This window comes from Antedon mediterranea, chromosome 5 (genome assembly GCF_964355755.1).
Source record: "Antedon mediterranea chromosome 5, ecAntMedi1.1, whole genome shotgun sequence".
NCBI classification, from domain to species: domain Eukaryota; kingdom Metazoa; phylum Echinodermata; class Crinoidea; order Comatulida; family Antedonidae; genus Antedon; species Antedon mediterranea.
In genome coordinates this window covers 5,600,897-5,810,387 of record NC_092674.1, presented here as the reverse complement: position 1 = coordinate 5,810,387, position 209,491 = coordinate 5,600,897, and the positions used below count along the sequence as shown (strand labels likewise).

Below are 209,491 nucleotides of genomic sequence, written 5' to 3'. Positions count from 1 at the left end.
TAGTATCCAGTTTTATCGAAAAATAAAAAGGTCGAAAATCGGCCATTTTCTAAAAAAATCCCTGTACTATATATACAGGAAAATTTTCAAAAATGGCAGATTTTCGACCCTTTTATTTTTTGATATAAATGGTTACTATAGCATAATAAACATGCGCAGAGTCGAATAATGGGTTCTGCGCATGTCAATTGGGCTATAGTAACCACTTTTGACATAAATGGTTACTATAGCATAATAAACATGCGCAGAGTCGAATAATGCGTTCTGCGCATGTCAATTCTGCTATAGTAACCAGTTTTATCGAAAAATAAAAAGGTAAAAAATCGGCCATTTTTTGACAAAATCCCTGTACTATAGTACAGGAAAATTTTCGAAAAATGGCCGATTTTCGACCCTTTTATTTTCTGATATAAATGGTTACTATAGCATAATAAACATGCGCAGAGTCGAATAATACGTTCTGTGCATGTCAATTGGGCTATAGTAACCACTTTTGACATAAATGGTTACTATAGCATAATAAACATGCGCAGAGTCGAATAATGCGTTCTGCGCATGTCAATTGTGCTATAGTATCCAGTTTTATCGAAAAATAAAAAGGTCGAAAATCGGCCATTTTCTAAAAAAATTCCTGTACTATAGTACAGGGAAATTTACGAAAAATGGCCGATTTTCCACCCTTTTATTTTTTAATATAAATGGTTACCATAGACTAATAAACATGCGCAGAGTCGAATAATGCGTTCTGCGCATGTCAATTGTGCAATAGTAACAAGTTTTATCGAAAAATAAAAAGATCGAAAATTGGCCATTTTCTAAAAAAATCCCTGTACTATAATACAGGAAAATTTTTAAAAATGCCAGATTTTCGACCCTTTTATTTTTTGATATAAATGGTTACTATAGCATAATAAACATGCGCAGAGTCGAATAATGCGTTCTGCGCATGTCAATTGTGCTATAGTATCCAGTTTTATCGAAAAATAAAAAGGTCGAAAATCGGCCATTTTCTAAAAAATCCCTGTACTATATATACAGGAAAATTTTCAAAAATGGCAGATTTTCGACCCTTTTATTTTTTGATATAAATGGTTACTATAGCATAATAAACATGCGCAGAGTCGAATAATGGGTTCTGCGCATGTCAATTGGGCTATAGTAACCACTTTTGACATAAATGGTTACTATAGCATAATAAACATGCGCAGAGTCGAATAATGCGTTCTGCGCATGTCAATTCTGCTATAGTAACCAGTTTTATCGAAAAATAAAAAGGTAAAAAATCGGCCATTTTTTGACAAAATCCCTGTACTATAGTACAGGAAAATTTTCGAAAAATGGCCGATTTTCGACCCTTTTATTTTCTGATATAAATGGTTACTATAGCATAATAAACATGCGCAGAGTCGAATAATACGTTCTGTGCATGTCAATTGGGCTATAGTAACCACTTTTGACATAAATGGTTACTATAGCATAATAAACATGCGCAGAGTCGAATAATGCGTTCTGCGCATGTCAATTGTGCTATAGTAACCAGTTTTACCGAAAAATAAAAAGGTCGGAAAACGGCCATTTTTTGAAAAAATCCCTTTACTATAGTACCGGGAAATTTTCGAAAAAGGGCCGATTTTCGACCCTTTTATTTTTTGATATAAATGGTTACTATAGCATAATAAACATGCGCAGAGTCGAATAATGGTTTCTGCGCATGTCAATTGTGCTATAGTAACCAGTTTTATCGAAAAATAAAAGGTCGAAAATCGGCCATTTTTTTTTTAAAATCCCTGTACTATAGTACAGGAAAATTTTCTAAAAATGGCAGATTTTCGACCCTTTCCTTTTTTATATAAATGGTTACTATAGCATAATAAACATGCGCAGAGTCGAATAATGGGTTCTGCGCATGTCAATTGGGCTATAGTAACCACTTTTGACATAAATGGTTACTATAGCATAATAAACATGCGCAGAGTCGAATAATGCGTTCTGCGCATGTCAATTGTGCTATAGTAACCAGTTTTATCGAAAAATGAAAAGGTCGAAAATCGGCCATTTTTAAAAAAAAATCCCTGTACTATAGTACAGGAAAATTTTCAAAAAATGGCTGATTTTCGACCCTTTTATTTTTTGATATAAATGGTTACTACAGCATAGTAAACATGCGCAGAGTCGAATAATGGGTTCTGCGCATGTCAATTGGGCTATAGTAACCACTTTTGACATAAATGGTTACTATAGCATAATAAACATGCGCAGAGTCGAATAATGCGTTTTGCGCATGTCAATTGTGCTATAGTAACCAGTTTTATCGAAAAATAAAAAGGTCGAAAATCGGCCATTTTTAAAAAAAAATCCCTGTACTATAGTACAGGAAAATTTTCGAAAAATGGCAGATTTTCGACCCTTTTATTTTTTGATATAAATGGTTACTATAGCATAATAAAAATGCGCAGAGTCGAATAATGGGTTCTGCGCATGTCAATTGGGCTATAGTAACCACTTTTGACATAAATGGTTACTATAGCATAATAAACATGCGCAGAGTCGAATAATGCATTCTGCGCATGTCAATTCTGCTATAGTAACCAGTTTTATCGAAAATAAAAAGGTCAAAAATCGGCCATTTTTTGACAAAATCCCTGTACTATAGTACAGGAAAATTTTCGAAAAATGGCCGATTTTCAACCCTTTTATTTTCTGATATAAATGGTTAATATAGCGTAATAAACATGCGCAGAATCGAATAATGGGTTCTGCGCATGTCAATTGTGCTATAGTAACCAGTTTTATCGAAAAATAAAAGGTCAAAAATCGGCCATTTTTTTTTAAAATCCCTGTACTATAGTACAGGAAAATTTTCGAAAAATGGCAGATTTTCGACCCTTTCCTTTTTTATATAAATGGTTACTATAGCATAATAAACATGCGCAGAGTCGAATAATGGGTTCTGCGCATGTCAATTGGGCTATAGTAACCACTTTTGACATAAATGGTTACTATAGCATAATAAACATGCGCAGAGTCGAATAATGCGTTCTGCGCATGTCAATTGTGCTATAGTAACCAGTTTTATCGAAAAATAAAAAGGTCGAAAATCGGCCATTTTTAAAAAAAAATCCCTGTACTATAGTACAGGAAAATTTTCAAAAAATGGCTGATTTTCGACCCTTTTATTTTTTGATATAAATGGTTACTACAGCATAGTAAACATGCGCAGAGTCGAATAATGGGTTCTGCGCATGTCAATTGGGCTATAGTAACCACTTTTGACATAAATGGTTACTATAGCATAATAAACATGCGCAGAGTCGAATAATGCGTTCTGTGCATGTCAATTCTGCTATAGTAACCAGTTTTATCGAAAAATAAAAAGGTCAAAAATCGGCCACTTTTTGACAAAATCCCTGTACTATAGTACAGGAAAATTTTCGAAAAATGGCCGATTTTCGACCCTTTTATTTTCTGATATAAATGGTTACTATAGCGTAATAAACACGCGCAGAATCGAATAATGGGTTCTGCGCATGTCAATTGTGCTATAGTAACCAGTTTTATCGAAAAATAAAAAGGTCGAAAATCGGCCATTTTCTAAAAAAATCCCTGTACTATAGTAAAGGGAAATTTTCGAAAAATGACCGATTTTCGACCCTTTTATTTTTTTGATATAAATGGTTACTATAGCATAATAAACATGCGCAGAGTCGCATAATACGTTCTGTGCATGTCAATTGGGCTATAGTAACCACTTTTGACATAAATGGTTACTATAGCATAATAAACATGCGCAGAGTCGAATAATGCGTTCTGCGCATGTCAATTGTGCTATAGTAACCAGTTTTACCGAAAAATAAAAAGGTCGGAAATCGGCCATTTTTTGAAAAAATCCCTTTACTATAGTACCGGGAAATTTTCGAAAAAGGTCCGATTTTCGACCCTTTTATTTTTTGATATAAATGGTTACTATAGCATAATAAACATGCGCAGAGTCGAATAATGGGTTCTGCGCATGTCAATTGTGCTATAGTAACCACTTTTGACATAAATGGTTACTATAGCATAATAAACATGCGCAGAGTCGAATAATGCGTTCTGCGCATGTCAATTGTGCTATAGTAACCAGTTTTATCGAAAAATAAAAAGGTTGAAAATCGGCCATTTTAAAAAAAAAATTCCTGTACTATAGTACAGGAAAATTTTCGAAAAATGGCAGATTTTCGACCCTTTTATTTTTTGATATAAATGGTTACTATAGCATAATAAACATGCGCAGAGTCGAATAATGGGTTCTGCGCATGTCAATTGGGCTATAGTAACCACTTTTGACATAAATGGTTACTATAGCATAATAAACATGCGCAGAGTCGAATAATGCGTTCTGCGCATGTCAATTGTGCTATAGTATCCAGTTTTATCGAAAAATAAAAAGGTCGAAAATCGGCCATTTTCTAAAAAAATTCCTGTACTATAGTACAGGGAAATTTACGAAAAATGGCCGATTTTCCACCCTTTTATTTTTTAATATAAATGGTTACCATAGACTAATAAACATGCGCAGAGTCGAATAATGCGTTCTGCGCATGTCAATTGTGCAATAGTAACAAGTTTTATCGAAAAATAAAAAGGTCGAAAATTGGCCATTTTCTAAAAAAATCCCTGTACTATAATACAGGAAAATTTTTAAAAATGGCAGATTTTCGACCCTTTTATTTTTTGATATAAATGGTTACTATAGCATAATAAACATGCGCAGAGTCGAATAATGCGTTCTGCGCATGTCAATTGTGCTATAGTATCCAGTTTTATCGAAAAATAAAAAGGTCGAAAATCGGCCATTTTCTAAAAAAATCCCTGTACTATATATACAGGAAAATTTTCAAAAATGGCAGATTTTCGACCCTTTTATTTTTTGATATAAATGGTTACTATAGCATAATAAACATGCGCAGAGTCGAATAATGGGTTCTGCGCATGTCAATTGGGCTATAGTAACCACTTTTGACATAAATGGTTACTATAGCATAATAAACATGCGCAGAGTCGAATAATGCGTTCTGCGCATGTCAATTCTGCTATAGTAACCAGTTTTATCGAAAAATAAAAAGGTAAAAAATCGGCCATTTTTTGACAAAATCCCTGTACTATAGTACAGGAAAATTTTCGAAAAATGGCCGATTTTCGACCCTTTTATTTTCTGATATAAATGGTTACTATAGCATAATAAACATGCGCAGAGTCGAATAATACGTTCTGTGCATGTCAATTGGGCTATAGTAACCACTTTTGACATAAATGGTTACTATAGCATAATAAACATGCGCAGAGTCGAATAATGCGTTCTGCGCATGTCAATTGTGCTATAGTAACCAGTTTTACCGAAAAATAAAAAGGTCGGAAAACGGCCATTTTTTGAAAAAATCCCTTTACTATAGTACCGGGAAATTTTCGAAAAAGGGCCGATTTTCGACCCTTTTATTTTTTGATATAAATGGTTACTATAGCATAATAAACATGCGCAGAGTCGAATAATGGTTTCTGCGCATGTCAATTGTGCTATAGTAACCAGTTTTATCGAAAAATAAAAGGTCGAAAATCGGCCATTTTTTTTTTAAAATCCCTGTACTATAGTACAGGAAAATTTTCGAAAAATGGCAGATTTTCGACCCTTTCCTTTTTTATATAAATGGTTACTATAGCATAATAAACATGCGCAGAGTCGAATAATGGGTTCTGCGCATGTCAATTGGGCTATAGTAACCACTTTTGACATAAATGGTTACTATAGCATAATAAACATGCGCAGAGTCGAATAATGCGTTCTGCGCATGTCAATTGTGCTATAGTAACCAGTTTTATCGAAAAATGAAAAGGTCGAAAATCGGCAATTTTTAAAAAAAAATCCCAGTACTATAGTACAGGAAAATTTTCAAAAAATGGCTGATTTTCGACCCTTTTATTTTTTGATATAAATGGTTACTACAGCATAGTAAACATGCGCAGAGTCGAATAATGGGTTCTGCGCATGTCAATTGGGCTATAGTAACCACTTTTGACATAAATGGTTACTATAGCATAATAAACATGCGCAGAGTCGAATAATGCGTTTTGCGCATGTCAATTGTGCTATGGTAACCAGTTTTATCGAAAAATAAAAAGGTCGAAAATCGGCCATTTTTAAAAAAAAATCCCTGTACTATAGTACAGGAAAATTTTCGAAAAATGGCAGATTTTCGACCCTTTTATTTTTTGATATAAATGGTTACTATAGCATAATAAAAATGCGCAGAGTCGAATAATGGGTTCTGCGCATGTCAATTGGGCTATAGTAACCACTTTTGACATAAATGGTTACTATAGCATAATAAACATGCGCAGAGTCGAATAATGCATTCTGCGCATGTCAATTCTGCTATAGTAACCAGTTTTATCGAAAATAAAAAGGTCAAAAATCGGCCATTTTTTGACAAAATCCCTGTACTATAGTACAGGAAAATTTTCGAAAAATGGCCGATTTTCAACCCTTTTATTTTCTGATATAAATGGTTAATATAGCGTAATAAACATGCGCAGAATCGAATAATGGGTTCTGCGCATGTCAATTGTGCTATAGTAACCAGTTTTATCGAAAAATAAAAGGTCAAAAATCGGCCATTTTTTTTTTTAAATCCCTGTACTATAGTACAGGAAGATTTTCGAAAAATGGCAGATTTTCGACCCTTTCCTTTTTTATATAAATGGTTACTATAGCATAATAAACATGCGCAGAGTCGAATAATGGGTTCTGCGCATGTCAATTGGGCTATAGTAACCACTTTTGACATAAATGGTTACTATAGCATAATAAACATGCGCAGAGTCGAATAATGCGTTCTGCGCATGTCAATTGTGCTATAGTAACCAGTTTTATCGAAAAATAAAAAGGTCGAAAATCGGCCATTTTTTAAAAAAAATCCCTGTACTATAGTACAGGAAAATTTTCAAAAAATGGCTGATTTTCGACCCTTTTATTTTTTGATATAAATGGTTACTACAGCATAGTAAACATGCGCAGAGTCGAATAATGGGTTCTGCGCATGTCAATTGGGCTATAGTAACCACTTTTGACATAAATAGTTACTATAGCATAATAAACATGCGCAGAGTCGAATAATGCGTTCTGTGCATGTCAATTCTGCTATAGTAACCAGTTTTATCGAAAAATAAAAAGGTCAAAAATCGGCCACTTTTTGACAAAATCCCTGTACTATAGTACAGGAAAATTTTCGAAAAATGGCCGATTTTCGACCCTTTTATTTTCTGATATAAATGGTTACTATAGCGTAATAAACACGCGCAGAATCGAATAATGGGTTGTGCGCATGTCAATTGTGCTATAGTAACCAGTTTTATCGAAAAATAAAAAGGTCGAAAATCGGCCATTTTCTAAAAAAATCCCTGTACTATAGTAAAGGGAAATTTTCGAAAAATGACCGATTTTCGACCCTTTTATTTTTTTGATATAAATGGTTACTATAGCATAATAAACATGCGCAGAGTCGCATAATACGTTCTGTGCATGTCAATTGGGCTATAGTAACCACTTTTGACATAAATGGTTACTATAGCATAATAAACATGCGCAGAGTCGAATAATGCGTTCTGCGCATGTCAATTGTGCTATAGTAACCAGTTTTACCGAAAAATAAAAAGGTCGGAAATCGGCCATTTTTTGAAAAAATCCCTTTACTATAGTACCGGGAAATTTTCGAAAAAGGTCCGATTTTCGACCCTTTTATTTTTTGATATAAATGGTTACTATAGCATAATAAACATGCGCAGAGTCGAATAATGGGTTCTGCGCATGTCAATTGTGCTATAGTAACCACTTTTGACATAAATGGTTACTATAGCATAATAAACATGCGCAGAGTCGAATAATGCGTTCTGCGCATGTCAATTGTGCTATAGTAACCAGTTTTATCGAAAAATAAAAAGGTTGAAAATCGGCCATTTTAAAAAAAAAATTCCTGTACTATAGTACAGGAAAATTTTCGAAAAATGGCAGATTTTCGACCCTTTTATTTTTTGATATAAATGGTTACTATAGCATAATAAACATGCGCAGAGTCGAATAATGGGTTCTGCGCATGTCAATTGGGCTATAGTAACCACTTTTGACATAAATGGTTACTATAGCATAATAAACATGCGCAGAGTCGAATAATGCGTTCTGCGCATGCCAATTCTGCTATAGTAACCAGTTTTATCGAAAAATAAAAAGGTAAAAAATCGGCCATTTTTTGACAAAATCCCTGTACTATAGTACAGGAAAATTTTCTAAAAATGGCCGATTTTCGACCCTTTTATTTTCTGATATAAATGGTTACTATAGCGTAATAAACATGCGCAGAATCGAATAATGGGTTTTGCGCATGTCAATTGTGCTATAGTAACCAGTTTTATCGAAAAATAAAAGATTGAAAATCGGCCATTTCTTTAAAAAAATCTCTGTACTATAGTACAGGGAAATTTACGAAAAATGGCAGATTTTAGACCCTTTTCTTTTTGATATAAATGGTTACTATAGCATAATAAACATGCGCAGAGTCGAATAATGGGTTCTGAGCATGTCAATTGGGCTATAGTAACCCCTTTTGACAGAAATGGTTACTATAGCATAATAAACATGCGCAGAGTCGAATAATGCGTTCTTCGCATGTCAATTCTGCTATAGTAACCAGTTTTATCGAAAAATAAAAAGGTAAAAAATCGGCCATTTTTTGACAAAATCCCTGTACTATAGTACAGGAAAATTGTCGAAAAATGGCCGATTTTCGACCCTTTTATTTTCTGATATAAATGGTTACTATAGCGTAATAAACATGCGCAGAATCGAATAATGGGTTCTGCGCATGTCAATTGTGCTATAGTAACCAGTTTTATCGAAAAATAAAAGGTCGAAAATCGGCCATTTTTTTTTAAAAATCCCTCTACTATAGTACAGGAAAATTTTCGAAAAATGGCAGATTTTCGACCCTTTTCTTTTTTATATAAATGGTTACTATAGCATAATAAACATGCGCAGAGTCGAATAATGGGTTCTGAGCATGTCAATTGGGCTATAGTAACCACTTTTGACATAAATGGTTACTATAGAATAATAAACATGCGCAGACTCGAATAAAGGGTTCTGCGCATGTCAATTGAGCTATAGTAACCACTTTTGACATAAATGGTTACTATAGCATAATAAACATGCGCAGAGTCGAATAATGCGTTCTGCGCATGTCAATTGTGCTATAGTATCCAGTTTTATCGAAAAATAAAAAGGTCGAAAATCGGCCATTTTCTAAAAAAATCCCTGTACTATAGTACAGGGAAATTTACGAAAAATGGCCGATTTTCAACTCTTTTATTTTTTGATATAAATGGTTACTATAGACTAATAAACATGCGCAGAGTCGAATAATGGGTTCTGAGCATGTCAATTGGGCTATAGTAACCCCTTTTGACAGAAATGGTTACTATAGCATAATAAACATGCGCAGAGTCGAATAATGCGTTCTTAGCATGTCAATTCTGCTATAGTAACCAGTTTTATTGAAAAATAAAAAGGTAAAAAATCGGCCATTTTTTGACAAAATCCCTGCACTATAGTACAGGAAAATTGTCGAAAAATGCCCGATTTTCGACCCTTTTATTTTCTGATATAAATGGTTACTATAGCGTAATAAACATGCGCAGAATCGAATAATGGGTTCTGCGCATGTCAATTGTGCTAAAGTAACCAGTTTTATCGAAAAATAAAAGGTCGAAAATCGGCCATTTTTTGAAAAAATCCCTGTACTATATATAGTACAGAAAAATTTTCGAAAAATGGCCGATTTTCGACCCTCTTATTTTCTGATATAAATGGTTACTATAGCATAATAAACATACGCAGAGTTCTGCGCATGTCAATTGGGCTATAGTAACCACTTTTGACATAAATGGTTACTATAGCATTTTTTTTTTTAAATCCCTGTACAGGGATTTTTTCGAAAATGCCAAAAAATATAGACTTTTTAAAATTATTATGCGATAATATGGCGATAATATGGCTATATATGCACATATATTGCTTTGTATCGTCTTATAGAGCCATAGTAACCAGTATAATCCCTGTACTATATATTACAGGGATTTTTTCAAAAAATGCCCAAATCAATCAAAGCCTAAAATTCAATTGTTATGTATTATATTGCCGGGATAATTCGCACACGGAATAATATATAATACTGACCACCACAGACCGAAATTCAGATTTTCTATCAATATCTAAATACTGTATCTATGTAAGACACATGTAACTGACCTTGGTTTACTATTATTGCCATCTTGTCAATCTTGGTTAAAATACCGCTCGTCGTTCAAAATACGTTGTTCACTGCTCGTTTTTTTTTCTAAATACGTTGTTCATTACTCGTTTATCCATTCTATGGTTTATCTTCAACGTAACAACACACTAGGTTCATATCCATGAGTCGTCACTCAACTCAATGGTATGTCTCGTTCCCTTCATATTTAAATTAGCATTCTTCCAATTCAATGGCTACGATTGGTTCATAGCTTCCGCTGACTGGGTATATCGGTGGTGCAGATTTTTGTAAATGTTATTTATACCAGTTTTTATTATAATAACAAGTTTTGTGTTGGTTAAAAAAAAAATAATTTTGCTCACTGCAGTTGATATACATAGGCGGACCCATAGGTCATCGCCCTAAATTTCGTAAATGTCAATGCAAAATATTCAGCATTTCTTCATTTTTACCTCGACCCCTTAAGATAAATATCATATGTTGGTCAGTTGACAAATATTAAAAAAATTAACACCAATACGAACTAAATATTCAATTTATGACAAAAATGTCTTTTATTATGAAACATGGTAAATATATGTATATTCATCTCTACACAAGGACGCAGCTTTTAAAAAGAAAAATAAATGTTAAAACAAACAACATGATAATGTTCAGTGTTTCCCTTGGCAACGTAACAACAATTGGAATAAAACATTTTAAATTGAATAAATATGAATGTTAATACTTGTGTGTACATTTTAGCATTAAAAAACTTTTCGAGTTTTTATACATAAAAGCATGCGCACTCCCATACAAACTGTGAGAAAAACAAGAACTCTGCGGGGGAAAGAGGTTATCTAACCGACGAGGTACAGTAACACAAAACACGTATGAGTTTCATTTAAAAACAATGAAATATTTTTATGTTCAGCTATATCACATGCTGTTTTAAAGTAATAATACCAAAAGCAAATTGATATTAATAGATCTAAAGGCAATATTAATTATGCATGCAATCACTACAACGAAGTTGATTATTATCGGACGTCATAAATACATCTTTATTTTTTTTAAGCAAACAAGCAATATAGAAAACATCTAAGAATTAATTACAACATTAATAATTAATGTTATTATTTAATTAATTCAGTAAATCTATACATTTACAAAAAAACTATTATTAATATTTTACATTCAATAAAGATTACTTAAAAATTTTATTTTTTTTGTTAAAAATGACATTAATTTTGACAAACGTAGGTCATTCACATCTATATATAATATATAGTTGAAATTGAAAGACATTAGGACAGGGATTCAAAGAAAATGGTTAAGAAGTTATTTAATTAACAAAAACTAAATTAGGGTAAACAAGATATTTGTTCGTTAGTACAAATAAAAATTATTAAAAAAATCCTGCCAATGTTTACACACAGACTTTTCTATATATTTACAAATTATTTATTATTATTTCAAGCTTAATTGTTGAAATAATAAAATGTAAAACAATTAATTACAAATATAATACATTCCTTAATACATAACAGGAAATTTAACAAAAAATGTAGAAAAATAAACTTTAAAAAAGACACAAAAAATAAAACAAGCACACAATATGGTAGCTACTTAATAAAGGTTTCTTTAAGGAGAATTCCAGGTTTAAAGACATTTTTTTTATATAAAATATATTACAGTACACATTGCTAATACCTTCACTTTCATAAGCAGTGAAGCTGTTGAACCTGGACTTGCCCTTTAAGAAATAAAGTACCACATGCCTACAATAATACAAAGTTTACAAAAAAGTATTAAAACGCTAGCTCCTGGTTTAAAACATTCTATTGGTATATATGATAAATCCGGAGCTACCCTTTAATTTTGAGCAATTTATGATTATTATATATAGAACTGAAAATAATTAACTACATTTAATAATTTTCAAGGTAGTTTGCTGCTATTATTTTACTAAATACAATTACATTTTTTTTTTACAATTTATCTATCTTTTGAAAATCAATAGAACATGTTTAATATACATATTTGGCACATTTATGTGACAAGAAATAAGGAATCACATAAAATTCATCTCTATAGTAATTCGTCTCTAAGCCTGCTTAAGACAATCAAAATAATAAACTCCATAAAGATAGGGAGTTGCATAAATATTTCTTTTAAACAATTAAGAGCATTATTATGGGAGCATTATTATATTTTAAATGTATTATTTACAATTTTTAATAAACTCAGTCAAAAGAATTAAATTTGGTAAAAACTTTATAGCATGATTTATCAAAACGTTTATTATTAGTAGTAAATAAATTTATGAATTTCAATCAGTGATACAATTAATCAATAAGCAATCCTTAATTAAATATCAATTAATTTGTACTAAATTTATTATTTTGTATCAATTCTTAACACATATTTGTATCAACCATATATTAAACGCATTTACGTTTAACCAACATAATCAATGATCTAAAAGCAAATAAAATCAATCAATCGAGCAATCAATCAATTAATCATAGGATAGCACACAACCCATTCTAACACTTACTATGACTTTCTTTAAATACATATGCTGTGCATTTCTAGTTTTTTTACAATGTCCAACTTCTAACGTAATACATCTAGCACCATTATTTTTTTCCCCTCAAAATGTACACAATTTACAAGGGTTATAAATTTATATATAAAAAAAAAGAAAGTTGCATCACACAATCATGTAAAGAATCACTATTGCAGTATACACGCCTTATTCTCATCGCTCTTTCTCGGACTAAGAGTCAAAGAAAGCAATTTTTATATCAGCTGCTACTTGTTGCGTTGATGAGAGGATATTTCACACTGCATATCATTGTAATTGTGTGTGATCTGTTGCTTCCTCAGGTGTTAAGAATGTTATGCTATTGCCATCAAAAGCAATCTGGGGGTAAACACCTACATCAAAGATATAGTACGAATCATACTCTGTTAGTCTACCGTGTTCTATTATCCTTCTCGTCTCTTCTGCACTCCAAGTTCTCCTTCCTTTTTTCATGTCAATTAAATTTTCCTGTTCCTTCTTCCAAGCTTCTTCTGTAGCAACCAACTTTGCAAACTCCATTACTTCTTCTCTGGCATCATTAATGCTGACACCAAAATAAATATGCCAGACTGTGTCATCAGTGCTGACATCCAGTCCCCTATGATCTAAAGATCTCTGGACTACAGAAATGTTATACTTGCCAATTGTTCTTTGTGCAAGAGTCTGTGTAAGACCCAATGATCTTAAATCATTCAGAAAACTGTCTTCTGATTCTTTAACAAGATAAACATGCTCTTTAGTGTATTCATAATGTCTTAAATTCTGCAGTGGTATTGCTCCACTCAAAAGAGCTGCTATATTCCTATCAGTACTTGTGCCACTTTCTGGTGGATTCACAAATAAAGTATCTCTTTGCAAAGTTAGCTGAAGACCAGATTTAGACTGATGTCCTGAGCAGCTCTTTGATGACTCATCAAGATGACTGGGAATGAGCTGAGTTGTTGGGTTTGCTTTGAAATGAATATTAAATGCATCCAGTTGATTTGCAAATTTGCACATTGGTGATGTTACCTCCTGAAAGATATAAGAAAAGAAAAAGATAAGACAATAGTCACTTTTATATATAACGGAGGAAACTATAATATACATATATAAAAAAATACTAACTTTGCATAAATTGGCAGACTCTTTCCATTCACTTGGTGATCCTCTCCACACTTCACCTTTACTAGTAACTTGTGGCATTAATGTCTGGATGTTAAAGCCTAACAATGGTAACCATGATGCTGTGTCTGTGAATATAAAATATATGTAAAGATTGTTAATATAGGCTAACAGAATGATACAAAGGTGAAGTTTCAAACAATTTTTGGATGAATTGGATAGTGTTTGGAAGGTAGTTTAATCAAGAAACATAAATAACGAACAATAACTTACCAAGTAGATAGTTTCTTTTCTTATCTATATTTGTTGGATTATTGCCAAAGAATGTGTACATGTTAAACGCCTTTAACCTCTCAGGTTTGCCAACTGCACTGTAGAATCCAACATCAGGCGTTGTCCATCGGCCAATTCGTGGATCATAATCCCTCTTATTAATATGTACAAGGTGTGTCTCTGGGTCGTACAATCCACCCATGAAACCAATATGCAAGACAAATTCAGGAAATACGTCAGAGATAATTCCACCAAATGGCGTGTAAGATATTTGTCGTTGCGTTTCTCCCGCCGTGTTAAATATTCCGTAAGGTGTTCCAACATGGTCTGTTGCGACGTATAATTGTCTGCCACCCTTGTTTATAGAAAACAAATGACCTTGAAGATCATAATCCAGGATCCACATCTCTTGTGTACCATGCTCAAAGATGTGTGTGATTTTGGACGGTCGTTCTACATCTGCATAGAAATATTGTGTCCTGGCTCCATGATGGTCTTTCCGCCAAATGCGTCGCCCAAGACCATCGTACTGATACCACACCTGGTATTGGTCTTCTTGATGTGCATGCATTAATTGTCCTTGCGAATTGTATTCAAACACCTCATTCCCACGTTGAGTTAAAAAGCCATCTTTGTCTATCTTATAATGCACAGCACCATATTTGGTAATTCTGTCCTCACCATCATATTCCAAGGTCGTCACACTTCCTCCAGTGCTTACCGTTTCCATATTTCCATTTCTGTCATAAGAATAGTGCCACTGAGGATTTGAATTTTTCTCAACAGCAATGAGTTGTCCATCGTCATTATATTGATAGCTCATCACATCTCGATGCTCAGCAAATTCAATCGATCGGTTTGCTACACGACCGTGCGTATCATACAAAAGCGTCATGACGAAAAGACGTCGATTGTTAATTTGATATTGAACAGATTGCAGGAGTATATAAGAACCAAATTGTTTCTGCATTGAAAATATGTTATCGCTAATTGCTTGCATGATTGTGCTTGTGTGATCATACATAACACTGAAGCCTCCAAATCTTACCAGAAGACCCTTCTTAGGGTCGTACTGTCTGGTATAATCTGCCACATCTGTCATATTAAATTCAGATCTGATTTGCGATACTTTAAAATTTTCATCAAACTCATATATGAAACGCACGCTAACTGAGTCCACTTCGCTTGGTGTTCGTACAATTTGCTGGGATGTGAGTGAGCCATAGTACTTGTACCTCAACTGATGATAAAAATCAGGAGTCACAAGGTCAACAGTTCTTAATTGACCACTATTCTTATTGTATGAGAACTTAGTCACTTGTTGTTCATCAATTACAGACAAAGGTCTATCTTGTGTATCATATGTATACTGCACCAGTCGCTTTGTCCTTGGGTATAACAGTCGTAGTGGTTGATCTGACGTTGTTTTGTCAACAACTAACCATGCTGTTGAGTTGTACGAAGAGTATATCTTTCTGTAGAATCCAATGCCAGTTGATGTTTTCACATTATGCTCTAGCCCACTCGGCATAATTATTGTTGCCAGGAAACCTCGATCATCATAGCCCAATTCGTAGAATTTACCAGATGGAAGAATAACCATGTTAAGCTAAAAAAATGTATAACAAAATGTTGTTAATTATGTTTTAATGAGAAGATTTAAACTTTATGTATATATGAAATGCATACTTATAATAATATCTATAATAATAATACAAATACGTACATTTCCATCTTTATCATACGCAAACTGCCAGGTCTTTTTCATATCCTGGTCATAGGCTCTTTCCACCAGATGTCCAGTGGTATCATATTTGAAGCTTTCCACAAGCAATCCTTGCTGCCACTTAGTGAAGCGTCCTCTATTGTCGTAAGAAACATTAACAGGCAGTAGTCCATTGCTGGGTCTCCATTCATTTGGATGACCATTGTTGTGATGTATTGTTAGAATTTCTTGTTCATCATTACCCAATTTTACCGATTCAGCCTTTGTGAACCTGTTGTACTCAAACGTAAGAACATTATCCCCATTCACCTAAAAAAACCACAAACATATTAATTGTACAAAATGTTTTAAAACATCATAGACATAGCAAACCTCCCAATAATTGTGGAAGATTCTCAAAATTTTTAGTCATCCTTCCATATCCCGCTATTTCATTTATCTAACTTGGGACCTCTCACATGTCAATCACACTTCATGAGATGACTTACTCTTAAACGTCTTCCGACGATGATGATTTTGCGCCTTCCTTGTCTACCGCCACGGCGTCCATAAAAACGCCATTCAAGTCGGTGGACATTACTTCCGGGGAAACTGATCTTGCGTTTGGTAGTCAGGATCACATGATCACCCTGAAATAGAGGGTGTCTGCCGGGCTCGAGTATGATACTACCATCATTTGGGTACTTGATGATCGAAGTTCCATCATTACGAATATTTACTGCTGTTGAAATATCACCTGTTTTAAATGATGAGAGAATGTTACAGATTATAAGATGTTAGCAAGCCTGACAATGATTGATATAACTTTAATGATGTTGACTGCTGTTTGCCTACAGGAGCTTAAACGTGTAAATGATTTTGACAGCACTGATAGTTACTATTATTGTGTAGGAAATTGTTGGTGGCTGCAGAGTTATTGTTTGTGAAGTTTGAGTGTGGGTAATTACGCTGTTAATTCACATAATCATTATTTATAGTTTTATTTTCTGTTACTGGTTATATTTTTCAGTGTCAACTATCACAAAACGTGATTAAAGTATTTTATGGAAACACACAATAAAGTATAGTAACTAACTAACTAAATAGTGTCTTTAGAAAAATCGTATGTATATATCTAAAACCCACATTTTATTATCAAAGAATGCTAATTTTAATCATTGGCCATATTAGCTGTATTTCTAAACAATTTTACAACACAAACCTTTTACTAAGTGATGGTTCACTGAGTTTGGAAGTCGCTCTGAAAAACTGATAGATCGTGCATCTACGGCAGATCCAATACTGACAATGCTTTGTGTTCTGTTGAGCCTGCTAGCTACTGAAGATGAGTAACCTGTAGGGGTTACTGTTGACATCAGGTGACCAAACTCATCATAACTAAGAAAAAAAAAAATATTTGAATAAAGTATAATTATTTATGTTATACAGTGTGAGAATTTAAATGTCCACAAGATAATTTAAGACATTTCTTAAGGGCCGAAATTCTGTTACTTAAACTTAAAATAATACTGAAAACTTAACTTACCATAAATTAGACATTTTAGGTTAACGGTCAGCCCAATTTTGTTATTAATTATTATATCAAACAGAACTGGAAAAGAAAAAAAGTTTACCATTTATTGCCAAAATGTTACTCTAAACTTACTTGTATGATTGGAAATGACCACTCCTTCCAGACATCTGCTGCAGTAGACCCGATTCCTCAGATGTATACTTGATACTGATGTCCAGACCTTCTCCATGTACTCTTGATAAGAACCCTGTAGAACTAACCGTCAACTGGATCGCATCACCAGTAGGTACAAGAATTTGTGTTGGCTTGTTGCGAGAGTTGTAGTCAATAGAGATCACATTGCCATAGACATCTGAAACTGTCTTCAGAAGTCTCTTTGTTGTGTAAGTGAAGTTAAATAGCACCTGCTCTGTCAGGGTATCTCTAGTCCTAACATGTTGACCAAAGCTGTCAAACACCAGAACTTCAGTCTTACTATCTGATGGAATTTCATAAAATTGGTGCCGCTTAACTGAGGGAAGGTTAGTTCCTACAGTACGAATTCTTAAGTTTCCTTGATCTGCGATCACAAGAGTACCATCACTGAGTGTTGTTAGAGCTGTGGGTGCATGTAGTAATGTCTCCACTGCAACAGACTTATTGCCATCAAAGCAATCACATGTGTCTTGCATGCAGTCACAGGTAGAATCTCTGCCAACGAATCTTTGAATCATTCCGTTTGGTGTTACCAATCTTACTCTGTTGATGCCTTCTGTACTTGATTCTGCAACAAAGAGTTTGCCATCGTTTGTGAGGGAAATGGCAGTTGGTGAAATTAGGACCTCTCTAGTGGCTATTCCAACTTCATTAGAATCAGTGGAACTCTCAATATGAGACTGACTTGTGTGACAACCAACTGGGACACCAGCAACTATGGTCACTTGACGATCCATTGTGATTCTTAGCACAACATCATCATCAACGACGTACAGTGAATTGTCAAGGCGGTTGATACTCATCTCTGTTGGCTGGTTAAGACTAACCTCATCAAAGGACATACTTCTATCACAAGCAAATGCTCTTGGAGCAGTGAGCAAATTATGTGAGCCAAGGAATGTGCCCATGACACCATCTGGAGAGATCATTCGAATGATGTTACCATCAATAAAGTAAACAGTGCCATCATTGGCAACGCTGATACCTGATGGAAAAGAAAATTAATTTTTTTTAAATTGAATAATTTTCAATTAAAATTGTGATTGATGTTTTAGACACTTGTGGTGGGATTTGATATTTTAATATCAGATATAGAAATGAAATATAAAAATTGTCAATTAGAGAGACAGGAAGATAAAAATGAAACAAGCTGACTTGCAATTCATTATAATTCTGCACCATCATGTTTAATTTCATAACAACTACTAAATTATGTAAAAAGGGTTTGATTTAAAAACATCAAGAACAAAATAAATTTGACACTGTATGACAACTCTCTATATCACTATATTGAAAATACTGGAGTAACATTTGGGTACTTATGGAAAATTCTGGTTTAGTGTTAAATGAAATATCAAAATATTCCATTAATTCTAGAACATACCTTTTGGAGAAATGAGCTTAGCCTCATCTGCAGGTCCATCATCCCCACATTTGTAAGAGTCTACTGGCAGACACAGTGTTCCTGTTCCTGCCACCGCCTCTATATTGTTTCCAACATCGTCTGGAGTTGATTTCTTCAAGATTCGATAAATGCGTTTATTTTGGTTACTGGATATGTAGACATCTCCATCCAAAGGACTTGTAGCTAGGTAATATTTGTATGTTGGATTTTCACTGAGGAAGATAACAAAACACACATTTCAAAACACACATGCTAAAAGTAACACCACTGAATAAGAATTTGATTAAAATTCAAAACTTAGATAACTGTTTCAGTCAATCTTCTTTGACAATATTCTGGTGAAACGGAAAATGGTGAAAATAATAAATAAAAATAAATAAAATGTTTATATTTCAACATAATCATACCTTAATTTAACTAGTTTGGAGGTATCTCCACCAAGATCAATCTTGCGAATAAAGTTGTAATCACCAACATATATGTTCCCTCTGGAATCAGCGGCAAGAGCGACAGGAGCACGCATTTTGGCATCTTTTGCAAGTCCATTACATTGTGAACATGTCAGACTTCGTAACTTTCCATTACCCATGATTGTGGTGATCACCATTGGTTCATTCTGAAGGAATATGTGTGAGCCGTCACCACTGGTTACAACACCTGAAAGAAAGTCATTTATGTATATGAATTTTTGATACGCTCTCTTAATAAACAAACTCTCTCAAAACTATATTTCATTATATCATTGTCACATTAAAGTTCACTTTGCAAAAAGGTAGAAATAATGTTATAAAAATTTAAACGAACACTTAATTCTACTTAAAAACAGGCATATTTCATTATATTATTACATGAAAGTTTAATTTGCAAAAAGGTAGATAACAATTTAAATGTATCTATAAAGTCTGCATACCTTGGACAGGATTGTATGTATATAACATGGGTAGATTCCATCCTGCTAGGCCTGAGTAGTTGAGATCATAGCCCTGGATTCCCACTGCTTTCTTATCCCACAATATCTCTTTACAACCTTGGAACTCATAACCAACAGAAACTGCAAGAAAACAATTTGAAAAATAAAGTTACAAAAATCGGTTTATCACTACAAAGCATTTGACATTCTTTTCTTTTTTCTCCCAACTCACTCCCCAATATTTTTTTATCAAAAAACATATATTCAACACATTGTATGATATACACACCTATAGCAGAAACTTCTCCATAAACTTTCTGGCCATATGCATCAGTGCGATCCCAACTGAATGTGTACTGGAGGTTAGCTTCTGGTTCCAGACGTCTCTTAAAGAGCTTACCCTGGACCGAGACGTGGACATGAACTATTGTGAGATCATCTGGAAGCTCATTGGACAATTCAATGCTGATGGTGGTTTGATGGCTAGGTGCATTACTGCTAAGATAGTCTAGGCTTATTCTCGTTCTTGGGATCACGATTCTCTCATGAACAACCTGTCAGAAATGTTTTTAAATTGTTAATTGTGTGTAAAAATGACATAATCCAATTCTGGAAAACAAACACCTTTCTATGTGATAATAAAGTGAATTTTTTTTTAATTTGTAAATCTATTTAGACTACACAGAAACACAGAATATTAAAACATTCACCTTTCGATCTAACATAACACCGTTCTTACTGCAACTAGAATCAGATATATCAATAGATGGCAGCACAACAAAGCTAGGCCTATCACGATGGGCTCCATAACAGTTCTGCACTCCACTAGGCATATCATCAGCAATATTCATGCCGGCTAGAATCATAGCAATGTTGTCCACGTATATAAAATCACCATATGGTACCAGGACAGCAATGGTCGTCATGGCAAATGGCTCGCGTGTAAACTGAAGCTTAATACTGCCACCACCAACGACAAGCATATCAAATCTAATAAAATATATCAAAATGTTTTTTAGTAATAATGCATCATTTATTATAAAATTTAGAATATAAATTACTGTACTGTAATGAGCCTAATTACCTTGTGGTGGGTTTATGTAAGGATTTGGTACTGGTGTTATACCTACATTTACAGTCCGTTAGATTTTATCAAAAAACATCTTTTAAAGCTATGTCTACATTATTTAACTAGTTTGAAAAAAAATGGGATGTGCCCAAATATGATAGTGATATGCCCAAATATGGTAGTGATATACCTAAATATGGTAGGGACACATCACATTTTCTTTTTGTCACATAAAGTTTGATAGTGTAGCTTTTAATACATACTGGGAATAGAGAAAACACTTCTTTTGGAACACTCTTATTCAGCAGCACCTCTATTAAGGAGATCAAACTGTATATTGAAATCAATCCTTTTGATGATTGAAAATGTTCATCTGGTTTGAAGATACGTTATTTTAAAATTCTATTTTGACAAACCCAAAATTAGTTACTGACCTGACTGACAGTTTCAGTGCTCATTTCACGAGCACTTTCTAAAGAGTGACGACCATATTGTCAAGCAAAACGCTCACTGTTAGGTGGCGTTCGCCTAACAATAGGGTCATATACAAGGTTGGTCAAAATAGAATTTTAAAATAACAATGCTATTTTGATATTCTTTCTACTTACACTCCATCATATCGTGTGTACGTTCTTCCCAGGGCTGCATTATTCACAGCTGTAACCATGACACCAACCAGAGGACTTCCATCCTCTGTCATCACCATACCTCTAACAACAGATGTATGTCTAAAAGAAAATTGAAAACAAAACTTTTAAACGTCTATAGAGAAAAGAACGTCAAACGTCCTTAACTTCAGGTAAATTCAACAATAATAATGAAATTACAACAAATACAAAACGGGCCACGGTATTTATCTAAAAATACACACCTGTATATAAAATAGAACAGTCCGTTAGGTTCACGTATCATACACTAGGGAATAGGTATAAAAATGAAACATATATTCTATTTTCTACACACTACAAATTATTTTTCTGCTTTATTTAAAGCGCACTAGGATTTGTTTAAAGGGCATAATATCTTCATAGCTTCACACGAAAAATAGTTTTGTCGTGCATTTTATGTGTAAATATTCTGATTTATACTTTGTAAGGAAGAATTTAGGCAAATTACTGTAGAGCTATCTTAACTAACTACTAAATGCAATTAAGATTGAGTTAACAACATTTGTTAATACAAATGTAGCATAAGACACAAAATAGTTCTGACACAAGCCGAAAGATATCAAATTAAAATAAAAATTACTCAATTTATAATAAGTTATATTTTTCTCAATTATCAACTTACTATAGCATCAATAGTAACACTGTAATAAATTAAATGTTGAATAGTGTTTGAATCTGCTAATACGATAGATTCAAAATGACCATATTTTGTGAATTACAATTATTTCAGTTAATTTAATTAGAAATGAATACCCCATGGAAAAATGAAGTATTCCATCATTTTACAGACATTATGACTAGCGTCAATTCTCCGCTTCTGTTCCTTTAAGATCTACTTGTCTTCGGAATCATAAAATATCAAATTTCTTCTCATTATTTTTAACTTACGAAGGACTGGACCTACTTTATCTTAATTGAGAATTTCATACTGAAAAATTAATACACAGTTTCGCTTTTATATTGGCTTTAAAATCTGACATACATATTCATTTATTATTTTCAAGTGATTTTATATCTTACATCGTTTTTCAAGAGGTATTCTACTTTCAGAATTGTGAAAAAATTTAATTTAAATGTAAAACAATATTGGACCAATGCTACATAACCATGCTATAATAATGTATGATTGAATAGAAATAGAAACACTATCTACCTAGTGGACGTCTAGTCTTTTTAGTACGTCTATGTAGTATATCTATGATGTCAACTAAGTCTTGAAATGAGATTTAGATTTCAAATAACAAAATTGGACCAATGATACATAACCATGCTTTAAATGTACAATTGTAAAAATAAAATAGAAAAACTATCGCTTAGTGGGCGTATAGTTCTTGTAGTATGTCGCATGTTATGTAATGAGATTTTAAATTTCTATAAAATGCATTAAAAAATGTTGAAAAATGACATACTTTCGTTGATGTTCTTCAATACGGGCGTCGATTTGGACACTGTTATGCTGCATCAAGAACTTCATACGATCGTAGAACGATCTCGACATTGCTTCACTTTGCACTACCTTCTCTGTTGGATCTGGGACGGTTTTGCATATCGAATCGGTACTACAAACCGCCCTCATACAACAGTCAGGATCTTCACAGTCCCTTAGCAAGTCTGAAAAATTACAAAAATGCTGAACCATGAAATTTATGGAATAATTACTGTGAAACATGCAGAGTTTGTTTGCATTTATATCCTCGAGCGGTCGTAGAGAATATTGTCTGAATCTTCAACAATTAGGACAGAAATTCACTAATAAAAATTAACATTATATTTGCATATCTGAGGAACACACTATTATATATCTTGCAAGACATTATATGTGTAGCATGTAATTCTTACTTACAATTAGCAGTAAAGATAACGATTTGACAGTTAAATTTGTATTCATGACATAAAGAATTTTGTGAATTTGTGGTTATACCTTTCTTGATTGTATTCATTTTGACATGTAACTTATTTGACTGTATACGATACGATATTATTTATTGTCATTTTAACAACAAGGTACAAATGAATATTGGTTTATTGGTTTACAATTTGACTTGCATACAATATACAATGAATACCTAAAAAAAAGGGTTTATCAATGAATCTAAAGAGATCTTACAAACTTAACACAAAATAATAGTAAATATATTAAAAATTTATGAAATATGAAATATATGAAAGATTTAAATTTGTTTTTAAAATTCTGGTTTTTTTTATTTACCTCCATCATTATCTACTGAATCTTCGCAATCAAGTTCTTTAGTGATGTCACAGCTTTCTCCTCCAAACCCTCGTACACAGCTACATGACCACTCGCCATCCACATCATTACACAGCCCATTACCATTACACATTGATGGACATCCGTCTAGGCTACAGAATTTGCCGTTCCAGCCCTGGTCGCATTTACAGGTACTACCTACACAGGTACCATGGTCACCACAGTTAGCCATGCATAGCTCAGATGAACAGTTCATACCACCCCAGCCTGGCAGACATCGACAATGGCCTTCCAAACACTCTCCATTATCGCCACATTCGCTGTCTATTTCGCAGTACTTCACAACTATTTAAAAGTTACAAAAAATATTTAACCCTTTGAAATGTAGTTAAATTACTTTCTATAGTAATACAGGTTTAATTAAAGATCATCCCATTAATAGGCACCTTTTATTGTAGGAACCATATTTGTGGACTACACAAATTAAAATCATTCTAATTACAGTCTAAACTAATCAAGACCCTAGTGGTCCTTATTTGGAGGGAGATCTGTACTTAAGTTTAAGTCAACAATATTTGAATCTAATCATGGAGTAATCTAATTAAGTTAAAAAGCAGATGAATGAAAATTCTAAAGTTGAATAGCCTCTTAATGTAATGTTTAATCAGTGTTAATACATATGAAAGGCAGGATTTACTAACTACTGAAAATGATTACAAAACATTACGAAATGAAACGTACAAACAATAGTGACATCATTATGGATCAATACAAGTGCAAATCTATAAACATAGTAACTTTTTATGTTTTAAATATTTTTAAAATTTAAAATCATCAGACAATTTTAATAATTTTATTCTGTTTGTTTATGTTAATTACGAGTATGTTTAGTCCAAGCAGGTTAGTGCTTATAGCTAATAGCAAGCCATGCAAGTCCCGTAAAAATAGCAGCTGGCATACTGTACTCTCTTTACCTTTAATTAAGTAATGATCATCCCCATTTTCCACAGTGGAATAGTCCGATGATGCATGAGCTCTGGGGCCACTACCATGTTCAGTCACCCGACGTGTGTCAGCTCTTAGATATGAGGGGTTAACTAAGACATTTGTCATTTTACCGGTGTGTGAAACAATGCTGTTTCTCCCCTGTTTTTGTGGGGTCACCGATAAGTGACATTTGTACCCTGCCCACCCCGGGTGACAAGAACAGATGGTATTTTGGCATATTCCATTACCAGAACAGGTATGCTCCATGCAATCAGCTTTGTAAGCGGAGGGGAGAGAGTAGAAAAAAAAGCCTGAGCTAATAGCCAAAGAATGAGTAAGAACTAAAGGGTTTAATTGAACAAAAGCATGCTGACGCTAGGCACATTATGAATATAGACAATAGTACTAAACCAGGCATTGTAAAATATCTATAAATGTATGTAACATATGGAAATGAAAAAAATAAACATCTATTAAGGCACACTGAGAGGAGATAACATGGTGTAAAAACCACTTAGAAAAGTGGCATGTATTGTAAGCTGTGGATAATAACATATATGGTACAAACTAATAAAAACAGAAATGTGTAGTAATATTGTGACTGACTTCATGTTTGTTCCTCTTACTTAGCCCACTGTGTGATTTACTGATACAATTTAATAGTATATATTTAAATTTCAACATTTTAAGTAAATATTTTAATCTATGTCAAAAAGCTATTTAAAGTAGGCTAATTTGCATAAACTCAAATTTAAATAAAACAAAGAATTGTATATAACACTTCACAGGTGACACAGATACTAAATTTCAAATATTTAACTGTTACAAAACCTGATTCATTTTCTTTATATCTAAAGTAAAAATACCAGGTAATTTATATGAAACTGCAAATATTAAATTAATATTAGCTATCATCGGTACGCTATGAAAATGCAGACGACATGCCTTAAAGAGCTTAATGGATTTAAGTTACAAGTAAATAATTTAAAGAGATAACAGTGGATATACATAGTATAAATAAGATTATGTAACTTGTGAAGAATAGATTAAAAAAAGATTTTTAAAAACAAAATAAACTTAAAATATCAAGTTTCTCAATGCAACACGGCAATAAAAATTTTTCAAAAAAATGTGCGTATTTTCTTCTCTTCAGTAATATTGATACAGGTGTTAATAATATGTAAATTAAGATTACACATGTGGAAAGATTAATAAAAAGAACTGGAGAAAGATAAAGCTAACAATATTTAGTTCAGATTTGTTTTCTCTTCCAATAAAATTTATATTTGTATCTCTTTGGAGATCTTGGAATTCATGTTAAGGTGAGGACATCAATGTGCATATTCATACCATCAGGAAATAGCAGAACTTTTATTTGATTGGAAAATACCATGAAAGGCCCCTTAGCTTAATGGTAATCCTTATGTATGTGTAACCAGGTTAATATATCCCATAGTTTATCCATACTACTAACACGCAATAAAACAAAATTACTTTAACACTAATAACAGTTAGTTGTTTTTCATTCCCAACATATGAAGTCGATACAAATGAAGTGCTTGAGATAAATACATCAAACAGCATTGAGGGATTTTAAAATATATATATATAACCGATACATTACGAAAAGCAAATACTGTATGTTTAAAATGAGCTACACATAATTTAACGCACTAAAAGGTAGTCATGCATAATGGGGATATGATACACAGCTATAGGCTAGAATGAGTTAAGCATCCATGCAACCAAACAAGCGATGTTTGCCGACAAAATTACGCAATGTACCTTCACGGCATGTTGGGCCAACAAACCCGTCATTACAGATGCAAACACTGTTAATGCATCTACCGTTTCCGCTGCAATCTGGGTCGAGGCATTGATTCTCTTGTATTTCACATTCAGCTCCCATCCAACCCACGTTACAAATACACACCCCATCGTGGTACTGCCCATGTGTACTACATAATGTTGGGCACACACCTGAAACGAATTGTCATTACTGTAGACATACTAAACAACAGAAGCATTGCTTCTAGATGCAGTAGTTAACTGCTTGTGTTTGCCTTCAGTCTCCTTAGTAGTTGTTCCACAAATTTGAAAAGTTTAAAATGAAGTGTTGTACTTAAATAAATCTAATGTTTTTTGTATTGTTTTGGCAGAATTTAGGGTGGGGAAATAAGATGGCTATAATCTCTGTGAATCCACCATAAATCCATAAATAAATTAATCTAAATAATTTAGTTTTCTAAGTAAAATACATTCTGCAAAACAAACAACGTTATAGATTACTCAATTCGAGTGTTCATTGTAGTAATTTACTGTTGTGACTAGGCTGTTGACATTTTCCAAATTGGATCAGTTTTTGTAATGTTAATAAAGTGCACGATTCCATAACAACAATCAAACAGAGAGTTAGAAAACAAAGAGAAGCATCAAATAAAAAAACAAAATATAAATTTGGTTATAATTTGTTATTTTTAGAAATAGTTTATAAAAACAAGATAAAAAAGTTGACTACCAAGAGAAGGCATTGCAGATGCTTGAAATTGCCAAGCCAAAAACAAAGCTAGCCCCTGTAAATAATAAGGCATTGCCATATAGGTACCCACCTTTGGAGCAATCTTCCCCTGTAAATGTTGGATAACACTTGCACTGTCCATCAACGCATTGTCCATTGCCACTGCAGTCGTTCAGACAAGGTATACCACCGTCACCTAATAACGTTTTTAAATTGCATTAGTTAAAACAGTTTTTAAAAATCTTTTACATTTTAAATTTGTTTTATGAGAAAATCATTACAATATGCAAGCCAGATGCAGTTAATTTATTTTAATGTCTGGGGCCTAGCCAAGAACTAGAAGAATTGTTATAGAGTTACTTTTGTTGTTGTTGTATTAATAAATTTAATAACTTATTATCTATTTGCTTTGACTTCAAGGAGAAAAACAAATTTTGTTAACCTTTTATACCAGCAATAAACTTAACATCTTCTGTCCTTTTCCCATCATTAAATATTCCAATATACCACGATCCTTCTTCCATAAATTGAACAAAAGAAAAGATGGTTTTAGTTGACATTGATCTTTCTTGCCTTACAGCTAAAGATTTCCCTCCATGTCTTTTGTTGTTGTCTACTTGATGATGGTGGCTAGCAGTCCTCCCAAAAATTGCACTATTCCTGAACGCATGTCGCCTACTCCGATCCTGTGGGTAGCTCCTTCCAGAATGCACTTCAACAAAATCATACACAGTATGCGTTGGTGGTCCACCCCTTCGTCCATACACTGCCAGAAACGCATGATGTCCGACAGTAAGGTTCAATTGGACATATTTAGCGTCATTAATTTGCATAATGATTTGTAAAAAGTCCCCTGATTGGACAGTTCTTTTAAGATGTGCGCCAAGCGGTATTTGTTCCACTACCAAAGGTAATGAAGTTGAATCTGAAAATTAAATATAAAATGGTTCTTACAAATTTTCTTTTCAAAATCTTGATCAAAATCAAACATAAACAACATTTTTTCTTAGAACAATTTTTCTCTTCAGAGCAAATGATATTTGGGGAGCAGACATTTTTTACCCATCTCAGAAACTTTTGTACCAAATTAGAATAAAAACGACATTATTAACACTTATCTCATATCAAACTTTAAACTATTATTGAACTTTTAACTATTTTTATTTTAGTTCTCACCAGGTAATTTTGTTGGGCCTTCTTCTGGGGTGAAATAGCCGGGATTCTCTGTTTTTGTTCCTACTGATATAACAGGATGAGTCTCCTGTTGAAAGAGTTTCACCGCTGTAAAGAACCAAAAAAAAAAAATATGCACAAATTAGGTAAAACACATAAAACATTTTTTCCTTAGGCAGAACAAAATGAAATTTTAAACAAACTGAAATGATTAATCTGGTGATTCTTCTTTTAGATAAATCCATTTTAAAATTATTCTTTGACGCATATTTGATATATTTTCACATAATTGGTAGTCTTTGATTAACATTATGTAATTTTTCTCCAATCTACGTGATGTAATGCAAATGAGTTGAAAATGATCGTAGTAATGGTTAGCCTGAAATCTAATGTATAAACCTTCTGTGTTAATAGTACCATCGGGATAGTGTGTTGGTATAGCAATGAGAATAACATGAGTTCTCATGTTATAGTATTGGTGCTAATAGAGGTTCTGGACCTTTCTTAGAATGCCTGTGTTCATATTATGAAAAAGCTCTGAGAATTTGTGATTAGAATCGAATTGTAGTTTGTTTATAATGGTAATTTGGTATTGACAAATCAGGTGTTTGAATTTCACATTTAGAATAGGAATCCAACTTAGTAAAGAATTTAACAGGTGAGTTTTTTTTCACATACAAGTGGCAACGATTGTTGTGAGGCCGATTTACTATCACATATGTTGCCTGTCTCTAGTTTGAAAATGCACTTAACCAAAAATGGGGTTTCTCCTCAAACCTGCCTTGGCTACAGTCTTGCCTAACATGAGATGTAATACTGTATATAACAGCATAAAATGGTTTTGGTGGATGCCCTACTAGACTTGCTAAGTCCCTATGTTGTTAATCCAGTCGGCATTTCAATTTAAAAGCCATGTATATTTCTCTTTTTAACAATATTAAATTGAACTGCCATCTACAACATAGGCTAAGTGCCCTACATATAAGAGATGAGATACCACATGAGAATAGCCAACACTATGCAGAAAGTAGCATAAATACAGTACTGTATATTTAATTAATTATAACTAAATCCATCAAAATATAAATTATTTAATTTATTTGATTTTCACACTTTCATGAATGTCACAGAGAAATAGAAATCTTGATTTTTGAAAATATTTTTGTTTATTTATTCTAAGCCGAAATCTTTCGGGAATTCTGTTTAATATTTCAGAATGTAGTGCTTACTACGATTTTAAATGTCAAATTTGGTAGTGATGTATTTTTTCAATACTTAGCAATCTGCCATGACAGTCATGTAGATACAACCATTAATGATAGGATTCTATAAAAACATGAATGTGCATTTTAAGGATAGCATGATGTGTTTTTTTGTATTTCTTCGTTTTTGAAAATTACTCATGAAAAAATAAAACCTGTTATTAAGCAAAACGTATACATCAATGTATGATAAAAGAATATAAATTTAGATGACGTTTCAGATATAAGAGATATCTAGGTGTAACTAATGTAGTAAAAATGACATTTCTGTGTACACATTTTTAGGCTACAGAAGCACCGTTTTCGGTAATTTCAACAGCTGTGATGTAATCATGATAGAAAATAAATTGTAGTTAACTTTACCTGTTAAACAAATAAGAGCTGTTATAAGCGCACACACCATAATAAGTAACACAAGAGCCATACACTTCCATGAGCAGTGGTCCCAGCATGAGTACTTGCTTTTTATTCTTCTGTACTTAGGATGTGCAAATTTTGTGTTCTTTGGTCTGTTGTCATTGCGAACTGGAGTAAAATGGGGAAGGGGGACGGCTGCCGTCGGAGTATTTGGTGGGAACTCGTACATGTGTCTTGAAATACTGTGAATGGAACAATATGAACATTATTTTATAGAAATTTCCAGGAGATTTTAGTTCTTCTCTCAATTTTATTTTAACAAAGTAATTTGATATTGATGATTATAGACTATGATTGCATGCAAACTATATGATTTTATTGATCAATATTGATAACATAATAATTAAAATAACAAAATTTTTGATAAAAAATAAACAAGTTAAAAATCTTAACTGGACTGTAAAACAATATAAAAATTAAAATAACAAATTCGTTCATATGTAAACTTTCCTTGAAAATCGTCACGCAAAATACAGCTTCCGATGATAACATTAATCATCGCTCCTGTGACATAAAAGGTGTTAAGTATGAAACGCAGTACGCGATGCAATAGATAATTTGTTTCTCATTATATTGCACAACGTATTTCCACGGATATTGTAATTATATATACATTTTATCGTGCTAAGAAAATAATCAATAATCTATATTTAAACTATTTGCCATGTTATTACTATATTGCTAGTGTTATTAATAGTGATATCTATGGTACGGAAATAATAACAATGTAGATAATTTTGTTGAATTATTTATTATGCTATAAAGGATGTACCTATTGTAGTAAGTGTGGTATAAAATTAATAATCATTATTAATAAGAAATATTATTGCTCAGACAAGAATATTTCATGAGTTAAATAGGGAGAATATTTAGTGAGTTGAATGGATGGAACTGCCTTTATTTAAAAAAAATGAAAATGTAAATCTTAAAAGTATTCTCCATGCAACTAACACAAAAAATTCATTATTCTATGTGACACACCTCTATTCTAACAATCGTTAATTTAACAAAAAACCTGACTTAACAAAACATTTTGTCAAGATAAATAAATTACATGAGGATTTGCATAAAATGTGTGACACCTGTTTTATTGAAAAACTTTAATTCACATACACATTTGACAAAGACAGTGGCTGTTCAATTCACCTTACACACTCCCTCTTAATCCTACACATTCAGTAAATATAAAGAAGCTGAATATTCCTTTCTAATACAAAATGAGGCCAGTAGATGGAATTGCACTACCGGCACTAGTTGACATTTTATGTGTATGAAAAAAATGTATTGATTTTTTCCTAGGCTAAACAAAAGAGCGTTCTGACCCTTTTGAAGACCCGGTAACGTCATTCCACAATCTGCAACAGTTGCCTAAAGGTGCCTTGCTAGATATGCAGGAAAGATATTACTGTATATAAAAACATATTTTTCTATACAGGTTAAATTAGTGTGCATTTATGCTGCGTTTCAAATAAATCAGTTACATTCTTTGTCTAAGTAGAAGTCATATGTTTTGGAAGTGTTTATGGAAAATAGTGTCCATCTTTATTAAATAGACACTTCCATGTTTTCTAATACCAAATCTAAAGGTTGAACATTTTTAGAAATTTAAAATGTTATAAATTAACATTTTCTTTGCTAAATTTTGTATTTCATTTTACAAAAAATGTAAACTTTATACTTTAAACCAACCTTGGTCTGCATTAAACAATTATATAACATGACGTGATTATGTTTTTCATGTTGCATCATCATTCATAAATTCTTGTTTTACAGAGATTGGAAATTAGAGATTGAAATACTATACAACTATCTCATAAACCAAAGGATTCGATTTCAAACACAATTGTCATTCCGATTACCGGTTCTTACAAAATCGTCACTTTATTTTCAGATTTTATTCCTAGCGCATTCAGACAACTTGATATTTAAAAATGCCTTGTAGAAATTGAGCCATTAACTACGAACATTTAACAGAACTTAACAGTAGAATATACGCCAAACTTAAACTATGAATGAGAATTCTATGACCATTACCAAACAACAAGCGGCAAGACAAACGTATCATTACAGTCATTAGCGTTTGTGGATTATCTTTGAGAAGATTCTTACGAAAAATAATTGCGATATTTGAGCTAGGCTTAATATTGTAGACTTATGAGTGTATAGCTAAAATTACAGAGGAAGTTGATGCAGCTAAACTTGGGTTTGATCTGGATACTGGTGCTTGGGCTTCAAATGATACCAGCTACAAAATAGGAGAGGGGCCTAGGCTTACTATTACTAACTTTAGCTATTAAATTTGACTTGATACTATTGAAAGGGTTAATGATTTAGGCCTGGATTTGTACAGTAATTGCACAATTTTTAGCTTTGCCTATGCTGTTAATCTTAAATGTTAGCTCTGTTACTAAATATAAAAAGACGTACCTTGTCTGTCTTGAGTTGCTAAGGGAGTTGTTACTGTTGAACATTGGGTTCGGCCCTGGCTGCGGATAATTCAAGTTCATTACATCTTGTCTTGGATGAAAATTTTGTTTTCCGTCGACGGGTATACTAGGAAGTGCTGCAAACGAAAGAAAGAACACTTCAACACCAAGAATAACAGATGAGAATAATGCGAGAAAAATTCAAGTCAGTTTGCACGCAAAGTTATTAGATTGAAAACGTGTGAATTGAATTGATCAATATTAAAATAATGTGACTAGAGATTTCACTAAACATTAACATATTAATAACAACATCTTCAAAGAAATAAATGAAATTACGACCTTGAAATTTCTATAAAGGGAGAAATCCTCGTGAGAGATTTTGAAAGAAATGATTGAAGCTTATATAATACCACTAAAAGCATCTTCTGTCAAACGTAATCATGGAAAGACAACTCTGCGCACTACTTCAATAATTCATTATCTTATCAGTATTATGTTATTATACTGGCTATACATAATCATATTCATAATAATTATCATTAATATTATTATGATACAAGACTTCATTCAATGCTAATAGACAAACATTTTCAATGGTGAAGAATTACTATTTTACATTGAAGAAAATGATGGTGTACCATATTGCTACACTCATTGTTTCAAAATAAGCCATTCAAATGCAAAGGTCAGGGGCGGATCCAAGAGAGCACTAGAAATATTCTCTCTTACTTTTTACCTGAAATTACTACTACTTATTTACTACTTTTTGATATTTAATGTTGACCGACTATCAGTATTAAATGTTAGCTCTCGATGTTAAACAAATTTTGGTTTTGCCCCTGAAGGTTACTCTTTGATATTCGCACTGGTATTACTGTAGTATCTGCTACAGTACCAGAATTGTTTCATTGTTGAAACAATGTCGCTATAAAGCATTGACCTAAAGTGATCCTTTGAATGAGATGTTACTATAGTGGTTGTTTGTGAATCAAGTCTATATAATATCCCACCTTGATTTTGAATAAAGTTATTTTGTGGCATCGTATTCGACATTTGTTTCATTTGAAACATATTTTCTTCTGCATGTGCTGCCTCCGTACTAGAAATCGTACTGTGACTTGACCTAACATTTGACAGCGTTCCTGGTGCCGACCTCCCACTTGATATAAGACTTGACGCGGACCTGTCGGCTATGATGTTAGGGCGCATCATGTGTTGACGTCCTAACGAATGCCTGGAATTCATAGTTGAGGGCACACCTGTAGTATATCGAAGTAAAACAAACAAAACATTTATCATTTAGCATGTGTATTAGATTGTCCACCAAAAAAATACAGAAATTGCACTTAGGAAAATTACTTTTGCCTACGGAGTACTGTAGTGTACCCATTTGATACTGCAAATTGTGAAATATGAAATTAATGTTTTGAAATCATTCTATATTCAAATAGTATAATAGCGAAATACTAGAATATACCAGGTATTAAAAAAAAACATTTTATGCTTGTCAAAAAATATAAATAGCTAGCAATATTTCTTATTAGTAATAAATAACAAAATGGAATGACATTAAAGTTTTAATATACATTGAAAAAAAATCAAATAATAAATTTTACATCAAAAACATTAATGTAATGTAGTACCAATTATTTTACGGCAACAAACTACAAAGATATTAGGTTTTATTTTTTGATCTGCCGTAAAATGATTACAATATTAATAATAAAACTAAATTATTATAAATTACGATAAGAATTTGAAATATTTATATTTATGTCTTAATGGTCGCTTATTGAATATTTTCACGTAGACAGCCTCGGCGTAAATGCCGTTCTAAAAGTTTTAAGCGGATCAGAATGTCCATGAAGGAATGTTAATTATTACAAAGAATCGCTGAGCAGAAGTGTTATAGGAGTATAGATAGGAGTTACTGCAGCAAATTTGTATTTTTATTATTTATAAGCTATATATTACTGCAGTAATTAACAGAGAACATGATGAATGATCTATCAACAGTATTCTATTTTAACAATTCTTCCTAGAAGTTACTGTACAAACTATTATTACTGCAGTAACTAACACAGAACATTTTCTAATGATCTATCAAAATCAACAGTACCGTATGTTCTATTTTACCAATTCCTCCTAGAAGTTACTGCAGAAATCTACTATTACTGCAGTAACTAATAAAGTAAAGAATAAGTCTAATATCCTTCCTATGTTCAACTGTATTTAATAACATGATGAATGCCGAATGATCTATTAACAGTATTCTATTTTAACAATTCTTCCTAGAAGTTACTGCAGCAAACTATTATTACTGCAGTAACTAACACAGAACATTTTCTAATGATCTATCAAAATCAACAGTACCGTATGTTCTATTTTACCAATTCCTCCTAGAAGTTACTGCAGAAATCTACTATTACTGCAGTAACTAATAAAGTAAGTAAGAATAAGTCTAATCACCTTCCTATGTTCAATTGTATTTAGTAACATATAAATAATAGCTTTTAACAATGCTGAATAGAGCTCTAGTTATTTTATAAAAGTCTATGTACTTTATTTAATGTTCACTTATAAAATAAAATTTTATAGTGAAATATATAACTTTCAAACAAGTTCAAAAACATTAAAAATGTTATTGCTTGTAGACAAAGACATTCTTTGTTCTGTTACTTTACGATTAATTATTTAAATACAACCATTTGGAAATTCTCAAAAGCTTTCATGTGCATAATATTTGTGGTGTATAAATAATTTGTAAATATTTTAAGTGAAGAAAAACATTAAATTCAACATTTCATTGAGATTAGAATTTCGCATTATTTATGGTATAACTGTCTTTGAAAGAAAAACGCACAATTTCATGTTATAGAAAATTCCTCACTTTTTTTGGCCATAGATTTATCTATACACAGATGTTGAATAATCACCTCAATTAAAAACAAACTTTATGCACAGAAAAAGGTTATAAACAAAGATGAAAAAAAAAAATTTTAAATCATTGGATGTCTTTGTATTTAATGAAAAACATTTGATTTCCGATCAGGAGGTTCTCTTTAATCTTGGCTGATTTTGTGTTTCTTTTTCCTAGCATCTGTTTTTATGTTTTCAAAATGAACTACCGATCATTATTGGTACTTATTAAAGTATTTTTCCGGCAATTGATTATTTTTTAATACTTTGCTAGATTTTTCCGCTTTGTACGCCCAAAAGTAATCCTTGATTTAAAAAATTAATAATCGGCTATTCCCTGCTATTTATTGTAAAGTCTCATTGTTCTATGGACATAAATATGTAAAGTTAACACATTATGAATAAAACATACCTCCTGAAAACCCATCTTCCATTTCTGTTTCTGTTAGCGTTAGGCTAGATCCGCTACTCCTTCCGCTCTCTGATTGGTCCTCCCTATTTGAATGATGCCTAACTTGTTTCTAAATAAACAAGAACATTTTATTAAATAATAAAACATAATTCATATTCCAAGCTGTATAAACAGGCATAAAGTAAATAAATATGTAGTTATTATCTCATTGAAATTTGCATAACAGTGTAGCATTTTTGAATGTGAAATAAGATTGAGATAGGATTTATATTTACTATGACTCACTGCAGACTGCAGGAAGATTAGCCCCAACCCTTGGGGGTTTTTTCGACAATAGAATTTGATTGCAGCTTACAAAATTACATGAAATAGATCAATGTATTCATGACAATAATTTGATTATTAATCTTTAATATGTGTCCTTAGATACTATAAGATAACCTTCAAGGGAATATTACATTATATTAATTTGAACCAAACTGGACATTAATTTGAACCAAGGTGGACAGTTTAGTGATATTTTGGTGATATTTAACCATGTTTTAGTATATATCATTTATTAAAATATCATTATAAATTTGACAGAAATGGAGAAACTCCAATCTACCTAGTAATATACAGTACTGAAAATTCATAAATTAATTTATAATATATTATACTGTAACCAAATTGGTGTACTGTAGGTTAGAGAGGGGATTAGTTGACAAGGAGGACAAACATTTATGTAGTCAAATTTTTGGTTCAAAAACAGGTTTTGTCTTGGTATTCAAGCAACATTAACTGCAGTACAGTAGTTAACACTAATACTAGGTCTGTGTCAAACTTGTTCTGATGGTGACACTACCAATGCATTCAACAACTAGTCATCTTATAATTGGTGATTTAAATCCACTGTTGACAGTATCCTGAACACTTCTGTCCCTAGTGTTTTATTTGTGGAGATGTTAATTAGCAGATATACCAATTTATATAGTGTTTATCTTTCAACAATGATATACTGTTAAAACAATTGGTGGACAGTTCTTTATTCTATGATAACCTTTGTCTTAGTTCTGTCAAAACACCTGGATGATAATTGATTAATTAAAATTTGTTGATAGACAAATTAATTAGAAGCAGAAACTGTGATGTTACTTTGACAACATGTATTTGATGAATGATTGCAATCTTTGTTGCGGGATCAACCAAGTTATTTATTCAGTTGCAATTGTTGCATCTCTTTAAATGTATTTTCTTCATTAACATTTGTTCTAAGACTTTTTAAAAGAAAGGATCATGATTATACCATGTTTTCATATAAATTACAAGATGTACTGTAGGTCTATTGTTTAACCATGTTCTATAATATTGTCTTGGAACTCTTTCCTACTGTGAATTGTTGACAATATCATAACAAAATTGCAATAAAACATAATTCAAAACTAAGAAATATTATTCAATAATGTAAACTTAAAACCATGTCATATATAATTATTTGCATTATCAATTTATGCACATAACTGCTTATTGGTAGAATCATGGTTCACTTTTGATTTGTAGAAAGAATTGATATGTAGTCAACTTTGTACTGCTCTGTTACACTTTGACCTAACTACTAATAAAGAAAAAACACACTGCAAAGAAACCATTATAACAAAGAGAAGGGAGAACAGTTGTTTTATGAATTATGAACTTATTTTGTGTTCCATCCACAAACTGTTCAAAATGTTGTCTATTAAGTATAACAAGTAACAGTATTGTATTTGCAACTTTTAGGAATAAGTAATAAATTTCTATAAGAGAGAGGTCCATTTATTTATAGTTGTAAAGATGTTTTTGTTACCTTGTTTTAAATGTATTTCGATTTTAAAGGCTAAATAAAGAATGAATGAATGAATGAATGAAAGTTTCTATGTGTAAAGAAACAAAAAAACACACTGAAATGTTAATGATCACTATGAGGGATTACTAAACAAAGAGCGAGTAGTTTATACTGGTATCTAAATTGTTCTGGATTTCTTTTTTTTATAACTAAGCTGTTCTTGCTTGTCTCTCTAGCTTTTCTACAAAATTACTAAGTACTGATGAGTGATGTAAAAAACAAAGCTTAACCAAACTCTTCTTACTTTCCTAAAAAATGTTGAAATCCTGTTCAAAATGTGGAAATATTAATGGCCTTAATAATTGATTAATTAAACAAAAAGCACATATTTTATGACCACATCATCATTCTCACAAACATATTCTAGACCCCAAGGACCTTTTTAACCTCCTCTAATGAACTTATTATTCCATCAGTAGCAAGTGTTGAAAAGATACTAATAAAAGTCTTTTAGGCTAGAGTCAAGGCCTACTCTCACCAGTTTTGCCAATCTTTCTTCACATATTAACAGATGGTAAAGGAATGTCCAACTATGTGAAATTGTACAGTGAAAGAACTGTGTTTGAGAACCTTGTAGTTTGTCTGAATAACTTTTGAAAATGTTATAAAACAAAAAGCCAATTCATTCATAAATTATGAAGTTAATAGGTTCATAAAACAATGTTTGTGTACAGTAGTAACTTTTGAAAATGTCTTTGATAAGCTTATGTTTATGAACATACAGTATGTAGTAATGATGCAGAAATCATAATATTCATATATCTTTTTACAAATAACTGTCGTATAAAATCTCTCCCTTCTTCTTCCATTCGCTTTTCACAGTTTGATACCTGTTAGCTCATCCAGCAAGTATTTTAAATTACAATTGCAATGTAAGTTGTTTTTAAACGTAATTAATTTAACATAATAATGTTACCAAGACATGCTGGCCATTAAAGAAATTATAATTCAAGATGTTTTAATGTTTAAGTAATTATATTTCAGTACGAGCAATTGTAACATTTTTTTTTATGATAGGAATGACATCAAGCTAAATTAGAATTTGATTCTTTATAGTTTTGTTATTATTTACACTAAATGTGATTTTACACACAAGTTTCTCAAGGCCATTTTGTACATACCTCAACTTTAGTAATATATTTTCATGATGACAACTGCACGTGTGAAACTTACTTTGCTTTAATATTGCTACATCTACAAATTTGTTACATTGATTTATTAAAAATTTTCGCTGAACAACAGTCTCACAGATGCATCAACTTTGATAAACGAAACATTAATTATTATTTCACATCTGGTATTAATTTTAATATTAGAAAAAAATAATTATTGTTGTAAAAAATAATATGGCAATAAGGTCCCATTCATATGTTTTGATGCTTTGACTGTTGGTATGACACGCCGTATGGCACACCATATAACCCGCCTTATGGCTGCAGTGATCATCCAACTCTATTCAACTCCTCCACACTCGTGTGAGGTTTTAAATATTGCTAAAGCTCTGTCTACACTATCAAACTTTATGTGACAAAAAAAATGTGATGTGCCCAAACATGGACATGATGATGATGTCATATATATATTTGCGAATATCACTACCATATTTAGGCACATCACACTTTTTTATCAAACTAGTTTGATAGTGTAGATAGAGCAATTGAATTATGCTGTGTGAGGAGATTTACATACAAGAAAATACTTCATCTAGAAAACAATTTTTTACACTTATTGTAAATTTTCATTGCATTTAGAAGATTGAAAATGTGAAGAATTTTATCATGGAAACTTATCAACGTTTTTGTTGCAATTATGCAATTTGCAAATATATTACACATTAAGAAGATTGAAAATATTAGCAATTTTAAACAACAAAATCTCAAATTACAGAAAAAAATTCCTATTAAGATTTCCTATAAACACTTTTCCTACAGTTATGACATTTATAAAATTTAATTTGAAGCTAAAGAAATTTTTTTTAAATAATTCCAAGCACACAACATGCCTTTAAGGGGTTTTATTTAACTTTTATGGAGGCGCTACCAGTATACTGTAGAAATCTTTTAATTTAATTAATTTGATAATCTCTAAGACCGACCTTTTTGTGGTCAGTGAGGCGAGGTCAGCATAGTATGCTATAAATCTTTGTATGATTTCAACATTTGTCTGTAAGAACAACCATCTTAGATCTTTAATTTAGATGGACAGCAAAAAATAACTGGTTTCCTCTGTCTCCCTGTGGCACCTACCCCACTGGCACATAAGCTACATTCGTAATAAATAGTGAAGTGGTCAAGGTAAAAAATATATTACTTAAATAAATTAGTAGATCTCGGAATGATCAATAAAAAAAAGAGTAGGGAGGGATATTTCTGAACTGCACAAACCTTAAAGCTCTGTTTACACTATCAAACTTTATGTGAAAAAAAATGTGATGTGCCTATATAATAATATATATACATGTTCATGTCGTATCGCTACTATATTTGGGTATATCAAATTTCTTCCTTCATAATTCTAATTTACAATAAAAATACTTGTTTTCATGTTCTTTCCATTTGAATTCCAAGTCTATTACATTAGTCACATTAACCTAGAAAAATTCCTAAAATGTTCTATTTAAAAAAAAAAGGTTATTATTCCTTGTCAATCTCTCATCATATACATGGGAAAAAACAAACAGGGGAAATATGCTAATCCCAAGGTCATGTTCTGAGTTTCTATTGGTTTTGACTTCATTATGCATACTGTATGATATTTAGATACTGATTAATGTATACGAAAATGTACCCAATTCATCAAATTGCTAGGGGTTGATGACCAACCTGTGTGAAATATTACCGATTTTATGAGACGGAAAATTATAACGTTGCACACGGCGCTTTTTAGTAATGTAGAAAATTTATTAACATTTTAAGTTGCTGATAAAATTGTGTTAGTTTTAAGTGAAACAATCTTGGAAGCGCTGGGAATTATAATCAATTGTTTTACTTTACTGAAAAATTGTTCCATGTCTTTGTACACTGTGTCAATAAGAACAAGGCCATATAGATGGCTGCAGTCGCGTGCTTAGTGTTTACCGACCAACCTACCAACTGACCGAAATTACTGAACATGTTTAAAAATGTTGAAATGTTTAAAAACAGTTATATTTTTTTAATTTACACGTGCGTAGCCTGTCACTTTTGACGTGCTCGTATAACGTAATTTCGAGTTGAAAAGTAAGTCAAGAAACAAAAATCGGGCAAAAAGAGTGCGCAATAACATTTAACGTGCAGTGCGCGCGCAAAAATCTGCGCACTCATGGCAATTTTGTAAAGGCTTAAAATTGCCTGAAACGTACTCTTATTTTATCGAAAATAAATTTTGAAAAATTTAAGCGCGCGTACGCATGCGTTACATGCGCTACGCCCGTAATTGTATTGCCATATGATGATTTATGCCCTGAAATTTATGAGTACCAAATTTTATTTAATTGTGATTCATGGTTGTGAATATATGATTACAAACGTGATTTCGTTAAATCGTGCGTAGACCGCGTAGTTTTTTATTGCGCACCGTGAAAACATAACCACATCGATTCCTGGCCATAAGGAATATACTGTGAAAAATTGACTTAGCTAGATTAAACTGATATCAAGATAAGGTCAGAAAGCGATAAAACGCATAGTGATACCGGACCGACAGACAGACCTACAGACCGACCGACATAGTGAACTATAGAGTCGCTTCCACGCGACTAAAAATAATAAAGTAGAACACCGGTTAAAGAGACACTTCAAAAAGCCCAGCAAAATGTCCCATAATAGGGGTGTCCCCTGGATATAAGTTGGCTGTAGTGCTACAGTAAATATATAATTCCCCTTTTTCGTTTTTAAATACAGAAAAATTTCCCCTTAATAGGGATGTTCACCTAAATAGAGTTGTCCCAAATGAGGGGTTCTACTTTAGTAAAAAATTTTAATCCTCTATCCTTAAAAAATATTTTCATTAATTAAAAATCAATTAAAAACATTACCAATTAAAATCCAATACTATACTACTATAAGTACTTTTTTAAACACAAGGACACAGAAACTTTTTTGACCACACCCAACATTCCAAACTCCTTAATCAGAAAGCTAAAGAATATTGGACCATAATCCTTTCATGAGTGGACATTTAAATAATAAATGAACCCCTTCTAATTCAAAAATTAATTAATAAATTAATCATGTTGCTGAATTAATTTTCTTGTTGTTCTTTAATTTAATTTAATACAGATTGCTGTATACATGTACAGTTAACGCTAGTTTGGCTAAAGAGATGACGTTTATTTAAAAACATCTTAGTATGAATATTTTTCATTAATGTAATGTTACAATATGTCAACAGAAACTAGATATTTCAAGTCTAATATATAAGATCAGCATAAAAATGGGTAAAATAGATCAATTACCTTACTATCTGGGTCATCAGTAAAACCTGATTGAATCAAGTTTCTGATAAATCCTAGCTCGTGTCCCACATGGGTGCTTGCTCCGACATCAAACGGTACCACCCCATTCGTTTAAATTCAAAACTAACGACAACGAGAAGGCTTTACAAGCGAAAAATCCATATTCATGTTGATGTCTTTCTAAGCTATTGAAACACTGCGTGCATGCATGATGTTGAATAGGGTGATTGGCAACGATAATGACATTCAAACTATCTACTGACTTTTAATGCTGATAATGAATACACAACACAGACGCAGATCAAATTCGTTCTCATAAGAATATCCGATGTAATAAATTTTACGTTGAGGTAAGGGATCATGTCAAAATGTTCCTACTGCAGTAACTGCAATTATTGTCAATGTTTAATGCCAGAATTGTAATTATTATGTAATTGCAGTATTAATCAGTAAGTCAAACATTTACTGTGGTAGTTGAAATGATTGCGGTAAAAATGTCTGAATGCAAAAATATTTCATGGTTTAATTTTAGTTTAATTTGGTTTTAGAGAACTTGTATTTTATCACCTTTATATTGAAAGAGAATTTTTTTTGTTAAGAGTTGCGTTCTATATACTGTAGCTATTATTATTCTCTACCACTACTAGCTGTCAGATATTATCAATGTTTTAAATACAGTAATTACTTTAATGTCATTAACATTGCAGACATATCTAATTCTGTCTTGTAAAAATCTGCAATGCATTTTACCGGCGAAAACACATTAATGTTAATGTCCATGAATTCCAAAGATATCTCAAACATGGCACTCCCATACCAATGTTAAACGTATTTTAGGGTAAATGCTAAACTAAAAATGAAAGCACAAAAAACCCTGCGCAAATCTTACATAGTCTGATCAAAATATTAACTTATCCTGACTTTGAAATTTTAAGTTTTACTTTTGTATACCCCAAAAAAGTAAAATTCTGTTTATGTTAGTATATATTTAAATATTTTATGACAAAAATGCTTCCTCACATAGATCTCCTTCAATTTGTCCCTGAAGTAAGTATTTTTTTAATGGAGGAATGCATTTAAAAAAAAATTATTATAATTACTTTTAAGTAGTTGTCAACAGCCATCAGAAGTTGGTCAGGCGTAAGGTCTGGTGGGGGCGGTCTTGGATTACGCTCAAGTGACATCTTGTCTTTTCCAGACGGTCGATGACTACTAATAATATTTGGTTCGCTTGTCGACATGATACCTGTAAAATTGAAAATCATTTTATATGGATTAAACAATTTAAATATTTTAAAATTTATGTTAGTTTTACATTAATACTTAAGTAAGAATAATATTAATGCGCAAGAATCTATAACTTACATCATCAAATATAGATGTAAATTGATATATTTTAAAATAAACTAATAATGACAAAAATAATTATGAAATAGTAATGATATTAACGCGCAATTCCCTTAGCGGTCAATTCTTCATGCATCAATGCTTTCCACTCAATATTAAGTGACTAAACTAAATTACCATTCAGTCAATTAATAATAAAATCTATATCACGCATAAAATAAAAAGGATATTCTTACGTTAAATGTTCATACCCACGATAAGTTGTGTAATTGCCAATCGATTTTTCTCGTTAAGTAGATGGGTAAAAAGAAAATCTCATCCAAGATATGACCCGTTTTTGATCGTGAGCATAATAAGATTACGGGTAGTATTAGAGTTATGAAGATTGAAAAGCCTGCAATAGCTATGATGGATTGGCTAAGTTATAATCCGCTACAATCATGATAATCGTCATCTCTTAGCCGAACGCTCTATCTCTTATTGTAATTGGTTGAAATGTGCATTCTGAATTACTTGTATGTTTATATTAGATCAAAGTATCGTAAACAAAGATGAATAAGTGTATATGCACACACAATTGTAAACAAAGATGCCAGTTTTAATTCCACAATAATTGGATGTATCATAAACACAAATTTGTTTAAAAAGGTTGAGTAATCCTTTGAAATTGGATTTAAGATCTTCATCTATTTCATAAACAGTCAAGTCTAAGAAAAGTCAATGGAGGGCACCACAAACCAATAATGGCGCAAGTTCAAGGGATTCCTCCTCTACCATAGTTGTGGCAGTAACATCTGCTTGGATTAAGCCTTTACACTACAGGTTCAGTGATATATATCTGGCTTGTGCAGACTTTAGGCTTATAGAAACTAGTAAATCCATTGAAAGAGTAGCTGGGGGCGACCCAGCCCTGTCAAAAAGGATGGCTAAAGGAGTGACGACCTCTGACCCATTACAGCCAATGATGCTAACTATGATTACAAGTATTGTAGTTGATAATTTGCTTGTGTTCAAAATTGATTTACACATAAAAAATATTTTTAATTTAATTTTACTTTCTTCAGGTATAGACTGAGTGGAACATGATTGTCACCATCAAAAGAGATTCATATTATATTCTACAAATAAAATGAGTCATACTTGAAACAAGTAGAAAAGGTTATGAGATCTCAAAGAAAATTGGATGTTGCTAATTTATTCAACATCTTAAACAGCTTTATTAGCGATAAAAATGTATACAAACAAATAGTATAAGTAAAGATGATACCACTCTACTGGTATACCAATTAAATTTGTTACTAAGTAATAAGCCAAGGAGTTATGAGATTAAAAGTGACATTTAATTTTATCAACATGTTTATGTTTTTCCAACAATCTTTGGCAACGATATAAAGGAGAGAGGTGTGGTTGTGAAAAGCGAGAAGGAATTTAAAATTAATATCAACAATGTGTTCTAGCCATGAATCAATGTCTAACGATTATCAAGCCAACATCAATCAAAGAGCTATACCGACAACAAGACCTACAAATATCAACGGTTAAACAGATTACTTTGCGATGTACTTTACGAAGTTTGCCGAAAAAACTTTGTTTTCCTTTTATAGGAATCAAAAAGCAAGAAATCAGCTAATTACAGGATGGATAAACTATTTATCATGCTTATAAATAAATCTCACTTGAGATTTAATAGTGAAATAAAAATAGTAATGAGCTACAATCCTGCCTGGTTTAAATCCCGGACCTTGGGATTGGATCCTGGAAATTGGGATTGGAAGGCAAGCATGTTTACCACCAAGCTACTCCTCAACTATAAACTTGAAAAGAAAAGAAAATTGGGGGATAAATAGAATGTTTTAAAATATTCTTTGTATCTGTTAAAGGTGATTTTCTTTCGGAGAAAATTAGATTTTCCTCTAGAGCATTTTTCTTCTATATTTTTTTTTTTGCAAAACCAAACTAAAAACTAGACTTTTCTATTAGAGATTTAATATCATATTTTTACCATCGATCTATATTATTTTGTGATCATGTTTCCATAAGATACAGATATTTCCTTTTTATCATGTTTCTTAAGAAAGAGTTAAGTTTGATTGATCGATAGTTGATACATCGTAACAGGATTGTTGTACTGTATTGTGAAAAATGATTGAGATTAATGCACCCACAAGTGACGTTTGATACGTATTATGAGCGACATTTTGAGAACATACATTTAGAATTACATTTTCACATTTAATTTACAAATATAGATTTTTAACTTAAAGAAATTCAAACGGCGACGGCGACAGAAGGCTGGATAAAAATATCTATACTGTAAAGTTAAGCTTCGTCTGACTAATAATAATAATATTAATATCTCCAATCTCTAATAGTACATGGAGAGTTAGATTAGAAATAATTTATTTCAGATTTTATTAAATTATTATATTAAAAACACAATATTTTCTCGAAGTATTAATATCAAGGGAATTGCTATTTTTACGCATTTAAGAATTGTTTTAATTACTTGCTATATACAGTATAAAGCATTAACACTCATTCGGTGAGAATTAGCAAAAACCTTTTGGGATTTATTAACTATGTGAGTGTTTATCAAAATTTAATCAATATCTTACTGCCTATATTAAAGTGATTTATAATATTTATTATTGTTTGAAAATTGAAAATCTTTCAATCCAAAACAATAAATTTGGTACAGTCTGGTCTATTGGAGTTACATTGTGATTTAGCTTGTTCGGTGTTCAATAGGATGAACCTTGCAATTAGCAATACCCTTGATCAAATGCACAAATTCATCTGTTGCATAATCCAATGAGAAGCTATTTTTATTAATTGTTAAAAGTTATATTGGTGTTAATGACATGGATGTGTATAAAAAGAGGTATCTGATCATGAGCATGTCGGATATGATTCGAATCAGCTTATTCTATGCACGATTAACTCTAGTGCGTGTGAACACACTTAGATTGGGACATACTGTATGGATTATACAACATACAAACAAGGAATACTCAAAACATAAAAACAAAGATAATAAAAGGAGAAGATACAACAGTTCCGTTGGCGGCGTAAACCACATCCGGGTTACTATTTGCCTACGCCTGAAGGTGGCGCACTTCTTTTTCGCTAGAAGAAGTGCGCCACCTTCAGGCGTGGGTAAGGTAAAACTATCTATAAAAATGCAAACCATGATTATTTATCAAAATGATTATCAAAATATTAATAATATCAAAATTAGTAGAGCACAGACGCGAGAACACATCAGATCATCACGATCCATCCAAACGTGGAATTAGACGGGAACCATATCTAGAGCCCGCCGTCGTTCGGCTGCTGGATTCTTACGCGTCCATGAAAGCACGTCCGCGTTTCCTATCCTTCTATATATAACAGCGCGTACTGTTGATTCTTTACCTATTTATATTCTTTGATAAAAAGCACACTAACTATAAAGACGTGGGACACGTTTTTCCTGTACAATTCATATAGCAATATTCTATTTCTTTACAGAATTTCATTACAACTTCATTACAGATAATACATTTTCTAACAACATTGTGCTTGACAATTCAGTCAACTTCTATAAACACAAATTCATCAAAGCCAATTTGTTATCTAAACATTCACTTTAGTAATGCACTTCTGTCTAAACAACTAACATCTTCTATTTTATGATTTCTATTAATATTTCTGAATAACAATTGCTGTTGGATTTATATTAATGATAATAGAATAATGTACAAATAGACAACGTATGTCATATGTACTTTTACTTTACATATGTAGTCAATTGAGTTTATTTTTTCTCTTAATAACTATTGTACTGTATAATGTACTGTCGTACAGATAGACTCGGGTTCAATGCCTGACAACTCCCAGTTCACTCAGCTGTAAAATGGGTACCTGGTTGAAAATACTAGGGAGAAAAAAGGCGGCGTGGAAAGGAACTGGCCACCCTACCACATAATGCCGAGGCTTAGTACAATGAGCTCCTAACAGCTCATTCCCCTACGTTCAGAGAACACGGGACTCACCTTTACCTACTGTATATAGTAGTAGTATAGTAGTAGTATGATGATGATCTAATCAAATATTCCAGCTCTTATTTTAAAATATTTTTTAAATTTTCTCCTAAATAAACAATATTTACCTGAAACTAAAAATCTAGCATACTGTGTTATACATGTACGCAATACTAATTTATCCCTAGTAGCTATACTCATTATGGTAAATGTTTAAACCACATAAATACATCTAAAATCCACTTAAAATTCAGGCTGCCAATTTTGATTAATGCAAAAACATACAAAACTGTATAACAATTACTACAATGCCAAATATACAATGTTACAAATTAGGACATGCTGCCTAAAACCTAAGAATGCCATAAGCTGTGTAAATCACTGTGTTGAAGTTAAAACGTGTGAAGAGTTATTTACCATTACAAAAGAAATAACAATTACTCTAAGCATAAGAACACAATTCATCACTGTAAACACTATGGGTATTATTTTTGTCAGTAATTTATTTTAAAAGGCAAGGTGTTTTTTTAGGATAATTGAATTAAAGTAGTTTTAGATGCTGTTGTGAAGTATGTTGGGTTAAAAGTAAGTGTAAAAACATGTCAATAAAATGTATGTAGTGAAATTGTTAATGTTGTAATGTATTACTGTATTTCTTAGGATTCAATACTATTAATGAAATTGTACAAAGTGCCTACCTATCTACAGTACAACATCTAATACACAGTTGTTCCACTACCAAACTGTATAAACAGATGAGTTTGAACCATGGCTGTGGGTGGGTGGGTACTTTTTATCAAATACCATTTTCATATTTTTATTTCAGCATTGTTGCTGGGTGGCATAGAATTTCTTTCCTTTTCATAATTTTATAATATACACATTGATCAACACCATTTTAATACTTTTACCATTTGTTTTCCTATTTGAGAAAATTAGTATTAGAAATTTAAAATTATTTAAATTTAACTTCAACTAGGAATTATTACTTGACGCAAGAAAAATCAACTTAGGATGAAAACTCCCTAGGGTTCAACGTTCTATTCACTTCAGAAAAAAATTGCCGAAAGCACTGCAACCTTTACTTATGAATCATACGATATAAGGAGTAGATATCAAGAGCATTAACTGATACGAACACAGATGTTGTTTAAGAAACAGCATTGTTGGCCACATCAATATAGTCAATTGTTCTCATTTCTGTTCTCGTAATCGGCGAGGAAGGCAATGAGTATTAAATTTCTCCTCATTTGGATAGCTTTCCCACATGAAAATTATCAATACTTGTACTTAAAATGTTCTGAATTAACAGCAAAGTTGATGCACAATTGCTTTCACAAACTGAGACCCAATTCAGTTGAAAATGATTAGTATTAAACTTCCGTCATATTTATTTTCTATGTTAGAAAAATTAGACCTTAATGCTGTGATTAGCAGACAGTTATTAAGGAAAATTTGTCAGATAGAATCTGACAAACGAATTTGAATGAACTTTAAATACAAAACGATTTATTGCGTGCAATTCAGGTAATATTTGTAGTTATTTATGTTTTTAAAACAGTGACTAATCAAGGAAATATTGTAAGATTCTAACGAGCTAATGACGGTTAATTCTAACCGATAATTATGATAGAAGTACACTGACATTTTCATCAATGTTTATGGGAAGATGACGTGTGACATAACGACAATGGTCAAACATGATATAAATTTCATAGTTCATAGAAAACCAGGCCATGTATAGAATTCAAAATTTCAACTTTATGATACAACAAAACTATTAAATTTATAGTGGTATGGTACTGGTAGTTGTGCTGATCAAGAAAAAGTGAATGTACAAAAGAGGAATCAAAACATTAAAGGCCTGGAAGATTAATTAAAAGAGTAAAGTTCAGTTCTCTAAAAAGTATTTCAATGATATCTGTCATAAACACAAATATCTTTCAGAAGTGTTTCAAATCATTTTTAACCTTATTCCAAGAAATCGTGACATTAATTACAGGGAAGAATGAAAGCATTTCATTTCCAAATGTAGTGTGAACGCCTGACATTACATTGTTGGGTTTGTCTGTATGTTAAGTTTAATCTGTTAATAACAGTGGAATAAAATTAGCCTTAGGTGATTAATTAAGCCAATGTATTAAAAGGCAGCTGCAAAACACATGACATAACAGAATAAACTTTATACTGTACAATGTAAATTTTTCAACATAAAGTATATTCAATATATATATATATCATAATCAAATACAGGAGGGTAGTGTGTACAGTACAGAGAAGTACTTCAGTGTATGCAGTGGCGTAACGCTGGGTAATTGCATTGAGTTGCTCATGCTTTGGGGCCTCTAAAGATCTCATGCCCTTTTGGGATTAGCCAGCGAGTGCTAATAGCCGTTACGCCACATAGTGTACGGAGTATTCAAGACAGAGATGGGCAAAATAACTCTAACTAACATTTTTGGCAACATGATGTTTGAAGATTAAATTCCAATCAACATCAATCTTTCGATTTGAGAGAACATACAGTACTGTAGAAACTATGTTAATTCATTGTACACATGCAGGAACATTCGGATGTGCTTTCTCTCTTGTTCCTAAAAACATGACTATAACAAAACAATATATAGTATAGATCATTGAAATCAACAACAAATGAACCAATATGAGTAGGCCATAGGTCGTTGCAAATTAAAAGCTCTCTAATATACCTAATGAAACATTAATGTTTAAAATGATTTCTTTTTGCCATTAATAAAACATCTACAGAGAGGAATACGCAGTGCTTCTAAATGTGTAAGATATATTATTATATCGCAAAATAAATATGCAAATTTAATGTACTGCTGCTACTTTCGGTAATTAGCATTAATGTTTTATATAATATTTCATTATGTCTTAACAATGTCGAGTTCTGATAAGCAGTGTGGAGTTCTGATAAGTATAAAAACAGACAGCCTTAGAAATAATCATGAGTTTAAATGACAACACTTAGGAATCATTAAATATTTAGAAGTTAAAAGAATATCCATAGCCAAGTCTGGATTTAAATTACAAATCAGTAAATTATGTTGCTTTTTTTTTAGCATGTGACTGCAAATCTTGCGACCGCATCACGCGTAATGGAGAACGGTTTTGACTTACAGCATTGCAGCTGTTATCTACCACGCTCTAATGATCACATTTGCTCACCAGCAGTCGTCTTTGATATCATTACTGCTTTACATAAAATGTTGTATGCATTTGCGGGCAATTTTTCGAATTAAGGTGAAAAATGAAGATTTAGCAATATTGTACAGCTAATCAGTCACAGCGTTTTGGTTGAGTAAATTTGCGAAAGATGACACTACTGATGTTAGTCAATATAGATAAGTTAATGATTAAAAAAGATTCACTGCATGAAATGTGTACGGTTAAATGTATTTGTACTCAAATCAACATTTTTATTTAACCGAGTTACTGAAGTTTGGATTTTATTACTAGCATAAATTTAATGTTTGTTTGAAAAAGAAAACAGATTAAAATCTAAGATTAGAAAGCATTAGCCTGTTTTAGCATGTAAAATTTCAGACTGATTCTTTCCTTAACAGAACACTCAAAAAATATAGTATGTACGTACAGGACACATTTTTTATGGAGGTTGAAAAAATAGAATTTGTGAGGATTCTAATAAGATTGTCTCACAAGAGTTGTTTTATTCATATATAGTATATGGTTCTTCGTGCAACATCTATCCTAATAGTAATGCACTACAGATGTTTGAACATTCGAGACAGAGTGATAGATCATAAATGGCCTGATGGTAGGCTTAAAGATAATGACATTTACAACATTTATCATCCTCAATTTTCTAGGCTTTAAAAAACCTCTAGGTCATCTTTAAGTTTGACATTACTTATCAGCAGCAACATAAAAATCTGAAAGCTTCGCTGGAAGGCTATTTCCCTAAGTACCTTCATAAATTATCAATTTCGTAAGATATAATATTTTATTGTTGAAATTAATGTTTAATTGTATATATATCAGAAGGATAGGCTTACAGTATAGTATTTTAAGTATTTATGGTTTAAGGAAATAGTCATGTATTCTTTTAAACAACCAAATATTCGAAAAACAAGACTATACTACAGCAAAAATATAATGTCATTAATATTACTGTATGACTGGCATTATGGCAAACAGTAAATAAACCATTTTTAGAGTGAATAAAAGAAATACTGATTATTGAACTCAACCACTTGTTAGAGAAAAGCATAGAGAAAGGATGAGGTTCAGAAACAAAATGCAACTTGATGTTATGGAGAAATTTGACAATGCATGCTAAGGAGAAATATATATCAAAGGATATTCTCTCTAACAAACAGTCTATCTAGAGATCTAAATAAAAATGTATTTACCTGTAAGGTATTATTGGTATATCCACATAAAATTAAAACATTATTAGCTGTGCATGGCTGTTTTCATCTCAATTACAATTTTAAATCCGGTAGACTGTTTGACTTGTGACAGAAGCTCAATAGCCACAGAAAGCTGTTTGCATTAATATGACTGAACCTCTCAAACATCACGGAGTGTCTATATACTTTCCAATCCTCTCCATTTAACCGACTACTAACAACAGTGAAATGATCAGTTTCAATATAGACATTCTGTTGTTCTGGCATAGTCGAGAAAGCTAATGATGCTTACAAAGACCATTCAATTGGAGCTACGCAGGCAGAAACGAAAGGTAGTTCTAACTGAAAAGGTGTAAGTTAGAACAGTATACATCACTCGATCAATTTCCACAACAATGGGAGGGTAACTAGTGAGGCAATACATGAAAGCAAGCGAAATCAATTACCAGTCGATTGAACAAAATCTATTCAATCCAGTCGGAATTATCTCGCATATTGTATTTGCATTAAAAAATCAGTATAGCCGTGTAATGGGTCGGAGATCAATTATAGACCGATAACCGAAAGTTACACAAATGCTACGACGATCAACACAATAATCATGGCTTCTTTATTTTTCACATCTTCAAAATTAATCATAAGTGATATCATATTGGTTCTAAAGTTGGCCCTTAATACAGGTTATAGTTTAATTTGTTTCAATGCAGAAGTGAGAAATATAACATTATACTTCTATTAAATCACTCAACGTTTGAATTATCATTAAATATTTTCTTTTGAGTAAATGCTCAAGACTACAATACAATCATGTTAAGAACGATTGAAATTGGTTATTGGTAATTTCTTTCTAATTATATTCTTATTGGTATAAATTGTTTTCTAAATGTTGTCCTTCAATTTGGTAAATCTTATAGCCACTTGTTTCCGGTTTACTAAACTAGCGACAAGATTAAAAGTGAACAAATAACCAAATCCCTTAAGGGGGATTAAATTAAATCAATTGAATTTAATCAACATAATTCAAGGAGCCCAATTAAATTTCTGTCATGGAGAGTGAAAACAAATCTAAATAGATTGACTGACAAGTTACTAATTATTACTGCTAGTTGTTAATTGGTATGTCTGCTTTGACCATTCTAATAGCCTAGATATTTTATTGATGTAAAATATAGAAATGACTGAGAACTCTTGGAGAAATTGCGATACTGTATACTGCCCTCCCTAACTAATTTCAAACCTTTCCCCCTTACCTTGCTTATCCAGATATTAGTGAGCTTTAGTTTTGGAACAGTAGACAAAGGTTAAAGGTTAAATTGCCTAAACATAGTCCCTATAATGAACGGTATATATTGGGCTTATACACAGATTAATATTTTGTATTACCAAAAATAAAACTCTCTTTATCTGATTGGGGAAGGGGGGTATATGAGTAATGTACTGACTAGACATAAAAGATTTGAAATGGTCACATAAAGTGACATACCGTAAGCAATTCTACAATGTATTGTAACTAAAATACTTCTGCATGACACTTAAAGAAAAGAAATACAAAGCTAAAGTTTTTCTATGCTGCAGTTGGAATCATATTTCATAAAAAATGGGTCAAATTTGTTTATCGGTTATTGAAGTGGAATGTAAATCTCATGTATCCTAATTGATTATGATTCTCTAATGAATAAATACCATGTTTTCTTTGGGGCATACACACTCTTAACAAGAATTTGCAAACAGATTATTTAGGGTGAATAAATACAAGACCAAATTCAAACATTTCTAGTTTCTAGTTTCTCATGGCGACCAAACCGTCTCACCAACGCCATTCATAAAAAATCCCGCCTCAGGTTAATTGTCTAGAAGGATGTTATTTTAAAATAGTTGTCCAGGACCATGAATAAATTATCTCACCGTTGACTTGGTCCGTTGGAATTCCTCATTGGAAAAACATTCTTTAAAGTAAAGTGTTAAAGCAAGAAAATCGTAAACATTTTCAACCGATGCGAAACACTGGTGAAAAGTATCGCCTCCTCATTTCAGAATAACTAATGAAACAGAAGAAGTAATGGATATGTTTGCAGCATTTGCAAATAACAAGTAACCACATCTGGGTTGTCTTCAATCGAGTCGTTGTTCAATGTTGTTTCTCAAAACAACGTCACAAGAGCGGTTGTAGTGTTTGAAGTGTCGATTTTCTAAAGTGTGTGTTTCCGAATCGAGGATAAAATAACAGATATATAAGACAAATATACTAAGGCACCTTTATTCTGTTATTATTTCATCTATTGCAAATTTCCTAAACGAGAGAAATTGGAATAGGAGTTCTCTAATGAATTATTTAAAACTAAATATCGATATGTCAGTATTCTGCAGAGCTTGAAATCAAAATAATAATCAGTTGTGTCTTCTGAAAATAGGACGAATGTTCACAATATTTTAAAGCACAAGATTTTATGCCTCGTAACAAAACCATTAACTTACAGATATGAAAAAAATGTAAAAAATATGTCCGTTTTCAATTATAAAAGTTTGTTGGCTGATAAAAGTTATAAATAATTCTGACTACTGACAACTAAAGACAAGAAAATATCTGTCACTCAATAAAATAGTTTGATGAGTAAAAATATTTGACATGCTAATATCACAACCACAGACCAATATAAAATACATATAGACAATATGTCAGTTATAATCAATTTTCAGTTATTAGTAGTAATACAGTATATGAATCTGTAGTATTGAACTGAATATTAAAGTTACATTTCAAGAAATGTTGGAAATTATAATTAAAATAAATTGTCAAACTTACTGTTGTTGTTTTATTAGTATCATATGTTTATGAAAGTTTGCTGAATTTTAAATATTTTTATCAATGATAAACGTTTTTATGAAACTTTACTATAGATTGTACAACAGGTTGAAATTAGATTTTTAATATTTTTTCCAGTTTAAAATTGATAAGTATAAAAGAACATGTCATTAAACTAATGATTCTTCTTCTAATAATAAGGGTGACAACTTTGTTATCAGTGTTTGACAGTAGGCCGCAATTTCATAATTTTTACTCTGTTAATTTGTTTGAACCTGACCTTACAAAAGGGTAAAATTGGCCATCAATTTGATAATTAAATTTGTTATTTTCACACTCTCGACATTTGGTACTTCTCATACTGTACATATACATGTGTACACAATGTCACTTCTGGTCTTGAAGAAAAACCAAAAAAGAAAGCTCAAGTCATAATTATTGTGCAAAAAATTCTAAAATTCAATTTTAACATTTTGACTAGCAGAGGTTATGCACCGATGTTACACGTGTAAATGCCGCACTATTAGTGTAATTCACACAACAGAAACAAGTGTCACATGTGCGGCTGTCATTCATAATTTTACAAATTGAAAATATGCAAGTTATAGATAATTTTCTATTTATGAAATAATTTTTCAACACACCCATGAGAACAAAAAGTGAATAATTGTATTTTTTTATTGACAGAATATCAGAATGAATCATAATTTTGAAGGGTAAAATAAAAACATTCCCACAATGTTAAACACTACAGTATATACATTGAATGTCTTTAATGGGATACTTCAGTAGACCCTTAATAGGGGTAGGATGTAGTGTTAAAACATATTTCCCTACTTCCTTTCATGGTAAATTTTTATTAAGACAGATGAAGGATGGTCCTTGCTCTCCTTTTGAAATTCAGATTTGTGCATATATGCAATTATTAGCATGACGTTCAGTGCACCCAGGCAAATGACCCTTAAACTAAAGCTCTGTCTACACTGTCAAACTTTATTTGACAAAATAATGTGGTGTGCCCATATATGGACATCATGATGTCATATCACTACCATATTTGGGGATATCACTACCATATTTGAGGATATCACTACCATATTTGGCCACATCACATTGTCAAACTGGTTTGATAAGTGTAGACAGAGCTTAGGCTAAACATATGGCTACATACCTGTATTTGTTTCTGTTTCCTCTGTAGGGCTAAGTGTGTTCAAACCACCCAGAACTTCTTTTTCATAAGCTTTGAGTGTTTCATTAGAACTATACCCTGGAACTAGATAATCTTCTCCTATTTCGTGTTCCAAGGAAGAATTACTACATCGCGATCGAGCTAAACGCTCTCTTCGATGACGTCTCACAGTGCGTTTAGACTTTGAGGCTCTAGCTGCCATGAAGCGACTTCAGAACGCAACTTGGAATTCGCTGCCACAGTTACTACAACACAAAACGAAATCATAGAAATTTATGGATTTTACTGTAAAATACTACAATTCTTGTGTTTTATTAACACATTTGATAAATGAAGACTCTAGGCAATATACTATATTATCCAAGTTAATTGTAACAAATTTCTTTGGAACATGTAAATGTTGCAGGCTATCTAATAATTTCAATCTCGCAGTGTATTTGTTATACAGTATTCTTTAAATAGAGCAAAAACTGCATAATAATATCTTGGAAATTATTAAATTATCTCAATATTTATTTTTGTAAATATTTTATATTGAAAATGTGTGTAGTTGGTTGCTTTTTCTAGATGCTTTAATTGTAGAACGTAATTTTTTATAAGTGTACAGTATTAGTAAATGTTACTGTACATAAACATTTTAACAAGACATATCAATACAAGTCTTTGAAACAAACCAACCAATATACCAAATACTAGCATTGCATTGGAATAAAAAAAAACAAAAAATAATTGTACAGTATTAGTAAATGTTAACTGTAAAACATTTTTAACAAGACATATCAATACAATTTCAAACTTACAAATGTTTGTAAACTTTCCTACTATACAGTAGTCCTGACATCAAACAACAACATGCACAATTCAATTCCAAGTATTGTTAGGATTTTGAAGGAAAATCCATTTAAACAAAATTGACGTTCCACGGGTAATCATCATATGATTAATAGAAAAATATTATTTAGCAAATATTTAGTTTTTAATGCTTGAGAGATTTTAACAATTGTCTTTTGTTAGTATCGTGTGCCAGAATTCTTTAATCTATTCAATAGTCTAAAAATGGATATTAATCATTTATTACCAATAATATATAGTACTGTAAAGGCATAACTTCGGGACCTAACAAAGTGTTCCAGTAAAACAGTGGGTTGGCCGTGTTGTCAAAACATATATTTATCTTTGATAATTTCACAAGAAGGAGCCTGGGTTAATACACAGTACTGTATAAGAAATTAAAGGCCAGTAAATAACCACTATCTAATACTAGTAATCAATTTTTCCCTAAAAATCACTAAAAATGTTTTTATTTAATCCAAATATGATGCTGATAATTTATCCGAAATAAAAATTTTCAATAAATAGAGTACAATAAAATAATTGGGCTTATTAATCAAAATGCAATATATTTTTTAAATAATTTAGACAGATCAGGTATGTTTAAAATAAATTTAATAGTAAATAAAATAACATATTAATTCCAAACAATTACAGTTGTAACAACGAAAAGAAATTAAATATCAAGAAGAATTAATTTAGACTAGCTAGTATTACATTTTTTAATTTAAGCCAATGTTAAAATAAATTTAAACTTAAAAGTGGCATTGAAAAATATACTGTCAGGATCGTTTAAAAGGAGAAAAACCCCTGCGGGTGATGTCACACAACAAGATGGATGAGGATTTACTGAAAAGAGTTAATTTTACTATTTGGGTAGTCACTAAACGCCTTCAGCAAACACTGCCACCAAATATAAAATCACAATACTATAGATACTGACTCATACAAACAATAGATACATTTATAAAATTGACAACAATAAAGAGATCAGGACGCCTCGTCTAGACCACAAAAAGACAATTTAACTTACCATTCCAAAGTTATCCTGGTGTAAGTAATACAATAAAATAGAAAGAGAAGAGACGTATATATTTATTCATCAAAAGTATTTTAATAAATAAATGAAGAAAAAGATGAATAATGCTGAAGCAATATATTGTAGTACTGTATTTGAATAGCCAATAATAATAATATTGAAAATATTTTCTGCTTATGGATAAATCAATTACAAACTCATGTAAAAATCAATTGATTTAAATTTCATTTATCAAATAAAAAAAGATTTTGATTTACGACGTTCTATTAACAAATCAGTTAATTATAAAAAATTAACAATGTGGATAATGTTAAGCGATTGTAAAGAATTTCTTACAATTTACTTGGGCGTGTATAACAATAAAAGTCTTTGTATAAGGTGACTGTGTCTACTGTTTATCAAAGGGCAGACAAGGCTGTTATTTCAACATACAGTACTAAACAATGAACACAGAACATAATGACATATTAATGTGCTGGTATCAAGGAAGCTCACTTCTGCCAACTGGTATGTAGTACTGTGTACAATATGCAGCAATAAACTTGTTTTTTTTAATGATATTTTCATAGAATACACATGCCTTTGTTTTAATCTTTTATGATTAAGGATACAAACAAGCTAAAATGCTTATTTGTATGGCTTGAATGGATCAGTATACTTTCATAAACATTTTAACCTGTGCTATTGCATTGGTAAACAATTGAAAACATGTATTTATTATAATACCATACTTTGATGAACATCTTCACACCTAACCTGTCAAACAACCAATAAAGTGTGATATTGATTGACAGGAAAAGGTGCAAGATTCAACAAACATTACCCGGTTTTTAAATCACTCAAAAATTAGCCGAGCCCAGTGTACAAAGAATTAAATCTTCTATCAATCTCGTTGAAAACCTAACAATTGATCTAAAGTCAATCTACCCCAGAATGAACTTATTCCCAATGGGAGTATTAGATTGATTGTATTGGTCTTTGATTTGTAAACCTACTGTCAAATTGATATGGCTGCTATTCCTAAAGCTGTTAGACTATTGATCCACTGAGGTTAGTGGGGTTTGTTAGCAAATATTATACTACTTAAAACTCTGTTAAACAAACAATATCTTAACAAAGTATCTCAGAAATTATTTAGATCAAAACACATTACATTTTTATGAATATAACATTAACTATCCTCTTTATATAAATACTGTCACTCAATGTTACTGTACACAAGAATATAACATATAACTCCAAACAGCAATAAGTCCAAAAAGCATTTAATAGAGTTTTCAAAATAAAATAGTCATCCCTATTGACCTACTTTCAAATAATAGGTCAAAAAGAACCTTTTATGGGATACAAATTTAAATATCATAATGGAATGGATTCATAAGGGATGTAGTGTTCTGGTCAGTTTAATTATATAATGAAGTTTAGATTTCCAACTGTTTACATAAATAAAATAGATAATGGTATTAGTCGATGTGGGATTAAGCTAGATTATAGGATTTATAATGGGATTAACCATATTTCACACATGAGATAAAGATATGGGATTAACTTTGCATAGATAAACCTTAAATACACTATGTAGGATTAAACTTAAACCTGGGATTAAGCTTATTATATATCCATAAAACTGTGGATTAACTTTCAAATTAGGATTAAACTTGAACATGGGATTGAATGAACATAATCTTGTTGTATAACACATTAAGGATGTTAAAATGTACTCTGTCAGGATTGTAATGTTAACCTTGCCATTTGATACTAAGATTTAGTTTCATCTGAGATTGTGAACAAATTTCTTTAAAAGCTTTTCAAATGAACACATTAATGAAATAAAGCCAAAGCAGTTTAGTGACGTTACAGACAATTACTTGCAATAAATTCTTTGAATTGGTGATGTCACAATAAGAATCTACTGTTTTTCATACTTGATCTGATTAACTATGGAAGAAACATTTACATTGTACAGGCAATCTCAACAAATTAACTAAGTACATTCATTAACCTAACCTAAATACAGTAAAACCTCCATTAAGGGGACACTTTAAAGTGTTCATTTAATAGTTGTTGTTAACGTTTTTCGTCTTCCGACATTACGCTTTCCACAATTTGTTTCCATTTTTTTCTGTTTATGGCAGGATGGTTTGTTATTACTAGTCCTTGTAAGTCTTTCTTTATTTGATTCATTTAATAGGTGTCCTCTGAAAGTGGGTTGACTGCAGTGTTATTTTCCCCCTGCATGCGTGGATCCAGCATTATAGATTAGGCAGGGCTAAATATTTCATAAATAATAAAAACAATCCGTCGGGTTGCAGAAAAATAAAAACAGTCATTAATTTTGTTAAATTTTAGGGGGTACTAAAGTCTGTTTAGCCCCCACCTAAATCTGTGCATGTCTTTTTTTTAATACAATCGTGAGAAAATTCTGGTTTAAGGAAAGTTACCACACTATAATTGTAGTATTGAAATTTTAGAAATGAAAACATATTTTTTTAGCTATGCCCCAATGCAAATTTATATGATTTTAGGTTTTATGCTCCTTAGATTGACAAAAGTAAAACATAGATTCTTTAGGGAAAGATTCTCAATTTATTATTTAATGTATGTTGAGATCTTTTGCGACAAGGTGTCTCAAACTAAATCTCCTCTTTCAAACTTGGTATGTAATAAGAACATCATCTCTCATAGTTGATGGGGAAAAAATAAGCATCAACATTCTTGAGATGTATAAGAGAAAGGGTTAACATGAAAGAAAATAAATAAGGATCAGAAAATTCTCTCATTGAAATGTCATCGTATATATTTTTGTATCTATTGGTTGATAAGATTTATGTGAACCAAAGTCAGATTATACATAAGGGGAGAGAAAGACATTAGCGGCAAATTTATTATGCAAACAATTTGTAGTCGTTATGGCAATGAGATTTCAAAGAACGCGGCAGCATTACAAGAACAGAAAGCAATTCTCTTGAAGGAAAAAAAAAATATAATAATCAATAGCGAGATACTAATGAAAAACGAAAGCACATGATGAAAAACAAGTAGTCTGCATTCAGTAATAACATGTATTACTCAGGAAAAAAGAATTAGAAAAAAACAACAAAAAGTAACATTATAAATGGAAGGATTCAACGTTTTGATATTTATTGACTTAACCCTTAGGAGTAACATTAAAATTAGCATAGGCAGGTGATATGTACTGTATGCAAATCAGTATAATACAATACTGAGAACTACTATAAAGAAAGCCAATATATTGAAGAACAGCAATAAAAGCTCTGTACTCTGTGAAACTGGATATCTCATACACAGGCCCAAAGTTGTATATGAATATAAGGGAAAATTAATGTAACATTTTTCATAAAATTGTGTCAATTATTCTTCACACTACTGATATGAGATTCACTATTATGGATTTGATACAGAACAGCTAAAGTGTTGAGAATTTTTTGTAATAAACTACAGTATTGAACGTCTGGTCAGGTTAGAACTGTCATAAAGCAGGTTCACCTTTAAGGCATGTATAATCCTTTATATAAAGTATAAATTTAATTGCAACAGTTCGACCTGATCAATTCATTCTTGAATAATGTGTTTGTTAGGTTAGCTTAGGTTGCAATAGCAATTCAGAATTTGTTGTATACGAGTTCTACCATTGTTCGTTCTGATTGGATCTCATTGTCAATTCTGATCAACTAATTTTATGGCGTTTCAAATATCAGGTTTCAAGTTTCATTTAGACTTGCATGAAACAATTCGAAAAGCATGACTGAAATTAAAATCAATGCGTCATCGTAAATTTCACGTACAGTATAAGCACACACTTTTGTGAGATATAAATTACTTGAAAGTAGATTATAATCAGTATAAAAACATAGAGAATAAAAGCTAATAAATTGAGATTGGATGTCCTGTATCATAGAATAGGCAACTTCTGCAATACAGTGTCACATTATGTATCATATGGGCCTGTTATGTATCATAGGAGGTTAGTTTAAGGGTTAGGCTAAGTCCTACACATGACCCGGTCTCACAAAAGTTCCTGTAATACTGTAAACATTTAAGCTCTGTCTATACTATCATTATGTGACAAAAAATGTGATGATGATGTCATATTACTACCATATTTGAGCACATCACACTAGACTAGTTTGATAGACAGAGTTTTAAAGACAGAAAGAGAAGGTTTCAAGTGTATAGTTTGTTATTTGTTATAAAACTATTCAAAAGAAATTTAGGTTAGGTAAACCACCCACTTTTACTCATTATAACTGTGATGATGACATTCATTTTTCAGCCTGTTAACTGGTAAACATTTTTTGTACTGTATTAGCTACTTTATATTCATTAAATCAGTTTAATAGTGAAATAAGTTGACTACACAGCTACTGGCAAATGAAAACATGGTCATTATCGATGTAAATTTTTTTCTACAGAAGAACATTTTAAAACCTGTGCTTAAATGCTGCAAAACAACGCAAGTCATTACTTGCTTGAGTACCACTAAGAATTACGAGTCTTAATAGCACGTGCCGGTCAAATTGTTAGGCAGCATGTAAAATTCCCATCAATCTTCATCTTCATAATGAACATCCTCTCTCCGGACACATTATTTTGGTGATTTTTCGTGCTTTATATGGTACAAAACGAACAGAAAATGTGCGCATACGCACGAACATACTTCCTACGCTAAGTGCTGAGATAACATAGGACACCTTTGGGACCCCAGGAGTAGTCGTTACCAATTCTTAGTCCTTTGTCTCGTGACTTAAAAATAGCGAAGCAAATGAAGATAAATATCCTTCTAATGCATGTTGAATAGTCAATTTAATTTTACAATCCCCTTTCTTAACACATAAACGCATATTTTTCAATTAATATTGATTGAAATTTATGATCGGGGCACCTGATAATTTACATTTTTATTATGAATTTAGTGGCAGGAAGTTGGAAACTGACAGTAAAGGAATATAATGTATTGTCTAATTTAATTGTGGATAAAAAGAACAAAACAAAACAGATGTACTGTAGCTAGATGTCAGTACAAATAATACATTGTAGATCAGAAAAACACATTAAAACTATAATGCAAAATATAATAAAAATGACATATTTAAGATATCAAATATTAAATCAAATATTAAATCTACTGAAAGAATTTAATCCATAAGATTATTGTACAATAAAGTACAATCTCCTACAATGTACAGCAGTAATGTACAAAAGTATCTAAATATTATGATTTTTCATGTAAACTATTTATACTGTACATTCCTATCTTATCTTGTACATCATGTCTGAATAGTAAACAGGTAATGTTTACAGTATTACTGTACATACCAAATTTTCCATTTCACAAAATTGACGATGCATCAACATTGTACAGTAAAATCCAGGTAAGTAATGTCCAACGTGAAAGTTATTATCTCTGTAGACTGCCCTCATAAAAGTTTCTCTAGGGAATGAAGTGTTCTTCCATTAAAACTATATTTCATGAACAAAATCTGGATTCAGTTAAGCCATTCCCATATCATATGACTGAATAGTCACTGAACCATGAAGTAAAATACTATCAGTCATGAACTATAGCTAGGAGGTTGTCAAGCAACTTTGTACTAAAATATTGGAGAATATCAAGGGTCTCGAGGGGGCTATACACAACTATCAGGAAGGGGCTGAGGTAGTTGATTGACCTTAAACGGAAATCAATTCACTATTGGTACCGAGTTTGTACCGAGATGGACTGGATATTCTGGTGGATTTTCGTTATGTTTTAATTAATATCACACATAACAACAGGTGAATTGTATCAGGTTACAAAAAAATCAACCAGTTTTTAACAAAGAACAGAAGACTTTGAAATAGGGTAAAATACAGTACTTATAGCTTTACTTCCATGACCTTTTAGTTGTCATTTGAATTAAATAATTTGCAAGTGTTTTATGAGTGATAAAGTAGTAGTTTCTCAAGTACTGTTTAATATCATTAGGATACTTATATTGAGTAGAGCACTTTGAGCAATTACATTTAACTTAAATAAATAGAATATACCATATGGTAATCTGTGTATAAATGGTACTGTAGATCAAAAGAGTCAAACAAAACAAATTGGTGCAGTATTAATTAAATTTTTGATTAATTTTTACTTTAAATTATTTTTTCCCCCACTTTTATGTGATATTAAAATGGCCTATTCAACAAATTGTTTTGTTTTTACTTATTTTTTCAAAAAGGATAATACAACTTTAAATACTCTATTACTATTAGTTGGATTTTTTAGGCAAGAAAAAAAATGTTTTATCCTGTAAGAAATGTCAACTGTTTAATTGTAAGAAAGAAAAAATAAAAAAAAACAAGCTATTGAAAATCAAATAGAATCTACAGTACTGTACTACTGTAGTTGGCGATTGGAGGAAAGTTTTAGTGGAGAGGCTTTAAATTAAAGGGTACAGTACAGTAGTCCTGTAATAAAATTAGACCCAGACAGGATAATATAGATAAAATATAAAATTCAGAGGTACATACACATGAACTCTCTGATATTTTAACTGTACTTTTCATCAGTGCCAATTATATTGTCATCAACAGTTAAAGTCTTCCCATGAGAAAAGTCTAAAACTAAGTGAATTTAATTGTCAGAAAAAACAGAATAATTGCTCAAGAAGTGCTAATAATTGTCAGATAAATACCAGATCAGTTCGTTAAACATGTGTCCCATGTCATATCCTTTTTAGGTAACAGGACAACATCGATTGTGACGCCAATGTCGCCGATTGCTCAACTTTAGGATGTTTAGTTTGTTTTGATGTATGTTGAGACAGATGTTCAGAAGCCTCCCTTGTACCTCTGAAATTAGGTCATGAAACTGTAGACTTCAAAATAGGTACACTACGGTACCGTAATTGCTAATGGGACGCTGATGAAAGACTATTTCGGGCAGGATATCTAAATCTTGTTAAAACTACTGTAGGCCTAGTAACAGTATGAGGTTGAGATGGCCATTGTGAATACTGTCCATTTCGTAGGTATATACAGTACAGTGTATGATGTAACAATACAGAATTATGTTTTCTTGTCAAATTACATAAAGAACTTGCACTTAAAAAACATGTCTGCATAGTATCCTAGCAATAGCTTATCAAAACACAGTTAAAGTACGGTTCCCCCAGGATAAAAAGCTTTATTTTACCAAACATAGTAAAACGATTAGATGAAATGAAAGATAAAAAAATGAAAAGAGTTGCTTAAATGCTGGTTGTTGTAAGAACGGAACAATGTGTCATCAAGCATATCCTTCTCTGGATAACACAATCTAAGCAGCTGGGGCAGAACACCCTAAGGGGGCTAGGTTTCAAATTATTTTATCTTTGAAACATTTGGATGATGGTCTCTGATCATGTCCCCTTTGAGGAAACTTAATTCTTAATTTTGGACTTTACAAAACTTGGTTACAAATTTGTCGTTCCAGAAGTTTAGTTTTTATAAACACATCCCAGGGGAAGTTACCTGGTTAGATCCAAGATTGGACGTCTGTCAGACTTAATAAGAAACTGAAATTTCAAAGGTATAGGTTTTTTTTGTAATATGGGCCACAATCTATGAATATGAATTTGATTTTAAGAAATGGTTAACCAAATTTCTAAGCATGGAGTGTCTGGATTTCATCACCAATTGTCTGGGAATTAAAAAAAAAAGATTTTTTTCTCTGCTATGCAACCATTTCAACATACAAAAGATTCTACTGCTTATCAAATAAGGTAGCATTGGTTGCTACTGAATATTAAATGTATGAATTTACTACAGGTTACCATTTTTCTAATTGGGAAGAAATTACTTAAACTAGCAAATATTTAATTAAAAAATAAATGAAAAGAAGAAGATTTCTAAAATGTACCTTAAATTGTACTGTATAGAGTGTATGCAACAATAATGACTCTAGTTCACAACGGAAGATAGTACAATACAGTAGTACACAACAACAGATACTGTATGTGATAACACACATGATATGTCAAAGTAGTCCTGGTCCACACCAGAGCACAGATACTGCATTCAAGATAGCTCAACTATAATCATTGCATAGTGTTCCAGCAAATTAGCAGCAACAATCTACAGTACTGTACTACTGTAGTTGGCGATTGGAGGAAAGTTTTAGTGGAGAGGCTTTAAATTAAAGGGTACAGTACAGTAGTCCTGTAATAAAATTAGACCCAGACAGGATAATATAGATCAAGAAGTGCTAATAATTGTCAGATAAATACCAGATCAGTTCGTTAAACATGTGTCCCATGTCATATCCTTTTTAGGTAACAGGACAACATCGATTGTGACGCCAATGTCGCCGATTGCTCAACTTTAGGATGTTTAGTTTGTTTTGATGTATGTTGAGACAGATGTTCAGAAGCCTCCCTTGTACCTCTGAAATTAGGTCATGAAACTGTAGACTTCAAAATAGGTACACTACGGTACCGTAATTGCTAATGGGACGCTGATGAAAGACTATTTCGGGCAGGATATCTAAATCTTGTTAAAACTACTGTAGGCCTAGTAACAGTATGAGGTTGAGATGGCCATTGTGAATACTGTCCATTTCGTAGGTATATACAGTACAGTGTATGATGTAACAATACAGAATTATGTTTTCTTGTCAAATTACATAAAGAACTTGCACTTAAAAAACATGTCTGCATAGTATCCTAGCAATAGCTTATCAAAACACAGTTAAAGTACGGTTCCCCCAGGATAAAAAGCTTTATTTTACCAAACATAGTAAAACGATTAGATGAAATGAAAGATAAAAAAATGAAAAGAGTTGCTTAAATGCTGGTTGTTGTAAGAACGGAACAATGTGTCATCAAGCATATCCTTCTCTGGATAACACAATCTAAGCAGCTGGGGCAGAACACCCTAAGGGGGCTAGGTTTCAAATTATTTTATCTTTGAAACATTTGGATGATGGTCTCTGATCATGTCCCCTTTGAGGAAACTTAATTCTTAATTTTGGACTTTACAAAACTTGGTTACAAATTTGTCGTTCCAGAAGTTTAGTTTTTATAAACACATCCCAGGGGAAGTTACCTGGTTAGATCCAAGATTGGACGTCTGTCAGACTTAATAAGAAACTGAAATTTCAAAGGTATAGGTTTTTTTTGTAATATGGGCCACAATCTATGAATATGAATTTGATTTTAAGAAATGGTTAACCAAATTTCTAAGCATGGAGTGTCTGGATTTCATCACCAATTGTCTGGGAATTAAAAAAAAAAGATTTTTTTCTCTGCTATGCAACCATTTCAACATACAAAAGATTCTACTGCTTATCAAATAAGGTAGCATTGGTTGCTACTGAATATTAAATGTATGAATTTACTACAGGTTACCATTTTTCTAATTGGGAAGAAATTACTTAAACTAGCAAATATTTAATTAAAAAATAAATGAAAAGAAGAAGATTTCTAAAATGTACCTTAAATTGTACTGTATAGAGTGTATGCAACAATAATGACTCTAGTTCACAACGGAAGATAGTACAATACAGTAGTACACAACAACAGATACTGTATGTGATAACACACATGATATGTCAAAGTAGTCCTGGTCCACACCAGAGCACAGATACTGCATTCAAGATAGCTCAACTATAATCATTGCATAGTGTTCCAGCAAATTAGCAGCAACAATAGAGAGTTTTCAAGCAATGTTTTTAATGGCAAATGTTAGATTATCTCCTACTGTATCTTTACACTGTATGTAATCTGCAGCAATTACAAGGGAATAAAGTGTAGTGCAAGACAAAAGCATCATGACATAACCATTAAATCACCACTGCACTGTTAAGTCAACTCCTTTATCAAGTTAAGACCAATTTTATTACAAATGCAACAACTGACACCGATGATATCTAATTTATACCCTTTTCGTAGGTTTACATATTTTGAAGTTGAAGAAAAAATTCTCTAAAAATGTAAAATCACAATGAAAATATTGTTTTCCTATACGGTACTTCTATCTATATTTTTCATAAAGTTCAGGGAAAAATTTCATCTTAAAATTTTGTTTAGCAATATTGCTAATAAAACTGATTTTTGAGTCGAGAAACATAGTTTTCTATCGTATATTTTGCTACACAATTGTAGAAATGTGTAGCAAGAAGGTTGTTTTGTATAGTTTTTTGCTATGCTACACTGGCGAAATTATTCCCTGAAGTTCAAATTTTCCTTGCTGGAATGGAACAGTACTGTCGACTACTGACAACTGTATATACAAATACAGTACAGTAACTTTCCCATACTATACTATACACAGTAGCCTACTGTAGTACTAATTCTATCACAATATACTGTACTGTAAAGACTTTCTTTGATAAATTCCCTTTTTGTCAATTGTTTGATCTACAAATGACGTAAAGCACAGTGTGTACCGAGTGTATCAACAAAACATGACATGTGTATAATAAATGTAACATGCTTATTATAAAATGGATAGTAAGTGGGAATTGTTTATATTACATCTCAACAATAGTTTTAATTACTCACCTTAATTAAAAACTAGTTTTATATATCCTAAAAGTTATCACTTTCCCACTATAATTTCCTAGTAGGCTACTGTGAAATATTTTCAATATGTGTCACGTAGTGTATCCTCCTCTCAAATGGCTGGTGATAAAAACTTTGCCTCTGTTTACAGCCCAGAGTAAGCAATCTGCTTGAGCAATCAATCATGGTGACTAGTCAGGGCTCATAATGAATACCAGACTGTGTAGTATGTTGACAGGTATCCTCAGTTCAAGCTATGTGCCCTACGCCCACAGGAACAACAAAACCATGGGATGAAACTTTACAATGTTCTTGGTATGTTATGTGAAGTTATGTGCACTAAACAAGGGGCAGGAAATGTGATAGACAAGAAAAACCACTTATTTTTAGCTATGTCTATACTATCAGTATCAAACTTTATGTGAAAAAAAATGTGATGTGCCCATATATGGACATGATGATGTCATATCCATGGTCATATCAATACCATATTTAAGCATATCACTACCATATTTGGGTACATCACACTTTTTTGTCACATAAAGTATGATATTGTAGACAGAGCTTTAGGTACAATAAATAACCTTAAAGACTGTTGGTCCAGCTGAACTGGAATTTCTGAATATATGAGTACAAAGGGCTGCCCTCTGGAAATGTTAAGCAATCGCACCCAAAAAAAATAAATAAAAAAGAAACACATGGACACATACATTTCTCTTCATTAGAAAGTTTACTGTTTAATGCTTTAAAAATATCAAACCACCTAAAGCATTCAGATACAGCTGGCTAGAAAATCTTGAACTCATTTGGTTACCATAGAAATTATAAACCTCTGGCAATGAAAATTGATGTATTTTACCTTGGTTCATCAGTGTGGTCAGGCCACTGAACATTAAACTCTTTTAAAGAAAATTATAATTAATCGTTGAGGAGAATGATTTATAGACTCAATAACTATAAAAAACATTTGAAATTTAATAAAAATGTTTGTGGTGTATAGTAATATATACCATATATTTCTTTATAATTGCCAACCAATGATTTTAAAAGCCAAATAGACAGTATATACTCCTAAATAATTAAGACAATTCTGATTGCAATTTTCCAACAAAATTTGACAGGAAGACAAATAAAAAAAACTTATTATTACACCAACAAGATAATAATTTCATCTTACCTTTGAAATATATTGTGTAAAAATTGACATCAAAATGTCTTCCTCATTCAATCTTTCACTCTCGTCAAACCTGAAAGAATAAATTACATCAGTTAAGTCCGAACATCCCATACCATTGTCAGGAAACAATACAGATTTTAATCGCTTCCTCAAACTGACCACAAGATTTAAAATAAATCTTTTAAATAACCACCTAAAAACTTTCAAAAAAAGTTTATTGTAATGATTATGTATATGAAACTTTTAGAAATATTTTTTAAAAAACATAAAAATTGAATGATGAATGAATTAATCAATATAATTACTGTAACCCTGTTTCTTATAATATAACTGTTTTTGTTCCAACCTGACACAACTTCCAAACAGTACTGAACTAAAGCTAAATTAATTATAAAAGCAAGCTTCTGAACATCCCCAAAACACTTTATCAATAAAACTGTTTATTTTTCTATTGTTCCTATTGTTTTGTTATATAACAATTAGTACCCTAATTTAAATATAATGCTTCAGTGGTTTTCAGTTCAAACAATGTAAGAAATGGTTTCTAAATTTTCTTAGAATAGTCGATCAGGACAGTGATATTTCAACATAAACATTTTATTTCTTTTTATAAATGTTTTCCCTTGAGTTAATTTCTATTTCTTATAACATTGTTGTTGATGTTTAAAATAAAAGACCTATGCTAAGCCTTACAGATTCAGACATATAACATTTAAAACTTAAAATGTAATGACGGTTGAAACGTTCAAGAATTAACCAAAATAACGACAGAAACATGAACATGTGAAGAAATTTGCATTTATGCAAGAAATCTTGAATGATTTGGACAGAATAACACAAATTTCTCAGAAATTTGTCATAATATTAAGTACAGTATGGTAATCACTTAAATTGACATAATGAAGGCTTCTGTGACTGTATTACCAATCTCATATTAAAGAAATGCCACACTGAACATTCTCAGGTAATGATTTGACATATTGGAAAACACCAGTAGTCAAAAAAACAAAAAAACTTGCATTTTTTGTTTCTGTAATAATAAAGCTTTTTCAAACCTCATGTTTACTAGTAAATAAATTAAGATGTGAAATTTGTAAGAGTGAAAAACATCACCCTAACTAACTATCTTCTATATTTTTTATTTATTTATTTGTTGACCATATACACCTTTGTATCAGTGGCACTTACAATATGCGGTGCGGTCTAGCAAACAAAGCAGAACATGATAGAAAAAAAAAGACATGAATAACTAAACTAAACTAAGCAAACAAAAACAAAATTAACTATAAACTACAGTATTTACAAGCAACAATACAATAAATTAATCGTTGGGAGTACTTTAAAGAGGATCGTTTCTCCCATGCAGAACTTAAATATTTTTTTACAAAATTTAACAAATGAGTTATATGATTTATTAGAAAAAGGAACAGACTCTCCTCCTAATATAAAACTTAATTTGTTTTCATCATTTGCATTTACAAATAATGTCTTTTAAATGCAGAAATAAATAAATAATTTCAACTTTTGCTTCGAAAAACATTTGTTGGCATGACACCTTTCTGAACTCTGTTTCATGTATTTCCATCTGCTGGTTTTTCTCAAGTGACTCAGAATACTTTAAAGACTAAATCTAGGGTCCAGTCATCTTGTATTTAGTAAATCCACTTAACGATATCGTCGGCTCGGGATAAATTGACGAGACAAAGGAGGAGCTAAGTGTGTGACTTCCACTTGAAACGTTGCGAAAAGATATATTTGTTCCCAAAAGTACGTTTTGTGAGAAACTTGGTACATATGAATCATCAGTGTCAGAGAAATTTAAAATGTTTACACTCACAAAAAAGCAAATGAACTTTTATTCTGCTATATAATGTGTTTTATTTTGTATTTTGAAAATTGGACTTTTCAAAGGGTCACTGGATTAAACACATGTTCTTATAAGCTTTAATAATCATGTTTTAACTGGTAAACCATCTTTAACTATTAAATATGACCCTGTTTTTTGTTTCTAATCTCATGACTATTTAAAATAAATCCAAAGGCAAAATACTAGAAAAAATGGCAATGATGTGGGTATCAGTGGCTGGATTTCAATGGAGATACAAAATAAAATAAGCAGAAAGCTATAACGATAAGGTCAAAAAGAGCCAGAAAATTTAGCAGAGCTTTCAGGCAAAAACCAGCCCTTTACTTGGACAAAATTCAGACTATATAATTTCTCCAGTGGAAAATTCTGAAAAATGACAATTCTGTGACTGGATATCAATACAGATACAGATACAATACTTGACTTGACAATACACTCAAATTATTTTCTTTTACCTCCTTTTTTTCTGAATAGTCAACCATTGCCAAACAAAACAAACCTAAACCTACTTTGACTGATCGGAGCAGAATAACCATCTAATTGTTTGATTAAAGTAGAAAACAACATACTTATTCAGTAATAGTTTAAATAGGTAATACTATTTAAGTGATTTCCTTTCCAATCATCAAGATAGTATAAGCTCAGGGTCAATATTCTTTGTTCAATTATTGAAAATTAATTACGTTTACCCAGATAAAATTCAATCTGCTTAATTAGGAAGCATATCACTTATTGAATGTTCAACTAGTAAATTGGATCATTGTATTAAGAGGACATACTCCCCCTGTTATTCAAGTTCATGATTGTATTTCATTTGTACTCTAGTAAGCTTATATCTTTAGGATTTATTTCTAGTACTTGATGTTTGAAGATTTTAGATTGAAATCAAATAATCCATTTCATTTTGATCTATTATTCTATTAAGTTAATTTTAATATCAGTCTGTTATTAAAGTTTAGTAATAATTTGAAGTACTAATATATTTTATAGTTTAATTTTATATTAGGATAAAACCAATGTTAGGATGTTAAACTCCTCTGGTGGGTATCACCAGTCATATTTAAGAGGGTTTTAAAACAAATCTTTCACAACCTTTGTTTTCACAATAGGTTGCTCTTTTTCTCCTTTGTCAGGACAGTACTATTCAGTGGAAAGCTCTATTAAGACTAAAGCTTTGTCTACACTATCAAACTATATGTGATCACAAAAATGTGATGTGCCCATATATAGACATAATGATGTCATATCACTATTATTAAGCAAATCACTACCATATTTGGGCACATCACACAAACTAGTTTGATAGTGTAGACAGAGGTTAAGAGGAAACTTTTTGTTAAAATGAATGAGGTGCAATGTATGTGACACCCTATTAAGGGGACATTTTGTTGGATCCTGAAGGTGTCCCTAAATAGTGGTTAAACTATCATCTTTTCCTTTTAAAATTCAAATACAGTACAATTTCGTTTCTGTGATTTCACAATCGTAAGGTTTTTACACATTATACCGATACTAAACACATTAAACTAATATAATCCAGGGCATCATTTATAAGGAGCGCCTGCGCGACCGCGCTCCTCCGCGCTCCTCAACAGGCTTTGAGGAGAGCAATTTATCGCGCTCCTTAATTTTCAAAATAGAGCCTAGCTTTTGACAGTGTTGATTTTTCTGTCAAGAGGCCTAAAAACACGTGGATTTTTAAAAGTTAAAACCAATCTAGGCCTAGGCTAATAATATATAAGCTAAGTTATAAAGCTACAAGCCTAATGGCAGTCCCTCGTTTTTAAGGATCACGAGCTCGATCGCAATCAACAACCTTCGAAAAGGAGAGCAATTCATCGCGCTCCATCTCACACAGTAGTGCGAGGTACCAACAAAGGGGATTCCCCTGCCTGCGCGCATTCAAGGGCGAGTTTACTTCATCGCCTCATAGTGCAACCAGTACGGTGTCATAGAAACACCTCCTTTACAGGAAGATCATGTCCCAACCAATAATTTTTCCCTTTATGTTTTTATGGAACGAGTTAATAAAATATATTTAATTTTAAAAGGAAACATTAATATAGGAGGCCTAAATATAATGTTTATTATTTAAAAAAGCTTAGCTGCTGGTTGCTTTAATTATGTCATTTTGAAGATGGATTATTTCTTCGAAAGTTCTAACCAATTTTGGTCACTCAAATCCTCCTCAAAACACGTGCTGATGTGTGACGTCAGCATCTTCTAGAAGTTCTCTCTCAGCCCTCCCCTATTGTGCGTGCGCCCATGTGTGACACATGTAAACACGATCAAATATCTTTCTTAATTATTTTAAAATGACACTTTGTAACTTATTATCAATATTTTAATGGCCGTTGCATGTTAGAATTGTATAATTTATGAATTGCAGGTAAATACTTTTCAGGTTTTCTGTCTGATTTCTAGGCCAACAAGCTAGGCTAGAAAAGCTAGGCTAATAAAGATAAAGGCATATAGTTGGCCAGGACAGGATTCTCCAGGCTCCTGAAACCCAATCTACCCAGGCAGGCCATAAAAAAAAAATTGGCTTGAGTTTTTTGTACTGTAGAATACGATCCCCACGGAAAATATTGTGTGTAAAGGTGGGTGTGGGGGATTTTAGGGGAGAGGTACAGTATACATTTGTTGTGCCCGGCGGGGGGGGGGGGGGGGGGGGTGTTATCCCCTGTCGGGCAAAAAAATGTGTACAAAAAATTAATAAGGGCCAGCCATTTTTAATAAGGGCGACCATCCTTCTACTTCAACATAAATATTTGAGGAGAGCGATTTAAAATTTTTGCAAGGAGAGCGAATTGCTCTCCTCGGTGATTTGAGGAGAGCGATTTGTTGCTCTCCTGGGTTTTGCATACGTGATGCCCTGATAATCCATATATAGAATAAATATTTGATTAATTTAACACTAGAACATAAAGGTACCGCATTGACGAGAAATAAAATGTGTGATTTGCTGGTATCGGCACCAACCCCACAGAGATATTATATCACTTTCTTGTATTTGAGAAACAAGAGAACAGTTTGAATTTTACTGCTTCATTACCTAATCCTTTTAATTATTGATTGCCGACGCTAGAATCATGACAAACAAATCAATTTTAAATTAATTTTTAGTGCTGTAAATAATTGATGTTTACTCTTAGTAAATAGGGAAAACAATGCATTGAATAATAACAAATAGTGGTATAGTGATTAAGGTGCTTGGCTTTCATTCTGAAATGATGGGTTCTTTGCACATTTTGAGTTACTATATATTTAAAAACACTGCACAATATAATAATTATAGTTATCATATTGAAATTGTATGCAACCAAGTAATCCAATGCTAGTGAAAGATGGCTACATAATGTCTATGTACAATAGACACTATACTTTGCTCAATTGTTAATGCAATTCGCTAATCCTACCCCCTAAGTTTTGTCCAAATATATGTACAGAAAAAGTTTAATGTTTTTGTTTTAATCTGTATTATAATTTGTTATTATTCATAAAATTGTTCAAACTGCATTGTAATTTGTATGTGTATTTATAACAATACATTTAATTTGAATCTGAATGAAACAACAATTGGTTTTTAACTAGGAATTGATGAGAATAGTTAAATTACTAATAAAGACAATATTTTCATGATTATATAATTATTAGTACAGTCTAGAGGACACAATGTCCTTGAGAATAAGAAACAAAAACAACCATTTTACTGATAATAACCAGAAATTAATCATCATTATTTTGTCATATTTTTTCTTTCTTAATAAACACATGAAGACATAAATCTTGAGATCAGGAAAATTGTGTATTCATGAATCATATACGAATATAAAGTACATGCCGAGGTTCAACCGATACCTTTAGGGAGCGGTTAAAACTAAATTGAAAACAAGCAGAAATCAATTTAGTAGTAGTTGTAGTAGAAATTGCTTATCGCTATGAATTATGATTACGTAAATTTCACTCGCAAAAAAAATCAGAAGAATACATTACGAAGAATACATTAACGATACATAATCGATAACCAACACTAAACCCCAAAGGAAAAATTCACTTTTGATTTCTTTCGCAAGCCACTTAGTCAGACCGATGTTTCTTTATTGTAAATTTTAATTTGGAAATATATTATAACATCTGTTTAAGAAAGCATACTACATGGTAGACACTCATGTAAATGTTAATTATTATTTATTGGCAAGCAACAGCTCACATTAATAAACTATAGTGTTTAATCACAGAATGAATTGATTGATTTGTGTAACTTAATTATTCTAAAAACCATATAGAGTTATATATTTAGTTAATTTAGCATTACAGTGTTGTAGAGTAGCACTGTACAGTTACGCTTTCAGTTCAACCCTCCACCCACCAATCTCAACATTCTCCGATTCAAAAAACACAATTTATAAGTGACTAACAAACATCAAGGATCCATTGAAACTAACAGTTGCAAAAAATAGGACACTCAGTTAAGTTTTACAAATTCATTTAACAATTTTTTTAGGTTCTCGCCACTGGATGTAATAAACGTTGTATAGTTTCAAAAATCTCACAAAAGAAATGTGCAACCATAAAAAGAAAACCTGAAAATTGAAAATGATTGGAAAGCATATATAATACCTATAACAGATAAAGACATTTTGGAAAAAAAATAAAAATAAAAAAATTGAAAAAGTATAAATTTACAATTACATCAATATACATCAGCTTTATGGTAAATTCAAGGAAATTTAATTTTGTATGATTGATAGAAAAAGAGAAAGTATGAAATGATGAATAAACTAGTATATTTGCTTTTTAATAATGTTCCTATATCGGTTATTAATGTCGATGATTCTCATTTTATACATCAGACTTCGATTTATTATAAATTACCCTGGAGAAAAATAATATGATATTTAAATGTGATTTGATTTTTCTATCTCAATTCTAAACCTAAATTTGTCCAAATTTCAGAAAATCAATCTAAGACAAAAAAAATAATAACTATGATTTAAAAAGAAAATAAGAGCCTGCAAGATTAAAAAAAAAAAAGAAGAAAAGAATTTAAATAAATATTTTAAGTTTAAGCCACAAAAATTATATTTTTTATACACTGCTCTAATTTTCAATATATATTCGTTCTTTATTTAATAAAATTTAAATTATGTAATCATCTGTCTTACTAGGCAAATGGAAGAATTATGTATATATATATATATGATTAACTGGGGCAACATTGTAAAACAATTTTGGGTTCAGATGTGTCATTTGCTATGTAATTATATGTACAGTTATTACAATAATACCATCTGGTTTACAACTAGTTCCAATTGTGACTGATTGGAGGAACTTTACCTTGATTCTAGGCCACATTTACACTTCCAATGTGTTGTGTTGAACAAGCAAACAAAAACCAGTAAATTTAACCAAGGGATTCAGATGCATAAATTCATATTTGAACTGCTAAAGTCTGCATAAAAAACACAGTACAGTCAATATACATACTTAAAACCAAATGTTTACTTTGGAATTCCCATTTTGAGCATCTTAATCTTTATTTGTATTCTCATGGCGTCCACATTTAAGGCCTTTTGTAACCTGCCTCGGAGCTACAATTTTCAACACTTACAATTACAGCTATTACAACTCAGAGAGGGTATTATCGTAACATGGTGGGACCCATGAGGAACGGTAATTCAATGCCTCCCATAATTAATCAAATATCATGTGATTGTAAAGTTGTACAACACTACAAAATGTTATGCATGTTCAGTAAAAATATGAACAAGGATAATGTAAAGAATATCTTTCCAATTAGATTTGTTTTAAAAGTTTTTTCAGAGTAATAAATTCAATCTTTACTATTTTTTTATTACTATACTTAAAAAGTTTGCAAGTTTTAAGTGTTTTAATGAAATTCTTTGTATTCGAGAACAAGAAAAATATTGTGATGGCTTTCCTAGTATTTGGGGAAAAAAAGACTTGTTTGTTAACCTTTGACCTTGCCACATTTTGACACAGTTTTGTAGACAACCAAACATGGTTAGTAAAGTCAATGTGTTCTCCATGGACATTATCCAAGGACATTTAATTAAAATTCTTCACAGTAAAAAATCTTCAATGGGACAAATAACACTCAAATGTGGTGGGAATTGGTAAAGTTCAAGTCACAATGGAGACCTACTTCGCCAACATTTAACTATTTAAGACAGGATATGGAAGCTTGAACTAATCCCATCAAATATAAGTATAGTTTTTAGCTCTGGAAGATTATATTAAATTGCATGAAATTTATCTTTTTATTTAACAATATTGATATTTAGTGAGTAGCCAAAAAAGAGAATAAGTTAGTAACAGGGTAATTTGCATACGTGTGCAAAATTAGAAAACAATTTAAAATCTTATTTGGTAAAAACTGCAAGATATTAAAAAAAGTCCTGAAGATGTGTATTATATCATCGACATCATTAAATCACAAACCTGTATCTAGCAATTTCATGCTTGAGTGAGCATGAAGCTACCAAGTAAAATGGGTTAATAACAAGGAATGTATCATTTTCTAAAGAAAATACTCCCTATTTTAAACTACCATTAAAAAAAAGATAAAATTCAAATAGTTGGTATCCTCCCTTGGGATATATTCTATCAAATACAAAGCTGTTGCCCCCTGGACTTACATAAAAAAAACCGCATCCCTCATTTCATGGTCAAATGAAACATCCTGGTCATTGAAATTAAAAATAATAAAAATAGAGTTTCAAATTGATACAAAACAATAGCCTTCTCTATTTTTCTAATTTGTGCCATAACATCCCTGAGGAAATTGGTTAATATACAACTTTGAAATGTTTTATGATTTGTAATATTGTCAATTTGTGGTATTTAATGTCTACCCACCAATCAGTAAAACAGAATATCTGGAAAACTTTCAGTTTTGAAATAATACAGGTAACTTCAGGTAATCTGGTTAGCATTTTTACTAATACCACAGTGATTTTATTAAGTTTAAAGAATTACACAGACAATACACTGGTCTTCTGTCGATTATAAATATAAAAAACAGAACTCTATAATGACAATTTGATGACCACTAAATCTTTGTAATCTTAATCTAGATACACAAACCAGATAAAGCAATCAATTGACATCCCTTTGAATACTTTTATTGAATCAGAGTTTATCCCTTTAAAAAAATCATGGCCCACTTAAGGTTTGATGAGAAAAAAAACTAAAACACACAAAAGCAAAGCAAAATAAACTGAGCTTGCAATATCCAAAAAAAAAGCTAAAAAGGTCTGCTTGTCAGCTAGCAGAATGGAAGTTTTAAAAGGTAATTTTTCTAGTGTTGATCAGACACAAAGACAAATTATTTCCATGAAATTACCAACACATCAATATAATTTAAAAAGAAAAAACTCCTACAGTATGTCCTCTATAACAGAAATGTTATAGAGGACATACGAGTTTGTTATATGCATGCTGTAGTAATTTTTTTTCATCAAACCTTAAGTCTTCGAAGGTTCTGCAAATATGTATAAAACTAAAACCTTTGTTTATGAGAAGTGAATAGCATACCTTATTCTACGACAGCCCAAATGGTGTACCTTACACCTGTTACTCGAAAACTACAGTTTTAAATATATATCCATAAAGTAGAATTACTGCAAGACAGAATGTTTATCAGGAGAGCTCAACAAACACAATGACTGAAGAAAATATTGAACTGCAGCACTGCTATGCAACTGTTTCACAAGAAGCTGTTGATCAAACTTCCTTTCCACAAAAGAAATGTGTTGTGTACACACAGCTTAGCGATTGAAAGCATCTGAAAGTTTGTGTACTTTAAGGGATTAGTAGCTTAGGCCTTCAGGTACCTTTTCCACAACTGTCTCTACTCTAACCATAACACAGAATGACTCTATTGCAAATTTCTTCAGCCTTCTGTAAAGTTAGGCTAGCTAGATTTGCCCCAGGGTATCTCTTTATACAGGCATGGAGCCATACCAACCTTTAGGAGAATAGAGCCAGTCATTTGGAAAATTCACTTTAGTCTTTGTCAAAGGTGCACTTTCTATTCTCTATTATAGTATTTTTACAATAAATTATTGTTTAGAAAATAGAAGAAATAATCTTCAAGGCATTTAGTTATTCTAATAAATGGAATTGCAATTCTTTAAAGTATAACAGATAAATAGACCGAATGATCCCTGTGATAAAAAGATTTCGTAAAACCAAAAAAAGTTATGTTTCTACTGAATTCAACTTAATTGCTATATATTGTATAAGATATAATAAAAACTATTTAACTTTACAAATACAAAAGAATAATTCAAGGTTACTAAATTACGACATTTTTCGTTAGTTTCAACAATCAAGTTGAGTGCACTTGTAAAAGGGTATTGCATCAATTGTTTGTACTGTATGCTACAATAATGAGACTACATACAATTCAAAAGGTTTTATTTTAATGAAAACACAATAAGTCTCTTTTTCATTATAATATAAACCAAAGTTCACTTCATGTTCTTTTACTGATTTTAAGGAAGTAATGTATAGTTTAGACCTAGTTATTGCCTTTCCAGCCCTCTGCAGATCCTTCAAATTAAAGACCAGCAACGAGTATCAAAGGGTTAAGATGAGTGGAAGACTTTGAATAAAGCCCATCTCCGCCTCTATCACATCACAGGTACTATAATCAACTTCACGTACATCACAAGAATAACAACAGGTGGGCCACAGAACAGGAAGAAGACGAGGAAGACAAAAAAGGAAGGTAGAGAAGAAGATATCAATAAATAATACATATAAATACAATAGAAACATTCTTGAAAGAGGTTCCATTCACCAAAGGATGACATAATGATCATGATTGGTAGAAATTTTATTTGTATGTTAGCAAAGTCATGCAGTTTTGGTTCATCTGGCTTTATCATTAGTACTGTAGTCTCATTGCATTTTGCTTTTTATTAACTATCGGATTTAATTTATGAAATCCTTGTAGAAATAACCATACACAGGTATAACAACACCAGAAGTGACTAAATTTACACATTAACCTTGCACAGTAGGCCGACCATATCGATATTAAAACATTAATTTCCTAGTTCATTAGGAATTGACGCATTTTAAAAGAACACGGCTAAAGGGGACAAGCTAGTGGGGGCACCATGTCATCATTATTTCCTGTACCCCCTCTGGCCCATCTCCTGTGACAAATTACACCTCTAGGAAACATTACCATGTTAAAAGCTGGAGTGTAAAACGTTTGAGAATTTTACTTAATTCAAAAAGGAAATAAAATCACTGAAGTGAGAATGTATGAACCAACTCAAGAAGCAAATATTGTGTTCAACATGTTTGTCTTGTACAATTGTATTAAAGTTTAAAATGATTTGAGCTCAAATTTGTAAGTAGACATTGTAAAGTCGGGGTTCAGGTAAAGAGTTAGGACTGCAATTCAATAATTATTTATTTCTATTTTCGGATAAGCGCTTAAGATTATTCATACATTAAAGGAGTCAAATCAATAATGATTGATGTTCTATTCTTCTATTAGGAATGTTTTTTTGAAAAATTAGAACATGCATTGAAATAATATTCTGTACAAAAACCACCTACTAAACACACCCAGTGCACAAAATGTCTAGTAACTAGCTAATTTATATTTCTTTGGGCTAGTGAAAACTGGCAGCAGTTTCCAGCATCAACAATCTATAGCTAACTAGTCCAGTGGTACAATTGGCAAAGACTGCTAGCCATCAAAGTTAGCATGGCAATAAACAAATATGATTTAATTCAATTCATCATAAATAATAATTATTTCCTTAAATTTAAAGTTTTTATTTTTTTTATAAATTTTGAGAATTAATACTGATAAACAATATCAAAAATATATATTTCAATCTTTGCAATCAAGTATACATGAGTAATTTATATCATCCAGTCGGCTGTATGTCTCCACAATTTCAAAGTCACTCAAATAATAACAGGCAGTTTAATATGTTACTTGTAATTTATCGTATGGTCACAGACGTCGATAACAGTTTAATTCAAATAAAATAGATTTCGTTGACTTCCTTGATTTGAAATGCCACACTCCTGGCAGCACAATCAAATAAAAAATCATGTTGTGCTAGTCTCTATTTAAAACTATTGACTTTAAAAATTAAATTCCAACTTTTTTGTTAAATTTAAAAGACATCTATAATTTACAAAACAAATAAATTACTTGTTATATATTGTTACATGTATTTATCCATGCTTCCTGAATTTTTAAAATATTCAATCTTTAATATCCATTATGTTTTTATACATAAAGAAATAAATTTACAAAAATAAAATTTAAAGATTCTAAAATCTTCCAAAGATTCTTCCAAACAGTAAGTCACAAATGATTATGAATGAAAGCAGAAGAAGAGATTTTTTCTAATAAGGCACCACCATCTGGTAGGCCTAACCCATGAAGAAATAACAGACCGCCTAATAAAATAAACCTCAACGATAAACAAAAAGAGGTTTGTTTTTAAACAAGAGGATGCAAAAATAGTTTCCTTATCTAGTATACTATCTTACCACTTCAGAGCAATTTTTACCGCAGCCTAATTTTACGCATGATTTCAACTATTACAATGGCGCCCCCTTAGGTTATTATAAATATGCCAGTTGGTCTGTTTCAAGTTCGTAAACAAGTTTTTAGAGCACGTTAAGACTTTAAAATGAAGCCTAGCAAATCCCAAGGGTTAACATGCTATTATGTGTATATTTAGTACATTAAAACCATGAGAAAAGCTGTTTTACTAAATCAACCATGAAAAAGTAATGATCTATGTATTAAGTATGCTAATAGTTATACTACTAGAGCAGTACTGCTATATGGACTAGATGGTCAAGAAAACAAGCACCTTGTCACATAATTAATTCTAATACTATTCAAACTATTGTGCATTTGAAAAATGAGGAGGAAAAACAATATATTTGCATGAGGGTTGCAAAAGTATCCCAATTCCACGTTCTTCACTATGAAACTTTACACCCTTCTCTATAGAACTAGACTACACAAAAATTAACAATAAAAAATCAAAATATATTTAGTACAAAAAATTATTCACTCACAATTCAAAACTTTTTTTCTAGCTACAGTATATTCAGAAGAAAAAACCAATTCAGCAAGTATAAGGTCATATATACATATATATATATAGAACTGGTGGCCGCAACATTGATATCCAAACAGAACTAAAAACCAACTAACTACTTTTATATACCCTTCATATAGTACAACCTGTGATTTATAAGAGAGAAAAACTTGGAAATGGAAAGTTAAAAGACTTCATTAAATCATTCTGTCATTAACGAATGAATAATATATCAAATCTGTCGCCACGTATCGGTGAAGAAGGACGGTATTAATGACGACTCCACTCAAAACGTCGCAAAAGTATTAGTACCATTAATCGACATCAATTATACAATTAAAAAATGATTAAAAACTGCTGCCATCAAACAAATATTTATTTAAATTTAACAGAAAGAGATAAACTTTAATTTAACTAAATGGTAACGATTAGAAAATCTTGGAACCACCTTGGAATATTAAATGTAAAAAGATGACCACTGCTATATTAATAATCCATTACATTTTTAAACAAAGCCTAATAATGGAAGCTCTGTCGACACTATCAAACTAGTTTGACAAAAATAGTCTGATGTGCCCAAATTTGGTAGTGATATGCCCAAATATGGTTGTGATATAGCGAGCGAGTGAGTGGCCGAGCGGTTAAGACAGTGGAACCGTAATTACGTAGCCATAACATCTGCAAGGGTTCGAGGCTCACTCGCACCATGGTTCTGGTGGTAGAACGAATCTTCTCGGATAAGGACTATAAACCGTAGGTCCAGTGTACACATAGCTCATGCGCACTTTAAAGAACCTAGTACATCTTTCGAGACGAGTAGAGGGTTACCCCGGTGTACTAGTCCACACAAACACAGCCACTGTCACACACAGCCACTGTGCAAATTGGGACTGGACCGTTTTAGAGGTGTTTACCACCTGTTGGTCCAGATCCTTCACTAAGTTAGTTAGTGAGAAGTCGAATAAATAAAATATGACATCATGGTTACTCTTTAAAGTCTGGTGTATACACAATGGTTTATTCACATTAATAGCTAAATAAAGCTCTGTCTAAAATGTGATGTGCCCATATATTGACATGATGTCATATCACTACCATATTTTGGTATATATCACTACCAGTACCATATTTGGGCACATCACACTTCTTTTGTCAAACCAGTTTGATAGTGTAGACAGAGCTTAAGTGAAACCTGCAATCTAGATTGGTTTCGGGCAGTGAACACACATTAAATGCTGCAGTTGAGTCACTTGATCACAGCATTATGGCACGCATTTTCATGTGATGAGACAGCCATACTAATGGCCTACTGATGATGCAACTGGGACCTTTCAAAGCGCGGAACTTACTAACATTTTCTTTCAACTTTCACAACAGTGTGAATAATGAATGATGTAGTACTCTTACTTATATTATTTCAAAACAGGTTTTATACTATGTTAGTTAACACCTTCTTTTTTAATGAAATTTTTCACATTTGCACGAATCGTACTTACAAAAAAACAGGAATAAAAGCAAATCTGTTATTATTTTAGGAATATCTTAAAAACGTATACAGTATAGTTTCACACATACAGTAAGCCATCTTTATAAAACTGACCTCGTTGAGATTAAATAAACGATTATTAGGTTAATGACTTCATATTAAGTTCTTAATTGTATAAGTCGATGATGCTAAATTATCTTATCTTATATTACATCAGAAATTAAATCAGACATCAAAGGTGAATAAAATGAAACACATTTAATATCATCAATCTGTAGTTATAATACAATTTTTTTTTTCTAAAAAAACCCCCTAAATTGCATACTTCTACTATATTTTCTTGTTTCACTTTTTAGAAGATTGGAAGCCCATGACAAAAAAAAGTGTGCCCATATATAGTAGTGATATACTCAAATATTGTAGTGATATGATGTCATCATCTCCATAATGGGCACATCTAAGGGTTTGAACCTAGTATCCTGCAGGGTTTGGTAATCGAGCATTTCAACCACCTACCCAAAGCACTGCCAACATTGAGGTACCCTCTCTCTGACAACCTACATGGTGGAACATCCATAATCATGACATGGTTTGAAAAGGTCAAGCATGAAATATTTCCTTGTTATTGATAATCTGTTCATAATCCATAATTAATCCCTTTTGACAATTGCAGTTGGTTACCTTAATCCTTAAACCACAAAGAACTCTTTACACCTTTCAATCGTAGCACTTTATTAACCAATAATTTACCACAAAAGCAGAAAACCAATATTTAGATTAAAATTCATTTGAGAATTATACAGCGTATAATTTCAATAAGACTTAAAAGGATTCCGAGGATTGATTTCTACCGACTTTCTAGGCCATAAATTGCCTTAGGTACAATTTAATGCTTAAATAACTTTGTTAAGAAAATATAATGATGTTTTTCCTACACTTTTGAAAATTTTCTCTAATTGAATTTCATAAACAATATAAAAGACTGTCTACAATAACAAGTGTACTGTCCCAAAGCAGAACTCCTGTTGTTAGTTATTTACAGTTGGAAGAAATATTTTTCATAGTATTAGGCAAAAATATTCTACAAAGTACAAACACAGGAAACATACACAATGATATCTGATTTAAATATTTCTGTCTTTTATGCCAAGTCACAAATCTGTTTGAATTGAATTTATACAATATTTTTAATGGCATCAAATCCGATTTTAAACATTCTTAATTCTTCATTCATTCTTCTCAGTTGGATGCAACTCAAGAAGCACGCCACAAGTACGATGCGATTGATCATCTGAACTGGTCAACTCACTTGCATTAAGTGGGAACCAAGCTTAACCTACCTTTACATAACTTGGATCTACCGGTATATACATTTTGAAGTCGTAACATTTCCCTGTTTTTAGAAAGAGTTTATATTCAAATCACATTCAGTAAAAGAAACACATAAGTAGTATCATGTATGCAATTAAAATCAATATCGCAAAGTAGAATATCGGTGTTCCAAATTGACTTCTTTAATAATCAATGAGAACAAGGAATACCCAACACATTGGCTACACATGACTACCTATACAGTAACTTGCTAGAAAACATTGATTACAAATGAATACCTAACTTTCTACAAAACATTGATTATGAAATGAAGACCTAACTTGCTAGAAAACATTGATTACATATAGGGTTGCAGGTTGGATGAATTTGCTTAGCTGCTTGATTTGCAGACAACAATGCCTACTAAAATAAGTTGAAATAAGTTGAAAGGTGAAAGATTTCTGGGGTGTAATTCCTCTTGCTAAATCACCAAAGACAGGAACCAAAATGTAATGTAAATAATGTCTCTAACTAAATGAGAACTGAAGAACACTTAAAGGAAAATTCCAGGGTTCAGATTTCTATAAATGATCAACTTTTGCATGCATTTTTATAATTGAACTCCTTTTAAACACTATGTAAAGTCCACGTTTTATTTTAATGTTCTTGCTAATAATATGCTCTATAAGAAAACCTGATCACTAATGAAAAAGTTAAACATTAAATTTTAAACCTGGAGTTCCCCTTTAAGGTTGAAGATTTTCTAGGGTGTAATTCCTCTTGTTAATTACGAAGTATGAAATAAAGTCAAACATAAAGGATAGCCAGATATAAATAAAAAACCAAATTTAGAAATAATTGATTTACAATGTTAGCCTATTGAACCATGTAGGCCTATCCTGTAGATGAATATCATTTTTAACATTATTCATCTGTAATCAAGTGAGAAATCTAATAAAATAATTTGATTCAATTTGCTTTAAATTAATTTTAATCATATCATATTATTACTTTACTATAAATACACAATGTGTAATGGTGTACTGTACTTTGCTCATCAAAAAGTACAACTAAAAATATCATTTACATTAGTGTGCAATATTATGGTGCATAAAGTTATTTATCCACAATGTGTATGAATGCAAAAAATAACATGGTCATTGTGACTAAATCAATTATTTTAGGGATGAAGTTCTGTCATTTTATTTTAAGGAAAGGAAGTGATCATATTGAATGAACATACGGACAAGTATGTTTTGTTAAACCATGGAAGTAGAATAGTTAAATGATACTATACAATCTTTTGAATTGCAATTGACAGACAAGGCTTAACTTTGACAATGTGTTGTATCATGGCCAACCATTGTCACCAGAATAACTCAACTTTCTTCAAAGAATTTACACCTAATTAAGCCACTCATTAAATACTATATTGATGTTATCAATTAATTATTAACCTGATCTACTGCCCTCTATGTATGAGAATCCATGTTACTATGTCCTCAGGACAGATGTGATCTAATTAGGATGCCAGCTGGCTAAACATGATAGTGATGGAATCACAACACACCGCTTTAGTTATTTTTTTACGATAATAGAACAAAATCAGCGGGACAGTCCACGAGCAACAGCACGTATTCCCACTAACACCCCTGAAATATGATGGGAAACTCCTGTAGGGTTGTTAGATACCATCAACTTGAACAATACACATTATATCACATTTAAATCTTACTTGCACTGACATAACACAAATACAGCTCCCCGTCCAAAAATAAAACTTGCAAAATATTTCAATAATTAATTACTGACTACTGATGCACTCTGGGATATTATATTTTGCTATCTTAAAGAAATTCTTTCTAGCCAGATGGTGCGGCGACTCAAAACAATTCTCTCCCTTAATTTATAATCCTATTCATAACTTTATACATAATTCATTTGATTATTATTTTAGAACATAGGTTTATTAGTCTGCGCTCAACTATATTTTATCAAGCACAGAAAGAGCAACCTTTGAATTTAGGCTGAAGTGCAAAGAAGCATATTTAGCATTTTTATTAAAGATCAAGTTTCTAATCGGAAATTAGAAAAAAATCAATAGCCAATCTATAACACACTCTGTAGGCCTATATAATTTGTTGACAATAAAGCCATCAAAATTATTTGAGAAAAAAAGAATTAAAATGCTCTGGGTATCAGTGGCTGGATCGCAATGGCGAAATAAAATAAGCAAAAAGCTAAATCAAAACTATAAATTAAAATAAATCAAAAAGAAATTAGGATTAACACTGTATTACTTATTACATATTATTCGCCACATATTATTAATACAAAACAATAGTTTGTAGGCCTACTGTAATTGTAAAACTCATGTATAACTCATAAATCATTTGTTAGAACAAAATTATCCCTCCTTTACTTATACTCATATTTCTCCATGATGCAATAAATAGGTCAATTACAAAGGCCTATAAAAGCTTTTGTTTAACCGTAATATTCAAAATATTAGGCCATATAATTATCCCTAACTTACCACAGAGCTATAATATAATTTAGCTACAATATCCAGTTACAAAGTGATCATTAGAAAATCTTAAGAATTATATCTTGGGTTACATATTAGCTGTATGAAAATTGGAATCAAATGCATGGAAAAATCGATGCATTATAATCGCATTAGGAGAAATAGAGACATTTCATCTTAAGGCATAGAGTCTTTAAAGAATAGTAGGCCATATGCTTCAATAAAGAATTTCACCTTTTACAGTAGAACTCCGATTAAGAGGACACCTTTGGGCACAACTAAGTGTCCCTTAATAGGGGTTAGCCCCTTATTCATGTTGCTAAAAAGTGCCCCTTAATATGGGTGTCCCTTGAATAAAGATTTCAAGGGATCTATGTTATTAGAATTTTAAAAGAGTGAGGTTCACATTCAGTTCAGGAGTAGGTAAAGGTAAAGTCGAAACCTAAGCTAATGCTTATGGCCGTGGTGCCCATCTCCATTTCTTTAGCATTTGGGCCAGACTCCACTAAGTGTGTATGTTTGTGGGGGGTACGCCACTCCCCCCGCACAAACGAGTCTGATTTACCTTCCCAGTACTTTTTACATACCGGTACCCATTTCTATCACCTGGGTGGGGAGGAACAATGTGGATAAAGAACCTTGCTCAAGGACCCAACACTGCAGTGACCGGGCCGGGGCTTGAACCGGCAACCTATTAATTGCAAGTCCAATGCTCTAACCACTGCACCACAGTGCTCCAGGAGTTCCTTTACTATTATAATTGTTACATTGTTTCATTAGGTCAAGGGTGAAAGGGTAATGATCAAGAAAGGTCAATTAATACTCTGGTGAGAATCCTGACATTTTACCCTGGCCCCATTTAGAATCATATCTTGAATAAAAGAATGTAAGGTCTTTCACCCAGGAGTTAATTAAAAATAAATTCAGGAGACCATGAATGTAGATTAATTAAGCATTATCATTAACATATGTTCTTCTTCTTTGAACAAAATGGATGATATTAAATGGTGGACAGAATAAAATAATATCTCCATATTGTTGTACAGATGAAAACATAAAAGATGCCTTTTTTCTTGTCTATTTAAAGTCCGTCTTGAAACGAGCATCACTAACTAACATGGATTTATAAAATTCCATATAAAACCCTAGATCCATAGGATTTTTGTATTTATATAATACTCTTTTAGGCTTTATATATAAGTATTATAAGTCTAAAAAACACATTAAATCTAGTCCACTATCATACTGAATGAAAAGTCCAAAAAGCAATGCGTAGGCATATCAAGGCGGAATTTTTAAATTGAAACTTCTATTTATATCTAACATTGTAAAATGAATTACAGTTTTAAATTATTTATAGCGAGTCAGTATATTTCTAATGTATTTTAAGTATTATCCACTGCTATCTATAAAACACCAAGTTTTTATCGTGTTGGCAAAGGGCAAGCTAAGGATAAGCCTAGCGTATTTTCAAACCGAGACGCGATTTGATTAGTTAAAACCGAAGCTGTCAGTCTATAGACATGCCGTCAATCTGTTTGAAGAGCTTGGCGTGCTGGATAGAATTGTGTGGATTTACCGGTTTATAAATTAGTCAAACTTGGTTTATCTACACAATGATTCTTTTTGCAACCTATATTCAATTGTAACAAACTAGGATGGTAGTGGACATTAAAATGTTAGATTTAAAATTCAAACAAAACTAAAAATAACTCAAAAAATTCATTTTTACGGTAAGCTTAAACAATTTTGAATATGTTGTTTGTTATTTACTGGCCAAAAACATTTAGAAAACATTAGCTACTCTTTGTCATTAGAAAAGACGATAATCACTACACATTCCCAAATCTCTAAATAGTTTTTGCCATTTAAAAATAGTGCCATTAAACACGATTTGACCCCCCTGGTTTATAAAGGCAAGCTAGCGATAACACACCTTACAATTAGTTTCAAATAATTGAAAAATGCATTATTTAAAAACATAATTCCTATTTAAATTACAGTATGTAATAAACGTACTAAATACAATAAGTTGAATAAATTTATGAAATATTCTCGACTCGAGCGAACTAGATTTACAAATTTAAATAAAGTATTCCAAATAATTAATTACAAGAGTCTCTATAAATAGTAATTGTACAGCTCATAAATATTTTTAAAATAACAAAGCAAAATTTAATGGAACATGCCTTTACTATGACATTATTTTCAACGTTTCTAGCTTATCGAACAAATTATCGTCGATTTGAATGGGTGACCTTGTAGAGCTAACCTATATGTAGCCACTTCCCACAGAATTATTATGTTCACAATGACTCGTATAATATAGTGGCGTAATTTTAATTTGAAGAAAAAAAACCCAAACTTTTTGTTATAGCGGAAGATAGTAAAAATAAAAGCATATTTCAAGTATTTAAAGAACTTTATGACATCGGTTAATACCTATTTTCTCATTAGATATTTAACTGTCATTTTTTATAGCATCTTTTAGGAATTAATGTATCATTTTTAGACAATATTGTGTTGCTGGACATTAGATGAACTCTACGAAGGTTCAGTTTGTTTCTGTAAAATATTTTCACGCTCAAATGTTTAAAACAACAAATCATAACATGTGCATTAATTAAAAATATATATATACCTACACAAATTATATAAATTATTTTATTGAATTTTAAAGCTTCAAGTTAATATGATAAAAATAACAAATTTGAAAAAAAAAAAATTTCGTAATTATTATTAATTGTAACTATTATAACAGTATTCCAATTGGATACAGTTCTCAAATTAAATTCATACACAATTGACAAAGTAGCTGCTAACAGGCTGTATTATGTTTACCATTGATTATTATATAATATATGTATCGTTGCTTCATCATCAGGTTAGAAATTTTGCGAGATGAAATCACAAAATCTCCTGAGAGCAAGACACATCATTATTCTTGAATTATTGGACTCATAAAAATAACATAAGCTCAAAATGGGATGAAAAATTAGTTTATTAGAAGAGCAAACAGTGTTTCTTTCTATTTCTCGTGTAAACTGTTTGATGATAAAATTTTTAAGTTCTCTGTCTAGAACTAAATATTTAAAAGATAATTTATGAATTCTGAAAAATGAAAGAACATAAAAAGTTCTGCACATCATTCAATTTTGAATGCCAGAAAGTAGAAAATTAATCTGTAAACACTCTTTTGTCGATAATCATTTTCAATACATATATAATCACACACACTTCTCAGTTCCCTATGACCTCAAACTCCGTTTTCTATAGACATTTGGACATAATGTTCTATAGACAAAAAATCAAGGAGTCTATAGAAGCTTGGATAAGATATTCTATTCTTTATAGTATAAAATATTCTGTCTATGGACACTCCTATTAGTTTGTTTATATTATAAACAAAACAAGGATACAAGTCAGTCAGTGGATTCAGTTAATTACATGAACAAATATTGTTATATAAAAGAATTACTTATATTAAATGGATGAATAATTTCATAGCTTTAGCATAATTATTATATTACAAACATGACTATACTATACACTTTGATGCAACCATGCTTGTGAAAATACACAATACAACAATTGACAATTGTTAGTGGAAAATTAATTAAATATTGCCCAGTCTAATTATTTGTTGGTATAGTGAAACAGTTTCTTTCCAGTCTTTTCTTCCTGTCAGTTAATTTATAGAAAATTATAGAAAATCACAAAAGCTTTACTGAACAAATATTTACAATAAACACACCTGTATTGTATCATTAATAATACGTAATTAAACTTTAAAAACATAACAAACTTAATATTGTATCATTTATATTTGATTAATATTCTATCTGTAATGGTAAGTTAAACTAAAACTTTATTTTATAAAGCATTGTGTTGTTCTACAAGCGGTAATTGTGAGAAAAACGAGGTTGCCAGTAAAGAAAGCAAACCCATAACAATGCAAACTACATCTATGATTGTCACAAATGACAAATCTTGTTTGGTATGCAATAGGACATTACATAAACTTACTTACTTGAACTTTCATAAATGTCATCTAAACCTAAATTGTTAGATATATCTTTATATTTTTATCTGGGTACACATATCGACTACACTGTAATTGTATGAAGGCGGATATATAGAGGGCAGCAAATAGTTTACATTTTTATACATTAATAAAATAATCATCAATAAGTTAGAAAAATATTGATTTTATTTACATATTTAACTAGCGCTAAACTGCTAAAATCAAATCAACACATGTGTCATCATGATAGATTATAAAAAAACGAGAAATTACACAGAAAAAGCGTAAATTAAAGGGAACCGAACATATGGAGATGTTAAACATGACGCCAATGCTAGAGACAGAGCCAAATGAATGAATGTGAAGCCGCCTCTGAATGATGACAGTTAAAACGTACTTTAGGCACTAAAGTGCCGTGATAACAGACGTGAAGTACTTTATTGGGTAATTGAAAGAAAAAGCTGAATACAGAATTAATTATCCTACTTGATAACGTTCCTAGTATAAAGTACATTAACTTAATTATGCTAAGTACTATTTAGTTATATTCAATCAGTGTTGAAGTAAAACATTGAAAACGTATTGTTTTAATGTATTTATTTTACAGAATTAGCATATGAATGATATCTGACTTTTCTAGATCTAGAAAACTCAGATCATCAAATGGATCGATGGTAAAATGTATTAAATCAGAAATCAAAAACACATTGATCATTTTTTATGACTTAAAAAAAAATTAAATCAAAACTTTTAAGCAGAAACAACAATTCATAATCAAATTAGAAACATTTTTGTCATTTGAATTCAAAATATCAAAATGTAAACAATGATTTTGTAGCATAACATTTTTACATTTTTAATAGAAATTGTTTAATATGGAAATGTGAATTCTACATTCAACTTATGCCCAAATATAGGCGTGGAACATCCAAATTTACACCAACTTTACAAAAATTAGTTAACATGACATTTACATGCCCTGATAGCTGTTCCACACTTGCACTTTATGAATACACTGAGACTGCCGTCGCATAGTCTCACATGAGAATCAAACGGCCACTAAAATTTAGAAGCTACCCATAGTAATGAGTTTAACAACACTACCGGTATAAAATATAAAATAGGTCGGGTATTAAGTGTGGGAAGGTCATGTGACTAATTTTTATTACACATTGCGCTACAACATTTTAGAAGTTTACAGTGGTAATAGTATGTTGTGGTTACTAATAATGTTAAGGTTGTTTAACCATTTGAAAAGGGTACCTTTCCACAAGTTTCTAGCAGTTAATTATTGCCACCAGTGGATGGATATATTGAGTTTTTTTTTCTAAATTAGCTATGATACGCCATGTGGGCCAAAATATGAGGACACCATTTTTCTGTGAAACTTTTATACCACCTATGCTATTAAAATAATGACCATAAATATAAAACATGTATCCCTCAGGTTAAAGGTCAAAGTTTATTTATTTTGCATTTTTAGTTCAACAAATGCACAAAAAAAACAGATTATAAACACATTTAATTGTACACATGAGTATTTATGCACTTTTTGTAAATCATTTCGACGACATTATGTCCATCACAGAGTAAAATTAATTTGCATTTTATCGTCAACTAAAAAAAAGTCTGCATTAACTAGAATTAAAGGTACAATATCACAAAATAACATTATTCATAGAGTCTTAATTCAAAGTTGTCTGCACAATACAAGAAATGCATATTGGATATACCTGTAATAATTACAAAATTGTTTGTACCATTTTCAAATGTAAAATAAAAAAAGTATTGTGATTTTTATTTCCATATTTGTTGCATTTAATACTTATTCCTAATGGAAAATTACAAGGGAAATGTTTATAACACATAACCCATTTGGCTCAGGTTTTAACTATTCCTAGAACTCCTTATAAACTTTCAATATCGTTTCCTTAAGCCACTCAATGTTATTTATCAAATCTGTCCAGTTCCATATTAATACTGTGGTACAAATGACCATATTTAAATCACATAATAAGTAAGTAGGCAGTTTTCCTGAAGTGTTGAGGGTGTTTTGTGATTAATAGCAAAAAGATGTGAAATTGAAAGAAAGATGTATAAAGGTTTTAAAGTGGACTCAGCCTTGATTTAAGTACCTCTAAATTATACTGTCTGCTTCATTTATGCATAAGCATGCATCTGCTACACAAGTGAAAACATACATTCAAAATCCTGAATTAAAAATTCATGAGATATCAGTGTATTCTGTATTATTCATCTTAGAAAATAAATTGGCCTAATACTTGATGCTGATGATCTCTTTTCGAGTTGTATAAACAAACACTGTTGGTTTACTTTAAATTTTAATGTGATCTTAAATCATGTGTTTTGTTCTAAACAAAGAATATAGATGAACATTCACCTAGAATCAGTAGAGATTAAACTTAAAGGAGATGAGAGAAAAATAGAGTTTTTCTACTTTTTCATCTCTTATCGTAGTGGAGTCAATGAATTCTACGAAAAATGTTATTACTCTGTTTATATGGGGGTTTTTTTGTTGTTTTTTTTATATATTATTATGACAGTTATTTTCCTAAATTTTTTTAGTAACATATTTCAGATGATTTGGAATATTTTGGTTTTTAGTATGAAATATTATAAGCTTTTAACACTAGACCTAAAGAAAGAAAACCATAACTGGGGAAGAACGGTGAAAGACAACATTGAGAAACTTTGTAGCAGTCTTATACCCCAGCTGGGATGAAGAAAAAGGTTTATAGGTAATTATAATCAATTCAGTGAGACATGCAAACATTTTTGCTAATTGTACGAACAAAAAAAAAATATAATATATATATATATATATATATATATATATATATATACTATTTGTATTTTCTCAGAATAAACTACTGGTATGTTGTCGTGACAGAATACGTCAGTAGCCAACAGCTACCATTTATAAATGGAAAGTCAAATGTTTAATCTATTAACTGCAGCTTGCTAACTTATCAAAGTATAGGCCCAAAGGTGTGTTGTGTTGAAAGTAGAAAACACAATAATCCTATAATTTTTTGTATTTAACAAAATACTGCAGTTTTAAATGCACAAACTTTAGATTTGTATTATATATTTTTGGATATAGGAGAAAGATTGTTCTTTAAAAACACAGAACAAATTGTTGTTATTAAAAACTAATTGGTATTAATCTATTAACCATGGATATTGTATTTATAGCAAAGGAAAAACTGCTACGCTTTAAAATACTGACAATTGCTTATTGTTTCCAGCAGAGGGAAAGAAGGTTTTGTTGATGTTACAAACTTTTACCTACCAGCAGTGGCAGTGGTTCATAAATAAATATTAACTAAAACAAACAGCACCAAACTTCAATCTCAAGGCCTTTACTGTAATTTTGGTAACCTTTTGGTTCCCCATTGAGTTCACAAAATTCAGTGTACATTAACTTCACATAACCTAGCTATCATTGTACAGGATATGCACTGTACTACTTTATCATTTTTACTATTTATCTTCATGTACCATCCCATTCTAAATTACTTCCTATCAACTAATACCACTTCCTTAATTGTTACATAATACCAGAGCCAACCTAATCCACATCAATCAAACGATGCAAAATGTGCTTGAGTTAAAATCCTGTCCAAATTCTTCAGTCAGTGATTGTTTAATAATTAGTCTGGTCATTCATTTGGAAAAATTTGGTTGGTGTTGGTACAAGCATGGAGAATTTGGCATCAATTATATTCACTGCATATGCATGAATTAAATATTAATCTATCTAAAAAATAATATAGATAATAGGCCCGCGTCATTTGTATATATATTATACATTGTTGGAGTCTGTAAATTCAATTTATTGAGGCTGAACTAATGATTGAAAGTTAGGAAGACATGTTAAAACATATTAATTAGAACTAATATTCTTTCATTTAAAAAAATTAAAATTCATCAATTGCAAAATACAATACAAGTTTACCTTATTTTAATTAAGTTAATGAATGCAGAATTGAAACTAAATAATACCATACAATTTTAAAATATTGTTTTGTCAAATATAGTCTAACCTATCTTCTTAGCCTATAGCAAAAAAAGGAATCTTTAAAATTAACTCTTTCCTTTAAATGATGAACTTCTTCTGAACAAAATCTTGGTAACAAATGGTATTCAATCCTATATAAAATGATTTACAAAACAGGTACAGAAACTTATGAAAACTTACTGTCTGTATCCAAAGATTTGTTAACATTCCTTGTTGAAGTAGTGTCCTTTTATTGATGTATGAATTAAATCCGATAAACAACAGCAGCAACAACAGAAATAATCCAGAAAAAGTTTTCCACAAACACAATGAACAACAATCCTTATTGGTTAATTAAACTATTCCCTTTATCAATAACACATTAAAAAGTATATTTTTATCTCCTACAACCAACTGTCAGGAGTAGAATAAAGAGAATTGAAAATAACTGTTAAAATTGCAAGCTTATACCTGTCTCCGTCTCCTATTATAAAACTAAGCATGGAGTAAGCAAGTTGGTATGGAGAAATTTAGCTTAGCCTCAAGGTTGTGAAAGCAAACTAACTAGGCCCTCCCATTTCAATGCTCATAGGATGTTGTCACAGGCTGAGCCAGCCAATGATAAGCCACGAGTCACTGTTTAACTATGCAATCAGCTTCTCTGCAAAAGGCTGGTGAATTACTTTTGCTTCAGATCATTTATTTTCAGTAAAACAGCTACTGAAGCAATTTTGAGCTACTTTGTCACTCTACAAATTAAAAACACCCAACATTCCAAAGGATCTATCAAGATTTTGGCAGTCAAAAAATGAAATTACCCGATATCCTGGTTTAATGCCATTTTGGTTCATTTTAAATACTCTTTTATTCATTCTCAGTGAAAGAAGAAACCAGTACCTAATTAATTTTTTTAACCTTACATGCCGAAAGATTTTATAGAAAAGATAGGGTTTATTATATAATACAATGTTAAATCATGGTATTAACAGATATGAAACAAAACTCACGTTCACTATCAGTATCTTTGAGGGTATTTGAATTCTAAACCTACTTTTTGTACGTTACGGGGAGGGGTTTGGGAGAAGAAGAGAAATGCTGGAAACAGGTAGGATAATGGACAAAATGTTGACTAATGAAACAAGAGCTTTGGAAATATTTTTTGGGTTTTAATTAAAATAGTAAACCACAACAAAATCTATGGCCAGGAAATCATAGAACTAAATGTAAGTCTAGCCCTACTTTCAAGAACTTTTGTCTACTAAAAAAAAAGTCCTGGGAAAATTCTTTTCATTTAATTATCATGTGGTGTTTATGATATGATAAATATAGAAGACTTTTATATTGCTTTCTAAAACAACTTTATAAAAAAATTACAATCACATTATATTAAATGTTTTATCAGAATCTCAAATCTGTTGTTTGACACAATCAGGTCGTTCGTGTCAATTTCCTCACGCACATTTACCAAGCATCTTTTGCCTAAAGATTCAGAAGATATCTGTTGTAAAAAAAAGGGCCCTTACGCTGCAAAAATCACGTCCAATTCTTGAAGATCTGCCAGAGTGGAGCCACACACGGTGCAAATTGGATGGGTTAGCAGTCAACACCACAGCAACCAGCGCTCGCTATCCCTCATGGCTTATAACCCAGCATAGTTTGGTCTCAAATGTCTTCATTACACATTTTGTGATTCTTTTGAGTTATTCCGTCATTGGTGATATCTGTTTGAGTGTACAGCCCATGAGAATGGACCTACAACTGTTCAATTTGTCTGAAGGTGACTTGATATACTTAAATTTCAACCTTTAGGATTTTTTCGTTACGAACCAAGAACATAACATAACAGTCCACAATGATTACCTGATACTAGACATTAACTCATTACCAGAACGAGTTGGATGATCCGTGCAAATGCAATGCAAATGTTAAAAAATATTCGTAAAATCTACATGGAGCATTTTTTCAACATGGGTGAGAAACTGGTGGTTAATAAATCATTAAGGTGTGGTGCAAAAAGATTAAAATGGCTTTATTACCGAATGGAAGACAAAAAATGTAATGGATGTTTAATCAATATACAAAGCACAGGGTATGGGATCCTGGGAAATAAGAGTAGGGTTGGGGGAGGTCATGTCAATGATTTAAAGACAGTTGCTACCACTAGCTCTACAGTAGTAGAGTACTTAAAAAGCAAAATATCTGTGATAATTTTACAATTAATTAATATCAGTATCCTTATAATACTTGTATAATCAATTTAGTCTTATAATTTCTATGAACTGAGAATTGTACCATTGTTCTCTATTCTTCACATCCTGTTTATGAACCATGGGACGTCATGGAATTATTAATCAAATTATTCTAAAAATCTAGAGATTAAATAGATCGTGAAAATATGTAAGAAATTAGGAAACAGAATTAACCAAATTTGTAAAGATTACATAATTATTGGAATCCTACTTTACTAGAAAAAGATGTTATATTGAAAATTAGTGAAATTCTGCTTTTAATAAATGTACTTTATAAATATACTGAAAATCATTACTAGTATAGATATATAGTGATCTTTAGATGAGGATTCGGGAATAAATTTATAAAACGTCTACCTAAACAATAACAAACAAAAAAACTTTTCCCTAAAAGGTCACTGTTCTATTGTTCCTGAATCTACAGTAACCCTTTGTCTAACCACTCCTCAAACATGTGATCTCTTTCAAAAATAGTATTTTTTGAAAAATTTATAGTTTTTATGATATTTTTCACATTAAATTATAAAGTACTTTATCTAAAAAGTATTTAATAGAAAAACATAAAAGGTGTACTTAATTTGGTAATAAGCTTGGCGTTAGGAAGATGAAGGAAAATTATCAATTCGCAATAATTTAATAATTTGAAATGGAAAAGATTATTTAAATAGTGCATAACACATCACTAAACTTTTTTCTGACCTTAACCTTGCTAGTTAATCATTCATCTAGATTGATAACCTATTATGATCCAATAATTTCACCTTCTCCGGCATCTATACATCACATAAAATTATCATTTTGCAAGAGATATTTTACATACCAATCATAACCTAACTGATATAGCATCGTTTCAACCAATAACAACACCAGAATTAAGGGGAATCTGCATATCCTCATTTCTGATACGAGCTGTCCGTACACCTGTCGTCTCCCGATTATTAAGTGTACGGTTAAAAGACAAGTATGCAAGTGTTGCGTTGCGAGCATCAGTGATGACAACAAAGCTCTCAATAAGTAGATATCTTCGTTAAAAAAGGGAGGGAGAATTGGAATTTTGTAACTTTCCAGTCACTCTGATGGATATCCCTGTGTTGTGTCACTTTAGTATGGGAAAGTTGTAAAGGCAATTTATGTAATTCTTATGGCTACCGTAAGACTAATGAAATAATTTTTCCCCTAAGTGACTCTGTAGCTATGAGAACATTGGCTGCTGGTGAAGATAATTCAATAAATGGTATAAAATGCGGAAATAATTTGGCCTACATTTAATGTTTTATGTGCTTTTACCAAATTAATCATTTGGTATAAAAATACCATCACAAATTTGAAAATAATATTCTATAAATCATTCTTGCTCATCTTTACATTGTTGTAAAGAGATAAGTAAAATGTTGTTTTGCAATAAAAATGGTCTGCTGGTATTGCAAAACAGATATGCAAAAGGGAAAAAAATATAAATAGTGTGAAGTAGATTCAGCGCCAAGGTTATTAACCGAGAACATGATGATTATGACTCATTTTATTTTAAGGCTAGGGGTAGATTTGTAACATTTACAGTACAGTACATATTCATCAAACAACATGAATTGTTGTTGGCAAAATAATATAAAAAGAGCAGCTTATATATATTGTATTATTTACAATACAAATTGAGGAAACGACTTAAATTGTTGTTATCATTATCAAAGAAACCAGTTATTAAATATATCGTCACTTACTAAAATTATCTTTCTTGAATAAGAGCTTGTCAGTGAGCTTTAGAACTTTAACAATTGTATTTAATATTATTTTATCCTACATAATCCTTTAATGGGAGTTATTGGAGAGATCCACAAAGAAGACAGAGAGGTGATTGTTAATTTATTTAGTAGGCTATAACGATACTGTAACGTATATAAAGAATTTGTTTAATTCCATAAAAATATATAAATGACTACAGGTACACTATACTTTTGTATCCAAAATTTCCAGAAGTTATCAAAAGTGAGAATATGACATTCACTAGGTGCCTGTTTCTGCTGCATAGTGCCAAGCAAACTGTTTATTTAAAAAATATAATTTGGTAAATTTGTGCTTCCAAAAAACTTTTTAAAATGGTGGTAAACATTACCCAATATAAAATGCGATGAAACTTAAATAAATAACCGTTATCTTGCTTTTTCAGCTAAAAGTTTCACAGCAATATTATGCGTTTAAATGTTTTAATCTTTAAATTTACTCTGCTGCCAAGAATTGGGTTAGGATTTATTCACACGATTATTAATCAGTAATTTTTTGCAGCAGGAACATCACCTAGATCAAATAATATAAGCTAAAGTTAATAATGTCAACTTCTTTTAAAATCACACAAAGTGTCAAAGAACCAACAAACAATGTAAACAATATATTTTACTTTTCGGTGATGGTGTCATAATCTGAAATCACCTTGGAGTAATAGTAATTAACTACACATACAAAGAAATGAATAATTGAGATAAGAACATCCTGTATTAAAGGAGTATTATAATCATCCATGAAAAAGCTAAATATCCTGAAAGAATTTTAAACCAAACTGAAAACTACATTATCCAATAAGAAAAAGATTACTTTTACATTCTCTCTCTACACAATCAAACACAAAAGAAGTGTGACATGCCCAAATAATGGTAGTGATATGACATCATCGTTTCCATGAGCACATCACATTTTTTTGTCACATAAAGTGTAGACAGAGCTTTACAATTCCACAAAAAGTAAACTTTATATTATTTACTCTAGAAATATTATAGTACTAATTAGGGACCATTCGATGTTGAATCATCTAGTTTAAGCAATGTTAATTGCATGCTGTATTCATTGTGTGTATGCGGTATTCATTGTGTCTATGCTGGGGACATTGGGACGACGACAAGTGACAAATAATACTGCGTAGGTCGTAGGTCATCGCAAATCTTTGAGCTGCTTATCATTCAATATTGAAGGAAAAAACACACTAAAATAAATAAAAGCAACACTGCACAGAGAAGTATTCGCAACAGATTATCATCACCTCAGTCAGGTTTTTGGGTGAATTAATGGTAGTTATTTATGCCGGTTTGTTTGTTAACTCCAAAACTATGTATAAACTAAACAAAATCATGGTCATTTTACTGCAGATGAAAGAAATGTATGCCTAGAAGCCATATCAAAGATCACTTTATACACCAAAGGTTTACAAAACGGTGCAATTTTATTGCCAGTTGACTTACCCCAACTTGTCGGAAATTGGGTGACGATTGAGTGGTGGCCAACTTTAGGATGACTCAGTCTCAGAAGGGTAATTCTTGCTGGTGGTTGTGGCATAAGATGTCTGGAAAAAAACAAACATAACTGACTTTGGAGGTTGTTTTTCTGAAAGTATTTAGGTAAAGACTATTAAAATGTATTTTGTTTGAGGTGTTAAAAGGAATCAGATGTTTGCACGAGTCCTAAAATAGGGTGGTCTATATAAATCTAATTTTATTTAAGCATTCTCTAAACAAAAGGGATGTGTATGGAAAATAAAAACCAGTTATGTATAAATAATAGATAAGTTTTGTATTAGGTGTTTCAGCTAATGATGCTGTGGAAATGTACACACACGGAACAGACCTTTATAGTTTCATAAAGAGTGTACCATAACAGTAGGCCTAATATGGAAGGCTAACTAGGGTCTCTTTTCAAAATGTAAGAACAACTATTGCACCTCCGGTAAAACTGATATTCTCACTCTATACTTTGAAAATTCCACCAAAAAGTTTATGTTCTAAGGCCTATTTACACAAACGAGCGGTAGTGGTAATAAAGATATATAATCTGTTATTCCTTATGACTTACACGCAACGTGGAGCGGACGGGCATTTCCGCTCATGGTAGAAACAGATTCAACGTGGGATAAGCTACATGGTTTACCGCTTAACGTTACTGCTCATCTGTGTAAATTGGCCTTAACACTGAACACAAGAAAAGAAGCATTTTGCGTGAAGACAAACAGTATATGATAATGTCTAAAAATATACCAGTACAAAGACATGTAAAAATGTACCAAAGTCCTGTCTGGCTGCAATAATTTTATATTTGCTGGAGATATCAGATAACGCTTTGAGGACATAAAACATCAACATCATACCTACACATACAAGACAAATAAACATTTCACACTTTTGTATTTATGAAACATAAGAATTCATGTTCTATCTTAAATCTAAATGTAAGATTTGATAGATGGGATAGGTTCTTAAGGTAATCATAAATATTTGTTTAAAAAGTTTAATTATAGCTTAAACAATATTTTTCTTCAAATTGTAAAAAAAAGAATTTACACAGGACTGATAACCCAATGGTGAGTATATGAATAGTTTTGATATTAAAACATTTTTTTTTTCATTTTCACACAACCAACAAAAAAAACCTTACTCACCAAACACCCATGTTATTTAAAGTAAGTCTATACAAAATGTGGGTAGTGGTAAAGTTCCTGAAATTATGAGAAGAGTTGAACCAAGGACTCTGGAATTGGTAAGAAAGCATTTCAACCACCAAGCTACAGTGTCCATTAAAATTTTAAATTCCTGTACTTTCCAGAATTTTCATTATGTTTAACATATTATTTTGACTCAATAAGTTTCTCAGCTCCAGATTTTACCTTCTAATTCTATAAATATTTCTTATGTATTGATACTTCTTCCCTATTAATTTCCAGTAGTCTGCTACACAACCAGAAGTTGCAGATTACAAGCTTACCACATTAAAAACAAGATTTTTATGATAACAACTACCTGAATGACTTCCCCTATACCTTCAACGACCTTATAATCTAATTGGTCAACGGTCTTAGAAACCGACAATAACTAATAAACTTTAATGCAAGCAACAATAGACCTAGTTCCACAACACTTCACGTAACATGGGTAAAACGAATACAAGGAAATTAAAGGCACATTGTCTTAAACAACAATGACGTTTCAGTATTCTATTTTCCTTACAAAGTAGAAAGATTGAAAAAACAAATTGATAACTCTATTATTTTTTAAATAAATTGGACTTCTAAATTTATTTACTATGTATTTCAACACAGAATGGAAAATAATAAACCTATAAGTTTCTATAACCAAATTTAAATACTCTTTTAGAAATGAGAAAAATGTCAAATACAGTGGCCATATTTACCAATCACAACTTAGGCTAAAGAAAACACTTGCACTTTAATTTGAAAGATTCTCCTATTCTGAGTAAATACGACATAAGTGAAAATCTTAAATATTTAATAACTTAAGTAAAATATGTAGTATTTAAGTAAAATATATCTGGTTATTGTTGATGGTCACATAATTTGAAACTAGAATCAATAATACATTATCTTAAATACAAGTCCGATTTTCAAAACTTACCAACAGACAACAACTTGCTTCTCTTTCTTAATGTTTAGTTCTGTATTATATTATTACAGTATCACCAAACAAATGTATATTAAATTATTAGTGTGAAACTTTACTTTTAGAAATTTAATTAGTAGAAATGTTAACGAAAAGAGGAAGAAAAACAGCTGCAGAAATTACAAGATAAAAAAAAAGTTTATTGTAAGAAAAAGGTGAGATTGCTCAATGTCGTTTGAATCTAAAGATATACTGCAATAGCAAATTCTGTTAAGTTTATATATATGGCCTATGATACAGGTGTCACATATGATAAATATGAGAAACTGTATTACAGAATTTGCCTATGATACTGGCAAAATTATACCATACTGAAAATCACCTAATAAATTTTGACAAATAATTGGATTATATACAACTTTTTATCAACTTTCAACAGCTATAAAAAAGGTTTTAACTGATTTACAGAAATCATAATATTCACATTTTTTTAAATGCTTCAAGCCAAAGAATATATCCATATAATGCAATTATCGTTCTCAACCTTAAATAGAACATTTTCTAGATATCATCATTGTGTGTGTGTACAGTATATATATTTTTTCTCCTTCAATTTTGGCAAGTTTTTCATAGAACAATTGGTGATTATGTATTTGGCAGTATTAGAAACTTAGTTAAAGCCTTTCAAAATAACATTATATTCATATCAAAATTGGAATAGGGCCAAGAAAAAACTCACACCTTACAACTGTAAGTCTATTAAAATCAAGATATTTCCCTTGTAAAGTTTATTCACATTAAGTCAATTTTTTGTTAACGAGTTGTACCACAATGTGCTGGCATCAAGTACCAAAGGCTATGAAAATGATCGATATTATTTGTTGACATATTATCCTCTCTAATTTTAATAAAAATCTTACCTATAAGTTATATCAAGTTAATTTGATAACAGTAAATTGTAATAGGAAATACATGCAGACTCCTTGACTTGATTGTAATTGATATCATACAAAATTTGTAAAAATAACTTTTAAAAGCCTTGAAAAGGTGATAATTATACAAGTTTTCATTTTAAAACATGACATATCAATACCATGTGACATAAAAAACACTTGCAAACCTGTACACAGAAAAAAGGCAACTCAAACACCTGTCAGACTTAAGTTTTCCTTAGAAACGACATATGACCAGGCTACATGAAATTATGCTGGAATGATTAAAATCCCAAGTGGCGGAATATCAGGAAAGGGTGTGCCTACGAAAGTCGACACATATCACAGTTAATATAGAAATTTAGGAAACTTTAAATGTTTGCCAATGGAATTATTTTTAAAAAGAAAAATGGTTGTAATCATCTTCATTTACATGACTATGTGTTTAGAAGGATTTGGAATTTGTCGCCAAAATAATCTTTCGATCTTTGAGACAAATCTGTTATGTTAGTTTGTAATCGGCTAGGGAATTTGTAATTGTAGAGGGAGAGACATTGTGGGGGAGGAAGGTTATTTAAACATGTTTATATTTGTAGATGATTATGAGGTAGTCAACTAAGTGGGTATAGAATACTATGTAGATACAGTTTGCTAGGTAGAATGGTTGGTATTAGTTGAAGTTGTTTGATAAATCGGTTCGTAGGTACATGAGTTGGTTGCAGTACTGGGTGGATGATGGAGTAAACCAGTCAGTCAGTTTCATGGGTTTCTAAGTTACACTGCTTGTCGGGTACATTTGTGCAACTTTTGGTGGTAACATTAGTGGTGAGTGCATTATTTGTTTGGTAGGCTACATTGTTTGTCAAATACAGGAATTGCCAGGTACCATGTTGCTGGATGTTCAAATTCTCACGGGTTAGTAAAGTGACAACCAAAATCTTATCTCATTTGCCAGTCTCCATCCAGTTGATGCATTTATTGGTTGGTTGGTGTGATACTTTATGTTTATGTCAGGATATACTGGTTGGCAGCTGATCTGGAGGTCATGTGTAATACATCATAGAATGGTGAAGTCAGGATGTTCACATTTCCACCATTTCTCAAGGGATGAATGCAAGATTGGTCATAAAACCACCACTTTTGTCAATTAAATTTCTTAATGAATTTCTTTAATAAACTTAACTATAGTAGAACACCCCCGTTGGGACACACCTATTCAGAGGACACTATTATTAAGGGGAAAACTCTGTGAAACAAGTGAGGAGAAATATATACAATACTACAACCAACCCCCAATAAGCGAACAATATTTACCCATATATTTTTTATCTCCATGATTACAAAATTATTACTTATATGACTTAAAAAGGTCACCTAGTGATATTTTTAAACATTGAAAAAAAAAAACCAGAAATACAAATCAGTTTACAGTATATTACTAAAAAAATATGTTAATCCATCACAAATGCATTGCTTCCTTTCTCACAAAGTTAGATAACACTTGGCGACCCACTTGGGATGCAAGCTAGATAAACGCTGGGTGACCACTTGGGATGCAATTTAAATAATGCTGGTCGGCCACTTGAACTTCTTTTGCTCAGTAAGCAAAGAAGAGAATCCAATCGTTCACATGACTTCAAGAAATGTTAGGATAGTCGAGGGAATATTGTTGCTATGTAAGATAGGAATAAGTATTGATTGAATCTTAACAGATGTAGTTAGGTTTAATTTATTTGATTTTGAAAATGTCGAAACTATTGTTACATTTTGGGTAGTAAGTGAGCTAGCAGATTTCAGAAAATAAACTAAATACACTACATTCATGGGTCAAATTATTACTAGCCCAGTGTACTATCCTGTAAAACTGCTACAGGCTAGCAAATGTATTATGACCAGTTAATAAATAACCCCTTTCCCACATAGGTTTATATTTAGCACATTTAATGTATAGATAGGCTAGTAAACTAATAATGGCATAGTTGGCGAACAGCCTAATAGACGTAGTCTAACTATTTGCCTTTCAACAGATTCCACATTAATTAGTAAAAATCAACAACTAAAATCCACATCTCACCCCAATGACCTTGTGTTAGAATCATATACTATGTTCGCTCATATAATTCGATATATTAAAACTAGGTTAAAGGTCAAAAATCATAATCTACTGAAACGTAACATACTATCCACAGCTGTGAACGTAATTAGTTAATATCTTTCATAATAACATTTTTATATTATATTTATAGTATATTAGTAAATAGGAGGACATGGAATTGGTACCCGTTTTGTCATTGTGTTTACTTTAATCAATGTGAAAGCGTAAAAGATCATGTATGTCAGCAAATATTCAATTTATTCAATATTCAAAGAATAACTACTTTCTATGAAGTTCAAGTTCAATAAACATTTATTTTAAAATGTTCATTTTTTTTATTTACAAAACAGTATATTATAACAATAAACAGTAATCAACAATTTATATAAGCCCATTTTAGGAATCAAAATTAGAAGTTAAACTTGTCTCACAATCACCTCCAAAAATAAAAAAGAAGAGAAGAGAACCTGGGTATGGTGGCATATTAACATTAATAATGTAGGCCACACCTGTCTTTTTCTTACATTACAAAGTTGTTCAAACTGAGGGTCTATGAGGACCTTCAAATTGGGGCTCTGGATACATTTTATGTATGTCTATGCTTATTTCCAGTGTGGTCAATCCCAATTAAATTCTCTAATTATAACAACAGTTGTTGTCAGTCAGCGTTCTACCTCTACCTCTGAAACCGAGATTAAATAAATTTGATTAAAACAACAACATTGAATTTCCTACCATGAAGTATTCCCCCTTTAAACCATAAACATTATGTCTCCTTTAATTAAAGTAATGAAATAAACAACAACAGTACTTATTAATTACTGTTTCCATTAATTAATTTCCTAGGTCAAACAACGGTATTATCTTTAAAACATTGCAGCATTTGTTTCAAAAGTTCAAATTCAAATGTTAATTTCTTTTGCTACGTCCTGTCGCAAACTAAATCAATGTATTTTTTTTTTCATAACTTCAGGTTGTATTATTCTCACGGTGGGATAATGATTAAAATGAAACTTTCATTGACAAATTTTACCAATTGGCTTATATTTATCTGTGAATCAATTAAACAGCTTAGCTAAATTGTCATAAGAGTAACCCACTGAGCCAAAAAGGGGGTGTAATAGGATCAGTGTCTGCAGGGTTACTTCATTTGGTAAATTAATTAAGCTGCACATAACCATAGTCAATCATACCATAGATTAATTAGAGTATTTCGGTCAAATTTAATCCAATATGAATAAAACGCAATAAAAGTATGGTTATGTGTTAACAAAAATTGACACACTTGGTATTTTTATGACTATGGTAGGCCTATAAGCGTGCAACTGTTCATTTTGTCAATTCTCTGAAATAAGATTCTACATTTTAGCCCCAAGAATACAGGAAATTATTATGAATATAATCAATAAATATCAAGCAATACATAATTATTGGGGGGAAAGATTAACTCAGCTACATGAGTAATTTGTATAGAGGACACAGTATACACCCCTCACATCCATAGAACATGAAAAGCACATTCAAACAGCCTTCACTCCTTCGTGACTGCAAATATAACAGGAAATGTTAGGTTCCTACTCCAAGCCTTGTAACCTCCCTTTTTCTGAAATGCCTTTTTCAAAATACAGACCAGCAGTGGCTCATGTGGATGATAAAAAGCCCTCTTTAAAAATCCAGGCTATTAACTTGTTATTATTATTCAATAGTCTACACTACAGTACATTATTTGCAACACAAGATAATTTCTTCCGAATGTTCATTTTAAAAGTGAAAGACTTTTTGATCAAAATAACCACTAAAGCTCTGTTTAACACTATCAAACTAGTTTGACAAAAAAATGTGTGTGCCCAAATAGGACAGTGATATGCCCAAATATGGTAGTGATACGATCATCATGTCCATATATGGGAACTTTTTTTGTCACATGAAGTTTGATAGTGCAGACAGAGCTCCAAAACTACAGAAATTCCTTCTTCTGACTTAAAGAAAATCTGTGTCAATTTTTATCATGACAAGAAGACAGTAAGGTCAACATCTCAATCATCGAGTCGCAACTCTGTAACTTCATCGCATTTTAATTAATAAATTTATTGAAATATTCAAATCTTGACGCAATAGCTAAAGTCAATAGGAATAGAGACAGCTCAATCAACCGTTTGCGCATTGGATTGCATTACAAACACCAAAAACTCTAATTTACCTGTTAGCATGTGCGGTATAATGATATTGATGATAACAAGTTCTGTTGAATAGATTTTCGAAAACATGTAAAGTAGTAGAACAGTCATTCCGCATTAACATGCGTTCAGGCTCAATAAACACAACTTTGAAATTACCAATCGTGAAATTCCAGATAACAGTACCCGAGTGTATTACGGTTGCATGACGGTTTCGGATTTCTTACATCATGTCGCATTTGATGTCTTGTAGTTAAGCGCTATGTTTACTATCTTTTATACGAAGAGACAGCTGCGGACGATCAGTACTTCGTAGATTTAATACGATCCGATGTAAATTCTCTATTTGTATGAATAGTATTAAATTAAATTTGTCAATGATATTATAATCGTTGACGCCAATACTTTATTATGTATCCTATAGATAGACACATGAGAAAGTTTTTATGTGAGTCACATTGCCGCATTATTAGATAGCAATCCATCAATGATTGTTAATGTTTTATTACTAGAAATATATCTAACAATTTAATCTATGTGTAGCAGAAAACATAGTTCTATTACTAGAAAATTTCTACTTTAAAATCTATGTCTACAGATTTCATTGATTGCGAGAGTGTTGTATGTAAGATGGCAAACATCTATATCATGGGTTGTGGTCTAATGGTACGCTACTCGCCCTGTAAGCTAGAGGTCACGGGTTTGATCTTCTTTCATAAAAAAAAATTTGTACAAGATATATACTTGATATGATCATTTTCCTAAATGTGAACTATTAATAATAGGGAGCTTTTGCTTTGCGACGACAGATGACCAAATTACGTCATGTTAGTTCATGTGCGCATGCAGGAATATTGGGGCGCATGTCCTTGCTACTCTCCTTAATACAGGTTTGGTGGTTTCTAGGACTGACCGACAAAACATCAATTGATCAGATGTAGGTTGGTTGTCGGTCCTCTGTCGATGCACATCGAAAGCTCCCTAATGATAGTCTGAATGTTTACTCGTTGTCTAGTCTCACAGCACTTAATAATAATCAAAGGTGAGTTTGAGAATCAATTTAAACTGTCTCAACGTTGAAGAATGACGCATACCATAAGATAGAGCGTTCAAAGGAAAAAGATGGTGCAGCAGCCAAGAATGGCCTGTGAGAAGTGGTATTTGCCAAGTTTGTTTTTGGAACTTTATCAGTGGATGAAAGGAGACAACAGGTATTGGGCTGATAAATAGAAAGAGTTATGGTAGGAAGGGGTATAGTAATTATCAGAGAGTATAAGCTTTTCTTGCTATACTTTGGCTGGTGTTCGTTAATGGACCAGAATATATATTGATATATAGTTCCTCTTAATGTTGAACCTGCCATTATAAATATTCTAATGTAGTCTAATCAGGGAGTTTGGCTTGAAGAATATTTATAATCATACATTTCAATATTAGCATTCTCTGTTTCAATCCCCTTACTTATAGACGAGAAGGCGGTGCAACCAGAATTAGACAATTACAGCAGAATGTAAAAGCTTACAACAAAGCAACAAACAAATTTTGTACATTCATAAATATTTTAGACACTATGGCATTTCATATAAATTGCCGATAGGAAAATCAATACAATATTTTGAAACGAAATGACACTGTTTTAAAAAAAATTCATGAATTTTCGCTAATAACTTACATTTGTAAAAATGTTTAGATTGCAGAATTAATTGGAAACTTTTCTGAGATGAAAAAAAATAATAATTTAAGAAAATATTTTTATTTGGCAGGCTTTGACCTTGATGTTCGAGAACAGAAATGAGCTGTCCTTAAACATTAATAGAATCATTTAGAGTTGTACTTAAATTTCATGCTAAAGTAATGTACATACAGAAGAATAATGAAAATAATCATGACACTGTGAAAAAGTATCATACAAAAAGAAATCTTTATACTACCTACTATCATTTAGGAGAATAGTTATATTCAAAGGAGGTTTATATATTCTTTGTCTGCAAGTGTGGTTTCTAAACGATGTGCATATACACATTTAAGAAAAAGCGTAAGATCATCAGAACTGTTAGCTTACCTTGCACCATGGAGTAAAGATTTTTTACTCCATGCTTGCACATACTAAACTATATGTAAACCATTTTTTCACACTAAAAAAAACAATATATTTCACCACAAACATTGAGCATTGTGATTTTTTAGGACTAATTCCTCCAAAAATATATTCTCCCATTCATATTCCACACTATATACTCAAATATCTTGCAATAACTACATTAAAATTGCAGAAAAGCAATTAAAGTGACCATCGACAATTTAATCTAGCTTAATTATTATCAAAACTTAGTTTGATGAAAAATTCCTGAGAGGGCAAATTCAAATATCAGAAATAGATTTCTTAAATTATTACATACTGAAATTATCAGATTAATGCAATAGTCCAAGACGTCCAATAGCAAAAAGGTCATGTGACAACAAAATTAGCAGTCTCTTAAAATATCTACTAAATATGGAAAACGTCAACATTACCTACAGTAGTAGAAGATTGATCCAATCACCAAAGTAAACTAAGTATCCAAATTAGAATAATGATCAATTACTCTTATCTAAAATCTTGCAAACAAAACATCTTTAACATAAAGTTCTAAAGTTGCTACTTGTACCTGGCTGCCAGGATTGTCCAACTGTGAAACAACGAGGAATTTTGATTGGATAACAGGTTCGCTGTTACAGAAACAAGTGTTGGCAGTCTGGGAGGTCTCAGGATTTGTATACAAAATAAAGATAACCACAATATCATAACAATGTTAATGCTGTACAACAGCACTGTACTTTATAAATTTCAATGGGTTTCTTTTTGAATAAAGAAAACCATAAAATGTTTCTCGGATTTACTCAATAAAAACAAAATAATCAATGCAGTATATTTAGATCTTAAGTACAGACTAATAAAGTTAACTCAGCAAGTCATATCTTTTCAACACATATAGAAACAAATTACCGGTCACATCCACAAGGATTAGATCAACTTTAACATGTATTAGTGTGGGTACAGCATAGATTTAATCCACAGATTAAGTGTGGATTATCCAAGGTTCCAATGTGATCTTAAACTTATCCTCCAATTAGAACAGCAGACATAATTCTGACTAGGCTTGTTCTCAGTCTTTCCTATACACTAATCCCATCTTCCTTAAAGTACCCTAAATAGTTCTTAGCTCTACATTATAACATTGTTATGTGGTAGAACATATCCCTTGAGTAAATGTAATATTATCAACTATATTCACATTTTAAAAATCAGGTTAAATTTTGGTGCAAATTTAAATATAGTTTTGGAAAAAAAATGTCAAAATGTGCTGACCAACATATGAATAAACAGGTTTATATGCAAATTTTATGCAGATTTGCAACCCTCATTAAATCTTGACCTTCTCTGCGGATATCTCACATACCATATTCTATAATCTTAGGATTTATTTTAATTAACTTTAATTGAAACCATGCAGAATATTTCCATTTTTATCACAAAATTTAATAGAGATTTTCAAATTTCATCCTTCAAATCACCTTGTAAATTATTGTTACTGATGGAAACTAAGAAAAACTGCAAGCCTTAACTGAGAACAATTTGCGTTTACATATTCGTTTTAAATGATTATGTTGTAGAACAGCATGGCGAGATGAATGAATATAGGTTCTTCTCTTACATTATTTTCAATAGTAATCAATAATGAAGAGGAATGAATTATTGCAAAATAAGATGGCTAATAGAAAGACCAAAATCTACATGGATCGAGAATATAAAGTAAAAGGAAATTGAAATGTAATAACAGACAAACACATGACATGACAGGAAAAAAGTGGAAAGCATCATGTCACAAGATGAGAGGTATAACAGCAAAATTCTTGTTTACAAATCTAAAAACAAGTTTTGTATACACAATCAGGGCTTTTCTGCAAGGATTAAAAAATAGGCCTATTCCCAACCTACAACCTTCGTTGAAGTCTTGCTCTATATAACCTCCTCATTCTATTTATTAATCTAAAAAAATCAAACTGTCAATAATATCTAATTAAATTAATTGTGGTAACCTAAACTGTATCATGCTTAATTTGTTACAGTTTGAAAATCTGTCCAAACGTCTAGAGTTATTTTAGCTTCCAGGAAGGGGATTTCCTTTGTTGATCTCATGGGGTATAAAGATATCCTTTGATGATCTCATTTAGTAAATTCCCAGTTCAATATTTTTACCCAAGAATTGTTTCTTCCACAGCTATTTTGTCCTATTTCTATAGAGTATGATGTAATCATGGAGGCATTAGTTTTTCCTCCATGATGTGATTATTTAACTTTATAACCAAAAATGATAAATTAACGTTAAAAACAAAAAAAAACTTGTTACTATTGGCTTTGATATCAAAAGATTAGGACCACCCAGCTTTATAATATTCTAGAGGGCCACCCAACTGCATAGAACTGATACAAAACATACATACAACATCAAGTTGATAAGGATGAGTGATTTCGACCTTCATCACATGACAGGCAGTGAATGTTGATTGGCATATTTCAAATGTCATCACTTTAAATTCTGTTTAAATTAATTATGATTTAAGAGTTCACATTAAATATTTACTATTACTAATAAATAGGCTTATTAATTATGCAAAAATTCAATTGAACATATTATACCTTAAATTAAAGCTGCCATTTATGGCTAAACCCTAGAAATAATTTAGAAATAAATAAATAAATAAATAAATATAGAAGGCTAAGTACAGTATAAATGTTTTATTTTTATTGGTGAAAATTTAATTACATTTGTTATAAATAATTAATAATGATCAAAAAGAAGGAACTTACAATGTTTCAACTCTATCATGTGGTCATCTGAAGTTCAATTGATGATTCAAGCAATTCAACCAGATACTGGTATACAGTATAAAAGTTAAGTCCCAAATTCATTTCTAAATATAGGGTAATGAGCTGTTAGAAGCTCATTTTACTAAGACTCAGGCATTATGTGGTAGGTTGGCCAGTTCCTTTTCATGTCGCCTTATCGTCCCTAGTATTCTCAACCAGGTACCTATTTCCACCTGAATAGACAGCGAGTTGTTACTTAATTAATTGTGGTAATTGAACCCAGGTGTCTGTATACAGTATAACACAAATTAAAGGTGAAATTTGAATTAACAATAGGCCAATTATCAATCTTATTTTTCTTTTAATTATTATTATTATTAACATCATATCAAAGCAACAAATCTAATGCAGTAGTACATAGGCCTATACATGATTTGGTTGGAACTATTACAAATGAGAGAGACTATTTTTGTTTTGACAGTCTGTGGCAAAGAGTCTAAATAAGAATTAATCAAAGTTTACAAAAATTGCCTTCTTAGCTATCACCACTTACTACACAACAAGTACGGTATGCCTTGTCTAACCATTCCTAATCAACTTATTTCAGATTGTCAACAGCCAAAAATTTCAGAAAATATTTTGCTACAAAAAATAATTGCTAAATTAATTCCTTTAGAAGTAAACTCACTCTCATCTAGTTTGATCAAATTTAATTTCACATCTCATAAGTATCCCCAAAAGGGTAATAAAACACACAATAACATCAGAAAGGTAGAATATTTTAAGGAAATTCTGTGGATTAACAACACATTCAACTCATCTCCATTGGTAATTTTATAGAAACCATTTTTGCTTAAATTTGTGGATTTAAGAGTGAGTCGTTGATGCTAACATTACACAATAATATCGGTTCTCTGTATCTTTTTTATCATGGTCATTATTTTCATGATATAAAATTCCCATGAATGAAAACCTCTATAAAATCAGTGGCATGGCAAATACGACCGCATCCGAACTGCAATTCAACGCTCGTCATAAATCACTGAGCATCACAGATGTTTCGCATGTTGAGTATGTAACGCATCCATCGTCTCATATTTCTTTTCTATGTGCTCGTTGGAGACTTTCAGCAACATAACAAAGAGATACGGGTCGCAACTAATGCGCACATAATTAAAAGTCGGGATTAAAAGCAAAGATTACCGGCGAGATTTCAGGTGATCCTAAAAACGTGTCTAAATTAAAGATCATTAGGATGCCTTTGAGCTTGTCATGTATCTCATTTGTCACAAAGCCTTCTATCATTACTTTCAGTTAATCCCGGACTGGTAATTGTCGCAAACTCTTTAGAAGATCAGTTTGTACCTTTAATAGTCTGTGGATCTCCCTCAACAGTTTTTATCAATCTATTTTGTGAGTCATCTCTTTATGTTCTCTAGGTACTTTACTATTCTCTTTGTTTTATCATTTCACTTTGTTTTGTTGTATGTTTATTGTAGGGTCGATTTCCTTCTGTTTGTTCTCTTTAAGCATTCCTTTTTAGGTTCTCACCGCTATTAGACATACAGACATAACCTGGAATATGGTGCTGAACCAAAACATCTTCAAATAATTTACAAAAACAAATTTCACCAGTGATAAAAATTTTATGTTTTATGTTGCATATAATTCTCATAAATCTATTTGTTTTTATCAACTAGTCTCCCAATATTGGATTTCTGAAACCTGGAAACTTTACCAAAACCAGGTTTTTTATAAAGGTACCAAATTCATATTTACCATTAAAAACACATTCTGAATACCAGACTTTCCGGGAAAACCACACATATTATTAGGTCAGAAGGAAGGTGTTCAGTATTGGGAGAGTTGGCTGTATCTGAAAAGTCACTACTTATTTTAATTTTAAATTTCTAATACTAAACTTCTTCGTTCGACTGTCAAAACCACGAGGAAAACATGCGACGGTATCTGACCCGGGGTCACAACTGTCAATCAAATAACCGTTATTTCGTGTTGCAGCTAAGAATTGCTCAGCGATAACCGGTTAAACGGCGTTCTAACACCGATTTAAATTGGTGTTTTTAACCGGTTATTTTGCGCTGCCTTTTAACCGGTTACCACAAATGTGTCCTGTTTCTGCTGCCAAGAAAATGGAGTTAATTTATTCACACTGATTTTAATTTATTCACACCGATTTTAACCGGTTATTTTCTATGCAGCAGAAACAGGCCCTTAGTCTTGCTCTGGGTTCAAAATCCTTGCTTTGACCAAACAATCATGATGAAGACCTCACAAAACAGGTCTTATAATTTTGTTTTTGCAATTTAAAAAAAATATATTTTCAAACTTGCAATTTCAATGTGTCACACAAGAGAAATAAGGAAGACATAAACGTATTAATAAAATATTCAAAGAACCAGTTAAAGTTAATATTTCCTATATAGTTTATAATGGAAGATAAAATTCCAATATGTGGGAAAATACTTAAGTAGAAGTGAAGTGAGTTCATTACAATCCCACATGTTTTCATTTCTAAGAAACTTAATTTTGTTTTCAATCCACATGAGTATTTGTCTTTTTTTTAATTGTCTGGATAATCTTAATATGAATACCTGTATGCTTATATGTTAAATTGTTTTTGGTAGTGAGACCAACTCAAAGCTTTATAAACTATTCACAGTTTTGAGTGGGACTACACTATTAAAGTAAGAAGGTAACAAAAGATTATAATAATAATAGTAACATGAAATATCAAATAAAAAAATCTTTCACAGAAAAATGTGTTCTACATATAGTTTAATATGTACTAGCTGTACATAAAACATACGACTCAAAATCCAGATATTATGCTAGTGGTATGACATCATCATGTCCATATATGGGCACATCACATTTTTCTGTCACATAAAGTTTGACAGTGTAGACAGAGCTTTAAATTCACCATCCCTAAATATAGATCCCAGGTAAAGGCTGCAGTTAGGGGTTTCCTTACAGCTAGGAACATACATACAGTAGAAATATACAAACTTATGAATGGGAAAGTACTACTGTCTTAACAAGCTGAAAATAAATGTCCATTTAAGGAAATTGTACCTTCAAGCTACATCACCAATCCTAATCATCATCCAAGGCCTAGCCTACCTAATGGACATTCAACATTTATCAAATGACCTTTCTGCCAACTTTACACAATTTGTGTTGATGTCATCATAAATATCAGAACACACTTATACTTGATGTTTTACAGTTGTCCAAAGACATTAGACTGAAGATAATTACATTCACAATTGTTCTCATCCTTAAGTGTGGACGAAACTTATTGTTGAAATAAATGTCAAAAGATGTGAAGTGAATATTATAAATATTTTTTCAGAAAGGAACCAATAAATATTCCTCAAACTTGGATGTTCATTTTTTCTTTTTCCCAGGTTCTATTTCTTATTTTAAGATGTTATTATTTGTACAATGCAGGTAATGATTGTACACACTTTCAAGCATGATACATAAATATAACTGAAGGAGAAAAGACATAACTTTATTGCTACTAGTAAGGGCGTGTGGCGCAGGGTGTTGGACGTTGGACTACTGATCGTGAGACCGAGGTTCGAATCCAACTCTAGCCGCATTGCTTGTATCCTTGGGAAAGATACTTTACTTATGTTTGCCTCTCTCCACCCAGGTGTATAAATGGGTACCCGGTTAGATCAAGACACAACTTTGCGCTGATTACTAGCTGCATTATGGGAGTATGTTTCCATACGTGTATGATCCAAAAATGACTGGGGTAATAATGTTCAGCGCTTAGAGAAGCTTGCTTGTAGAGCGCTATATAAGAATGAACTATTACCACTGACCAGAAGCAATCAGAGTTCTGTAGAAGAGTAAACTTATCACTGGATGTTATAAATTCCAAAAGATAATACAGTAAAGAAGATGGAGATTATTATATAACAAAGAATAACATAAGAATGAGAGGTAAAGAGAATAGACGTGTTGTTTTAGTAATCTTATTCTATTTGTGCAAAACACAGTACGTTTCTGTAACAGATTCTATAATGTTATGATCGTGACTTCTATAAGCACTACACACTAACGAGGGATGATTTCTATTGGATAAACAAGGCATTTGAATCGATACAAAAACTAAAGATATATAACAATGTTTTTTTAATTTTTTGAGCTTGTTAACATATTAGTCTAGTTTTCCAAAAAGTGTCTTATAATTTGTGATGGAATTAGTGAGATCTGGATCATGGAGGAAACTAATTAAGCGACTGTTTAACAACTAATTGGCGCTAAGTGTTCTTGACAATTATGACGAACCAATGATGGATTCAGCTGTAAGCCAAAGCCGATTAAGGTAGCAAAAGTTTAATGTTCTTTTTTTCTAGAATCAAATTGATGTCGTTCCTTTTAGAGTATTACCCTTTGAAATGTGATAAGCGTCGGCGTGCACCGACACATCAAAACAAATGTTGTTTCACCATGCCACATTGAGAGACGGAGAGCGTCTATCTCATCAGAGAAGAGAATAGCTTGGTATATGGTACATATGCCCTTAGCCAGATTTTTACAAAGAAAAAATCCGTACTGTACCTTATTTAGGCCCGGGCTAGTTTAAGCCTATTTACCATCATTTTTATTATCTAGTTTGAAAAGGCACTTCGGGAAATAGGAGGTTCGTTCAAACCTTCAATCCTCCATGAAAATACTGTGAACATATAAATATAGATAGATCATCTGTATATCAAGTAGAAGAAAGTAGGAAATTGTTTACATCTTTACCATCAAAGGAGTGTTGCATCAAACACCTCATCTAACTTTAATTCTAGCTAAGCTCCAAATCTACACCTCAACATCAATAAATAGAAGGGAGGTACCAATCAAACACAGATTACAGGAAACAAGTTCAAAAGGTTCACCTCGTTAGATGTATACAGAACGATTTTAAGGCAGAAAGCAGCATAACTCGAATCAATAAGTTCTTTCCTTGGGGCTAGAAAATGATTATTGGGGCTAGAAAAAGAATCGTTTTTAAATCTTGAATCTTATATTGAATTGGAACCAGGTGCGAGGTTTTTATGAGGTGATTCATCAACCTATTCTTGAGTAGGTGTAATTAATAAAAACATATCTTTTTATAAATGTCACTCTTGTGATTCAAATTAAAAGATACAGTAAAGTAGTCAACCATAATCGCAAATATTTAATATATTATTTACAAACTTAATAACACCTATTATTTCCGTAAATTAATCGAATATATCAGTATTGTTGGATACAAAGTGATGGATTTATCGCCCAAAAAACCTACACAATATTTTGATCAAAAGACTGTTTAGGTTTAAACATCAATGCACCTTGCATCATAAAGTATAGTATTGTAACATACATTAAAAGGAAATGTACAGTAGGACCTCTCCTTTGGGACACCTCTATTAAGGGGACATTCTTATTAATGGGACACTTTCTCATTAAACAAATGAAGAAAACCTGTATGTTTTAACACTATGCAACCGTTCTGGGGACAACCTTTAAGAGGGGAGAATTGTTTATGATACCATTTAAATTTATAAAATATACAATCTAAAATAACATCTTCTATAACATTAAAACTTACATTCCATTTTGATTCAAGTAAAAAGCAAAAATGAAACGAGTGGTTGTACAAAATAGGTGTTTATGTGAAAATTGTATAATTTGTAATCACATATAACTGAATTATCAATTGTTGTTTTTATAATAATTAATATCAATATTTTAAAATGTTAAAGTTTAAGTTGTTTCACTATTGAGAGGGGCGCCCAAATTAAAGCTTGCTTGCTGTGGCGTCCCTTTTCCACTTACCAACTTCTTTTCTTGCATTATATTATTTATGTTCATTATCAGTTGTATATTTACAGTATTATGCTACTCTGTATTTTGTTTTATTATTTGTGGAAATAAATATTATTATTATTATTATTAAAATCAAGAATAACAAACTATGAAATAAAGTTTAAACAGCCTGCGGGGTAGGTCATACATTGAGGCTTTTAAAGATTTGATCAACCTTTTATTACATCATCAATAATCTTCAGTAAAGAAATTCCGACCATATTAATAAATCCTAATATCCTGAATTTATCTATCTGTTCTGACAGAATAATAATTTGATTTTAATTCTCAATGCTGATTTAATTTACCTTGATAAATTCAATCAAATTTGACCGATTTACGGAAATGTAAATCTAGTATAACGCGTTGTAAATACACCAAATATATTCTTCGTTAACAACGCAATATTTGCGATTACGGTTAACTATAGTTTATTGATTGTTTATTCAGGTTTACATAACGAGTAATATGAACAATTGTATTTATTGAGTCTGTAAACTTGAAAATAATAGCTATTAATTATTTATAATGGTTATGATAATGGTGCTATTGTTCACACCTATGATATTCTCAAGGTACTTGTAGGTGATGTAAGTAATTGCAATTAATCAGGCAAATCCTATCAATCACTGTTGATTTAGTCTGATTTTGTTTTCTTTAGTAACCCAGTCTAAACAAACTGCATAATAACAGAAAGCAATACACCAGCCAATACAGCAATAAGCTATTATTTCAGCAACACTACCAATATAAAATTTCGAGGAAGACCGAGAACCACCCTACCAATAACTCTCAGCAACGACCTACTCACCCTTTATAAGCATAATACAGACATTAAGTATCCCGGACAATTGAAAACCAAGAAAGACATGAAACAACTTAAAGAACTAGCCAATGAAAGATCAGACTGGAAGAAACTAGTAAAAGAGATTTACGGAGCAGCCCAAGCGGAAATGTCGGCAGACTTTTCAGCGGAAAGGCAGTAATAATAATAATAATAATATAATAGAATAAAAGATTTGAAATATAAATATGGGTGGGGGTGGGGGTGGGGAGGGTACGCTTACTGATTCGGGGATAACATACTGTACCATATTTATAACTTGGTCTCACTTGGACCAAGGCAATTTAACAACAGGATGATGAGCTGTGGAGATCAAAGGGTTTATCTATGGCTACGGCACAATCAGTTCCACGCCCCTTGACACTGTACACTGCGCAAAAATATGTACATAATACCTAAGGTCAAAGGACTGTTACGAGTTCCTATTTTGACAAGGCTAGCTCAGTGTCCCGATGTTAGATTGGCTCATAGAGATATTATAGTGTTCACTATAATATCTCTATGATTGGCTTGCTTGGACAAGAAAGAAAGCGCTCCACAAGTAATTTGATGATTCAAGACACATGGAAATGCTTTAAGAAGAAGAGGGAGGCTACTAAAGTGTCTGGTACGACCTGCCAGCCTCTTACGCCACTTCATTAAATTGGGGTGGCTTTAAGAAGAGGGGGGAGGTTACTAAAGTGTCTGATACGACCTGCCAGCCTCTTACGCCACTTCATTAAATTGGGGTGGCTTTAAGAAGAAGAGGGAGGCTACTAAAGTGTCTGGTACGACCTGCCAGCCTCTTACGCCACTTCATTAAATTGGGGTGGCGCTACGGTGGGTTACTGGGAGTTACATGGATCATGCAAACTAGCGCTTATGATTGGTCAACTCACTTGCACTGCGTCTACATCGTTGCATTGTGTATAAGTAGAAACAAAGGTTAAGGAGCATTTTACACATCATAGTTTAAACATAAAATGCATTTTTCTGTTTCTATAGAAGTTGCCAAAAAAATGAAAATAATACATAATTGATAAAATATTGATTCTATAGTACACAACAAAACCATAACAAAAATCAACCTTAATTTCAAAATATAACAATATAAATATATTTGCACTAGTTTTCACAACTCATAAATCATAGTAATTAGTAGGTTTTGTATAAATATCTTGATTGATAAGGATTAGGAGGACCCATTCACTTGAGTGGGTGAGATCAATTGTGGGGGTGTGACCTGAGGCTATCGCCGCCAAATATATATAACCTGTGTGGGGTGTAGATGGGAACTTAGGGCTATCTTGAAACCCATAATAAGTAGACTTACATTCTTATAGTTTTTTTTTATTTTAGATGTTTAAAGATTGTGCAAAAGTTATACTAGTACCAAGGTTGGCAATCATTTTTCCACAATGTTTTACAAGGTAATTTTAAAATAAACTAAACTCAACAGATTCATTTATCATATTAGTACAGATGTATCTATTTACAGAATTCCATTAATTTTTTTTTTTGTGTAGTGTATTTAGCTAAATGTTAGTAATTTAAAATTGCATGTAACAAATACATATGGATTGACAATATAAATGTGATCAACTTATATTTCAATATATAATTAGTATTTACTGTATAACAAGAAATCCAATAAATTATATTGTGAAAACATTGGTTAGAATGCTTATATTTGCTCAGGTTTGTGTGCTGGAGAGAACGCAGATCAATGACAAGACTGTAAAGAACGTAAGGGAACAGAACAGGCTTGATGTTTATTTACATTTCAAACAAATTTACAAGATTTGAACCTTATCCTTATGAGTAGGAGGAATGGTGATGTTTCTGACTATGAGAAAAATCATAGTACAGTAGAACACCTTCAGGACCTAACAAGGTGTCTTTGAGGTATCGTCTGAATAGGGGTTGGTCATATGAAATGTCTATTGCTCCTTCTTCATCACATAAGAAAGTACCACCTTAATATAATTAATTAGAAAGCCAGCCAGACCCTGGGTTAAAAATTAAAAGTAAGCAAAGCATTTACAACCAACCTACAATACCACAAATGAGCAAGACATGACACAAGGAACCAGTCTGTAATGTCATGTGTTACAACTGCCTTACCTTAGTGTCCAAGATGCTTTATTACTCTCATTGCTTCAGGTCCACATACATATCAAATTTGTAAAAGTGATGAGGATATCACGTAATGGCTACCGTGTGCCTGCTGTGGGCTATGGGTCCAATTTTTCTTCATTCCCAAAAAATATACATATTTACATTTACCTTTTTATAATAGCCTAGAGACCACATACAAATGTTTGATACACTTTACATGTAGCATGAAGTACAAATGTCTACTACTCTGGAAATAAATGTCAGCAAGCAGCAAAATTGATTTTAATTCATAAATTTTTGAAATGATATTCAGTAATAACAGGATGAAAGGAAAACCGCCTCATAATATGCATCTACAATATGACTGATAGATTGCCTTGCTGCGTTCAATCATTGATAAATTTATAATATTCCATGAATAAATATACAGCTTATTCAATACTTAAAACAGGCTAAATGGCATAGATAAAAATAGATTCTTGGAAAAACAAGAACATAATGAAAATAATATACTATCAAAATAAAATTAATATAGTTGCCATGGCTTGATTATATAATACTGCATTAACCTTCTGTTCAGCTGACCTAATTTCTATATCAATAATTGTGGGTTGATATTGAATAATATGTTAAAGAACTGTAAATATAGCATATGGTTTACTAATTTGAAAATTTGGAGCCTGGGTTTGAAATTTGGAGATTGGAGTTGGGATTGTACTGGGATTGCATAACAATGGAATTGTTAGTCATGTCCGAATTTGTCTAAATTAGGGGTGGGGGTAGGGTTAGGGGTGGGGGTAGGGTTAGGGTTAGGGTTACACTCCAGCATATATGGTACTCAAAATAATATCATTACAATGGAACATAACAAGAATACAGTGAGAATGTAAACTAAACCCATGTAGAGGGGGAGTGGGCAGGAGGTCAAATGAATTTCCCCTTTCTCTTCAACAGCACAAATATTGCTATAAACTACATGACGATTTTTGTTAGTTGGCAACATTTTGAAACCCTTTAAAAAACTGTAATAAAAAAAAATTATAAAAAAATTGCTTGTTGTATTACAATTGTCATTTCTTTATATTACTAATACTTTATGATTCATCATACAAAATAATATTTAGAGAAATCTACAAAATATCATTTGTTGGAAAACACTTGCTCAGAGACACATGCATTAAATTTCTCATCTGACACTCATTACATGCAAACACTATTACCATGCATTCAACTAATGATATTCCAACATGCAGAATATATTTATGATTCTTCGTCCGCGCTGCCCTAATGAAACGGGTCGTTAAAGCTCAAGCATTTATCTATGTTTCGCCATTGAATATCTATAGACTTGATATATTGGCCCATTGTCACGAGATCAAAGAATGCGAAAGGACTTTTCTATAAGTAATCTGTTCAACTGACTATTAGAGACAAAACGTGAAAATCTGTTAGCTGCTCCCAGAATGTCAGAGACATTTTTTAAATGTGTTTTAAAGCACTATCTACGTGGTTAGTGACCTGACAAAATATTAAAATTAATCGCTTCAGTTATTATGTTAATCAAAATATGGCATTTAGTGCATTATAGTTAATTTACAGTAATTATAAAGTATTATATGGCTTATATTCACTCAGTAAATTGAAATCAATTTTATGTCTAAAACATTAGATTTAGAATGTTATTACTTATCAATTAATTTCTTAAAATGCTCATATTCAATAAAGATTAATGATCAGGATTATAATCAATATTGTATATATTTTGTATTCTATATTCAAATTTGATAATACTGGTAAAATTGAAAAAATTCATCTCCTTCCCAAAATATTTTTGAAACCAAATTTTTGTTTTTAGTGAAGGTGAAGATAAACGTAATACTGTAATAATAATTACAAAGATAATTGAATGAGTTTATTATTGATGATGATTTTGACAAGTATGATGTTGATGATGATGCCGATGATGATAAGCATCATATTAATGTTGAAGATGAGTGATAATAATAATGGTGATAAAGATAATGATATTGACAAAGATAAAAATAATAATAATGGTGATAAAGATGATAATGATGATGATGATATTGATGAACATGATAATAATAATGGTGATAAAGATGATACAGATGATGATGATACTGATGAAGATGAACATGATAATAATGGTGATAAAAATGATGATGATCATATTGATGAAGATGAACATGATAATAATAATAATAGTGATAAAGATGATATTGATGAAGATGATGATGATGATATTGATGAAGATGATAATAATAATAATGGTGATAAAGATGATGATATTGATTGAAGATGAGTATGATAATAATAATGGTGATAAAGATGATGATGATATTGATGAAGATGAATATGATGATAATAATGGTGATAAAGATGAGGATTGATAAAGATAAATATGATAATGATTACATTGATAAAAATGACAATAATGATTACAATGGTGATGATACTGCCATTCAAAATATTTTGCATAATATTCGCAGGTTTTAATTTTACAAAAAAACACATACAGTAGTTTCTGATTGATTTTAGCTATACCCATTGAGGGCAGTATGCAAATAAAATAAATATTTGATTGATTTCTACAATAATGTGTAAAACTATTAATGACATACAGATATCAAATATGTTATATAATATAAGTGTATATTTTTTTTAACGCAAAAAAACCGTTTTCTAACACTGTAAACATGGCTGTCCGGCACATTTGCATAAAGCATGCTGTGGTACTTAATTGAACGCAAAAACCCTATTATTAGTTGATCAACATAACCTTCTCATAATTAAAGTCCTAACTATCTTAATTAGTAAATTTCATTTCCTAAATATAATTAACTGTAATAAATTGCTTTTAATAAGCATTTTGACACCTTTTAATTAACACATCCCATTTGAAAGTAATTTAATTAAAATGTGTGGAACATTGTTGTACACATTTATTCATGTTGTTATCTTTAAAAATGTTTAATCGGAATTAATTTTTTTCAATTTCAAACAACAGATAAAAAAAGAAATATAGTTAATAAAAAATGTCAATAACTTCTAATTCTTGAGTTTAAAAAAAATTTAATCACAAATGCACAACTCACAAATTAAATATATAAATTAGTTTAAATCTGAAAGAAAACTCAGAAGGTATATACAATAACGTTCTATAATTTCAAAGTTCTACTCTTACAAAATGTATAACGTATCGATCGTTATCACACGTATATCTAAACGCGGAAACCGGTGTCATTATCAGCACATATCCCTTTACCTGTAGACTCGTACATTATGAAAATCTCATTTAAAAAGAATAATTTTGTTTCATACGTAAATGTGCATATGTGTGAACAATTAGGAAAATGGACAGGTTGTTTAAGTGAAATAGTTTGAGATCATTTTTTGAGAGAAAATTGCAAAAACATAAAAAATAGACAATTTCAACTACTTAAAGCAAGGTAGATTTACACATAAACAGTTAAAATATAATATATATTCCATGGGGGATGGATTTAAAGTGAGAAAAGAGGTGTTTTGAGGCTGTGGGGGAAGAGGGTAGGGGGGAGAATGGTGAGTGGTTAAATCATGCTTATGATCTATATTTTCAAAGGTATGGTTAAGGTAGGCACTGGACGAGAGATGCCCTTGGTCAATTTTGGGACCAGCCAAAGGTGTTTTAAACAGTCCTAGCTTAGTCATCATTCGGATGAATGTAAGACTAATTGACATTATCGTTTACGACAGAAGTCGGCCATATATATATAATTTTTCAAAACCAACACTTTTACGCAAACTGAGAGAGACTTCAGTCGGTACTTTTAGTTGGGAAAAATTTATCACCAACCGATTTATTAGCAAGAAAGAAATAAAACATGGCATCACTACAGTGTTCAAAATATTATTTCAAACAATGTCAATTTCAATTCCGCCTACGACATAATATGGTAACCTATATACCTGGTAAACAATATAAATTGTCAGTGCAATGTGCTATACTGAAAACTTTAACTTAAAAACTTTAATGTGTACTGAATTGAATTCTTCTTAAATATAATGTTTACTTATATTTCAATACTAAAGACTATAAGAACAAATGCAATGTTTAAGTATTTTATATCAAACAAAAATTAAGGATGGTAAACAATAAATGAAAAAAATATATTTTTAATATAATTTTTTTTCTTTTAATTTACTGAGTATACTGTATTTGTATTATAATGATATGTAAATGATTTTTTATATCAAACTTATGTTATATATAAAAACAATATAGATTTTCTGTGAAAATGATTTTTATTTTAAAAGAAAATATTCAAAATATTTATTTTATTTTGGAACACTACATCTGAAGCTACAGTAAAAAGGACATGTTTATATAAAAAAAAATAGTTGTGATAAACGTGTAGAACTTGTTTAAATATGTTATTCTTAATTGAACAATTAGGTAGGCTGCCCCGCTTAGAAATAAAACGCATAATTCTCAAGTATTTGTAATTTAGTTTCTGTCATACGTATGGTCGGTTATGATCGTTGATTTTCCCATTTTACATACTCCATCACCGCAGGCCGACTTTTAATAAGAATCTGTATAAAGGAGGGACTTGCATTGCAATTGCGGCTCAATTCAGTAATAATTTAAAAGGACTCTTGAGTCACAAATGCTGATGTGCTGTATTTTCTGACATAGTTTAAAGCGTGATGATGACAGTATTGTCTGCCATTACGCAAGAAATACTTAGTAGATGCTCAATAAATCCATCAATGGTTTGTACATTGAGTACACACTGGATATTATACAATTTATCAATGAAAATATAATCCTTCTTTTATACTACAAAATATAACCATTCATTTTTATTTATATTTACCATTGTATAGAATATTTTATAATCCTATCCATATTCATTTCATATTGTCATGTTTTTCGTAAATGTAATAAATGTATTTTAGAAATAACACTAATGGTTGTTAGGAATCTCTCCCCACAAAAATTTAACATTACAAAATAACCTTTTTCGATTTGCATCCTCATTTTGGTAATCTTTCTCAACCTCTTTCTCATCCATCCTCCTCAAATCTAACACATCCTTATCTTCATTTTGGCTATCTTTCTCAACCTCCTTCTCAACAACCTCTTTCTCATCCTCTTTCTCATCCATCGTCCTCAAATCTAACACATCCTCATCCTCCTTTTGGTAATCTTTCTCAAACCTTTTTCTCTTCCATTCTCCTTAAATCTAACACATTGTCATCCTTATTTTGGTCATCTTTCTTAACCTCTTTCTCATCCATCCTCCTCAAATCTAACACATCCTCATTTTGATAATCTTTCTTAACCTCTTTCTCATCCATCCTCCTCAAATCTAACACATCCTCATCCTCCTTTTGGTAATCTTTCTCAAACCTTTTTCTCTTCCATTCTCCTCAAATCTAACACATTGTCATCCTTATTTTGGTCATCTTTCTTAACCTCTTTCTCATCCATCCTCCTCAAATCTAACACATCCTCATTTTGGTAATCTTTCTTAACCTCTTTCTCATCCATCCTCCTCAAATCTAACACATCCTCATCCTCCTTTTGGTAATCTTTCTCAAACCTTTTTCTCTTCCATTCTCCTCAAATCTAACACATTGTCATCCTTATTTTGGTCATCTTTCTTAACCTCTTTCTCATCCATCCTCCTCAAATGTAACACATCCTCTTCCTCATTTTGGTCATCTTTCTTAACCTCTTTCTCATCCATCCTCCTCAAATCTAACACATCCTCTTCCTCATTTTGGTAATCTTTCTTAACCTCTTTCTCATCCATCCTCCTCAAATCTAACACATCCTCTTCCTCATTTTGGTAATCTTTCTTAACCTCTTTCTCATCCATCCTCCTCAAATCTAACACATCCTCTTCCTCATTTTGGTAATCTTTCTTAACCTCTTTCTCATCCATCCTCCTCAAATCTAACACATCCTCTTCCTCATTTTGGTCATCTTTCTTAACCTCTTTCTCATCCATCCTCCTCAAATCTAACACATCCTCTTCCTCATTTTGGTAATCTTTCTTAACCTCTTTCTCATCCATCCTCCTCAAATCTAACACATCCTCTTCCTCATTTTGGTCATCTTTCTTAACCTCTTTCTCATCCATCCTCCTCAAATCTAACACATCCTCTTCTTCATTTTGGTCATCTTTCTTAACCTCTTTCTCATCCATCCTCCTCAAATCTAACACATCCTCTTCCTCATTTTGGTAATCTTTCTTAACCTCTTTCTCATCCATCCTCCTCAAATCTAACACATCCTCTTCCTCATTTTGGTCATCTTTCTTAACCTCTTTCTCATCCATCCTCCTCAAATCTAACACATCCTCTTCCTCATTTTGGTAATCTTTCTTAACCTCTTTCTCATCCATCCTCCTCAAATCTAACACATCCTCTTCCTCATTTTGGTCATCTTTCTTAACCTCTTTCTCATCCATCCTCCTCAAATCTAACACATCCTCTTCCTCATTTTGGTAATCTTTCTTAACCTCTTTCTCATCCATCCTCCTCAAATCTAACACATCCTCTTCCTCATTTTGGTCATCTTTCTTAACCTCTTTCTCATCCATCCTCCTCAAATCTAACACATCCTCTTCCTCATTTTGGTCATCTTTCTTAACCTCTTTCTCATCCATCCTCCTCAAATCTAACACATCCTCTTCCTCATTTTGGTCATCTTTCTTAACCTCTTTCTCATCCATCCTCCTCAAATCTAACACATCCTCTTCTTCATTTTGGTCATCTTTCTTAACTATTTCTCAATCACATTCATTCTACGGTTTTTCCTCAATCTGTAACATATTCTGAATGATTAAAACCAGTAACTCTACTTGACCTCTTGGCACTTCAACATTTTGATAGATGGCACAAAGAAACACCTCCTCTGTCAACTACAACATTTAGATTTGAAACGATAAATAAATGAATAAAAATTAAGTTAGGTTAAGTTAAGAAAGTGTGCATTCTTTACATTTATCATGTAAATTGACTACAAATTAAGTTTTAAAATTACATTATGAAAATGTTAATTATCAACATTATCATGATTAATGGATGATTATAATTAGTTAAGATATATTAAGTTTAGTTTAGATGTTTTTGTGACCTAGTCTATTATTTGTGGTCATTATAAATGCAAAATATTGCATGGTCATCTGGACTGAATTGTTTTTTTTAAACAGAGATGTTTCGCGACCTATTTAAAAAATATTACAGTAATTTTTCACTGTAAGTTTGGGTGAACATCCACAGAACACCTACCAGATGTTCTATCTGTGTTCGCTTCAGCACCACTTCAACAATCAGTTACGGTCATGATATAGGTTTATTATCTAAAAAAACTGTCCAATGTTGTCAATAGATCCTCATATGGCGGCACTGTAGGCTCAGCGGTTCTGGTTAAAGCTCACACTTGACAGATAATTAGGGTTGCGAGGTTAAGACCCACCCTGGATGATTTCTCAAAATATTTGCCAATGCAGTTTATTGCAAAGCCTTTTTCTACCCAGGTATATAAGTAGGTAAAGGAGAAATATGAAAGCCAATACATTGATAGCACCTGTAACATTATGAGACAACACCACAGGGAGTTGAGTATGTATTGGTGGGCTTAGGCATAGTAATGAACGTAACTACTAAAGAAATTGAAAACAAAACCATATGATGAGCAAAACAGCAAACAATACAATTTAATTTAATGTGTATGAGATGCATTCATCACACACAACAGGCCCGTAGCCAGAATGCATCAGAGAGGTGGTTTTCTTGACACTAATTATTTTGCGAGCGCAGGGAGCAACTGTAGGCTTGGGGCCGCCAAGGGCCTCCGTTGGGGTCCAGGGGACTGGCGTTAACGATTCGACTTTTTATTTCTTAGGTATCCGTGACTGGAACAGGCTCCCCAATTCACTCAAATCAATACAAAATAATGCAACTTCAAAATAAAACTTAAAGAATATTTTAATAATAAACAGCTTGGAATATCAGTTTAATTAAGTTATTTTTTAATATTGTTTTTTGATGTTATCTTGTCTTATATGTATTTTCTTGTTTTTCCATTTTTACTGCGTCCAACTTAATGATATATTGTACTAGGCCCAACCACTCACTTTTTCAGTTAATACGGATTGGACCCCATTGGAAATAAGTTTACTTTTTATTTGTCGACTTAATGGGTTATCCTGGTATTCTTTTTGTACATTGTATATTTTAACTTTTGTGTATGAATATCGAATAAAATCAATCAATCAACCAGGAACCGAAGGCCCTTCGAAGCTTGGTCTCAGAGCAATTTCGATTGTTTTAATCAGCTTACAGACACATTTTTTACCTACTAAAATCTGAGTTTCGCAGAGAAATTATATAGTACACTACAGTATTATAGAAATTAGTAGTCAATAGAAGTAAAATGACCAAAAAATCTGCTATAATTGATAATTAATTGCAGGATTTTGTAAGTGGGGCCTTTGTTTTTCAAGGGGGTAAGAGGGGCGTTCGCTGGTAAAAGGGGGTTTCGCCCGAACCCCCCAAAAACCCCTGACTACGGGCCTGGACAACATAATTACTTATTACTAAAACAGTCATGTTCGATATTATTCCTCATGGATCTCATATCTAATGTATTCCACTCACACATACAATATGGGAAGCAATTACATACTAAATGTATGAAATATGCTGAACACAACTGAATGAAATGATGGAAATGTGTTTTTAAATTATACATGCCTTATAATTAAATAAATGTCATATTTTCATTCTTAAACTTTAACAGTTCATGCCCGAAATACTACAAATATGTAAACAAAGTAGGCTAGTGCATGCCTGTGACAATCCACACCTCTTCTCTACAAACATCTTCCCATCCTCTGTGATATCGATAAAAGCTTCTTGCAAACATGTCTGTATTCTAATTCTTTTTATTTGTTGTCTTAACTTTTTCTTCCCAACTTTAATGCAGCTGTCATTTTAATTTCTTTAAGTAAACTAATTGTCTAATTACAGTACCTTGTTCTTCCTGTTACATTGTAGTAGGCTACAGTGCTAGCCGTTATAGTAGCTTGCATTAATAAAACATTTTGCCAGAAATATATTAAAAGCAGTAGCAAAATTAAATATACACAAAAGTTTTTGTGAAGAACATTCAATGAAGAGATTAACCTCCCAATGAGTCAATTAAGCACCCTGCCAACATCTCACATCTCCCAACACTCCACACAGGAATTAAACCAGTAACCTCAGAGCGACAAACCATGCCCCAACATGAGAATACCATTTGAAATAAGCACTGGTCCTGATTATGATTAACCCTCTCTCGAGATTCACACTGACCTCAATTCATTGTTCAGTTCATGTAAATCGTCTTTAAGTTATTTTTTAAATTAAAAATCTGGACATTTAATGGAAATTAGACAAGACAAGCGAGTCTGCTCTGAAAAATGAAAAGTTTTCAGATAAAAACCACATTTAATAGTAGCCATCTTAAAGTATTTGTTTAAAAATTAAATCCATGTTTTGATACACAGCGGGCATTAGAGTGCAGAAAAGAAACCCTAAGGTACAATACTGGAGCAAACCGTAACCTACCTAATTTGACTTGTTCTCAAATCAATTTCTGAATTCTATAATTGAATATGCCACCGTTTGATACATTCAATGAACTTTTCAGGTGTTCAAAAGCATTGAAACAGGGCATATGTAATGTTTAGGTATATAGACAAATATAATATCCAGATGAACATCCTTGGTTGTATGTTTTACATACACTTCTTGTATCATGATACAATATCGGTACATAATAAGTTGGTTTACAACAGGAATCTAGTGCAGCCATGCAAAGAACTTTTCAGGTGTTTCAATGTGTATTATTGCTAAACTTTGTCCAGAGAAGCGTTGAACTAATTGCTAAAGTAGCTGACTAAATTAGAGTTAGGTAATAAGCTAATTTGAATACACCAACCAGAAACTTTTCCACTTTATAATATAATATATAAATTTACAGGCATAGAGTAAACTGACATATATATTGGATATTTTCTACATATTGGAAATAAGATGAGATAAAAATCTGTGATAACGAAAAAATAGCAGACCAAAAGTTACAAATGTATATATTAACCAGTACTTTCTGCAGAATGGATATGTATACTGCATTTGCTAACCAATGACTTGGATATATATAATTAAACTTTTACTTACCAATGGCACATCTCAATCAGTCATTGTTTTCTACATTAAGAATTCTCAGCATTTTAAAAACCTATATAGAAAAATGAACAAACAAGTTTCTAAAAACAGATATATATACATACACAAATTACAGTATTTCAAAGAAGCAGTAGCTGTTTGTGAACTCTAGCTGATTACTATTTATTTATTCAAACAGCTACAGTGAGAATAGTAGAAATCTTAAATCATCAGGAATTCAATCAATTTAAATGTATATTTACGTATTACAAAATCAAATTACATGCAAATGTAATAGGTATACTTCAATGGCGCCTATACAGTTTATATAAAAGGTTTACGCTATGGATACGGTAGGCTAGACTTTAGGCTAATTCTATTTATACTTATCAAAATGGATATAGAACATTTATCGGTAATGCAAAGAATTATGAATCAATATATGGTGATTTGTAGTAGAGACGCTGTAAATGCAGAAAACATTTAGATGCTTCCTGTGCATTATGAAATTACAGTTGTTCTTACATCTGTGTCAAAATCTTTCTTAAACAAACTATCCCGGTGGTATCCATCATTTACAGCCACCAACAAAATCGGCCGAATGTTATTTGTTCAGTGGAAGAGAGTATTAGTAGGTTTGTTTAGCTTCTTTAGGAGCTTAGGTTCAGTTTAATTAGGAGTTAGTTGCTTCTAGAGGCAATGTGGATATATTTGGCTTTTAAAAACATGCAGACCATCACTAGTAGGTATAAACAATGCAAACCCATTCCAATATCTCAAACATCACATTGGTAGAAGAGATACATGAAATGCTCTGTAATACCTCTAAATGTGGTAATAGATATTTTTTGAATGAGCTCTAATTGTAAAATAAAGAATTTTATTAATTGTGTGATTTTTTAGTGTAATGTTATCCTATTATTGAATATTTAAGTTGTAATTGATACAATCATATGGAATAGATATTATGAATTATGTTTTTAAATTTACTGTTGAATCCATTGTCATCACATTATCGTGTTACTTAGTTTGGCGCCAGAATTTAGTACAAATTATATTAAGTCTGGTTCTCTCGGATTAATAACATTCATTGTTATCTTGTTTATTTGTTCTACTTCTTCTATCTCTTTTTTATTAGGTACTCTAAATGATAATACTTTTTTTGCCAACAAATGTATCTATGAGGCACATAAAGGAGATCTAATTGTACTGTCATTTCCTATACAATTCATACATGGCTAAAATCACTGTATCTTCATAATTCTAACTTAAAGGGTGGCTCCGGTTTTAAAATTTCTATTGCTTATTGTAACATATAAACCTTAGCAACAACATTGATAACAACCCCACTTACTTTTTAAATAGTTGTAACGCACAACATGAAATTAATACTTCTAATGAAGATTTGAGTTACTCGCACAAACAAAATATTGAAAAGAAACAAGTAAAACCTAATCAACAAATAGGCAATATATTTATAGAAAATAAGAGTGATTTCCAATCTCTTTTTTCCAATTTTTTAATGAATTAATTTTCAGTATATCACTGGGTGGTTTTGAGTTTCTGATTCCTGTCAAATTTATATTTCAATATTTAATCAATATTAAAAAGGATAAATACATTTGCTAGAAATGTATGTGCCATAAGAGTTTTCAAATTAGGTGACTCGGGCATAAAAATAATTGGTTTGGGTCATAATGTTACGACCTGCAAGTATGATCTATGTTGTACAGACCTCTAATTGATGACTATTATTCAAATCGTGACAGTTTCTAAATATAAATCACAAAAGAAAACAAGTATTCGCATGCTAATACAAATTACATTATCGCATGGCTAACAGGCCAACGAAGTTAACACAGAAATCGCTTTAAATCGCAATGAATAACGCATAATTGTTGCATTTCAAATTAACAACGGAAGTTAGTTTTGAGAATTTCATGGGTGCAGCATTTAGCAATCTCATAGGATAGACTCTGACAGGTATAAACTAAGTCGTGGAAAATGTAATGAGCTGTAGAAAGCATTAAGTGCTTGGTACAAGCCCGTATCATTATTAAGAGTGTTGAGTCAAATATACTAATATACCTATGTGATTTCATTTAAGCCAAATATAAAAATATATTTAAAAAAACTTTTAAATGTGAAACCAGAAGAGAGTATAAACAGAAAGTTTTGACAAAATATCACCAATGTGAATAACTATCGTGAAGTTACATCTGCTATTTGCGCTTTTTCCCATGTATAATCATCCAAGAGACGCCTTAAAGAGAAACTACATGGTGTCTAGGTGACACAGTCTGAGACTATAACTGTTGCACTCTATCACATACACTCTTCCTGTAGTTGTACGTGGGTTGAGGCAAAATGGTTTTTTTTAAATGTTTTTTGGAGGTTTATATTTTGCAAGATATACTAGTAATTGAATTATTTTATCACGATTATATGAAAGAAGTTAACTTTCTGTAAATTTTCATTTTTTGCAGGTTTGAATTTATGTATTTGGAAAGAAGATTACACTTACTGCTGAATGGTGGGTGGACAGATAAGCCTATCAGAAGTTTTTAGCATTCTAATGTCAAATGTCTACGAATCCAATCATGAGACTGGAAGATTAAACACTCATAGTAAAATTTAAAAAAAATTTTTTATATTTTGTTGAAGCTTGGTGATTAAGATTCTTGGCTATCGATCTCTGAATTTTTTCTAATGACAAAACAACTCCTCTCTCAATGTTTTAGATTTTAAAATGAGCTTACTATACCTTCTTAATTAAAATCAAGAAAAGACGGCCGATTCACTTGTGTACTTCACATTTTGGGATTCCTTGCAGAGAAATTGTTAGCAGAAAATATAGCATTATCTATGTAAAAAAAAAATATTTCTTTAAATATAATTGTTTATAGTAAGCAATTATATTATAACTTCTCTAAGGCACTATTTACAAAATAATACCCCCTTTTTCTTATCTTATTATCTATTACATTATAGGGCAACACTATTTCTAAAGTTGCCCTGTTCCATTTCTTCTCAGCTCTTACAATGTTACTTTATTTTTTCATACATGCATGAACAAAATAAATATCAATGATGTGACCAGAACGAGAAATAAATCTAGAAAACTGGGATTAACTTCTAGTATAAATTTATCACTGTAGTTCATTTCAGCTCTATTTATACATTTCGTAAAACCTCATCTCAACATGTAGCCTCTCGTTTTGGTTTGCAATCTCGAAAAGAATCCCATCTAGAAAAGAAGCCCATCAAAGAGTACTAAAAAAAGAAGCCACCCTTCTTTTCGAGGTTTTTTAGTATTCAATTGAAATATTAGATCACTTGCTACGTACACCTTTAACGATGTGCATCATTTGAAATCCAAATTATAAAATTACTCACACAATATCTCAACGTCTTGATACTGTTCTTCAAGCGCAACACAATCACTTCTCAATATTCCTACAAGAAAAATGTAATTTGATGTAGCTGCTCTGTGGTATATCGTTGCATAATTATTATGTATCGCAATATGAATTTGACACAATAATAATCATAATTAAGAATTTGAGTCAAGGTTTTTCCCTTCTGGGGTTTACGATATTTTATGTTGTCTTGCTACATAATTATGTTATACAATTTATAAAAAATATTATATTTTTTATTAAATATTATATTTTTTATTAACATTTTTAAATAGAATTTTTAGATTTTTTATGATCCACTTGTGATTTGCATTATAATTTGCATAATGATTTTGCTTATTATTATTTGCATAATGATTTGCATATTATTTTTTGCATTATTTGTATTTAAATTTTATTTAGACTTTTTTTCCATTACTATTTGCATTAATTTTTGCAAATATGAATTATCATTTTGCATAATTTTTTTGCTTTTTATTTTATTTTTTTTGTTTCTTGTTATTTCTTTTTATGTATTTTATAAATAAACCGAAAATGAAATATTATTCCTGTCAGGTAGGCTGTAGGGGATTCCCCTACTTATACTGCAGTTAGTGAAACCACCTGATTGTGCAGGGGAGGTCCTACATAACCCATTTCTTTAGGCTAAATCGATAAAGTAATAAGTATAACATAAGTATATAATTTTAAAAACTGATATATTCAAAACTGTAATGCTGAATAAACATTAGTGTATTATTACAGAGAAGATGGATATCATACATACTAAATATTTTTCCAACCATAAATGTAATTTTGATAATGCTCTTTCCAAGGCTTTCCAACGTAGTTAAATATTAATCAAACAACATGTTTCTTTTTAATATACATATAACTAGTTATAAGTTTAGGCCTAATGTATTTATTTTTGGATCTTTGTGAGACATGATCTACTTCTATCTAGGGCCAATAATAATAATGTTACTTTTATTCATACTTTGCTATTATTATCAAAATATATGTTTGAGAATATAAAAATAAAACTTTAAAAAATGAATTAAAAACACACAAAAATGTTTGTTTAACTGCAGACTTTTTTATGACAAAATATGGTAATAATAAAACTGAAGTATTAATTATCAAACCATTCTCCAAAGAAATTATTGTTACATAAACAACAATTACGCATAGTATCCCGCGAGGACAGGTAAAATTATCTGCAAGTGTACAACTTAGAGGTAGGAACAGGTTGCAAGTTAGTCATCTAAATAGTTTGCAACAAGGGGCCTAGGAGAAAGACAGAAGTTGAAAAATTAATACGAAAAAAATGTTTAAGGTTCAATATAAAACATGAAAAAAAACTTTTTTGTACAAATTAATACAACAAATACTTTTTGTACACGAGTTCATGAATCTGTAGTAAAATTTTATGAAAGTTTTAAGATAGAAGGTACATTTAAAAATGTCATTATGCGACCAATTACTTTTTAGATTAGTCTATTGGAGGCCAGTGTGTAAAGGCATGGGAAAATATCGATCATCAAGTTGGCAAACCGAAAGTTATTAATGAGAACTTGCTATCACAATTATGTGCCGATGTCTAGCCACCTCAAATATGGAGAAATAGATAGACGGACCAGTACTTTCTCCTTGGCTGTAACGCCAATCTGGAAGATTTAGAAAATAAAAAGTGCAAGTTACCCAGTGATAAGGCCAATAGAAAATGAAATGGATTTAATATTAACTTTGAAAATCTTGCCCCGCATGGAAGGAAGGGGAGGGAGAGCGTCAGGTGTGGAATCCTTGACCAGATTAGATCAACTTTTATCCTGTAAAATAGAAATAGGTCAAATGTAACCAACATACAATCCTGGTACTACAGTACATTAGTACCACCATTGGAGCATTCCAGTAAAACTTGTTTTGACCAAGAATTTAATTTTAAAAGATGTCAGATCCCTCATATGTAGCCTAAAAACTTGTTGATAAGAAGATGTTTTGGGATGGGCTGAATGAGAAAGTGAAAGTTACTCTACAAAATCACTTAAATGAGGTTGATAAATTCGCAATCATTTTCCATTAATATACATCATTTATTATTAGTTTTGATTATATCTATAATTACCAATTTTCAAGCTTTAAAAATGTTGTCAACTTTAGGCAATCAATCATATAAAATTAAACTGATTTTACTATCGAGCTTCTGTGAGTCAACAACAGTGACTGAAGATTGCTTAAGTAATTTCAGGGGTGGAACAATATTTTGTCAACTGACTACAAATATGTCTCCAATTAAAGACTTTTGTTAACTAAGGTTAAGCTATATTCACATTTGTCCCAATTCACAAAACCGTATAAAGAGTTGAAAGGCTCTGTCTTTCGTTCCATAGAACCAAAATAGTCTGAATGTGGCATTGATGCCACAACAAAAAAAAATGCTGTTTTGGATCTAATATAACATTAAAATAAATTAACCTACTTGATTATTATGAGTCAGATTAACTCCACTCTTTACCTTTCTCTTTTTTAAAGAAAGTATAGTAAAATTTCCCGAAGCGCAAGATAGGCTCAGCTCGTATGTACTGAAATTGACACAGATTTTAGAATATTGTTGGATATTGTCCAGTTGCTACAGAGAAATGGTTTAATTTACTTTCAATTTACCGAGTTTATAACGCACCTACGTATGATTAAGGATTACTGGACTAAGATAACCCTCATTATTCTGTAACTCCTGCTGGCTATGACATTTGTATACTTTCTAACAGTTAACCATAATATTAGCATAGTGCATGCAAGAAGCTTTAGATGGCGCGCTTCAGGATTTACTATAGACAATAGAGGAGGTGAAATAATTATTGCCATAACTTAACTAATAATATTTCAATAGATTACTTGAAATAGATAGATACATACCTTACCAAAAAAAAAATACAATAAAACAGTTTTCTAATATTACAATAGATTACAGCTTAGATGCGTACCTTACTAACACATTTATAATAATAGTTTGAAATGATTAGTTTGATGTCAGTATAATTATATAAAACATTGAGTTCTATACTGTTACCGAAAACAAGATAAAAATGTTTATAGTAGAACTATAATGTGATTCATAAGGCTATGAGTGTTTAGGGGTTAAGCTCTGATACCGGTGTCAACTGGAAGTTTCTTATTCTTAATTGGTAACGATTTGATGCTGATTATTTTAACAACTTTCAACACTGACACATAATTTTACTACCATCTTAACTTACTAATCACATCTAAGGCAAATGAAACATACTGATAGAACTACACATATTGTAGCTTCCTAAAATTGTTTAAAGACGGCTCTCTTTACAAATGACAAGGATTGGTATTGACGTCCAACGAGAAGAGGCACAAGGGACATGGTCTCTCAGGAGATAAGGACAGGAAAAAGGGCGATACTCGAGGGAATGCATATTTAAAACTTACAAACGTATTAATCAATATCATTTGAACACAAAATTAAGATAATATGAAGTGTCAAGAAATGTACCTAAAGTCATTGGCCTTCATTAATTAAAAATTTTTCTTAGTTTTGTCTTCTAATGAAATCTGATGTGAGGGGTGGGTCCAGGATTTTATAAACCAGGAGGCGCTAACTTACATATTATAATATTAATAGTGTACGTTCAAAAATATATTTTAAAAAGTAGTTTATAATTTGTACCCACAACATTACCCTTGTGTATGGTACATTCAGATGTTTATTTTTTTTAAAACTTTAATAAAACATTGAACACATTAGAGTTAGGTTTAAGGTAAATATAAGAGAAAATGTTCTCAAATTTAAAAGAGAAGAGGTAACGGGTTGGCTGATGGCCATGAAATACCTGATAAAACGGTCATAATCTGAACATGTTTAGTCTAACCCATCCCCATTAATACCCCAATTATAAAAGTAAGGGACAAAGTTACCTACTTTAGTAAAGGTTTATCACTAGTTTGCACTCCATTAAAAAAAAAGCTTCTATGTATCTCACTTATTCTATAAATAAATCAAGAGGTAAATTGAGAAATAAACTATAATGTATTAAATCATTCGTATTTATCTGGTTTTGTTTTCTCATTTATCATTCAGGTAATCATCGATCCATTAACTTTTATCCAATAAATGGATCATCTCTCCGTCAATCAATTCTTAGTTTTCTCTGCGGTCTAGGTGATAGAAATTACCGTTTAGACTCGGTATTTTATTTACTTCTTGATAGATACGGAATGAAACTAATCCTGATCACGATTTGTCTTCCATCATGAAATGTTACGGTAAATTATTTAGCTTTGAAAAGAAGGTAAAGTTCTTGACAGAATTATTGGCCACGTTGATAAGTATGAATGACATTTTCATGATGGTGACAAATTGGACGTGCCGTTTTACGGTAAATCTTAAGATTCAAAGAAATGTGACAGATAGTTAAATTGCGCCATTTAGTTAGAATAAATCAAACGCTTTCCTTTGCAAATATCATTCATTTGCTTGAGCATTCTCGTAACAGTTTTTTTTTATACATTACCTAAAGTTAGTTTTTGCATTGGTACTATTAAACAATTAGTAGAGCTTTCTCAGAGGCACTAAGAGATATTTATTGTCCTCTGATTTGTTTAAATTATCTCTGAAAACAATAACAATTTTAGGTTAAAATTCAATTCAAAATGGAATATAGCTTCGCCAGGTACTATTATATAAATAGTGCCTTCAGATGAGTTAGCACTAATTGGTGTTTATTCAAATTCTATCTGAAAACTATAAAATGTCAAATTCTCATAAAATAGTCAATTTTAGGATACAAATTTAAATAAATAACCTTAAGATCAAGTGGAACCATTTGCAATAATATGAACTAAGAAATTTCATATTACATAAGATAAATGCATTAAAACATCAAATCATTTTTTCAAACTGTTTTTATTACTTGCCGCAAATAAATCCTCATAAAATACAACAAACTCACAATCGTTTTTATTTCTGTGTAACACATTGTACATACATAAACTATAGTATTTTACGAGGACATTCAAAAGCACACAAGTTTTTATGTGTTGTATTTTTATACCATGCGATATATTATATACTACATATACATTTTATTGTCAAAAACTTCTTATAATGCTCAATAAAAAATAAAAGTTATAAATTAAAGAAGAAAAACATCAACACTTAACATCTGAACGCATATATTTTTTTTCCAATCTAACAGAACAATAATGTGAATAATAAAATATTTAATAAAGATTTTTTATGTGTGTTTGTAATTTACTGCAAGTCCTAATTCCATTTTATATTAACATTCTTATATCTAAATTTCTAATAATATGCTCAATAAATTACCCAAAATTATCGTAACTTTTGTGCTCAACATAAATTTCTCTAATGTTAATTAAATTAAACTTCTTACTTAACAGTCAAGACACTAACTAAATACTCAACAGAATAAAACAGTGAATACCCTAATTAAATAAAGCCAAATGACACCCTGGAAAAACGGCATGTAACTATAAGTAATCTTCTAGCCCAATGCATGAAAACAAGCACGGTTAACAAGGCCTGATCAGTCATTTTTATTATTTTAAGATTTGACATTTGCAGGGAGATTCTTTCTGTAATGATTTCATATAACTTGATATAATCAAGGCTCTCGAGGCACCCCATATGTGATGAGCAATAGTAAAGATCAAATTAATCTTTCATTTTCATTTTTCAAATAGCTTTTAAATGTTACAGAATTACAGAAATGTCTTCCCATCAGCACTGCCACAAGCAGAAAGGCACCAAAAACAAATTTTCCCCCACAATCAGAATCATGTATAACAAGATAAAGAGAGACACATCATGCATGCTCCATTACTGCTTTAAACATTAGTTTCTTATCCTGGCAAAAAATATCTGGTATTCAATTAAAGTTAGGTTAAACCGCTCTTTTCTTTATTAGAGATAAATTGCAGTCACTATTCAGTCTAGCTTATTCTGCATTCAAACGTAAAATTAACACCGGTTAAAAAACCGATATATCTCTGATGTGCTGTGCTTATTGGAGAAAAGTTAGTCAAATTGACCTATCGGTGGTATTTCAAAGGTACGTTGGAGTACGTGACATTGGGGTTTAATGACAGAGGTATAAGAACTGATTACACACAAACATACAGCTGATATGATTCGGATCAGCTTAAGCATGACAGTTACTATAAAGTGTGTCTGAACAAAGCTCCAAAAAGGGTTCTTATTTGTAAATGTTTACATTTTCAGAGCGAAGACTACTTTATTAAGTGTATGTCAAGTAAAATATGAAGGAAAAATTGAGAAAACCTTTAGCAAACCCCAGTTTGGCAAATGGTCCTTTTCATTTTGTGTTATGTCACTGTGCTTCAAAATCAGAAGAATTGACATGATCAATATTGGCATGTTAATTTAAAACTGAAAGCTTCTGTGCGATAAAGTATTAAAAAAAAATATTCCAGATTTATATTATTATTCTTAAGGGAAAGAATTTGGTAACATGAATTCATTTTTTATATCAATATTTACATACATCATTTAAAGATGTCTGTGATTGATAATAAGAAATATTAAAACTGTATGATAAAAATAACTTTGATGAATCAGATTATGTGATGGAAACTGGACAGCTTACCGCCATTCTAAGATTTTTAAATGTTCTATTCCTAAGAGATGCATCTAAAATTATACCACTAATTATTTGTCTACATAATTTTTTTATTTGGTTTGTCATTCTAAATGAAAAAAGTATGTAAAATGCAAATGTATTGAACATATGCTTACCTTAAATGTAGAATCTCGGGTTCAATTCTTACACCAGTTACCAAAACTGTGACGCTGTCAAGTTTTCTATTGTTAGATTATGTTTGTTAATTGGCCAATTATCTTTCTGTTGGTTCTGCACTGAGATAAAAAAATAGATAGTATATTAATAGCTTCTTCTTTGGCTTCTTCTTCGGTTGTTATCGATTTTAATGGCTACTGGTGTATTGGTTGCCATCTGCCTCACTTCTCCTAACCATCTGCTCTCATCTCATAATCATCAGCTCCCAATTTCCACTAAGCTCACTGACATAGATATATAGATAGACACTAGCAAGTTGTATTGAGTCTTGTTCACATTGGACTTGGTAAATTTAACCATTGTTACAATTGCTTTCTCTATAAAATTTAGGTTTTGACAGAATGTACAATATTGTTTTCAACTGTGCTGTATGGTAATGAGCCCAACCTTATACATATGCATATCCTAGCTTAATTTGAATATGCACCTGTATTGACAGTGACTATAACCATGTCCAAAAATGATTGTAAACGAAGGTCCTGTGTTTGTGGATAAAAACCATCTTTTAAATAACTTGTTAAAATCCGCAATACAAATAAATATACATAAATATATATATAACATGAGGCATTTTTTTTATGTATTTCAGAATGAAACAAAATGTAAATGCATTTCTATATTATTACATTTCAAAGAATGTTATGGAATTTATTATATTAGACAACATGTCCGCACGAAAAATAACTGATTAAATCAAGCAAAATACTTGATGGACATCTTTAAATGAACGCTGCAATTTGATTCAAAATATGCTTAAATTACACCAAATATTCACTCATTTCGTTTGCTACAAATACCCTAATTGGTTTGAAACATGTAGTAACTGTGGTTACCATTATCTGTAAATTGAGACTGTGAGATTGTGATATTAAAATCCAAGAAGATACGTGACATACAGACAAACAAAAGTTTTGCTAGATAAATTTGCTTTGCTTGGTAATGAGTTTTGCTTGGGAAATTAATATCGGGGATAAAGAACAATGCAAAAATAGACACAAATTAATTATGACTCATCATAAATTAATTAAGAAAAATGCTTGTATCATAATAAAATTAGAATGTTTAGAATATAGTAAAGAGAGTTAATTGTATGTAAAAACCTAATAATCACATAATAATCAGCACTGGCAATAGAAGGTGTGGACCAAGGGGGTTAGCGTTAGGGGTGCACACTCTCCCTTTGATACCGTATCTAAAATGAAATTAAACTACTTTTTGATATCTATTTTTGACAGACTATTTAGTATTCCCCAGATTCGTTGATTATAATAAGTGGCATAAATAAATTCCCTCCAATCTCTGTTCCTTATAGAACCAATCAGATTAGCAGTAGCATTAGGATAGGTTCCAATTACCATAGTGCCAGCAGTAACAATAGGATAAGGAAATCGACGCATCAGAGCCACCAGGTCAAGAATTGGAAAAGAACTGACATGTCAAAGCTTTTGCTGCCTCCTCAACCAACACAAGTATGTATCAATGTTTACAACAATTTCAGATCTCTTTAAATGCGTAATACAAGTTCTATGAAAGGCTGAAAGTGCATATTCAGCTAGATCCCCCAATGCAACCTCCCGTTTGCAAGAAAATCTACCCAAGCAAGACCTGGGAAACTAGGTAAAAGTTCAATGACATATACTGCAATTATTAAGGTAAAATACAAGAGTACATCTAGACTTTCCAATATGGCACTTAAAAGCTAGTAACCTACATTAAAAGGCTTCAAATATCATGCTCACTGACATTTATACTTCTATCGCAAACATACTCATAATTATTTTACGGCTTTTATTACATTAATAATTATACTTCTGTAAAAATAGACCAATTTTTTTAGAATGAACACGGAAAAATTATTTGTAATAAAAGAAATGATGAGAAGTGATACCAAATTTGAGACACATGGATCGATAAATAGATTGATGGAAAAATTGATATATGAACTGTACGAACAAGCTGATAAGTAGAGAGAGACAAATAAGAAAGTAACATCCTGTTCAAAATCTTTGTGCAATTAACAGCATAAATGTTATTTGAATTGAGTTCCCATGGTGCAATTAATTTGAGAGATTTTTAAAATTTAAAATCAACATGTACAGTTAATCAATTTACGAGATATAAAATGAATGAAAATTTTAGTATAAAATGAGCGATGAATGAATAAATAAATAAATGACCCAATGAAATAATAAATGAATAAGCACAAAATAAATAGATGAAGGATTTACAACCTAATTTGGATTCACTAACATGCTTATAATAACCAACATTTCCATGAAAATGATAATATACCGATATAAACATTACTTTTCTTAAAGACCCCTTCCCTGCAATTTTGGACGTTTTTTTGGAAAATAATACATATATATCACTTTAAAAACATTAAACCATGTCATTCCTTGTCTTAAATGTACGTTTTATGGTAAATTATGATAAAAAGTGAGAAACAATGCACTACCTAAGTAGCTCGCGGCGATCGACCTCTCGTGGACGGTCTTAGGCCTAGCCTAGCTAGGCTTAGTTTTGTAGGCCTAGCTGGTAAACATCGGTAACGTACGAACATCGTACGCGAGCTATATACCTAGCCTGACATTGTATAGTTGCTGCATTAATTGTCTTTCTATTTTTGCCAGACTCCGTTGATACAAATTGGGGAAAACCCGGTATTTTCGCTGAAAAGTTAGGAGTCTTCCATTTGTTTTGGCCTCACGATCGATCGAAAAGTGGGCGAATTACAGGTGAAAAACAAAAATATCAATCCGCGCGCAATGCATTTTGGGATTTATAGCGGGCCGCTATAATTATTAGAATCGACTTATTTTTCACATTTTTAACCGTTTAAAGACGAAAAAAGTTATCGCAATAGGACCATATAGTATTATTTTTACATTAAATATAGTTTGTGATCTTAAATTAGATCTAAAAAACGTAGGGAATGGGGCTTTAATGAACTACTTATCTACGGGAAATGAACCATCACTTATATGATATTATAACATGTTCAATATGTTCTATGTTCCAAATATCGGTTAAGTACTTTGAGGGCGCTACATTTACCACGTTCGTAGACACAAATATAATTCATTGGAATACAAAGTACGAAAGCTTCAAAGAAAATGTTGATATCTAACAGTGAGGAACTTCAAGATATCATCATTGCAAAATCACTTTTTATAAAGCGGAAATTAAGCACATATTTATTTCAAAAACTATCATTTCAACATTGTGGCAAAACAAGTTGAATAAAGAAAATAATAGTATTTGACAGTATTTTGAAAACAGTTTCGTCTGTGTCATTCATATATTGGTAACGGGTCTGTATGCATGACTAATATGGTAAATGTCAAAATGTAAAAACTATAAAGGAAAAGAATATGAGAAAAACCCCAACACTAATATGTCTTTAATTTCACATATCCATCAACCTATGTCATTACCTATTAATTTCACGGAACAGTGTAATCTATTTCAGAAACACAGTGCTACACAGAAAACCGTTAAAGTCATTGAGTGGTGCATTAATACAATTGTTATCAGACGTTCAATTTGGTTAATTCAACGTTTGAGAATGACTGTCAGAACAACATTCAGTTTACATTATTTTGTAACACAATACAACTACAGACTGTCAACATCGGTTATAATACAGTCATTGTACGATCCATGGAATTACGATATTGGGATATCAGCTTCTCCAGAGGTTAATCCCAAGGAATACAACCCAGTTCAGTTGGAAGTGCCCTGGATCTAGCACTCTCCCTGGGTAATTAGAGTACAAGTGAAACAGCGTATCTAAGTGGCCAGACATCAAAACCAGAAGACATGAACCTTGCTTTGGACAACTCAACATCTATTATATTTACCAATTAATTTCATTGTATGTTTCAAAACAACTTATTTGAAAAATCGAAATATGCAAAAGAATTATGACAGGACATTGGCTACTGAACTACACTAAGTTTTGTAGGCTAAGTCACTGGTTCAATAAAAAAAAGTACCTGATGCAGAAAATTATGTGGCGATCCCAGACAAAGCAGTCAGCCATGCTCCTTGAAATGTTAATTACTAATCATTGTTGAAGTAGATAATTTATGATATGTTTCAATCCCAGATGTTTGATATGGCCAATAAATATATAGAGGAAAATGTGGCAGTGATCAGGCTTTTCTTGTACTGTATGTCTATGAGTGTTCATTGGTTAAACTCAGGGGCTAGAGCTGAGGGGCCCCCGAGCAGCATTAAAGAGCCTCTCACTGTAAACTAGTTGTTATATCTAGCCAGGGTGATATTGAGGGTGCGACCAAACCCAGCTTTTCCTGCAGTGCACTTTTCAAATGAGAAACTACTGTAACAGCAGAAGTTATGAGAAAAAGGCGTGATTTACCAAGCTTATGACGATTTTTGCCTTATTTGTGGAACCATGCACCCTAAACAATTCTGGCTACAGGCTTGTATATTAATCAAACATTTATATTATAAAGCTCTGTCTTTATGCGACAAAAAAATGTGATGTGCCCATATATAAACCTGATGATGTCATTTTACTACCATATTTAGCCTTATCACTACAATATTTGAGCACATCACACTTTTTTTGTAAAACCTAATAGAGGAAAGGAAGAACTTTATAATCACATTTTCAAAAAAGTTTTTAATTTGTAATAAATACATTGTTATTTGAAATAAATTTATTTAAACTTAATGTAACCTTTATCTAGAAAAAAACTGCATTCATTAATGTCCTCGACTTATATTTTTCCCAACAAGATGAATCACCCAAAAACCAGGACAAGTCTATAAAGGCTGTTACGCAGTAATGTCACTCTGAAGAGTATGAAAATAAAAAATAATAATGGTCAAAATTAACATGCATTGAAAGACAAGATGTGTAACTTTACGACTGAATAGGTGTACGCGACTGTTGGCCATAAGCACTACGATGTAGTTTAATAGTTTTACTTGGCCGGTATTCATATTTTGCGTGGCTGATCATTATCTAAGTGTGGTTGGAATGATGACAGGTTACCCCTTGAAGATGATTTTCATCATGGTGGAGCGTGTGGATGCATGATTCAGCTCAGGGCTTCTAAAACAGATTGGCTTTTCTAAGGCTAGTTACGTGATTTTTACATTTTATCTACATGTTTTCTACTAAAATACAATATATTATATATTGGTCATGTTTTAAGACAATGTTTAACGTTGCAAATTGTAAAGTATTGGTACTGAGACTAGGACTTTTCTTCTGGTTATGGATTTCTGAACTTTCCAAATGTGGATGAACATTTTCTTTTAGATAGTGGTATCAAGTTTTTACAGCAGACATACATTTTATCCAAATATATAAAATTTATCTAGACTAACTTTAAAAAATTAGCAATGTTGTTTTCTTTTTTGGTGATAGATTTCTAACTTTCCAAATGTGGATGAAAATCATGTTTTTGGGGTTTTTGTACCGGTCAATTTTTACAGCAGACATCATACATTTTATCCAAAAATATAAAATTTATCTAGACTAACTTTTAAAATTCAAATTTGATACGTACGGGAAAATCGTCAATGTCGTTTGTACGTCACGGATACAGACACTCGTGAAATGACTTTAAAACCGAATAAATTTTGTTTCAAATAAATTCTGAATACTACAGATAACTCTTCAGAACATTTTTCTTTTTTATGTTAATTTTTCTACTCTAACTTTCTGAACATAAAACACATTTGCATTCTAATTAAAAACTACAAATCAAAGCTCTGACAAAAATTAAATTTTCTAGAACAATATGTCAGTTACATCTTGTGCTAATTTAATTTAATAAAAATGATAATTTTCCCATGTAAATGAGTTTGTGATTCCCACGAGGTTTTGAATTGATACTAAAATTTTGAATATCACACCTATCCTGTTAATGTATATCTGCTACTGATTAATCTATGCAAATTGCCTATAACATTAACAGACATGTGAGTCAGATTTGACCAATGGCCTCCTCCTACATTTCGCCTTCCTTTCCCGACATATTTTTTTATAATAGCTTTTGTAATTGGACTGAATTGGACAATTCGAGCCTGGGAGAATTTTAACTGAGTTGAAAACAAATCATAAAAAACCTCCAGGCCAGTGTGTGTACATTTATAAAAGATTGGGTGAATTGTTGGAAGACTCAACAACAATCACTATCATTGTCTATTTGTCAACAAAAATTTAGCTGGAGGAAACATTTACTGCTTTTCACAAAAGAAATTATTGCGTTTTTCTACAACAGAAAGAACAATATCTGCACAGTCAGCAAAGAATCAGTGACAGTTTGTCTTCATTTATTTAATTCACATTTTTCAAGGATAAATGTTTTTATGAGGCTATTAACTTCTTTTTTATGTTATTCTTTGAACTGAGAATACAATTATAGATATTATATTTTAATAAATTTTATCTACTATTGTGTTGACTCATTTGACCTGTATTTAAAGTTCATAACGTAGCTAATAGTTACAGCACAGATACATAAGATACAGAACAGATTCATCCAGTTCATGGGAAATATGAGTTTCAAAATTTATAAAAGAAAATATAAGAAATATATAATAAAACTATCTGTAATTTATGTATGTAAGCTTCATTAGGAGGAGTTGGATAGCCGAGTGGTTAGGACACTTGACTGTCATACAGATAGACCTGGTTGAAAATACTAGGGAGAAAAAAGGCGGCGTGGAAAGGAACTGGCCACCCTACCACATAATGCCGAGGCTTAGTACAATGAGCTCCTAACAGCTCATTCCCCTACGTTCAGAATGAATACGAGACTCACCTTTTTATCTTTTTAAGCTTTATTAATATTGTTTATTCATTTAGTCAAAAGCTCATTGTGGTAAAAAGTCTGTGGAATAAGATCAACTCTAGAAAAAAAAGTAAAACACCTAGAAAAGTGCAGAAGTCACAAACTGCTGGAGGGTACAGACAGTTCAGAAAAGAATCAATAAAAACATCCTAGTAGTTTACTATTAGTTTAGCATGACCTTCACAATAACTTGAAGAAACACAGTCATTTTGACCATTATCAGAAATAACACTGGACACGGCTGGACATGATAAACACGGTAGGAGATCCATGAATGCCATTGGTCATCCCTGGAAAACTACATCGTTTTTATTGTTTAAGGACAAAAAGCTGTAAAAACATTGAATTTAAAGACATATTTCACTATGTTTTTAGGCAGACGAAAAGCAAGTATGAAAAGCTAGGAAAATAATACGTGGAAAGAAGGACACACACTGCTGGACTAACTTATCAACTGTGGGTGGGTGTCGATATCAACACTATACTAACATAAATATGCATGTACAATAACATGAACTTGGATTTGACCATACCCTACAGAAGCGTGCTCTGAAACTCAATCTAGCAATTGATTAATCTATTTTATATTGATTTTTCACTCTTATTAGATTTAGTTTCGTTTTAGAATGAATTATATTTCCAATTACTTATATTGTTATTTTTTCTTTGGTACAAAGCAAGTGACGTATTAAATTTGGGCAATTTGGATTCAAATTATTTTATGACCATTGATATGAAACTTCTTGATCATTTTGTACCAATCACATAATGTACGTTGTTTTTCTTAATTCTCTAATACACTTTCACAGGCATGATCTACATTTTCGCCTATAAAAACAAAAATCCCAATCTTTTAAGGTTTTGGTATGCGTTAACTAGTAAAACATTTTTGCCTAATTAACTAAAAAAACAATTATGATAATAATAGTAAAACTGTCACTATTAATTTAAAAATTAACTCTTTATTCCATTAAATGCAATTACCACACAAGTAAAAATAATTGGATTTGGCATTTGAGTAACCTGAAATTTATGATAAAAATATGCAAAACTATAAACATCTTGAACAAAATACCACAAAAACCAAAACTGAAATTAGTGATAGATAAGGTTAGTCAACTATCATACGTACGTGAATTAAAAATGTATGCCAAGTTTTAATAGGTAAAATATGATTATGAATCACGATTCATTTTTGTCCTTTTTTTGATGTTGGTAAAATAATTGTCTGATTATGATCATAAAAGAATATGACCTAGTTGGTACTGGCCAATCATGCATATGATGAAAGGACATTGTAAAATAATAATTACATCACACTTTCCCAATAACTAGAAAGCATTGGGTTGGATTGAAACAGTCTGTTTTCTGCAAAGTTTGACTTTGAATAATAAAAATGAATTGGGGGCCATTGGCACCAAAAGAAAATATATAAAAATAGCTGGTTTTGGTAAGAGTTGCCGAAATATGATCTATGTATAAAGTATACACACACCAACCACACTACATTTTGAGTAATCCCGGTTGCACATATTTTTGGTCCGGCACTGCTCTGCATGTAATATATTGCATGCATGCCATTTAGCGGCATGATACATATTGCAGTGCAAAATGCGGTACAAGTGTCGACTGGACAACAAGTTGATTTAACAATGTTTGTAAAATATCTTTCTCATACGCATCATTGACCTTTTTCTAATGTGTGAGCAATAGAAAGAATTGATCATATTGCCAATTCATGTGAGAATTTCAACCCCCCTTTGGTATTTACTGCTTTTCCTCCTGAGATTTCATAAATAAAATGACTTGAATATGTAGAAACAATGTCACTATGGATTTAAATGTCATATCGTGTCATATGAAAAGTGCTTGCTCATCTACTGCTAAGAACACATCTAAGCCCTGTGGGATTTTCCTTTTGGTGTTAACTGCCAATGAAGTATAACAATGGGGGGCCAAGATTGTTGTGTTTAGCATTTAGTTCAGTGAGCAATACTGGTAGACATAAAATGAAACCAACTACGCCAAGTTGGACTTTCCATAATTCATGGCAAATGGTCCATGGAAGTTTACCATGAATTATGGAAACTCCAACTTGCATGGAAAACAGTCTTTAACCCATTGACTGGGCCTGGATGTTTACTAGCCCATTCTTCTGTACTGCCAGTACATTTCAGTGAGGTATTTTTTAATAAACAAACTTTTTTGACAGTGTAGTATTATTTTGCAAATAACTTATAAACTATTGATAATTTGAAAAATTACATCGTACATCGTAATCGACGTCAATATCCGAGCCGTCGTCATCAAACACAGCCTACAACATGGTAAGAAATAAGAAGAGAAAAATATTTTCGGTATATATCAAACGGCGGGCAACGAGAGAGAGATTGCAATAAAAAATATCATGTTACATTGAGCAATCCATAAACATTGATGTCCAATTATATAACAGAAATCCCAGAGGCTGAATTAAAACTACTACAAATAGCCAATGATGGTCAATATATACATGGTATATTAAAACATTAAATAACAAACCAACACAACACTTGTCATTCTAAATTGTTCAGTAGCGTTCAGGATGACGCCACTCGAGAAACGATAAGTTTCAGAGCCCGATGGGAAGAGTAAATGTACGCTAAACACTAAACAACATCAATAAAGGGAAATTACTCAAAGCCGAAAACGATGAAAAAAGTGATTATTACTCTGCAACGACAATTGCAGGATACTTCCTGTACTGTAGGTAAACTAATCAATGTCCTGTTTATTCTGAGCTGGGGAGATGCTGACAGATGTAGTGGGAGGCGTGGGAATTCCCCACAATTACGACTACAGCCATGTCTAAAATTTTGAACATTAGAATGTAGGCCAACAATATAACCTCATTGTCTTTAATGATGCCCAGATTGAAGTTGGAGAAAAACACATCCAAATACTCTTTTGTTGTGCCTTTATTTTTTAATGATACTTAGTAACAGAATTATTCACTTTAGCCAATGATACTAATGTTGTAATTTAAGCTGTTGTTAGCCAATGGCTGATAATTTGTAAGTTTTTGCCTCGACTCTCTCGTCATTGAAGACGTTAATTAAAGGATATGAAGGAAAGAAGATTCGGCCTTGTTACATTGTCCGTTAATTTAAGCGTGTCATTTACAACTACAATTATTTAGGTTGAATCAGTGAAATATGATTTTGAAACGAGTACACTTTAAATATTTTTATTAAATTGTTGATAGTAACTGGAAGTTTTGCTTATTTGTTTCTTTGCTTATATATATATTAGATTATAAATGATTTTTAATTTGTAAAGAACAAAAAAACAAAAGTTGGTTTGAAAGCAAGTGGAAAAGAAGATTAAGGAAAAGGAAGAAAGTGGAAGTATCTGGATATGCCCTCATTTCTAACTAATCACAGTTAGCATCAGTTGAGTCTCGACTTTCTCAGGACTTTTGCGCCTCCTATTCTAGTAAGCTATAGAATATTACTATATTTAAATAGTAAATAAAAAAAAACGAAAAAAAAACGCCCCAAAAGTCAGCAAATGAACCAATGTTATATATTATTCAATTTTTTGTGGACTATATAACATTTTTTTTCATTCTAAATCTCTGTGTACACTATCACACTTTATGTGACAAAAAATATATGGACATGATGATGTCATACCACTACCATTTTTAAGCATATCACTACCATATTTGGGCACACACTTTTTTTGCCAAACAAGTTTGATAGTGTAGACAGAGCTTTACACACACTAGCTAATTTTAAGATCTTGCCTTGTTTTGACAGATTCTGAATAACCTTTCAAACTAAATTAATTTCAAAATAGAATGCCAACATGATATAATTATGATAGTGACTATATAATATGGCAAAGGTGAAATTTACTTACATAATAGCAGTACATGTATATTAAACTAATCAAAATTTCTTGTCCACTGAATTAAACATTTAAAAAAAATTCATAATGCAAATTAAAGGCAGTAAATAGCACATAATTTACAATCTGTTAGCGTTCTATCACACACTCTTTATAAATTTGATAAACTAGGACTAAATTTTAACCCTCACAGAAATTGAATTAACTTGGAATGCACACAGATAAAACAAATTATGAAGACAGAATTAGTATTCAGCTTAAAAGAAAAGGCCATGATGAGACACTGAATGTTTCCTAAGTAGAAATTCATTTTAAAACAATGGTATGGAAGGAAGGCCTCTATATGACAAAAAGACATACATGTTTTCATAGGCCTGTAAAAAAAGAATAATAAACTAAAAAGTTTTTCACAATTAATAAATAATAATTAATTTTAACAATATTTTTTTTATTTTCTTTAAAAAAATATTTTTTTATTCCAAATAAACTGACAATAGCAACAACCACCAATAAACATAAGTTGCCTGTTAGGTTGCAATTCATTCATAAGATAAGGTTTTCTATAAAACCATGGAGGTTTTATCAAACAAACAAACAAACGCTAAATCTCTGTCTACACTATCAAATAAAGTTTGATAGTAGAGACAGAGCTTTAGAATATGGATGTGCGAAAATAAAAGTCTTTGTTTGAAAAGAATTTCTATAAAGTAGAAAGCGCTGGGGAAACAATGAAATGCTTCATTTTATCATCCTTATGGAGTGAAAAACTATTATGCTCAATAAAAGACAGTCAAATAATTGTACGCGTAGAATTTTACCAATGATTAGTAAAAATTTAAGAGCTTTTGCCACTGACTGTAATATTTGCACAAACGCATGCCGATAAAACTACGTATAAATATCAAAGTAGGACTTCTATTTTAACTGTGTGATCATTACTTTGAGTAAAAATGCGTCATATGTGAGAAAATGAGAGATTTTATACCTTGAGTACACGGCTGAAGTGTGTTTACTAATCTGGGACAAGAGGTTAAAAATGCAGTTATGTCTTTTAAAAAATGTTTAAATGTACAAGACATTTTTGCATGTATTATGGTGACCACTTGATTATATTTACCATGCTATAATATTTGATATGTAAATGTGTAAAATTATGTAGTCTGCTGTTTATTGTAAAATCCAGGACAGGACTATTAGTATTTGTAGTACTAGTATTTTAGGGAGTATATCAAAATAATTCTGAGTCAATTTAAAAAAAAATCTATTAAAAAAATACTAAATATGCAGCAGAAACAGGCTGTACTGTAGCTACTGCAGTAAGTTTATTTACTCTTAACCTGTTTTTAACCATTTATTTTATCATTAAGCAAACTTTTTTGAGTAATCTATTACAGTGATTGGCACATAAACTTCCACATTGAAACAAACACATGTTACTGTAGTAAAACAATTTAGCTACTGCAGAAACTACAGTAGAAAAAGTATGAACTGATCCTTCAGAATTATTAAAATAATTTTCAGATGTAGGCCTACATGGCACTACCTTGACATGATCATCTTGTGGTGGAAGACAATTGATTTGAAACTACAAGCCAATTTTATACACTTTTCGATCAGCCACAGCATCGAAGAGATTTATAAATATATGTTGTGATAGAATTTGCACCACCCCAATTTCCAGATTAGCTTAATAAAGGTAGCTTTCACACTACTGATATGCACAGATATTAGTTGGTTTATTAGTGGTGATGCCATGTAGTACAAGCATCCCTAATATTACGCATGGGATGTCGCAAAACTAGGTTGTTCAATTTTACTACGTCTCCTGATACTATTTTAAGATTGGTTTTAAACAATTACATCTTGGGATGCATTAGTCATAATTTGTATGTGGTATAAATTTCTTATTAATTCACTAAGGAAACTCAGAATCGATGGGCTGTTGCACTTAAGAGGTAAAATACTCTATGTGAGCAAACTTAAAACGAACAAGCACTTTCATTCAATTAGCCTATGTGAATAGAACAGAAAATTTATCTTCATAAATTTCTGACATGTAATGTAGAAACCACATCTGTGTGAATCTATTTCATGTATGCGACTAGAAATGTAAAGACGTATTGTAAAATAAAATTCTATTGGAATAACATATTAAACGAAAATGTTGTTGGAATTTATAAAACCTTTCTATAAATATCTAAAAAATCTTTTTACAATTACAATCAAAAAACAAATTACAAAAGTGCGTAAATTGAAACACAAAAATTAAAACAATTATAGTTGGATGGATATCAATTGAATGGTTGCGTAAATGTATAAAATAACTAAAATTACGTATTTTACGTAACAATATCTTCATATCTGTTACTTTAAATATTGTTTTAAAGAATATATTTAATATTATAATTCAATCAGATAGGATGTAGTGATTTTCATTTGAAGTTAGCCATTTCAACCCCTCTATAGGAGGCCTGGAGATGTCCTAAACTTTACTCAGTTTTGTCAACAATGGAGACACTTTATACATGGATCAATGACATATTGAATTGGTCATTTCAGGAACTTTCCTAAAGTCTTGTTTTTATTGTATTGAAAAACAAACCAATTTCCTTCCACAGAATAAATTGATTATTTAATGGATGTTATATAATTGAATTAATATAATGCATAAATATAATAGAACCAATATTCAAATAAATTTCCAGAAATCCTCCTGTGTATAATTAATATTGGAATAGCTTTTCCAATTAAAGTACAAAAGCATATTGATTTAATTAAGGCAAGCATTTTTAACCTTCTTCACCAAAACAATGTCCTCGACTGTTGGACTTAACAAGGTATGAACCTTTAATGTAAGTATGAAAGGTTGACCAAAAGCTGTCAAAACATAGATAAAAACATCAGGGACTTGAAACGCCTAGAGAACACACTTTGTTCTCCCCTGAAGGCTCAATCCTAGAAGAAGTATATTCGGCCTAACTTTTTTTTATTTCATGCTTGAAACAATAGCCAAGGCTAGAAAAATATACCTTCTAGGCTGATATGGTGATTGTTTGTTACATTAAAATATCTTAAATTGTATAAGCATATTAAACTGAAATAAGATGGCAGTGATCAAATCTGAAGGCTTCTATAATTAGGATTTTTCAATTTGCTACAATTATGACCTAGGAACTAAGTCTAACTTTATTTTTATTTCATGCTTAAAACAATAGTCAAGGCTAGAAAAATATACCTTCTAGGCCTATGTGGTTATTTTTGGATACATTTACCATTTAATTAGGTAACATAAATATCCTAAATTATAAATGAAATACTGCCAACACTTAAATTTGCAGACTTCCTCATTTCCATTTTTTAAAAACAATTTTAAAGGAAGGTCAGTTTATATACTGTACACTTTTGTTCAGTATTTTTTATATGGTAAGTCAAACTTTACAAAAGTTTGAATACTTCCACCACACTGAGGGCAGCAGATACATCAAGGTGCAACATTTTGTTCAACTTCCTAAATCTCTTCCAAGAATGCCTGAAATGTCTCAATAAGGCCTATGGATTAATTCTAAATAACCATGGAAATAAACATTGACACTTTTTTTATTTCAGTTATGTTTTCATTTTGTTTCTTTGTCTGTTCATTCTCCCTCTGTATTTCTCCTGTTTTTTAAATTTACACAGACTACCAAACTAATTTTCTCCCACATACCATTAACATTCTGCTCTGTCAATTTTCATTTAAATGTAATAATTACAGATATTACTAATATGAAAATCATTAAATTGGCTTCCAGTCAAGACTTGATATGGTAAATACAAATTGGCAAATAACTGATTTGAAACATTCCAAATCCTTATCTTATTTGTTCATAACATACTGCAAAAATGTAAAAATAAATAATTACAAAATGTTACTCTCCAAGTATTTTACTGAGACTGAACTTTTCATGTCTGCTACAATAAAATTGGATGGAGAACTTGTTGACAAGAGGCAGACTATCTATAGTAAGGATGTAGCCTATTACGGACCTACGGTAGACTACTGCAGATTCACAGTCCCTGGTTGACGACAGATTCAAACAAGTTTTAAAATAAACTTTCAGAATTTCACACAGTTTTGTAGAAATTTATGGCTCGTTAAAATCTTAAAATATAGTTTTCAGAACTTTTGTGAACAAAACAAAAATTCTGTTCAAATTTGACATAGAAGGAAGTACATGAGTAGATACACAGAAGGTACAATTACAGAAAATATATTCCAAAAATCGAAACACTGCTGTGGAACACAAGAGCCAAGGCAGGATATGCGCAGTAGGTATCATTGGCGTATTCAGGATTTATAAAACCTCAAGAAGAAGAAGGAGGATGTGGGCCTAAAATCCTTAAATTTTCTTGATATTCATTTTTTGCATTGCATTTTTAAATCAGTAAAGCTATGGAACATTGGCCAATTGTAAAACAGCTCTTGGCACTTAATTGTTCATTGGTAATAACAGTACTACTACTAGTACTACTATATTAATACTAATAAATCAATTCTGCCAATGCATAAACTACAAACACATATATGTACAATCATTAGCCAAAATCCAAAGTGATATGTAAAAATGCAAAATATGGTTTAAATTATTATAAATCATCTGTAATTAGAAAAGTCAGAGGATATCTAAAACTATTTTTAGAAAATAGTTACCCAAAAACTTTAAGAATTCTGGCATTGAGCAAATTAACCTAAACTTCAGTTGGCACTAATTAATAGACTGTTTAAATGCATTTTAACAGATAAAGACCAGATTATGAAATGCAACCATGCGAAGAAATATTTAGACAAAAAGACGTCAATATAATATAAATGTTATGTAGTTGAAACACATATTGTAGAAATCTAAATTGGCTATAGGATAAATTACTCATTTTAAGAAAATTAATTACGATTGATTATGACCATATTATGGTTTATAAATATTATATTGGGTATTTTTAAAAATTAATTCTGATTTAGAGTCAAAATTGTTCATGTTTTCAAAGAATGGCGTTGAAAAAAAGCTAGTGTACTGTACTTTTTAAGAGACAGAAGAGGCCATTGCCTCGGATTCGTTCATGTTACATGTATTATGTCATATTAGGTTTATACCTCAATTGTTAAGATATCTAACATAAAAAACTAATGTACATGGTACATTGTGCATGTGGAACACCATCACAAAATACAATACTAATTTGAGAATGGAACATTAATTTAACAAATGGAACATTATAGCAGACAATGGAACATTATTGTAAACAGCGAAACATTAATGCAAACAACAGAAAATACTTACTTACACATGGAACATTAACTCACATATGGAACATCAATGAACTAAAGTAAAATTAATGCACTTGTGGAACATTAATTCCTGAACATGTAACATTAACGCATAGATGGAACATTAATGTGCACATGGAATAGACACAAGTTTCCTTTTAGATTGAGGAAGCAGAACAATGTTGAAAATGAAACGTATTTCCCCGACATGGAAGCAAGCAAAACACATTATTATATAGTGCATTATACCGCATGGTTTAACCTATACAAAAAAAGTAATAAAATACATAAATAGAATAGTAAAATGTCAAAAGAAAATGTTATGAATGGATATAGTTCAATTCCTCTTTGCACTTTATAAATGTAACACATTTTGCTTGCGGCACTGAAAAACCCGGCTTAACAATCAATAGGTTACCTAACCTATAACCTATATGAGACTGTCAATGAAGTACGATATATATACAAGACTCATTTAGTAATCAGTCAATGGGCTCTAAAAAGGCGGTAAAATGTTTATCGCAAAGCTAAATGTGCCAGGAAACATGTTAGCTATACGATGCCTTGAGGGCGCGTTGATGGACCTAGATTAATAGGCCTGTACTCTGTAAATCGTCGCATATTACTTTTACTGGAAATCAGCTTTTCATTGCAGCGTAAATCGGTTAATTAATTGTGGTTTATCGTGGTAACTTGTTGAAGAATCAGGCTGAAGTCAAATGCAAATAAGATATTTACATATGACCTGTAATAGGTGCATATGGAAATTAAACCAAAAATGTTTGTTTATTAAATCATTGGAATGCCAGCCATATTGGTTTACAATGATTGACTTTTTTTTCTTTGAGATAATATAAATGTATTTTGGTTAACTTTATGTTGGCTAATTGTATGCAGACGTACTCTGCGTTTAAGTTGGCTGGCCTTAGTGATGTCATAGGGTGAGACTTTAATACATAAATACTTACTAAATACTGATGTTGTGATTTTAGAACAAACAAAACAAATTATTTTTTTATCTTATGTAATATTTGTACATTTTACACATTCTCTAATACCGTTTTCTTTTTTCTTGGCAGGTATGACATCCAAATGTGAAATTATGTACATATGTACAAATAAGTATTTGAGTTATTAAAATATCAAGGGTAGATACACCACTAATTACAGTACAGACATAACACTCAAGAAATCCCCCAACTGGGATTATTTTGCCGAGACGCAGGGAAGTTTATCAGCCAATATTCAGTTACATGTGATGGTTTATGCTAAAAAGAAATAGGGTTTTTTTTCACCTTAAATAAGAAAAAACCTGATTTGTGAATTCGTTTTAGACATATGAATAATTCTGAGCATTTCCATATAAAAAGATATGTAACCACAATGTAGACATTTAAGAAATATAAAAAAATCTCAATTATAGGACAGGGGAATGTTTCATAAATTGATTTAACAGAGGCATGGGTTGGAGCACATTGGTCCAGCATGTTCCTTGCTACTACTAACAGTTCTAGTTCAACTACAACTGGTCATTATTATTAGTATTATTATTAATTATCTATTTTGGCAAAATTTAGTAGGGATTTCCACCTCAGGTCTAAAATGAGGAAACTCTTTTGAGTATCAATGCAAACATGTATAAAGTATAAATTAAATATATACAAACTTAAAAAAAACTTTAGGGAAACTGGTTCTTTAGAATCTCCTTCAGTAAATAATTAATTTAACACATTGAATGAACTAATATTATTAATTCTGAACATTGCACTTCCTAAAAATAACATTTTTATAATTAAATTATCAATTCAATGCTAGGAAATTATCTTTTTTGACAACTAAAGTTATCATGTTAAAAAAAACAACTTGTAAAAAGAACTTTAATACTTGTAAACATTCAAATAATAATATGAAAATGATAACTGGATTTGATAATCTAATGCCATACAAAATATGACATGTCAACTTCCGTATTTTTTAATTTCAATGTTGTTTGTTAAACGAGCATATGAATATGATTTGCCAACTTTTTTAGGTTTTTATAATTTTTTTCAATGTTGTTTTCAATGGGGTTTTTTTAAAGGTAGAAGGATCAAAATAAATGTAGTGGGGTCAAACAATAATCACATTTTGTAATTGGGGTTTCTTTTAAAGAAGTTGAACAAGCAAAATGTAGTGGGTCAAGCAATTATTTAGTCTACCATGGGGCTCATTATATAGGATGGGCTTACATTTGAATTAGATTTTTTTTTAGTTAGATGCTTTGAATGAAAGAAAATAAGTAAATAAGTATTTTATCAATCATATAATCTTCAAAGTGCTATATATAGCTACACTAGACATAATCCATTTAGCCAGGGTTTAAACTTATCTAGTGTTAATAGGCATGAAATCCTGTAAATTGGCCCAATACTAACAGGAAGAAAAGATCAAATGATTGATTAAGTGAGTGATTGTTGCAACAGTACAAGTTCAAGTTCAACTTAATTTCAAACTTAGAAAAAAATCTTGAAACACTGTGTGAATGTACTGTGCAGTACTGAGTGACAAAAAATGTGTTGTGGCCATATATGGACATGATGATGTCATATCACTACCATTTAGGCATATCACTACCATATATACACCCTCATCACTAACCAGCATTTTAACCAATGAACTGCAGTTTAGCATCAGTTCAGTCTCAGCCTTTTCAGGACTTGAGCATCTGCCCTTTTATTATAGTTAAAATCAAAGAAACTGGCAGACATGACATATTACACAAAAGATGGGTCTTAAATCGTTTTCAAAATACAAACAGAAAAAAAATAATGGAAGCATTAAAAATAACATACATTATTTATGTAAAGTTATTCCTTTTTGACACCAAAAAAATGATTTTGCTTTTAAAAAAAGATAAAATAAGCATCTAATTAACTGTTGTTTTGTCCACTGACTTTTTTTCTCAAAAACCTTAGACTTCTTACATATTTAAAACAAAGTTAGTAGAACAAGCAGTACACTACAACTATCGTCTTCCTCAAAAACTAGGCCGCAGTAATACCCTATTTGCGTTTGTTTATGAAAAGGCTAAGTATGGTTAAGAATTGAAGGTATAACGTAAAGATAATATAACATTAACATCATTCTAGAAATGTCGGTTTCTTTACGTCAATTAGCATCTGTAAATTTTTATTGCAGACGACAAATAGATGATAATGTGTTAATGTTTTAAGATGCGACTTTGCTTTTGATATAATTTGCAAACAAATTAATATTAGGATATCGATATCAATACTGTTTGGGTTAGATTACAGTGTGTTTCTTTCTAGTTTGGTGTTTAGTTCTATTCTAATATTTAAAGCTTTATGTGTCAATTATTTTTAGAAATTTAGTTCATAAGATGAAATGGAAAGCTAAATAGAACATAGTGCCTTAATTACTATATGAGTTTTATAAACAAAAGTCTGCAAGAAAGTTTAAAGTTGCTGTAACATCTATTTTATGGTGTTTTTTACGTTGTCATTTTTGTTACATAACTGTAGTGTTAAAGCTCTTTTCTACCAATAAACTACGTTGGAAGAAAAACATAATAGTAAAACATTATAATGCCTCTGTAACATTTATCTCAATTACATAGAGTCCTACTTCACTAATTGATAAAAGGAGGGCTCATCAAAATTAACAAGCAGGTACTTCTTATTAGTGCTCAGTAATGATGAATATAATAATGAATTATATTTTCGGTTTATTGCACTTATGCTAAATGAGAACCTAGTTTGACAATTTTTTGTAAAGACCATTGCAGTATCAACTAATAGCTAAGCTTTTCAGTATTGTTAAAAGTTTCTGCAGCACAATATAGAACCTGTAGCACTAAAATATTGAAAGACCAAAAATCTAACAAATGGGTGCAGAACAACAGAAAGTAAGTGAAATAGTCAAATTCAGGAAATGGACATCTGCATATTGGACAATATTGACAGCTTCGACACCAATGGAAGGAAAAAGATGCAGATGATGGCAGCAGCAGGAACTATGGAGAAAAAGAATCCAACTATATCTGGACAAAGACCGAAACTTCTGAAAGTGACAATGTCCGACTATGATGATGACAGTACAGTAGACAGTAGATGAGAGTACATGTACACATCTTGTGGTGTAACGCAGGGGGCAAAGGCCCTTGGTTTAGTACTCCTAAGGGGCCCTTAAATGTTGTGTAGTTGCATTGAGGCATCTCATGCTCTGGGGCCTCTGGGTTTAGCCAGTGAGTGTTTATAGCCGTTACACCACAGCATCGTAAGGGTTAACTAATCTCTTGAGAGATTATGGTATTATTACTTTATGGTTTGCTGAAGAAAATGTTTTTCAAAGCCAAAATGAAGACCAACTAAGAATTAACAAAAACCATAATGAATTGTAACCAACTTCATAAGAATACATACATCTAATACTGTACATAATTATAACTCAAACACAAGGAAACACCTAAGTCTCCCCACCCCAGTATCTGGAATTGAAATCTGTGTTTTCCGCAAAGGCACACAAAGTTCACTAAACAAATTGCATAATTAGGAAAACCTTTGGGACTATCTAATGAGCCACACTTTACTAACAGCTGCAGGTTGCCACTGCCATAATACTCTATGAATCCAAAGTGTAGAAACTTTCACTTTCATACCTAATCCTGCTCAAAATTCATTTAAAGAAGTAGCCAACAATCAAATGTAGTCTGGAGGTCATAGAAACATTGTAAAAATCAATTTGTAATCTATTCAATGGTGACTGGGTGGGAAGAATTACTCCCCTGGGGTCAATCTTTAATATAAAGAGGAAAATAGATAGTGTTTTTGTATACGTATATGCTATTAGTGAGTATCATCTCTACAGTAGTTGTGACAGGAATATAACAAGTATAAACTAGTCACAATGACTAGTAGAGCCAGGAGTCTAATCGTGATATCTTATGAACTACTGTATTAAAGGCAGGATACAGAGAGGGGGACATGATGGGCAAGTGTATTGGTCGACATAGAGGAGACTTTTAATATCCTGGAAAAAGGAAGATAACACGAAAGGTCACAGAAACATTTTAAAATACTATTATACACTAGTAAAGCTCTATAAATTTCCAGCAGAGATACACTGTAGCCTTGAATATTTATAATAAGAATTATTTAAGATAAGAAAAACCCTCAATAGGGACTTTCGTGTTATGTTGGAAGTCCTACCACCAAAGTCTGTAGCCAGGATTGTTAGAGTTAGATGTTAGATAGGGCCAGTTGTACGTAGGATTGGCAAAAGAATCCTCATGAGCTAGGCTATTAATATTACTATTGTGTCCACGGCTTATCTCTAGTTTGAAAAGGGCAGGAAAAAGTTGTTTAATTATTGATGATTGTAAAAAATTGTAAAAGTTCAAAATAATGGCATACCACACTGCATTAATGTATGTGATTCTTAATGTTATAGTATAGTTTTATCAGTTTAAACTTTCAATGACCTTTCATAATCAGAAATCATGGAAGCTATATAGACATAAGAAAAAATGGGTTTATTTTACAAATTATGATATGAACAGTTTATTCAAAATGACAGTGGATGATAAAACATGTCTTTCTTTTTTTTTTTATAAAAAAAACTATTTATATTTTTATGATTCTTCACATTTATTCAGTTAGCATATATATTTATATATATTTTATATACTATAAGTTAATAACAAAAAAAATAAAACAAAACTAACAAAAGCGTATATATAAGAAATATAAACATGTTATTGCCAAATATTAGGCCTACCAAAACATGTTTACAATGTTATCTATAATGATTTCCAAAGCCATTGGGAAAATCTAATTTTAGCTTGGTGTATGCAACTTGAAATTGCTAAAATAATAATTTATGGATTGATATTAATTTTAATTACTACATAGTGCAGTAACATAATTGATATTCCAAATATGGTATGTAGGGCGAGAAAGGTTGTTTCATGTTACCATCATTCATCAACATTATTTCTGATTCAATTCCTATAAATTATTAATAAATAAGAAAACAGATTATACTTTCATAAAAACATATATATAATATATAAATTTTAGGAAATGGAAGAGTTTGACACACAAACCAAAAATCTTTTTAAGATGCAAATTGTTTTAGCAAGAATCGGCAGATTGTTAGCTGTATATTCCTAAATGGATATCAAGCAATAACATTTAAATTTAACATTTTCCTTAAGTGTAATTGTTTTCATTCGTCTTGGAAATGTCGGATTTAAATTGTCAATAGTGGTATTGCTGCCACTTAAATATGCTGCTTATATATTCTCTGTTGACGGATTTAGTCATAAATGCATCAGACTAGAGAAGAAAGAAATAATAATATTAAGTTTCAAATGTACTTTTAAGAAAGGACAAGTTTTAAGTATAAAGATGAGAAACTGACCCTGTTTTATACAAGGAAGCAGCTTAATTCTAATGACCGCAAATGTTTAAATTATTTAACAATATTGTAAATGTTGAACATGATGTACAATATTGTTAAATAATTCATTTTTTTTATTATTAAGATATAATTATATTTTTTTCCAAAGTAAAGTTACTTTAATAGTTATTCCTATTCCAGTAGAGATATTTTCAATAATATTGTATTTCTTTTTTTCTATAGTAAATATTTCTATGAAAATAAATAATTTCAAAATCACAACTTTTATTTGTAGGAGAGATAGAATTATCATCTTAAGACCTTATTAAGAACAAGTGTATGTACTCATTTTAAGTCGCACCTTCAAATGTCTAGATATGAAGGCAGTATAAAGATGAAAGTTATAAATACAAAGGAAAAAAAAGGTTAATAATTCATGTAAAAGAAATCAACTTTAAACAACATTGAACAAAATGACATTTTAAAGTATAATGCACTTGTAAAAGTTGTAAATAAAGTCAGCAGTGGTTACTGTCAATTGTATCAAAATGGACAGGCCGAAAAACATCTTCAAAAGATACTAAATTATAAATAATTATTGTAAGCTTTTAACCAACAAACACATGACAATACTAATGTACATTACTTACAAATGTAATATTGGATCAAACATTTTGTACAACATATTTAAATAATAAAGACATTATTTAAATACAGTAATGTGTGAAGATAGGTGTTCTTTTACATATAGTTGTCATTTGTTTTATGAATAAAACAAATACACATTTACTGACACAGGGAAACTCTAAACTGCTTGGTGATACACTGAAAATTGATTAATTAATTTTGAACAATATGCCTACTGCTGAATATCCAACATTCGCATCTAAATTATTTGCAATTGTGTACTAAATTTTTCCATAATTCAGCAACATAAATAACAAACTGAGCCTAAGCCAAGACACCTAAATATTCAAATAGTCTTAAATCCTAAATAAACTAAACCCAATCTTAAAAATGACCCTAGTACCCTCTACCTCTCAGAAAAACCGACCGTAAATGATCACAATCGTCCAAATAATTAATATTTTAGGTTCATCAAAGATATTTTCCAATCTCTATACTTTTTTCTTTTTTAATGTAAAGATATTTCATTTCATCAGGAAGAAAATAAAACAATTCAACGACACAAGTTAGCATTACAATACCAGATACTAATAATGTATAAGTATCAGAGACAGGAACTAATTTGTAGACAATTTCCTTAAAGACTTTTGTACAAGATTGATATAAAGGTTCAGTAGCGCATCCAATTTTCATTACACCATAAAGTAAAACTAAATCATTACATTACGAAAAGTGTTCAATTATACTACTTTGCGTGCTACTGCGGGTAAATTTCTTTCCAAAGTACCAGAATTGATCGTTCATATCCCATTGTTCAAGACCAATTTAGCATCTTATCTTATTTTTATAGGTTCAAGTTTTTATTGAAGTGTTCACCGGAATACAAACATAAGAGTAATCTTGGCAGATTAATAGATAATAGTTACGTTGTTTATTAGCATAATATTTATATCCTGTCTAATGCAAACTTAGGCTCCTCGCCTTAGTACATTTCCCTAAGATATGTAATTACATTTCTACTGTGGAAGTAGTCTTCCAGGTCTATTGTTAAAAGGTTGCTATTCATTCAGCTAACCACTGTATTAACAGGTGAAAATAGGGAGATTGATTTGTGATGATCTAGGACTACAAACTAGTTACATCATGTTTAATTTATTGGGCACATGCAGGGACATTGGAACATTCTTCGTCAGCAGATTCTAGGTTTCCAAATCTTTTCACAAGATACACATCCTCATATGTATGAAACTTACACAGGATTTGAACATAATACCCTGAGATTAGTAGGCAAACATCATAATCATAAGCCACACAATGATTTTTACCCTGGTACATGCGTAGGTCCTATAGTTCTTAGTTTCCCACTATTTTCACTAGATACACATACCCTTACGTATGAAAACAAATACTTATACAAGATTTGAACCTTATACCCTGGGATTAGTAGGCAAACATCATCAGCCACACAATGTTTTTTTTTAAATATTAAATAAAAGACATTATTTTAGCTAGATTTATGTACAAATAGTTCCATATACAATTAGTTTGATAAAGGAGTTGGTTTTCTATTCGTAAAGCAGTTTTTATAAAATGTTGCATTGTACGCATAAAAGATTTTGGATATTAAAACTGTATACGTCAAGGTCAAAAAGAAGACAGTAGAAAATACAATCAAGAAACAAAATATTGCACATGCCAAAGACAACTACAATCAATATCTTAAAAGCTAAAATATAACAGAAATAGTTTGTGTAAAAAAAGATAGAACCAACTGCGTCCACTTGCATTACCCGTAGGAAACAGTGCGACTAACGTTGCACAATTTCTATCAAATTCTATTAGATTTGAGAGGTTTTTTGACGGTTTTCAATCTTTTAATGAAAGATGACTTTCAAAAAATGCATAAAGAATGTATTTTCGTTACGGAAGAATTGCTGAAGGTGCATACATACATATATCTGAATTCCGTAAGGCATCTTCATTTCCATAAATTCATATGAATATGAACAAACTATGAATTTCTGCTTGCCCTACTTATTACAATGATCAGGTGAATGAGTATGAAAGGCTAGAAAGACGAGATAATATGCAGGAAAACTTCACTTTACAAGATTAGTCGTATAAATAATCGCCATAGTTTTTAAGCACAATTACTGATTGTCGTTAATTGCCGGTAGATTATTTTCTAACAAGTTACAAATTATTTTTTATTTCCGCTTCCCAAAAGCAACGGTTCGCAGCTTGCTAATCAGAGGATTAGAGTTTACGACGTATCGTTTATCATTATTATTACAGGTTTCTTTTTTCTGACGGTACTAGAATTTTTATGTCAAATATATTATTATACTGCATCTAAAAATGATATATTAAACTTGTTATGTTTTTATTGTGATCCAGCTTTTTAAAACTTAACATTCATTAGAAAATGTAAGGTATCAATTTGTGAATTTAAAAATTGAAATATGGCAGGATGTTGTTGTAGGAAGTAGATTTTTTATTTTATGTATGTTTTAAGTACGTTTTAGTAAAAAAACAAATTTAAAATTCATTTTTATCAGAAAATTCTGTTTTATGTATTTTTTTGTGGTCTAATCTAAAATGATTCTATATTTCAAGTTTATCCATGCTACAAGTGGTCCATATTTAGAAGTATATGTACTTAAAACAGCTTTAATTAGAAGAAAAAAAAACAAAATTTCATTTCTAAATCAAATAGAAAGATTTGACAATTTTAAAAATAAATCCAATCATTAATTTTAAAATACAAACCTTTAAAATGTATTTTAATCAAAATATTAATAACTATGAAATGGTCTAGACAGTCATTTATGAAGCCGTATAGCAACTAATTTGCATATTCCAAATTTAAATGATTTTAGTTTATAAAGTTTTTATTTTTAATTAATTTAAACTTAAGTTAAATATACCGTACTGACGCGGGTATAAGCCCATACTCGGGTATAAGCCCACCCCCGACTTTTGACTAATTTTCATGAAAAATTAGGCACTCGGGTATAAGCCCACCCATTAATTCGAAGATCTACAGTGTGTGTCGTAATACATTATTTTGTATTTGGCGACGTCCATACACCAAATACACCTACCTTTGATCATAACCAAGCTAGGCTAATATACGCTAGGCCATATGAGGCCTAGCGGTCCTGTTTTGTTTACACTCCATCAAGGTCGAAAATCGCTTCACACACGACCCTACAAGTCGCCAAAACGGAAAACCACTATTTGGTATCGGCTGCCATAAACAAGCTTATTAAATTTCTTTGGTACATTTCTATTCAACGAACATTGTATACTTGCTTTTCTGCTTGATAAATTCTTGTTCAATTGATGTTTAAAATAAGATATTCTACGATAAATTACACGAACTATAAGCTTAATTTTCCGACACTCTACACCTCGTGTATCAGAGGCAACGTCGTACACTTGAGGGCGCTCGCTCGCATGGTGGAATACACAGTGTACATGTGCTGTTTTTGACGATCTGCAGTTTTGGATCCTCGGGTTTAAGCCCACCCCCCAAACTTGACGTGATTTCATGTTCAAGGGGGGTGGGCTTATACCCGCGTCAGTACGGTACTGTAATGTAAAATTTATAAAAAAAACATTTAAATTAAAAACAGCTACATACCTTTGAAATTCAAATTGTTACAGAAATTTAAAACAATAAAAACAAGCTAAAAATATAATTTGCATCATAAATAAAACTTTAATTACATTTTTATTATCACAAAATATTACATGTACTTTTCAATTTGAAAAATAAATTATTACCTTTTCCTTGTAAAGAAAAAAAAAGTTAAGTGCTTCTAATAAGGTAATAAAAATATCTCACCTAAAACTAAAATATAGCTATATCTCCCGTAGCTATGAATAATTTAAAATTATTCGTATATTATTCGTTTACAACATTCTTCCTGACCTCTATTTAAATTTGTATGTCGCCTTTCAATTCTCAGCGGCATGACCGAGGAGGAAAGAACAATATTAATCATAATTAATAACTACCTTCAAAATATTGCAGTTTTTAATAACATATTTATGAATGATAGTCAGGTGAGTATAGGAGAATCACTTTTTGATCTATTTTTTTAAAGGTGTGACCTAGTTGTTTTAAATGTATACTCAAAGGTAAACTGAATATCGTAAATAGTGCATTATACAGTTGAAACAGAAGGACCAACAAAGTGTTAATAGTGTCTTAATACAGTCAGATACAGTGGTGTCCGTGGGCTATAACTATACTGTTATGAGTAGGCCTACTCACAGTACTCATTGTTAAAGAATGATGTTTTAGTGTCTTGTACTCGGTTTTTTTGTATTAATATATTGTGTTGTCTCAGGAGACAGAGTTAGAGAAAGAGGACTATTGAAAAAAATGTGATAGAAGGAAAATATGAAGGTAACAAGAAGAAGAAGGAAAAAGATAACTATGCTTGATAGTTTAAAAAATAACAATACATATTCGGAACTAAAAGAAAGAAGACTAAATAGAAGAAATATGAAGAAAGAAGTGCCACATGACAAGGTAGATGGGTAGTCTCAGAGCAACACAATTTTTTATATGTATTTTATTCATTTCCGAAAATGATGCAATTGTCCACTTGTTAGGAATGTCTTCTGAATTGGTGTCTTTAAAAATGGGTTCTATTGTAATGATGTTTAAAGATTTATGGTTGAATCAAGAAATCTTTATAAATCTTCAATAAATACAACATAATTAGTTTTAAGAAATGGAACTAAAAAAGTTTCAAAAAATGATGACTCCGGGTGAATGAAACCAAGGCTGACATAGAATACATTGTATTATAGTTTTATATAATCAGATCAGAAAATCTGCAAGATGTAATTCCAAAAGCTAGACCTATTACTATTGTTGCATAACAGTTTTTTTGATTAGTGATGCTAATCTCAAATTTAACTCCAAAAGTATACTTAAGGACTGAAATATTTCCTAAAAGTATATTTTCTATCAAGAAGTAAATTCGCCATAAAAAAGTAAATTCGCAATAAAAAAAAAATTGTGAGAGATTGTTAAAAACAGCTTGACTCATGATTCAGCACACTTGCTGTATAATACATCATATTTCTTTATTTCAACTTCAATATTTCATATCCAAATGGCAATTTTAAAATGAAACGGAGAGATATTAAAAGCATGACACAGGCAAATGTATAAATGAATTTGAAACGACCGTGCTTCTGCTATTACTGGAATTGAAAAATTAATGGCTGCTGGGAAATATATCAAAGTGTCGTAAAATTCTATTAAGTTCTATAGCAAATGTAGTGCAGGTGGGTAATTTGCATACTAATGCATGTGGTATGGTATAATAAATATAGGCTGGGCTATTAAATTCATTCATTTTTGTCTTCTATAAATTTATGATTTTTCATTTTCAGTGATTTAGAAGAGAAATCGGAATGAGGTATTTTATATTGACTGAAACACATGCCTCTAGATGATATAGTTATTAGATAAAAAAAATCTGAAAATATTACTCAAGCATATAAAAACTACATCAAGTTTTAGTCTAACTTCACAAATTACGACCTTAAAAAGAAGCAAATTATATAAGGTTCTGTCTACACTATCAAACTAGTTTGAAAAAAAAAAGTGTGATGTGCCCAAACATGGTAGTGATATGCTCAAATGGTAGTAATATGCCATCATCATGTCCATATATGGGTACATCACATTTTTTTGACACATAAAGTATAGTAGTATAGACAGAGCTTAAAAACATTTCATGTTTTTAAATCTTCAGAATGACTTTGCAAGGGTGTTCCCACGCTGATTGCAAATAAGGGGAAATAAAGTCCCTTGAGTAGAAGAAAAAAAATAGTTTCTTGGTTTACTTATCTTAAGTTTCCCTATTAAGTTCATGAAGAAATTGTTTAAATTTTTTTTTTTAAACACAATTAAAATGGTAAATATGGGGGAGAGAGGAAAGGTAGAAGATGTTTGTAATGTGAATAAACTAAATGAATGTAAATTATGTTAACATTAAATTGTTAAGCAATAAAAGTAAAATTGAAATAAAAGTTCATGCCACAATAAACCAAATAATGGGGCACACCCGCTTCGCTATGAGTTTGATCTAATGTTCAAACACTAATGAGAAAGAGTAAAGTGAAAAATAGATTATTCTTAGTACTTATATTAAGATAACAAATATTTCCGTATATTTCAAGAATATTTATGAACTAAATATTACCCAACAACATAAATTTAATTTTTCCCAACAGGATTACTGAACAGAATGATAAGTGAAGCATAGCAAAAACAAGCATAACTGGGACAGGGCATAGTGCACTACCGTTTCTCATGGGAAAAGACTGGTCTACTGGGATATAATACAAATACTAGATATAAGTTTGTTTTGATTAGAACTTGTTGCCAAGAAATCAAAACCATTAACGCTGAAATATTACTCTTAATGAACTATGATTGATTTCCTTGGTAATATTAGTGTATATGCATCCTAAAAAAATGAAAAAAAGGTGCAGAAAAAATTCTGAAAATCTTTGATCAACTGAAATAAATATCCATACATTTCAGAAAAGAAAAAAGGAATCAACCTAATATTGATTGCTACAAACAACCTGTTCTGTGGCTATGTGTAGCCAATTCCAGATAGGTCATGCTAAGACATTTAAAAAAATAAAATACAGTATGGATGGGCGATTTTTTGGGAATCCAATCATACTAAAATCTCAAGTGGAACGTTCTTCAAACTGAAGTTATATCTGTCCCTTGTGTGCCATCTTTAAAAGATGACTGGGGACCCTTTCCCAGGAATGCATGTATAGTCAAGCTATCAAGTATGAAGTATAGAAATTTCTAAGTAATAAAGTAATATGTAAGTATTTTGTAAATCCTTGCATAGGGATGATAGTTTTACTACTGATAGCCAATAAATGATAATCCCTCAATATCAAATATCAGATAGACAAAACCTAAGAGATTAGATAACAATAATAATTGTAGAGGGCAGAATATACAGTCATAGCTAAATTCATGGAAATCAAAATTGATTTTATTGAAGTAATAGTCAAATCATAATAATGGCCCAACAGATAATTATATCTATTTTTTTTAACAACTTACAAATCAATTTGGAACACATAGAATTTGTTTTTATAAAGCTTGCCCTTATACTTCTGCGTCATAAACTTCTCCAATTCAAATGTTTAATTTCACCTGATCAACTGATAATTAACTGAAGAACAATAACTTTTAATTCTATAAACAGGTTTAGGTAAACTTTCATAAAAAGTGAAACTACCCATAATGCATCCTGTTATTATTTGACCTTGACTAATTGTCATTGACCTTGAAGAAACAACCCCCTCTAGAAACATACCCTCAGAGATTTATAATTCACTTATTACCACAAATTCTTTTTATTCATCAGACAATTTGTCCTCATCCATCAATACGACAACCATTGACACTATCTTTATCGAAGTCACTTATCTGGCGGAAGATTCTTGATAGAACCTGTGGCAACCTGAGCGAAAATGCGATAAAAGCAAGATCACCTGTTTTGAGAAATTAGGTCTAGGTCAGGTGTACATGTGAACAGAACACAGAAAGCGAAGAACGAAGAAAACTTTACACTCTAACTATTAAACATAGATATTTGTGATCTACTCAGTAGTGAAATGTGTATAAGTTAACTAAAAATTAAATAATAAATAGTAGGCCTATCAGTAGGCTTATAGTTTCAATATTCTATTGATATTCATCAGTACAGGTTTAAAGAAGAATATGTAGAAATTGTAGGCCTATTAATATTATTTGGATTGAAATTCGTTTAAACTAATCTGTAGCATAGCATCATTGTGGACATACAAAATATTAATTTTATAAACTTCTTTTGTTTAGGGATAAAATAAATACAAATTTAAGGCGAAGTTCAACAGTTCAATGCTTATATTGTTTATGACAAAGCATTAAACGGATATCTTATTTCAAAAGTTTAGCTCTATATTAATAAAAAATAAATCATTGGAGAACCACTGGGGTCCCCATAGCCTATACCATTATAAATGTATTCCAAGGCCACTACAATCAATGACATGTCCACTTTTGATCTAGGTAAAGATGGAACACTCCAGGGAACTCAAAATATAAATAGATAAACTGAATGATGAGTGAAGGGTAGGGGGGTTAATTCTCTGAGGTTTTTAGATAAGATCGGACTTTGACTTTGAAGTCTCTTGGTACGTCTGCACCCTTATTCACTAGGGAGAAACTTCTTCGGTCTCCATCACAGATATAATATTTACTAAATTCATGAATTGTGATTCCAAATATAAAACAGATTTTAAGATGACTAAAGCTTGTGTACTTTTTAGGATAACATTTATATCTATTTCAAACGGATGAAAAGGTTAAACCAACTAATATTAGATTATACCGTTTTCGAAGATGAAAATAATAAGGATAACAGAATATAAAATCTACAATTAATTTAATATATTTAAACTGGACATAAGTTGTTATAAACCAGCATTTAATGCTCATATGTGTTAATCACATTAACAACATATTAATGATTTATTAACTTCTAGTTTTACACGCATGATCTATTAGTGTGCGATGAACACGTACATTTCCTTTACTATGTGAGTGAATATTAATAAACACCTGAGATTATGACCTAATTTTAGAACATCATGTAGGCCTAAAACTCTCAAAATAATGTTGTGTGGAATTTTGTAGAAAAGTGAATTCATTCCTCTTAAGACAAATTAACCATTTCTAATGTCATAAAGGAGTATTAATGGGCACCAGCTAGGAAGACATACAATCTGCACAAATAAAGAAATATTGACCTTATAAAGTTTGTATGACTTCAAATTCAAAAATTAACTTGCTGGGTGATCTTCAGGAGAACATAGGGTTGTTATATCCAATATTTGGGTTTTAACTGAAATAAGAACAGGGTAAAATACTGTGGTAACAAATAATCATATTAATTTACTTAACTTAATTCATTGTATAAACTTAATTTAATTTATATAATTTAAAAAATGATGTGGGCAAGCATCCTCTTTGGGCATGCATCCCTTGGGCAATTCTTACTTTTCCAATGAAAAATATGAAAACAAAAAATAACCAATTGTTTTTGTTTATCATTTTATTAAAAAATATGATATCTTTTAGAAATGGCATCTATAAACACAGAATGATCGTTTGTTTTGAAGCCGATCAGTAACAAGCAGTCTCATGGGCTAGACCTATAATGTGCAATAAATGTGCAATAAATATACGATTATGAATTGTTTGATTGAAAATTAATAACAAGGCTCCGAGACAAATGCAATAATTATGTATATTGAAGAAGAGTACCCAGACCTACATTATAGTACAGCTTAATCCCGGTAAAAATAGATTCATGGAATTTGTTTTAGCTATTTCATTAGCGCTGTGCCATAAACAAACTATGCATAATGAGCACTTCGCTCATGTTGTCAGGTAACAAAGAATACAGCACATACATGTTTAATAAATCTAGATAAAAATAGATGCTGTTTTATAGAATTTATTTTAGTTATTTCATTAGTGTTGTGCAAAACCAAACTATGCATAATGAGCGCTTCACTCATGTTGTCAGGTAACAAAGAATATACTGTAGCACATACAGGTTAAATCTAGATAAAAATAGATTCTAGTTCCTAAGAATTATAATTTATTACAGTTACTTCATTAGTGCCGATAAGCGCGACAAACTTAAAATGCTGTATAAATTCTATTAACTGACACATATTTTTCCCCTCTCAAAACACAAACCGCAAAATGTTTTCTCATGGGGCTGAACAGATTTGATGATGTTCGCATAGTTTTATTTGAGATAATGCGATTAACAGCGCGACAAAAATAATCTACAAATTACCTTTTACGTACTAAATCAGTCGTAAATGCAGACAAAGTGGCTTGTCACATGGCACTTTGGATTTCAAAAGGTGACAAACAATCAGCACACATCCTCATTTTTTATATTTTAGTGTGCAAAAAACTATGAAAAAGTCTATGTATCTATTATAGTTTTAGGTTAATTTGATTAGACAAGATTAGACAACAAAACAACTTAGAATAAATATTAGACAACATACATATACTAAATAAAGGAATACTAGAGAATCTATGTAGACAAGAATCTATATCTCCCTATAAAACAATAAATAATTAAAATATCCTATCCCATTCTAAATATTACTTTTATCATCAGAAAACAAAAGGAAATACTAATATTCAAAGTAACAGGGTTACAAAAAATAAAAACACATTATATTCTACAAGATCTCTTTTTATAAGTGCTCCCGGAAATTAAGGTGTGTTATTTCGGAAGTGAAGGAGTTTCTTGAACATCGAATCTGTGACATTTTAGAATACAAATTGACAAGCTCTTAAGTCCTTACATTTTGACTTGACCCACTCAATGACAGTGACTCGAGAGAGAACATTCATTGTTGTTTTTCACTATCACTAAGAGAAAAAAAAATCTGCTTGTCATCGCAGAAAAAAATTCAATTAGACTTCTGTTGAAAAACTGACTTATGTGGGAGAAAACACAAGCAATGCACCTCAGTAAATAATCACACGCTGTTATTCAGTCACGTAAAATTACTGACGAAAGTATGGATAACAAAGGACGTGTTGATAGCGTGTATGTCAAAGTAGGACATTGTTTTAAAGATACGATTACAATACTTAAAGAATGTCTTTTCAGATTTTCACATTTCTATAGCTAGTGTTTCCTAGAGGTATTGTTGAATGAGAGGAAAAGAAAGATTAATTTCTTAGTAAAAACCATATAAATAACAATAAAGAGACATTCATATCAACAGCAGTAAAACATAGCAAGATAAATCATGTAACTAAATTACTTTTTACACAATTGCAACTACGGCCTACTCTTACAAACTGCAACTTCATAAATCACTCGATTATGTATTCTTTACATAATTGCAACTAAGGCCTACCAAATGCAAATTCTGATGTAGGCCCCGGTAATCCTAATATGCTCAGAAGTTTTTTCACCAGAAAGTTTTATAATGTGATATCCTAAATTTCTAAAACAACAAATTGCCTCACACCAGGAGAAAAATAGATGGCAAAAAAGTTTTCCAGATTTTACACCCGGTAAAAATAATGACAAAAAACATAATCATTAGATTTGTTGATTATGTTTCAATAACACTAGAAGTAATAATAACAATTCTAAGCTAATGTTTTGTACAGTGCTTAACTAATCTTATTATTTTTTTTTTGTAAAAAAATGAAAACCCTATTACAAAACAAAGTCAAAATCTACAGCAGTTTCTGAAATATTCGCTAACAAAAGTTGACAATTCTACTTCCTAATTGCGATTGCAAAAGCAAGTAGCAGTTTTCCAATACCTAAAATAATGTTGTAGTTAGCAAAAGCCCATAGGCATCATAAGAATCACTGACTACCCCTACTAGTGAATCAGCTACAAAAAGAAATGTGTTAGGAAATCAGAAAGGACTGGTGCTTGTGTGTACCGAGAAATAAGCACCACACATCTTTAACAAGAATGAATTATTGAACTTCCATGGAAAAACAATATCACTCATGTTCTAATGGATTTATCATAGATGCAAAAAATCTATTTTAAAAATTGTGTAATTTGTTTATATGTATGTATTACTGCATGTTGAAAGTGATACCTTTGCACGATTACAGTAGCTCGTTTAGCAATTAAGGCATTTTGTACATTCAGAACATCAATTTTCTCGTGGCATTTCGATGTTAAACATTAGCAAAGAAAGACCCTATTGGTTTGTGCAAACTGCCAACTTCCAATCATCGTAATTTTCTTGATAGATACACATTAAACAACAGAAACTTAAGCTTCTCCGGAAAGCGATAGCTCTATCCTTAAACATTGAACCAAAAAACTATGCCGTTACCTTGGAAACGATGCTTCCAAACCCTGTCAATGTCACACATTGTTTTTGAGAAAAAGAGTTGAAAACCAATTAAAAGTTTAAACGGATTATCACCTAATTACAACAATCCGATTTAGATTTAAATGAAAAGATGTTTTCTCTACGAACATGGAAAGCAATTTGCTAAAACAGGAAATCCATACCGTTTAAGTATTGATTTTCACAGTGACTATACATTATTTTAGACACAAAATCATCACGGCTCTGATGGGGTAGGCTGGAATTGACCTAACAATTGACCCCACGTACATTATGACAAAGCATTTTCGAATGGCAGATGCTCGCATCCTGAACTGGGACTCCCTCTTGTGTCTACCTGTCGCTTTTGGACAAGAACATAAGTTATGGATTTTAGGTCTATTTTTGGCCACATTTTGCTAATGTCATTCTTAAATAATAACAATAAATATCAAATTATCCCATACACAACAATAGTTCAATTTTGGTCAGTGAAAGTATGGTCCAGATTTCTGAAGAGTACTTAAACATACAACATCAAGACAAAAGTTCAGTTCAGCAGAGCATGAAGGCATAATTTAGGTGGTGTGGAGATTTAGAGTTGGAAGGGGGTCCACATAGAAGAAATAATTGGGTGGAGAGAATGCTAATAATGAAGGAATGTAATGGATTAATAGCATGGATCATTCCAAAAGAGGTGGTTTCTGCACAGGGTGTCCATGTAACACTTGTTACTAAAACCTTACATCAGTCATCAGTTGGATCAGGTATATGTTGGTAGATAAAGTTATATTTTAAGTCCGTTGACACATTTTGTGAAAATTGTTAAACAAACAATTGGAAATGCTGGTAAATGTCACAAATGTAAAAAAAAACATAATTTATGAGATTGAATCTTGGTCGAAACATGTTAAATGTCATAGTTTGAGTCAGAATGGTGATTCACTTCTATATATCATAGATTCAATGATTAACAAAAAACATGGACATCAGTCATATTTTTTACGATATTGTAAGATACAGCAGTAATGTAACCAATAATGATTGAAATATACAGTTGAAACTATTGACTATCTATACAAGTGCCTCTAATTCTGCGGGAGATCCAGGATTTCTGAGGTTAAGCAACGTTGGGCCCGGTTAGAGCTTGGATGGGAGACCATCTGGGAATACCAGGTGCTGTATATGGAGCTGGGATCCCATTAGGCATTTGAAATCGGCACTGCTGCAGCCCCTGCATCTAGTATCTGCCTCAGATGTTTTGGCTTATGCCTCTCCTCTGGTTAAGGTGGACACTGGACGAGAGAAGCCCTTGGTCAATGTTGGGACCAGCCAAAGGTGCTTTAATCAGTCCTGGCTTAGTCATCATTCAGATGAATGTAAGACTAAATTGACATTGTCGATAATCAAGTACGAATTGGAGCCACCATTTTTACTTACAAGATTGCATCTAGTGCAACAACAACCAAGTCATCACAGTTGTGTCTTTGAATTGAAATATAAAACTGCTTCGAATATGACTATTTATTTGGAAAACTATAGAGGGTGCTATAGTATTATACAAAATCCTTCTGATTATTCTTTTTGGTTAAACACAATATTTTCTTTCACTTTTTAGAATTGTATATTTTAAAACTGAGTTTAAATACTTATATATTTGTGTGTGTGTCCTTGTAAACAAAAAAAACAACATTATTATTGTCATTATAATGCCATCTTTCATAGAAAACTGTGACAATTTTAAAGGAAAAGAATTAGATTAAATTTTCAAAAACGTTTAAATGCATCTTTTGATATATACTATTTTAGACTCCAATTTATTTTTATTTCAACATTGATACGTGAGTCACCATCCAGATGAATTGGATGATTTCTTTGGGCTATGTATAAAGACAAGTCGCAAATAGATTCCAACGTTGAAAAGTGCAGTACAATTTATGAATTAAGATATTGCCCAATCAAACTAACAATAGCAGACTACTAAAAATTGTCATTTCGTAGAAATGTCAAAAATCATCACATAAATTGCAGAAATGTTCTTATCTGCGATCTGCATATTAAACTGTCATCCATTTTATAACACTTGAGTATATTATATCTAATAGTTCAAGGTACTGTTGGCTAGAATAAAAAAAAATCACAAAAACATAATTTTACATCAATCTGACAGTGGAGGATTCAGGATTTTCTCTGTTCATCCGAACAAACTAGTATAACCCTGTTAGATTTGTCAGAAAAGCTAAAATTCAATAAGTTACTCCTTTTCTTTTCTCTTGTGAAACCGCTTCAGAAACTAGGGTCAGGAGGTCAATTGATTTCCCAAAATAAACAAAAAAATGTTTAAACTTCTGATTAACAAAGACTTATTGATAAATGAAACTCTCTTTCAAATAAATGCACAAAAAATATCTTTGCACTTTATAAGTTGTTTTGTGACTGCAATTTGGTAGTAGTCACTCTCATACTGTACATTTAAAAGTAACGCATCCAAATGCCAACTTTAAGTCAATGGCTACCAGATCTCTGTGAGATGGTTATTTGAATTTGAACCAGTACCAGTACTCAGTGCTTACTAACCACAATCACCCCACCCTAGAATGTGTTCATATGTTCCTGCTTGCAATATTGGTTTTTGATTCTTATTAACAGACCTTGTGACTTTAAGCTTTCTTAGATTTGTTGTCCTCGGGAATTTATGTAACAAACTAGAAGTTATGATACAAAATTACTCTCCATTAATTATAATATACATTGTATGTTCATTAGGAAAGGATAGAAAATTTGATTAATGAAAACGTACTTTATATATATTATGCATAACAATGACACTATTCATATTGTTATGTTCATAAAAAATGTCCCATTTAATTTATAATATCCTACAGTATAATACACATCTAACAACATTATGTATATTACACCCTGAAAACAGTACAATGATCTCCCAGGGGAACCAGGCAGGTGAAACATTCAAAACAAGAGCATCCAAAGCCTGCCCTCACACCTAATGTTAGGCTAATTATACCCTACGGACAAATAGATTGTCGAGCTGGTTGACGACTCTTGCTGGTCTTGTTAAAACACTTATTTGGATCAAGGAGTTATATACTAATTATAACGCTTAGTTTGGATGCAATATAGGTTAAATGTGGGTTTTATAAAGTACAGATTTAATAGTCTTAATACGTCAGTTGGCTGATGGGAAGGAAATAAGGAAGTTGGAAAGCAGTGAGCAGGGAATCTTTATTTATTTAAGATCAACTGACGTATGTTTTCATGATTTTATGCAATATAACATATTATATAACACCTAAATAAATTCCTGCCATTTGATTGGACAATTGTTGGCCACATGGCATGCAATAGAATCATTTTAATCATTCACCTCATGCCATTATTTGTACCATTACACTCATAAACATTCATTATTTGTATATTATTTAACTATACAAAATACAAATATTTTTTTTAACAATGATATATGAAGGACACATTTTGATCAAAGAGTTGACAGACAAGCAGCTGGGATACAGTACAGATAGAATCTGCATAATATTAATTATGATTATCGAAATAATCTTGACACATCCGTCATTTATGAAAGTAGTCCACCACACATATAAGGATGCTAACATTTCATTTAATAGATTAGTTTAGATTGTTGTTTTTTAATCCAACATTACATTCTTTTTTTTTAGTTTAAAATGTGAACCAAGATTGCTACTTTGAACTTTGACACTTGCTTTAGTACAAATCGACAAACTTAGGTACGACAACAACATGACAAAAATTGACAAACCAAACTCAAACTTACAATTATGACATAGGTCCTAAATCATCGCAAATCAAAAGTTCTCTAATAGAGGTTCGAGTCACACTTGAACCTCTTGTTCAAACAACTTGTAAATGTATCGCATTCATAGTACAGTACTAGACTAGTACATTTGTTTCAAGTTGGGCAAAATTAAAATCATAAATCATAGACAAAAGATCCATTACAATAATTTTACTTATGGCATTGTACCAAAGTTCTAAGATTTAAAGGATGTAGTTAGAGGATGCAGAATTAATGTTTTATTGTAGATAACACCTATGTGCATTATATTTAAATGTGATCAGCACGAATTTCAACACTTGCGTCAATACCTTCATTACATTTTTGACTACAATAATTTCGCTTTAAGTTTTTTTTTTTTTTTGATTATCTGGATAAGATCCAAAGTAACATGATCACATCCAATTCATAATATAAAATAGAAAATTTGATTTTATTCCATTTTAATCATAGGAAATTTAATAAGGACATATTATCAAAGTTCTTCTTTAAACATTAAATACTCACAATTTGATCATGAACATCACTTTTCTGGATGGAGATCATTATGTTATGCTCTGTCTACACTATTAAGTTTGACTAAAAAAAAGTTTGATGTGCCCAAATATGGTAGTGATATGCCCAAATATGGTAGTGATATGGCATCATCATGTCCATATATGGGCACATCACATTTACGGTTTAGTTCACATATGCAGATTAAAAGAAAGCATAGCATCAATCAAGGATCTATCAAAGTCACATTTATCGACCCACAAAGATGTTCTTCAAAATGAAATGATAGAAAATGTTATAAAACATTTTTTATTAATGTTAGAAGTTATGTCAATCATCATTGACAGATAATTCACTACATGATAGACAGCTTAGATTTAGAACTTCATGTCATTCATAACATTTCTAAAAGGTTTTAAATTATAACATTCAACAGATGTCTGAATTTAAAAATGATATCATTGCTAAAGGGGAGTCACCTGTTCATGGCACCCTTTATACATGCCAACATGCTCTACATGTGCACATGTCACTAGAAGATGGAGAGAAACCAATGATTTTGAATTATAATTTATCTCATTTAATAATGGTACACTAGAAAAGATACCCAGGATCAGTTTATGCAGTTTAAAACCTTTTCAGGAACATTTCGCTAATTTTGATACCGCATGTGAATGGATGCGTGCAGAACAGCAAATATTTGTATAACAAGCAAGCGGTCTATAGTCTATAGCTCTGCTCTGATGGGCAAAATCTGAGCACCAAGTATTTACATGGCCAAGCCTCCGATTCTAAATGGATCATTAACGTCCCATCCAAAGGACGGTGCGATATCTACATGTACAGCAACCCGGCAGTTGAAACATAGAGATAATGGCTTTCGAACAGTGGGCCAAAGGAAACCTATGGTTCAGCGCACAACACAGACCACCAGTTTAACCGACTGCGCTATCTGCATGTTTAAGCACAAGTTACTATTCCACTAATAAATAACAAAATAACTGACTACATCTTCCATCTCTCCATGTGCTAATGTTGACAGGTAATATAGTGTAAATCTATGCTGTAAATTAATTATGTCAAATTACAGATATTCTACTTGGAGATCTAGATTTCTAGTTTCATGTGTAAAAACTGTAGCTCATCGTTCCTCCAAGGGACAATTAATAAAGTGCAATACACCACATAAAGTCACAACAACCATTTCAAGTGTAAACTTATTAAGTTATACCTTTTATGTCCAGTACTGAATTTCAGAGTTTCAATTTAATGTACAACATAATATAAACTATAAATCTTATATTGTTAATGTCTTGAACGTATATCATTCATTGGAATACACCTAAATAAAGTAATGAAGATTTATGTAAATTAAATTACAGGGCAAAAAGACATTTTCATTTTCCGCCAACTAAAGCATGAAATGACATACAAAATTAAATTACCAACAACAATTTAACAAACTCTAACAAATTTCTTTAGAATATTAATAAAGAATATTAATTTAAAAATGAATTACTATATCAAATATTTCCTTGTTTCAATTCTGTATTTTAAAAGAATTTTCTTTCTGAAAATAAATCTTTTATTTTTACTTTATTTCAAATTGTCAGATGTTTACATTTTAGTTTTACATTGTTATTGTTATATTCATTCTTTTGTACACTTAATAAAAAGGGTTTTTTTTCCCCCTAACTACTTATAAACCATTTATGTAAATAACGTACTATCGTTTGAGCTAACTAAGAAATATTGAAGCACCCACAAGCCTAAAACTTTAAAGAAAAACTTGTAAAAAAAAAGTGAAGCAGGCCATTGTGATTCAATATTTCGAACTTTGTCTATCTTCTTTTTATCTACTATATATTAAACTTAGAAGTTGACCCTTCAATATCAAAAAGTTTTGTTTTAACACCCAATAACTATGTTACTTTTTATTTAGAACTTTCTAAATCAGGTTAGGTTTTCGAAACATAGAAATAAAACTGATGATGATAATGATAAAAAAACATAACTAGTCAAGAAAATTAAATAAACCAGATAAAGATTTAATAATTTCCCATTTGCATTCAAGTATAAAAAAACATTAACCAAATTCTTTTCACTTTCGGTAAGAGGATGAGTCAATATAATTTTTAAAATAAACAGATCTTAAATTCTGGAAAGATGCCATGAAGTCTTTCATATTAATTGATTTAATTAATTAAATCATAGAAAAACATCATATTTACATAAATATTGCTATTAGAATTTATCCAGATGTATTTTATAAAATAAAACAGCTTTTAAAGCAAATGTAATCTGTACGACCCTGCAATGAATATCTGTATTAAAAACTATCTTTCAATATTATAAAAGTAATTTTCCTTTTATTATTATTCAAATAATTTTTTAAACAGTGGTGTCTTTAAATGGAGGATGACAGATTATATAATATAATATTTATGCTAGCAAATCAACTAAACAATTTCAAGAGTGTTCTTAAGGCTTTTTTAGGTTTATGGATTTGTTTTCCTTTGGCTCCTTGAGCGCCTAAGAAATCTTATTATCAATATGCAAAAGAAAGTTAAATTGAAGTTAATTTTGTACAGTCCGATTATTTAACTTTTAGAAACTATATTTTTTTAATGTTTTGTTATGTATTGAATTGTATATGTTTAGAAATTATTAAGATTTTTGTTATCATATATAGGTGTGTAATTTTAAAAAATACTAAAAAAAAACATATAAACCCATACAAAGGCAATTTTGCACATAGATAGTAAATCTTTTCCTTAGAAAGAAAAAAAAAATATATAAAATCCATAAGTAAAACTATTCTATTTTCTATTAATATCATAATGATTTGAGTCATAAATGAACAAAATTAGAATATAAAATCAAAGGTGGATCTCATTTCAAATAATATCATCAATTCAGGAAAAGAGAAATAAATTGAGAATATCTTGAGAATTATGTTTCCTGTAATGTTTCATCGTCGAGATTTATTGGCGAGTTTGGTAAAACCCCCAGCCCCTTGTTGTGTTTAATCTCAATCAATCAGGAAGCACGAGTCGTTCAATCAACAAGCTGAGAAGGCTGCTACAAAAAAGGACGATGACATACGTAAAAAGCCCTGTAGGTTTACAGTTCCAAGATATCGATGGACCTCACTTTGTGGTGGTTTTAGCCTTGCCGACACTTTACAGCGTAAAGAAAACATTAAAATTACCTAATGAGGCTTATGGTTAAACTACCTCGGGCGGCTGGAAGAGAAATTAAGAAAATACGTTGGAAGGTCAACCCTAAACCAAGGACAAACGCTAGGCTGAGTAGATTCATAACAAAAATGTTGATGTAATGTGAGAAAATTTGTATTAATAATGCGGTCATAATTGAACAATTCTGCTGAAACGTCAAATTAAATTTATATCTGCATGATGCAAACATGTTTACGCTTTTGTATGCAACGAAACAAAACTTAAGCAATTAAATATGGAAATTGGGAGTGTTGTTTTGATGCAAAACAAAGTTACGAATAGTAACAATAAACTTTGATAAGGACCTATTAAATGTTTCATTGTCCGCTGGGTTATAAGGTGTTTGCGTAATATGTTCACGTTTGAGGTTTAAATTTTGTAAATCAGCCAAATTTGTGCATTGAATTCTGTCTATAGCCAACATTTATTTAATAGTTCATGTTAGAACATAATTTTCTTTTTACAGTAAAATTTAATAAAGTACAAGTAAAAGCATGTAGTAAATTCAATTATACATTTATTTTCTTTCGATTTGTCATATATATAAAATATATATTAAATTAACAAATATCCATATTTGAAAGAGTATCCGTATTTTGCAAAAGCGTTTTACTTAGAGTTGTACTTTTTACATCGCCATGATAATCATATTGCATAATAGGCAAATATTTTTAATAGTATTTTAATTAAATATGCATATTGGTATATTTATGTGGGTGAATTTTATTATTCAAACGAGTATATACATATATGGCATGTGTTATGCTCATAATTTAAAATCTACGTTTGACTGTTGAAAATCACAGCTACTCTTACGTGAATTTACGAGAAAGATGTGATATCCATTATAACATTACAGATGCGAAACTAACACTTTGTGCCGATCTTGTCAATTGATGACTTTCGTAACGATGATACATTACTATGGTCTTTTACATTTTACAAGGTTAAACCATGGAAATATATTTATACACGGATATTATACACGTATTGCATTATATTGTCACTCTGTTCAAACATTATGTTCTGTTTTTCAGCAATTACAAACACATTTAAAATGTGAACGTTTTGGAATGTCGTTGACTATCACATCTCCAATCTGTCATCCTTCTCCTTGTTTGTATTTCAAAAAGCAGTCTTTCTCTTTTGTAGGGTTTTCCTGATTGGCCTGGCATCTTTTTTATTGCCTAGAAGTCTTATTAATTGTCCTGAAGTAATCTTGATTGATGAAGTCACCTTCTAGTTGATCCTGATTTTGGCCTGGCATCATTTTGTCCTGGAGTCTTTGTGTGTGTCCTAGAATCATTCTGATTATCCCAAAGTATCCTTCATTGTCCTGCATCATCTTGATTATCTGTTTGCTGTTTCAACAAGAAGGACCTATCGTGATCCGAGGATTAAAATCTTTACTATTTTAGATATAGAAATCAGTCAAAGCCATTACAAAATAAAAACAAATCGTAACACATTTAGTATACTACTTATAGTGCTGAATAGTGTAGAAGATGAGGATCAAATATGTATGTATCATTTTGATTGATGGTGCCTCAATGATTGTTATTCATTGTCCTGGTATGGATCTCTTAATGTCACACATTCTCCTTAATTTTTCTGGTTAATTCAGATCAAATGATTTTAATTTTAAATCAAATCTAGAATTTCTTTACAATATTTTTTTTTAAAATATATTATGTCCATGGTAATAAAGTAATCTCCTAAGATCCAGAAACCTATTTAACATTTTTTGCCAAGATTTAGATTTATTCAGAACATTGACTTGATTCAATCATATCGGATAAAAGCCCTTAGCAACAACTGATTGTCTATCTAAACTATAGCGTTATTCTTTGTAGAATAGTACAGGTAGTTCAAAGAATAGCAAGTTTTGTTATGTTATTATCATGGAATATTAATAATATATTAAGAAAGTACAGTTACCTAATCATTCTATTTATATTTTACACTACTTCGAATACAGTGACTAAAACACAGGTAACTTAATATCTTTTTAATGAAGCTAGGTGAAAAATTTATGTATGATATTTAAATATTTTATAAAATGAATTTGTTTTTAAGATTAAATGACCTTTTGAACAATACAAAGATACAAATTTTATAACTTGAAGTTGAACCATATAAAAGATAAGTAAGAAAAAAGTTGAAACAACAAATAAAAAAAAATGTTCTGGTTATAAATTTGGGTGGTTAAAAACATTTTCTTTTCCATCCACGGTTCAATTATTATGCTATCCATTCATTTGTGTTATTGAATACAATATCAAGTGAATGATCAACAGTTAGAATACAGCAAGATATACAAACACCTCTCCTCAATATTTCTGTGTTTATTTGAAAATAAAATTTGATAGCATTTCAACGATATGACATCATCATATATTAGCACCATTCTTAAAACTAAACGTCTGTAGATCAATAAAAATCAATATCAATTTTAAATGATATATGGTAATTGCAATTGACCAAGATATATTCACATTATTGTAGACATAAATGGACTAATAATGTTTATTGATCAAATAATATGTCGTATTTCATTTCAAATTAATTTAATTACGATTTTGCGATAATCATTTCATAGCAGACATTAACAGCAGCAGTACTTTGTGAAAAACAATTTAATAGTAGTTAAAATTTTCTGAGAAAAATAATGTACTATCTGTATATTATAAAAAAAGAGAGAAAGAGCATTTGTACAGTTGTTTGTATATAAATTTGTGCTATTTCACACATCATGAGATTTGTCCTGTATCTTCATGGAAGAACTATGGTACCTGTAAACAGCACCTAATCCGGGCACGTTAATTCTGAGAAGCAAAAATTAAGATATAAGTTCTGTCTACTAGTTTGAAAAAACAGTAATGTGCTTAAATATGGTAGTGATATGCCCAAATATGGTAGTGATATGCCCAAATATGATATGACATCATCATGTCCATATACATTTTCTTTTGTCGCATGAAGTTTGATGGTGTAGATAGATCTTTAGTTCCTGCTCTCTTTAATCAACTGTAATCAACTGTAATACACTGGAAATAAATCAAATAAATAAACGAACACAACTAAAGCCTACCAATCTTTTGATCCAGAGAAAAGAACCACACAGCATGTTGGTGCTAAAATATTTGAAATTGTACTGGGTATCTTTGATTGTATATAATAACAATTTACATAAAAAATTAAAAAAATTACTATTTAAAAGGAAGGTAACTGAATAGAGGGGTCAGTTTACAGTTAATGAAGTTGTTACAGAGGCCCTGTTTCTGCTGCCAACTAAATACCGTATATTATACTGTATTTTTTGAATACCGTATATATACGGTATATTTTTGGCAGCAGAAACTGCGCTCATAAAAAATATAGCATATTTTGTATACCGTATTTTCCCCACAAAATTTGTGGATAAAATACGGTATTTACAAATTTATACCGTATTTTTTGTACCCGTTTCTGCTGCCAATAAAAAATACCGTATTTTTTTTTTACATGACAAAAGGTCACCATTCGTGTTTTTATTTTCTGTCGCTGTTAGCTGCTTTACACACAATGTATAGATATATTCGGCGAAAATGTGGAGCGAAGATGTCACAGTTTTACTAAATAAATGTGTGTGGGGAAGCTAAAATGTCTGACCAACTAAAAGGTAATAAAAGGGACAACCACATTTATAAAGACATTTCTAAAAAAATAAAGCAGGAGTATGGAATAAACTTGTCTCCAAAGCAAGTAAACTCAAAGCTGAAGAGCCTGCGAAAGCAGTACAACATTGCAAAATACAATAACTCGGGGAGGGAACGAATTAATTGTCCCCATTACGATGTTTTCTGTGCTCTCACAACATCTCTATCACTAGGGCTAGGCTGTTGAAAGTGAGAAGTAAAACTTCCTTTATTGCGACTTTTAATTATCGATCAAATAAATGAATGGCAATTTGGGTAAAAAAGATGAAATTTAACACGACCACCCAAGAAGTATTGTTAGCAGAAACGGGGTACTAAAAAATACGGTATAAAAAATACCGTATTTTATACCGTATTTTTATACCGTATTTTGAGCAGTTGCAGCAGAAACAGGCCCAGAGATTATCAAAAGGGGAAACATAGGCCCTTAGGAAGGAAAAAGAGAGGGGAATGACAAGTTGAATTATATGGGTAATTGCTGGAAAGACATGTCACTAAATATAGATAAGGGGTGAGAAAAAGGATATTAAAGATAAATATTGGGATCACAGAATTAATCCCAATGCACGAGGGTGTGATCCATGGGCATATTTCCAAGTGATTTGGGTATTCTTTTGTAGATTAGATAAATCTTTGTCTACAAATGGTAGTGATATGACATTATCATGTCCATATATGGGCACATTTTTTTGTCACAAAGTTTTATAGTGTAGACAGAGCTTTAGAGAGAAGCTACTATACTGATATAATCAGATAATCAACGACCTGGAGATGACCATAATAGGTTAACTTCACAAAGTACAAGATAAAAATTCAACAATTCCATTTAAAATGATTGTATCACTTTCTGCATATCTTTATCTGATGATGGTATGATCGCTAATATAACCCTACCCCTACTTGGTACTCAATCACTACCAGTGGCGTAAGCAGAGACCTAAGGCCCTTGGTTTAGGAAACCTAAGTGGCCCTCCAAGTTCCAACGCTGGAGGCCTCGGACATTTTCGGTATATTTTAATACCTGTTTTTTCCTCTGGGCTCCTGGTATTAACCAGTGAGCGCTCATAGCCGTTACGCCACTGAGCACTACCAAACTCTACCAACTCATAATGTGGCAATCTGCCATTCTTTTATTCAATCACAGATCCATCATGTAACATGGTGCAGACACACAATCAAATTATCATCCATTTGCCAATCGTGTCAAAATAAATGTGATTGATACTTTTACCCAACCACTAAAAATCTATTTTAAATTTGTCGCCAATAAAAAGTACTATTAACATAATTTTGAGTGTTTCTCCTTATGGATGACTCCAGCATGTACCATATATTACTCGGATCTTCCTGAATATAATCCCACCAATTACGTAGTATTTCCTATTTAAATTCGCAGAAATATTGGGTCAAAAATGATAAAACTGCTTTAAATCTAATATCTTCGTTAATATTTTTAGGCTATATATAAGTAAGGGAAATTTGATTGTAAAAAAATGTAGTATTTAGGGAAGGAAAATTGCTCACAGATTCTCAATTTTACAATAAAGAAAGTGAATATAAATAGATAATAAAATAATAACTTAATAATTAGATTGCTTTAAAAGTCCAACATAGTATTTCTTCTAAACTTTGCTGTCCTATTGTCGTCTTTGAGTTGAGCGACTTCTACATGATCATTCAAAAGATTGTAAAACACAAATACAGCTATCTAACTAAATCTAAATTATGATGGGAATCACCTTATGTTTTAATACATTTCTTGTAACAAATTTGCCATTGAATAAATTAAATCAAATCATACCATTTCCCTAGGTTTAAGCTTCGAAATCCCAGGAGATATCCGCCCTTGGCTAACATAGGCCTATATGAGACATAAAACCTGCAGTAACATGTCAGAAGCTACAGGACAGCAGTGAATGGTTTCATAATTTGGGCTTCGTTCTGCATTGGACCAACGATGGCTGATATGGACTTTATTTTTTAGAAGAAGGGGGGGGGGGGGTTTCTACTAAAACATGCAGATGCACTCCTCCATCTGTACTTTTATTTTTATCTATGTTACCACATGGCCAATAACCACATCATATGATTAAAAACGTAATTGAAAGACTTTTTTGAATGAATGAATGTAAACAAGTTCCCCTTGTCAGAGATGACCTAATTAAACCCCCAGACCAAACGGCTCAGCTCGATGACCTTGTCCCTGGTAAGCCTAGATTTCAAGATGCAGTATACACACATGATACAGACACTCAAGGTGAAACATTTGGTAGGAAATGGGGGTTATTATGCGATATTGGCCACGGTAATAACACCTTGACATGAGGGTTATTATAATTGATTTTGATAGCTAGGAGATACCACGTTACATAAAATTACTGTCAACGTCATACAAGTTCGAAAATATAACATGAATGCAGTTATACATACATTATAAACATATTGTACAAATGAGAAATAATGTATACGGTAGGTAAAGATAAGCACATTTTTTTTGTCATACTAGTTTGATAGTGTAGATAGAGCTTAAGAATTGGTATAGAAGAGTTCACATAAATATCCATTTGGGTTCTGTATGTTATGTAAAACCCCTGAAGCGTGTTCCCAGGTTTTCCGGCCACTAGACCGAAGAAAAGATACTCATGTAGCCTATGTTGTCTATGACGGTACAACAGTTTAGTTTGTTCAACAGTAAACATGTATAAATACTAGCAAACACAGAGCTTAATGTTACTATGAAAAAATTAATTATAGTAATTACTCAGAAAATACTATAACTATGACATTGCTTGAAATATGATCATGTCAGGTGATATTTTCTGACCACAAGACAAGTTATCTATTCCTTCAAACAGACCCATTTCCTGTAACATACATGTCAATAAGCACAACAGATAATCATACACGGACACTCCCTAATTAATAAAAGTCAGCGATTTAAATACTTCAGGAAATCTGCCCTTAAAAACATGAGATTGTGACTTCCAAGAACGGCAGTGTATGTGATGATTAAATACTTGATTTGTGAATAAATCAATTTAACGCTTGGCGACATTTTGTTGTGACACGCGTAGTTGAAATGCTGGATGATTTAATTCATTGACAAATATCTTTGTCCTATAAAACTCTGAAGGTTGGTATTCTTATTAACATTAATATGTTTTTTCACGCTTAGTTTGCTCTGCTTGCTAAGTCATGCATGTTTTAGAAACTTTTATACATCACTAAAAAATATGTTATACAGTACAATTTGATGGTTAATATTACATTAATTGCTTTAAGGATCATGTCAAAATGATTATACTGTAGTTACTGCAGTAACTAAATTTTTCCTGAATAACATACACTTTATGAAGAAGTCACTGCACTAAACATGTTTATCCTAAATCTAAGTAATTGAATAAACATGTATTAAGCTCTGTATACACTATCAAACTTTATGTGACAAAAAAGTGTGATGTGTCAAAAAATGGTAGTGATATGCCCAAATATGGTAGTGATATGACACCATCATGTCCATATATGGGCACATAACATTTTGTTGTCACATAAACTTTAATAGTCAGTTACTGCAGGTGAATAGTTTTGACACAGTAGCATAAACATTCAAAGAAAACTTTATCTTTACAGTAATTTGGAGGTTGACATGATTAAATGCTACTGTTGGCCGACACAGATAACATAAAGCTTTTCATTGAAGCTTTAGTAAATAAATCTAAAAATCTTTTTTTAATGTATTAAAACTACAAGGATGTAGAAAAAACTAATCTATAAACAGTAGAATAAATTAGTATGTGTGTATGTTTGAAAAAAGAAAGCAACAAATCGACTGAACAGAAGACCAACAAAAGAATATCCCCTAATTGAATAAATGGAAGAGTCTAAAAGTTTCTTAAACTTTGATCTTTATTCAAACCAGGATGAGTTCATTATAAGCACAGGGTAGACTGAACATATTAAGTCAATAAACTGAATAACAAACATTGTGGAAATAGTATACTAAACTAAAATGAATATTAATCAGTTGAATTTCTGAACTATCAAAATAAATAAATTTGAATGTCAGCCAAAAAGAGTTTTCAAAACAGTGTGAGAATTCTGTTCTAATTGCTCAAGAATTCAAGCAATCCAATGTTGGAGTGATAATATTACTATTAGACAAAATCTACTGGAAAGATCAGGTAATAATTATACTACACAACACTTTATGCATCACATTCCAAAATGAAAAAGCTTTACAGTTGATTCAAATCTAGTTCAACACAATGTAATAGATACGATAGTGATAAATCTATATTTCCTACAAACATGTTGAGGAAACACAGGTTTGTATTTGCTAATCTTAGCAGCCGTCATGCAGACTGGATAAAGTTTATAATATCCCATAAATGCCATTGGGACTTGGTTACCGTCGTTTGCTTAGTTTATCGACCATAAACGGTAAAACAAACAGATATAGAAGTATAAATTATTTGCGATCAATGAGAAAAAGTTGAGTTTGAAAGTATACTGTATATACATTCTGAACCTCCTGGTGAGTCTATACTGAATATTATTAATATATAAATTGCTTTCAATTAGGCAAAGAGCATAGAAATAGAAAGGATAAAATTGTATTAAAAAAGCGAGCTTTTGTTTTGGAAAAAATGAGTTTAAAAGATTGATTCTAAATGAACTTCCACTACAAAATAAAGATTATCATTTTAGTTTTATTACAAATATTTTTAGACAGCTAAATCATGAAAGATGATGAATTAGTAGGATATGTGGGAACACTGGCAACATAAGAGGGAAGAGAGGGGTATGTTCAGGGTTCAGGGGTACAAGAAGTTTATTGATATGTCCCTGACAGCTCCTTAAACACAACTAATTGATTTTGATAGCCTTAGGTCATAATTTAAAAAAGTGTTAAAACAAATAATACGCTTATCATCAATTTTAAGTGTTTCTGATAGAATGCTTGATTTGGGGAAGGGGTTGAAATTGGGGTAATTTTCTGTCTCAGATTAACATTACACCCCCAACAAATGTATCTTGCTCTGTGCTATATTATTGATAGGGTGCCAGAAAATTACAGATTGCTATTAGAAAAAAAAGGAAAGAGACATGTCCACTATATTCTCAAAAATGCAATGGTAAAGTAGCCTGGAATTAACAGGCTTGCTTACAAAGCCCAGGGTTCTAGTTCAAATCCTGGTTGCATCATCACAATACTAAGACATAAAATGTATTACAATAGTGCCAAATTCTTTGATTCACAAAATTGATTGAATGCAATTGGAAAAAATTTATTTCATTTTAAAATGGATTTCAGACTCTAAATTCTATCAGTCTTGCATTTAATTTTCAGTTTCCTGAACACAATACTATTTCTATGGTATCATCATACACTACACAAAATAAGGTCTAGTAATGATACTAAAATGTTTCACAAATCTAAGGGTATATAATGTAATTGTGTTGAATGTCAAATGGATAAGATTTTTGCACAAAGTGGTTTTTAAAACCCGTGTGCTTTCGATGGGATATGGAAATGAAATAAAAGGACATGAGTACGATGAAAGCCAAACAGCTAAGAAATGCTAAAAATAAATACATGGACGGTGAAAATCAATGATGATAAATTGTAAGTAGTCTCTTGAAAGGAGAGAATCAAAGTCAAAATGGAAATTTAATTTTGAAACACGAGAGCAAAAGATGATAAAGACAACTTTGAAGTAATGTTCCGAGTAATGAAATATGATAAAATAAGTAAAATTTGAAAGAAATAAGTAAAATATATCTTGAAACGACCAAATAAATTTTAATCTTTACACGTGTACATTATACAGTTATCATTTTTCTGTTTCACATCGTTTTTCTTTTATCATTAAGATTCTTTTGAAAAGTCAAATCCTAAATGCATGTGTGATTCTAGTTACCTGGTTCACACTCAGGAGAGTCTTGGTTGACCCGGTTCACATTTATGTGCATGTTCAGAAATTGATTAGTTATAGAGTAGGGGGTTACCCCGGTGAACTGGTTCACACAATAGCCCATGTATCAGGGGGATTACCACCTATCTGATAGGACAGTGATTAATTCACTATTGGTAATCCTTGGCCACATTGCCTAAAGACATAAAATAAAATAAAATAAAATAGTATAGTAGAATTATATTTAACAGCAGGAAAATAAAAAATAAAATTAAGAAAACATACAACATTTTCCCTCCCCACAAATAGTGAATTTACATTTATTTTGTGGCACATTGTAATTTAATATCCTTCACATCTATATAACAAATACATTTTCTGGTCTAAAATTGAAAAAAAAAGAGATTTGTGAAAAAATGTTGGCGTGAGATGCTTGAAGTTGGGTCAAAAAGCATGAGTCTAATTTCAGATGTGTAAAACAATGCCTGAATGGTGTGTGCTGAATTTTACCTAGTCCCAATAATTGAATATCCTTTTTCCCTATACCAAACAATGCCAAGCCCCTGAACACTGACATGCTGTGGCATGGTACATTGTCCTTTTAGCTTTTAACTAGCATCAAATATAATTAAGTTTATCACCTCCTTATACTAATCTCAGTCCATTAATTCATCACCATTTATCAGTTTTATTGCGATTTTATCACGACAAAAATTACGTTTATTAGAGAACAGACACTAGACAATGACAAATTTACAATTTAAATAATTAGTCTTTATATCTTAAATTAAGTCATTAATTAAGTATCATATAAACAATTAGGTGGAAAGAATAGCATTCAGACTATTATTCATAGACAGAGGAACATAAAGAAGACGATAATCTTAATTCTATATTTATCATAGATTTCAATTGAAGTTTAATAACACTTGAGTGTATCTTTACTATTGGTTAATTTAATATCATGTGGTGTTCAATATTAGTCCTATTGCATGCTAAATTTTCTATATAATTATTCTATTAAATGTTTCTTTTGCACTTTTGCACAACATTATAGAGAATTTTGTGCAATGCAAGGCTGTTTCTTATTTTTTTTTAAATAACAGAAGACCTAATTATGGGGTAAATTGTGGGAAGCCTGCAGCGCAAACATTAAGTATGATCATTATTTATTCAAAGAACAAAATGTGTGTTAAAGTATGATACATAACGTATTCGATGGAAAACAATTTTTTTATGGAAAAAAATGCAAGCATTTCTATGTTTCGAAATCTATATGATGATGTGCATAAATATGTGTCTCAGATATTTTGTACATCATCATACAAAACAATTAAAAATAACTCCAAAATTAAAAGCCGACCTTTTATTAACAAATATTGACCATGCCTGAAAAATAACCTTGACCATAACACTCTGGCTAAACTTATTAAAAACTACGCAAAAAAGAAATCAATTAACGAAGGAAGACTTAATAAAATCAAGCAATATAACACAGAAGCTTTTCCTGGTCAGTATATTAATGACCATTAAACAATTTTATACCGAAAAGGGACGCTAATTGAAATGATTGTCGAAACATGCTTTAACTGAAGTTTGCAAGTGAAATCATAATCAGAAAATTACTGAAATATGATTGGTAGAAAATGAGTAATAATCGAGAGAACATAGATAACATCCTTTAATTATGGTTAGTCATGATTATATAGATTGCTCATCTTATCGTGATATCCGATCATTATTTGTAGATTTGTTGATAATGTTAATACAAGTGTCGCCTTATTCCATGTTATCTTCAACATTAATAATAATATTAACTTTATGTGACAAAAAAATGCCCATATATAGATATGATGATGCCATGTCGGTACCATATTTGGGTATATCACTACTTTATTTGGGCATATCACACTTTTTTGTCAAACTAGTTTGATAATGTAGACAGAGCTTAAGATATGAGTTAACATCATTAATACACTATTATACTTAAGTGAAATATTTTCCTTGAATAGACTTACTAATATTGAAATGTACCGTATATTTCGGTGTATAAGTCGCACCTGTGTATAAGTAAGACGCACCCCCTAACTGAGAGTAAAATATCGGTATTTTTTATATCGTCGATGTATAAATGCACCTTATATTTCATCAAAACAATGTTTTTTTTAAATTGTAATCAATATTATTGTAATAATATATTTTGTTATATCTACAACGGCGTCCTTTATTTAAGTTTTTTCTTACCTAGGCTCGGCCGCGCCCAGCCTCAACAAGTTGTTTCTAACTTGTTATTCATGAGTTTCGCACCCGCAACATCGAGTGCATGACCGATTCCAATCGTAAACGTTTACAAATGAAATTTTATCGGAGCGCCTAAAACAGCTCCATAATAAACAAATCTTTTCATCATATTTAGTATAACATCACGCTAAAATGCCTTGAAAACTAGGCAGAAGCAGGTTGCCGTTACGTTAGTACACTGTAGCTAGGCCTAGCCTACTCAGGCCTAGCCAACGAGGTGATGATATGTACACTCTGTGTGGTGAGGCATTTATGTTCGGTGTATAAGACGCACCCTTAATTTAAAGGTCAAATTTGCGTGTCAAAAGTGCGACTTATACACCGAAATATACGGTATCCCTATACCATGTATTTCAATGTAACCTGTGTGAACACGGCCCAAACCCCAAACCACTATCCCAGTAGGATCTGAGCATAATGCACTGGAATCAAGAAGGAGTACATCTGGATATCAATTCCCAGGGCGGGATTGGTAAATCCCACTGCAATGACATCCATCCAAGTGTTATTTTCAACTAGGATACCTCACAATTATGTTAAGATTTTTTACTGACGAAGTACTTAAATAATATGAAGTATTGGCCTAATTTTGTACAGTAGTAAATTATGAAGTCATCATTAAGATGACAAACAGGAAGTGCTACTGGTAATTATATCGACTGAAACATGGTTTTGGAAGTCTGGCAGATAAACTTTATCAAATAAATTAACAATTGATTAAAAATGAGTAATATGATATGAATATTAACGCAAAACAGGCAACTTCCGATAATGTTGTTAGTCATAAATTACTGTACATTATTTCTTAAATAAATCATAGAAATCATGGTATAATCTATATTTTTCAAATAGTGTTCAGTGTAGGAACATTTTTAAGCCTACCTTTTTCCACATTCATCAGAATAAACCAAAGAAAAATAACGTTTTGTAGGCCTTATAAATTGGAAAATGAATTTTTTTTTAAAGTGCTCTTTTCTCAAAATAGAGACCAGTTGAATAAATAATGACAAGGAAATACCGCCTACTGTAAAATTCTCCTACATAAGATTTCTCCGGTAAAAATATATATATATATATATATATATTTGTGTGTGTCTTAATGCTGTTTTTGATTTAGGCTAATTTCACTACAAGCATGTGTATGCGAGTTTGATGTAATGGTTATGTAACAGCCTTTCAATTAACAATAGCTTCAGTTGACAATGCGAAAATCAAACGAGTGAATTTGAAAAGATATAGGTTTTCTAAACTACTCGCATCAAAAAACGTGGACATTAAATCATATTATGTTTTAAAATTACAAATCACAAATAATAACTCTTGCCTCTTGTACAAAAATGAAGTTTTTTGGACAAGTAGTTCTCGAGAAAATGCAATTTCATTTTACTTGTTACTTTAAGACTGCTAGACGGCTTTTGAAAAATTTGGTCCTATCTTTTAACACTAGCAGGTCTGAAAAGTATACTAAAAGGTGGTTCAGAATTAAGACCGTGGTCGCAAATGATCCCAAAATTTAATGGAATGTTCCTTTACCACATATTTATCTGTATATTCATTTTGGTAAAGATCTTTTTGAGTAATCCTGCTAACAAACAAACACACGGTACCGATTACATATACGCGCCTTACTTCTATAATTTTTACTCGATGGTATATAAAGTTGGTTCGTACATTCGGTACTGATTTTAACCACCTGATGTAACCCTGTTTACTAATTAAATTAAGTTAGATAATAAGTTATTGACGGTTAAAACGAATTTAGGTTCCAAGATTTGCCCCAAATAGGGGTGTTTTCCGACCGTGGTATACACTGTATAATGGATGTCCATCTTGAAAAATACCCGCCACAAAAATGCGAGGAGGCTTCGCATTTTCCTATCTCCTCCTACGATAATTGTTTTTAATAGCTGAAAACCGGTTGAACAGCTAGAGTACACCATCATAATGTTGAAGACAGGCCGATTTTCTTTAAAAAATACTATTTTGATAGATTTAATATACGATTATACAAATCTATTGATTTGCGATGAATGGAACATCCCAATCTCTCAGTCTGCCAGAGCTTGGTTTAACACAAGTACTGTAGGTAAATTTATGAGCCCTTGGTTTAACACATACGGTAGGTAAATATATGGGCCCTTTGAGAATAAACTTGCGAGATTGTGGATAGGCTCTACTGTTAGATATATAAACACATTATTATATACAAATAAACTTTATACTGACAGTTCTTTCTCAACGTTTGTATTAATTAATAATTACCAAATATAAACGTCGTAGTGGTGTATCGTGACATGGTACTTTAATATTTCAATCGATTATGACAGTGACAGTTTTAACTAAACTAAATAAAGAATGTTCTCTAATATAATTAGGAATCTCTTGCCATACACGGGGAAAATTAGTGTACAATGAATATTTAAAAGAAATAAATAAATAAATAAAATAAAAAAAGTATTAAATCGCAAATGTTTTACTGTATTTAGAGGTATATTATTTATAGGCCTATAAAACATGAAAAAAATATTTCGTTACTGAGTGGATAAAGAATATATTTAAAAATTGTTCCTCTTTGTACCTATCCGCTTTCCCATCCCTCAACCCTAATGTTACTATACAAAACACAAATTGGGTTTCTTTAAATGAGTCCAAATCAAAAACTTGGACTCATTTTGTGATAAGTTTCTCCTTCGGAAGTAATTCCCAGGGTGCTAATTTTAGTTGACTACATAAATCATCGTGTCTATTTATTCGTTTCTGTAAACGACGATGTATAGGCCTATAGTCCCGCCTATAGTCCTGCGGTACGTACATTTGAAATCGCCAGTTTTGTTACGCTGAAATCACTGTGTATTCGAGAACCATCTGTGGGCACGACCTAGATGGTACGCGAGCGAAGCGAGCGTACCATCTAGTATTAGAAAGTTTCGATTCAACTCAGGACATACTCAATGTGGTTGCTGTTTGACCTAAAAACTATAAAACTGTATTGTGGAATACACTAGAGTGAGAAAGCATGTCCCACATGCGCACAATTAATTAACATATATAATAACTTGTTCCTAGGTCGTTGATTGTCACAAATTGAAAGCTCTCTCAATTATTACTACCAATACTGGTAGCTTAATTGCAAAAGAGTCATCATTCAATCATGTCTTTCCTACAAAATAATTAATATATGTTGCATACTAATTTGGGTATGACCCACTTTTATATGAAATTGGGTCATCCATGACATATATCTTATACCCAACAGTGGGCTTATATTTTAAGAGTACAGTACAGTAACTGAGAGAATGCTGTGGGTTGCAAAACTAAAATTAAATGTGGTGAAGATGAGACAATGATAGTCATCCAAACCGACCTCAGACGTGAGAATTCTAGACACACTAGACTAACTAGCATTGCCAAAGATTTTATCATCCATATAACTTATTTTATAATTAACTAAGAAATTTTCCAGAAATTAGATAAGATCATTGAAAAAGAACAGTTTACATTTTCCTTATCTAATTAACTTTTTGTCCCCTAAAAGATGAATATGATAAGGAAAGAACAATACTGTTATACCTATATCCTTGTATACATAGGAAGTGTTTTCCTTTTTAGAAGAAAAATAAAACTCCTCTAATTTACGATCATAATGAATAAATATCATTTACAACCGACATCAGTTTCCGTCATCCTTGAAAACTAAAGGAAGAAGTTTTCTAGAAATGAGTATTTCCATTTAAATGTCAAACGATAATGTCAATATCATTATATTTTAATTCCCGGCTGTTGACCTAAAAACAGAGAGGGGCATTACGCCGTTAAAATTAAGGAAGAAATCGTACAGAAATTTGCATTTCCATAAAACATCTATACTCATAATGGAAGAATTTAATGAAAGAATATTCAGGAAAAATTTGCCCGAACATTACTTGATAAAATGATGATAAAAACCACTTAAATGATTACGTATAATAAGCACTTAACCTATTTCTATTTCATCTTTTGTATCATTTATTATTTTATTATCAATGTTTTATCCCAGAAATGCCTTCAGGATTAGTATAATAGATCTTTGTGTAAATCTACCATATCATTTTGGGAATCAATGACTATGTTTAAATCACTGCAGTTGAGTTACATAGAATACAATTACTTTTTATATAAGCCATTCCAATAAACAAAGTGGCAATATAAGATTTTGTTGTTAGCCTACACTCCTTTGGAAAAATAATTCAGGTGTGCCGTTGTTTACTGCAGTCATTCTCAAATCATAAACTACAAGAAATACAATATTTGTTTGATTAAACATTATTGGACCTCTGCTTAAATGTCTGTCTTTCAGATTAACTATTACTTGAATATCTCAATATCCCCATACCTATATACCCAAACCATATCTCTATACCCCCTACCCCCACCCTCGTATCTCCATACCCCCACCCTCGTATCTCCATACCCCCACCCTCGTATCTCCATACCCCCACCCTCGTATCTCCATACCCCCACCCTCGTATCTCCATACCCCCACCCTCGTATCTCCATACCCCCACCCTCGTATCTCCATACCCCCACCCTCGTATCTCCATACCCCCACCCTCGTATCTCCATACCCCCACCCTCGTATCTCCATACCCCACCCTCGTATCTCCATACCCCCACCCTCGTATCTCCATACCCCCACCCTCGTATCTCCATACCCCCACCCTCGTATCTCCATACCCCCACCCTCGTATCTCCATACCCCACCCTTGTATCTCCATACCCCCACCCTTGTATCTCCATACCCCCACCCTTGTATCTCCATACCCCCACTCTTGTATCTCCATACCCCCACCCTTGTATCTCTATACCCACACCCTTGTATCTCCATAACTCATCCTTGTATCTCCATACCCTCATCCTTGTATCTCCATACCACTGCTACATTAATCGAATACCAGTAGTGAATTTAGGATAGGCCTATAAGAACCAACAAGAAACAATTCCAAAATTCAACCCCTCTCTCCAATTGCACTAAAATATCAGGTATTTCAGAATATAACTGTTTAAATAAACAAGGTAGCAATACTCACAAACTCATTTAAAGTTTAGTTAGTAATTTCTCTTGTAACATGTACATAAAAGATAAACTCACCCCCAACTCATACACAATACATTTTTTTTCAAATGTCAATTGTCATCTTGTTGATTAATGAGGAACATAAATTCAGCAATTTTCTTTCTGTGATATAATGCAAAAAGAAGATTTCATACATCATTTTTGTAAATGTTTGATCACTCGCGATCAATTTCACGATCTATAAATTTTCTCGTTTTGGATAAAACAGAAAATCAATCGATATGAGAAATGGAGCCAATGGATTTACGAGATTCTCTGTCTATATTTCATTATTTCATACCTGGATAATATACTAAAATAATAGAAACGGTTTAGGTGATGGTCTTATACTAAGGCTAAATTTCTCTACTTACAACGCACATGTGAATTTTATTATCATTAAAGTAGCTTCTAAATATCAATGAATATCAAATTACAGATTTTTAATATTCATAATAAATTATATGCTACTCACAGATGTGGATATAATCATTGGTTGAAATGTGATAGCATGTATTTTCTTACTTTTAGTATCTCAGTCAGGAGGTAAAGTTTATATACCCTTAAGTATACAAAAACGGTATACGAATATACCCTTAAGTATACAATAAACGGTATATGATAGGAGGGGGTGGGGGTGCAAAGCAAGACATTTACAGGGGGTTCTTTTTCCCAATAAAAGGGACATGTGAACGTAAAGGGTTTTTCACACCTGTTCTGGCACGGTTCCGGTACGGCACAAGCAAATCCAATTGAATGTCAATGTTTTGTTTTCACGGCGCTCCACGCAGCTAAGCGCCAACCGATATACGCGTAGCTGTGTAAAAATGAAACTATACAATAGGGAAAGAAAAGATTGCTTTAGTCCCGTGGATGTAGATGAAATTTGTTTGCTGGGTAGACCTATTTAATAGCAATTTTGCTGTTGACCGAGTGAGTACAAACAAATATGGTCTGAGACCTCAATGATGCCTGGCAAGTTGATGTATGTAGAAGAATTTTAAAGTGAAGGTAGTACAAAAAGGTATGCCAATTCTCAAAATATTGATTGAAATATCTAACAATAAAAACAATCAAATTATACGGGAATATAGAGTAAAGAAAACTAAAACTTTAAATGTAAGATAACTTATCCAGTATTAAACTTTTGACTGTGCTAACAGAGGGAGCTATGATCACAATGGCACATATTCCAAGCCCAGAAGACGCCAAGCCCAGAAGGTGCCAAGCCTGGGGGGAACAGACGATCAAATTCCTGATAAAGTGTCTCCAATCAGTATACAATAATACCTAATGTTTCTCCAACGTCTTAATAGTTTGGGGCAATATTTATATAACACACTTCTACACACTGGTAAGACCTCGAGACAATTGCTAATTACAGAAGAAAGGTTTAGATAGGTGTAGATATTGATGGCGACAATTGGGGTGAAAAGGTATTTTACAGAACGTTTCTTAAGATAGACGAAGACAATATTACTAGGCCAACTAGCAGTGTAATTAGGTCACAAACATTAAATACATATTTTTTTAAATAATTGGGTCACAGAAAAAAACAATGCTTGTTACAGATTTCAAAACAGAAGCCTTGGGGATATATTGAAAACTGACTGGTCCAAGTCTATAATAGGCATGTATCATATGTTTACCTACAGTAGAGCCCGTCCTTTGGGACAACCCTATTAAAGGGACACATTTCCATGAAATGAATGAGGGGAAAATTTGAACATCACCCTAATTTAGAGTCCCGAAAGTGTCCCCATAGGTTTTATTGTATTTACAAGCTTAGTTGATTGGCTAGTAAGGCATGTTCAGAGAGTGAGATGGTGCAGCGAAATAGATTTGAGTTGTATGCGAAAATACCAAAGGCCTGCCATGCTATTTTTCTTATGACCATGGATAAGATGTTAATGAGTCATTTAAAGGTTCGTACCACAATTTTATTTGATTCTATACAGTGAAAGTTTCTTTACAAAGTTTATCAACACTCACTATTCTGATGCATTAAGTACACCTGGCTATAGTAAAACAGACATAAAGCATATGCTTAATTACATTGTCTCTTTACACAACACTCAAGAAGCAAAGCACAAAACTCACAAGTCGAAATAAATTGTTAAATTTTACAAGCATAATTGGACTGTCTACAAGAAAATTAACCTAAATGGACATGACTATACTTATATAGCCTTAGGACTTATGGGTACTATGGGAAACTCTGAAAATTAACAGCTGTCTTGACAGAACTTTAATATAGCAAATTGCCGTCAGGACAAAGGAACAGGGCATTGTAGTAAAGATTAAAATCAAATAAATAAAAAATTACATCCTATAAACTTGTTGTTTCACTAAACATTGTACAGGCAGTGACATGCATATAAAACAACATAATGAGGTTGGGCCGTACATTGAATAAAAGCATTAAAGAGATAAAATTGGATTTAATGACGTTAGGGACAATGACAATGCTAAGGTTAATAGAGTAAAGTTTACGAATCGTATTCTCAGCGTTATCATTCTATTTTTCTATGCGGCTCTACCACGTTGAAACAAGCAAGCAAATAAGTAACGCTGGGCCTGGTTAGAGCTTGGATTTGAGATCATCTGGGAATATCGTGTACTGTATATGGAGCTGGGGTCCAATTAGGCATTTTAAATCAGCACTGCTGACTCTTATGGCAGGCCCTGCATCTAGTGTCTGCCTCAGACGTATTGGCCCATGCCTTTCCTCTGGTTTGGACGAGAAAAGCTCATGATCAATCTTAGGACCAATCAACGTGCTTTAAACAGTCCTGGCTTAGTTTCATCCATCATTCTACAAATAAATATCTTATTTAAAGAATGACTATCAAGGAGTGGCCGTGTAAGAGAAGGTAAGCAGTGTCGGAAATCTAAAGATAAAAAGGGCTCATATATTGTGTACGTATGATTGATTTCTATTGTTGTTGTAAAACGTTCATGCTTCGCTGGTCGAGGTCAGCACTCGATCGTTCGATCCCTCGATAAACACTCCAGAAACACTCCACAAACACTCTAAAAAAAACAGCAGAAAAACACGAGCGGGAATGTCGAAAGTCCTCTGACCAGTACTGTATGGCTGAGTCACAGTTGATACATTCATAAATACTCCAATTGTAAAATGTCGCTTTCTACCATCAATGGGACAATCTCAACAGGTTTACAAGGGACAATTTAATTGTACACATGTGACATATCTCATCTTCTTTGAATATATGTATGTATTTTTTATACAAAAGAAAAATTGTTTTTCATTTTTCTGTATATATTTTTCAAATTTAAGTATGCTTTTATTTTTCTACATATGTTATATATGTTTTAATTATTCTTTATTTTTAAACCTTGTAACTGGCCGATTTTGAAAAGCAGTACAATAAATCCAGTCAAAAAGAATAAATAAATAGGCCTAAATGGTCAGAACACGTAAATTATGATAATAGTAATCCTTTTAATAATACCTTTGTAGTCTATTGCTATTAAATGTTTGTATGTATTGGATAGGTTGAAGTAAAAACTATGACATTTGATGAAATGAATACAGCACATATGGAAATAATAATTCAACCCACTATATCAAAGCAAAGTTTATAAAGTTTGAAGACTATTGGTGGCGCTATAGGCTTATTTAAATGCCTGAACAAGTTACTGTAACATTATGGTGAAACTTAATAAAACCACTACTACGAATCTATAATGTATAAGATATTGTATTACTTACAAATAAACTATTTATAAACACAATTTTTGTTACTGGTTATCGTAATTTTTGTTATTAGCTGTAAAAAAAACATAGGACTTACCTATGGCAAGTGTTACTGTTACGTTACTGTTCTGGAAGCCATCTTTTTACGAAGACACATGGCTGTCATTGACGGATACTTAGTATCAGTTGATTTACTGCTGGTGTATTCGAGATCCACGTTTAAATGTGTATGCAGATATTTATCTTTGTATCGTATATAATATACTGAAAATACAACAAAATAACAAAAGTTGCATTATGCGAAGCCTTTCTATCTAGAATGCTAAAGTTAAGATGTTACTATAATGGAACTTCCATGGTACTAGTATACAACACAATAGATTTCTCTTTAAAACAATAGTCAGGGCCGTAGCCAGCAGGAGGTAGACGAGGCAAACGCAACCCACCCCATCCCCAGCACAGATCGTCATATTATATATTGATAATCATTATATTTAAAGTACCTTTTCGGATTTCCTCGTCTGTTTTTAACCTCTCGCTACGGCCTTGATTCATTTAACTATAAGGGGTGTTATTATGACTATGTTTTCAATTTTTTCATTTTTTTTTTTGCAGTACTGTAGTAACTTTTGTATAAACAAGAACATCATTTGAACTTTGACATTCCCTGATATTGGTATATACAATACAGATTCCACTTTAATAGTAACCAGTTGTGTAAACTTTGATGCATTTATTAATTTTGAGTATCTGTATTGTGTTTATTTATACCACACTGAATAAAGTGAGTGTCTGATCATATCAAATCATGTCATAAATCTACTGCAACATTTGTTGTCATCATTCCGCAGGGATTAGGTTCGGGAAATGCTGTTTGATTCCCTGCACAAGTTTATGGAAATATGCCAGATTACCATACGATAAAAACCAGAGAAAAAAAAATAGAAAAAATTGTAAATTTATCATGTTCTATTGTCCCTAGAGGGGTTTAAATAAATCTCTTCATTTTTCATCAGCTTGTTGAGATACATTGTGGAAATACATACTATTAAAGTTACCAATCACATTCGGTTTACAATATTTTCAAAAACTACAAACTTACTATTGTACTAAATATTAATTTTATATTTTCATAGATTTAATATGGAAAGGAACCTTCATATAAAGTTTTTTACACAGTATGTTACCCAACGGGAAACGTCCTGAGTTGATTTGCCCCGATGGAATGATAGGAGTTAATATGATGACATGACCTCAGTTACCAAGGCATTGTTAACATAATGACATATCCTTAGTTAACATAATATGTCCCAAGTTAACATATGACAAGACATTAGTTAACATAATAACACCTTGGTTAACATAATGACATGACCTTGGTTAACATGACATGACCTTAGTTAACATAACACCTTGGTTAACATGACATGACCTTAGTTAACATATGACATGACCTTAGTTAGCACAATGACATGATTTTAGTTAACATGATGACCTGACCTGACACATTATACATAGGATGTATAGTACAATAATTAGGATTTATCCAGCCTGGATTGGTTGCCAAAGATAGATAAAATTGAAAATGTTAAATTGCATACGTTAATAACATAGTTCACAGAGTTATTCCTAAAAGGACAATTTAAACAATTTACCAGCTTTTGAAAATGGGATGTTAATTAATAGATTTATCTATTTCAGAACTAAAAATGACAACCCCTGAAATAAAGGAGAAGTCTGAAGATAAATGGTTGACCAATATTGAATCTTAAAAGGGCAAATTTGTAATTCTTTCAAAACTAATTTTGCGTAATAGCTTTCAAAAACAAACTATTAAAAAAAAAATATATAACAATGATTCTCTCTTGTAACATTTAAGGCATACATTTTGAACAATAGTTTTTTTAATAGAGCAATTCATTACATTTATTTCAGTTTTTCAATTTTAAAGGATGATTAGATTTTCCAAAATGACAAATTTAAATATTTTTATTCCAATTTTAAAGACGTATGAAAGCATTTGTATGATCAAATAATATCAACTGTCATAATTGACAATCTGATATTTTTTGATATGATATCTAAATCATATTTAAGATATAATTATCGTCACTGACATGAAATAAATTAACAGCATCCTAAGGGTATCCACACCCTAGAAAGAAGGAAAAATGTCATGATCAAAATTAATTTAACTTTTTGTGACAACTGATATAAGTAATTTTTTGTTTTGCTAAATCAACCAGTCTTATTTTGATTTTGTAAAGAGTTTTGACATAATGTATTTTCTTTATTGACTCTTCACATGCAATTTCAGTTAAGTAAAGAATTAATCCTTTACTACCGAGTATCACTTGTAAAAAACAAATGTATGCGTGTTATGGTTAACAGGGGTGGATCCAGCATTATAGATTAGTTGTGGGGGGGGGGGGTAAATATTTTATAAATTATAAAAAAGAACAGTCAGGTTGCAGAAAAAAATCATTTTATTTTAAAAAGACATGGCTGTTAAATTTTAGGTGGGGTTAAAGCCTGCTTATCCCCCGCCTAAATCCGTGCCTGGTTAAGGGTATTTTAAAAGGTCTGTTAAAAGGAGTTGGACACATCTCTGGTGAATAGTGGTTTTATTTACCTCCGCGAAGGAGGTATATGTAATCGGTAGCGTGTGTTTGTTTGTTTGTTTGTTTGTTAGCAGGATTACTCAAAAAGTAATTACAAGATCTTTACCAAAATGAATAGACATATAAATATGTGGTCAAGGACCATTCCATTAAATTTTGGGACCATTTGGGACCATTTGGGACCACAGTTCCAATTCTGGACCACTTTTTAGTATACTTTTTTAGACCTGCTAGTGTTAAAAGATAGGACAGAATTTTTCAAAAGCCGGCGAGCAGTCTTAAAGTAACAAGTAAACTGAAATTGCATTTTCTTGAGAACTACTTGTCCAAAAAACTTCATTTTTTAACAAGAGGGAAGAGGTATAATTTGTGATTTGTAATTTTAAAACATAATCTGATTTAATGTGCACGTTTTTGATGCAGGTAGTTTAAAAAACCTATTTCTTTTCAAATTCACTCGTTTGATTTTCGCGTTGCTGTTCTATTGTTA

The 209,491-nt window shown here is 31.5% G+C and overlaps 1 protein-coding gene across 6 annotated transcripts; it reads right to left on the bottom strand.

The window, feature by feature from the left end:
• Positions 1–10,867: 10,867 nt before the first annotated feature.
• LOC140049631 (teneurin-3-like) lies at positions 10,868–135,643 on the bottom strand. Of its 6 annotated transcripts, XM_072094570.1 has the most exons (29): positions 135,568–135,643; positions 132,816–132,876; positions 101,558–101,658; positions 69,726–69,795; positions 56,129–56,391; positions 43,492–43,637; positions 36,096–36,204; positions 33,775–34,023; positions 32,763–32,898; positions 30,282–30,517; positions 28,660–28,764; positions 27,926–28,408; positions 27,575–27,679; positions 26,751–26,945; positions 23,979–24,323; positions 23,179–23,380; positions 21,710–21,829; positions 20,743–21,022; positions 20,322–20,586; positions 20,033–20,173; positions 19,530–19,779; positions 19,102–19,334; positions 17,655–18,702; positions 17,211–17,386; positions 16,498–16,745; positions 16,010–16,318; positions 14,284–15,892; positions 14,014–14,138; positions 10,868–13,920 (listed from the first exon to the last, which is right to left on the bottom strand). In XM_072094570.1, exons 5-29 carry the CDS (start codon positions 56,346–56,348, stop codon positions 13,174–13,176), a joined length of 8,082 nt encoding a protein of 2,693 aa, XP_071950671.1. In that variant the 5' UTR covers positions 56,349–56,391; positions 69,726–69,795; positions 101,558–101,658; positions 132,816–132,876; positions 135,568–135,643; the 3' UTR covers positions 10,868–13,173. The 6 variants fall into 6 exon arrangements, with proteins under 6 accessions (XP_071950671.1, XP_071950670.1, XP_071950669.1 ...); XM_072094569.1 differs by lacking the exons at positions 101,558–101,658; positions 132,816–132,876; positions 135,568–135,643 and adding exons at positions 58,011–58,025; positions 96,283–96,637; XM_072094568.1 differs by lacking the exons at positions 101,558–101,658; positions 132,816–132,876; positions 135,568–135,643 and adding an exon at positions 96,283–96,637.
• Positions 135,644–209,491: the final 73,848 nt, after the last annotated feature.

Coding starts and splice junctions, on each gene's coding strand:
- LOC140049631 (XM_072094570.1), bottom strand. CDS start 56,348: ATGGCAGCTAGAGCCTCAAAGTCTAAACGCACTGTGAGACGTCATCGA. Junction 20,587..20,742: donor GTGTTATGTTAGATCGAAAG/GTGAATGTTTTA, acceptor CATTTCTGACAG/GTTGTTCATGAGAGAATCGT. Junction 19,780..20,032: donor TACATACAATCCTGTCCAAG/GTATGCAGACTT, acceptor ACTTTCTTTCAG/GTGTTGTAACCAGTGGTGAC.